Source organism: Euprymna scolopes, chromosome 36, assembly GCF_053919585.1.
Source record: "Euprymna scolopes isolate OS-2025 chromosome 36, ASM5391958v1, whole genome shotgun sequence".
Lineage (NCBI taxonomy): Eukaryota > Metazoa > Mollusca > Cephalopoda > Sepiida > Sepiolidae > Euprymna > Euprymna scolopes.
In genome coordinates this window covers 63,362,545-63,650,902 of record NC_136517.1, presented here as the reverse complement: position 1 = coordinate 63,650,902, position 288,358 = coordinate 63,362,545, and the positions used below count along the sequence as shown (strand labels likewise).

The following is a 288,358-nucleotide window of genomic DNA, read 5'->3' as shown; positions in this document are numbered from 1 at the left end:
AAAAGTTGGGAAATTATTTTAATATTCATTTTAAGAAAATGCTATTAAAAAAGAAAAAGTCGATAAAAGTGAGACATAAACAGTAAAAAAAAAAAAAGAAAAAGATATTAATAAATGTGTAAAACGTAGTCATTTAAAACAGAAAAGAAAAAGTCGATAAAATTGACACATATACAGTAAAAAAAAAAGATATTAATAAATGTGTAGTAATGTATTTTATTTCAATATTCATAAACAGTAAAACAATGTCGATAAAAAGTTTTGTTACTATGGCAACTAAAACATGTCCTTTGCGCCTGCGCGGGGAGAAGTCATTGTTTTTTTAGTGTGTTCGGCAGGGAACTCTTACCGCGACCAGTACCGCGTTTTGTAACTATTCTGTACTTTCATCTAACAATTTAATAAACAAAAATGGCGTAAAAATAAAGTTTAACGTTAAAATCTTAATGTTATAACAACAACAACAGCACGTACCTCGTATTCCGCATAAGTACCGAACACAACAAATAATACATACCTTTTTTTGCGGAATATCATGCTCATCTTGATCCCAACAACTTGTCAAAATGAGATGTTTGTTTTTTGTCGACTAAAAACTTTAACGATACACAACGCACCATCGATTTAATGTCTCCTTTCTTAAATAAATCTTGACTTTTGCTAATGTTGAATTGAAAACAAAACTTAATTTCCTGTTTAGTTTGACAGATGAAATCTCCAGTTGACGTCTTTTACTGTTGTTTACAAAAATAAGAAATGTCTTCCTAAAAATATAAAAATAAAAATCTTAAACCCTAAATCAAGCAGTTATTTAGTTTAGTAAAAGCAGTTTCTTCTTTAAATCATTTTTAAATAAATAAAAGTTTAAATCTGCTGTTAAAAGTTTGTTTTTATCTCCTCAAAGACTTGATTATGAAAGTTGAACTTTTTCGTAATTTTCTTTATCAATTTTTATTATTTAAAATATTTTAATCTATACATTTTAATAAATTAAATAATTACATTTTTTTTTAATTCAAAAACGCTTATTCAAAAAGAAAAGCATTTAAAAACATGAAGCGTTGTTAAAGTTGAAAAATATTTTGGTAATTCTTTTTAATATTTTAGGTGAAAAAAACTTTTGATTAAAAAAATAATTTAAAATATTCGCTTTGTACAAAGATAATTTTCATTTCGTATAAAAAAAATGTTTGGCGAAATAAGGTTTATTTTAACAATGGAATTTAACTTTACACGTCAGTAAAATCATGGTTATATTGAAGTTTTTAGCTTTAATGCCTGCCAAAGTTAAGCGATTAGTTTTGTCTCACTTTGCAAAGGGTGACGAAACAAAATATGCCGGATTTTCTCAGTTTTGTTTTTGCGGACTTTTTCTTTTCTTTCAAATATTGTAAATTCAAAATCATAGTTTTAAAAGTTTTTTTTTACAGTTTAAGGTACTTGTGCACTTTTGTCACCGTGCTGAAATAACGTTATTTTGAAAGCCATTCTTAACATAGAGAGGGGAGGGTTTTTTCTAACTATTTTATGCTTCCACCTAACAATTTAATAAAAAAATATCGTGAAGCTTGAATTTAACCTGAAAAAAAAAATCTATTTAAAAATAGCGCGGTGACAAAAGTGCACAAGCACCCAGTTTAATGTTTTAATTAAATAAGATAAAATAGCTAAATTAGTTGTTTCGACATTTGTATTTTTATGGTTTTTGTTTCAATTAGAAAGTTGCCAAATGAGTAAATGCTCTATTTTTTTTTTTTTAATATAAAATTGCTTATATCATTTTTCAGTTTTAAATACATTAAAAAGGATTTCCTTATTTTTAATCATCTTTAAAAAAAATCAACAAAAGTGTAACGAAATCCGTTAAGTTGTTGTTTGTGAAGTTGTCATTAAATGAGCTGCTTACGAAATCATTCATTTCAGTATGAATTTCTTCAAAGTTTAAGACACGACGGAAGAAATTTAAGAGCGATTACTTCCGCCTATCCCGGCTGTTTCTAACGACAACAACAGCAACAATGTCGAATGAAACTCACCTGTGTCCAAAAAGTTAAAAAACGAAAAGCAATTATATCAAAATTGAAGACGGATCAGACAGAAATAATCACTACCCTCGCCATTTAAAAAGAAATCCCCAGAAATAGATACATAAATTAAAATATATATTTGAAATAAAGGAGAGAAGTAACTTACTCCACTCCTCAAGCAGATATGTCTTTCTTAAACAACACGCACTAAGACTTAATAAGACATGGCCGGTTTTGGCTTTATTTTTACATTTTATTTATTTTTTTGTTGGAGTACCATGTTTTTATTTTTAGAGTTATCTTTCCTTGTATTTTAAATAACTGCAAAATATGGCATGACAAAAATAGTTAGCATTATTGATAAAACATTACGCTATTTCTATTCTGTTTTTTTATCGGGCCATTTTAAAAGATCAGAATAAAAAAATAAGGAACTTTATAAATATAGAGAGCTAAGGATTTTTTTATTATTATTATTATTATTATTAAACCGGAAGTGAGCACTACCATCCGGCATGCATTGCGGTCGGCCATTATTGGCCACCGGAAGTTGACAAACTTGCCGTCTCATTTACCGCTGATCGAAAACCAATTTTCACGTCTTTTATTTGAAAAGTTAATAGCTATTAAAAAAAGTGAAGAAAAATGTCCCGGGGAAGCAGTGCTGGCTTTGACAGGCACATCACTATTTTCTCTCCTGAAGGCCGACTTTATCAAGTCGGTAAGTTACATTTTTTTTTTTTATTCTGATGAAAAATCTAATAAATGTGCTTCTTGTCTGCATTGCATTTATCATTTTCTTTATTAAAAGTTTTAATCACAAAAAAAACGTAAATCTTCGTTTAAATATTTAGAAAACCAAAATGTAACTTTTTTTTTGTTTGTATATTTTCACTGCAATTCTTTTTTTTTTTTTTTTTTTAACTTCACAAAGTCTAACTCGTTCCGTATTAAGAAAAACGGTCTTAATTCAGTGTTATTTGTAGAAAATATCCATATTTTAAATAAATTTTAAAAAATAATAAAATATACAAAAATCTTGGTATATTTTTATTTTGGCGACAGTACCCAACGTAGTATAATCACCGCCAACCTCTCCATGTTAAGAATGGCTTTCGAGGTTGGGGTGTTTGTTCCGAAAGCCGTTCTTAACATCGGGATGTTGGGGGGATTATGCTATACTGGCTACTGTCGTAGGTACTTATGCACTTATTAAACCGTGCTGAAATAATGTTATTTAGCAAGCAATTCTTAACATGGAGAGAGGAGGGTGTTTTGTAACTATTGTGTATTTTGACCTAACAATTTAATAAAGTTGAAAATATTAAAAAAAAAAAAAAATAGCGCGATTCAATAAGTGCATAAGCACCCTGTCATAAAAAAAAAAAATATATATATTTTATATACGAACGTGAGACGGGCCTTAAAGTAAAATAATACCCAAACCCAAATCTTACAAATTTCAATACTTGTGCAGTATACGAAACGTGCTGAAATACCGTTGTTTAGAAAACCATTTTAACGGGGGGGGGGGCTTAACTATTCAGTATTTTCACCTTTTACTGTAGTAAGATACTGTAAAAATTTAACTTAAATCCTATTTGAAGAGAATAGTACGATTTGTAAACTGTACAATCGCCCAATTTTTAGTTTCTTTATTCGTATTGAAAATGTATAAGAAATTTCTTTCCTACCCGCTCAATTTTCCTCCCTGCAGAAGCAAATGAATTCCACAAACAAAGCCATACCTTTAAACTCAAATGTTATTCACAATGCAACAGCAATGAAAGTTCTTTGGTTCTGGTAAGTCCTTTGCAAAAACGGTGGCCGAATTTGCTTCCATACGCATGGAGCCTTTAGTTAGAATTCTTTTGTTGGAATGTTAGTTCATTATTCCTTTGGAAGGATCCATGTTGTACATGGAGAACACGACGGGAATGAATGCGCCCATATTCAGGCATAAAGTGAGTCCCATAGAACTCATGATGAAATAACATAAGTTCCAATAATCAGATAACATACCGAACGGTAGTAGAATGTCCTCCTAGGTAGGTTCAGCAAATAGGTTGTCTCTGTTTGTAGAGTTGAGTCCTTCGTTCACCGACTGAAGGAATTATATTGGCTCCTTTGACAGAGGTGCCACTGGGTTGAGTCTAACCCGTTCCGTCTTTTTTCTTAGACTGAAAAATAAGCATGAATACAAAAAGGGTGCCAAGTCAAAATCACCTGACACATCCAAATTTAAACTCATCACAGACCGGCTAGCAAACTGTGTAGGTGGCCTAAAAGAAACATGGCGGTTGAATATGGAATTTCTCACAAATGTTAATTACTTGTAAATCATAAAATATCTTGGTAGTGTTGGTCATATATAAGAATGACCAACAAAAGCGGGTTTTTTTTTTTGGTTTTTTTTTTTAATGCAACAACATTCACTGTTAAACTGACGACTTTTAAAGGTGCTCCTCGAGTATGCTGAAAACAAATATTTCATTTAAATTTGGGCCAAACAAGTAGTTTTCTGGATATTAAGACCTTTATTTTCCAATATAATCGCTCATTTTCACTAGCGACCATGTTTTTTTTTCTAACTAAACAAATACTAATGCGCATGCGTGTTACAAAACATCCCTCTCCCCATGTTAAGAATGGCGACTGCCACTGAAATTCATTAAGTAATATATTGGGGAAAAAATATCTTAGGTACTCGTGCACTTATTGATCCGTGCTGAAATAATGTTATTATTTAAAAAGCCATTCTTAACATGTGGAGGGGAAGGTGTTTTGTACTTATTCTGTACTTTAACCTTATAATTGAATAAAAAAAACATAAAACTTTAATTAAACTTGGAAATACAATTTAAAAAATAGCACGGATCAGTAAGTGCATTAGCACCATATCTTAATATTTGGAAAACTACTTGTCTTCCCCAAACCCGGAAATTTAGAAAAGCTGTCATTTTAAAGGTGAGTGTTAAAGTAAAAATTTCCCTGCCAAAAAAAAAATAGGAATGAAAAAAATATACAAACAAATGTTGGCAACAGCAAGATTAGTTACTTTTCTGCCTACTTGGATAAGTTTATTTGTGTTTACACTTATTTTAAGGCGTTTATTTTGTTGACCGATAGTTCTTTTACTGTGGATATTTTAATGGTTATTTCTGAACACTTATACCATGTACTGGATACAGCAGGGGAGCTAATCTAGCATGAAAGTTTTCTCATGAAAATTAAATCGTATGATATTATTGGACTAATATTTAATATGATGAGATTCTTCTAAGACCAGAGGAAAATCTGAGTTCTCCTTGATGGACATACACCCAAACAACATGATATTAATGCAAGCGTGCCTTATGAGTTGATCGTTGGAATTTTATTATTCCTGATATTCATAAACGATCTCCCCTGATAAAATTGTTGGAGATGCTGATGACACCACTGGAAAAATGAATGTACACGTATCTAAGGCAATGGCAGAAATTGTAGAAAACGATCTTAAATCTGTATTGGAATGGTAAATGGATGGTAGCATTTTAATGCTACTAAAACTAAGCTTCTTTCCTTTTAACAATTTCAAGAAATCTCAACTACAGATAGCCATGGATTAATAACACCCTACCTGAGAGCTCCCCGTTCACCCCCCCCCCCTAACATTCACATGCAACATGAATTGAAACATATATTGAAGACATTGCCTCTCTCTACCATACTAGAAAATTACTTGCACCTGAGAATGTCCTATATTTCTACAAAGCCACCATTCACCCTGCACTGGTGCATCTACTATTCTCTCTCTCTCTCATACACAGGATGCAGAAAAGAGTCGCCAATCTAATGGGTCCCATACTATCAACCAATATCCAACCTCTGTTCCATGACTGCAATGTTTTACAAGTATTTTAATGGAATGTGCTCATAGTACTTGTGCCCCCCCTCGGCATACATAACCCTGATTAACCTGACAAGCAGCAAAGTCCCATCTCCTCACTGTTTTATAGCTTCTTCCCTTGAACTGCCTCCTGTTTCCAGCTTCCCTGACTGTACTAACATGCAGAAGATTAAATGCAATATGAAGAGACATCTTGCTGCTCAATTCCCCACGGGATCACAAATAGTAGCACCTTATGTCCAAGTGGCATTATAATATGCCTTGTTTGGTGTGAATAAGAGTAAAATAAAAAATCTACATAAATGGAGAATTTATTTGCTAGACAGTATCATTGTCTGGAAGAATTTTTGGTGCTTATTTAGAACTAGCTTGGGTGCCCGGGTGTTTGGAGGCGTGTGATGAGCAGAAAGTGTTAATAGGCAGGCAGGCTCAAACCCATATCACGAATGGTTTAAAAAAAAAAAAAAAAGTGACGTCTTTGCTGTTGAGCCCATCACCAAACCGGAAGTGACGTAGGTTTAAATTAAGGCTAGACGATCAAAAAGAGGGGATGACTTTCAAAAATATCGGCGAAAAGGCTACCCCTTCCTGTAGAAAAGTGCCCAGTTGAGCGTGAAGGAATTAATGTTTTTGGCCAATTTTTCTGATATTTGTCGTCCGAAGGGTTGAGCTTCAAAATGATACTGATCTCGTGAAAATCTGTCGAAAGTTTTAGGCACACACACACACACACGCACATACATACATACATTATATATATATATATATATATATATATATAACAGGTAAGATTTATATTATAGACTAGTGTGGGTGCCCGGCATTGCCTGCGTGTTTGTCGGTGTAAAAGAATAAGTTTTGGGAGGCAGGTAGGTTCGAACCCGAAACTCGAGGCGAAAGTGGAAAAGAAAGCGTGAAAGAACCTGACATCTTACCACTCAGCCATGACAGGACAAGAAGTGAAAAGTGTTCTAATTCAATGAGTAAAAAGTTAAGTGACAGATACGTAAATTTAATTTTCATGCCATAAGGGAAACTTAACTTTGCCTGCAAACCAGTTTCCTCCAACGTGTTGGAAAACCAGCTCGCCATAAAAAGGGAAGTGTTTAAATGGATAGCAATTGTTTGATATGAAGAGTTTGACCGCATTGATCAAAGCTCATTGCTTTCTGGACGTCTCCAGTACAAGTGTCAGGGCACTGCTTTTTCTATGGATTCAGTTTCACTTATATACGGAAAAGCCAAATAAACACGCAGAGATTTAAATTAAAAAAAATTGCAAAAATAATGTGTAAAAGTCGCCCAAATTAAAGATACACACAACCTCATTTCGTGAATCTGAGATATTACAATCTAGGGAGTATATAAAAAATTCTAAGAAGCAGTGTGTCTCCCCCCCCCCCCAAAGCCTTTGCTGGACATACACAAAACGTGCACACACTAGCACACATTTTGCCTTTTATATATATAGATTACACGTGATTAAAAAAACAAATCTTTATGTACATACTCATCATGGAACAAAGATGTCATATTCAAAAAATCATGTAAATTGATCAAGTAGTTGTTTACTTTATCCAGTCATGGCTGACAGAATGAGAGTATGCTACCTCCGTGAAGTAAATAAAGGGTTCCATTTGAAATTCCATCTAAATTTCCAAATTTGACAAAATACACCTGAGGAAGGTCAGAGGTTACATCGACTGAAACGTGAAAATGACACTCAAGCTGAAGAACAGTAATCCGAAGAATCTAAATAATACAAATAACCAATCGTCATTTCCAAAATTTAGAGAAGTTTTTGTTTTTAGTTTTGTATTAGGAAAATCAAATTTTATGATTTTTTTTGGCAATTAGTCTTATAAGATAATTCTAAGTAAGATTTTTTTAATTAGTTTCAAATGAATTTAAATTAGTGATATAAATCTTGTGTGTGAGAAAGGTGATTTCTCAGAAAGATAAAGCTGGTTTTGCAAAGTGAAATAATTTAAAAAAAAAACATTTCATTGAAAACTAAAGTAACATGAAATGTTTCTCATTTCTTCATGTGAACATTTTGTAGTTTTCATACAGATTTATTAAATATGATGAGAAATGAATTTAGTTTTTCAATATGTAATATATTTAGAAATATATTGCAACTTTTAAGAAAAATCAAGTTGATCCCACTAAATAACACAAATGGTAAATACTTGTCCAGGAAATATTGCAATATAGAAGGATTTGTTATATTAAAAGTAAAACAAAAATAACATTAACAAATAATAGTTAATAAAATGTCATTTTTAATGCCAATTAACCAATATTACATATACATAAGTCATATAAACAAAAGTGTGCCTATTGCATCAATTTGAATTATATATTCATTTAGATATATCTATATAATTAGAGGTTGGAGTTATTTAGTCTTAACACGTTGCATCGGATCATAGATAACTGCCATACTGTACGTTTGCTATGCATCATCTCTTGTTCACTGTTTACGCTTGTTTGTTGATCCATGCCAAAAAAATCCAATTTTTAACATCTTTTCTTTGTGATGTTAACCTTTTATTTCCTGCAAGGAATTTTGAAATTTAATTAACTCTGCAAGATGCTTGGTAAATATTAAAAATTAAATAATGCAAGGAAATTAACATTAATCTGTTTTACTGCATCATTAACCTTTTTTTCTTTTTTTTTTTCATCCATATATATATATATATATATTTATTTTAGCACCAAACAAAAACTTGTAAGTCAGAGGTTCCCTTCCACTTCGGACTTGATTTCACCTTTGACTTTCAGGGACGTTCCACCATTAATTCAGAGGGCTAGGTCAAGCACTCCCTTCACCTAATAAACAGGAGTGGGAGGCAGTTTAGTTGAATTATTTATTTGATCTCCTTTGATTTTATTAATTTTTCCATTTCTATTTTAGAATATGCTTTTAAAGCCATAAACCAAGGTGGATTGACGTCTATTGCTATTAAAGGAAAAGATGCAGCTGTTGTTGTCACTCAGAAGAAAGTTCCTGTAAGTGCTTCATATATTGCTTTGATGTAGTCATTCATGTTATAAGCCCCCCCCCCCCCAAGGTTCATCCTCTTTTATAATCCTTATTTATTTGGATACCAAACAATTTTTTTTTTCCTGAATTAGTTTTCTTAAGTGTTAAATAAATAACTACTATGACATGTTCTTAAAAAATTGTATTTCCAATCAATTGAATCAAAAATTTACTTTTCCACTTTATTTTATTTCTTATTAGTGATATTAAGAGGAAGGAGTTTACTCCCCAACAGAAAATAGTACGACTACCACTCATAAGTTGTCTCTAGTCAAGGAATCTATATATATAAAAAGTGTGATTCTTGGTTCGTTCGTTATCAATGAAACAATGTTTCTACATTAGCAATTCAATTGAAATTTTCAGAGAGTCTATCCTTAATCAAATGTTTTTATGTTATTAAACTAAATTAATAAGTCAAATTCTAAATTAAATAAAATAAAAAAAATTTTTCATAAGTCGATTCTGCGTAACTATTTGGTTTTTATTCCAATAGTTATTTCAATTCATACAACACGATTTGACAACTCTAATCGATAAGTGAAAAAAAAAACATCCTCTAATTTTAGTCGCGTGCAAGTGACTCTATAAGTCACTCTGTCAGTAGGTCTGTCGGTCTGTCCGTAACACTTTTGTGCTTGGCCTTTTTGGTTAAGATCAAAGGTTTGTTGTTAATACATGCTGTTCTTAGCTTTTTAAGCTTTTCTTGGCCAAGATTAAAGTGTAGTATCTGTTCCGGCAGATACTGCAAGCAAAGACCATATGTGGGAGCAATCCCACATATAAGACCTTGGTAATGTAGGGGCAACCCTTCATACCAATTGTCACTATCCAGCTCCCCTACTCCCCGGGGAGTTGGTCCCCATTTTCCCTTCACTCCTCACTTTAAAAATCGGCCTTGTGCCTAATTTGCTCAGTGGGGGAGCAAATAAATACTATCTGTTCCGGCAGATGCTGCAAGCAGGGACCAGATGTGGGGGCAACCCCACATACCTGACCTTTAACCAGCTCCCATTTCCCACCTCTTGGGAGCTGGTCCCCTTTTTCCCTTCCCCCTCCCTTCACTCCTCACATTAAAAATTGGCATTGTGCCTAATTTGTTCGGTGGGGGAGCAAATAAATACCATCTGTTCCCAAGTTACTCATTTTTGATTTTTTTCAAGAGGTCCGCCACTTGACTCACCCGTCAAGTTTAAGGCTTTTACTTTGGTCACTTTTGTGACTTTACTAACCTTGGTTAGTGGGACCGACCCCTCTTTGGGGTGTCTGGACCCTTTTCGCTCCCCCAGGACCGACGCCATTGTGTGGTAGTCTGGACCCGAAAATCGATCCCTTCTATGGGAGTTTGCTGTTCTCGGGACCGACGACACTTTTTTTGGTAGACGCGACCTGGTCGGGTTAGCTTAGCATTTTTTCTTTTGGGTACTTCGTTTCCTCCTCTCCTCTGAGTTTGAAATGGTCTATTCTCTCCTCTCTTAATTGCCTGAGCAGCACTCTGACCTGCCAGGCCCAATCTTTTTCTTCCTTCGCTGCTCTCCCAGTGGATTAAGCAGACCGGGTTTTCTTTCTCGCTTCCTTGGGGTTGTTTGTGGGTAGGGTGACGCGGGTAGGGCGGATGTTTTGTTTCTGCTCCCCTCTCTGGGCAGAGATGCCTATCCTCTCTCTCTCTCTCTTAATTGCGACGCAGCACTCTGACCTGCTAGCACCCACTGCGTCTTCCTTCGCTGCTCTCCTCCTTGCGGGGATCTGAGCTGACTAATCCGACATCCCCGTGAGGGGAGGTCAATCTACTTTCTCTCTTCTGACCTCACCCACTCCACCACCCCCCATATCCTTGCATTTTCTTTTCTCCCCTACTACACTTTGGTCTGCGGCAGTGGCCAGTGCATTTTTTCCGCACGATGCCGGGGAAAAGGTGCATACCACCGCAGTTGCACCACATCGCCCCACTCGAGTACTCCGCATCGGAGGGAGCACCTTCCACAAAGGATGAAGAGAAGGAGAAGGCCAGGGTAGGGCCGCAGCCCGCGGCTACCCAGGCAGCGCCAACATCAGAAGGGCAACCAAACTAGCCCCCTGCTCCCCACGAGGGCCATTCCCCAGACCGGAGAGTAAAAGTAGCGGCTGACGAGGGAACGAGGTGCGATCGGTGTGGTACACATCCTGCGACACCCCTTCCACCTCAATCCTCGTTGGTCGGAGAAAGCACTCCCGCCCAGGCTCCCCAAGAGGAAAGGGACCAGGAAGGCGGCTGACGAGGAAAAGAGGCACCTTTCCGGGGGACCACTCCTAACGAACCCCCCTCCACCTAAATCCTCATCGGCCGGAGAAGACCCCGCCGCTCCTGCTCCCCACGAGGACAGCCGATGAACAGAGAGAAGTTGGAGACGAGGAGGCTGAAGGCAACAATGGTGGCTCACAGCCCGTGACACCCCCAGTCTCCCAGCCCTCCTCCAGCCATCAAGCACCTGCTCCCCATGAGGGCAGCTCTCCAATGCAGCAGCAGAAGGAAAAGGTAGCGGCAGCCGATCCCCTCCCCGGTCCGTCCAACACCAAACAGGACGAGACTACGGCATGGGGCTCTCCGGAGCTGGAGCAGATGACACCCGATGATTATAGGGAACTCTTCAACTCCACTTACAAGGATGTCACGAAGGGAACAACCATCATACCCCTTCCGGGACAGATTGAAAAATTGGAGAAGAGAGTTCTCTCCCTGATCACCTCTGACCTCAAGACCAGGAGTTTAACGGGTGTCAACAAAGACACCATGGTGGAAATCCTCATTGACTTGAACATTCCGGCAAGTTATATATGCAGGAGGAGTTTGTCATGTGGGACATTCTGCTCCCCAGAGAGGAGGATGCAAAAAGACTGGCCAGGACTGAACACAGAAGCAGGAACATTCGGCTCCAGCCAGTATACCTCGGCGGGAGGAACACCACTGTCTCAGTACTGAACGTCCCGTGCTACATGACCGGAAAACAAGTCGGGGCCATACTGAGTCAGTACGGTGAGGTGGAGGCAGTCGCCTCAGCCCGCGGTCGACGCAACGTTTTGACTGGGGACTACAAAGTTAGGATGGTCCTGGGCAAGGACAGTTTTGACAACATTCCAGCCATGCTCAAGTTTGGAGAGCAGATCATGACACTGATCGTGGAGGGGAAAAAACCTCACTGCTGGCACTGCCAGTTGAGGGGACACATGGCCAAGGACTGTCCTAAAAGGCAACCAGCAAACCCCCCCCCCCGGGAAAATTACCCACCAAAATACCCGCTAAAACCCCAGCAGAGGTACAAGCCGCAGCTCCAACCAATTCCAACCCGGCAGCAGAAGCAGGTTGGGCAATGGTCACAAGGAAGGGCAGACCCAACAAAAATCTGCCCAAACCAATAACGACCAAAACCCAACCCGAAATCACCCCGATAGACACTCAGGCGCCCTCTTCCTCAAACAAGAGGAAGCTCCGCGGAAGAGATCGCATCAGAGGGTCTAGAGACAGCCACAGACACAGAAGAGACAACATCAGAGGCAGCAGTCAGCAAGAGAACGACGAAGAGGAGGAAAAGCAGGAGATCCAAGGGAGACACCCTCATCCCCAAAGACAATATCCAACCAGCCGAGGCTGAGCCCCCCAAATCCCACCCCTCAAACAGCCAGAGCAATGTCCCCCCCTCCCTCCCCGAACCCCCAAGAACACTACCACGCAATCCATCCTCAGAAAGTTTGAGTAATGACCCCAAAAAACAACCTCCCCCGCCAACATACACCCCAACACCCGATATCCCCTCCCCTACTCCCCCTGCACCCACTCCCCCTCCAGTCAAGGAAAAACACACCCCACCAATCCGCATGGAACGGACAAAGAGACTCCCCTTCCTTCCAGGAGGAATGATATGTGAGACGGGCCCTCTGCAGCCAACAACAGAACAAAGGCCAGCAGAAGGTCCGTTATACACAGCTAAAAAACTTTCTTTACGTCGGTGGCGATAATGTCACCGACCCAACCAAGTTCAAGGACGCTCCCTTATTGACCACATTTATTAGAGTCAAGAAGGATTCCAGGACTGAGGCCCTCTGGGCGTGGATAGACGCCGCGAAGGATGCAATCCTAAGCCAGCAGCTGGTGGACATGGAGCATCCTTCGCTAAACAATTTAGTTTTTAAATGCGAAGGCAGTGTCCCTGTATATATTCACCCCTCCTTCTTTTAAAACTAATTTTCCCTCTGGACGTGGGAGGTGTAACCAAGAATGGAGTACCCTCTGCAGACTTACTGACCGGAAGCCTTGGACAGGCCTGCCACATCCTCACCTCCGAGGATTTCAGGCCTGTGTGTGACACTGAATAAGGTAGGTGACCATGGCTTTAAACTTGACTACTTATAATGTGAGGGGCCTCAGATGTCGAAGCAAGGCCGCGCGCGTGCTGAGAGATCTGGTGTCCCTCAAAGTAGATATTGCCACTATGCAGGAGACCCACTTTATTTGTGACGGGGATTGTCAGGTGCTGGTGAGCGATTACGATGTTTACTCAGCATATGGCAATACCTATAGTCGTGGAATCTCCTTGCTAGTAAATCGCACCTTATCAGCGTCGGTGAATGTTGGACGGGCGGGCGAGCGATTGTCGTCGATGTTGCCATTAATAGCAGTGTGTTTCGGATAGTCGCAGTTTATGCACCCAACTCCGCTGTGGAGAGGGCTTCCTTCTTTCGACGGGTGGAGGGCTTTGTAGATGATCCGGAGAAGGTAGTCTTAATGGGTGATTGGAATGCTATCCTTGATCCCAGGATAGATAAGGTCGGGGGGACTAGCAGGTCGGTGTGGTGTTACAGCAGTCTGTCTGACCTGATGGCTTCGTGCGGCCTGGTCGACAGATTTCGCCTGGATCACCCGGGGCAGGAGATGTGGACGTGGCATCCTAATACGCCTTCCTATCCAAGTACTTACTTGGATCGCATGTTAGTTAGAAGAGGCAATGTAGATTTCCTATTCCCCACATTCCACTTTTTAGGACACTTAGACCATAAACTAGTTATGGCCTGTCTGAACTTGAGCCCTAAGCCTAGACTGGCTGGATACTGGAAGTTCAACAGCACCTTGTTGGAGCTGGAGAACTACCGGTCGAAGGTTACAGAGATAATCCAACGGGCATTAGTGGGGGCGGTTACCGGGAGTAAGTGGTGGGTTAGTCTCAAGGCTAAGATTAGATGTTTCTCGGTCAAGTACAGCCAACTCCTCGCACTAGATAAGGCTAAGGCCAAGAAGCGTATAGAGAATAGGCTGACCCAGGCATTGGAGGGTGGGGACCCCCTAGAGATAGCACTAGCTAAACAAGACCTCAGCCGCTTGGCTAGCGAGCGGTACGAGGGCCAGATAGTTAGGGCTAGGCTAATGAAAGTCTCGAACGAGGCTGTTAATGTAGACGCTGTTGAGCGTAAGGCTGCTCTAAGGCGCGGCTCGGACGGGTACATTCGAAAGGTAAACGACCTGGAAGGGCACGTCCTCGTGTCGACGCGGGAGATTTGCGAGGGGTTTCGAAAGCATCTATCGGAGCGCTTCACCCAACTACCCAGACTCAGAGTCGAAGAGTTTGGCAGCTATTTGGCCGACTCGCCCTGCCTCACGGCGGCTCGAGCGGCTAGCTGTGATGGTCTTGTCGCGGAACATGAGATCATTACTGTATTGAAGCAGGTCGGCTACAACAAGTCCCCGGGGCTTGATGGTCTACCCTACGAATTCTACTTGAGGCTGTCGCCCATGTTGGTCCCTATTCTGAAGGATATGTTCAACGCAGTAATGATCTCATGTTCCGCGACAAGACCATCGCAGCTATTTGGCCGACTCACCCCGCCTCATGGCGGCACGAGCGGCTAGCTGTGATGGTCTTGTCGCGGAACATGAGATCATTACTGTATTGAAGCAGGTCGGCTACAACAAGTCCCCGGGGCTTGATGGTCTACCCTACGAATTCTACTTGAGGCTGTCGCCCATGTTGGTCCCTATTCTGAAGGATATGTTCAACCATTGGTTTGTTCAGGGCTCCATCCCTGGGCAGGTGACCAACGGAGTGATCACATTGCTGAGGAAAGGTCAATGGCATGGTGGGGAGGAAGATTTAGACGATTTCAGGCCCTTTACTCTGCTAAACATAGAGTTAAAGATTTTGGCCAAGGTTCTTGCGAATCGGTTGCAGGATGTCATCACTGACTTGATCGAACCAGACCAGAGCTATGTGTGAAGGGGAGATCGATTCAGGACAATCTTCATCTGATACGCACGATCATAGAAGGGACAGAAGACGACGCCGAGGCCGCGCTGATCAGTTTGGATCAGTCCAAGGCTTTCGATAGGGTGGACCATAGGTTCCTGGGATCTGTGCTGGAGGCCGCCGGATTTAATCCGGGCTTCCGCAAGAGGATCTCTGTACTGTATGACAGGCCGACGGTAGCGGTGCAGATCAACGGTAAGCTGTCGGAGTCTTTTGCTGTCTCTCGGTCGGTGCAACAGGGTTGTCCGCTGTCGCTTCTCTTGTACGTCCTGGCGTTGGAACCCCTCCTTCGCAAGTTAAGGGACGAGGCAACTACACCAGTCCTGCGTGGGATAGCTCTCCCTGGAGGCACACGAGCCAGGGTTTCCGCGTTCGCCGATGACGTCACCGTGTTCGTGTCTTGCCCCATGGACATTCAAGTTGTTACCGAGGTGCTCGCTCGATATGAAGAAGTTACGGGGGCCGTCTTCAATCGCAGTAAGTCGGTGGGTCTGCAGTTGGGTTCCCGGACCGGAGTAAATTCGCTTCCGGGCATCTTCAGTTGGACCAACGGCCCGGTCCGGATCCTTGGTGTGTGGTTCGGACCGGGTCACCAGCTGAAGAAAAACTGGTCAGAAGTAGAGGCCAAGGTATAATCCTCTGTTAAGACTCGGGTTGGAAGGAAATTGTCCTTGAAGGGTCGGGCAGAGGCATGTGCTACATGTCTTTCCGCTCATCCTTTACCGTCTGTCTGTACTTCCCCTCCCTGCAAAACGACGAATCAGCTTACAGGAGCACCTCGACACACTCTTGTGGAACGAGGGTAAGCATTATGTTTGCAGAGAGGTCTGTGTTCGAAATCCGAGCGAGGGAGGCTTAGGACTGCCCGATCTCCTGTGTCACAAGCACGCAGAGAGGTTGGCCTTCCTGAGCCGTTCATTGTACGTAGACGTTCCATGGGTCACTGCGGTTGAAAGCTCGTTTTCCGATCTCACACCTGACCCCTCGGTTGAAGCACAGTGGCGACCGAGGGGGTAACAAACATTCCACGCCGAATGCCGGTCCACACTTAGAGCGTTGCCGGGGACCAGTGTCCTCGAACAGTCTAGGAACAGGCTTTATCGGGAGCTAGTGGGGCGTAGCAAAAAGGAACCGCTAGTGAAACGGACGGGGATGTCGTTGGAGGAGGTTCGCTCCCAGTGCAGTTGGGCGCCGGGATGGGACTTTCTTACAAATTCGGAATTTTCCCTTACCTGGCGACTTGTCCAGAACGCACTGCCCGTCCTTGAGGAACTCCACCTTTACAATGAAGAAACCCGGGTCTACTGCCTGCGCTGCGACGAAGAGATGAGAGAAACAGCCGGTCATGCCTTTTTCTGCTGTAGCAGGCTCAAGACCCTCCTAGGGTACGTCAACGAGGTAACGGCTCGCGTCGATGCCAAGCGCTGGCTTGAACTCGACGAATCATATTTTGTGGAGAACATTGATCCGCCGCTGCCTAGGGAGAAAAGAATGGTTTTTCTAGCGATACTAGCAGTAGCGAGGATGGATCACACGCCTCAAGCGAGTCCGCGAAGGGATATCTGTTCCGGATCGGGATCTGATAGTCTACTTTAAACATCTGCTTAAAGTAAAGATCAGATGCAATTGGAAGAGGTTGCCTCGAGTGGCCTTTGACAAGAGGTGGGTGCATGACGCTAGCTTGTGCATCCGACGAGGCGCCAAGTTTGAATTTGTGTTACCACCATAGGCATGGCACATGCGGTACTGGGTCCTACGGAGCCCATCCCACTAGGTTAGACAAATAAAAAGTAAAGAGACTCTTGACTGGTGGTACAAATGAGATCCTGTCCCTTGATTTTTTGGTTTTTTGGCACTAGAGAACCTTCCGAGGCTACCCTACCACTACCCCCCCCCTATCTTTTTGTTTTATCATCCCCTGATCAACCCCTACTCGAAGGTCGCCACCTAATATATTCCCTCCCTTTTGTTTTTAACAATCTATTTATTTTACTCCCAACACCCGATATGAAGTCTTCCCAATCCCCATTAGGGATCTCCCCGCTTGTTTTCAGTGCCCCGGAAAACAGTAGGCGATCTAACTACTTAGATTAGCTTAGGGAGGGACCTTACTAACAATGCACTAATTTTATTTTTTGTACATTTTTTCTATATTTCCCACTCCCCAACACGAACTGTTTTTCTTCCAAATTCGAGAACTTTTTATTTTTTCCAATGAATTGAACTTTTTTCACACACACACACACACACACATTTTAATATATAAAAAAAAAAAAATGCGCATACACACACACACACACACACACACACACATACGGAAATTGTATATATATATATATATCCTTTTTGTAAAAACGCTGGGGTTTTCATTAGTTAGCTTTAGATTCCACGGAGTGAATGAGGTATTGTGGTAAATGTTGCCAGTCAAGAGTAAAGTCGCCACAGACTCCATTTTTACTTTAGTTACAAAGACCCTGCAACACTCCCCTCCTCAGATCTTATAGGGCCTTGTGCCTAAATTTGTTTTATCTTTTGGAGATTTTACTTTTTTAAATGTTTTAATTTTATATTGGAATTTTTTTAATTGTAATTTTTTCTTTAAACGAAATAAATTAAATATATAAAGATCAAAGTGTAGTATCTGTTCTGGTAGATACTGCAAGCAAAGGTCGTATGTGGGGGAAACTCCACATATAAGACCTTGGTCAATGTAGAGACCACCCTTCATACCAATTGTCGCTATCCAGCTCCCCTACTCCTCGGGGAGTTGGTCCCCCATTTCTCCTTCACTCCGCACCTTAAAAATCGGCCTTGTGCCTAATTTGCTCGGTAGGGGAGCAAATAAATACAGCTTTTCTTGGCCTTCTGACCAAGATCAAAGTGTAGTATCTGTTCTTACTACATGCTGTACTTATGTTTGTAACTTTGTGATATAAAGGGGGATCACTTTTCTGTATTACTTTAATGAAAAATGATCACCCACTTTACAACCAGTCAGTCTCAAAGCCATTCAAGTCATTCTCCAGATCATTCAAATTGTTTTTGAAGGATTCCAGTTATTTTTTAAGCATTCAATTCATTATTAAGGACATTCAATTCATCCTTAAGTTCATTAAAGTCATTCTAAGTCATTTACTTTTTATTTATTTAAGTCATTTCAGCCCATTTTTCAGTCATTTTAGTTTATCTTTAAGAATTTCATGTCAATCCTACATTCATGCATTCATTCATTACACGAGAGCATGCGACTAATGGCTATCGGCCTTGTTAAAATTTAAATTCACTTCCCAATTTTGTAATTTAAAACAAATTGCTCGCCAGAAGGTGCGTTTATAGTTGAAACATAAGTCAAAGAACCCTAACAAAACCATCTTTGCCGTGAAAATAATGTTTTAACAAAATTGGCAGCACACGTTTTTTTTTTTTTTTTTTTTTTTTTTTTTTTTTTTTACAGTTTCTATATAAGAAAATATGAACTTTTTTTATTACTATAAATTGTTAGGTGAAAGTACAGTTTTTATTTTTGTTTCAAAGAAAATTCACGGTACATATGCATTTAACGTGCTGAAATATCTTTTTTTTTTTCTTTTTTTTTTTGCAGTCATTCTTACCATAACAATTTATTATTACAAAAAAAAGATATCGTGAAATTATAATAAAAAAATTGTGAAAATTGAATTTAACTTGAAAAAAAAAAAACAATGCAATTAAGATTCGATTTTTTTTTTTTTTTTTTTTTACCGTGAATTGTTAGTTTAAAGTTTTTTCTTTCTTCCTTTTTTTTTTTTTTTTTTTTTTTTTTTTTTAAGAAAACTTTTCTAACAAAATTGAAAGAACACTTTCTTACAGAGGTTTTCATATGAGAAAATATGAATGTTTTTTCTTTATTAAAGAAATTTTTAGGTGAAATACAGAAAGGTTTCAGCAGATTTGCCATTGTACAAATATCCTCAAACCAGGTAATCACTAAAAGGGACTCTTAAAAGTCAACACCGGTATCGAGCAGAAGGTTTTTTTTTTTTTTTTTTTTACATGTTTTACAAACTTTAAATGGATAAAATATAATCACATAATTATTGAAAATGTGATCATGTGATTAAAATTTAATTTAAATTAACCACATTATTTAACAAATTTAAAAAATAATGCAAGATGAAGTATTACAATGATTAAATATGTTTTATTTTATAATTTAACATTAAAAACATTGAACAATAAAAATAAAATTTTGGGTACTTCTATATTTTTTGTTACTGTGCTGAAATAAGGTTATTTTGAAAGCCATTAACATGTGGAGGCTGTTTTTTTAAGTATTCTGTGCTTACACCTTACAGTTTAAAAAAAAATATATATATATAAATTAATGTAACATAAAAAAACTATTTAAAAATAGTGTGGTATAAAAAACGCATAAGCACCAAATTTTGGTTTAATTTTACAGTAGATATTGTTCTCAGACGTATGCGATGGCAGATGCTACCGTGCTATTTTTATAGTTTTTTTTTTTTTTTGTTCAGTTTAAATTAAAGTTTCACAATTTTTTTTTAAAATTGTAAGGTGGAAGCACAGAATAGTTATAAAACATCCTCAGCTCCTCATTAAGAATGGTTTTTAAAACGTTATTATTTCAGCACGGCACCAAAAATACATAAGTACTCAAAAATTTCCTTTTTATTGGGCAATGTTTTTAATTTTAAATAAAATAAAACATTTAATCATTTTAAAACTTCATCTTGCATTAATTTTTAATCACATTTTCAATCTGCTTATATTTTACCCATTTAAAGTTTGTAAAACATGTAAACAAACTTTTGCTCGATACCGGTGTCGACCTTTAAGAGTCCCTTTTAGTGATTACCTGGTTTGAGGATATTTGTACAACTAAATGGAAAATCTGCCTTCTGTGCTTTCAACTAACAATTTATTAAAAAAACGAAAGGTAAATTTTCACATTAGGTCCACCTTCACAATTTGTAACATGTGTAGGTTGGGGATGTTTATTCCGAAAGCCGTTCTTAACATGGGGAGAATGGTGGTATTTATTCCAAAAGCTGTTTTTAACATGGGGGGGTTAGGGGGTGTTTATTCCGAAAGCCGTTAATATGGTGAGGCTGGGGGGTGTTAATTCATGGCCACCAGTGAATTGTAGTGCATACTACAGGTCTTTATATCTCGAAAGCTACTTGTCTCTCCAAATTTTAAATGAGATTTTCTTCTTCAGCATAGTCGAAAACCATTAAAGGTGGTCATTTTAAAGAAAATTGTGGAGGTGAACCTAATCTAAAAAAAAAAAAAAAAATTACCAAAAAAAAAAAAAAAGATATTGTGAAATTTAAATTTAACTTGGAAAAACTATTTTAAAATAGGGCGGTACCAAAAATAAAAAGAGACAGAAAAATACTCCCTTCGGGTTTGTACTTGCACAAAGATTTGAAAAACTTGTCAACAAAAACAAATATATAACAAGTAAATGTTTTCAAAGGAAAGATAAGTTACTTTTCTACCTAACTGGGTAATTTTTAGTGTTTTTATTGGGTTTGTATGACTGTACACATAGATTCGAAAAAGTTGTCAAAAAAAGAAATGTATAACAAATATTATCAAAGGCAAGATAAGTTACTTTTCTAGAAAAGTGGATAAGTTTTTAGTGTTTTTATTTAATGTAAAATGTTTATTCTCCTCAAAAAACAGTGTTTATTTGAAAATTACAAATGGCGGCAGACTCTGTTTTAAACCCGTTAAGTTTGGGAAAATAAGTTAAAACTAAAAAAACTGTACAAATTACTGTTAAATAACCACCAAATATATGTCAGCCTATGTCACGGTAACAATATTTTGTATAGTTTTTTTTCGTTTTTAACTAATTTTTCTGCCGCCATTTGTATTTTTCAAATATACTGAGAAACACTGCATGTTTTCGAACCGATTAAACATTTTACATTAAATAAAAACACTAAAATCTTATCCAGTTAGGTAGAAAAGTAACTTATCTTGCCTTTGATAACATTTGTTACATATTTATTTTTCAACAACTTTTTCGTATCTGTGTTTAGTAATGCAAACCCTTTTTATTTAAAAAAAAAAAAAAAAAAGTTTTGGTAGGTAAGTAGAAAGGATCGAACCCGGAGCCTTGAGGTAAAGTTGGAAAATAAAGTGTGAAAAAAAACGGCCAGCAAGAAATAGTAACGGAAATATGTTTGAATTTATTTAAGTATTAAGAATTGGCAGGTGCCCATACTTAATGACTTAATGAGGTCAACTTTCACTGTGGGGCAGCTTTTTATTTACTGCGGGGAAGTCTCCCTCAAGATGTTTTTTTTTGGGTGGGGGTCATCTCTTCTTAAAAAGGAGATTGTCCAAATTGAATAGCAATTGTCTGATATAAGGAGAAAGTCCGCATTGATCAAAGCTGATTGCTTTTGCACGTTCTCGGCAATCGCACCGGGAACAATGTCTTAAGCTTCATTTCACTTTTATTATATGAAAAAGCCAAATCCACACACAGCGATCGAAAAATGTGGAATATTTAGCTTTTCAAAGTCTGGCAAATTAGACAGGCGACAACAAAAATCATTTTTGAAAGTAAAATGCTAACAAATTGTGTTTAGCAACAATTTATGAATAATATTGAATTAAATATGAATTTTTTTTTAGACAGTTGCAAGAACAAAGTGTGACTCTCAATATGAGGTTTATCCTCCTCTCTCCTCCCCCCCCAAAAGAAAAAACCTAGGTGCAATAACACATCTGACTTCCAACTTAAACATCTACGTTAATGTTTTTGTTTCTATTTTGATTTCATGCAGTTCTTTTTATTACTTCAAAATGTGTTATCTACTAAAAAGGGGAGAATATATATTTTATTATACTAGAGTTTAATTAAACTTTTGTCACCCTAAGGCTTTTTTTATATATAAGAAAGAAGCAGAAATTGACTAATTTTGTCCTTTTTTTTTTTTTAACTGGCTTTACAAACTCTTTTCCCTAGTTCAATCTAACTAGAGTTCAGTGAGTGACCTAACGTATGTATAATTAGGCATAACCAACTTTTTTTTTTATTTCTTTTTTGTTAAAGAAAAAAGGGAAATTTGTTAAATATTTATTGGTATCAAATATCTAGTTAAGTTTTCACAAATTTGAATTTTAAAGGGTTTCAGGGAATAATATGGGCACAACTTCATTAAATTTAATTTAATAAATATTAGACACCAATTAAGCAAAATTCCTTGAATTTCAATTTAAGACTTTTTTGGTCCCCAACAAAAGGAGGGTGAACCTGTAAACTCATCCGTTCGTCTGCACTTTTCTCAATAACTATGATGGACTAAGTCATTTCTTTTTTGCATAGTGCAGAACTAAAATTTACATATGTTACGGTCTAAAACTGCACTGTTTGTTCATTTTCACTAGGATTTGACATCCTCTGGGCACTTTGGGAGGAGGAAGGGGGGTCAATACTGAACTAGTCATTTTTTTTATGCCTCGTTCACTGTGCACTCACGGGGGACTATGCATGCTTCACTTGTTCTTTCCAAAAACCTGGGTCGCTACCTTTTTGAAGAAGTTGAAATCAGTTATTTTAACGTCTGTATTTTAAAATAATCAGTATTTTTTCTCTCTCTTCAAAGCCGACTTCTCATATATATCTGTATACATATTTTTTTCACAACTATAATTAGACATCTATTCTATGGCCATGAATGAACCAATATACCTATTCTTATAATTTTCAATATGCTTAATTTTTTATTGGTTTCATAGGACAAGCTTTTAGACCCTGATACTGTGACTCATCTTTATCAAGTTACGGACCATATAGGATGTGTCATGACTGGCATGACAGGTAAGTCTTAGCAAGCCTTTACTTTTTCTTAATTCTTCTACCTTTTAAATATTCAATATTTTATTTTTCATTTAAAATCTCTTTGATTAGACCAAATGTTCATTTGTTTCATTGAAAAGACGATACAAAAATGTGCTGTGTAAACAATAATCCTCTTAACAGCTAGCAAGTTGCCCCGTGATTAGTGATTTATTCCCTCTTGTTATATGTGAAAAAAATCTTGTAAAAAATTGAAAAGATTAATCAAGGTAAAACTTTGAAAAAAGAACAATACATGAGAAGTTTTACTAAATTAAAAAAAATAAACTTTTTCTGGAAAAAGCATCTGTGCAGATCAATTGCTGTTTTAGTTATAAAAATATTAAGAATAAAGGTATATTTTTTATGTCGCTTAACAGTGAAAGAAATTTATTTCTGTTAAGATTAAGCCTCTTGGTTCATTGAAGTGAGCTAGACATAAGGATGTTCACTTTTATCATATTGATGTTAGAAGCAACTGCTGGATTTATGAAATATCATTTTTCAATAGGTATTCCAAACCAAACTTTTTTTATTTCATTATATCTGAAAGATTTGTGGATGCAAAACAAATGGTACCAATAATTTTGGTAGCTGAGAATTGACTGTTGGAAAGTTTGTTGGTGTGTTAGTCTAGAAGCCAAATTTCAATATGTAACTAAAAATGTAGATTTCAAACAAGTGAAAAATCCTTACAAACGTATTTTGTCATCTTGTGTTAAGTGATAATTAATCATAATGGAAGCAATAATTATTTAATTAAACCAGATTAAATACCCCCTCCCCAAAAAAGCAAATGTACAAAAATCATCTGGAAACATTATTTTAAATGTTTATATAAGTTTAATTTAAACAGATAATACATGGAATCTTGATGTTTCATAATATATTGGAAAGATTTTTCTTTAAAATCAATAAAAAAATACTCAGATTTATACTAGTTAAATGCAAAAAACAAATTTGATAATTGGTCAAAAATGGATAAAATAAAAGTATATTGCTGGAAAACAGTATCGATTGCTTGAAACTTTGCCATTTGACTAATTTTGAAATGAGAATGTGTCTTTATAAGTTTTTGTCCATAGCTATATTTTTGCTGACAAAAAACAAATTCAGAAATTACTTAAACAAAAGTTACTTTTTTTAACTTTGAAATAACTAAAAAAAAATATTATTTTAACTGACAGAACATCTAGTCAAATTTAACTGTCCCGCTTAAAATTCTTCTGTTTAGTGATTTGTAGTAAGAAGTATTTTTCTTCTGCTATAATAAACACTGGAACAGTTCAAATCCTACCATCACCAGAAATTGACATGAAACTAAAATCCCATCTATATACAAATATTGATGCCACTTGTGTAAAACCATTTGCTAAATGCCATCAGAAATCATTTCTGCCTTTGGTTGGAGTTAAAAAGTTTGATTACTGTATTGAATGGAGATATAATCCCGATAACTTGGCCAATGTAATAGTTGGTATCCTAATATACAGCAATCAATTATCTTGAGTGTCCATAAGTAAAATTTGTTATCACTTTTAATTTATTTAAATCATCTTCCAAGATGGTGCTTTTTTTTTTTTCTTTTGAGGGGGTTGCTAATTTCAAGCTTAACATAAAAATAGATTTATCGTAATCTAACTGGAAACTACCCCTAAACATAGGGTTAGTGATGCCATAAACATTTTTTATACCTGAAATAAGCGACTAGCTGAAAAAGAAAAATTTGACCATTTTGTTTGACAAAATCAGGTAAGTGAAAATGACAAAACAAATTTTGAAATAGTTTCCAAAATTCGAAACTGCCAGTCAACAAACTATTAAATTTTTTATTATAGTCAGCTAACGTACTTCCTAACTTCCAGCGTAGCGCTACCAGAAGCAGTGACAAGGCAAATCAGTTCCTTCATTTTTGTTGTTCTTCAGTATTTCTATTATAAAGCGATTTATTAAAATATGAAAGGACGTTATTGAAAAATATTCAATAAAAAGTTAACAAAATCATACAAATAAAAATAACACAGTCTTTATTTGCACTTTTGATAACAAAATTTTAAATAAGTTTTTATTTTATTTGGAATTTTATAAGAAATGTTTATGAAATTATAAAAATACTTTTTAATTTTAAAAATAAGTTTTTGGAGTTTAAATAATAAAAATAAAATAGCAACATTTCACAATAAAAAAAAACATATACAATACATAATATTCCCAAAATAGCCTTAAAAAAATGTTAGTGTTTTTAATAATTCTTAAAAAATAAAAAATAAAACTGCTTTCAGTAATACTTAATTAAAATAAGACTGAAAAAAACTTTTCAGTGTTTATTAAATTAAACAAAATTAAAAAAACAATTGGAAAAACATAATTTTAACAAAAAGGGCATGCTCAGGATAGGTTTAAGCGTGAAAACAAAAAGCAAAGGAACTGATTTGTCTTGTCACTGCTTCCAGTACTGCCACGGTAGAAGTTAAGAAGTACGTTAACTGACTATAGCAAATTTTCTATTGATTGGTAATAGTTATTTCTTATCTATTTGTTCCTCCCACCCTTTTTGTTCTTAGCTATACTGCAATTTCATCTAAACAATAATAAGTCTATTCATGGCTGTATTATTCATTTAGTAGCAATACACACTGCCGATAAAACGCTTTGGATAATCAGATTTCAAGGTGTTCTGTCAAAATCGTCATATTTTAAAAACCAAAGCATTTTTAGTCCTCAAAATACAACTGTTTTGTTTGGAAATGAATTTACTTTCAAATGAATTAATAAATATGAATGTACATTATATATGTTTTTAAGCAAATAAAGTGATAAACATGTGCTGCTGATTGGGGCTGTCCATTCAGAAAACCGTTAACATGAAGAGGTTAGGAGTTGGACAACAACTGTACTTGATATTTTTTTTTTACAAGGATTGTTTGTTTGAGTTTAAGATAAATCTTTACCTTACCTACACACTTTCCTTTTATAATGTCGACTTTTATAGGTTTTCCACTATGCTGGTCCAGAAAATCTCATTTATATTTGGTGGGTACAAGTATTCACGATATAAAGCCCTGTATTATGCACTTTAAATCACAGATTAGTACGCACAGGGGAGGAACATATCCAATTATGTCTGACCAATACTGCCACAAAAAAATTTCTTTGTTGTTCGTTCATAATATTTGCGCGTGGGGATCCTGATAGCGATCAGCGAGGTTAAATTTGTGGCAAATATTTGGACAGTCACCCTAACTATGAAAATGGGTGATCTGACATGAGGAGGTTGGATGTTAGGAAACCACAACAAATGTATTTCATTTTTCTATGAGAGGATACGGGCATGCTACCACCAAGCAACGCCAGTTAATGGGTCCTGCTAGTCTACAATATTAACAAAAAAATATTGCAATATAGTCATTTTTAATAGTTTTAGATTACGATTTCAGTTTTTTTAACATAAAATGCATTACAACTCAATTTTGAGTTCTCTAACATCTTTTCTTTTGATGGATACATGGTATTTTTAAGGAAATGCAGTATATTTATGTGCATTTACTGCAGATTATTTGAAAACAGGTAACTTTTGGAGATATTCAGTAGCATATTCTGATTCCTTGCACAAAATACACATTTTATTGCTTAATCTTGTGTTTTAACAAAGATATAACATTTTTTACTGAAAAAGTGGTGTAAAAAAGATGACAAAATGCATATGGTTTTAAAGGGGAAAAATATCCAAATGTGTGAGGCACAAAAATAGTCATAACTTTCTTAATTGTTAATCTTGGATATTACCTTAAACTATATCCGATGGTGAGGCCCGAGTTTGTGGGGTTTGAGGAGTGTGGAGCCACCCCTTAATTGCCATTGCTCCCAGGTCCACTCTGACCCAGAGTGGTAGTACCTGTTAGGGTCCCAACTATGCGTTAAATAGAAACCGACTTGAAAACAACAAATATATTCTATTAAAAACTTTTTCTTCAAAATCTTTGGATTCGGCATTAAATAACCTGAAAAGGGTTGATATGCCGTAAAACAAAAATAACCAACATCCTTAATTGGATTTTTAAAAATTTAATATTTTTTCTTAGCACATCCAGCTCTTTCTATGTATACCATTAAAAATTTTAAGTCATTTCAATTTTTTCATGTGTATTGCTACATTTAGTTGAAGCCTGAGCTTCAATTTATGGTTCCTGCTTGCCAAACTTTCACAACACTCATCTAGCTGAAAACACTATCAATAATTCTCCCTCACTCTTTATTTGTGCCTAAACCTGGATGTAGATTCCATGAACAAAGCTTCTTTCTTAGAACTGCACGCCTGTGGAACTGCCTTCCGCTTGGCTGCTTTCCAACTGACTACAATATGGTTGTCTTTAAGTCCAATGTAAACAAGTTTTTGATGAGCCGTTCAACTTCAGTTAACAAATTTATCGAATTTCCATTACTATCAATTACTACATTGTCTAATTGACTACTGTACACTCTTAAACCTTATCTTTAAGTGACATCTGGGCCTTGATAAGTGGTGATTCTGGGGGCACCAAGATCATCTTTTATGCAAGCATTCATTAAAATAGATCAAACATGACCTGTGACGTGAAGGATTACAGGTCATTAAATAGGAATCCAGAATCTTTCAAAAAAATTTTTTTTTTTTTTTTTTTTTTTTTTTTAATAAAACGTTAATTTAAACTTGGAAAGTTAGCACTTACAAAAAGAAATTTTGTAAGAGAATAAATATTTGATTTATAAAATTTGCTGGGTGTGTCTGTCTGTCTCCTTTTTTTTTTTTTTTTTTTTTTTCTCAAACTGCATCTCCACTGAGACAGATGCGAGACAAGTCAGATGATTGCATTTTTGTGAACTATTTTATGGGTTTTTAGCAGGTAAAAATAGCTACTAAGGAGTCAAAGTTGAAAAAATTTGAACTTGTCAAGCATATGTTGACTTGAAGTACTCTTGAATGAATGTATGTATGCATAAATATATATACGTTTATACGTTGATTCATTTTTAACTATCTTATCTGTCTGACGATAGCTCGAACATTAACAGATATGGCTGGAATGTTAACTGTTTTGGTTTCAATTCTAGCTGATGACACCCAAGTCTTTTTGGTCCCCCGATTTATCGGAGAGAGACCTATGTTTTCAGTGGCATCTGTGCATCCATTATTCTGGACGATTGCCAGATAACCATCCATTAGTTTTCCTGAAATTTTGGCACAAATTGTATTTCATTAAATAGATGTGCACAGTAAAAAAAAATTTTTGTGAAAATTCCCTTTGTCTCCAGGGGCTCAAAAGAGGTAAAAAAAAAAAAAAAAAAAAAAAAATGCTCCAAAATGGCCCAAATTACACATTTTGCCCCATAACTTTTGATCTGTCCATTAGATTTTTCTGAAATTTCGTCAAAATGTGGAGCCCATTGTTCTTAATATAAATCCAGTCTGGGTAACCCTGGCAAAATTTTAGTGCTAAAAGTGCCCCTTTTTGTGGCTCTTTTTTTCATATTTCTCAACAAAAACTTGATATGTCTGACTATGTAATGTTTTTTCATGGTGATCAACTCCAATATACATGTGTTAAGGCTTGAAACTGTACCATTATCGATTTACACTGGGATTCGGCATCTCTAGGGGCTCAAGAGGTCAAAAATGCCTTAAAGTGGCCAAAAATGACTTTTTTTTTTCACCCATAGTGTTTGATCCATCTATTAGATTTTCCTGAAACTTGGCCAAAATGTGGAGGCCATTGTTCTTAATATGAATTCAGTATGGGTGACCCTGGCAAAATTCTGGTTTACATCCCTCTGGGACTTTTAAGGCTAAAAAAAATATGCCTCTTTGGAGATCTTTTTTCATATTACTCAAAAACTTGATATGTATGTCTATATAGTGGTTTTCATGGTGCTGAATTCAAATATACATGTCTTAAGGCATGAACTGCACCATTTGTTGTCTGTTTTCACTGGGATTCAGCATTCTCAGAAGCTCAAAAGGGTCACAAATGCCCCAAAATTGCAAAAAAATGCCACTTTTTACTCCATAACTTTTGCTCCATCCATTAGATTTTTCTGAAACTGGGTGAAAATGTGAAGGCAACGTTGGCCCTTCACACTTCTCGCATTCATCATTTCTTCACTATTTTTTGTGATGTCATCTCACATGCAGCACCAGAGGGGACCACACACACGCGGCTTGTTACTTTTGAAATCGCTACAAAATATTGGGTACAATATAGTAACCAATAGAAAATTGGTTCTATAATAAGACATCTGTAATGTTGCGCGTTCTACTAGTATATTATTTGATAAAAGGGAAATCAAGTTCTATGGTTTTAGATTGCATCGTTTGAATGCTCCACATTCGTGCAAAATTTTTAGTTTTCAGAATATTATTAAAATTTGTTCAAAAAAGAGAAAGTTTGTTAATACTGCTACATACCAAATTTTACATGTTTTTTATTTAAAATTCTACAGTTTAAAGAAACATTAGCGCAGTTAAGTTAGAGTAATATGGTAAAAGAGCTCTCAAAAGGCATGTTTTTTTTAGCCTTAAAAGTCCCAGAGGGATGCGAACCAGCATTTTGCCAAGGTCACTCATGCTGAATTTATATTCAGAACCAATGGCCTCCACATTTTTACATAAAAATAATTCTGAAACTATTATCTACATGAAACTTGATATACATAAATATACCTTATCAATCTGGAAATATTTTTTTCTTAGCTTTACTTCATCATTTGTTTATACTTCTTACACACTGAGAGTTTGATGCTTTGTTTGGCTGCATTGTCATAAATCTTAAATATCACAGCAGAGGGCTCTGTTTTCATGCCACAGGGTAGCGTGATTTACTGTTATAGTAATATGGCAATAACTGATGATTAGAGCTGGGATATTTTTCTATAAAAATTTTATTTTCAGAATTTTTTCAATTTAGTATTTCATTAATTGAACTGATCAACTTTTATTAAGACACTTCAATTTACATTCATCATATTAATGAGTGGCCTGTTTCTGTAAGATATATGATTATTTTTATATGCAAACAACATGCAACTAGGCTAATCAAATAACATTTTTAATGCAAAAACATAAATCTCTCCTCACCAAAAAGATTTATACATTTATGAAAAAAAAAATTAGATTAGTTATGGTTGCTGCTGCTTTCAAATAAATATATGCATTACAAATATCCGTAGCTTTTGACATCATCCATTTTCAAGTGAATATATATTTCTTCAAAATTGCAGTGATAATATCCACAAGCTTAATATACTAAAAGGTCTAGATGGTTCATATAGCGTTTGTTTGTAAGGTTGGTGCAAAATATTTTTTGATGTTCAACTTCAAAAGATCATAACTCCTTTCATAATAAACTTTATTAATCGAAATAAGAACCATTAGAATCGACACATTTTTGCCAATGAGAAACAAGTTTATTTATGCTAATGCTAGTATAGAAATTCGAAGTTCTGGAAGCGATGAAGTCATTGAATACCAATTCGACATCATCTCAGCTTTTGAAGCATTTTTCACACGGGAAATTGTTGAGATGCTTGAAAAAGTGATAATATCGGTGGGTAAGGCAGTCTTGTAGCCCAATTCGTTCAGCTTCTGCAGGGTCAATTGAGCAACATGCAGGCGAGCGTTGTCATGGAGGAAAATTGGTCACTTCATATTAACCAATCTCGGGCACATATGTTAGAGCTTCTGGTGCATTCCATCAATTTGTCGGCAGTACTTCGCTGCCATAATCGTTTCACCTGGATTCAAGAAGCTATGATGGGTGAAACCACCCGCAGACCACAAAACAGTCACCTTTGTGTAATTTCAGCTTGAGGAAGTGTTGTGGAGCTTTTCCAGTATCCAACTACTTTGCTGCTTGTTATAGAGGATCCACTTCTCATCACAATCTGATCGAGAAATGGGTCACTTTTTTGCGCAGAAGAAGCGTAAAACACACCTCAAAATGGGTTTTTTTATCGTTCAATTCATGCGGCACCCATTTATCAAACTTTTTTGTCTTCCTTATTTGCTTTAAATGGCGAACAACTGTTGAGTGGTCGACCTCGTATGATTTTGCGAGAATCGGCTTCAATTAAGGCTTTTTAATGTGCGTTATCAACCGCAGTCAGCCAGCCGCAACCATCTTCATCTTGAAGGCTTTCGTCACCATTGCAAAATTTCTTGAACCACCATTGTGCCACACATTCGTTAGTTCCTAGGCCAAACACATTATTGATATCATGTGCTGTCTCGGCAGCTTTTTGGACTAGTTTGAACTGGAACAAGAAAATCATGCGGATTCAAATTTTGTCCATACTGTCAAGATTCTTTCACTCTCAACTAGGCAGTTTTGTACAAGGGGAGGTCACTTTTTTGTCAACATTTTTGCAAAGCCATCATACACGCTTAGAATGACTAGCCTTAATTTGAACAGCAGTGAAGTTGGATGTCATGATGGCTGCGATGGTTAAGCGGTTTGCTTTTTTCACTTTTCTTCCTTTGCATTACAGGTCTGCCGGCCTACATACTTTTTGTTTTTCCTTATTTGGAGGCTTACGTAATGGGATTTTTCCTTTTAAAACAAAAACTGAATTATTTTACCATTCGTTTAAACTTTTTTTTTTTTCCTGGTTGTATTGACACCTTACTACACCACCTTTCCACACTCGGGCAAAGTCGAGTACCTCCGCTAGTCATATATAAAAGTATCATGTGAGAAAACAATATTGTTTTTGCACTAACTTTATATACACATAACTGTCCACATAGATGTATCTTTCTGATGTCTTCCACTTATTTTAGTGGATGACATCATCTACTATGCACATAGACAGTCATACAAGATTACAAGCAAGATCTACAAAGGTTTAGTAGTATGTATAGACTTATATTTAATGAAAACAACCATTCATCAACAAAATTTGTAATGGACTTTAGCTCACTTCAATGTTTATAATATAGGGGTCTTTTACATTTAATAACTTACTAGCGAGGGGTAACCGGCGTTGCCCGGGTGTTTGGAGGTGTGTGTGTGTGGAAACTCCGGGGGTGGGGGTTAAAAAAAAAAAAAAAAAGTAATATGAGGATCGAACCCGAACCGTTGAGGCAAAGTTGTAAATTAAAGTGTGAAAAAAAAAAAGTGCAACGTTAACGATTGCCCCACCGCGAGATACTAACGGAAACACGTTTGAATTTATTTAATTACTTGGATTTGGCAGGTGCCCGTTTTAATGAGTTAATGAGGTCAAGTTTGACTGCGGGGCGGGAACGCTTTCCAAGATGTTATAGGAAAAAGACTAACCCACATGCGGCGAGCGACAAATGTTGAATATTTATCTTCCCGAAATAGACAGGCGAGACTGAGATATTACGATTTATGTGATATAAAAAGTTTTAAAAAGTTGTGAAGCGACCGACCGCTTCTCTGAAAGAAGCCTTTTGTAGACATACAGAAAAAGCAAACACACACACACACACACACATACATACATACATACATTTTCGCTTTTATATTTATAGATTAGCGCAATACTTTTTTTTTTTTATTAATCAAAATTAATTCCTTTTGAACTGTATACACGTGAGGATATTCATATATACGTGATGTTCACGTTCGATTCATAAACAAATGTTCATTTTAAAAATCTGCATTTAATTGGTTTCCTTGACTTATATTTTGAACTTATACTTCAAACAATGCTTTTATCACAAAACAAATCTTCATATTACATTCCATGCAGGACCTTGTGTATCTCCCAGCTTTGGCATTTAAAAATCACCGTTAACACTCCATGGGTTTTGTTTTTCTTAGTGACATCATGCCACAAGAGAGAACAAGATGAAAAAAAAAAACTATGCTAAGATATGATGACGTCAAAAAGTTTGATTTATAAACAAATATTTTTTTTTTTTTAATCTGCGATGAATTGGCTTACTAAACTTATATTTTGAAATATATCTCTACACACACCAAATTTCTCAGTTTTCTCAGAATGCTTTTATTTCCCAATTCCATGCAGAAATTGTCTATTCTAAATATAAATAGTTTATTTAATATAAGCTACTGAATATTCAAGATTTATTTTATCCAATTGATATCAGTCTTCAATCTGTTAAAATGTGTTTTTGTTTTGCTTAGCCGACAGCCGCTCCCAAATGCAACGAGCACGTTATGAAGCTGCAAAATGGATGCACACTTATGGTTATGAAATTCCAGTTGATATGTTGTGTAAGCGTTTAGCCGACATTTCCCAGGTTTATACGCAAAGTGCAGAAATGAGACCTCTTGGATGCTGTAAGTATTTTGCTGCTTCATTTTTAGTTTTGAAAAAAACTTATTTTGTTAACGAATTTTATTAATACACACTGGGGTAAACTGCAGGCGCTTTCTGAATGAAACTCAATTTTTATAAGGAAAATATTTTTTAATTATTTCATTCTTTTATGGACTTTTTTTTTACGTTTAAAAGTGAAAACTAAAATTTTTGTTTCATTATTAAAGATTAGCAAGACTTGTGGAAATTCCACAGGGAACTCATTCATATGTAATATATTGATGTTGGCATTCTGTAGATGTTCAGCGTAAATGGAGACGCTCTGATATTATTGTAGCTATTTACAATGCCTCCCCACGGGACAGTTAGACACCAGGGTCGTTTTTTAACGTGGAGAAAAGGTACAAAAATAAATTGTCTCAGTTGTGAAGGATTTCTCCTCCACTGACAGAGAACAAGAAATTGAAGTGCAGCATCTGAAGAACAGATACTACACTTTGATCTTGTCCCGATTGTAGCTTTTTTGTTAAAACTGCAAAAGTATTTATCTAAGTTAACAAGGATGCCTGGCATAGCCCAGTCATAAAGTACACTTGGATATATTTTAATTCTTGCAGATTTCGTATATATTATTATGTAGTTAATGTACTACCGATTTTTATATATTAAGAAGTTGCAATTTCAAAAATGAAAAAATATATCGATGTGACTTGGATGCATCAGCTTGGACCAAAAACTTATGAAGAATTCTTGGTAAAATTATTTATTACAAGAAATGGAAGTCCATAACGACAGCCACTCAGATGTAAGTGTGACACACAAAATAATATCCTCTTAATATATAGATTAATTTGTCATATAAAGAAAAAAGAAAATTGTGGAAACTAAGAATTCTGTTTTTTTTTTTTGTTTTTTTTTTTTGTTTTGTTTTGTTTTTTTTGCGGGGGGGGGGGGTATTGTACTTGAGTTATGGTTATCATTGGTGCATTATTTTGGTCCTTGCAATCTTGAATAGTAGTAGATGAACATGTTTAACCAAGAAAAACGCGAGACCAATAGTAAACCCTTTTCTAGTAATGCATCTAAAATGTCTAATCGATCGAATTACATTAAAATTTTGCACACTGTAAAATAAACATTATATCTATGAAAGGCTAATGTCCTTAACACTTGCATGATCCTTTGGATAACTTTTTTGAATCCATGTTTTGTTAAAAGTAAATATTTTGTGAATTTTGCATTGTGTTTCTGCATTACACCATGCAAAGTTATGAAACACAACTGACTTTATAAATTGTAGCTTAATTGGATTACTGAACATTAAAAACGAAAATATTTTGAACTTTAAAACTTATTTCATTTTGTTTTTAAATACTCTTTTGGTTCTATTGTCCCTCCGTTAAGTGGCCAATAACTAAAAAAGATATTAGTTTGCTTGAAATTTTTTATGATGGTATCTTGTTAGCTATCTTCTAATATACTTGGTACTTGAAGCTGATTATGTTCATACTCTATAGTAGGGTTGCATGCATAAGATTTCAATAAGTCCAAAATTTATAGCAAAACAAGTGATTATAGATTATTTTAAGTAGACATCTCTCGTTTTTCTATTTTTGTTTCACTAGAATTTTTTTAATTACAAAACCTTTAGCTCTTCCTACAATATGGAAATTGTAAGAATTGATTATATAATGTTATAAATTAAATTTTAAAACAAATTTCTTAATGCTGCAATATTTTAAGTTATAAATTTATTATATATTTTTTACTAGAATATCTTGTCCTTTTCTTTTTCAGGTTGAACTAGTCCTTTACTTTTCCATGTTTAAGCTTAACCATATTACTTTTCATGCTTACATTTTTCTATTGTAATCCATGATTTTTCTAGGCTTCCAATAAATTCACTTGTTCTTTGTTTGATTTCAGTCTTATTTTTCTGCCCCCATAAGCACATGTAATAACAATGTACGGCACCCCCCCCCCCCCGATTATCTCCCTTTCATGCTTTCATTCTGTGTTTCACTTGTTACTTCTCTTTTCGAATTAGTAGCAACAGTAGTCACTGAAGCGACGTTGTTGCTATGGAAACCAGTCATAAAAACAGTTGATCACCTCCTTACATATTTTTACGATTTTGAACACCGGAAAATTCATCACAACTTTTGTTTTACTGAAAAAAAAAAAAAAAAATCACTATAGCTGAGAAGGTGATCTATAAACTAATTGTTTGAAATCTGGTCCAAATGTGAGTGAGTGGTGAAGCTTTAAAGCAGTTCTAAATAACTAAAACTGCCATTTAACCATATATTCGAACGCTACCGTATTTGAATAATGAAGGCTTTCTGCTAAGCATTCAAATTCTGATCTCATTTTTTATATCATCTAAGTTTTGATTCATCCATTTCTGACAAACTATATTGTAACACTTACATGAAGCCCTATTTACTTGCTTCTTCACAAGGACACATTTAAACATGAGATTGGTTCTTAATCTTCTGATGGTCTTAATTAGTTGACTTTATTAAATAAAATCAAGTTCCAATTATCAGCTTAATTTTTAAACAACCCGAAACAAATGTTTCAGGAGGTATTTAAACATTTTTCATGTTTATGGAATGTGCTGAGATTTTAGTGTTTGGGGATAGATATTAATTTTAAAAATTAGTTTTTAACAAAATTTATAAAAATAACAAATCCCAGCAGAAGAACCATGCTAGGACATGTGGAATGAATCACAATACTTAAAGAATCGTGTACGTATATGTGACTTTACAAAATAATCTTTCATTAAACTTAAAAAAACATCACTATCTACATTATTATATTAAAAAAACATCACTATCTACATTATTATATTAAAAAAACATCACTATCTATATTATTGTATTAAACTTAAAAAAAACATCACTATCTACATTATTATATTAAAAAAAAACATCACTATCTACATTATTATATTAAAAAAAACATCACTATCTACATTATTATATTATTATATTAAAAAAACATCACTATCTACATTATTACATTTTTATATTAAAGGAACTTTGTGAGTTTGTTCCCTATGGACTTGGAGGCAGCTGAGCAGATTTTTATGAAATTTCGCACAAGGGTACTTTATGTGCCTAGCAGCGTTCTTAGATAGGTTTTGTATCAGAATGTCTTTGATAAGTATCGATAATCGTAATAATACAATGAAAGAAGGAACGGGCGATTTTGACCAAAGTTAACACCTTGCACAGCCTAACATCACAAGTGCATTTGAGAAATTTAATTACCACACAAGCTGAAAGGCCCAACATGAAACCAACAACAGTAGGTTCTCTGATATGACAAGGATGCATTCAAAATGAATGCTTCTGTTTAGAGCACAATTGAAGCATGATACTTGACTTTTTCATTTTAAACTTTAATTCAAGCCGTTATATATATAAAATAATTTTATAAAAGTCAATAGTAGATTCTCTACAGTGCAATGTAGACTACGATGTATTGTGGACTAGGTCACCGTGGGGAGGCATATGAGGCTTCCTCTTCTCTATGCAATCGATTTGATTGAAAAATGGTAGATTTTGCCGATTTCAATGACATTAAAAAATATTGGAGTGTGAAACATTCATTGATCATTATTCAATCCCGGGCAATATTGGGTCTCTCTGCTAGTATCTCTAATAAAATGCAAAATTATTTAATCATAATCCAATAAGATCTAAAAATGACAAATTTTTCCCCCAGGTCTGATTTTAATTGGTTTTGATGATGAGAATGGTCCACAGGTCTACAAGACTGACCCTGCTGGTTATTACTCGGGTTACAAAGCAACTGCAGCTGGAGTTAAACAGCTCGAAGCAAATAATTATTTGGAAAAGAAAATAAAGAAGAAACATGACTTTACAAGTTCAGAAGCTGTTGAGGTAATTAGCAAGATCTCTTTTTTTTTCTCCCCATTTGAATGGAAGAAAACAATTACAAAGTTACAGAAAAAAATTCTCCTTTGCAAATAAATTCTTTTAAATAAATTTTTACTCTTTATGAAAAGATTTGTTTTCATTAAAAATTTTCATTCTCATTTGGTCAATATAAAGCCTTTTTATTTTTTGCTTTTTTATAAAAGAAAAGTTCTTTTTAATGACTTTGTGGAATATTTAAAGATAGTTTGATTTTAAACAAGTTTTTTTGGATATGTCGAATTTTAGTGTGTGTGTATATATATATATATATATATATATATATATATATATATATAATCTTATTGAAAATTAATTCAAATTCTCAAAAAAAAAAAAAAAAAAATGAAATTACATTAAAAATCTCTAAAGAAAGTATACAGAATTTTTTTAATTTTCCGACAAGGAGTACAGATAACCTGGAAAGACCTTATTCCACAGAGTTTCAAAAATGCAATTATTATCAGAGGAAACAGATTTGCAAAATATACAATGAATGTTCCAGATTAATGCATTAAAAGAAACTACAAAGATGAATTGAATCATATTTGCATAAAAAAGTTAAGTTTGATGGTTGGGAAAGCGGAAACAAGAAAAAAGTTGAATAAAAAGATAAGGTAAAAATCTATTGAATAATGAGGTAAAATCCAGGAAGGACAGGTTAAATCCAATAAGTTCATTTAGAATCCATAACAGGAAATAGAATTACAAATGTCCAGATTTAGTTCATGCTTTAAAAAAAATCCATCGGATCACAGAAATAAAATTAATGTTATATATATAACGAGATAAAACACTGATTAGAATTCAGATGAAAAATCCTGAAAGATATTACTTGAAGTAATATTTTCAGGGTGATCCTAGCCAAAAAGGAGAAGCTCAATATTTAAGAATAGAGCAATATATAAGTTTAGTGGTTAAATTTAAATTCTGAAAAAAACAACATATAGACACATATATTCGAATTAAGAATTTATTGTTTGACAAAAGGAATATATAGGAGTTATGTTAATTTCCTTAATCCATGGATTTTCAATAATGGCTCATCATCAGATTAGCAAAATGTTCAGCTGTGAATAGACAGTAATTTTGCTTTTCAGCACAAATATTGAAAATAGTTTTTTGAGTAGTGAATGATAATTATAGGAAAAGGGACTTTTGATACAACCTGGGCAGTCCATTATCGGAAGGAGTACAGAGTCCTCCGGGGTTATAAATCTAGGTAGGCAGAATATTGGTCCAGGGGAGAAGGCAGTACTCCCATATAACAAAAAAAGCGTGGTTGCTCCTTATTGATTTTCCGAAAGGTATACAGGGCAGCCATATTCGTTCGTGCGTTGAGTGTGTTTTGGTAGATGTAATCCAAAATCTATTTAGGTGTCGACACAGTGTATCAGATGTTGGATGGATATATATATATATATATATATATATATATATATATATATATATATATACTAGTCTAGACTACCCGTGACCCGTTGGATCAGTATGTTATATTAGCTATGGAATTCATGTATGAGCGTGACGCTTGTGGCGTAAAGAAAATAGGGGGGGGGCTGGACATAACAGAAACATTTCTATGAAAGTATATTAAAATGAAAAATCACGGACGGATCACTCGAACATGAAAAAAAAATCCTCCCTATTCGCGTAAAGTTACCTATTTTTCCGAATAATCGTTCAAAAATTGAAAATTAAACATGATTTTCCTACGAATCGAACGCCGACGAAAGTCATTTAGCAGCAAAAACGCACATGAACCTACCGATGAGAAATATAAGAATGAAAAACCCATATTGGAATCCTTCAACCAAGTTCTAGAAACTTAAAATCTAAAAAAAGATAATTGATAAAACCTGAAGTAAAAAAATAAAACCTAAATAAATAAAATAAAACTAATATTGAAACAGATTAGTAAATGTGTCAACAAATTCACCCCCAACTATTTTGTATCTAGAAATGTAAACAAAAAATAAAAAAAGGAAGGATAGAGAGTAGTAGTAGTAGTAGTAGTCTTGGCTTTACTACAATTGTTATGTTTCTCAATGGGTTAAAGTTGTTTAGTTGTAAGAAAATAGCGACAGTATAGTAGTAATAAAGAATAGTTGCAAAACACCTCCACTCTTCCCATGTTAAATAATAATTTCGAAATAATGTTAATATTTCAGTGCGCAGGTCAAAATCTGCAAAAGAAGCGATTTTTGTTTATGGGTTAATGTTTATGCGCACATGCGCAACCAGATGTCGTAAACCGGAAAGTGGGTTACATCACTCATTACAAGGTCATTTGTTTTATAATTATATAGATAAAAACTTTAATCATTCTATATTAATATTGGGTTCTATATCTATACTAGTTTACTAACTATACAGTTTAGAATAGAACCCAATATTAATATAGAATGATATGCAATTAGTGTGCTGAAAAAAATTAACATTAATTTAAGGAACATATTGTAAATTTTCAATAAATGTTGAGTACAATATTTTATAAAGCATTCATAAAATGGCAATTTTTCAAAAATTGTCTTTGAATATCTTTTATCAAGTGAACTTGACCAACTTATACATTTAATGGAATCTTTGTAAAAGTCTGAGAATAAACAAATTCCTTGTTTACATAATGATTGTCAACAGAAAAGATAAATTGTCTTCAAAATTGTGAAATTGAAATGTAACTGAATAAAAGTTTTAAGATGTTAAAGGAGTTGCCTGTCTAAACATGATTATCCGCTTCATACTTTTTTTTTTTTTTTGTAAACAATTTTTACTCGCATGAGACTTTAGGCATTTAATTGGTTAATTTTATTTGATTCTAATATTCCCTCATGAATGTTAAAAGAATAATTATTTTATTAATTTTTGAACTTAAAAAGGAAATGTACTTTGTATTTCCAGGTGGCAATTTCCTGTTTATCTACTGTTCTTTCTGCCGATTTTAAACCAACTGAAATTGAGGTTGGCCTTGTAACAAAAGACAACCCCAAATACAGGTGAGATAGCTAATTATCAGCTTTTAGAATATTTGATTATTCATAATATCTAACTTTTGTTTTATAGACGGCGAATTTTAAATGGAAATAAATCTATTTTTACTATATAAATATGTGATTTAGTCTAAAGATTAATTTTTGGCATTTATAATTTAAATACAAGTTCAAGCATATGGTCCCACATATTTGGTGCAATCGAAAGGTGCAATTTTGACAACTCTAAGCATTAAATTAGGCTGTATTTCAGCAATAACGTGTCAAATGTCTTCTATGTGGTCTCTTGTGTTTGATTTATCAGCATACATGTGGGACTATACATATCCCCAAAGAAAATAATCTAATGGAGTTAAATCACAAGCTGGCCAATTGACAGGTCCATTTCATGAAATTTCTTTATCAAATGTTTCTCTCAGTAAATTGATTGTATCATGTGCTGTGTGATATGTAGCTCCATCTTGCTGAAACCACATGGTGAATTGCAAAATCAAAGTGGACTTAAAATAATCAATATTTGCAATTAAAGAAAATAGTTATCAATTTAAAGGTTATCTCCAAAAAAAAAAAAAAATTCTAAAAGCAATATATTCTAGGAATAATATATAAATAATAATCCTATCTATCGAATTAGATCTAAAAAGTTTATTTGCCATAATTCAATCCATGGTTGATATGCTGCAAATCAAACACATGCCAGATGTTAACTTCTGAATGCGATAGAATATCAAGTTCTATTCAAATGCAACTGTATATAAATACTTTTCGTTTTTGTGTGTATGCAAACAAAACAATTCACGTTCATAAAAATTGTAACTTTATTAATCAATGAAAAATATTTCTTTTCAGAACATTAGCAGAAGCCGAGATAGAAGCTCACCTTACTGCCATAGCTGAGAAAGACTGAAAACCTTTAGACATTGTAAAACTGCCATTTCAATTCAATAAACACTTGTAAAGAAAACCGTTTTTAATTCGTTTTTATGCATTTTAAAAATATTTTTCCTTATAATTTGCTAATGTGCTTCCTAACTGCTTGTGTGTCTACTACTAGAAAAGCAAATCAGTTCCATCACTTGTTCTTCAGTATTTCTATTGTTAAACTATTTATTGAAATAAAATATAAGAAAAGGACATTATTGTAAAATATGCAATAAAAATTTAAATTATACAGATAAAAATAACAGAATTAGTCTTTATCAGGGTTGCCGAGTTGGATGGTAAAACTCAAGGCTCCTAGGATGCCGACTCTAATTCCTTTGATATCTTCAACTCCTTGACCCCTATGTGGAAATCTATTCTGCAGCGCCATATACCAGCTTTCCATAACTATTCAAGCATTTTGTAATTTTGATGTATGTTATTTTTTACATTTAAGATTCACTTGTATGATAAATAAACTCATATTCTATAAAGCTGGTTGAGTGTAAGTTAAGATAACAAAGGGATAAAAAAAATTTATAATGAAATTTTATGCTATCAGTTCAAAAGGGAATACAACATTTAAGGATAGGGAAATCTTTTCAGGTTATGGCATTTCGAAGCCAAACGCTTCTCATCACAAGAGGGGACTAAAGACACATATCAAACAAACTTTTTAAGATAGTTTTTATGGAAAAAAGAATTAAAGAAAAAACGGGAAAAAGCTATAAATTTCATATTTTACTGGTATTCCAATATATATACAGTTTTTTGGGTTTTTTTTTAAAATATAATTATCCACTGACACATGTTTCGCCATCTACGACTCATCAGAGTGGCTGAATCTAGCGAGATATATATATATATATAAAATAATGAAATCAAAGGAGATGCAGTGTTTACTTAATATAAGCAATGGTAATGTTCTATATATGTATATATATATATATATATATAGAAAAGGCAAAATGTGTGTGACCATTTTGTGTATGTCTCGCAAAGGCTTTTCTCGCACACGCTGGGGGGGTACTATTGCTTAGAACTGTTTATATAGGCCATAGATAATATCATCTAGGATTTGAGAACGCATGTAGCGTATAGATTTATTTATGTCGACTTTTACAAAATTATTGCTATTTTGCCTTCTCGCATGTTTATTATGCTTTTTCATATAAAAAGCGAAACTAATTCAAAGCTAACGAGCGTTCTCGGCATCGCACCGGAAAACGTCCAGAAGCAATCAGCTTTGATCAATCTTGTATATCAGACAATTGCTATTCAATCTGGACAATTGGGAGCTGCTTTCCCCCTCCCCAACATCTTTGAGGAAAAAAAGTCAAATTTGGGTAAACAAACCCAAACACTGCGTCGGAGCAAAAGTTAACTGCATGACTTCTATTTGACCTTCTTAATTAGGTCAAATCGAAGTAGCAGAGTTAACTTTTATTGTGGCCACCTGTTTTTAATAGTTAAATAAATAAATTCAAACATGTCTCCATTGTATGTCGTTGTGGCCCAATGGTTAACGTTGCACATTTTTTTTTTTTTTTTTCGTACTTTAATTTCCAACTTCGCCTCAAGGGTTCGGGTTCGATCCTCATACTCACCTACCAAAACTTTTTGTTTTATTATTTTACACCCCCCCCCCCCTTCCGAGTTTTGATTTACCTCAAAACACCCGGGCGTCGCCGGGTAGCCCCCGCTAGTTAACTAATAAAACAAATATTCAACAACAAAACTTTGACTTTAACCTTGAAAGCCTAAAAATAGATCATTTCTAACATAAAACAGGAAATCCTTTTAACGTGTTGCAAAAGAATCGTCCTCCAACAGGAAGAGTGAGAATAAGACTAAAAAAAAAAAAAGAAAACGCGAAGACGGGTACAACAGTAATTTTCGGCAGTTAATGAATGGTTCAACACATCTTCGAATCTGAACAAAATCAAGAATGAAAACTAAATAATCCCATTGCCACTAGACTATACCATTCCCAGTTCAAAATGATAATAACAGACTTATTTTTAAGTGACAAAGTTAATCAATTTGAGAATGGATCAATCAATTTCAAATCGGAAAACCTCAAAATGATCAACTTCTAAATGAAACAATCAACTTCAAAATGGATTAATAAAATTCAAATTGAGATTTTTTTTAGTAAATTATTAATTCTTTTTAAATTAACTTACCCCATGAGTCAAGGAAATTGACTAATCGTCTTATCTATATATATATATATATATATATATATATATATATAAAAGCGAATATTTATGTATGTGTGTTCGCTTTTTCTGTATGTCAACAAAAGGCTTTTTTCAGAGAAGCGGTCGTTCGCTTAACAATTTTTTATATCGCATACAAATCGTAATATCTCAGTTAACAACGAAGCATGCCGCATGTGGGTTAGTCTTTTTCCTATAACATCTTGGGGGTGGGGAAAAAAAAGCGTTCAGCAGTAAATGAATACTATCCCGCAGTTGACCTCATTAACTCATTAAAACGGGCACCTGCTAAATCCAACTAATTAAATAAATTCAAACACGTTTCCGTTAGCATCTCGCGGTGAGGCAATGGTTAACATCGCACGTTTTTTTGTTTTTTTTTTCACACTTTAATTTACAACTTTGCCTCAAGGGTTCGATCCTCATACTTACTTTTTTTTTTACCCCCCCCCCAAAACACCCGGGCAACGCCGGGTACCCTTCGCTAGTCTATATATATAAAAGCGAAAATGTATGTATGTACGCTTTTCCTCGATGTCCACAAAAGGCTTCTTTCAGAGAAGCGCTCGCTCGGTTCACAACTTCTTAAAACTTTTTATATCATCTATAAATTGTAATATCTCGCAGTTAACCACGGAGCTCGCCTGTCTATTTAATTTTATTGACTTTCAAATGTTAATTATTCAACATTTCGCGCATCGGCACGTGTTACATTCGGTTTTCGGTATAAAAAAAAGCGAAACTCGACTCTAATCACTGGCCGAAAGCCAGTGGTCTCTAGAGAGCTAAGTAACATTTGTTCAATGTCAACTTCGTCATATCAGACGGTAGCTTTCATTTCAAGACGAGACGTTCCCCCTTATAAACAGGGAGCGGGTTTTTAAAAACAAACAAACCGATTTATTGACCTCATTAAAAACTGTCCCTCACAAAATGCTAACTGCTGAATAGCTATCGCTGTCACGTCGATCAAAAACGCGCACCTGTTTTTTTTCACTTTTCGGGGTTTTTCCACACACACCTACAAACACCCGGGCAACGCCGGGTACCCCTCGCTAGTATCTATATATATATAAAAGTGAAAATGTATGTGTGTTTGTTTGTGTGTATGTTTGTGTGTCTGCTAAAAACTTTCGACAGACAACAAAAATTCACAAACTTGGTCTCATATGAAAGCCCCACGTTCCGGACGACAAATATCGAAAAATTGGCCCAAAGTGACCATCAGAAGTGCGTCAACTGATCGATTTTCTGCAGGGGGGGGGGTAAAAAAAAGTGACATTTTGATGTTAAACATTACATATTTTTAAATCGATTTATAACTGCCCCAAAAAATACGGCCGCTAACTCTTCTACATAAAGTATACACGCGGCTGTTTATTTTGGGTCAACTTGTATTTAAAACCCGCTGAGTCATGTCACGCGATCTTGACATCAGCAACCTCTAATGGCGGTCTTAATTTACAATTGTTATCGGTAAAAAAAAATTAATTAAAGCTAAACTATGAACTTCTACGCTATGGCAACATTACCAAAGTTATTACCACATTCAAAATAGTTAGACTCGATAGTTAAACGAAAAATAATAAGCCAAACATGTGAAGTAAAAAAAAAAATACGCTTACAAAAAATATTAACGAATGAAGTTTTTAAAAATAAAAACAGCTTGACGCCATTTTCCAGTCTTTAGAGTAAGGCAGACGAAGTGAGAGAGAGAGAGATGTCTAGACAGATTCGACAGGGGGGAGGGTCAACAACGCATGCGTCAGATGACGTCATGATGTCGTGACCTGATTTACTTTAAATAGTTGATAAACCGAACAAACTTTATATACGCCGCTTTAGCGTAGGTAGTTAAGGGTTGGTTCATTATCTAAACGTTTTGGGTTCGAATCGTGGTGTGAGATGCCTTCTTTTTTTTTTCGATTTTTTTACATTTAAATATTGAACCCTGTATTATTTAAGCCATTTTTCACATAACGTTCGTTCGTTTTTCTGTTTTAATTTGTGTTTTATTCCCCCCCCCCCCCCCGCTTAATTAAAACGTTTTTTCTTACTTCGCTTATAACAATGCTTACATCGTCATCGTCGTCATCGTAACGCTCAACGACTTTCAAACATCTTTCATTTCTGGCTGGCCGATTTTATTTTCAAACTTCGCCTCAGGGGTTCGGCTTCGATCCTACCCCCCATCCCCCGGCTTCTTTTTTATTTAACACCACACACCTCTAGTATATATATATATAAAAGCAAAAATGTATGTTCGCTTTTTGTGTATGTCCAAGAAAAGCTTTTTTCAGAGAAGCGGTCAGTCGGTTCACAACTTTTTATATCACATGTAAATCGTAATATCTCACAGTTAACAATGGAGCTCGCCTGTCTATTTAATTTGCTCGACTTCGGGAAGATAAATATTCAACAGTTTTCGCTCGCCCCATGTAGGTTAGGCGGTTTCCTATGATGTTTCCCCCTACCCCCAACGTCTTGGGAAGGGGGGGGAAAGCATTCCCGCACTAAATGAAATGCTACCCCGCAGTCAAAAGTTGACCTGATTAAGTCATTAAAACGTGCACCTGCTAATTTAAGTAATTAAATAAATTTAAACGTGTTTCAGTTTGCATCTTGCGGTTGAGTATGGTTAACGTCGCACGTTTTCTTTTCACACTTATTAATTTACAACTTTGCCTCAAGGGTTTGGGTTCGATCCTCATACTTACCTACCAAAACATTTTTTTTAATTTTACCCCCCCCCCCCTCCCCGAAGTTTTCACACACACCTCCAAACACCCGGGCAACGCCGGGTACCCCTCGCTAGTATATATACAAAAACGAAAATGTATGTGTGTATGTTTGTGTGACGCTAAAAACTTTCGACAGACACAACAAAAAATCACAAACTCGGTATCATATTGAAGCTCCATCCTTCGCACGAAAAATATCGAAAAATTGGCCAAAAACGTTAATTTTTTCACCCCAAAATCGACAATTTTTGACAGGCCGAGGTCAACAAAAACAATCCTCTTGTGACGACGGCCAGTTCTACGCATGCGCCAGATGGCGTCATGACCTGATTTACTTTAAATAGTTGAAAAACTGACTAAATTTCATGTACGCTGCGTTAGCTCGTTCGAATTGTGGTGTGTGATGTCTTTCTTTTTCGATTTTTTTAATTTAAATATTGAACCAGTGTTATTTAAGCGATTTCTCACATAACGTTCGTTTTTCTGGGTTTTTTTTTTACTTTGCTTATCCATCACCAACCACACACCCAAAAACACCCGGGTACCCACCGATTTTTTTTTAATTTTAATATCGAAACAGGCTTATTTAAGCCATTTTTCATGTGTTCGTTTTTCTGTTTTCATCGTTCGTTTGCCTTACGTTAGTTTTGTGGGGTTTTTTTTGATGTTTTGATTACTTCCCCCCTTCCCCGCTTAAGTTTTAACGTTTTCTTTTTTTACTTCGCTTATAACAAACAAACCTGGTCATTGACGTCGTCATCGTAACGCTCTACGACTTCCGTGCGCGCACCTGTCAATTTGGTTCTGACTTAAATAAATTCAAACATCTTTCCATAACTGATTCTGGCTGGCCGATTTTATTTTCAAACTTCACCTCAGGGCTTCGGGTTCGGTTCTACCAACTTTAACCCCCAACCCCCCGGTTTCTTTTTTATTTAACAGCATACACACCTCCAAACACCCATGCAACGCCGGGTACCCCCGCTAGTATATATATAAAAAACAAAATGTGTGTGTGTTTGTATGTCTCGCAAAAACTTTCGACAGAGACCACAGATTTTCGCCAGATAGGTATCATTTTCAAGCTCGAAACTTGAGGCAATAAATATCGAAAAATTGACCAAAAACATTCATTCCTTCAACCCTCAACCAGACCCTTTTCTACCTTGAATTTGTTTAAATATTATAAAAACTGACCTACATTCGCCCACGCGTCCATAGCGCATAGGATTAAATGACAGCGTCATTATCTTAAGACTGCAGGTTCAATCCGAGTAATCAGATATATATTTTCTTCAATTTTTAAACTTAATACTGAAACAAGGTTATTTATACCATCTTTTTTCACTTTTCGCTGTGTTTTTTTTTTGTTTTTCCAAACACGTTCATTTTTTTTTTTTCCGATTTTTTAAAGCAGTTTTACGTCCATTCGCTGTTTTTTTTGTTTTGTTTTACCGATTCTTTTAAAGTTTAAACAGGGTTATTACTTCGCTCATTCTTCCTCACCCCCCGTACACACCTCCAAACACCCGGCATCGCCGAGTACCCCCGCTAGTCTATCTATATATATAAAAGGAAAAATATGTGTGATCATTTTATGTATGTCTCGCAAAGGCTTTTTTCGCCGCAATTCTCAAGAGGCTTACTATGTCTTAAAACTTTTTATATACCGTCTAAATCATAATATCGAGGATTTGCGAACGCACATCGTGTCTAGATTTATTTACATCAATTTTTATAAAAATAGCGCTATTTCGCCATGTCGCCTGTTTGTTTGACTTTTAAGTATAAATAAAGTGAAACTAATTGAAACGTTGCTGTTCTCGGCTTTCACGTCCAGAAAGCAATCAGCTTTTGATCAATGTGGAGTTTTTCCTTATGTCAGACAATTGCTATTCCATTTGGATCATCCCCCTTAAATGGGGAGCTGGTTTCCCCCCCACCACCATCATCTTGAGGAAGCGAAAACTGTCCCACATTTAAACAAAGTAAACAAACCCCAAAAAGCTGTCCCGCAGTAAATAAAATACTGCCACGTCATTGTGACGCTCCTGCGATGACCTCATTAAGCAACTACCTGTCAATCAAACCTCTTTGACTCACCCTTAATCCTTAACTTAACACGCTAACCAATTTCTCTCACTTGTGGCCGAGATGGTTAAGTGGTCGGCTTTTGTTTCCACCTCTACGCCAAGGCTTCGGGGTTCAATCCTACCTTTCTACTAAAACTTTTTTTCTTTTTTTAACACACACATACCTCCAAACGGATTTTCACAAGATTGGTATCATTTTCAAGCTCAACATCTTGGACGACAAATATAAAAAAATTGGCCAAAAACATTAATTCCTTCACCCTAAACTGGCCATTTTTGTACACAGGGTGGGGGGGTAGTAAAAAACCGTTCCCTCATGACAAGATAGTTTGCGCAAATGACGTCGGAACTTGAATTAGTTTAAATATTTAAAAAAACAACCTAATTTTGTCAACGTCCTCTTAGCTCAATTCATTAAAGTATTGCGTCATTATCTAACAATTGTAAGTTCAAATTGTGATGTGAGATGTCTTTTTTTTCTCGATTTTTAAAGATTTGAAACAGGTTATTTATGCCATTTTTCACATTCGCTGTTTTTTTGTTTTTATTTTTCAGATTTTTTTTAAGTTTTCGTTTTTTTTTTTTTTTTTTTTTCTATCACATTCGCGTTTTCTTTTTTGTTTTTTCCGATTTTAAAAATATTTAACATCGTTGGTTTGCATTACGTTCGTTTATTTTTATTTTATTTTATTTTTTTAAGAAGTTTCAACATTGTTTTTTATTTTATTTTATTTTTTTAAGAAGTTTTAACATTGTTTTTTATTTTATTTTTTTAAGAAGTTTTAACATTGTTTTTTTTTTTTTTTTTTAAGAAGTTTTAACATTGTTTTTTTTTATTTTATTTTATTTTTTTAAGAAGTTTTAACATTGTTTTTTTTTATTTTTTTTTTTTTTAAGAAGTTTTAACATTGTTTTTTTTATTTTATTTTTTTTTTTAAAGAAGTTTTAGCATTGTTTTTTTTATTTTATTTTTTTTAAGAAGTTTTAACATTGTTTATTTTATTTTATTTTTTTTTTAAAGAAGTTTTAACATTGTTTTTTATTTTATTTTATTTTTTTAATAAGTTTTAACATTGTTTTTTATTTTATTTTATTTTTTTAAGAAGTTTTAACATTGTTTTTTATTTTATTTTATTTTTTTAATAAGTTTTAACATTGTTTTTTTTTATTTTATTTTATTTTTTTAAGAAGTTTTAACATTGTTTAAAATAAAATAAAATAAAAATTTTATTTTATTTTTTTAATAAGTTTTAAAATTGTTTTTTTATCTTATTTTATTTTTTTTAAGAAGTTTTAACATTGTTTTTTTATTTTATTTTATTTTTTTTAAGAAGTTTTAACATTGTTTTTTTTATATATATATTTAAACAGGGTTATTACTTTGCTTATTTTGTTTTGATCCCCCCCGGCTGCCCGAGCACACACACCTCTAAACACCCGGGCAACGCCGGATACCTCCGCTAGTCTAATATAAATACCAGTAATCCCAACCAAATAAAAAAGCTCAATACACACACAGAGTATAACTTAGAAGAGAAATTAAGACTGTACGTTGAAATTTACAATCAAATTTATTGTTCGACTGAATGCTCCAAAAAATAATTTGTAAATTGTTTTTTGGAGTATCCGGTCGAACAATAAATTTGATTGTAAATTTCAACGTACAGTCTTAATTTCTTTTCTCTTATATAAAAATCAGAATCCTGAGGTGAATAGGAACACAGATTAATCATGTGGTATCGAATCTTACAGAATATTTTTTTGGAGGGAAATCCCAGCCAAAAAGAGAATAGCTCGATATACTTGATAGAGCAAATAAAATTTAAACAAAATAAATATATATATATATATATATATATATACTGTGTAAGCAAAATCAAGACTTCAAAAAAGGTGTTGATAGCAACAAAAAGTGTATTTCATTTTACGCTACAATTGTTTCCACTTTTTGTTGCTATCAACACCTTTTTTGAAGTCTTGATTTTGTTTACACAGTACGTTAATGCTCAATTAGGAAATATGATAATTTTGTTGCTTACTTTTTAAGTTATCTCTTTTGGGCTTAAAACTTATTGGTATATGAAAATTTACTGGATTACACGAACTCAGTATATTACATACAAGTATATATATATATATATATATATATATATACTAGCAAAAGTACCCGTCATTGACTGGGTTCAAAAACAGCCTACAGAAAATGGACTCTGATTTATGAAAGTATGGTAGGTTATGAAAAGGAAGGGTTGTAAATTTGGGGGTATCAAAACCAAAGCAAAATATGATGAAAGTAAAAATAAAATAGATAAACATACCTGTTCACGCTGAAACACTTATCACAATATTCTGTGGATCTGTATTAAAAAACCTTGTTAAATTTTGTGACATATTTCCATTCTATGGAGGTCAGGTGTAAACGAACACCCCATAATTTTATTATACCATATTTCTTCAAACTGAAACATAATTATCAAAGTATACTTACGCAGATAGATATGAAAAGTCTTTATTAAAGTTTGTGCCTATTTCCATTCTATGGAGGCCAGGCGCGAACACAGACCCCACAATTTTATACCATCTCTATTCTTATGTACATCTATATCAAAAACACTTGTAAAAGTTTTTTGTTTTTTTTAATTTTTTATTTCCATACTTTGTAGACCAGGTACGAACGCAGACCCCACAAATTTAATGAACCACCGTTCTGCCAGATCAAACATACCCATTCCTGTGTTTCGATACATTTTCTATCGTTATATGTAATCAGTTTTTTAAAATAAGCAACCATATAGGAGCCTGTTCATGACCATACACACACACACACACACACACACACACACACACATTCAGCTTTATATATATATATATATATATATATATATATATATATTTATTTGGTATTATGCCTATGAGCACACTTTCAAATCTGCCATGGCAAAGTTGCCACTTTAAGCTATATATTTTCTTTTTCCTTTGCCCCCCCCCCAATCATCTCTTATTACATTTGTCCATTCTGATAAAACTTCTATCACAATATTAGGAAAAAAGCTCAAATCTGTAAAAAAAATAAAAGTGCTGATTTTGCTTCATTTTTCTGAATTTCATATAGCAACACTATATTCCATTCTACATATACTCCAGCCAGTAGAATTTTTATTATGAAGCATTTGTACTTCTCTTTGACGCATTGAATCGCACATTGTTCCTGCAAGCAGACCGCTACACTTGGATAAGGAATGTTCTAACATTTTCCACTCTTTCAAGAACATTCCAGGAGTGAGATGTTTTTTTGTCACTTGAAAAGGAAGCTTAAAGGTCTTCCAGTTCTTCAAGTTGCATCCATTGCGCTTCTGAAAAATTGACATCTGGGTTTGCCATATCGATAAGAACAGGTCGTTTTACCATGTTATAAGTGCTATCTCAGCTCCTTTTCCAGCTCTTTTAAAAATGGCCTCAAGATTTGGTGTTCTTGCTGAAATAGCAACTCTTCTGACTTAGGCTATAAGATTACTAGAATGACACTCTTTAAGAGCATCGCTCACTGCAAGTTGGTGTGTATGAACAACTAACAACTGGTGCTCAATTTCTGAAATACAGGACTAAAATACCAAAGTCCATCTATTCTATGAAAATATGTATCTGGCGACAGTCACACCTTGTCTCATTTTACAAGCTGACATTGTTCGATAACACCGTTATCTTAGCAGAATCTTAAATTGTTTCAAATCACTGGAGACACTGTTTTAGCCAGAATCAGTTCTTTGTTTAGATTAATTAGTTGTATACAATGCCGTCACAGGGTGGTAGCACAAATTATTTTAGACCTGTTTTTTCGGATAAGATTGTAATTCTGGATTGATACCAGACTAATCCAATTGCCAAATTATATTTGATTCAGGGACTGGATAACTTGCAGATTACAATCTGATTGTTATCCAATATAATTCACAGTGATCTCACTCAAAAACAGAATTTTCATTGATCCTGTGTGACGTCACAACCAAAATGGAAACAGCTGTCGAGACAGGATTTGCAATGAGCTGATGGATCGACATATGTTAATGAAGTAGAAGCCTTGCAGTACAGTACAAAATATATATCTCCAAAAATAAAAGCAAAACCATACAAGAACTGCTAAATTGTGCAACTAGGAAAACTATGTAAAAAAAAATTTTTTTTTTTTTTTAAATTCTGACTCCAACTCCACAACCTTGGTCTTTATTTGCACTTTCAAAAAGATTTTTAAACATGTTTTCAATAATTCTTTTGAAAAAAAAAAACTAATTTCAGTAATTCTTAATTAAAAATGAGACTGAAAAAAAACTTTTCAATGATTTAAAAAAAAAATGCACAGAGGAGATATAGGCATGAGAAAAAAAGCGAAGTAACTGATTTGTTTTGTCACTGCTTTTGGTAACACACACCAGAAATTGGGAAGTATGTTAGTTAACTATTATCCATGTCCATACATATAATTCAAACAAAAAAAAATTGATCACAAAACTAAATCCACAATTGCAAACTAATACGAATTGCATACTTCAATTCTTTGTGTATTAATTTGCTTTAAACTCCCTTAGAAATTTAGTCATAAGATACCAGAGATATGATGAGTTACAATGCCATACTAGTGAGTAAGTGTTACGGCTTTACCTTATCATGTGCTACAAAAAAAAAATTCTTTGTTACTTTTCTCTCTTTGTTTCCCCTCTCTGTCCTGCTCTAAGCAAGTCTGACGACCTAGTCCACAAACTCCAAAATTCCATCATGACAAGTTTCAATAAAAAATACACGATTAAACCCGGATCTGAAACTTCCAACGTAGACCCCTACTACCATGTCTCCTTCTCCAACATCAGGGGTCTATGTTCTAACCTTCCAGAGGTTGAAGCCCAATTACAGGAGACTAAACCAGACCTTTTATTTTTAAGCGAAACTGGGATTGGACAGACTATTTCCCTAAATGAGTTTGTAATTAAAGGATACTCTAACCTAACTTCCAAATCTGACCCCCAAGATCGCCATGGGCATGGAATATGTGCCTATATAAAAGATGGCTTTCCATGTGGTAGGGACATCTCCAGAGAAGATCCTAACTTACCCTATATGTGCTTCCGAGTAGCACTAGCTCACACTACGGCATTTATATTTACTCTCTATCGACTCCATAACAGCGGAGTTACTATCTTTAAAAGCATATCTGAGAAAATTGACCAAGTTCTATCAGCATATCCATCAGCTAACATTCACGTATGTGGAGACTTCAATGTTCACAATGTGGAATGGTTAACCCACTCAAACAAGACCGATGATGAGGGGAGATTCTGTCATGATTTCTCCATTGCTCAGATTGTTCACGAACCCACCCGGGTGCCCGACAATGATGGCCAGTATGCAAGTCACCTAGACCTTTTTCTCACAACTTGCCCTGAACTATGTTCAGTTTCCGTTCTGTCTCCTCTTGGATCTTCCGACCACTCTGTTGTATCAATTAAGATAAAAATAAAATGTAATAAGTCCTCAGACGTACCTCTCCATCGTACAGTATATCGATACACTATGGCTGACTGGGATAGTTTCCGTACATTTATATCGGATCTTCCTCTGCGTTCCATGTTTAAAAAGGATGTGTCGTCTATAGTATCAGACCTGACAGAATGGTTAATTGTAGGTATAGACAATTTCATACCCTCGAAAAAGTTCCAGCAAAAACCTAACAGCCAACCATGGTTTTCTCCAGAATGTGCTGCTGCTATTGCGCACAGAAATCACTTTTTCCACTGCTTCCAATGTAATAGATGAATGGAAACTGAAGCCGCTTTCAGGACTGCCAGCAACCATTGTAAGAAAGTAATAAAGAACGCAAGAGAGTTGTATGCTCAGTCCGTCAAGTTTAAAGTAGCTGAGCAGCGGCTTGGTTCCCACCAGTTTTGGCAAATTGCAAACAGAATCCTGAACAGAAGCGTGTGCTCTATCCCAACTATCATCAATGGACCTGAGTTAATCTCATCAGCATCAGACAAAGCCAAACTCTTTGCCAAGAACTTTGCAGCCAATTCTACCCTTTGCGACCAAGGCCGCCAACCCCCAATATTTCTTCCTGTATCAGAAAACACACTATGTGATATACAAATATCTGTATGTGATGTTGCCAAGCTAATCAAAAACCTTGATTCCAGTAAAGCAACCGGCCCTGACGGTATTCCAATTATAGTACTCAAAAAACTTCAACCAGAACTAGCACTCATACTTACAAAACTGTTTAAATGTTGTCTTAAGGAGAATTGCTTCCCATCACCCTGGAAAATCTCATCAGTATGCCCTGTATTTAAGAATTCAGGTGATCGTTCATCCCCCTCTCAGTACAGGCCAATAAGTCTCCTGTGCGTCATGAGTAAGTTGCTGGAATCTGTGTTAAATAGTGAAGTAATCAACCATCTCAGCAAAAATAACCTTCTTAGTGACACACAATATGGTTTCCGGTCTGCTAGATCTACAGCAGATGTGCTTACAGTTATATCTCATAGGATTAGCGAATCTCTCGACAGAGGTAACCTTTCTAAGGCAATTGCTCTTGACATATCACAGGCCTTTGATAGGGTATAGCATAAAGGTTTACTTCACAAGATCTCCAGCTATGGTATAGCTGGAAATGTCTTCTCAATTATTATGTTCATAAGAGTAGTAGTTGATGGGCAAAAATCAGAAGCTCACAGTATAAATGCTGGAGTCCCTCAGGGGTCCATCCTGGGCCCAACTCTTTTCCTGATCTACATTAATGATCTTCCAAATCACATCCTTACATCATTTGTAGACATTTATGCTGATGACACTACCATTTATGGTAGCACATCTAAGACAGTAAACGACCAAGTTCTCTTCGATTCTCTCTCCTCTGATCTTGATCACGTTTTACAATGGGGAAAGGAGTGGCTGGTTACTTTTAATGCAGCTAAAACCAAGCTTCTATCTTTACATCATCAACGTTCTGATCCCCATCTGGCATCAATTAAAATGAATTGCTCTCGTCTTGGGGAGGCCTCAAGTTTTGACAAGCGTCTGGGCTTGACCTTTACTCCTGATCTTAAATGGAATACGTACATCAAATCTGTTGCCAAGGCCGCTGGAAAAATGGTCGGATCCTTCTATCGATCCAGTAGATATCTCACTGCTGATGCAATTCTCTATCTATATAAGAGCCAGATACGTCCAAGGATGGAATACTGTTGTCACATATAGGCAGGAGCTGCTAGAAAAGACTTGTCCTGCCTTGATAGGGTTCAAAATAGACTTCGTGGCCTAGTGGGAGATGTCCTTTTCTCTTCGCTGCAACCTCTATCTCACAGAAGAGATGTTGCAAGTTTGTTTCTGATGTATCGTTATTTTCATGGAAAGTGTTCGACTGAGCTTCAATCTATGGTCCCCCCTCGCCAAACTTTCACAAGAAACACTAGACTAGCTGAAAACATTATCAATAATTTTCCCCACTCTTTATCTGTGCCTAAACCTAAACATAGATTCCATGATCAAAGCTTCTTTCTTAGAACTGCACGCCTGTGGAATTGTCTTCCGTTTTCCTGCTTTCCAGCTGTCTATAATATGGTTGTCTTCAAGTCCAACGTGAACAAGTTTCTGATGAGCCGTTCCACTTAAGTTAACAAATTTACCGAACTTCCATTACTATCGATTACTATATTGTCCTTTTGACTACTCTACACTCTTTAACCCTTATCCTTGAGTGGCCTATCGGCCTTGATAAGTGGTGCCGCCTATGTAAAAAAAAAAAAAAGAATGTTTATAATAAAGGAAAAAGCATTATTTGCATTTCGAATGGTATAAAGAATTACATTTATATCTTTTTTGCATCAATTTTTGCAATAAAAAAATTGATATTTTAAGGGAAATGGAAGAGTGATTAAATTCTTTCATCAGAAGTTTTGATTAAAAGCTGACATGATCAAAGGAACATTGGAACATTTTCATATGGAAACAGGAGTCAACACTTATAATTATAGATAATAATTATAAGTAACACTTATAATTATTATCCATAATTATAAGTGTTTCGATATCCAAAGGCATAAGATATTCAGGAAGCTGATATTGATTTAATATTTAGTTCCAACAGCAAATAATGGAAGTGATCTAAAGAATAAAAAATTTAATGTGTTTTTAATTGTTTGAAGCCAAATTGATGATCTTAAAAGAAAGTGTCTCTAGCCATAGTTAAAGCCAAATTTCTCAATATTGAGAGTTTGCAAGAATATATTTTGGAAGACCCTGGGATATATTTCGTGTTCATCAAATAGAGGGAGTGATTAAGCACTCATGAAATCAACATGTTGTGTAGCTGATAATTAAAGATTTTCTAATATAGCACACGTTAAAACTAAGCTTTATGAACCTTCTTTGAAAAAAAATTACACAAAACAAGATTTAATTAAAATTCATTCAAACAAGCTTAATTATCAGTGATACATTCATTCCATCTTAACTTGCTCACCAACATTTAAAACCTCAAAAGACAATTGTTTTGAGAATTAAACATACAATTTAAAACCAAGAATCAATTTTATCCAAAATGTGTTCCAAAACCAACTAAAGTAGGTGAAATTTTTCATCAATCACTAAAATAATGAAATAGAATTCGATTGTCACTTTATGTTATTTATTCAGGTATCTTACATCACTCATTCTCTCCTTTTTCTTAATCAGTAGAAAGTCTAGTCGAGTCTTTGGCTGTTACAGATCATGGCTGACATAAATATAATAGATTTAAGCTTCACTGAAAAATGACGTCGTACCTGAAGTCCTAGTAAACAAGATCTGTCAATAACGAATGAGAGCTTTTAACGAAAACACTCGAAAACATAAACATTTAAAAGAAAAGAAAATTTTGTGGGTAAGGGATGGGGGTTAGTTTGTATTTCTTTCTCTCCAAGATGGGTGAAATTTAGAGGAAGGGGTGAAAACAAAAATTGCAAGTAGGAGGAGGTGGGAATCTTGGAGGCTTCCTAGTTGGGGAGGGATGGAACATATACTCAGCTAGCTGAGAGGCTACTTGTTTAATTTTACTTTACAGAACAGCGTGTTCCACACCTAGGCGGAAAACACGTATTCAAATTTGTCCCCTCTTCGTACACACAGACTTGCTACATGTATCCATCTTCTGTCAAATGCCGCGCGATACAGCCTCCTTCTATCACATCTGATCTTCACCCGTAGTTGGCGTTTAAAGAAAGCAATCAGATCCTGATCAGAAAAAGACAACACCTCCCAGCAACCCTGCAGACGCGACATCCAAATTACCATTCTCGCCACGGCCAGGATTGATCTTGGCCAAAAGGCCAAGAAAAGCTTAAAAAGCTAAGAACAGCATCTATTAACAACAGACCTTTGATCTTAACCAAAAAGGCCAAGCACAAAAGTGTTATGGACAGACCGACCAACCGACAGACCGACCAACCGACAGACCGACCGACAGACCGATGGAGTGACTTAGAGTCGCTTGCACGTGACTAAAAATACAAAACACAAGGCAACGTAATGTCTGGAAGTTTATTTTGCCGAAGAAAGAATATATAAAGGGGTAATTAGAATAGAAAGTTCCAGCTAAAATTTCTTTTTTTTTTTTTTTTAAATAAACCGAATTTACAGGGGTTTAAATATACAAAGTTTTGCATATTTTTTGGGCCAATGTACACGGCGGCCACTACGTGTAGTCGTGACATAGTTGTCATTTTCAGTATTCACTTCAGGTGTTTGCTGTGTGAATGTAGGTGGGATATGTGTGTCTTGTGTTTTTGAGTCAAGAAAAGCTCTTTTCACTCTGTCAACGGATACTGTTTTTTTTTTGCCCCTAATATCCAGGGTGAAAAGTTTAGAAGTGTGTGATAACACGTGATAAGGACCAGTATAAGGCGGTGTTAGAGGGGCTTTCACACAGTCTTTTCTAAGAAACACGTGTGTCCATGAAGAAATGTCTTTGGGGACCGAAAATTTTATGGTCTTCTCTCTAGGTTTTATGGGTGGGAGCTTACTAAAGTAAGCTTGCAGTCTGTTTATAAACAGAGCTGGATCTGACAATCCTAGTTCTATCGGAATCAGCATCTGACCTGGCAGCAATAGAGGTACTCCATAGACAAGTTCGGCTGGAGAGTATCCTAGGTCTTCTTTGATAGCTGCACGACAGCCAAGAAGGACAACAGGTATGTTTTCGCTCCATCGCTGTTGGTCAGGGTAAGCACGTAAGGCATCATTCAATTGTTGATGGAAGCGTCCTATCATCCCGTTCGAAGCTGGGTGATACCTTGTTCGAATACGTTTGATCCCTAAAATCCTGGAAAGTTCCTGGAACAGGTGGGATTCAAACTATGCTCCATGGTCTGTGGTAATTGTTGTGGGGACTCCATAGCATGATATCCAGCCCAATATAAGGGTTCGCGCTACAGATTCAACCGAAATGTCCTTAAGGGGAATAGCTTCAGGCCACTGTGTGAAATGGTCTATGCAGGTCAGGAGATAAGTAAATTCCTGGCTGACTGGTCATGGTCCAACCAGATTGATGTGAACATGGCTGAACCGAGCATCTGGGGTGCTGAATGTTCCCAGGGGCGCACGGATATGGTTGTGCACCTTTGACTTCTGACAGGAAACGCAGGAACATGTCCAAGCAGTGATGTCACGTCTCATATTAGGCCAGAAAAATCTAGCTGTAATCAGCTTACCTGTGGCTTTGCGTCCAGGGTGTGCCAGATTGTGTAGTGTGTCAAAGACAGCTCTATGATGAGCCATGGGAACAAACGGTCAAGGTGAATCTGTTGAAGCGTCACATATGATCTGCGTGTCCAAAGTAGGCACGAGCAGATATGCGAATTTGCAAGTTGTGAATTCAGGTGACGACAGATCCAATGTGTCCAGACTTTGCTGGTCTAAGGCCATTTGTTGTAAATCGATATCCGAAGGTGAAGACAAAGAATTAATAAGGAGACGGGATAAAGCGTCTGCCCCAGTGTTCTGTCCCCCAGAGATATGTCGGATATCGCTGGTAAATTGCGAAACAAAATCCAAGTGATGAGTTTCGCGAGGTGAATATTTGTCCGGCTTAGCATGCAGTGTGAATGTAAGTGGATGGTGATCAGTGTAGATCACAAATTCTTTGCTGGTAAATTGGGTGCCGTTGTCGCTGACAATAGTTTTAGGCACTCCAAAACGACTGAAGAGAACTCTTAGTGCATCTACTGTACTCATTGAAGTAGGGTGTTTGTATTTAAACACTTCTGGCCATTTTGTGAAATTGTCGACGACCACTAAGAAATAATGTCCATTTAAAGGACCTGCATAATCGATATGTAACCGATTCCACGGTGTATCAGTCTTTGGCCACGGTTGTATCTGCACAGGTGAGGTGGTGCCTTTGCTGCTAGTTGACACCCTTGACACTCTCTTAGGAGTTTTTCAATGTCCTGGTCCATCCTAGGCCAATACGTATATCCACGCATTAAAGCTTTTGGGTTTGTATTACTGTACACATAGATTCAAAAAAGTTGTCAAAAAACAAATATATAACAAATAAATGTTATCAAAGGCAAGATAAGTTACTTTTCTACAAAACTGGATATATTTTTCGTGTTTTTATTCAATTTAACATATTTATTCAGCTCGAAAAACGTACAGTGTTTACCGATGTATTGGAAAATTCAAGATGGCGTCTGATTCTCTCTTTAACACGGTAAGTTTGGGAAAAGGTGTTATAAATAAAAAACTATACAAAATACTATTAAAAACCCGCCGAATATATGTCAACCTATGCCACGGTAACATATATTGAGCGAGTTTTTAACAGTATTTTATCTGAGTTTTTATTTATAACACCTTTTCCCAAACTTACCGTGTTAAAGAGAGAATCAGACGCCATCTTGAACAGCACACTTTTGGATGAGCCTGGACAGTCCATCTGCATGTCTGATATTTTTGGATGAAATGTACTCCATTTTAAAGTTATAATTTAGTAGAATTATGCTCCATCGTTGGAGTCTGTTCGCAGTGTGCGTAGGTATGCCTTTTTTAGAGCCAAAAATAGTCAATAAGGGTTTGTGGTCGGTTTGCAAAGTAAACATCCTTCCATGAATAAATCTATGGAATTTTTTAATGGCATAAATAATCGCCAAGCTTTCTTTTTCAATTTGAGAATAGTTTCTTTCAGCCGGCAAAAGTGATCTGGATGCATGGGCTATTGGCTTTGTTGATCCATCTTCAAATTTATGGAGAAGAACTGCTCCTACTCCGTAGTCACTTGCATCTGATGCAACAATCAATTCTTTCTGTGGATCAAAATGTGCTAGAGCTAAATCTGATAGCAGGCATTTCTTGATATCTTCAAACGCATTTTGGCATTCTTTTGACCAAATCCACTTTTGTCCTTTTTTTAACAAATCATTCAATGGTGCTCTCAACTTATGCATGTTTGAAATATAAATAGCATAAAATTGAGCCAAACCCAAAAAAGATTGTAACTGGGCAACATTATTGGGTGCTGGCATCCTCTCGATTGCTTCTGTTCTCTGAGGATCTGGTTTTCTGCCTTGGCTGTCGATAATTTGACCAAGATATTTTATCTGTTTTAAAAAGAATTCACATTTTTCGGCACTTAACTTGAAACCAAATTCCTCAATTCTTTGGAAAACTGCTCTGATGTGTTCCTTATGTTCCTGTACATTTTTACTTTTGACAAGGATGTCATCCAAATATGCGATTGCAACATCTAAATCAGCAAGCATCGTATCCATTATTTGCTGAAATAGTGCTGGGGCCACTTTTAATCCAAAAGGAAGTCTTTTTAATCGGAAAAGTCCTAGATGTGTATTGATACACAAATACTTAGAACATTCTTCACTGACTTTTACCTGAAGGTAAGCTTCCGATAAGTCGATTTTGGAGAAAATTCTACCTCCATTCAGCTTTGTAAAAATGTCTTCAGGAGATGGAAGTGGATAACTATGATCCATCAGACAGTCATTAAGGCCTGTAGAAAAATCGGCACATACCCGAATCTTCTTATTTTTCTTTTTAACATACACAGTGGGGCTCGCCCACTCAGAATAGTCAACTTTTTCGACTACACCATTCTTCTGTAGTCTTTTTAGTTCAATTTCAATATCTTCTTTTGACGAAAAAGGCACATTTCTTTTTGGTTTAAAAATAGGTTTCACATTCTGTTTTAATTCAAAATTTACTTCAGTTTTGGTGCACACTCCTAATCCCTCTGAAAAAACTTTGGGGAATTCACTTTTTAACACTGCCAGAAAATGGTCATTTTGTTTGGAATTTTTCTTTTCCAACGCTCTTACATTATTGCAAAATGAATTTGCTCCCATAAATCAAACAAAACAATCCAATCAATTCCAAAAAGGCAAGAATTTATTCCTGGAACAACTGAAAGGTTTGAGGAAAAAGTTTTCGATCCAAGAGAAACACTGCAATTAAATTCTCCCATGAATTTTAATCGCTCTCCGGAAACACCTTTTGCAATTTTTTGTGTTTTTCTCAGTTTTGGACCATCAATTCTCTTCCAGGTCACTTCGTCGATAATTGATATGTCGCTACCTGTGTCTAAAAGTAGCTTCACTGAGTGACCATTTATTTGTGTGTGAACGAATTTCCGTTTCCTTCCTTGTTTTATTTCTTCTTTGGACAAGACCACATTTACTTTTGGCTTCCATTTCCGTCTTTTGTCTTGCTTAGTTCGGCAGTGGGACTAGGCCACATTTGGTACAACGTTGGTCTTTATAAGGGCAGTTTTTTCTTAAGTGCGGAACCGCACAACTCCAACATTCAAAACTTTTCCCTTTGTCTTTTGGAAATGTCTTCTGTTTTACTACCTGGACTTGGGATGTGACTTTTCCCTCTATCCTCGTAGTGTCCCTTTTTACATTTATCAATTTTTGACATTCTTCTGTCACTTTTTGCAAGTTCATTTCCGGGTCTTGTTCCATGATTGATAATATGCTTGACCTTAAGTCCTTGTCCTTCGGTGCTGTCAGTCCCTGGACAAATATGTAGCACTTAAACATGTCCACTGATAAATCCTTTAATTTAAACAGTTCACACTGGGCGTTGGCTTTGCTCGCATATGTGACAATGTCATCAGTTTCGTCTTTTGACATATTTAAACACCTATACCGTGTATGAAAAAGACTATCTCTTTCACCGAATATAACACACAAAATTTTCACCGTTTCAGAAAAAGAGATCTCTTCCGGTTTTTTAGGCAATATCAAATTCGTGAATTTAGTATTTTCTTCTGTGCCCATTTTTTGGAGTAATAGTGTTATTTTTTCCTCATCCGACCACTTCTCGCATCGTTTTGTAAATATCGTTTCAAACCTACGATAATAGGCTGGAAAAGTGTCACCTTTTTCTGGGTCATATTTAAACTCTGAAAGCAAGTTCGCTATACCCTCAGCCGAAAAAAATCTGGATGCACCCTCCTTAGATTTTTCTGACAAAATCGTTTCACAAAATAAGCGATTATCCATCGTTTGTTGTATTACAAGAGTTTCGAAACGTTCTTGTTGAATTAGCATTTGTTTTTGAAAATCCATTTGGGCTTTTTGTTGAGTGATTAAACTCTCAGTTAACGTTTTCGTCAACGTCGCTATTTGTTCCGATGTCATTTTCTTTTTAAATGTATCAATAGCAAGTTAACGTATACCACAGAGAAAAAAAAAAATTGTTCAAAAACAAGATGCTTATTTTCACAGAAAATTGTCAACACATAGGAAAGTTCCGAAAAAAAAAATCACCGTTAAAATAACACTTGACAAAATTTCAAGAGACTCTTTTTTCGTCTACTTCAGCAGACACACGTAAACTTCTTTTAAAAAATTTCTTTATTAAATAAACACAGATTTCTCAGTATTGTTCATTTGTTGTTTTTTATCGTATTAACCAAATACAAAAAACACGTCCGTTAATCATGAAGAAAGTCACAATTTACACACACACACACACACACACGTTATATAATGTCAACTCTTTGGGAGTTTAAAAAGAGAAAAACGGAGTTTAACTCGTCAATAATATAAAGATTATTTTTTACTTGCGTAAATTTGTGGCAGACACCAGTCTTTCGCTTTCTAAGAAGCTTCTTCTTCAATTAAAAGTGAACTTTGTGAACAACAATTTTCAGAATGTTCTCAGTTACCACCTGTTTCTTTTTTTTTTTTTTTTTTTAGATGAATTTACAATTCGTATCTCATCTTCGTCGCCAGTTGATATACGGTGGGTGGCCATAATAAAAGGATATTCAAGAAAGGTATTCCACAAGGAAAATAAATGGATTAAGAGGTTCTGAAGTTAATAAAGAAATAGAGAAGTTTATTGAGAATATTTACAGAGACAGCATGTTACGTTTTAAGTGTTCCCGCTCAGGGAAGGCTCTCACAACCGGTGACCGGTGATAACGTTCTTTCGATAAAAAGTTCCAGCGGTGAATTGCTCATCTCGCCATAACACATAAAAACAAAACAAAATTCAAAATACACGTGCGCAACAGACTATACTTCCTAAAAACTATGGAGGAAGGAAATGGAGAAGACAGTTGCCATCAATGCCATGATATCCACACGTGGCATAAAATACTCGGCCATTACAATTATGACAACATAACAAAACTATCAACGTGGTCGAAGGGATGAAAAAAAAAAAAAAATAAGACTGCAAACAACAAAAACTGTAACGTCTGCATCCAAGGAAAATTTGCCCAGAAAAGAAATAAATCTCCCGACAAAAGAGCAACAAATATTCTGCGTTTAGTACATTCAGACCTAGTCGGCTCCATAGAACCAGCAGGAACAAATACGCCATCTCCTTCACTGACGACTTTTCTGCCGCCGTATTTGTATATTTTATTAAAAACAAAAGTGACGCCACACTTGCCACTGAAAAATTCCTCACAGATATTTCCCCATACGGCAAAATAAAAATACTGAGGTCGGATAATGGTTCGGAGTTCAAGTCAAACAACATCGAAAACTACTCCGCCGTAACAACATAAAACACGCAACCTCAGCGCCATACTCGCCTCATCAAAATGGAACAGCTGAAAGAAACTGGCGAACTCTATTCGAAATGACAAGGTGCCTTATCATAGAAAGCAGCTTACTGAAAACACTGTGGAGCTATGCAGTTATATGGAATGGATGCTTCAATAACCGTCTAAAACAGATACCCTACTACAAAATGACCAGGAGAAAACCGGACTTATCAAGGATGCACATTTTCGATTCACCTTGCCCACTCCAACATAAAAAGAAAGCTAGACCCAAGGTGCCAAGATGCAACTTCATCGGATACAATAGAAACAGCCCGGCATATCTTATCTACCACCCAGAAAACAGGAAAGTGTGTAAACACAGACTGGTAAAATTCACCAACAACACCAATGACCAACATACTCAAACACAAACCCACTCATCAAGCGATGATGATGCAAATTTTCTGCCAAGAAACTTAATAAAAAATTTAAAGTCAAGGGAAAACCCTGAATGGTCCAATACTGAAAAACAAACTGAGTCTACAGTAGAAATTAGCTGTACACAAAGGTACTCGATGCACGAGTACAAAATTCTCGGCTACCTAGAAGACTACGTGACAGTAGTCCAGGATGGGAGCGGCCATGAATTAATCAACACTGACTACTACTACAAGACCGCATGCGGCATACCCCGCACTTACAGAGAAGCTGTGACTTCCCCAGCGACACACCACTGGATACAAGCAATGCGGGAAGAAATTGACTCCCTAAAGGAAAACAATATATACCATCTAATACCCTTACCCAAAGGCAGAAACACAGTAAGCGGTAGATGGGTGTATAAGATCAAAGAAAATGCCGACGGGTCCCCTAAATACAAGGCCAGGTTCGTCACAAAAGGGTACAACCAAACTAAGGAAGTAGACTACACTGAAACTTTTTCTCCGACCGCCGATATCTCATAAATCTGCATGTTAATGCAAATAGTTGTTGAGTACAACGTAATAGTACATCAAATGGACATAAAAACAGCGTATCTCCATGCTCCAACTGACCACAAAATTTACATGGAACAACCGGAGGGATTCAAGACAAAAGGGGAAACAAACGTGAAACTAGTCTGTTTACAGAAACAAATCCTGTATGGCCTAAAACAATCAGGCTGAAACTGGAATCAAACCCTGCACAGCTACTTCGCCAGACACAGCTTTACCCCAAATCAGGTGGACCATTGTATATACATGCGACACAACGACAAAGAAAAAATTATCATTGTTTTGTGGGTCGATGATTTAATCATTGCTGTCGATAGCATCAACTCACTAAACGACACCAAATAGTCATTAACATCGGAATTTAAAATGAAAGACCTCGGAAAGCTGCACCATTTTCTCAGAATCAACTTCAATATAACCAAAGGTTATATTCAGATGAACCAAGAAAAATATGCAACAAAAATACTGGAAAGGTTTGATATGTCTGTGTACAAACCTAGGATGACCCCATGCGAGCAAAAACTGGATCTAGCTGGCAAAGGATGACATGTGTGGGAACATGTGCATCAATACCTACTTTGCACCATTCAATTGTCTCATTGGCACACTGTTTAGCAGGAGAGAAGATATCGGTTCATCAGACATCTCGGATGTGTTCTTGGATGACTATGGTAGTACCTTGTTGTTCTGAGCAATGGGCTCCTCACCTTGGGGTTGGGATTGAAGTTTAATGTCTAATGATACCACCAGGTGGTCTGCATTTCCAAGTGGACTGTGGGCATTAGTCACACAGTCCTCACATGCTGCGGTGAGGAATAGATCTAGAAGTGAAATCTGTTGATGGTCACAACACAACAAACTTTTTATTGCATTAAAACAGTTGCAAACAATTCTTTGAATCATCGACTGTTTTTATTGATTGTGGGCAAATATAGCACCCACTATGAACACAGCTTTCTTATTGACAAATATGCGTTATTATCTCATGCAAATTTTTCAAAATTACTTAAGATTTTTACTTTTTTATACAAGCGACTGGACTGCTTGTGAATTTGATATCACTTGAAAATTTTCTATTTCGAAAGCAGTCAGGTCGAGTTCAGGTAATAATTACTTTCCAATAAAATATTTTATAAAGTGGTGAATTAATTGTAAAAAAAATCAGAAAAAAGGCCAAATAAAAAAAAAAAGCCAAATACAATTATTGAAGGCCAAACTGCTAAAATAACAATAATAATAAAAAAAAAAAATGAAATTCGCGACATTTGGCCTTAAAAAGGACAATCTGGTAACCCTGTGATTTCGTTTCGTCGGAATATTCCAATGGTCCCTATAGTACAATGGCCACATTATCTCCCTTGCTTTCGTTCCGATTTCAATTTTCCTCCTTCGTCATTAAATGATGTTCCTTGTCGCTTGATGTTATTTTAGTTTAATTCTTTTTTTTTTTCTTTCATTTCTGAAACATTCCTGCAAACCAGTTTTATTTAACTGGAAACAAAAAGGTAATTTTTAACTTGAGAAGAAACAAAAAATGTTCGTTTTTGTTTTCTGTTCGCGCCATTTTTCATGTTTGTTTTGAATGTGTATGAAAAAAATTTTTAAAAATGGAAAAACTTTGTTTGCTGCGAGGAAGAATAAAAATGTCTGAATTTTAGTTTTAAATTTTTTTTTAAATGTGAGTAAACTTTGTAAAATTTAATTTTCGTAAAGTTATTAAACTTTCGTAAATTTTGTAAACTTAATTTGATATTTTTAACAAGGGCAACAAAAACAAAAAAGACGGAGGCGAAAATAAATAAGTCTGTTTCTCATAAAAACAAACAAACAAACAAAATTAATAATAATAAACTATTTGACCAATTACGTGATTCTTGGAATATGACATTTTCGTTCCGTGACACATATGTATACCATAAAGATTATTCTGTATTTTATTTTTTGGCACTTCTGCATGTCAGTGACATATTAGCAACAGAAACGAGTTATCGATTCCCGTTCGAAAGAGAACTGACTAGAAGCGGCCTTTAATTATATTAACCTCAAATACGAACGAGTGTTTATGATAACGTTACAAAATAAGTAACACGAATATAATTGTAATGTATTGATATAATTTCTTTTCTTAATGATTTAATGTATCAAAATATAATTTTAATGTATTGATATAATTTCTTAATGATTTAATGTATCAAAATATAATTGTAATGTATTGATATAATTTCTTTTCTTAATGATTTAATGTATCAAAATATAATTTTAATGTAGTGATATAATTTCTTTTCTTCAAAATATAATTTTAATGTAGTGATATAATTTCTTTTCTTAATGATTTAATGTATCAAAATATAATTTTAATGTATTGATATAATTTCTTTTCTTAATGATTTAATGTATCAAAATATAATTTTAATGTAGTGATATAATTTCTTTTCTTAATGAGTGATTCATAACTGAAAATAAAATGATAAAACATGAAATATTTATAGATTGTTTTTAGGATTTTTCTTTTTTACGTTGTAGCAAAATATAATTTAAAAAACATGAAACATTTATAGAGGTTTAAGAATAATTTTTTTTACAGAAAGATTGTATAAAGATGCAGCAAAATATAATTTTAGTTTGCACGCACTTTTAGAAAAGGAAGAGTTATCGACCCTTGGTCTTTGGCTGACAAGTGACATCTGTCAGCGGTTCTTTAAACTAAAATACACATATTCGCTTCCTGTCACTGACATGCAGAAGTGACATTTTTTAAAAATTAGGTTAAACTGTTGAGTTGCATCAAAATGAGCATGGAGCAAATGAATGTTATTAAAGGTAAGATCATTTATTTTTATTTTTGAGTTTTAAGTTATTTTGAAGCGTGTAGAACATTACATTTTCGCACGATTGGTGACATTTATTGGGTGTGTTTACCAGTATTTTGTTTCATTTTCAATTTTTGAGCGATTATTGAGGCTCGACATGAATAAAATCGCCATTTTTTTTTCGTTCTAACTCAACAGTCAACACTAGCTTTGTTTTGAATAAATTATACGTTTTAAAAATAAGTTTAAAACCCCAATTCATTTGATTGGCTAATGAAAATGACTTAAATTATTGTAACAGAATTTAAAAATTAAAGTGAAACAATATTAGAAAACAAATTTTTTTTTATTAAATACAGAATATTTTTATCAAATACAGAAGTTTTTATTAAATGAGTTTTATTAAATACAGAAACAAATATTGTTTTCTGATACATGATAATATACGAAGAAATACCTGACTCGATTTCCTTCCCTGCCGCACAAATTTCAACAAATGTAGATTGAGTAATTATATTTTTGATAAGTAATTAATAATTTTATGATTAAGTAATTAATAATTATTAAGTAATTAATAATTAAATAAAATTCTTTAACAATAATATAATTGTTTAAAATTCTCTAATAATTACCTCAATTTCAATAGGCAATCAAACGACATTCTTACAATGTACCCCCAAATATGTCCCAGTATTTTCCTTATTTTTTGGTTTATCTAAACTGCAAAAAAATTATCCAGGTAGATAAAAGAGTAACTTAGCTTACTTGGTGTAATATTTATTTGTTGTATATATATTTATTTGTTGTATATATATTTATTTGTTGTATATATATTTATTTGTTGTATATATATTTTTTTTTCACCCGTTTTTTGTTTTGTTAACTCTTGTTTAAAAAAAAAAAAAAAAAAGCAAATATTTAAGAAATAAATGTTACTATAGCTACTTTTTTGGTACTTATGAAATTTCGTTACTGTGCTGAAATAATGTTATTTTTTTTAAAGCCATTCTTAACATGGGAAGGGGGTTTTGTAACTATTCTGTGCTTCCACCTAACAATTTAATAATAAAAAAAAAAAGTATTGTGAAACTTGAATTTAACCTGAAAAAACTATTTAAAAATAGCACAGTAGCAAAAGTGTGTAAGTTTTGGCGGTGCCTAATCAATACTCAAGTAAAATATTCTGATAGTTTGGTAATCATCACTTTTACCGATAAATTATTTTCAGTTTGGAAATTAATGAAAGCAATTTATTTTACTTCACGACTCATTTGTAACCTATTTGCGTTAAAAAGATGATATTTGATAAAATTTTAAAACGATTTAATTTGTCATAAATCATGACTGAGTAAAATTATTGGTTTCATTCATGACAAGCAAATTACCAAATTATTGCAGTCTCCATTTACAGCAAATTAAATTGCTGAAAAGTTCTTTTAAAAAACTTTTTATGGGAGTGATTTAGCAGGTGGAATAAAGCCACCCCCACACACTTCCCTTATACACCACCCTCAGACACCATTCCCTTACACTACCCTGATAAAACGACTCCGAAGAGTCCCAATTTTAGAAGCCTACTTTCAGCCCCCCCCCCCCCCAATACAAAACATTTTGTTATCTACCTTGAAATGCTGCAGAGGCCTGGAATTGGGGGATTATTTTATGTTAAATTTATACGCAAAACTGAATCCCTAATCTTAACTCTAAAGCAATTGATTATTTTTTCTTCATCGAATCAGATTTTGGACAGCGTTCATCACCCTAAAAACGTAAAATTGCAATTTATGGAAGGGGCGGTGTTGGGGGTATTAATTTACAAAAATAACTTATTTTCTTTTGTCAAACATGTGTAAGCACTCTGCACAACTTATCAGTAAAATAAAAAAAAAATATTGAAAACATAACATCATGAAAACAGCAATTTGGTTGAGTCAATCGTGTCTGGAAATGAATAAGAAAAAAAGACACCATCTTCAATGAAAAACATGAACATCTTTATTAAAGTATAAAATCAACTTTATTCAAAGGGAATATTGGGATATAAAGAGTTGTTCATCAGGCTTTTGTGGAAAACAATGTGGCATTTTGGAGTTGTATTTCTTCTGGCGAAAGATGAGAACAGCATAGGATGTCTTGTCAGCATGAAGTTTTATCGGGAACTAAATTATTTTTGGTGCAAAACTTTGAGTGGAAATTGAAGTTGAGTCTGCATAGAAGTGTTTTCTCGCCTATGCACTTACAAAGATCTAGATGCATTCACCGAGCTGAACAACTTAAGATAATACAAGATATATATATATATGTGTGTATATATTATATATATATATATATATATATATATATATATATATATACATATATATATAATAGGTCTGTCATGTAACTGTTACAAAAAATGGCGCTCATGCACTATTTGACGCATGCTATTTTTAAAATGGTATTTTCAAGTTAAATTCAAGTTTTTTTTCCAATATCTTTTTTTTTTTTTTTGATTAAATTCTTAGGTGACAGTACAGAAAATTTCCAAAACATCCCCTCCCCATGTTAAAAATGGCTTTCTAAATAATAACTATGATTTCAGCACTTGAGTCAGATTGTGCCCAAAAAGTAAATTGTTTTTAAAGTGAAATGTAGTGTAGTGTATAAATTTTCATAAAATGGTCATCCACTTCCTGACAAGAACATGTTCACTGAATCGAAAAATTCAAGCGGTCTAAGGGAGGTAACTCTGTCAGCTTCATTTTTTATAGACCCTCAAATTTAAAATTATACAAAATTTATAAACACCTAAGTTTAGCGACTAATTTCTTTAAAGGCCAAATGTAACCGATTTATTTTGTTATGTACGAGGTCTACAGTTCTGATCAAGCGAGATCTGCATAATTAATTCTATTATTATTGAAATAAGTATTTAAAAAAAGAATTTTTCTAAATTAGATCAAAATCTTAATTGAATAATGCTATGTATGACTTAGGTCAAACAAATAAGCCATGTCATTCAAAGCCATTCAGAATTATTTAAAAAAAATACTTATTTCAAATAATAACATAATTAATTATGCTAATCTATCGTTATTAGCCTCTTTGGTCTACTATATTATAAAATAAATTTGTTCGTTCTAACCTATTAAAAAATTACTGCTAATAGATTCATTATAAGTTTATATTTAAGGTTAATTTTCTTTCTATAAAAAAAATATGAAATTGATGGAATTATCTCCCTTTAACAATGAATTTTCTCATTTAGTGAATGAATCGCTTAGTTCATTCTAGCGTAAATTTTAGTAGGTGATTCTGAATTTAAAAATTCCATTGTCTGAGTTTTGGCATCAGTTTTAATTGTAAAATCTTCAAAGATAAGTAATAATTCCTTACCATGAAACAGTATTTCTTTTGCCCGTTCATAAGTATTTTAATAAAAAAAAAGACATTTTTATTTAGATTATGAATTTTTCTTCAGAAACTGAGTTTCGTTTTATTAAATCTACTTGAATCATACAAGTTTGATTTGTTCAATTTTATTACTGGAACCCGTTCGTACTGTCTAAACGTTGTTTCACAAAAAGCACGTTACTATTTCTTATAATAACATCAAAGGTCTCAGATCAAACTTTCCTGATGTTCAGTCCTTCGTTTTGGACAAATATCCTCACATTCTTGTTCTTTATGCGACAAATTTAGATTCTTCTATTGATAGTAATGATCTGCATGTAGAAATTTATTTACTTGTCCATTTAAACTCTTCCATGCATTTGCATGGTCTTGTTATTTTTCTTTGCAAGGATCTCCCATTGTACGTGTCACTAGTCTTGAATCTCATGGATTTCCTTTTGTTTGAGGTTGTTTTGCTGGACTCCACTTGCTATTTGTGTAACGTCACCATTACATCACAAATCGACAAACAAATAAATAAAAATCCAGATCAGCATTTTTTTTCTTTCTCAACAAAAGTTTTTTATTACCATTATAATTGTTTCAACACCATTTAAAAGTCTCTCGCCATTGTCCATCTCGCCCAATGTACACTTTTCCATCCGACCCGACCTTGGCTTCACTTTACACATCCATTTCCTTTCACGTCGACTTTGTTTCTCTCTCAAACATGTGTTGCATTTTTTCTTTTTTTCTTTCCTTCCTCTTCTCTTGCGCAGTTTCTGATTTGCATATGTGTGTTTTTCTGCTGCTGCTGTGGATAATCTCCCCACAAGCCAGCCATCTTTTGCTGCCGCCGATATCTTCTCACACACTCATATACACTTTGTTGCATTTATTGTTTGTATATTGTTCCCCTTCATTGATGCTAATATATCCAACAGTATTGATAATGCATTACAACTTCATCCGTCAAGCTCTATCTTTGTCTTCGGTGACTTTAATTCTCACCATTCTGACTGGCTTTCCCGCTCTAATCGTACAGATCTTGCTGATGAAATCTATTTTAACTTTTCTCTATCTCATAACTTATCCCAAATTGTCACCTTCCCTACATGGTTTCTTGATAATGACCTTCATCAACCATCTTTACATGATCTTTTTCTCACGTCTGTTCTTAAAACATGTTCTGTTTCCTCTTCTCCTCCATTGGGTTCTTTTGATAATGCTGCTATTAATGTTGAGATTGATTTTTGTTAAGTTTTCAATTGATCGTCACTTCCATAAGAAGACACTTACCTACAGGAGGACTAGTTGGGATTGGCTTCAGCTTCCTATATGATGTTCCATGGGGTCATATTTTTATATGTCTCCAAATGCTGTTGCTAAAGAAGTTACTGTTTCTTGTTGGAATCGACACATTCATCACTCATCAGTTTCAAGCAAAACCTCATTTTCCTCCCTGGTTTTCATTTGCTTGTGATTCTGCCATTGCCCATTATAATTATTACTTCAATCAATATCATCGGGATGGTTCTGAGGCTTCCAGACAATCCTACAGAAGAGCTAGCAATGCCTGCAAGAGAGCAATTTCTGAGGCTAAGTCTAGCTATTCTCCAACAAGGATTCACAACTCATCTCAAAAGATTTTGTAAAATCAATAAAAGTGATATAACAGTGATAAAACAGTCATATAATAATGATATTATAACAGTGATATAATAGTGATATAACAGTGATATAATAGCGATATAACAGTTATATAATAGTGATATAACACTGATATAATAGTGATATAACAGTGCAAAAGACATTTGCATTCCTATAAAGAGACTCTCAAAATTATCACGCAAGTAATGTTCTTCGATATTGAACTGGATCTCATTACCCTTGTAACAATCACTGTAAATAAATGTACATTGGCTGTAAATTATAATCTCGGCATCTTTGTGTATTCATTCTTGGCCAGAGGACCAAGCGACCATTGTGCATTATTCCTCTCCACACAAAGGGATTGGTAACTCTGATCCCCAGCAGATTGGTGATCCATCGATGTTAAAGACCTTTTAAAGATCCGATGTTTAAAAAAAAAACAAAAAAAAAACGCTTTTCTTGTCACAAATGAGACAATGCCAATTACAACCATATATATATATATATATATACTAGCTATACCCGGCCACGCGTTGCTGTGGCTCAGTTTGTTAAAATGGAACACATGTGAAAGCAGAGAAAAGTTTGATTCTTTTTTTCAAGAGAATGTACAAATTATTTTTTTTTTTAACAGATGTTAAGAAAATAAACAGAAAAATACTTCCATCATTAATTATGCAAAAAAATAAATAAAATGTTGATTTAGTGTTTCAATATGCTTATAAATTACGATAAAACTTGCTGAGTATGCACTGTTTTACGGTTGTTGTAAAAATGGAACGGAAACTTAAATTTCGCTTCGTTTTAATCTTTCTTAATTTTTTAATTGTGCCCCCCTTCAAACGAATATAATCAAAACAGTAACATTCAACAATTGTACTTTATGTATATAAAACACAAAATATTTATTAAAAAAAAAAAATGAAAAAAAAAAGTTAATAACGAAAGGGAAATAATTCCATTTTTAAACGAAAAAGTCAGTTTGGTATATCTTTTTGTTATTTTTTTACATAAGTCCAGCTTACCATTCACATTGGAAATGTCGACATTTATAGGTTGTTGGGTACGTTTACAACGAATAAACACTCCAATCTAGTAGATGTATCAGAATTTTTGTAGGAATTTTTTACACCCCTATCACGAAACTGCGAATAAAATATAAAAATCTCGTAATTTCTCTTTTAAAAGTGGGTTGTTTATTTTCTTTATGGATTATACTTCCAAAATAAACTATTAAAGTTGTTTTAAAAGTAATAGAAATATTTTTTTTTTATTTAAAAAAAAAAACAGTAATGAATTTTACAAACTAAATATTTTTCAATTTTTAAACTTTAAAAATCTATCAAAATTTTTCTATTGATTCTATTTTTACGATATTTTCAGGGTCATGTGAAATTTTATGCTCTTTCCAATAAACCGAATATATTATTTTAGATAGTGGTGGGACGATTAATCGGAATCGTTAATCGTAAGAATCGTGTATTTTGGGAGGTATCGGAATCGCATCGTTAAAAAATACCTTAATTTTCCGATTCCTTCATTACGATTCTTTTAGTCTGATGTTGAAAAAAAGAAAAAAATGTCCTGATATTTCTAACCGCAAGAGAGAAATGTAGCATGTTATAAAAAGAAACCAAAGAAATTCATTACTAACAGGGCAATGCTTAGTGCCCCCTCCCTTACAAGATTCATTCATTCAGATCTATTGTAATCAAAACTACAAAAGAGTTAACTTGAAAAGAAGTATGCAGGGCTCTATATTTCGAGTAAAAATTTAAAAAAATACGCTTATCTTTTTGGTGACTGTTTTTTTTTTTACTGACAAATCTTCTAATACTGAATGAAAATGCTTTTTCAACTTATATTTTCTTAAAATAAAACGAGCAAAGTCAAATTATTTAAACAGTAAAAGGTTTAATAGAACAATATACTTTTTTTTCTTTTTTTCAAAGAAGGCTTTTGAAAGAAATATCTCTAAAATGAAATTGATCACGTTGTATTATTTCGCAAAATTTTGAAATTTGGACCAAATTTTTTTAACTCTTTGGTCCACGACTTAGCAAAATTACCAACTAGTCACTCAGAGCAGTTTTATTAGTGAGGGTCGAAATCGCAGTGTCTTTTTTTTTTTTTTTGCCTAAGTCACCATCTAGGTGTCACCAATTTTTTTAACCCTCCTACACTTCAAAGAGTAAATACAATATATACAACTAAAAAAAAAATTTTTTTAAATGCTGATTCTATTTCATGAAAAATTCTTTTAACTAGAAATTAAAAGATAGCTGACTGACAGCAACAGGAGCACTGGTTAACTACTGAACCACGTGGAAAGGTGTGGGGGGGGGGAAGGAAAAAAGGAAATTAAATTATGATAATAAATTATGATAATCGTCTTTGAAAGGCACTAAACTCCTAAAATTTACTTCTTTAAAATTTAAGGCGGCATTCCCCGACGATTTTAAAGAACTCTCTCTCAAAAAAAAAAAAAAAAAAAAAAAAAAAAAATTTTTAAGGTTTGGGAAAGATATATTTATTATAACCGAATTCCTGTATGAAGACTGGATCTACTTTATTGGACGTTAATTTGTGAGATAAGTAATTTTTCAATGTTTAATATGTTTTTAAAGTTTCAATTATCAATTAAATTTTTTTAATTGCGTTTTATTTTCAATCTATTTAAAAAAACAGGGTTTAAAATGTATTTTTCAAGGTAACAAGCTTCGAAAGAAGTCTAATAAAAAAAAAATCACTTAAGTTTTAATTTCGACAACCCTGAGAATTTAATTATTAAAAAAATATTGAAATGTGACATTTTTTTTTTTAACATTTCTATTAGTTCAATTAATTTTCTTTCAATAATTCATTTCACTCAACAAACTTCACCATTTTTTTGTTTTGTTTTGTTTTTCTTTTATCTTTTTCTGTAATTTTGGTAATTACTTTTGCTCAATTTTATCTAGTATTTCATTTGTTTTTATAGTGGTATCATTTTTATATGTGTTCCTTTGATATACCCTATTTCAAAATTAGTTTGGCTAAACTTATTCTTCACGTTAGAAACAACGTGTAAAAGCAATGAAAAAGTAAGAAAAAACAATAGGTGTTAACTACACTTTGTGAATTATGCACGTTCATTTATAAATTATTAAATTAAATATTTATCTTTTTTTATATTTAATTAGTATATATTTTCTTTCTCTTCCGCAATATTTTTTTTATTTAATTCATTAAATCTGTTAATTATGAGGACCAAAATAATGAATTGTGTTAATTTATTCTCTAATTTTCTTGTTTTTGTTCTGTTATATGAATTCTATTTTATTTGTTTTTGCTCTGAAGGATTAATTCTATTTTCTTTGGGTTTTTTTTCTGTATTCCAATTAAGTAAAATAAATTTTCTCTAAAATAAATTTTGCTAATTTTTCCGTTTAGTTTACTATATAATAATTTTATTTAAACCAAAACACGACTGTGTAGGCATAAAATATCTCTTCCAAAGTTAGAGAACATATTTGGGAACTACCCGACCATAAGCATAAAACTACCTGGTATATTTCAAAACAATAATTCCCTAGGAATCGGAATCGTACTTGGTATCGGAATCGTTAATCAATATTTTCCTGGAATCGGAATCGTATAAAAATTAGGAATCGTCCCAACACTAATTTTTGACAAACGTTTTTTTTTTAATTCACGCCCCCCCCCCATTTTCAAGTGTCTAGTAAAAAGTAAATAATTAATTTACACACCATAGTTTGATATATCACAAATTGAAGAGAAAAGGTCAATAAGTAATATATTCAACTTTAAAACAAAGTAGTGTTTTTTAGAAATTTACCTGTAAAGTTCGAAGTTTAAAACCTTTTTTTTAAACCACGTTGTTTGTTTTTTCTTTTGTTTTTTTAATGAAACCTTGGTCCTTGCTCCTTTAATTACATTTTTCGAGTAGTTATAAGCTTGGAAAGACAGGGGGTAGAATAATTCACGCCTCCCATTTTGAAATGTCTATTAAAAAGTAAATAAATTATAAATTGAAGAGAAAAGGTCAATTAATATTCAAATTTAAACCAAAAAAAGTAGTGTTTTTTTAGAAATTTACCTGTAAAGACCGAAGTTAAAACCTTTTTTTTTAAAAAAACATGTTTTTTTTTTGTTTTTTTTTTAATGAAACCTTGGTCCTTGCTCCTTTAATTGGAAAAAAAAATTAGGGCTTGAGTTACATTTTTCAAGGAGTTATAAGCTTGGAAAGACAGGGTGGAATTATTCACTATTTTTCGCGAAATTTCTTACACACCTACCAATCTACCCATGTTAAGAACTGCTTTCGCAATAGACACCCCTAACCTTGCCAGAATACCCGAAAAGCTATAAAAGTTGACGTGTCGAATGTGAACGATGAGTAGGACGTAATGTAAAAATGTACCGAATTTAAAAGGGAATGAAATTCAAATTTCCGTTCCATTTTTACAACCGTAAAGCAGAGCATTCTATGCAAATTTTACCTAACTTACTGTATTAATGCTATTTTGTTAAGCAAGAAAAAAAAAGGGTAAATATCCAGATACGCTACTGCAGAACACCGACCACTCTAATTTGTTTTTTTATAGGTAATTGAGGTCGCTGACAACGAATCTGATAGTCAAACTTGGGGCAAATTTACCGTTTGCATGGTACTTACCCCTGAACCCACGAACCTCTTTCCACCATTTTGCAGCTTCCGTTTATGCTACGCGCATGCACGCTGTAGCATAAACGACGGCTTCACCAAGCAAACTACGTTGGGGGGAGGGGATTTTTTTTTCCAGGACATAGAATTTTCTAATTTTCAAAAATACATTATAGCGCTTTTTGGGTGGAAAATTAAATTTTCCGAACTCAATATTTTTCAATTTTTAAACTTTAAAAATCTATCAAAATTTTTCTATTGATTCTATTTTTACGATATTTTCAGGGTCAATGTGAAATTTTATGATCTTTCCAATAAACCGAATATAATATTTTAGACAAACGTTTTTTTTTTTAATTCAAGTGTCTATTAAAAAGTAAATAATTAATTTACTCACCAAAGTCTTATATATCACAAATTGAAGAGAAAACGTCAATAAATAATATATTCAAATTTAAAAAAAAAAGTAGTGTTTTTTAGAAATTTACCTGTAAAGTTCGAAGTTTAAAACCTTTTTTTTAAACCAGGTTGTTTGTTTTTTCTTTTGTTTTTTTAATGAAATCTTGGTCCTTGCTCCTTTAATTGAAAAAAAATTAGGGCTTGAATTACAGTTTTCGAGGAGTTATAAGCTTGGAAAGATGAGGTGGAATTATTCACTATTTTTCACAAAATTTCTGACACACCTATCCATGCATACAACCAAATTCCCGTCACTGAGGAAGACATTCCTAAGACCGCAATATGCAGACCTATTGGACTATTCGAATTCACCTGCTTGGCTTTTGGACTGCGTAATGATACCCAGACATTTCAAAGATTTATTGACAAAGTCCTTCGCGGACTACCCTTAGTTTTCGCATACATCGACGACATCCTGATCGCACAGGAAGAACACTTGACCCACGTTACTGAAGGCTTCCAATGTTGCGAAATGTGAATTCAGTTTCAATTCCCTGGATTTTCTCGGACATCAGATGGACAGATCTGGACTTAAGCCCTTGCCTTCGAAAGTGCGAACAATCCAGCATTTTCCTGTACTTACTTTCTTGCATCAGCTACGTCATTACGTTTGACTTGTGAATTACTAACATTTCCACTATATGTTGGAAGGGAGACAATTCACAATTTTTACCGATCACAAACCATTGATTGCTTCCCTTACATCATCCATTTCTAGTAAACACACATCTATAGAATTATGACAGATGGATTTTCTGCCGACATTCAATATTTACCAGGCAAGACAAATAATGTGTCAGACTTTCCCGTTTCTGCGATCTCAACAGTCTCGAGAAACCTATAGACTTCGACTGCATTGCAGCCGAACAGGACCGAGACACATCACTAAGTTTGTCAACTTCATCTGCTGAAAAAGACTCTGATCCCTTTTTCAGACAACCTAATCTGGTACAATACCTTTATTGCATATCCAAGACCATACTTGCCTCCTTGTCAGAAGAAAATTTTTGGTCACTTTCACGATCTAACACACCCTGGCAAGTGTGCAACAGTCAAGCCGATCTCAGCTTGTTTTTGTTTTTTTGCCCAATATGAACATCAACATATGCCAATGGAATCGGGCATGGATTTCCTGCCAAACTACAAAATACATCACCATACTGAGTCTACCGCAGGCAATTTCTCAGTATTTGTCACTTGTTTCTTCCATGTCCATTTGGACACCGTTAGTCCTCTACCACCTTCCACTGGTCATCACTACATTCTCACTATGATAGACCATTTCACTCATCGGCTAGCAGCAATCACCTTGCATAACATTTCCACAGAAGTTTTAACCCGTGCATTCGTAGAGAATTGAATCTCTAACTTTAGTGTACCCATCACTGTTACCAGGTTCCCAGTTTACATCACATACTGAGGAAATTTCCCACATTGCAATAACCCCTTATCATCCTTCCACTAACAGGATGGTAGAAGAGCACTTTCATCGTCAACTTAAATCTGCCTTAGTTTCTTAGCCCGAATCGCATCGCTGGAATGAACATTTGCCACTCGTTCCTCTCGGACTTCAATTCATTAGTAAAGGAGACCTGAACGCTACATCAGCAGAGATGAATTTTGGAACCATCCTTTGCCTTCCAGATGAATTTTTAACAGTCGACAAGTCCGTACCCGCAACACTTTCGGTTATACTGACTGTCTGAAACTTGCAATGTCTCAAGTGATGTACACTCCACTGCACTCTGTCACCATACTATCCACCTGATCTCCATTTGTGCAGGTTCGTTTTTGTTCATATCAACTGGATACGCAGATCTCTACAGCCATTGTACGATGGACCATATCTAGTGTTAGAACGTTCTGAAAAATATTTTGTCATTGATCGCAACAGTAAAGTGATTCGATTGCAATCGTGTTAAACTCGTTTTCTTTCTAATCTTCCTTTTGCCAGTTTTTTAGATTCAGAACCCATATTCATACTCAACCTTGATCCAATCATGACACCAGATTCAGACGTCATTACACCTGCACCTCACCATGTAATGAACCTGATGTACACCTTCCAGATCTGAACCTGCATTTACACCTGCAACCCACATGACTTGAAGTGGTCATCACATAGAATTTCCACACAAATATGCAGACTTTGACACTTTTTAATAAATTTCTTTTTCGTTCTGATGCATATTGACCATATACATCTGCATGCTTTTCTAATTTTCTTCTTTTTTTTTTCCTTTAGCTTCCAGCCATCTCAAACTTGTGACATCGAGGTAAACCATAATTATCTCCCTTTAATTCTTTCGCTTCATATTTTTTGTTCTCTTTTCCCTTGGACGCTAAGGCATGCGGATGCGTCACACCATGCTCCTGTTTTGCATTCACACAAAAGACATTTGCATTCCTATAAAGAGACTCTCAAAATTATCACGCAAGTAATGTTCTTCGATATTGAACTGGATCTCATTACCCTTGTAACAATCACTGTAAATAAATGTACATTGGCTGTAAATTATAATCTCGGCATCTTTGTGTATTCATTCTTGGCCAGAGGACCAAGTGATCCTTGTACATTATTCCTCTCCACACAAAGGGATTGGTAACTCTGATTCCCAACATGTTCAATATGGCTGTCGTGGTTTTTGTTCAAAAGCTGATCTATTAACTGTTGTAACTGAATGGGTCTGTCGGTTTTATAGATACTTCAGGCAAGAGTAGAGTCATTGCACTTGACATTTCACTAGTGTTTTACAGTGTCACATCCTGGTTTTCTACATAATCTTTGAGGCTATGGTATTTGTTCTTGACATTTCACTAGGGTTTTACAGTGTCACATCCTGGTTTTCTACATAATCTTTGAAGCTATGGTATTTGTTCTTGACATTTCACTAGTGTTTTACAGTGTCACATCCTGGTTTTCTACATAATTTTTGAGGCTATGGTATTTGTTCTTGACATTTCACTAGTGTTTTACAGTGTCACATCCTGGTTTTCTACATAATCTTTGAAGCTATGGTATTTGTTCTTGACATTTCACTAGTGTTTTACAGTGTCACATCCTGGTTTTCTACATAATTTTTGAGGCTATGGTATTTGTTCTTGACATTTCACTAGTGTTTTACAGTGTCACATCCTGGTTTTCTACATAATGTTTGAGGCTATGGTATTTGTTCTTGACATTTCACTAGTGTTTTACAGTGTCACATCCTGGTTTTCTACATAATCTTTGAGGCTATGGTATTTGTTCTTGACATTTCACTAGTGTTTTACAGTGTCACATCCTGGTTTTCTACATAATCTTTGAAGCTATGGTATTTGTTCTTGACATTTCACTAGTGTTTTACAGTGTCACATCCTGGTTTTCTACATAATTTTTGAGGCTATGGTATTTGTTCTTGACATTTCACTAGTGTTTTACAGTGTCACATCCTGGTTTTCTACATAATTTTTGAGGCTATGGTATTTGTTCTTGACATTTCACTAGTGTTTTACAGTGTCACATCCTGGTTTTCTACATAATTTTTGAGGCTATGGTATTTGTTCTTGACATTTCACTAGTGTTTTACAGTGTCACATCCTGGTTTTCTACATAATCTTTGAGGCTATGGTATTTGTTCTTGACATTTCACTAGTGTTTTACAGTGTCACATCCTGGTTTTCTACATAATCTTTGAAGCTATGGTATTTGTTCTTGACATTTCACTAGTGTTTTACAGTGTCACATCCTGGTTTTCTACATAATCTTTGAGGCTATGGTATTTGTTCTTGATATTTCACTAGTGTTTTACAGTGTCACATCCTGGTTTTCTACATAATCTTTGAAGCTATGGTATTTGTTCTTGACATTTCACTAGTGTTTTACAGTGTCACATCCTGGTTTTCTACATAATTTTTGAAGCTATGGTATTTGTTCTTGACATTTCACTAGGGTTTTACAGTGTCACATCCTGGTTTTCTACATAATCTTTGAAGCTATGGTATTTGTTCTTGACATTTCACTAGTGTTTTACAGTGTCACATCCTGGTTTTCTACATAATCTTTGAGGCTATGGTATTTGTTCTTGACATTTCACTAGGGTTTTACAGTGTCACATCCTGGTTTTCTACATAATCTTTGAAGCTATGGTATTTGTTCTTGACATTTCACTAGTGTTTTACAGTGTCACATCCTGGTTTTCTACATAATCTTTGAGGCTATGGTATTTGTTCTTGACATTTCACTAGGGTTTTACAGTGTCACATCCTGGTTTTCTACATAATCTTTGAAGCTATGGTATTTGTTCTTGACATTTCACTAGTGTTTTACAGTGTCACATCCTGGTTTTCTACATAATCTTTGAAGCTATGGTATTTGTTCTTGACATTTCACTAGTGTTTTACAGTGTCACATCCTGGTTTTCTACATAATTTTTGAGGCTATGGTATTTGTTCTTGACATTTCACTAGTGTTTTACAGTGTCACATCCTGGTTTTCTACATAATCTTTGAGGCTATGGTATTTGTTCTTGACATTTCACTAGTGTTTTACAGTGTCACATCCTGGTTTTCTACATAATCTTTGAAGCTATGGTATTTGTTCTTGACATTTCACTAGTGTTTTACAGTGTCACATCCTGGTTTTCTACATAATCTTTGAGGCTATGGTATTTGTTCTTGACATTTCACTAGTGTTTTACAGTGTCACATCCTGGTTTTCTACATAATCTTTGAAGCTATGGTATTTGTTCTTGACATTTCACTAGTGTTTTACAGTGTCACATCCTGGTTTTCTACATAATCTTTGAGGCTATGGTATTTGTTCTTGACATTTCACTAGGGTTTTACAGTGTCACATCCTGGTTTTCTACATAATCTTTGAAGCTATGGTATTTGTTCTTGACATTTCACTAGTGTTTTACAGTGTCACATCCTGGTTTTCTACATAATCTTTGAGGCTATGGTATTTGTTCTTGACATTTCACTAGGGTTTTACAGTGTCACATCCTGGTTTTCTACATAATCTTTGAAGCTATGGTATTTGTTCTTGACATTTCACTAGGGTTTTACAGTGTCACATCCTGGTTTTCTACATAATCATTGAAGCTATGGTATTTGTTCTTGACATTTCACTAGTGTTTTACAGTGTCACATCCTGGTTTTCTACATAATTTTTGAGGCTATGGTATTTGTTCTTGACATTTCACTAGGGTTTTACAGTGTCACATCCTGGTTTTCTACATAATCTTTGAAGCTATGGTATTTGTTCTTGACATTTCACTAGTGTTTTACAGTGTCACATCCTGGTTTTCTACATAATCTTTGAGGCTATGGTATTTGTTCTTGACATTTCACTAGGGTTTTACAGTGTCACATCCTGGTTTTCTACATAATCTTTGAAGCTATGGTATTTGTTCTTGACATTTCACTAGTGTTTTACAGTGTCACATCCTGGTTTTCTACATAATCTTTGAGGCTATGGTATTTGTTCTTGACATTTCACTAGGGTTTTACAGTGTCACATCCTGGTTTTCTACATAATCTTTGAAGCTATGGTATTTGTTCTTGACATTTCACTAGTGTTTTACAGTGTCACATCCTGGTTTTCTACATAATTTTTGAGGCTATGGTATTTGTTCTTGACATTTCACTAGTGTTTTACAGTGTCACATCCTGGTTTTCTACATAATCTTTGAAGCTATGGTATTTGTTCTTGACATTTCACTAGTGTTTTACAGTGTCACATCCTGGTTTTCTACATAATCTTTGAGGCTATGGTATTTGTTCTTGACATTTCACTAGTGTTTTACAGTGTCACATCCTGGTTTTCTACATAATCTTTGAAGCTATGGTATTTGTTCTTGACATTTCACTAGTGTTTTACAGTGTCACATCCTGGTTTTCTACATAATCTTTGAGGCTATGGTATATGTTCTTGGCATTTCACTAGTGTTTTACAGTGTCACATCCTGGTTTTCTACATAATTTTTGAGGCTATGGTATTTGTTCTTGACATTTCACTAGTGTTTTACAGTGTCACATCCTGGTTTTCTACATAATTTTTGAGGCTATGGTATTTGTTCTTGACATTTCACTAGTGTTTTACAGTGTCACATCCTGGTTTTCTACATAATCTTTGAAGCTATGGTATTTGTTCTTGACATTTCACTAGTGTTTTACAGTGTCACATCCTGGTTTTCTACATAATCTTTGAGGCTATGGTATTTGTTCTTGACATTTCACTAGTGTTTTACAGTGTCACATCCTGGTTTTCTACATAATTTTTGAGGCTATGGTATTTGTTCTTGACATTTCACTAGTGTTTTACAGTGTCACATCCTGGTTTTCTACATAATTTTTGAGGCTATGGTATTTGTTCTTGTCATTTCACTAGTGTTTTACAGTGTCACATCCTGGTTTTCTACATAATCTTTGAGGCTATGGTATTTGTTCTTGACATTTCACTAGTGTTTTACAGTGTCACATCCTGGTTTTCTACATAATCTTTGAAGCTATGGTATTTGTTCTTGACATTTCACTAGTGTTTTACAGTGTCACATCCTGGTTTTCTACATAATCTTTGAGGCTATGGTATTTGTTCTTGACATTTCACTAGTGTTTTACAGTGTCACATCCTGGTTTTCTACATAATTTTTGAGGCTATGGTATTTGTTCTTGACATTTCACTAGTGTTTTACAGTGTCACATCCTGGTTTTCTACATAATCTTTGAAGCTATGGTATTTGTTCTTGACATGTCACTAGTGTTTTACAGTGTCACATCCTGGTTTTCTACATAATCTTTGAGGCTATGGTATTTGTTCTTGACATTTCACTAGTGTTTTACAGTGTCACATCCTGGTTTTCTACATAATATTTGAGGCTATGGTATTTGTTCTTGACATTTCACTAGTGTTTTACAGTGTCACATCCTGGTTTTCTACATAATCTTTGAAGCTATGGTATTTGTTCTTGACATTTCACTAGTGTTTTACAGTGTCACATCCTGGTTTTCTACATAATCTTTGAGGCTATGGTATTTGTTCTTGACATTTCACTAGTGTTTTACAGTGTCACATCCTGGTTTTCTACATAATCTTTGAAGCTATGGTATTTGTTCTTGACATTTCACTAGTGTTTTACAGTGTCACATCCTGGTTTCCTACATAATTTTTGAGGCTATAGTATTTGTTCTTGACATTTCACTAGTGTTTTACAGTGTCACATCCTGGTTTTCTACATAATCTTTGAGGCTATGGTATTTGTTCTTGACATTTCACTAGTGTTTTACAGTGTCACATCCTGGTTTTCTACATAATTTTTGAGGCTATGGTATTTGTTCTTGACATTTCACTAGTGTTTTACAGTGTCACATCCTGGTTTTCTACATAATCTTTGAAGCTATGGTATTTGTTCTTGACATTTCACTAGTGTTTTACAGTGTCACATCCTGGTTGTCTACATAATCTTTGAGGCTATGGTATTTGTTCTTGACATTTCACTAGTGTTTTACAGTGTCACATCCTGGTTTTCTACATAATTTTTGAGGCTATCGTATTTGTTCTTGACATTTCACTAGTGTTTTACAGTGTCACATCCTGGTTTTCTACATAATCTTTGAGGCTATGGTATTTGTTCTTGACATTTCACTAGTGTTTTACAGTGTCACATCCTGGTTTTCTACATAATCTTTGAGGCTATGGTATTTGTTCTTGACATTTCACTAGTGTTTTACAGTGTCACATCCTGGTTTTCTACATAATCTTTGAGGCTATGGTATTTGTTCTTGACATTTCACTAGTGTTTTACAGTGTCACATCCTGGTTTTCTACATAATCTTTGAAGCTATGGTATTTGTTCTTGACGTTTCACTAGTGTTTTACAGTGTCACATCCTGGTTTTCTACATAATATTTGAGGCTATGGTATTTGTTCTTGACATTTCACTAGTGTTTTACAGTGTCACATCCTGGTTTTCTACATAATTTTTGAGGCTATGGTATTTGTTCTTGACATTTCACTAGTGTTTTACAGTGTCACATCCTGGTTTTCTACATAATTTTTGAGGCTATGGTATTTGTTCTTGACATTTCACTAGTGTTTTACAGTGTCACATCCTGGTTTTCTACATAATTTTTGAGGCTATGGTATTTGTTCTTGACATTTCACTAGTGTTTTACAGTGTCACATCCTGGTTTTCTACATAATCTTTGAGGCTATGGTATTTGTTCTTGACATTTCACTAGTGTTTTACAGTGTCACATCCTGGTTTTCTACATAATTTTTGAGGCTATGGTATTTGTTCTTGACATTTCACTAGTGTTTTACAGTGTCACATCCTGGTTTTCTACATAATCTTTGAGGCTATGGTATTTGTTCTTGACATTTCACTAGTGTTTTACAGTGTCACATCCTGGTTTTCTACATAATTTTTGAGGCTATGGTATTTGTTCTTGACATTTCACTAGTGTTTTACAGTGTCACATCCTGGTTTTCTACATAATTTTTGAGGCTATGGTATTTGTTCTTGACATTTCACTAGTGTTTTACAGTGTCACATCCTGGTTTTCTACATAATTTTTGAGGCTATGGTATTTGTTCTTGACATTTCACTAGTGTTTTACAGTGTCACATCCTGGTTTTCTACATAATCTTTGAGGCTATGGTATTTGTTCTTGACATTTCACTAGTGTTTTACAGTGTCACATCCTGGTTTTCTACATAATTTTTGAGGCTATGGTATTTGTTCTTGACATTTCACTAGTGTTTTACAGTGTCACATCCTGGTTTTCTACATAATTTTTGAGGCTATGGTATTTGTTCTTGACATTTCACTAGTGTTTTACAGTGTCACATCCTGGTTTTCTACATAATTTTTGAGGCTATGGTATTTGTTCTTGACATTTCACTAGTGTTTTACAGTGTCACATCCTGGTTTTCTACATAATTTTTGAGGCTATGGTATTTGTTCTTGACATTTCACTAGTGTTTTACAGTGTCACATCCTGGTTTTCTACATAATTTTTGAGGCTATGGTATTTGTTCTTGACATTTCACTAGTGTTTTACAGTGTCACATCCTGGTTTTCTACATAATTTTTGAGGCTATGGTATTTGTTCTTGACATTTCACTAGTGTTTTACAGTGTCACATCCTGGTTTTCTACATAATTTTTGAGGCTATGGTATTTGTTCTTGACATTTCACTAGTGTTTTACAGTGTCACATCCTGGTTTTCTACATAATTTTTGAGGCTATGGTATTTGTTCTTGACATTTCACTAGTGTTTTACAGTGTCACATCCTGGTTTTCTACATAATTTTTGAGGCTATGGTATTTGTTCTTGACATTTCACTAGTGTTTTACAGTGTCACATCCTGGTTTTCTACATAATTTTTGAGGCTATGGTATTTGTTCTTGACATTTCACTTGTGTTTTACAGTGTCACATCCTGGTTTTCTACATAATTTTTGAGGCTATGGTATTTGTTCTTGACATTTCACTAGTGTTTTACAGTGTCACATCCTGGTTTTCTACATAATTTTTGAGGCTATGGTATTTGTTCTTGACATTTCACTAGTGTTTTACAGTGTCACATCCTGGTTTTCTACATAATTTTTGAGGCTATGGTATTTGTTCTTGACATTTCACTAGTGTTTTACAGTGTCACATCCTGGTTTTCTACATAATTTTTGAGGCTATGGTATTTGTTCTTGACATTTCACTAGTGTTTTACAGTGTCACATCCTGGTTTTCTACATAATGTTTGAGGCTATGGTATTTGTTCTTGACATTTCACTAGTGTTTTACAGTGTCACATCCTGGTTTTCTACATAATTTTTGAGGCTATGGTATTTGTTCTTGACATTTCACTAGTGTTTTACAGTGTCACATCCTGGTTTTCTACATAATTTTTGAGGCTATGGTATTTGTTCTTGACATTTCACTAGTGTTTTACAGTGTCACATCCTGGTTTTCTACATAATCTTTGAGGCTATGGTATTTGTTCTTGACATTTCACTAGTGTTTTACAGTGTCACATCCTGGTTTTCTACATAATCTTTGAAGCTATGGTATTTGTTCTTGACATTTCACTAGTGTTTTACAGTGTCACATCCTGGTTTTCTACATAATCTTTGAGGCTATGGTATTTGTTCTTGACATTTCACTAGTGTTTTACAGTGTCACATCCTGGTTTTCTACATAATCTTTGAAGCTATGGTATTTGTTCTTGACATTTCACTAGTGTTTTACAGTGTCACATCCTGGTTTTCTACATAATGTTTGAAGCTATGGTATTTGTTCTTGACATTTCACTAGGGTTTTACAGTGTCACATCCTGGTTTTCTACATAATCTTTGAAGCTATGGTATTTGTTCTTGACATTTCACTAGTGTTTTACAGTGTCACATCCTGGTTTTCTACATAATCTTTGAGGCTATGGTATTTGTTCTTGACATTTCACTAGTGTTTTACAGTGTCACATCCTGGTTTTCTACATAATCTTTGAAGCTATGGTATTTGTTCTTGACATTTCACTAGTGTTTTACAGTGTCACATCCTGGTTTTCTACATAATCTTTGAGGCTATGGTATTTGTTCTTGACATTTCACTAGGGTTTTACAGTGTCACATCCTGGTTTTCTACATAATCTTTGAGGCTATGGTATTTGTTCTTGACATTTCACTAGTGTTTTACAGTGTCACATCCTGGTTTTCTACATAATCTTTGAGGCTATGGTATTTGTTCTTGACATTTCACTAGGGTTTTACAGTGTCACATCCTGGTTTTCTACATAATCTTTGAAGCTATGGTATTTGTTCTTGACATTTCACTAGGGTTTTACAGTGTCACATCCTGGTTTTCTACATAATCATTGAAGCTATGGTATTTGTTCTTGACATTTCACTAGTGTTTTACAGTGTCACATCCTGGTTTTCTACATAATTTTTGAGGCTATGGTATTTGTTCTTGACATTTCACTAGGGTTTTACAGTGTCACATCCTGGTTTTCTACATAATCTTTGAAGCTATGGTATTTGTTCTTGACATTTCACTAGGGTTTTACAGTGTCACATCCTGGTTTTCTACATAATCTTTGAAGCTATGGTATTTGTTCTTGACATTTCACTAGGGTTTTACAGTGTCACATCCTGGTTTTCTACATAATCTTTGAAGCTATGGTATTTGTTCTTGACATTTCACTAGTGTTTTACAGTGTCACATCCTGGTTTTCTACATAATCTTTGAGGCTATGGTATTTGTTCTTGACATTTCACTAGTGTTTTACAGTGTCACATCCTGGTTTTCTACATAATCTTTGAAGCTATGGTATTTGTTCTTGACATTTCACTAGTGTTTTACAGTGTCACATCCTGGTTTTCTACATAATCTTTGAGGCTATGGTATTTGTTCTTGACATTTCACTAGGGTTTTACAGTGTCACATCCTGGTTTTCTACATTATCTTTGAAGCTATGGTATTTGTTCTTGACATTTCACTAGTGTTTTACAGTGTCACATCCTGGTTTTCTACATAATTTTTGAGGCTATGGTATTTGTTCTTGACATTTCACTAGTGTTTTACAGTGTCACATCCTGGTTTTCTACATAATCTTTGAAGCTATGGTATTTGTTCTTGACATTTCACTAGTGTTTTACAGTGTCACATCCTGGTTTTCTACATAATCTTTGAGGCTATGGTATTTGTTCTTGACATTTCACTAGTGTTTTACAGTGTCACATCCTGGTTTTCTACATAATCTTTGAAGCTATGGTATTTGTTCTTGACATTTCACTAGTGTTTTACAGTGTCACATCCTGGTTTTCTACATAATCTTTGAAGCTATGGTATTTGTTCTTGACATTTCACTAGGGTTTTACAGTGTCACATCCTGGTTTTCTACATAATCTTTGAAGCTATGGTATTTGTTCTTGACATTTCACTAGTGTTTTACAGTGTCACATCCTGGTTTTCTACATAATCTTTGAGGCTATGGTATTTGTTCTTGACATTTCACTAGGGTTTTACAGTGTCACATCCTGGTTTTCTACATAATCTTTGAAGCTATGGTATTTGTTCTTGACATTTCACTAGTGTTTTACAGTGTCACATCCTGGTTTTCTACATAATCTTTGAGGCTATGGTATTTGTTCTTGACATTTCACTAGGGTTTTACAGTGTCACATCCTGGTTTTCTACATTATCTTTGAAGCTATGGTATTTGTTCTTGACATTTCACTAGTGTTTTACAGTGTCACATCCTGGTTTTCTACATAATTTTTGAGGCTATGGTATTTGTTCTTGACATTTCACTAGTGTTTTACAGTGTCACATCCTGGTTTTCTACATAATCTTTGAAGCTATGGTATTTGTTCTTGACATTTCACTAGTGTTTTACAGTGTCACATCCTGGTTTTCTACATAATCTTTGAGGCTATGGTATTTGTTCTTGACATTTCACTAGTGTTTTACAGTGTCACATCCTGGTTTTCTACATAATCTTTGAAGCTATGGTATTTGTTCTTGACATTTCACTAGTGTTTTACAGTGTCACATCCTGGTTTTCTACATAATCTTTGAGGCTATGGTATATGTTCTTGACATTTCACTAGTGTTTTACAGTGTCACATCCTGGTTTTCTACATAATTTTTGAGGCTATGGTATTTGTTCTTGACATTTCACTAGTGTTTTACAGTGTCACATCCTGGTTTTCTACATAATTTTTGAGGCTATGGTATTTGTTCTTGACATTTCACTAGTGTTTTACAGTGTCACATCCTGGTTTTCTACATAATCTTTGAAGCTATGGTATTTGTTCTTGACATTTCACTAGTGTTTTACAGTGTCACATCCTGGTTTTCTACATAATCTTTGAGGCTATGGTATTTGTTCTTGACATTTCACTAGTGTTTTACAGTGTCACATCCTGGTTTTCTACATAATTTTTGAGGCTATGGTATTTGTTCTTGACATTTCACTAGTGTTTTACAGTGTCACATCCTGGTTTTCTACATAATTTTTGGGGCTATGGTATTTGTTCTTGTCATTTCACTAGTGTTTTACAGTGTCACATCCTGGTTTTCTACATAATCTTTGAGGCTATGGTATTTGTTCTTGACATTTCACTAGTGTTTTACAGTGTCACATCCTGGTTTTCTACATAATCTTTGAAGCTATGGTATTTGTTCTTGACATTTTACTAGTGTTTTACAGTGTCACATCCTGGTTTTCTACATAATCTTTGAGGCTATGGTATTTGTTCTTGACATTTCACTAGTGTTTTACAGTGTCACATCCTGGTTTTCTACATAATCTTTGAAGCTATGGTATTTGTTCTTGACATGTCACTAGTGTTTTACAGTGTCACATCCTGGTTTTCTACATAATCTTTGAGGCTATGGTATTTGTTCTTGACATTTCACTAGTGTTTTACAGTGTCACATCCTGGTTTTCTACATAATATTTGAGGCTATGGTATTTGTTCTTGACATTTCACTAGTGTTTTACAGTGTCACATCCTGGTTTTCTACATAATCTTTGAAGCTATGGTATTTGTTCTTGACATTTCACTAGTGTTTTACAGTGTCACATCCTGGTTTTCTACATAATCTTTGAGGCTATGGTATTTGTTCTTGACATTTCACTAGTGTTTTACAGTGTCACATCCTGGTTTTCTACATAATCTTTGAAGCTATGGTATTTGTTCTTGACATTTCACTAGTGTTTTACAGTGTCACATCCTGGTTTCCTACATAATTTTTGAGGCTATGGTATTTGTTCTTGACATTTCACTAGTGTTTTACAGTGTCACATCCTGGTTTTCTACATAATCTTTGAGGCTATGGTATTTGTTCTTGACATTTCACTAGTGTTTTACAGTGTCACATCCTGGTTTTCTACATAATTTTTGAGGCTATGGTATTTGTTCTTGACATTTCACTTGTGTTTTACAGTGTCACATCCTGGTTGTCTACATAATCTTTGAAGCTATGGTATTTGTTCTTGACATTTCACTAGTGTTTTACAGTGTCACATCCTGGTTGTCTACATAATCTTTGAGGCTATGGTATTTGTTCTTGACATTTCACTAGTGTTTTACAGTGTCACATCCTGGTTTTCTACATAATTTTTGAGGCTATCGTATTTGTTCTTGACATTTCACTAGTGTTTTACAGTGTCACATCCTGGTTTTCTACATAATCTTTGAGGCTATGGTATTTGTTCTTGACATTTCACTAGTGTTTTACAGTGTCACATCCTGGTTTTCTACATAATCTTTGAGGCTATGGTATTTGTTCTTGACATTTCACTAGTGTTTTACAGTGTCACATCCTGGTTTTCTACATAATCTTTGAGGCTATGGTATTTGTTCTTGACATTTCACTAGTGTTTTACAGTGTCACATCCTGGTTTTCTACATAATCTTTGAAGCTATGGTATTTGTTCTTGACGTTTCACTAGTGTTTTACAGTGTCACATCCTGGTTTTCTACATAATCTTTGAGGCTATGGTATTTGTTCTTGACATTTCACTAGTGTTTTACAGTGTCACATCCTGGTTTTCTACATAATTTTTGAGGCTATGGTATTTGTTCTTGACATTTCACTAGTGTTTTACAGTGTCACATCCTGGTTTTCTACATAATTTTTGAGGCTATGGTATTTGTTCTTGACATTTCACTAGTGTTTTACAGTGTCACATCCTGGTTTTCTACATAATTTTTGAGGCTATGGTATTTGTTCTTGACATTTCACTAGTGTTTTACAGTGTCACATCCTGGTTTTCTACATAATCTTTGAGGCTATGGTATTTGTTCTTGACATTTCACTAGTGTTTTACAGTGTCACATCCTGGTTTTCTACATAATTTTTGAGGCTATGGTATTTGTTCTTGACATTTCACTAGTGTTTTACAGTGTCACATCCTGGTTTTCTACATAATCTTTGAGGCTATGGTATTTGTTCTTGACATTTCACTAGTGTTTTACAGTGTCACATCCTGGTTTTCTACATAATTTTTGAGGCTATGGTATTTGTTCTTGACATTTCACTAGTGTTTTACAGTGTCACATCCTGGTTTTCTACATAATTTTTGAGGCTATGGTATTTGTTCTTGACATTTCACTAGTGTTTTACAGTGTCACATCCTGGTTTTCTACATAATTTTTGAGGCTATGGTATTTGTTCTTGACATTTCACTAGTGTTTTACAGTGTCACATCATGGTTTTCTACATAATCTTTGAGGCTATGGTATTTGTTCTTGACATTTCACTAGTGTTTTACAGTGTCACATCCTGGTTTTCTACATAATTTTTGAGGCTATGGTATTTGTTCTTGACATTTCACTAGTGTTTTACAGTGTCACATCCTGGTTTTCTACATAATTTTTGAGGCTATGGTATTTGTTCTTGACATTTCACTAGTGTTTTACAGTGTCACATCCTGGTTTTCTACATAATTTTTGAGGCTATGGTATTTGTTCTTGACATTTCACTAGTGTTTTACAGTGTCACATCCTGGTTTTCTACATCATTTTTGAGGCTATGGTATTTGTTCTTGACATTTCACTAGTGTTTTACAGTGTCACATCCTGGTTTTCTACATCATTTTTGAGGCTATGGTATTTGTTCTTGACATTTCACTAGTGTTTTACAGTGTCACATCCTGGTTTTCTACATAATTTTTGAGGCTATGGTATTTGTTCTTGACATTTCACTAGTGTTTTACAGTGTCACATCCTGGTTTTCTACATAATTTTTGAGGCTATGGTATTTGTTCTTGACATTTCACTAGTGTTTTACAGTGTCACATCCTGGTTTTCTACATAATTTTTGAGGCTATGGTATTTGTTCTTGACATTTCACTAGTGTTTTACAGTGTCACATCCTGGTTTTCTACATAATTTTTGAGGCTATGGTATTTGTTCTTGACATTTCACTAGTGTTTTACAGTGTCACATCCTGGTTTTCTACATAATTTTTGAGGCTATGGTATTTGTTCTTGACATTTCACTAGTGTTTTACAGTGTCACATCCTGGTTTTCTACATAATTTTTGAGGCTATGGTATTTGTTCTTGACATTTCACTAGTGTTTTACAGTGTCACATCCTGGTTTTCTACATAATTTTTGAGGCTATGGTATTTGTTCTTGACATTTCACTAGTGTTTTACAGTGTCACATCCTGGTTTTCTACATAATTTTTGAGGCTATGGTATTTGTTCTTGACATTTCACTAGTGTTTTACAGTGTCACATCCTGGTTTTCTACATAATTTTTGAGGCTATGGTATTTGTTCTTGACATTTCACTAGTGTTTTACAGTGTCACATCCTGGTTTTCTACATAATTTTTGAGGCTATGGTATTTGTTCTTGACATTTCACTAGTGTTTTACAGTGTCACATCCTGGTTTTCTACATAATTTTTGAGGCTATGGTATTTGTTCTTGACATTTCACTAGTGTTTTACAGTGTCACATCCTGGTTTTCTACATAATTTTTGAGGCTATGGTATTTGTTCTTGACATTTCACTAGTGTTTTACAGTGTCACATCCTGGTTTTCTACATAATTTTTGAGGCTATGGTATTTGTTCTTGACATTTCACTAGTGTTTTACAGTGTCACATCCTGGTTTTCTACATAATCTTTGAAGCTATGGTATTTGTTCTTGACATTTCACTAGTGTTTTACAGTGTCACATCCTGGTTTTCTACATAATCTTTGAAGCTATGGTATTTGTTCTTGACATTTCACTAGTGTTTTACAGTGTCACATCCTGGTTTTCTACATAATTTTTGAGGCTATGGTATTTGTTCTTGACATTTCACTAGTGTTTTACAGTGTCACATCCTGGTTTTCTACATAATTTTTGAGGCTATGGTATTTGTTCTTGACATTTCACTAGTGTTTTACAGTGTCACATCCTGGTTTTCTACATAATTTTTGAGGCTATGGTATTTGTTCTTGACATTTCACTAGTGTTTTACAGTGTCACATCCTGGTTTTCTACATAATTTTTGAGGCTATGGTATTTGTTCTTGACATTTCACTAGTGTTTTACAGTGTCACATCCTGGTTTTCTACATAATTTTTGAGGCTATGGTATTTGTTCTTGACATTTCACTAGTGTTTTACAGTGTCACATCCTGGTTTTCTACATAATTTTTGAGGCTATGGTATTTGTTCTTGACATTTCACTAGTGTTTTACAGTGTCACATCCTGGTTTTCTACATAATTTTTGAGGCTATGGTATTTGTTCTTGACATTTCACTAGTGTTTTACAGTGTCACATCCTGGTTTTCTACATAATTTTTGAGGCTATGGTATTTGTTCTTGACATTTCACTAGTGTTTTACAGTGTCACATCCTGGTTTTCTACATAATCTTTGAAGCTATGGTATTTGTTCTTGACATTTCACTAGTGTTTTACAGTGTCACATCCTGGTTTTCTACATAATTTTTGAGGCTATGGTATTTGTTCTTGACATTTCACTAGTGTTTTACAGTGTCACATCCTGGTTTTCTACATAATTTTTGAGGCTATGGTATTTGTTCTTGACATTTCACTAGTGTTTTACAGTGTCACATCCTGGTTTTCTACATAATTTTTGAGGCTATGGTATTTGTTCTTGACATTTCACTAGTGTTTTACAGTGTCACATCCTGGTTTTCTACATAATTTTTGAGGATATGGTATTTGTTCTTGACATTTCACTAGTGTTTTACAGTGTCACATCCTGGTTTTCTACATAATTTTTGAGGCTATGGTATTTGTTCTTGACATTTCACTAGTGTTTTACAGTGTCACATCCTGGTTTTCTACATAATTTTTGAGGCTATGGTATTTGTTCTTGACATTTCACTAGTGTTTTACAGTGTCACATCCTGGTTTTCTACATAATCTTTGAAGCTATGGTATTTGTTCTTGACATTTCACTAGTGTTTTACAGTGTCACATCCTGGTTTTCTACATAATTTTTGAGGCTATGGTATTTGTTCTTGACATTTCACTAGTGTTTTACAGTGTCACATCCTGGTTTTCTACATAATTTTTGAGGCTATGGTATTTGTTCTTGACATTTCACTAGTGTTTTACAGTGTCACATCCTGGTTTTCTACATAATTTTTGAGGCTATGGTATTTGTTCTTGACATTTCACTAGTGTTTTACAGTGTCACATCCTGGTTTTCTACATAATCTTTGAAGCTATGGTATTTGTTCTTGACATTTCACTAGTGTTTTACAGTGTCACATCCTGGTTTTCTACATAATTTTTGAGGATATGGTATTTGTTCTTGACATTTCACTAGTGTTTTACAGTGTCACATCCTGGTTTTCTACATAATTTTTGAGGCTATGGTATTTGTTATTGACATTTCACTAGTGTTTTACAGTGTCACATCCTGGTTTTCTACATAATTTTTGAGGCTATGGTATTTGTTCTTGACATTTCACTAGTGTTTTACAGTGTCACATCCTGGTTTTCTACATAATCTTTGAAGCTATGGTATTTGTTCTTGACATTTCACTAGTGTTTTACAGTGTCACATCCTGGTTTTCTACATAATTTTTGAGGCTATGGTATTTGTTCTTGACATTTCACTAGTGTTTTACAGTGTCACATCCTGGTTTTCTACATAATTTTTGAGGCTATGGTATTTGTTCTTGACATTTCACTAGTGTTTTACAGTGTCACATCCTGGTTTTCTACATAATTTTTGAGGCTATGGTATTTGTTCTTGACATTTCACTAGTGTTTTACAGTGTCACATCCTGGTTTTCTACATAATCTTTGAGGATATGGTATTTGTTCTTGACTTTTCACTAGTGTTTTACAGTGTCACATCCTGGTTTTCTACATAATCTTTTAAGCTATGGTATTTGTTCTTGACATTTCACTAGTGTTTTACAGTGTCACATCCTGGTTTTCTACATAATTTTTGAGGATATGGTATTTGTTCTTGACATTTCACTAGTGTTTTACAGTGTCACATCCTGGTTTTCTACATAATTTTTGAGGCTATGGTATTTGTTCTTGACATTTCACTAGTGTTTTACAGTGTCACATCCTGGTTTTCTACATAATTTTTGAGGCTATGGTATTTGTTCTTGATATTTCACTAGTGTTTTACAGTGTCACATCCTGGTTTTCTACATAATCTCTGAAGCTATGGTATTTGTACTTGACATTTCACTAGTGTTTTACAGTGTCACATCCTGGTTTTCTACATAATTTTTGAGGCTATGGTATTTGTTCTTGACATTTCACTAGTGTTTTACAGTGTCACATCCTGGTTTTCTACATAATTTTTGAGGCTATGGTATTTGTTCTTGACATTTCACTAGTGTTTTACAGTGTCACATCCTGGTTTTCTACATAATTTTTGAGGATATGGTATTTGTTCTTGACATTTCACTAGTGTTTTACAGTGTCACATCCTGGTTTTCTACATAATTTTTGAGGCTATGGTATTTGTTCTTGACATTTCACTAGTGTTTTACAGTGTCACATCCTGGTTTTCTACATAATTTTTGAGGATATGGTATTTGTTCTTGACATTTCACTAGTGTTTTACAGTGTCACATCCTGGTTTTCTACATAATTTTTGAGGATATGGTATTTGTTCTTGACATTTCACTAGTGTTTTACAGTGTCACATCCTGGTTTTCTACATAATTTTTGAGGATATGGTATTTGTTCTTGACATTTCACTAGTGTTTTACAGTGTCACATCCTGGTTTTCTACATAATTTTTGAGGCTATGGTATTTGTTCTTGACATTTCACTAGTGTTTTACAGTGTCACATCCTGGTTTTCTACATAATCTTTGAAGCTATGGTATTTGTTCTTGACATTTCACTAGTGTTTTACAGTGTCACATCCTGGTTTTCTACATAATTTTTGAGGATATGGTATTTGTTCTTGACATTTCACTAGTGTTTTACAGTGTCACATCCTGGTTTTCTACATAATTTTTGAGGCTATGGTATTTGTTATTGACATTTCACTAGTGTTTTACAGTGTCACATCCTGGTTTTCTACATAATTTTTGAGGCTATGGTATTTGTTCTTGACATTTCACTAGTGTTTTACAGTGTCACATCCTGGTTTTCTACATAATCTTTGAAGCTATGGTATTTGTTCTTGACATTTCACTAGTGTTTTACAGTGTCACATCCTGGTTTTCTACATAATTTTTGAGGCTATGGTATTTGTTCTTGACATTTCACTAGTGTTTTACAGTGTCACATCCTGGTTTTCTACATAATTTTTGAGGCTATGGTATTTGTTCTTGACATTTCACTAGTGTTTTACAGTGTCACATCCTGGTTTTCTACATAATTTTTGAGGCTATGGTATTTGTTCTTGACATTTCACTAGTGTTTTACAGTGTCACATCCTGGTTTTCTACATAATCTTTGAGGATATGGTATTTGTTCTTGACTTTTCACTAGTGTTTTACAGTGTCACATCCTGGTTTTCTACATAATCTTTTAAGCTATGGTATTTGTTCTTGACATTTCACTAGTGTTTTACAGTGTCACATCCTGGTTTTCTACATAATTTTTGAGGATATGGTATTTGTTCTTGACATTTCACTAGTGTTTTACAGTGTCACATCCTGGTTTTCTACATAATTTTTGAGGCTATGGTATTTGTTCTTGACATTTCACTAGTGTTTTACAGTGTCACATCCTGGTTTTCTACATAATTTTTGAGGCTATGGTATTTGTTCTTGATATTTCACTAGTGTTTTACAGTGTCACATCCTGGTTTTCTACATAATCTCTGAAGCTATGGTATTTGTACTTGACATTTCACTAGTGTTTTACAGTGTCACATCCTGGTTTTCTACATAATTTTTGAGGCTATGGTATTTGTTCTTGACATTTCACTAGTGTTTTACAGTGTCACATCCTGGTTTTCTACATAATTTTTGAGGCTATGGTATTTGTTCTTGACATTTCACTAGTGTTTTACAGTGTCACATCCTGGTTTTCTACATAATCTTTGAAGCTATGGTATTTGTTCTTGACATTTCACTAGTGTTTTACAGTGTCACATCCTGGTTTTCTACATAATCTTTGAAGCTATGGTATTTGTTCTTGACATTTCACTAGTGTTTTACAGTGTCACATCCTGGTTTTCTACATAATTTTTGAGGATATGGTATTTGTTCTTGACATTTCACTAGTGTTTTACAGTGTCACATCCTGGTTTTCTACATAATTTTTGAGGCTATGGTATTTGTTCTTGACATTTCACTAGTGTTTTACAGTGTCACATCCTGGTTTTCTACATAATTTTTGAGGCTATGGTATTTGTTCTTGACATTTCACTAGTGTTTTACAGTGTCACATCCTGGTTTTCTACATAATCTTTGAAGCTATGGTATTTGTTCTTGACATTTCACTAGTGTTTTACAGTGTCACATCCTGGTTTTCTACATAATCTTTGAAGCTATGGTATTTGTTCTTGACATTTCACTAGTGTTTTACAGTGTCACATCCTGGTTTTCTACATAATTTTTGAGGATATGGTATTTGTTCTTGACATTTCACTAGTGTTTTACAGTGTCACATCCTGGTTTTCTACATAATTTTTGAGGCTATGGTATTTGTTCTTGACATTTCACTAGTGTTTTACAGTGTCACATCCTGGTTTTCTACATAATTTTTGAGGCTATGGTATTTGTTCTTGACATTTCACTAGTGTTTTACAGTGTCACATCCTGGTTTTCTACATAATCTTTGAAGCTATGGTATTTGTTCTTGACATTTCACTAGTGTTTTACAGTGTCACATCCTGGTTTTCTACATAATCTTTGAAGCTATGGTATTTGTTCTTGACATTTCACTAGTGTTTTACAGTGTCACATCCTGGTTTTCTACATAATTTTTGAGGCTATGGTATTTGTTCTTGACATTTCACTAGTGTTTTACAGTGTCACATCCTGGTTTTCTACATAATTTTTGAGGCTATGGTATTTGTTCTTGACATTTCACTAGTGTTTTACAGTGTCACATCCTGGTTTTCTACATAATTTTTGAGGCTATGGTATTTGTTCTTGACATTTCACTAGTGTTTTACAGTGTCACATCCTGGTTTTCTACATAATCTTTGAAGCTATGGTATTTGTTCTTGACATTTCACTAGTGTTTTACAGTGTCACATCCTGGTTTTCTACATAATCTTTGAAGCTATGGTATTTGTTCTTGACATTTCACTAGTGTTTTACAGTGTCACATCCTGGTTTTCTACATAATTTTTGAGGATATGGTATTTGTTCTTGACATTTCACTAGTGTTTTACAGTGTCACATCCTGGTTTTCTACATAATTTTTGAGGCTATGGTATTTGTTCTTGACATTTCACTAGTGTTTTACAGTGTCACATCCTGGTTTTCTACATAATTTTTGAGGGTATGGTATTTGTTCTTGACATTTCACTAGTGTTTTACAGTGTCACATCCTGGTTTTCTACATAATCTTTGAAGCTATGGTATTTGTTCTTGACATTTCACTGGTGTTTTACAGTGTCACATCCTGGTTTTCTACATAATCTTTGAAGCTATGGTATTTGTTCTTGACATTTCACTAGTGTTTTACAGTGTCACATCCTGGTTTTCTACATAATTTTTGAGGATATGGTATTTGTTCTTGACATTTCACTAGTGTTTTACAGTGTCACATCCTGGTTTTCTACATAATTTTTGAGGCTATGGTATTTGTTCTTGACATTTCACTAGTGTTTTACAGTGTCACATCCTGGTTTTCTACATAATTTTTGAGGCTATGGTATTTGTTCTTGACATTTCACTAGTGTTTTACAGTGTCACATCCTGGTTTTCTACATAATTTTTGAGGCTATGGTATTTGTTCTTGACATTTCACTAGTGTTTTACAGTGTCACATCCTGGTTTTCTACATAATTTTTGAGGCTATGGTATTTGTTCTTGACATTTCACTAGTGTTTTACAGTGTCACATCCTGGTTTTCTACATAATTTTTGAGGCTATGGTATTTGTTCTTGACATTTCACTAGTGTTTTACAGTGTCACATCCTGGTTTTCTACATAATCTTTGAAGCTATGGTATTTGTTCTTGACATTTCACTAGTGTTTTACAGTGTCACATCCTGGTTTTCTACATAATCTTTGAAGCTATGGTATTTGTTCTTGACATTTCACTAGTGTTTTACAGGGTCACATCCTGGTTTTCTACATAATGTTTGAGGCTATGGTATTTGTTCTTGACATTTCACTAGTGTTTTACAGTGTCACATCCTGGTTTTCTACATAATTTTTGAGGCTATGGTATTTGTTCTTGACATTTCACTAGTGTTTTACAGTGTCACATCCTGGTTTTCTACATAATTTTTGAGGCTATGGTATTTGTTCTTGACATTTCACTAGTGTTTTACAGTGTCACATCCTGGTTTTCTACATAATTTTTGAGGCTATGGTATTTGTTCTTGACATTTCACTAGTGTTTTACAGTGTCACATCCTGGTTTTCTACATAATCTTTGAAGCTATGGTATTTGTTCTTGACATTTCACTAGTGTTTTACAGTGTCACATCCTGGTTTTCTACATAATCTTTGAAGCTATGGTATTTGTTCTTGACATTTCACTAGTGTTTTACAGTGTCACATCCTGGTTTTCTACATAATTTTTGAGGATATGGTATTTGTTCTTGACATTTCACTAGTGTTTTACAGTGTCACATCCTGGTTTTCTACATAATTTTTGAGGCTATGGTATTTGTTCTTGACATTTCACTAGTGTTTTACAGTGTCACATCCTGGTTTTCTACATAATTTTTGAGGCTATGGTATTTGTTCTTGACATTTCACTAGTGTTTTACAGTGTCACATCCTGGTTTTCTACATAATTTTTGAGGCTATGGTATTTGTTCTTGACATTTCACTAGTGTTTTACAGTGTCACATCCTGGTTTTCTACATAATTTTTGAGGCTATGGTATTTGTTCTTGACATTTCACTAGTGTTTTACAGTGTCACATCCTGGTTTTCTACATAATTTTTGAGGCTATGGTATTTGTTCTTGACATTTCACTAGTGTTTTACAGTGTCACATCCTGGTTTTCTACATAATCTTTGAAGCTATGGTATTTGTTCTTGACATTTCACTAGTGTTTTACAGTGTCACATCCTGGTTTTCTACATAATCTTTGAAGCTATGGTATTTGTTCTTGACATTTCACTAGTGTTTTACAGTGTCACATCCTGGTTTTCTACATAATTTTTGAGGATATGGTATTTGTTCTTGACATTTCACTAGTGTTTTACAGTGTCACATCCTGGTTTTCTACATAATTTTTGAGGCTATGGTATTTGTTCTTGACATTTCACTAGTGTTTTACAGTGTCACATCCTGGTTTTCTACATAATTTTTGAGGCTATGGTATTTGTTCTTGACATTTCACTAGTGTTTTACAGTGTCACATCCTGGTTTTCTACATAATCTTTGAAGCTATGGTATTTGTTCTTGACATTTCACTAGTGTTTTACAGTGTCACATCCTGGTTTTCTACATAATTTTTGAGGCTATGGTATTTGTTCTTGACATTTCACTAGTGTTTTACAGTGTCACATCCTGGTTTTCTACATAATTTTTGAGGCTATGGTATTTGTTCTTGACATTTCACTAGTGTTTTACAGTGTCACATCCTCGTTTTCTACATAATTTTTGAGGCTATGGTATTTGTTCTTGACATTTCACTAGTGTTTTACAGTGTCACATCCTGGTTTTCTACATAATTTTTGAGGATATGGTATTTGTTCTTGACAGTTCACTAGTGTTTTACAGTGTCACATCCTGGTTTTCTACATAATTTTTGAGGCTATGGTATTTGTTCTTGACATTTCACTAGTATTTTACAGTGTCACATCCTGGTTTTCTACATAATTTTTGAGGCTATGGTATTTGTTCTTGACATTTCACTAGTGTTTTACAGTGTCACATCCTGGTTTTCTACATAATCTTTGAAGCTTTGGTATTTGTTCTTGACATTGCACTAGTGTTTTACAGTGTCACATCCTGGTTTTCTACATAATTTTTGAGGCTATGGTATTTGTTCTTGACATTTCACTAGTGTTTTACAGTGTCACATCCTGGTTTTCTACATAATTTTTGAGGCTATGGTATTTGTTCTTGACATTTCACTAGTGTTTTACAGTGTCACATCCTGGTTTTCTACATAATTTTTGAGGCTATGGTATTTGTTCTTGACATTTCACTAGTGTTTTACAGTGTCACATCCTGGTTTTCTACATAATCTTTGAAGCTATGGTATTTGTTCTTGACATTTCACTAGTGTTTTACAGTGTCACATCCTGGTTTTCTACATAATTTTTGAGGCTATGGTATTTGTTCTTGACATTTCACTAGTGTTTTACAGTGTCACATCCTGGTTTTCTACATAATTTTTGAGGCTATGGTATTTGTTCTTGACATTTCACTAGTGTTTTACAGTGTCACATCCTGGTTTTCTACATAATCTTTGAAGCTATGGTATTTGTTCTTGACATTTCACTAGTGTTTTACAGTGTCACATCCTGGTTTTCTACATAATCTTTGAAGCTATGGTATTTGTTCTTGACATTTCACTAGTGTTTTACAGTGTCACATCCTGGTTTTCTACATAATTTTTGAGGCTATGGTATTTGTTCTTGACATTTCACTAGTGTTTTACAGTGTCACATCCTGGTTTTCTACATAATTTTTGAGGCTATGGTATTTGTTCTTGACATTTCACTAGTGTTTTACAGTGTCACATCCTGGTTTTCTACATAATTTTTGAGGCTATGGTATTTGTTCTTGACATTTCACTAGTGTTTTACAGTGTCACATCCTGGTTTTCTACATAATCTTTGAAGCTATGGTATTTGTTCTTGACATTTCACTAGTGTTTTACAGTGTCACATCCTGGTTTTCTACATAATCTTTGAAGCTATGGTATTTGTTCTTGACATTTCACTAGTGTTTTACAGTGTCACATCCTGGTTTTCTACATAATTTTTGAGGATATGGTATTTGTTCTTGACATTTCACTAGTGTTTTACAGTGTCACATCCTGGTTTTCTACATAATTTTTGAGGCTATGGTATTTGTTCTTGACATTTCACTAGTGTTTTACAGTGTCACATCCTGGTTTTCTACATAATTTTTGAGGCTATGGTATTTGTTCTTGACATTTCACTAGTGTTTTACAGTGTCACATCCTGGTTTTCTACATAATTTTTGAGGCTATGGTATTTGTTCTTGACATTTCACTAGTGTTTTACAGTGTCACATCCTGGTTTTCTACATAATTTTTGAGGCTATGGTATTTGTTCTTGACATTTCACTAGTGTTTTACAGTGTCACATCCTGGTTTTCTACATAATTTTTGAGGCTATGGTATTTGTTCTTGACATTTCACTAGTGTTTTACAGTGTCACATCCTGGTTTTCTACATAATCTTTGAAGCTATGGTATTTGTTCTTGACATTTCACTAGTGTTTTACAGTGTCACATCCTGGTTTTCTACATAATCTTTGAAGCTATGGTATTTGTTCTTGACATTTCACTAGTGTTTTACAGTGTCACATCCTGGTTTTCTACATAATCTTTGAAGCTATGGTATTTGTTCTTGACATTTCACTAGTGTTTTACAGTGTCACATCCTGGTTTTCTACATAATTTTTGAGGCTATGGTATTTGTTCTTGACATTTCACTAGTGTTTTACAGTGTCACATCCTGGTTTTCTACATAATTTTTGAGGCTATGGTATTTGTTCTTGACATTTCACTAGTGTTTTACAGTGTCACATCCTGGTTTTCTACATAATTTTTGAGGCTATGGTATTTGTTCTTGACATTTCACTAGTGTTTTACAGTGTCACATCCTGGTTTTCTACATAATTTTTGAGGATATGGTATTTGTTCTTGACAGTTCACTAGTGTTTTACAGTGTCACATCCTGGTTTTCTACATAATTTTTGAGGCTATGGTATTTGTTCTTGACATTTCACTAGTGTTTTACAGTGTCACATCCTGGTTTTCTACATAATTTTTGAGGCTATGGTATTTGTTCTTGACATTTCACTAGTGTTTTACAGTGTCACATCCTGGTTTTCTACATAATCTTTGAAGCTTTGGTATTTGTTCTTGACATTTCACTAGTGTTTTACAGTGTCACATCCTGGTTTTCTACATAATTTTTGAGGCTATGGTATTTGTTCTTGACATTTCACTAGTGTTTTACAGTGTCACATCCTGGTTTTCTACATAATTTTTGAGGCTATGGTATTTGTTCTTGACATTTCACTAGTGTTTTACAGTGTCACATCCTGGTTTTCTACATAATTTTTGAGGCTATGGTATTTGTTCTTGACATTTCACTAGTGTTTTACAGTGTCACATCCTGGTTTTCTACATAATCTTTGAAGCTATGGTATTTGTTCTTGACATTTCACTAGTGTTTTACAGTGTCACATCCTGGTTTTCTACATAATTTTTGAGGCTATGGTATTTGTTCTTGACATTTCACTAGTGTTTTACAGTGTCACATCCTGGTTTTCTACATAATTTTTGAGGCTATGGTATTTGTTCTTGACATTTCACTAGTGTTTTACAGTGTCACATCCTGGTTTTCTACATAATTTTTGAGGATATGGTATTTGTTCTTGACATTTCACTAGTGTTTTACAGTGTCACATCCTGGTTTTCTACATAATTTTTGAGGCTATGGTATTTGTTCTTGACATTTCACTAGTGTTTTACAGTGTCACATCCTGGTTTTCTACATAATTTTTGAGGCTATGGTATTTGTTCTTGACATTTCACTAGTGTTTTACAGTGTCACATCCTGGTTTTCTACATAATCTTTGAAGCTATGGTATTTGTTCTTGACATTGCACTAGTGTTTTACAGTGTCACATCCTGGTTTTCTACATAATTTTTGAGGCTATGGTATTTGTTCTTGACATTTCACTAGTGTTTTACAGTGTCACATCCTGGTTTTCTACATAATTTTTGAGGCTATGGTATTTGTTCTTGACATTTCACTAGTGTTTTACAGTGTCACATCCTGGTTTTCTACATAATTTTTGAGGCTATGGTATTTGTTCTTGACATTTCACTAGTGTTTTACAGTGTCACATCCTGGTTTTCTACATAATCTTTGAAGCTATGGTATTTGTTCTTGACATTTCACTAGTGTTTTACAGTGTCACATCCTGGTTTTCTACATAATTTTTGAGGCTATGGTATTTGTTCTTGACATTTCACTAGTGTTTTACAGTGTCACATCCTGGTTTTCTACATAATTTTTGAGGCTATGGTATTTGTTCTTGACATTTCACTAGTGTTTTACAGTGTCACATCCTGGTTTTCTACATAATTTTTGAGGCTATGGTATTTGTTCTTGACATTTCACTAGTGTTTTACAGTGTCACATCCTGGTTTTCTACATAATTTTTGAGGCTATGGTATTTGTTCTTGACATTTCACTAGTGTTTTACAGTGTCACATCCTGGTTTTCTACATAATTTTTGAGGCTATGGTATTTGTTCTTGACATTTCACTAGTGTTTTACAGTGTCACATCCTGGTTTTCTACATAATTTTTGAGGCTATGGTATTTGTTCTTGACATTTCACTAGTGTTTTACAGTGTCACATCCTGGTTTTCTACATAATTTTTGAGGCTATGGTATTTGTTCTTGACATTTCACTAGTGTTTTACAGTGTCACATCCTGGTTTTCTACATAATCTTTGAAGCTATGGTATTTGTTCTTGACATTTCACTAGTGTTTTACAGTGTCACATCCTGGTTTTCTACATAATTTTTGAGGCTATGGTATTTGTTCTTGACATTTCACTAGTGTTTTACAGTGTCACATCCTGGTTTTCTACATAATTTTTGAGGCTATGGTATTTGTTCTTGACATTTCACTAGTGTTTTACAGTGTCACATCCTGGTTTTCTACATAATTTTTGAGGCTATGGTATTTGTTCTTGACATTTCACTAGTGTTTTACAGTGTCACATCCTGGTTTTCTACATAATTTTTGAGGCTATGGTATTTGTTCTTGACATTTCACTAGTGTTTTACAGTGTCACATCCTGGTTTTCTACATAATTTTTGAGGCTATGGTATTTGTTCTTGACATTTCACTAGTGTTTTACAGTGTCACATCCTGGTTTTCTACATAATCTTTGAAGCTATGGTATTTGTTCTTGACATTTCACTAGTGTTTTACAGTGTCACATCCTGGTTTTCTACATAATTTTTGAGGCTATGGTATTTGTTCTTGACATTTCACTAGTGTTTTACAGTGTCACATCCTGGTTTTCTACATAATTTTTGAAGCTATGGTATTTGTTCTTGACATTTCACTAGTGTTTTACAGTGTCACATCCTGGTTTTCTACATAATCTTTGAGGCTATGGTATTTGTTCTTGACATTTCACTAGTGTTTTACAGTGTCACATCCTGGTTTTCTACATAATTTTTGAGGCTATGGTATGTGTTCTTGACATTTCACTAGTGTTTTACAGTGTCACATCCTGGTTTTCTACATAATTTTTGAGGCTATGGTATTTGTTCTTGACATTTCACTAGTGTTTTACAGTGTCACATCCTGGTTTTCTACATAATTTTTGAGGCTATGGTATTTGTTCTTGACATTTCACTAGTGTTTTACAGTGTCACATCCTGGTTTTCTACATAATTTTTGAGGCTATGGTATTTGTTCTTGACATTTCACTAGTGTTTTACAGTGTCACATCCTGGTTTTCTACATAATCTTTGAGGCTATGGTATTTGTTCTTGACATTTCACTAGTGTTTTACAGTGTCACATCCTGGTTTTCTACATAATTTTTGAGGCTATGGTATTTGTTCTTGACATTTCACTAGTGTTTTACAGTGTCACATCCTGGTTTTCTACATAATTTTTGAGGCTATGGTATTTGTTCTTGACATTTCACTAGTGTTTTACAGTGTCACATCCTGGTTTTCTACATAATTTTTGAGGCTATGGTATTTGTTCTTGACATTTCACTAGTGTTTTACAGTGTCACATCCTGGTTTTCTACATAATTTTTGAGGCTATGGTATTTGTTCTTGACATTTCACTAGTGTTTTACAGTGTCACATCCTGGTTTTCTACATAATTTTTGAGGCTATGGTATTTGTTCTTGACATTTCACTAGTGTTTTACAGTGTCACATCCTGGTTTTCTACATAATTTTTGAGGCTATGGTATTTGTTCTTGACATTTCACTAGTGTTTTACAGTGTCACATCCTGGTTTTCTACATAATCTTTGAAGCTATGGTATTTGTTCTTGACATTTCACTAGTGTTTTACAGTGTCACATCCTGGTTTTCTACATAATCTTTGAAGCTATGGTATTTGTTCTTGACATTTCACTAGTGTTTTACAGTGTCACATCCTGGTTTTCTACATAATCTTTGAAGCTATGGTATTTGTTCTTGACATTTCACTAGTGTTTTACAGTGTCACATCCTGGTTTTCTACATAATCTTTGAAGCTATGGTATTTGTTCTTGACATTTCACTAGTGTTTTACAGTGTCACATCCTGGTTTTCTACATAATTTTTGAAGCTATGGTATTTGTTCTTGACATTTCACTAGTGTTTTACAGTGTCACATCCTGGTTTTCTACATAATCTTTGAAGCTATGGTATTTGTTCTTGACATTTCACTAGTGTTTTACAGTGTCACATCCTGGTTTTCTACATAATCTTTGAAGCTATGGTATTTGTTCTTGACATTTCACTAGTGTTTTACAGTGTCACATCCTGGTTTTCTACATAATCTTTGAAGCTATGGTATTTGTTCTTGACATTTCACTAGTGTTTTACAGTGTCACATCCTGGTTTTCTACATAATTTTTGAAGCTATGGTATTTGTTCTTGACATTTCACTAGTGTTTTACAGTGTCACATCCTGGTTTTCTACATAATCTTTGAAGCTATGGTATTTGTTCTTGACATTTCACTAGTGTTTTACAGTGTCACATCCTGGTTTTCTACATAATCTTTGAAGCTATGGTATTTGTTCTTCACATTTCACTAGTGTTTTACAGTGTCACATCCTGGTTTTCTACATAATCTTTGAAGCTATGGTATTTGTTCTTGACATTTCACTAGTGTTTTACAGTGTCACATCCTGGTTTTCTACATAATATTTGAAGCTATGGTATTTGTTCTGTACATTTCACTAGTGTTTTACAGTGTCACATCCTGGTTTTCTACATAATCTCTGAAGCTATGGTATTTGTTCTTGACATTTCACTAGTGTTTTACAGTGTCACATCCTGGTTTTCTACATAATCTTTGAAGCTATGGTATTTGTTCTTGACATTTCACTAGTGTTTTACAGTGTCACATCCTGGTTTTCTACATAATCTTTGAAGCTATGGTATTTGTTCTTGACATTTCACTAGTGTTTTACAGTGTCACATCCTGGTTTTCTACATAATCTTTGAAGCTATGGTATTTGTTCTTGACATTTCACTAGTGTTTTACAGTGTCACATCCTGGTTTTCTACATAATCTTTGAAGCTATGGTATTTGTTCTTGACATTTCACTAGTGTTTTACAGTGTCACATCCTGGTTTTCTACATAATTTTTGAAGCTATGGTATTTGTTCTTGACATTTCACTAGTGTTTTACAGTGTCACATCCTGGTTTTCTACATAATCTTTGAAGCTATGGTATTTGTTCTTGACATTTCACTAGTGTTTTACAGTGTCACATCCTGGTTTTCTACATAATTTTTGAAGCTATGGTATTTGTTCTTGACATTTCACTAGTGTTTTACAGTGTCACATCCTGGTTTTCTACATAATCTTTGAAGCTATGGTATTTGTTCTTGACATTTCACTAGTGTTTTACAGTGTCACATCCTGGTTTTCTACATAATCTTTGAAGCTATGGTATTTGTTCTTGACATTTCACTAGTGTTTTACAGTGTCACATCCTGGTTTTCTACATAATCTTTGAAGCTATGGTATTTGTTCTTGACATTTCACTAGTGTTTTACAGTGTCACATCCTGGTTTTCTACATAATTTTTGAAGCTATGGTATTTGTTCTTGACATTTCACTAGTGTTTTACAGTGTCACATCCTGGTTTTCTACATAATCTTTGAAGCTATGGTATTTGTTCTTGACATTTCACTAGTGTTTTACAGTGTCACATCCTGGTTTTCTACATAATCTTTGAAGCTATGGTATTTGTTCTTGACATTTCACTAGTGTTTTACAGTGTCACATCCTGGTTTTCTACATAATCTTTGAAGCTATGGTATTTGTTCTTGACATTTCACTAGTGTTTTACAGTGTCACATCCTGGTTTTCTACATAATATTTGAAGCTATGGTATTTGTTCTGTACATTTCACTAGTGTTTTACAGTGTCACATCCTGGTTTTCTACATAATCTCTGAAGCTATGGTATTTGTTCTTGACATTTCACTAGTGTTTTACAGTGTCACATCCTGGTTTTCTACATAATCTTTGAAGCTATGGTATTTGTTCTTGACATTTCACTAGTGTTTTACAGTGTCACATCCTGGTTTTCTACATAATCTTTGAAGCTATGTTATTTGTTCTTGACATTTCACTAGTGTTTTACAGTGTCACATCCTGGTTTTCTACATAATCTTTGAAGCTATGGTATTTGTTCTTGACATTTCACTAGTGTTTTACAGTGTCACATCCTGGTTTTCTACATAATCTTTGAAGCTATGGTATTTGTTCTTGACATTTCACTAGTGTTTTACAGTGTCACATCCTGGTTTTCTACATAATTTTTGAAGCTATGGTATTTGTTCTTGACATTTCACTAGTGTTTTACAGTGTCACATCCTGGTTTTCTACATAATCTTTGAAGCTATGGTATTTGTTCTTGACATTTCACTAGTGTTTTACAGTGTCACATCCTGGTTTTCTACATAATCTTTGAAGCTATGGTATTTGTTCTTGACATTTCACTAGTGTTTTACAGTGTCACATCCTGGTTTTCTACATAATCTTTGAAGCTATGGTATTTGTTCTTGACATTTCACTAGTGTTTTACAGTGTCACATCCTGGTTTTCTACATAATTTTTGAAGCTATGGTATTTGTTCTTGACATTTCACTAGTGTTTTACAGTGTCACATCCTGGTTTTCTACATAATCTTTGAAGCTATGGTATTTGTTCTTGACATTTCACTAGTGTTTTACAGTGTCACATCCTGGTTTTCTACATAATTTTTGAAGCTATGGTATTTGTTCTTGACATTTCACTAGTGTTTTACAGTGTCACATCCTGGTTTTCTACATAATCTTTGAAGCTATGGTATTTGTTCTTGACATTTCACTAGTGTTTTACAGTGTCACATCCTGGTTTTCTACATAATTTTTGAGGCTATGGTATTTGTTCTTTACATTTCACTAGTGTTTTACAGTGTCACATCCTGGTTTTCTACATAATTTTTGAGGCTATGGTATTTGTTCTTGACATTTCACTAGTGTTTTACAGTGTCACATCCTGGTTTTCTACATAATTTTTGAAGCTATGGTATTTGTTCTTGACATTTCACTAGTGTTTTACAGTGTCACATCCTGGTTTTCTACATAATTTTTGAAGCTATGGTATTTGTTCTTGACATTTCACTAGTGTTTTACAGTGTCACATCCTGGTTTTCTACATAATCTTTGAAGCTATGGTATTTGTTCTTGACATTTCACTAGTGTTTTACAGTGTCACATCCTGGTTTTCTACATAATTTTTGAGGCTATGGTATTTGTTCTTGACATTTCACTAGTGTTTTACAGTGTCACATCCTGGTTTTCTACATAATTTTTGAGGCTATGGTATTTGTTCTTGACATTTCACTAGTGTTGTACAGTGTCACATCCTGGTTTTCTACATAATCTTTGAAGCTATGGTATTTGTTCTTGACATTTCACTAGTGTTTTACAGTGTCACATCCTGGTTTTCTACATAATTTTTGAGGCTATGGTATTTGTTCTTGACATTTCACTAGTGTTTTACAGTGTCACATCCTGGTTTTCTACATAATTTTTGAGGCTATGGTATTTGTTCTTGACATTTCACTAGTGTTTTACAGTGTCACATCCTGGTTTTCTACATAATTTTTGAGGCTATGGTATTTGTTCTTGACATTTCACTAGTGTTTTACAGTGTCACATCCTGGTTTTCTACATAATCTTTGAGGCTATGGTATTTGTTCTTGACATTTCACTAGTGTTTTACAGTGTCACATCCTGGTTTTCTACATAATTTTTGAGGCTATGGTATTTGTTCTTGACATTTCACTAGTGTTTTACAGTGTCACATCCTGGTTTTCTACATAATTTTTGAGGCTATGGTATTTGTTCTTGACATTTCACTAGTGTTTTACAGTGTCACATCCTGGTTTTCTACATAATTTTTGAGGCTATGGTATTTGTTCTTGACATTTCACTAGTGTTTTACAGTGTCACATCCTGGTTTTCTACATAATTTTTGAGGCTATGGTATTTGTTCTTGACATTTCACTAGTGTTTTACAGTGTCACATCCTGGTTTTCTACATAATTTTTGAGGCTATGGTATTTGTTCTTGACATTTCACTAGTGTTTTACAGTGTCACATCCTGGTTTTCTACATAATCTTTGAAGCTATGGTATTTGTTCTTGACATTTCACTAGTGTTTTACAGTGTCACATCCTGGTTTTCTACATAATTTTTGAGGCTATGGTATTTGTTCTTGACATTTCACTAGTGTTTTACAGTGTCACATCCTGGTTTTCTACATAATTTTTGAGGCTATGGTATTTGTTCTTGACATTTCACTAGTGTTTTACAGTGTCACATCCTGGTTTTCTACATAATTTTTGAGGCTATGGTATTTGTTCTTGACATTTCACTAGTGTTTTACAGTGTCACATCCTGGTTTTCTACATAATTTTTGAGGCTATGGTATTTGTTCTTGACATTTCACTAGTGTTTTACAGTGTCACATCCTGGTTTTCTACATAATTTTTGAGGCTATGGTATTTGTTCTTGACATTTCACTAGTGTTTTACAGTGTCACATCCTGGTTTTCTACATAATCTTTGAAGCTATGGTATTTGTTCTTGACATTTCACTAGTGTTTTACAGTGTCACATCCTGGTTTTCTACATAATTTTTGAGGCTATGGTATTTGTTCTTGACATTTCACTAGTGTTTTACAGTGTCACATCCTGGTTTTCTACATAATTTTTGAAGCTATGGTATTTGTTCTTGACATTTCACTAGTGTTTTACAGTGTCACATCCTGGTTTTCTACATAATCTTTGAGGCTATGGTATTTGTTCTTGACATTTCACTAGTGTTTTACAGTGTCACATCCTGGTTTTCTACATAATTTTTGAGGCTATGGTATTTGTTCTTGACGTTTCACTAGTGTTTTACAGTGTCACATCCTGGTTTTCTACATAATTTTTGAGGCTATGGTATTTGTTCTTGACATTTCACTAGTGTTTTACAGTGTCACATCCTGGTTTTCTACATAATTTTTGAGGCTATGGTATTTGTTCTTGACATTTCACTAGTGTTTTACAGTGTCACATCCTGGTTTTCTACATAATCTTTGAGGCTATGGTATTTGTTCTTGACATTTCACTAGTGTTTTACAGTGTCACATCCTGGTTTTCTACATAATTTTTGAGGCTATGGTATTTGTTCTTGACATTTCACTAGTGTTTTACAGTGTCACATCCTGGTTTTCTACATAATTTTTGAGGCTATGGTATTTGTTCTTGACATTTCACTAGTGTTTTACAGTGTCACATCCTGGTTTTCTACATAATTTTTGAGGCTATGGTATTTGTTCTTGACATTTCACTAGTGTTTTACAGTGTCACATCCTGGTTTTCTACATAATCTTTGAGGCTATGGTATTTGTTCTTGACATTTCACTAGTGTTTTACAGTGTCACATCCTGGTTTTCTACATAATTTTTGAGGCTATGGTATTTGTTCTTGACATTTCACTAGTGTTTTACAGTGTCACATCCTGGTTTTCTACATAATTTTTGAGGCTATGGTATTTGTTCTTGACATTTCACTAGTGTTTTACAGTGTCACATCCTGGTTTTCTACATAATCTTTGAAGCTATGGTATTTGTTCTTGACATTTCACTAGTGTTTTACAGTGTCACATCCTGGTTTTCTACATAATCTTTGAAGTTATGGTATTTGTTCTTGACATTTCACTAGTGTTTTACAGTGTCACATCCTGGTTTTCTACATAATCTTTGAAGCTATGGTATTTGTTCTTGACATTTCACTAGTGTTTTACAGTGTCACATCCTGGTTTTCTACATAATCTTTGAAGCTATGGTATTTGTTCTTGACATTTCACTAGTGTTTTACAGTGTCACATCCTGGTTTTCTACATAATTTTTGAAGCTATGGTATTTGTTCTTGACATTTCACTAGTGTTTTACAGTGTCACATCCTGGTTTTCTACATAATCTTTGAAGCTATGGTATTTGTTCTTGACATTTCACTAGTGTTTTACAGTGTCACATCCTGGTTTTCTACATAATCTTTGAAGCTATGGTATTTGTTCTTGACATTTCACTAGTGTTTTACAGTGTCACATCCTGGTTTTCTACATAATCTTTGAAGCTATGGTATTTGTTCTTGACATTTCACTAGTGTTTTACAGTGTCACATCCTGGTTTTCTACATAATTTTTGAAGCTATGGTATTTGTTCTTGACATTTCACTAGTGTTTTACAGTGTCACATCCTTGTTTTCTACATAATCTTTGAAGCTATGGTATTTGTTCTTGACATTTCACTAGTGTTTTACAGTGTCACATCCTGGTTTTCTACATAATCTTTGAAGCTATGGTATTTGTTCTTGACATTTCACTAGTGTTTTACAGTGTCACATCCTGGTTTTCTACATAATCTTTGAAGCTATGGTATTTGTTCTTGACATTTCACTAGTGTTTTACAGTGTCACATCCTGGTTTTCTACATAATATTTGAAGCTATGGTATTTGTTCTTGACATTTCACTAGTGTTTTACAGTGTCACATCCTGGTTTTCTACATAATCTTTGAAGCTATGGTATTTGTTCTTGACATTTCACTAGTGTTTTACAGTGTCACATCCTGGTTTTCTACATAATCTTTGAAGCTATGGTATTTGTTCTTGACATTTCACTAGTGTTTTACAGTGTCACATCCTGGTTTTCTACATAATCTTTGAAGCTATGGTATTTGTTCTTGACATTTCACTAGTGTTTTACAGTGTCACATCCTGGTTTTCTACATAATCTTTGAAGCTATGGTATTTGTTCTTGACATTTCACTAGTGTTTTACAGTGTCACATCCTGGTTTTCTACATAATCTTTGAAGCTATGGTATTTGTTCTTGACATTTCACTAGTGTTTTACAGTGTCACATCCTGGTTTTCTACATAATTTTTGAAGCTATGGTATTTGTTCTTGACATTTCACTAGTGTTTTACAGTGTCACATCCTGGTTTTCTACATAATCTTTGAAGCTATGGTATTTGTTCTTGACATTTCACTAGTGTTTTACAGTGTCACATCCTGGTTTTCTACATAATCTTTGAAGCTATGGTATTTGTTCTTGACATTTCACTAGTGTTTTACAGTGTCACATCCTGGTTTTCTACATAATCTTTGAAGCTATGGTATTTGTTCTTGACATTTCACTAGTGTTTTACAGTGTCACATCCTGGTTTTCTACATAATTTTTTAAGCTATGGTATTTGTTCTTGACATTTCACTAGTGTTTTACAGTGTCACATCCTGGTTTTCTACATAATCTTTGAAGCTATGGTATTTGTTCTTGACATTTCACTAGTGTTTTACAGTGTCACATCCTGGTTTTCTACATAATCTTTGAAGCTATGGTATTTGTTCTTGACATTTCACTAGTGTTTTACAGTGTCACATCCTGGTTTTCTACATAATTTTTGAAGCTATGGTATTTGTTCTTGACATTTCACTAGTGTTTTACAGTGTCACATCCTGGTTTTCTACATAATCTTTAAAGCTATGGTATTTGTTCTTGACATTTCACTAGTGTTTTACAGTGTCACATCCTGGTTTTCTACATAATTTTTGAGGCTATGGTATTTGTTCTTGACATTTCACTAGTGTTTTACAGTGTCACATCCTGGTTTTCTACATAATTTTTGAGGCTATGGTATTTGTTCTTGACATTTCACTAGTGTTTTACAGTGTCACATCCTGGTTTTCTACATAATTTTTGAAGCTATGGTATTTGTTCTTGACATTTCACTAGTGTTTTACAGTGTCACATCCTGGTTTTCTACATAATTTTTGAAGCTATGGTATTTGTTCTTGACATTTCACTAGTGTTTTACAGTGTCACATCCTGTTTTTCTACATAATCTTTGAAGCTATGGTATTTGTTCTTGACATTTCACTAGTGTTTTACAGTGTCACATCCTGGTTTTCTACATAATTTTTGAGGCTATGGTATTTGTTCTTGACATTTCACTAGTGTTTTACAGTGTCACATCCTGGTTTTCTACATAATTTTTGAGGCTATGGTATTTGTTCTTGACATTTCACTAGTGTTTTACAGTGTCACATCCTGGTTTTCTACATAATCTTTGAAGCTATGGTATTTGTTCTTGACATTTCACTAGTGTTTTACAGTGTCACATCCTGGTTTTCTACATAATTTTTGAGGCTATGGTATTTGTTCTTGACATTTCACTAGTGTTTTACAGTGTCACATCCTGGTTTTCTACATAATTTTTGAGGCTATGGTATTTGTTCTTGACATTTCACTAGTGTTTTACAGTGTCACATCCTGGTTTTCTACATAATTTTTGAGGCTATGGTATTTGTTCTTGACATTTCACTAGTGTTTTACAGTGTCACATCCTGGTTTTCTACATAATCTTTGAGGCTATGGTATTTGTTCTTGACATTTCACTAGTGTTTTACAGTGTCACATCCTGGTTTTCTACATAATTTTTGAGGCTATGGTATTTGTTCTTGACATTTCACTAGTGTTTTACAGTGTCACATCCTGGTTTTCTACATAATCTTTGAAGCTATGGTATTTGTTCTTGACATTTCACTAGTGTTTTACAGTGTCACATCCTGGTTTTCTACATAATTTTTGAGGCTATGGTATTTGTTCTTGACATTTCACTAGTGTTTTACAGTGTCACATCCTGGTTTTCTACATAATTTTTGAGGCTATGGTATTTGTTCTTGACATTTCACTAGTGTTTTACAGTGTCACATCCTGGTTTTCTACATAATTTTTGAGGCTATGGTATTTGTTCTTGACATTTCACTAGTGTTTTACAGTGTCACATCCTGGTTTTCTACATAATTTTTGAGGCTATGGTATTTGTTCTTGACATTTCACTAGTGTTTTACAGTGTCACATCCTGGTTTTCTACATAATTTTTGAGGCTATGGTATTTGTTCTTGACATTTCACTAGTGTTTTACAGTGTCACATCCTGGTTTTCTACATAATTTTTGAGGCTATGGTATTTGTTCTTGACATTTCACTAGTGTTTTACAGTGTCACATCCTGGTTTTCTACATAATTTTTGAGGCTATGGTATTTGTTCTTGACATTTCACTAGTGTTTTACAGTGTCACATCCTGGTTTTCTACATAATTTTTGAGGCTATGGTATTTGTTCTTGACATTTCACTAGTGTTTTACAGTGTCACATCCTGGTTTTCTACATAATTTTTGAGGCTATGGTATTTGTTCTTGACATTTCACTAGTGTTTTACAGTGTCACATCCTGGTTTTCTACATAATTTTTGAGGCTATGGTATTTGTTCTTGACATTTCACTAGTGTTTTACAGTGTCACATCCTGGTTTTCTACATAATTTTTGAGGCTATGGTATTTGTTCTTGACATTTCACTAGTGTTTTACAGTGTCACATCCTGGTTTTCTACATAATCTTTGAGGCTATGGTATTTGTTCTTGACATTTCACTAGTGTTTTACAGTGTCACATCCTGGTTTTCTACATAATTTTTGAGGCTATGGTATTTGTTCTTGACATTTCACTAGTGTTTTACAGTGTCACATCCTGGTTTTCTACATAATTTTTGAGGCTATGGTATTTGTTCTTGACATTTCACTAGTGTTTTACAGTGTCACATCCTGGTTTTCTACATAATTTTTGAGGCTATGGTATTTGTTCTTGACATTTCACTAGTGTTTTACAGTGTCACATCCTGGTTTTCTACATAATTTTTGAGGCTATGGTATTTGTTCTTGACATTTCACTAGTGTTTTACAGTGTCACATCCTGGTTTTCTACATAATTTTTGAGGCTATGGTATTTGTTCTTGACATTTCACTAGTGTTTTACAGTGTCACATCCTGGTTTTCTACATGATTTTTGAGGCTATGGTATTTGTTCTTGACATTTCACTAGTGTTTTACAGTGTCACATCCTGATTTTCTACATAATCTTTGAAGCTATGGTATTTGTTCTTGACATTTCACTAGTGTTTTACAGTGTCACATCCTGGTTTTCTACATAATCTTTGAAGCTATGGTATTTGTTCTTGACATTTCACTAGTGTTTTACAGTGTCACATCCTGGTTTTCTACATAATTTTTGAGGCTATGGTATTTGTTCTTGACATTTCACTAGTGTTTTACAGTGTCACATCCTGGTTTTCTACATAATTTTTGAGGCTATGGTATTTGTTCTTGACATTTCACTAGTGTTTTACAGTGTCACATCCTGGTTTTCTACATAATTTTTGAGGCTATGGTATTTGTTCTTGACATTTCACTAGTGTTTTACAGTGTCACATCCTGGTTTTCTACATAATTTTTGAGGCTATGGTATTTGTTCTTGACATTTCACTAGTGTTTTACAGTGTCACATCCTGGTTTTCTACATAATTTTTGAGGCTATGGTATTTGTTCTTGACATTTCACTAGTGTTTTACAGTGTCACATCCTGGTTTTCTACATAATTTTTGAGGCTATGGTATTTGTTCTTGACATTTCACTAGTGTTTTACAGTGTCACATCCTGGTTTTCTACATAATTTTTGAGGCTATGGTATTTGTTCTTGACATTTCACTAGTGTTTTACAGTGTCACATCCTGGTTTTCTACATAATTTTTGAGGCTATGGTATTTGTTCTTGACATTTCACTAGTGTTTTACAGTGTCACATCCTGGTTTTCTACATAATTTTTGAGGCTATGGTATTTGTTCTTGACATTTCACTAGTGTTTTACAGTGTCACATCCTGGTTTTCTACATAATTTTTGAGGCTATGGTATTTGTTCTTGACATTTCACTAGTGTTTTACAGTGTCACATCCTGGTTTTCTACATAATTTTTGAGGCTATGGTATTTGTTCTTGACATTTCACTAGTGTTTTACAGTGTCACATCCTGGTTTTCTACATAATTTTTGAGGCTATGGTATTTGTTCTTGACATTTCACTAGTGTTTTACAGTGTCACATCCTGGTTTTCTACATAATCTTTGAAGCTATGGTATTTGTTCTTGACATTTCACTAGCGTTTTACAGTGTCACATCCTGGTTTTCTACATAATTTTTGAGGCTATGGTATTTGTTCTTGACATTTCACTAGTGTTTTACAGTGTCACATCCTGGTTTTCTACATAATTTTTGAGGCTATGGTATTTGTTCTTGACATTTCACTAGTGTTTTACAGTGTCACATCCTGGTTTTCTACATAATTTTTGAGGCTATGGTATTTGTTCTTGACATTTCACTAGTGTTTTACAGTGTCACATCCTGGTTTTCTACATAATCTTTGAGGCTATGGTATTTGTTCTTGACATTTCACTAGTGTTTTACAGTGTCACATCCTGGTTTTCTACATAATTTTTGAGGCTATGGTATTTGTTCTTGACATTTCACTAGTGTTTTACAGTGTCACATCCTGGTTTTCTACATAATTTTTGAGGCTATGGTATTTGTTCTTGACATTTCACTAGTGTTTTACAGTGTCACATCCTGGTTTTCTACATAATTTTTGAGGCTATGGTATTTGTTCTTGACATTTCACTAGTGTTTTACAGTGTCACATCCTGGTTTTCTACATAATCTTTGAAGCTATGGTATTTGTTCTTGACATTTCACTAGTGTTTTACAGTGTCACATCCTGGTTTTCTACATAATTTTTGAGGCTATGGTATTTGTTCTTGACATTTCACTAGTGTTTTACAGTGTCACATCCTGGTTTTCTACATAATTTTTGAGGCTATGGTATTTGTTCTTGACATTTCACTAGTGTTTTACAGTGTCACATCCTGGTTTTCTACATAATTTTTGAGGCTATGGTATTTGTTCTTGACATTTCACTAGTGTTTTACAGTGTCACATCCTGGTTTTCTACATCATTTTTGAGGCTATGGTATTTGTTGACATTTCACTAGTGTTTTACAGTGTCACATCCTGGTTTTCTACATAATTTTTGAGGCTATGGTATTTGTTCTTGACATTTCACTAGTGTTTTACAGTGTCACATCCTGGTTTTCTACATAATCTTTTAAGCTATGGTATTTGTTCTTGACATTTCACTAGTGTTTTACAGTGTCACATCCTGGTTTTCTACATAATTTTTGAGGCTATGGTATTTGTTCTTGACATTTCACTAGTGTTTTACAGTGTCACATCCTGGTTTTCTACATAATTTTTGAGGCTATGGTATTTGTTCTTGACATTTCACTAGTGTTTTACAGTGTCACATCCTGGTTTTCTACATAATTTTTGAGGCTATGGTATTTGTTCTTGACATTTCACTAGTGTTTTACAGTGTCACATCCTGGTTTTCTACATAATTTTTGAGGCTATGGTATTTGTTCTTGACATTTCACTAGTGTTTTACAGTGTCACATCCTGGTTTTCTACATAATTTTTGAGGCTATGGTATTTGTTCTTGACATTTCACTAGTGTTTTACAGTGTCACATCCTGGTTTTCTACATAATTTTGGAGGCTATGGTATTTGTTCTTGACATTTCACTAGTGTTTTACAGTGTCACATCCTGGTTTTCTACATAATCTTTGAAGCTATGGTATTTGTTCTTGACATTTCACTAGTGTTTTACAGTGTCACATCCTGGTTTTCTACATAATTTTTGAGGCTATGGTATTTGTTCTTGACATTTCACTAGTGTTTTACAGTGTCACATCCTGGTTTTCTACATAATTTTTGAGGCTATGGTATTTGTTCTTGACATTTCACTAGTGTTTTACAGTGTCACATCCTGGTTTTCTACATAATTTTTGAGGCTATGGTATTTGTTCTTGACATTTCACTAGTGTTTTACAGTGTCACATCCTGGTTTTCTACATAATCTTTGAAGCTATGGTATTTGTTCTTGACATTTCACTAGTGTTTTACAGTGTCACATCCTGGTTTTCTACATAATTTTTGAGGCTATGGTATTTGTTCTTGACATTTCACTAGTGTTTTACAGTGTCACATCCTGGTTTTCTACATAATTTTTGAGGCTATGGTATTTGTTCTTGACATTTCACTAGTGTTTTACAGTGTCACATCCTGGTTTTCTACATAATTTTTGAGGCTATGGTATTTGTTCTTGACATTTCACTAGTGTTTTACAGTGTCACATCCTGGTTTTCTACATAATCTTTGAAGCTATGGTATTTGTTCTTGACATTTCACTAGTGTTTTACAGTGTCACATCCTGGTTTTCTACATAATTTTTGAGGCTATGGTATTTGTTCTTGACATTTCACTAGTGTTTTACAGTGTCACATCCTGGTTTTCTACATAATTTTTGAGGCTATGGTATTTGTTCTTGACATTTCACTAGTGTTTTACAGTGTCACATCCTGGTTTTCTACATAATTTTTGAGGCTATGGTATTTGTTCTTGACATTTCACTAGTGTTTTACAGTGTCACATCCTGGTTTTCTACATCATTTTTGAGGCTATGGTATTTGTTGACATTTCACTAGTGTTTTACAGTGTCACATCCTGGTTTTCTACATAATTTTTGAGGCTATGGTATTTGTTCTTGACATTTCACTAGTGTTTTACAGTGTCACATCCTGGTTTTCTACATAATCTTTTAAGCTATGGTATTTGTTCTTGACATTTCACTAGTGTTTTACAGTGTCACATCCTGGTTTTCTACATAATTTTTGAGGCTATGGTATTTGTTCTTGACATTTCACTAGTGTTTTACAGTGTCACATCCTGGTTTTCTACATAATTTTTGAGGCTATGGTATTTGTTCTTGACATTTCACTAGTGTTTTACAGTGTCACATCCTGGTTTTCTACATAATTTTTGAGGCTATGGTATTTGTTCTTGACATTTCACTAGTGTTTTACAGTGTCACATCCTGGTTTTCTACATAATCTTTGAGGCTATGGTATTTGTTCTTGACATTTCACTAGTGTTTTACAGTGTCACATCCTGGTTTTCTACATAATCTTTGAGGCTATGGTATTTGTTCTTGACATTTCACTAGTGTTTTACAGTGTCACATCCTGGTTTTCTACATAATTTTTGAGGCTATGGTATTTGTTCTTGACATTTCACTAGTGTTTTACAGTGTCACATCCTGGTTTTCTACATAATTTTTGAGGCTATGGTATTTGTTCTTGACATTTCACTAGTGTTTTACAGTGTCACATCCTGGTTTTCTACATAATTTTTGAGGCTATGGTATTTGTTCTTGACATTTCACTAGTGTTTTACAGTGTCACATCCTGGTTTTCTACATAATTTTTGAGGCTATGGTATTTGTTCTTGACATTTCACTAGTGTTTTACAGTGTCACATCCTGGTTTTCTACATAATTTTTGAGGCTATGGTATTTGTTCTTGACATTTCACTAGTGTTTTACAGTGTCACATCCTGGTTTTCTACATAATTTTTGAGGCTATGGTATTTGTTCTTGACATTTCACTAGTGTTTTACAGTGTCACATCCTGGTTTTCTACATAATTTTTGAGGCTATGGTATTTGTTCTTGACATTTCACTAGTGTTTTACAGTGTCACATCCTGGTTTTCTACATAATTTTTGAGGCTATGGTATTTGTTCTTGACATTTCACTAGTGTTTTACAGTGTCACATCCTGGTTTTCTACATAATTTTTGAGGCTATGGTATTTGTTCTTGACATTTCACTAGTGTTTTACAGTGTCACATCCTGGTTTTCTACATAATTTTTGAGGCTATGGTATTTGTTCTTGACATTTCACTAGTGTTTTACAGTGTCACATCCTGGTTTTCTACATAATTTTTGAGGCTATGGTATTTGTTCTTGACATTTCACTAGTGTTTTACAGTGTCACATCCTGGTTTTCTACATAATCTTTGAAGCTATGGTATTTGTTCTTGACATTTCACTAGTGTTTTACAGTGTCACATCCTGGTTTTCTACATAATTTTTGAGGCTATGGTATTTGTTCTTGACATTTCACTAGTGTTTTACAGTGTCACATCCTGGTTTTCTACATAATCTTTGAAGCTATGGTATTTGTTCTTGACATTTCACTAGTGTTTTACAGTGTCACATCCTGGTTTTCTACATAATTTTTGAGGCTATGGTATTTGTTCTTGACATTTCACTAGTGTTTTACAGTGTCACATCCTGGTTTTCTACATAATTTTTGAGGCTATGGTATTTGTTCTTGACATTTCACTAGTGTTTTACAGTGTCACATCCTGGTTTTCTACATAATTTTTGAGGCTATGGTATTTGTTCTTGACATTTCACTAGTGTTTTACAGTGTCACATCCTGGTTTTCTACATAATTTTTGAGGCTATGGTATTTGTTCTTGGCATTTCACTAGTGTTTTACAGTGTCACATCCTGGTTTTCTACATAATTTTTGAGGCTATGGTATTTGTTCTTGACATTTCACTAGTGTTTTACAGTGTCACATCCTGGTTTTCTACATAATCTTTGAGGCTATGGTATTTGTTCTTGACATTTCACTAGTGTTTTACAGTGTCACATCCTGGTTTTCTACATAATCATTGAGGCTATGGTATTTGTTCTTGACATTTCACTAGTGTTTTACAGTGTCACATCCTGGTTTTCTACATAATTTTTGAAGCTATGGTATTTGTTCTTGACATTTCACTAGTGTTTTACAGTGTCACATCCTGGTTTTCTACATAATCTTTGAAGCTATGGTATTTGTTCTTGACATTTCACTAGTGTTTTACAGTGTCACATCCTGGTTTTCTACATAATCTTTGAAGCTATGGTATTTGTTCTTGACATTTCACTAGTGTTTTACAGTGTCACATCCTGGTTTTCTACATAATCTTTGAAGCTATGGTATTTGTTCTTGACATTTCACTAGTGTTTTACAGTGTCACATCCTGGTTTTCTACATAATCTTTGAAGCTATGGTATTTGTTCTTGACATTTCACTAGTGTTTTACAGTGTCACATCCTGGTTTTCTACATAATTTTTGAAGCTATGGTATTTGTTCTTGACATTTCACTAGTGTTTTACAGTGTCACATCCTGGTTTTCTACATAATTTTTGAGGCTATGGTATTTGTTCTTGACATTTCACTAGTGTTTTACAGTGTCACATCCTGGTTTTCTACATAATCTTTGAAGCTATGGTATTTGTTCTTGACATTTCACTAGTGTTTTACAGTGTCACATCCTGGTTTTCTACATAATTTTTGAGGCTATGGTATTTGTTCTTGACATTTCACTAGTGTTTTACAGTGTCACATCCTGGTTTTCTACATAATTTTTGAGGCTATGGTATTTGTTCTTGACATTTCACTAGTGTTTTACAGTGTCACATCCTGGTTTTCTACATAATTTTTGAGGCTATGGTATTTGTTCTTGACATTTCACTAGTGTTTTACAGTGTCACATCCTGGTTTCTACATAATTTTTGAGGCTATGGTATTTGTTCTTGACATTTCACTAGTGTTTACAGTGTCACATCCTGGTTTTCTACATAATCTTTGAGGCTATGGTATTTGTTCTTGACATTTCACTAGTGTTTTACAGTGTCACATCCTGGTTTTCTACATAATTTTTGAGGCTATGGTATTTGTTCTTGACATTTCACTAGTGTTTTACAGTGTCACATCCTGGTTTTCTACATAATTTTGAGGCTATGGTATTTGTTCTTGACATTTCACTAGTGTTTTACAGTGTCACATCCTGGTTTTCTACATAATTTTTGAGGCTATGGTATTTGTTCTTGACATTTCACTAGTGTTTTACAGTGTCACATCCTGGTTTTCTACATAATCTTTGAAGCTATGGTATTTGTTCTTGACATTTCACTAGTGTTTTACAGTGTCACATCCTGGTTTTCTACATAATTTTTGAGGCTATGGTATTTGTTCTTGACATTTCACTAGTGTTTTACAGTGTCACATCCTGGTTTTCTACATAATCTTTGAGGCTATGGTATTTGTTCTTGACATTTCACTAGTGTTTTACAGTGTCACATCCTGGTTTTCTACATAATCTTTGAGGCTATGGTATTTGTTCTTGACATTTCACTAGTGTTTTACAGTGTCACATCCTGGTTTTCTACATAATTTTTGAGGCTATGGTATTTGTTCTTGACATTTCACTAGTGTTTTACAGTGTCACATCCTGGTTTTCTACATAATTTTTGAGGCTATGGTATTTGTTCTTGACATTTCACTAGTGTTTTACAGTGTCACATCCTGGTTTTCTACATAATTTTTGAGGCTATGGTATTTGTTCTTGACATTTCACTAGTGTTTTACAGTGTCACATCCTGGTTTTCTACATAATTTTTGAGGCTATGGTATTTGTTCTTGACATTTCACTAGTGTTTTACAGTGTCACATCCTGGTTTTCTACATAATTTTTGAGGCTATGGTATTTGTTCTTGACATTTCACTAGTGTTTTACAGTGTCACATCCTGGTTTTCTACATAATTTTTGAGGCTATGGTATTTGTTCTTGACATTTCACTAGTGTTTTACAGTGTCACATCCTGGTTTTCTACATAATTTTTGAGGCTGTGGTATTTGTTCTTGACATTTCACTAGTGTTTTACAGTGTCACATCCTGGTTTTCTACATAATTTTTGAGGCTATGGTATTTGTTCTTGACATTTCACTAGTGTTTTACAGTGTCACATCCTGGTTTTCTACATAATTTTTGAGGCTATGGTATTTGTTCTTGACATTTCACTAGTGTTTTACAGTGTCACATCCTGGTTTTCTACATAATCTTTGAAGCTATGGTATTTGTTCTTGACATTTCACTAGTGTTTTACAGTGTCACATCCTGGTTTTCTACATAATTTTTGAGGCTATGGTATTTGTTCTTGACATTTCACTAGTGTTTTACAGTGTCACATCCTGGTTTTCTACATAATCTTTGAAGCTATGGTATTTGTTCTTGACATTTCACTAGTGTTTTACAGTGTCACATCCTGGTTTTCTACATAATTTTTGAGGCTATGGTATTTGTTCTTGACATTTCACTAGTGTTTTACAGTGTCACATCCTGGTTTTCTACATAATTTTGAGGCTATGGTATTTGTTCTTGACATTTCACTAGTGTTTTACAGTGTCACATCCTGGTTTTCTACATAATTTTTGAGGCTATGGTATTTGTTCTTGACATTTCACTAGTGTTTTACAGTGTCACATCCTGGTTTTCTACATAATTTTTGAGGCTATGGTATTTGTTCTTGGCATTTCACTAGTGTTTTACAGTGTCACATCCTGGTTTTCTACATAATTTTTGAGGCTATGGTATTTGTTCTTGACATTTCACTAGTGTTTTACAGTGTCACATCCTGGTTTTCTACATAATCTTTGAGGCTATGGTATTTGTTCTTGACATTTCACTAGTGTTTTACAGTGTCACATCCTGGTTTTCTACATAATCTTTGAGGCTATGGTATTTGTTCTTGACATTTCACTAGTGTTTTACAGTGTCACATCCTGGTTTTCTACATAATTTTTGAAGCTATGGTATTTGTTCTTGACATTTCACTAGTGTTTTACAGTGTCACATCCTGGTTTTCTACATAATCTTTGAAGCTATGGTATTTGTTCTTGACATTTCACTAGTGTTTTACAGTGTCACATCCTGGTTTTCTACATAATCTTTGAAGCTATGGTATTTGTTCTTGACATTTCACTAGTGTTTTACAGTGTCACATCCTGGTTTTCTACATAATCTTTGAAGCTATGGTATTTGTTCTTGACATTTCACTAGTGTTTTACAGTGTAACATCCTGGTTTTCTACATAATCTTTGAAGCTATGGTATTTGTTCTTGACATTTCACTAGTGTTTTACAGTGTCACATCCTGGTTTTCTACATAATTTTTGAAGCTATGGTATTTGTTCTTGACATTTCACTAGTGTTTTACAGTGTCACATCCTGGTTTTCTACATAATTTTTGAGGCTATGGTATTTGTTCTTGACATTTCACTAGTGTTTTACAGTGTCACATCCTGGTTTTCTACATAATCTTTGAAGCTATGGTATTTGTTCTTGACATTTCACTAGTGTTTTACAGTGTCACATCCTGGTTTTCTACATAATTTTTGAGGCTATGGTATTTGTTCTTGACATTTCACTAGTGTTTTACAGTGTCACATCCTGGTTTTCTACATAATTTTTGAGGCTATGGTATTTGTTCTTGACATTTCACTAGTGTTTTACAGTGTCACATCCTGGTTTTCTACATAATTTTTGAGGCTATGGTATTTGTTCTTGACATTTCACTAGTGTTTTACAGTGTCACATCCTGGTTTTCTACATAATTTTTGAGGCTATGGTATTTGTTCTTGACATTTCACTAGTGTTTTACAGTGTCACATCCTGGTTTTCTACATAATCTTTGAGGCTATGGTATTTATTCTTGACATTTCACTAGTGTTTTACAGTGTCACATCCTGGTTTTCTACATAATTTTTGAGGCTATGGTATTTGTTCTTGACATTTCACTAGTGTTCTACAGTGTCACATCCTGGTTTTCTACATAATTTTTGAGGCTATGGTATTTGTTCTTGACATTTCACTAGTGTTTTACAGTGTCACATCCTGGTTTTCTACATAATTTTTGAGGCTATGGTATTTGTTCTTGACATTTCACTAGTGTTTTACAGTGTCACATCCTGGTTTTCTACATAATCTTTGAAGCTATGGTATTTGTTCTTGACATTTCACTAGTGTTTTACAGTGTCACATCCTGGTTTTCTACATAATTTTTGAGGCTATGGTATTTGTTCTTGACATTTCACTAGTGTTTTACAGTGTCACATCCTGGTTTTCTACATAATCTTTGAGGCTATGGTATTTGTTCTTGACATTTCACTAGTGTTTTACAGTGTCACATCCTGGTTTTCTACATAATCTTTGAGGCTATGGTATTTGTACTTGACATTTCACTAGTGTTTTACAGTGTCACATCCTGGTTTTCTACATAATTTTTGAGGCTATGGTATTTGTTCTTGACATTTCACTAGTGTTTTACAGTGTCACATCCTGGTTTTCTACATAATTTTTGAGGCTATGGTATTTGTTCTTGACATTTCACTAGTGTTTTACAGTGTCACATCCTGGTTTTCTACATAATTTTTGAGGCTATGGTATTTGTTCTTGACATTTCACTAGTGTTTTACAGTGTCACATCCTGGTTTTCTACATAATCTTTGAGGCTATGGTATTTGTTCTTGACATTTCACTAGTGTTTTACAGTGTCACATCCTGGTTTTCTACATAATTTTTGAGGCTATGGTATTTGTTCTTGACATTTCACTAGTGTTTTACAGTGTCACATCCTGGTTTTCTACATAATTTTTGAGGCTATGGTATTTGTTCTTGACATTTCACTAGTGTTTTACAGTGTCACATCCTGGTTTTCTACATAATTTTTGAGGCTATGGTATTTGTTCTTGACATTTCACTAGTGTTTTACAGTGTCACATCCTGGTTTTCTACATAATCTTTGAAGCTATGGTATTTGTTCTTGACATTTCACTAGTGTTTTACAGTGTCACATCCTGGTTTTCTACATAATTTTTGAGGCTATGGTATTTGTTCTTGACATTTCACTAGTGTTTTACAGTGTCACATCCTGGTTTTCTACATAATTTTTGAGGCTATGGTATTTGTTCTTGACATTTCACTAGTGTTTTACAGTGTCACATCCTGGTTTTCTACATAATTTTTGAGGCTATGGTATTTGTTCTTGACATTTCACTAGTGTTTTACAGTGTCACATCCTGGTTTTCTACATAATCTTTGAGGCTATGGTATTTGTTCTTGACATTTCACTAGTGTTTTACAGTGTCACATCCTGGTTTTCTACATAATTTTTGAAGCTATGGTATTTGTTCTTGACATTTCACTAGTGTTTTACAGTGTCACATCCTGGTTTTCTACATAATTTTTGAGGCTATGGTATTTGTTCTTGACATTTCACTAGTGTTTTACAGTGTCACATCCTGGTTTTCTACATAATTTTTGAGGCTATGGTATTTGTTCTTGACATTTCACTAGTGTTTTACAGTGTCACATCCTGGTTTCTACATAATCTTTGAGGCTATGGTATTTGTTCTTGACATTTCACTAGTGTTTTACAGTGTCACATCCTGGTTTTCTACATAATCTTTGAAGCTATGGTATTGTTCTTGACATTTCACTAGTGTTTTACAGTGTCACATCCTGGTTTTCTACATAATTTTTGAGGCTATGGTATTTGTTCTTGACATTTCACTAGTGTTTTACAGTGTCACATCCTGGTTTTCTACATAATCTTTGAGGCTATGGTATTTGTTCTTGACATTTCACTAGTGTTTTACAGTGTCACATCCTGGTTTTCTACATAATTTTTGAAGCTATGGTATTTGTTCTTGACATTTCACTAGTGTTTTACAGTGTCACATCCTGGTTTTCTACATAATTTTTGAGGCTATGGTATTTGTTCTTGACATTTCACTAGTGTTTTACAGTGTCACATCCTGGTTTTCTACATAATTTTTGAGGCTATGGTATTTGTTCTTGACATTTCACTAGTGTTTTACAGTGTCACATCCTGGTTTTCTACATAATCTTTGAGGCTATGGTATTTGTTCTTGACATTTCACTAGTGTTTTACAGTGTCACATCCTGGTTTTCTACATAATCTTTGAAGCTATGGTATTTGTTCTTGACATTTCACTAGTGTTTTACAGTGTCACATCCTGGTTTTCTACATAATTTTTGAGGCTATGGTATTTGTTCTTGACATTTCACTAGTGTTTTACAGTGTCACATCCTGGTTTTCTACATAATCTTTGAGGCTATGGTATTTGTTCTTGACATTTCACTAGTGTTTTACAGTGTCACATCCTGGTTTTCTACATAATTTTTGAAGCTATGGTATTTGTTCTTGACATTTCACTAGTGTTTTACAGTGTCACATCCTGGTTTTCTACATAATTTTTGAGGCTATGGTATTTGTTCTTGACATTTCACTAGTGTTTTACAGTGTCACATCCTGGTTTTCTACATAATTTTTGAGGCTATGGTATTTGTTCTTGACATTTCACTAGTGTTTTACAGTGTCACATCCTGGTTTTCTACATAATCTTTGAGGCTATGGTATTTGTTCTTGACATTTCACTAGTGTTTTACAGTGTCACATCCTGGTTTTCTACATAATCTTTGAAGCTATGGTATTTGTTCTTGACATTTCACTAGTGTTTTACAGTGTCACATCCTGGTTTTCTACATAATTTTTGAGGCTATGGTATTTGTTCTTGACATTTCACTAGTGTTTTACAGTGTCACATCCTGGTTTTCTACATAATTTTTGAAGCTATGGTATTTGTTCTTGACATTTCACTAGTGTTTTACAGTGTCACATCCTGGTTTTCTACATAATCTTTGAAGCTATGGTATTTGTTCTTGACATTTCACTAGTGTTTTACAGTGTCACATCCTGGTTTTCTACATAATCTTTGAGGCTATGGTATTTGTTCTTGACATTTCACTAGTGTTTTACAGTGTCACATCCTGGTTTTCTACATAATTTTTGAGGCTATGGTATTTGTTCTTGGCATTTCACTAGTGTTTTACAGTGTCACATCCTGGTTTTCTACATAATTTTTGAGGCTATGGTATTTGTTCTTGACATTTCACTAGTGTTTTACAGTGTCACATCCTGGTTTTCTACATAATTTTTGAGGCTATGGTATTTGTTCTTGACATTTCACTAGTGTTTTACAGTGTCACATCCTGGTTTTCTACATAATCTTTGAGGCTATGGTATTTGTTCTTGACATTTCACTAGTGTTTTACAGTGTCACATCCTGGTTTTCTACATAATTTTTGAGGCTATGGTATTTGTTCTTGACATTTCACTAGTGTTTTACAGTGTCACATCCTGGTTTTCTACATAATTTTTGAGGCTATGGTATTTGTTCTTGACATTTCACTAGTGTTTTACAGTGTCACATCCTGGTTTTCTACATAATTTTTGAGGCTATGGTATTTGTTCTTGACATTTCACTAGTGTTTTACAGTGTCACATCCTGGTTTTCTACATAATTTTTGAGGCTATGGTATTTGTTCTTGACATTTCACTAGTGTTTTACAGTGTCACATCCTGGTTTTCTACATAATTTTTGAGGCTATGGTATTTGTTCTTGACATTTCACTAGTGTTTTACAGTGTCACATCTTGGTTTTCTACATAATTTTTGAGGCTATGGTATTTGTTCTTGACATTTCACTAGTGTTTTACAGTGTCACATCCTGGTTTTCTACATAATTTTTGAGGCTATGGTATTTGTTCTTGACATTTCACTAGTGTTTTACAGTGTCACATCCTGGTTTTCTACATAATCTTTGAGGCTATGGTATTTGTTCTTGACATTTCACTAGTGTTTTACAGTGTCACATCCTGGTTTTCTACATAATCTTTGAAGCTATGGTATTTGTTCTTGACATTTCACTAGTGTTTTACAGTGTCACATCCTGGTTTTCTACATAATTTTTGAGGCTATGGTATTTGTTCTTGACATTTCACTAGTGTTTTACAGTGTCACATCCTGGTTTTCTACATAATCTTTGAGGCTATGGTATTTGTTCTTGACATTTCACTAGTGTTTTACAGTGTCACATCCTGGTTTTCTACATAATTTTTGAGGCTATGGTATTTGTTCTTGACATTTCACTAGTGTTTTACAGTGTCACATCCTGGTTTTCTACATAATCTTTGAGGCTATGGTATTTGTTCTTGACATTTCACTCGTGTTTTACAGTGTCACATCCTGGTTTTCTACATAATTTTTGAGGCTATGGTATTTGTTCTTGACATTTCACTAGTGTTTTACAGTGTCACATCCTGGTTTTCTACATAATCTTTGAGGCTATGGTATTTGTTCTTGACATTTCACTAGTGTTTTACAGTGTCACATCCTGGTTTTCTACATAATTTTTGAGGCTATGGTATTTGTTCTTGACATTTCACTAGTGTTTTACAGTGTCACATCCTGGTTTTCTACATAATCTTTGAGGCTATGGTATTTGTTCTTGACATTTCACTAGTGTTTTACAGTGTCACATCCTGGTTTTCTACATAATTTTTGAGGCTATGGTATTTGTTCTTGACATTTCACTAGTGTTTTACAGTGTCACATCCTGGTTTTCTACATAATCTTTGAGGCTATGGTATTTGTTCTTGACATTTCACTAGTGTTTTACAGTGTCACATCCTGGTTTTCTACATAATCTTTGAAGCTATGGTATTTGTTCTTGACATTTCACTAGTGTTTTACAGTGTCACATCCTGGTTTTCTACATAATTTTTGAGGCTATGGTATTTGTTCTTGACATTTCACTAGTGTTTTACAGTGTCACATCCTGGTTTTCTACATAATCTTTGAGGCTATGGTATTTGTTCTTGACATTTCACTAGTGTTTTACAGTGTCACATCCTGGTTTTCTACATAATTTTTGAGGCTATGGTATTTGTTCTTGACATTTCACTAGTGTTTTACAGTGTCACATCCTGGTTTTCTACATAATCTTTGAGGCTATGGTATTTGTTCTTGACATTTCACTAGTGTTTTACAGTGTCACATCCTGGTTTTCTACATAATTTTTGAGGCTATGGTATTTGTTCTTGACATTTCACTAGTGTTTTACAGTGTCACATCCTGGTTTTCTACATAATCTTTGAGGCTATGGTATTTGTTCTTGACATTTCACTAGTGTTTTACAGTGTCACATCCTGGTTTTCTACATAATTTTTGAGGCTATGGTATTTGTTCTTGACATTTCACTAGTGTTTTACAGTGTCACATCCTGGTTTTCTACATAATCTTTGAGGCTATGGTATTTGTTCTTGACATTTCACTCGTGTTTTACAGTGTCACATCCTGGTTTTCTACATAATTTTTGAGGCTATGGTATTTGTTCTTGACATTTCACTAGTGTTTTACAGTGTCACATCCTGGTTTTCTACATAATCTTTGAAGCTATGGTATTTGTTCTTGACATTTCACTAGTGTTTTACAGTGTCACATCCTGGTTTTCTACATAATTTTTGAGGCTATGGTATTTGTTCTTGACATTTCACTAGTGTTTTACAGTGTCACATCCTGGTTTTCTACATAATTTTTGAGGCTATGGTATTTGTTCTTGACATTTCACTAGTGTTTTACAGTGTCACATCCTGGTTTTCTACATAATCTTTGAGGCTATGGTATTTGTTCTTGACATTTCACTAGTGTTTTACAGTGTCACATCCTGGTTTTCTACATAATCTTTGAAGCTATGGTATTTGTTCTTGACATTTCACTAGTGTTTTACAGTGTCACATCCTGGTTTTCTACATAATCTTTGAGGCTATGGTATTTGTTCTTGACATTTCACTAGTGTTTTACAGTGTCACATCCTGGTTTTCTACATAATTTTTGAGGCTATGGTATTTGTTCTTGACATTTCACTAGTGTTTTACAGTGTCACATCCTGGTTTTCTACATAATTTTTGAGGCTATGGTATTTGTTCTTGACATTTCACTAGTGTTTTACAGTGTCACATCCTGGTTTTCTACATAATTTTTGAGGCTATGGTATTTGTTCTTGACATTTCACTAGTGTTTTACAGTGTCACATCCTGGTTTTCTACATAATTTTTGAGGCTATGGTATTTGTTCTTGACATTTCACTAGTGTTTTACAGTGTCACATCCTGGTTTTCTACATAATTTTTGAGGCTATGGTATTTGTTCTTGACATTTCACTAGTGTTTTACAGTGTCACATCCTGGTTTTCTACATAATTTTTGAGGCTATGGTATTTGTTCTTGACATTTCACTAGTGTTTTACAGTGTCACATCCTGGTTTTCTACATAATTTTTGAGGCTATGGTATTTGTTCTTGACATTTCACTAGTGTTTTACAGTGTCACATCCTGGTTTTCTACATAATCTTTTAGGCTATGGTATTTGTTCTTGACATTTCACTAGTGTTTTACAGTGTCACATCCTGGTTTTCTACATAATCTTTGAGGCTATGGTATTTGTTCTTGACATTTCACTAGTGTTTTACAGTGTCACATCCTGGTTTTCTACATAATTTTTGAGGCTATGGTATTTGTTCTTGACATTTCACTAGTGTTTTACAGTGTCACATCCTGGTTTTCTACATAATTTTTGAGGCTATGGTATTTGTTCTTGACATTTCACTAGTGTTTTACAGTGTCACATCCTGGTTTTCTACATAATTTTTGAGGCTATGGTATTTGTTCTTGACATTTACTAGTGTTTTACAGTGTCACATCCTGGTTTTCTACATAATTTTTGAGGCTATGGTATTTGTTCTTGACATTTCACTAGTGTTTTACAGTGTCACATCCTGGTTTTCTACATAATTTTTGAGGCTATGGTATTTGTTCTTGACATTTCACTAGTGTTTTACAGTGTCACATCCTGGTTTTCTACATAATTTTTGAGGCTATGGTATTTGTTCTTGACATTTCACTAGTGTTTTACAGTGTCACATCCTGGTTTTCTACATAATTTTTGAGGCTATGGTATTTGTTCTTGACATTTCACTAGTGTTTTACAGTGTCACATCCTGGTTTTCTACATAATTTTTGAGGCTATGGTATTTGTTCTTGACATTTCACTAGTGTTTTACAGTGTCACATCCTGGTTTTCTACATAATTTTTGAGGCTATGGTATTTGTTCTTGACATTTCACTAGTGTTTTACAGTGTCACATCCTGGTTTTCTACATAATTTTTGAGGCTATGGTATTTGTTCTTGACATTTCACTAGTGTTTTACAGTGTCACATCCTGGTTTTCTACATAATTTTTGAGGCTATGGTATTTGTTCTTGACATTTCACTAGTGTTTTACAGTGTCACATCCTGGTTTTCTACATAATCTTTGAGGCTATGGTATTTGTTCTTGACATTTCACTAGTGTTTTACAGTGTCACATCCTGGTTTTCTACATAATCTTTGAGGCTATGGTATTTGTTCTTGACATTTCACTAGTGTTTTACAGTGTCACATCCTGGTTTTCTACATAATCTTTGAGGCTATGGTATTTGTTCTTGACATTTCACTCGTGTTTTACAGTGTCACATCCTGGTTTTCTACATAATTTTTGAGGCTATGGTATTTGTTCTTGACATTTCACTAGTGTTTTACAGTGTCACATCCTGGTTTTCTACATAATCTTTGAAGCTATGGTATTTGTTCTTGACATTTCACTAGTGTTTTACAGTGTCACATCCTGGTTTTCTACATAATTTTTTAGGCTATGGTATTTGTTCTTGACATTTCACTAGTGTTTTACAGTGTCACATCCTGGTTTTCTACATAATTTTTGAGGCTATGGTATTTGTTCTTGACATTTCACTAGTGTTTTACAGTGTCACATCCTGGTTTTCTACATAATCTTTGAGGCTATGGTATTTGTTCTTGACATTTCACTAGTGTTTTACAGTGTCACATCCTGGTTTTCTACATAATCTTTGAAGCTATGGTATTTGTTCTTGACATTTCACTAGTGTTTTACAGTGTCACATCCTGGTTTTCTACATAATCTTTGAGGCTATGGTATTTGTTCTTGACATTTCACTAGTGTTTTACAGTGTCACATCCTGGTTTTCTACATAATTTTTGAGGCTATGGTATTTGTTCTTGACATTTCACTAGTGTTTTACAGTGTCACATCCTGGTTTTCTACATAATTTTTGAGGCTATGGTATTTGTTCTTGACATTTCACTAGTGTTTTACAGTGTCACATCCTGGTTTTCTACATAATTTTTGAGGCTATGGTATTTGTTCTTGACATTTCACTAGTGTTTTACAGTGTCACATCCTGGTTTTCTACATAATTTTTGAGGCTATGGTATTTGTTCTTGACATTTCACTAGTGTTTTACAGTGTCACATCCTGGTTTTCTACATAATTTTTGAGGCTATGGTATTTGTTCTTGACATTTCACTAGTGTTTTACAGTGTCACATCCTGGTTTTCTACATAATTTTTGAGGCTATGGTATTTGTTCTTGACATTTCACTAGTGTTTTACAGTGTCACATCCTGGTTTTCTACATAATTTTTGAGGCTATGGTATTTGTTCTTGACATTTCACTAGTGTTTTACAGTGTCACATCCTGGTTTTCTACATAATCTTTTAGGCTATGGTATTTGTTCTTGACATTTCACTAGTGTTTTACAGTGTCACATCCTGGTTTTCTACATAATCTTTGAGGCTATGGTATTTGTTCTTGACATTTCACTAGTGTTTTACAGTGTCACATCCTGGTTTTCTACATAATTTTTGAGGCTATGGTATTTGTTCTTGACATTTCACTAGTGTTTTACAGTGTCACATCCTGGTTTTCTACATAATTTTTGAGGCTATGGTATTTGTTCTTGACATTTCACTAGTGTTTTACAGTGTCACATCCTGGTTTTCTACATAATTTTTGAGGCTATGGTATTTGTTCTTGACATTTACTAGTGTTTTACAGTGTCACATCCTGGTTTTCTACATAATTTTTGAGGCTATGGTATTTGTTCTTGACATTTCACTAGTGTTTTACAGTGTCACATCCTGGTTTTCTACATAATTTTTGAGGCTATGGTATTTGTTCTTGACATTTCACTAGTGTTTTACAGTGTCACATCCTGGTTTTCTACATAATTTTTGAGGCTATGGTATTTGTTCTTGACATTTCACTAGTGTTTTACAGTGTCACATCCTGGTTTTCTACATAATTTTTGAGGCTATGGTATTTGTTCTTGACATTTCACTAGTGTTTTACAGTGTCACATCCTGGTTTTCTACATAATTTTTGAGGCTATGGTATTTGTTCTTGACATTTCACTAGTGTTTTACAGTGTCACATCCTGGTTTTCTACATAATTTTTGAGGCTATGGTATTTGTTCTTGACATTTCACTAGTGTTTTACAGTGTCACATCCTGGTTTTCTACATAATTTTTGAGGCTATGGTATTTGTTCTTGACATTTCACTAGTGTTTTACAGTGTCACATCCTGGTTTTCTACATAATTTTTGAGGCTATGGTATTTGTTCTTGACATTTCACTAGTGTTTTACAGTGTCACATCCTGGTTTTCTACATAATCTTTGAGGCTATGGTATTTGTTCTTGACATTTCACTAGTGTTTTACAGTGTCACATCCTGGTTTTCTACATAATCTTTGAGGCTATGGTATTTGTTCTTGACATTTCACTAGTGTTTTACAGTGTCACATCCTGGTTTTCTACATAATCTTTGAGGCTATGGTATTTGTTCTTGACATTTCACTAGTGTTTTACAGTGTCACATCCTGGTTTTCTACATAATTTTTGAGGCTATGGTATTTGTTCTTGACATTTCACTAGTGTTTTACAGTGTCACATCCTGGTTTTCTACATAATTTTTGAGGCTATGGTATTTGTTCTTGACATTTCACTAGTGTTTTACAGTGTCACATCCTGGTTTTCTACATAATTTTTGAGGCTATGGTATTTGTTCTTGACATTTCACTAGTGTTTTACAGTGTCACATCCTGGTTTTCTACATAATTTTTGAGGCTATGGTATTTGTTCTTGACATTTCACTAGTGTTTTACAGTGTCACATCCTGGTTTTCTACATAATTTTTGAGGCTATGGTATTTGTTCTTGACATTTCACTAGTGTTTTACAGTGTCACATCCTGGTTTTCTACATAATTTTTGAGGCTATGGTATTTGTTCTTGACATTTCACTAGTGTTTTACAGTGTCACATCCTGGTTTTCTACATAATTTTTGAGGCTATGGTATTTGTTCTTGACATTTCACTAGTGTTTTACAGTGTCACATCCTGGTTTTCTACATAATTTTTGAGGCTATGGTATTTGTTCTTGACATTTCACTAGTGTTTTACAGTGTCACATCCTGGTTTTCTACATAATTTTTGAGGCTATGGTATTTGTTCTTGACATTTCACTAGTGTTTTACAGTGTCACATCCTGGTTTTCTACATAATTTTTGAGGCTATGGTATTTGTTCTTGACATTTCACTAGTGTTTTACAGTGTCACATCCTGGTTTTCTACATAATCTTTGAGGCTATGATATTTTTTCTTGACATTTCACTAGTGTTTTACAGTGTCACATCCTGGTTTTCTACATAATTTTTGAGGCTATGGTATTTGTTCTTGACATTTCACTAGTGTTTTACAGTGTCACATCCTGGTTTTCTACATAATTTTTGAGGCTATGGTATTTGTTCTTGACATTTCACTAGTGTTTTACAGTGTCACATCCTGGTTTTCTACATAATTTTTGAGGCTATGGTATTTGTTCTTGACATTTCACTAGTGTTTTACAGTGTCACATCCTGGTTTTCTACATAATTTTTGAGGCTATGGTATTTGTTCTTGACATTTCACTAGTGTTTTACAGTGTCACATCCTGGTTTTCTACATAATCTTTGAAGCTATGGTATTTGTTCTTGACATTTCACTAGTGTTTTACAGTGTCACATCCTGGTTTTCTACATAATTTTTGAGGCTATGGTATTTGTTCTTGACATTTCACTAGTGTTTTACAGTGTCACATCCTGGTTTTCTACATAATTTTTGAGGCTATGGTATTTGTTCTTGACATTTCACTAGTGTTTTACAGTGTCACATCCTGGTTTTCTACATAATCTTTGAAGCTATGGTATTTGTTCTTGACATTTCACTAGTGTTTTACAGTGTCACATCCTGGTTTTCTACATAATTTTTGAGGCTATGGTATTTGTTCTTGACATTTCACTAGTGTTTTACAGTGTCACATCCTGGTTTTCTACATAATCTTTGAGGCTATGGTATTTGTTCTTGACATTTCACTAGTGTTTTACAGTGTCACATCCTGGTTTTCTACATAATCTTTTAAGCTATGGTATTTGTTCTTGACATTTCACTAGTGTTTTACAGTGTCACATCCTGGTTTTCTACATAATTTTTGAGGCTATGGTATTTGTTCTTGACATTTCACTAGTGTTTTACAGTGTCACATCCTGGTTTTCTACATAATTTTTGAGGCTATGGTATTTGTTCTTGACATTTCACTAGTGTTTTACAGTGTCACATCCTGGTTTTCTACATAATCTTTGAGGCTATGGTATTTGTTCTTGACATTTCACTAGTGTTTTACAGTGTCACATCCTGGTTTTCTACATAATCTTTGAAGCTATGGTATTTGTTCTTGACATTTCACTAGTGTTTTACAGTGTCACATCCTGGTTTTCTACATAATTTTTGAGGCTATGGTATTTGTTCTTGACATTTCACTAGTGTTTTACAGTGTCACATCCTGGTTTTCTACATAATTTTTGAGGCTATGGTATTTGTTCTTGACATTTCACTAGTGTTTTACAGTGTCACATCCTGGTTTTCTACATAATCTTTGAAGCTATGGTATTTGTTCTTGACATTTCACTAGTGTTTTACAGTGTCACATCCTGGTTTTCTACATAATTTTTGAGGCTATGGTATTTGTTCTTGACATTTCACTAGTGTTTTACAGTGTCACATCCTGGTTTTCTACATAATTTTTGAGGCTATGGTATTTGTTCTTGACATTTCACTAGTGTTTTACAGTGTCACATCCTGGTTTTCTACATAATTTTTGAGGCTATGGTATTTGTTCTTGACATTTCACTAGTGTTTTACAGTGTCACATCCTGGTTTTCTACATAATTTTTGAGGCTATGGTATTTGTTCTTGACATTTCACTAGTGTTTTACAGTGTCACATCCTGGTTTTCTACATAATCTTTGAGGCTATGGTATTTGTTCTTGACATTTCACTAGTGTTTTACAGTGTCACATCCTGGTTTTCTACATAATTTTTGAGGCTATGGTATTTGTTCTTGACATTTCACTAGTGTTTTACAGTGTCACATCCTGGTTTTCTACATAATCTTTGAGGCTATGGTATTTGTTCTTGACATTTCACTAGTGTTTTACAGTGTCACATCCTGGTTTTCTACATAATTTTTGAGGCTATGGTATTTGTTCTTGACATTTCACTAGTGTTTTACAGTGTCACATCCTGGTTTTCTACATAATTTTTGAGGCTATGGTATTTGTTCTTGACATTTCACTAGTGTTTTACAGTGTCACATCCTGGTTTTCTACATAATCTTTGAAGCTATGGTATTTGTTCTTGACATTTCACTAGTGTTTTACAGTGTCACATCCTGGTTTTCTACATAATTTTTGAGGCTATGGTATTTGTTCTTGACATTTCACTAGTGTTTTACAGTGTCACATCCTGGTTTTCTACATAATTTTTGAGGCTATGGTATTTGTTCTTGACATTTCACTAGTGTATTACAGTGTCACATCCTGGTTTTCTACATAATTTTTGAGGCTATGGTATTTGTTCTTGACATTTCACTAGTGTTTTACAGTGTCACATCCTGGTTTTCTACATAATCTTTGAAGCTATGGTATTTGTTCTTGACATTTCACTAGTGTTTTACAGTGTCACATCCTGGTTTTCTACATAATTTTTGAGGCTATGGTATTTGTTCTTGACATTTCACTAGTGTTTTACAGTGTCACATCCTGGTTTTCTACATAATTTTTGAGGCTATGGTATTTGTTCTTGACATTTCACTAGTGTTTTACAGTGTCACATCCTGGTTTTCTACATAATTTTTGAGGCTATGGTATTTGTTCTTGACATTTCACTAGTGTTTTACAGTGTCACATCCTGGTTTTCTACATAATTTTTGAGGCTATGGTATTTGTTCTTGACATTTCACTAGTGTTTTACAGTGTCACATCCTGGTTTTCTACATAATCTTTGAGGCTATGGTATTTGTTCTTGACATTTCACTAGTGTTTTACAGTGTCACATCCTGGTTTTCTACATAATTTTTGAGGCTATGGTATTTGTTCTTGACATTTCACTAGTGTTTTACAGTGTCACATCCTGGTTTTCTACATAATCTTTGAAGCTATGGTATTTGTTCTTGACATTTCACTAGTGTTTTACAGTGTCACATCCTGGTTTTCTACATAATTTTTGAGGCTATGGTATTTGTTCTTGACATTTCACTAGTGTTTTACAGTGTCACATCCTGGTTTTCTACATAATTTTTGAGGCTATGGTATTTGTTCTTGACATTTCACTAGTGTTTTACAGTGTCACATCCTGGTTTTCTACATAATCTTTGAAGCTATGGTATTTGTTCTTGACATTTCACTAGTGTTTTACAGTGTCACATCCTGGTTTTCTACATAATTTTTGAGGCTATGGTATTTGTTCTTGACATTTCACTAGTGTTTTACAGTGTCACATCCTGGTTTTCTACATAATTTTTGAGGCTATGGTATTTGTTCTTGACATTTCACTAGTGTTTTACAGTGTCACATCCTGGTTTTCTACATAATTTTTGAGGCTATGGTATTTGTTCTTGACATTTCACTAGTGTTTTACAGTGTCACATCCTGGTTTTCTACATAATCTTTGAAGCTATGGTATTTGTTCTTGACATTTCACTAGTGTTTTACAGTGTCACATCCTGGTTTTCTACATAATTTTTGAGGCTATGGTATTTGTTCTTGACATTTCACTAGTGTTTTACAATGTCACATCCTGGTTTTCTACATAATTTTTGAGGCTATGGTATTTGTTCTTGACATTTCACTAGTGTTTTACAGTGTCAATTCCTGGTTTTCTACATAATTTTTGAGGCTATGGTATTTGTTCTTGACATTTCACTAGTGTTTTACAGTGTCACATCCTGGTTTTCTACATAATTTTTGAGGCTATGGTATTTGTTCTTGACATTTCACTAGTGTTTTACAGTGTCACATCCTGGTTTTCTACATAATCTTTGAGGCTATGGTATTTGTTCTTGACATTTCACTAGTGTTTTACAGTGTCACATCCTGGTTTTCTACATAATTTTTGAGGCTATGGTATTTGTTCTTGACATTTCACTAGTGTTTTACAGTGTCACATCCTGGTTTTCTACATAATTTTTGAGGCTATGGTATTTGTTCTTGACATTTCACTAGTGTTTTACAGTGTCACATCCTGGTTTTCTACATAATTTTTGAGGCTATGGTATTTGTTCTTGACATTTCACTAGTGTTTTACAGTGTCACATCCTGGTTTTCTACATAATCTTTTAAGCTATGGTATTTGTTCTTGACATTTCACTAGTGTTTTACAGTGTCACATCCTGGTTTTCTACATAATTTTTGAGGCTATGGTATTTGTTCTTGACATTTCACTAGTGTTTTACAGTGTCACATCCTGGTTTTCTACATAATTTTTGAGGCTATGGTATTTGTTCTTGACATTTCACTAGTGTTTTACAGTGTCACATCCTGGTTTTCTACATAATCTTTGAGGCTATGGTATTTGTTCTTGACATTTCACTAGTGTTTTACAGTGTCACATCCTGGTTTTCTACATAATCTTTGAAGCTATGGTATTTGTTCTTGACATTTCACTAGTGTTTTACAGTGTCACATCCTGGTTTTCTACATAATCTTTGAAGCTATGGTATTTGTTCTTGACATTTCACTAGTGTTTTACAGTGTCACATCCTGGTTTTCTACATAATTTTTGAGGCTATGGTATTTGTTCTTGACATTTCACTAGTGTTTTACAGTGTCACATCCTGGTTTTCTACATAATCTTTGAAGCTATGGTATTTGTTCTTGACATTTCACTAGTGTTTTACAGTGTCACATCCTGGTTTTCTACATAATCTTTGAAGCTATGGTATTTGTTCTTGACATTTCACTAGTGTTTTACAGTGTCACATCCTGGTTTTCTACATAATCTTTAGTTTTTTTTTTCTTTCTGATCAAAGTTTATGAGTAACTCTTGATGGAGTATCTTCATTTTCTTTTTCCCAGGGCTCTATTCAAGATCCAACATTATTTCTTCTTTACCTAAATGACCTTTCAAAGAATATTATTCAAAGAATCACCATTTCTGCTGATAACACCCCCCAATGTTCTGGTATTACTTCTCACCCATCTTCCTTGGATCAGTTCAAATATGCAGTTGATTTAGAAGTTGATCTGGGTTCAGTTATGAATTGGGGTAACAAAAAGCTTGTTTCGTTTAATCCTGTTAAGACTCAACTATTGTCCTTCAATCTCAGGGATGCCCCTTTTCTTCCGGAGAGTTTTATGGATGGCTCTGTATTCAACAAGAAATCAACTCTGAAACTTTTTGGTCTTTCAAGGTTTATCGCCATCTTTTGAGTAATGGTGTTCTCCTTAATGAACAGAAAAGACTGCCGGCAAAATCAAGAGTAACAAACTTCAACTAATGGTTGATAAGGCAGTGTTGCAGGATGGAAAGAAGAAGAGGAATTTGAGTGTAGTATGGATCTATTACAGGAAGGCATACGACATGGTCCCTCCCTCATATATTTGTGAAATACTGTCGATGGTGAAGGTTACTGGAAATGTTATTGGACTTCTGGAAACAAGTATGGCGTAATGAGAAATCGACTCTAAAACTTTTTGATCGTTCTTTCTCATCAAATCTTTTTTGGAGTCTATATATTAAATCCATTTTTGCTTCTCGTAAAATCGGTTCTCTCTATCATTCTTAACATTTTCTCACACCAGAGGCAATTCTCTATCTCTACAAATCTATCCATGTATGGCGTTCTGTTGTCATATTTGAGCTAGTGAATCTGTGTCCCATTTAAGGGTGCAAAAACGTATCTGTAATTTAATTGGCCCCCCCACCCTTTCTTTTTCACTGCAACCTCTCTTTCACAAACGTGATGTTGCTAGTCTCAGTCTTTTCTACAAATTCTATTATGGCGTGTGTTCCTCAGAATTGTCTGATCTACTCATTGCTTCTTTTGTTCAGCCTGTTTGACTTAGTTTAGATCTCTTCATCAATTTGTTATCGTAAATAATATGGTTTCTTATTTCAGTAACTTCTTTCCAAGGATTGCAAGGTTGTGGAACTCTCTTCCTGCTCATTGTTTTCCTTCTACCCACAGCCTTAGTCTTTTCAAAACTAATGCATCTCTTGACTTTGCAATAATCATCTTTCATTTTCCTTACATTTATTGGCTTTATGCCTTGTCTTACACGATTTCCATAAAAAAGTATTATTTAACCTGTCATAAAAAAAGATTCCAGACTTTGTTTTATTTTTGTATTAATTGAACATTTCAATTGAATATTACCAATATTGAATTGATAAATAATGTGCTGACAATGATATACAGATTAATTGTCAATTTTTTACACTGTTGTAAAAATGATAAATTAAAATTTCTTAAACATATGCACAATTGCACACGAGGATAAATATTGTTGATGCTTTGAATTTTGAAAAGTATCATTACAAAATATTAATTATGTCAAATTTTGAATTCTACGGAGGCATAATATATAAGCTCTGTTTGACTGTGTGTAAACCATTGAGCTAAATTTTACTTTCAGTATTTATTTGTATTCTCAAGATTTATATTTTATTTTGTATAAAAAAAAATGGTGTTATACCAGAGTTATAGTTATTGGACTAAACTTTTTTTCTTTTTAAATATATACTAGCAGTGTGACTCGACGTTACCTGGGATTGAATGATGATCAATGAATGTTTCATATGTCATATTTTTATTGTCATCGAAATCAGTAAAATCGCCCATTTTTCAATTAAATTGATTGATTGTCTACTCTAGTTGGGGACTCATCATGGTGCACCGGGAGAAAGCTCACATGCCTTCACACAGTGACTTAGTCCACAATACATTGTAGTCTACATTGCACTGTAGAGAACTTGCTGTTAATTTTATAAAATTATTTTTTATGTATAATAGCTTGAATTAAAGTTTAAAATGCAAAAGTCAAGTATCATGCTTCAATTGTGCTCTAAAAAGAAACATTCATTTCGAATGCGCCCCTGTCATATCAAAGAACCTACTGTATATTTTATATATCGAGCCTTTTGGTTTGTGTGATAATAAAACTTCTCAAGTGCACTTGTGATGTGAGGCTGTGTAAAGTGTTAACTTTGGTCAAAATCGCCTGTTCTTTCTTTCGTCAGATTATTTTGATTATCGATACTTATCGAAACCTATCTAAGAACACTGCCAAGCACATAAAGAACTTGTATGTGAGATTTCATAAAAAATTGGGCCAGCCATTTTTGAGTCTCTAGGGAACAAAATCACTGACACAATGACAAAGTTCCTTATATATATATATATATATATATATATATCAATTGCCTCTTCTTAATAGAAGTTTGCTATTTCTTTAATTATTTATGTGCACACATGATTGGCAGCTGTAACTAATCTCAATTTATGGACATGCACATGTGTGACACAAAAACTTTCCTTCACTCTCATATTTCTTAATTTGCTTCAGTTTGTATCTATCTTCTATAAATTACCAATATATACATGCTAAACAATGTTTCAAGTAAACTACATTACCGTCTTATATATATCTATATAAAAAAAGATTAAGATAAATAAAATTAGCACTGTTTGTAATTGCCTCCTCCAAGGAGACCACTTATGGGTTCCTTTGTTTGGATTTGAAACCCTGATGACACCGATGTTGTCATGATCTTCTGTAATACATATGAGTGTCGTTTCAGAAGTAAAATCTATTTTTTAACTAAAAAACTAAAATGTTGAAGAGCTACAAAGACGGGAGTTGGTACCATTAAAACGAGCAACCTTTTGAGTTTCAGAATTTATTTTAGTACATAGTCACCACCATTCTCAATGCACTTTTGTCAACCTCTTTTGATACCTTGATCATAAAAGTTCAGAGAGCACCTTGTCGCTTGCATCTCTGTCGCCACCCTGAAATCGATGAACCCATCTCCTAACTGCTTCATAAACGTTCAACAAGCATCAGTAAATGTTGATCGATTCAATTTTTCCTGCATGGAGGAATTCAATGACGCATCTCTGCTTTTGACGCACATCGATGACAAGGGTTGCTTCATTAGAGTCTCACACCATCAATATCTGCAACAGAGAGATGAAAGTTTCAGATCATGAATTCATAAGTTCAGTCATTATAACAATGCAATTTGCAGTTCCCTCTGATCCATTCAGGTGGAATAAAAATGGTCATTACTTTTGGAACATACATCAAAGAAATAAGTTTTGAATTCTCTTACTCATGCAGCATTTTGCTGGGGTTATCTCCCACCAACCTTATATATATATCGTCATTGGCAGAACTCCGATACAAGTATACATTTTTCTCATTGGCACTTAATACGACCTAAAACAAGACCTATTTGTGCATGGAAAAAGCAGCCGCAGTCGCCACGGGGGATAGTAGGAGGGTTCACAGGTTGTTGATCTCCAGCTTTTCTTCCAGCTCTTTTTGTCTTCTGTTGTTTTTGAAAATTTTGGTGTTTCTTCTCCAGCTCTCCCTGTTGGCTGCATTGACTTCCCAGTTGTTTGTGTCAATTTTGGTCGCCGTAGATTTCAGCTGATTGATGCTCCACAAGGTTTGGATCCAGTGTCAAGTTCTGAATAAAGAACTTGCTTGAGTAGGTGGTTATCAGGCATTTGGGAAAGGTGTCCAGCCCAGCGTAGACAGTGTCTTATTATTGTGGTTTCTATGCTTTCCATTCCTGAGTGGAGGAGAACTTCGGTGTTTGTGATTAAGTCTTGTCACTTTATGTGTAAGATATTACGCAGCTTTGCTTGGTGAAAATGTTCAAACTTTCTCAGGTCTTTTCTATAGAGCACCCAAGTCATATCGGCATACAGCAGGTTTGTAGGTCATGAGCTTGGCAGAGTGTGTCAGCCCTTTATTACAGTTTTCCATATGATGCATAAGCAAATCTGAGATATATATATATATATATATATATATATATATATATATATATATATATATATATATATAATAATCCACTGGCACGTGTTTCGTCATCTGGGACTCATCAGAGTGGCTGAATCGAATCTGTTGAGTCATAAATGACAAAACACATCTCAGTGGATAATTATATTTTAAAAACAATATATATGCCACTCCCCATTTGGGGTTACGAAATTGGTAAAAAGGAAAATCATTCCCAACACGCATTTAGGTAAAAATGCACTTTCGTATAAATAATTAAATTCATTCAAAAAGTATCGCAAAACAAAAGCAAATAAATAACATCTATATGTATAGGGTGGAACATTAAAATTGTCGCACTAGAAAAGATGAGATGATTCCATTTCCATTTGATGAAAACTGTTTTTAGTCGCGTGCAAGCGACTATAAGTAACGCGGTCGGTCTGTCCGTAACACTTTTGTGCTTGGACTTTTTGGTTAAGATCGAAGGTCTGTTGTTAATAGATGCTGTTCTTAGCTTTTTAAGCTTTTCTTGGCCTTTTGGCTGGGATTGGAGTGTGGTATCTCTTCTGGCAGATACTGCAAGCAAAGACCATATGTGGGTGCAACCCCACATATAAGACCTTAGTCAATGTAAGGGCAACCCTTCATACCAATTGCCACTATCCAGCTCCCCTAGCCCCCGGGGACTTGGTCCCCATTTCCCCTTCACTATTCACATTAAAAATCGGCCTTGTGCCTAATTTGCTCGGTAGGGGAGCAAATAAATACCTTTTTCTTAGCCTTTTGGCCAAGATCAAAGTTTAGTATCTGTTCCGGCAGATACTACAAGCAAAGACCATATGTGGGGGCAACCTCACATATAAGACCTTGGTCAATGTAGGGGCAACTCTTCATACCAATTATCACTATTCAGCTCCCCTACTCCCCGGGGAGTTGGTCCCCATTTCCCCTTCACTGCTCACATTAAAAATCGGCCTTGTGCCTAATTTGCTCAGTGGGGGAGCAAATAAATACCCTTTTCTTAGCCTTTTGGCCAAGATCAAAGTGTAGTATCTGTTCTTACTACATGCTGTACTTATGTTTGTAACTTTACCTTGGCCACATACCTAATATAACGTTTCAAATTCCCTAAATCAAATAATTTTTGTGATATAAAGTGGAGGATCACTTCTGTATTAATTTAATGTAAAATGATCACCCACTTTACAACCAATCAGTCTCAAAACCATTCAAGTCATTCTCCAGATCATTCAAGTTATTTTTGAAGGATTCCAGTCATTTTTTAAGCATTCAAGTCATTCTTAAGGTCATTCAATTCATCCTTAAGTTCATTAAAGTCATTCTAAGTCATTTACTTTTTATTTATTTAAGTCATTTCAGCCCATTTTTCGGTCATTTTAGTTTATCTTTAAGAATTTCATATCAATCCTACATTCAGGCATTCATTCATTACACGAGAGCACACGACTAATGGCTATCGGCCTTGTTTTTTTTTCTCAGCTATTTGATTTTTATCTTCATATTTTCACATTGTCATGTAGCAAATGCACTTCACTTGGTTCAATTACTTTTCTGCAAGAATTTACTGCAGACTTTTTTACTCCTCATCTTGGATTTGGTGATTTGTGATAGAGATTTACTGGATTACCATTTGGCTTCCGAAATATTCGTACAGACATTACTGTGCTGACTTGTTGGACAGCAATATTTTTATTTTTTTATTCCATTTTTCTCTATTTTATTATTTTTACATGTTATTTTTGTTATATTTTTCGTCCTATATATTTTGTCTATAGTTTTTTATTTCTTCTATATATCTCTTTTATTTAATATATTATATTATGTTTTTTATATATATATATATATATGAGGAGGATGTAGTTTGCTTGAAACATTGTGCATAGTGTGAAAGGAGTTGTGTTTGAAATGCAACTAGTGCAATTAAAAAAAAATTGCATGAAACAATATTCATGTCTCTGATGAGAGCGTTTATTATTATTTTTTTTTTTTTTTTACATAGGCATCACCACTTATCAAGGCCCAGAGGCCACTCGAGGACAAGGGTTAAAGAGTGTACAGTGTTCAATTGGACAATATAGTAATTGTTAGTAATGGAAATTTGTTAATTTAAGTGGAACGGCTCATCAAGAACTTGTTTACGTCGGACTTGAAGACAACCATATTGTACTCAGTTCCAAAGGCGTGCAGTGAGGAGAAAGAAACTTTGTTCATGGAATCTACATTTAGGTTTAGGCACAGATAAAGAGTGGGGGAAATTATTGATAGTGTTTTCAGCTAGACGAGTGTTTCTCGTGAAAGTTTGGCAAGGAGGGACCATAGACTGGAGCTCAGACGAGCACTTATCATGAAAATAATAAAGCAGAGACAGACTCGCAACATCTCTTCTGTGAGAAAGAGGTTGCAGGGAAGAGAAAAGGGCATCCCCTACTAGGCTACAAAGTCTATTTTGAACTCTATCAAGGCAGGATAAGTCCTTTCCAGCAGATTCTGGCCAGATGTGGCAACAGTATTCCATCCTTGGACATACCTGACTCTTATACGAGTAGAGAATTGCATCAGCAGTGAGATATCTAATGATAGAAGTATCTCACCATTTTTCCAGTGATCTTGGCAACGGATTTGATGTATGTGTTCCATTTCAGATCAGGAATAAATGTCAAGAAGCTTGTCAAAACATGAAGCCTCCCCAAGACGAGAGCCATTCATTTTAATTGATGCCAGATGGAGATCAGAGTGATGATGATGTAAAGATAGAAGCTTGGTTTTAGATGTATTAAAAGTAACCAGCCACCTCTTTCCCCCTTGTACCACATGCTCAAGATCAGAGGAGAGAGAATCAGAGAGAACTTGGTCATTTACGGTTTTTAATGTGCTACCATAGATGGTAGTGTCATCAGTATAAATGTCTGTGAATGATGTAAGGATGTGATTTGGAAGATCATTAATGTAGAGCAAGAGTTGAGCCCAGGATGGACTCCTGAGGGACTCCAGCATTAATACTGTGAGCTTCTGATTTTAGCCCATCAACCACTACTCTTATGAACCTATCAGAGAGAAATGATTTAATAATTGAGAAGACATTTCCAGCTACACCATAGCTGGAGATCTTGTGAAGTAAACCTTTATGCCACACCCTATCAAAGGCCTTTGAGCAATTGCCCTAGAAAGGAAGCCTCAACGAGAGATTTACTAATCCTATGAGATATAACTGTAAAAACATCTGCTGTAAATTTAGCAGAACGGAAACCATATTGCATGTTACTAAGAAGGTTATTTTTGCTGAGATGGTTGACTACTTCTCTATTAAACACAGATTCCAGCAACTTACTCATGACGCACAGGAGACTTATTGGCCTGTACTGAGAGGGAGATGACTGATCACCTGAATTCTTATTTATTTTATTGGCAAAAAAAGATTTTAAAATAATATTTGCATTGAAAAGAGTTGTGTTTGAAGGCCATTGCAATGTGGGAAACACTATGGACACAAGTCAGTGTATAAAAGAATGGCAATATTGAAGGGATTTACCAACATGATGTGTCGTACAGGATGTAGATGTTGATATCAAAAAATTTTTGAGAATAAAATTTTTTTTGCCAAAAAGTAATGTGTACAATTGTTTGGCTTTCCTTTGTCTTTTTATTTATTTTTTAGTAATTTTTTTTTTTTTGTATTTGTGATCGGAAGTGAGGCAAGCTCTCAAATCAATTTTCAGGATACACATTGTGATAAGTATTAAGTAATATTAGGAATTATTATAGCATTTTTTTGTTTTCAATGTCTATTAATGATTAGTTATAATTGTGTAGTTAGGAGTGTTATGTTTGCTATGCTTGTATCCGTCTTGGGTAATGAGAATGCTCTAAGAGAGGAAACTACATGTTTAGTCAGTTGATTCCCTTGCTTAAGTGTATAGGTCAATATATGTACGCTCGTATACATACATATGCACATATATGCATACACATATACATGCATACACATACTCATATATGCATATATTTTATTAATTTATTTATTTTTTATTACATTTTTATATGTATTTTTTAGTTTATCTATGTACGAGGGGCGTGCAATAAATTATGCCCCTGACCCACTTCCCATAGCAGTAGAGCAACGTAACTTGGCACAGTTATTAGTCTTTCTCTACATAGGAACCATCCAAAGTTATGCATTTCTCCCATCGTTTGATGCAGCTCTGAAGACTGTTTTTGTAAACACCCCAGGTTTGTCTCCAACCACGACGTGACTTGAGAAATCATCTGGGGAAACGCTTTCCTTTCAAAAACAACTTCATGGCTAGGAAGAGGTGAAAGTCAGAGGGTGCAAGGTCAGGAGAGTAGGGAGGATGGGGGAGGATTTCATAATCACAGGCCCGTGCTTGTGATCTGGTGACATGCGAGTTGTGGACCGGAGCGTTGTCCTGCAGAAGGAGGGTACCTTTGCTGATTTTGCCCCGCCTCTTGATTTTGATAGCTTCCTTTAATTTCCTCAAAAGTGAAGCATAATAGGCTCCTATAATTGTGGTACTCTTTGCCAGGAAATCTGTCATCACTACTCCGTCCTGGTTCCAGAAGACTGTGAGCATGACCTTGCCAGCGGAGGGCTGCACCCTTGCCTCCTTTGGAGGTAGTAGGTCCAAGTGCTTCCATTGCATTGACTGGGCTTTGGTCTTTGGATCATAGTGATGGACCCAGGTCTCATCTTGTGTAATCAGTCTTTTGAAAAACTTTGACTCATCTTGGCACATCTCCAAATTCATGCTCGAGCACTCGACACGTTCTCGCTTCTGGAATGGTGTGAGCAACCTGGGAATCCGTCTGGCAGACACTTTATGCATATGCAAATGGTCACGAATGATAGTTTCCACAGACCCTGTACTAATCTTGACATCTTGGGCTATTTGGCAAATAGTAATGCACCGATTTTCCAAAATGGCAGCCTCAACTTGACGGACAGATGCCTCATCAATAGCAGAAGTGTGTGTGTGTGTGGGGGGGTGACCAGGTCTGGGAGCTGTTTCCACAGACTTCCAGCCATGTTTGAATTCACGATGCCAGTGTTTTACAAGGTCATATGACGGGGCATTATCACCATAAGTTTCTTTCATTTCATCAAAAGTCTCCTGTGGTGTGTGTCCTTTCAAATACAAAAACCGGATCACTGCTCGACATTCAACAGGCTCCATTTCACACCTGACTAAATTCAAACACTTGTAAAACAGAAACCACAATTAGTTCAGAGCTGTGATTTGCCACATAACCCGTAGAGATATAAATAATTGCACATGCAAAATTTCAGCTAGATCAGACAACTGGAAGTGGGTCAGGGGCATTACTTATTGCACACCCCTCGTATGTTATTTATTATTATTTTGTGTTTCATCTTGTTTATTTATAATATATTATTATTTATAATATATTATTATTTATAGTAGTCAACGACGTGATAGAATTAGTTGTTTGTTAAGTAGTGAATGCATGTTATGCGTAGGTGTTCCTGTATTTATATAAGGAGTTTAGTTCTGCTCTGTTGTTTATTTTGGACTTAAGTTTCTTTTTTAACAGCGATTCTTTCACTTGGTTTCTTTCAGTGGCTAATATCTTTATTTGTTTTTGGTGTAATTGTTAGACAAGTATTTATGGAATGAGGATGCCTTGGTTTAATGTGTTCTTTTATGCATATATGCAATAATGTATACGACACATTGTATTTGATATACTGAATATGTGCGTTTGCATGCTGCGTGTGTATCCGCAGACCGTTGTTCGCCTGACATTGTTAATTGTCTTATACCATGTCTACTCTTAAAGCTCCTAAGCCAGCCTTCACTGAATTTCATATCTTCTGTGATATTCAACTCTTCCTTAAGAGATTTTGCTTTAGCAATTAACATGGACCCAGATATTGCTACACCTTCATTCCGTTTTGCTACAAACCACATGCAATATTCGATCGAATTCAACTTGCTTTGGTCTGCAAAGAGTCCTTCTTTTGACATGTCTTTTATTTGGAGAGAAAGAAGCAGTCTTCACTATTTCCTCCTTTTTCTTTTTGATGTAAAACAGCGTACTTCTTCCAATCTTATAATCTCTCAATGTAACGCTATTTTCAACCCCAGCATCTAATTTTTCTATAATTTAATGTTTTTCAAGTAAAGTCAGTGTTACTTGTTTTCTTTTAGAGGTGCAACCATTGTGATGGGTTGTTTTACACTATTTTAAATATAGCAATCTGAAAAAAAAAATTTACAGTTAGTGTAAATTAATTATCAATAGCTAATCTACATTAATTACATAGTACTAATATTAACATTTCTGCGCAATATCTGACTAAACCATGTAAACAGTTTTACTGCAACTCCACATCAAAAATGCTAATACAATTTCAATGACGAGACAGTTCAAGTTTAGAGAAAGTCCAGGTTTAGAAGAAGTCCAAATGAGAGGAAGTCCAACTTTAGAGGAAGTTAAAATTAAAGGAGTTTTACTGTGTGTATATATATGTATATAATAAATGGATCTATAATAATAAATATATTACTTTTAATAAAGCAAAACTATCAGGATAGAAGCTCTACACAGTTAAGAGGAGCAATTCATATATGAAATTAAAAAAATGAGGGATAAATTTACATAGTACTTTACTTTATTATTAGATCAATAAGAACAGAAAATGAGAAGAGAGTAGGAAACAACTTCTTCAGGCCAATGTATTTCAAAGTTCAATGCTTCTTATGAGAAAAGAAGAAGACCCGGCATTATACAAATGTAAGGATATACAAATAAAAACAAACTTAAGAACATTTACATTAAAAATGAAAAAGCAAATGGTGATTGTTATGCAAAATAAGAGAGCATACATAACGTTCCTGTTACTATTTAGATGGGGATTTGGGGAGCTTTTGTAACTATTTTCCGTTTTCCCTCTATGAAAGTGTGTTTATATTTTTTCTCCCAATGATAAAAATTTGGTCAGTTATTTGATTGATTTACTGTAAAAAGAAAAACAAGATACAGATAATAATAATAATGATAATGATAATGATAATAATAATGATAATAACAATAATAATGCTGGGCAACAATTTTTTTTTTACTTTTTGAATGTTGTCTAGATTTCTACAACTGATTTAGGGTACTTTTGCTGAATAAGGAAATGGCTTCCATTTTTCTGTATTAGATCAGATTTTTGTACTAAGTTGATTTAAAATAAAAAAAGTAAATCTTGTGACAAAATTGATTACATTTTTATGGTATTATCAGCTGATTTTGTCAACACATATCATCCTAAAAATACTTTTAAAAGAAAAAATATGATTTTCCAACAACATATATCGATTACTGTAAACTGAATAGTATGCATTGTGTAGAGTCGAAGAAAATGAAGGGAGGAAGCGCCTACGTGTCTACGCGTCATGCCTTACCTTGGAACGCTCCTACGGTGTGCGTACGTGCATGGCCAAAACATGAAAGAAATTCCAAAATGGCGCCGTCCTCATCTTGTAGATTGTGCGATCATCACTGGGCCCCACGTGACCGTTCTTTGGCTGCTGATTGGCCGAGGACGAACACCGCAAGGATAAAGGGAGTGTGTTTGGAACATGGGGGGGTCTTTTCTAGGATCGACGTCAGTGTGATCGTATCGGTGAACTGCTGCAGCTTTAAGAGCACTTTAGTGTGTGTGATTTTTTGGGACTTGCTCGTCTGCTGACTTTACAGGACTTTCTTTTCTGCTGATTCTACAGGACCTGTCCTTCTGCAGAACTTGGAACAAAACTTCAAGCCTTTTCTTTCTTTTCACACGTAGTCGCCTAAAAAGGTAGAATCCGTCTTACTTGTGAAACGGCTTTAAGCTATTTTGGCGAAATGGGGGAAAAAATTGACCTCAAATTAATACCGGAGTTCGATGGATCAACCCCGGTACTTGACTGGGTGGAAAAGTTGGAGTTACATTGTGTTTTGTCTGGCGCAAAGAACTTTGAACGTGTTGTCCCTCTGCGCTTTTCCGCCGGCGCCTTTGCCGTATATCAACAGCTCAGCTATGAGGGCAAACAGGACTACGAGACAATTAAGGCGGCGCTGTTCAAGGCATTTGCGATTGACCCCGCCACTGCTTGGGAGCAACTTGAGGCAAGGACCCTACGTCCGGGCGAAACGGTTGATGTATACTTGGCAGAACTGACCAAGTTAACGGTCTTGTTTGGTGGACTGCCCGAGCGGGCCTTAGCATGCAAATTCCTAGCAGGACTCCCGACAGAAGCAAAGCGACTATTACGAGCCAGCTCAAGTGCGGATTCGTTGCCCCTTAATGACCTAGTGGATCGGGCCAGGACTGTAATGAAGAATTATTCCGAGATGAGGGAACCGGTAATTGCTGCTGCCCGGTCCACGCCGAATGATAAGAAACCGTATCAGGGACCCGGTCCACGTGGCGGAATCATATGCTACAAATGCAATGGACAGGGCCATATTGCAAGGAACTGCTGGCAGCAACCAACGGCCGTTCGCTGCTACTGGTGTAAGGAAGCCGGCCATATAGCCCAAGACTGTCCGGGAAACGGAACCGGGGACAAGGTGTCAGCGTCAACCTCTTCCCCATGCAGAAATTAAATGAGACGCTGCCGATCGTTTCGATATATGTCAACGAAACACTGCGCTCAGCACTCCTCGACTCCAGGTGCTCCCGCACTATCATATGTGCAGATCTTTGCCACACTTGGAGAAAGAAGAACGTCCGAGTGACTACCATCAGTGGAGAGACGCGCACATGTTGCGGGGTGGGCAGCATAAACATTCGGACAAAAAATGGAATCTCCGCTAACCTAGAGGCACTGGTGGTACCAGAAAAACCCCTGAGTTTTGACCTGCTCCTAGGATATGATGCCATCAGAGCTCTTGGTGGCGTCTACATAACGGCGACGGGGGCGGTACATTTTCAGGAGAAAGCCCCAGTGTGTGCTGCACTAAAGATCGACCAACCGGACTTCAGCGTCGCATTTGACGAGCAAAAGAGGGCCTGGACTGCCTCATGGAAGTGGTCGGAAGACCGAGAACCGGCCAAACTGCAAAATGGCATAACGGAATACCATGTGCCCGACCACATGAGGCCCGCGTACGAAGAAGAACTTCGCTGATGGATCGAGGATGGCTGGTTGATTCCCTACCCCTACAAAAAACTTGGACCCCCCCCAAGGGTCTGATCCCATTAATGGCAGTTGCTCAACAGAACAAAGCAAAAGTCAGGCCGGTGATGGATTACCGAGAACTGAACTCATATGTTGATGCGTTCACAGGCGATGCCGACGTGTGTGCTAGCAAACTGCGAGAATGGCGCCAGCTGGGTTCTAATGTGTCCCTGTTGAACCTTAGAAGGGCATATCTGCAGGTCCGGGTTAGCGAGACACTGTGGCCATTTCAGACGATAGTGTTTTCCGGTAGGAGGTATTGCCTCACGCGACTGGGCTTTGGGCTGAACGTTGCGCCCCAAATCATGAAGACGATCGTCAATGCTGTATTGTCACAGGATAAGCCGTAAAAGAGGGGTCATCAGCATACCTTGACGACATATACGTGAATGAAGACGTTGTGCCATCATCACGTGTGAGGGCTAAGCTTGCCGAACTTGGACTGATTTGTAAGGATCCAGAATGCTTGGAGGATGGCGCTCGTGTTTTGGGGTTGAACGTTCAACAGGAGCGAGGGACCTTGAGGTGGGGGCACGGAACTGCAGTCCCCGAAGTGCCCCATATCCTCACGAGGCGGGTCATATTTTCCCTGTGTGGAAAACTGGTAGGACACTTGCCAGTATGTGGATGGACCCGGGTCGCAACAGCCAGCATGAAGAGGAGGGCGAGTGCAGTTACCAAAGGCTGGGATGACGAGACAGTGGACAATCTGTTGCTTCGCATGGTAAAAGAAACCATCACAAGAGTCAAGCAGGAGGACCCCGCTAAAGGAGATTGGTGCGTCCAGGGAGACAGACTAAATGTGTGGGTGGATGCGAGCTCCCTCGCGATCGGGGCACTATTGGAGATGAATGGGTCTGTGATTGAGGACGCCTGCTGGTTGCGACCACTGGATGATGCCGCTCACATCAACCTAGCGGAGTTGGATGCGGCGATAAAGGGAGTAAATATGGCACTCCAGTGGAAGGTTAAAGAATTGTGCTTACACACAGATTGCGAGAGTGCGCACCAAGGCGGCTACCGAAATGCTAATCAGACGAAGGTTGGAGACACTAAGGAAGTTGGTGGAAGAGTACAACCTATCGGTGAACGCGGTGCTTGTCGCTTCCACCCGCAATCTTGCAGATAAACTCACCCGTGTGCCCCAGAGGTGGTTCGACGCAATGTAGAAAGAAGCCGAACCAGGATCGTTATGTGCTGCCTCTATTGAGGAGACGGATGAAATCAAGAGGGTACACCACGACACTGGACACCCCGGAGTGAGACGGACATATTATTTCGCACACTTAACCAACCCGTCAGTGTCCAAAAACAGAGTAGAATCAGTGGTCAAGGAATGCCAAATATGCCAGTCAATCGACCCGGCTCCCACCAAATGGCAGAAAGTTCGGCTGGAAGTCGACAGGACTTGGAGCCGGCTGGGCATGGACATAACCCACTATGGTGGTCAGCACTTCCTCACACTAATCGATTGCGGACCGACGAGGTTTGCGATCTGGCGACTGTTAACAAGACAGGACTCGGCTAGTGTCATCCGCCAATTAGAGTCTATATTTTACGAGCGGGGGCCACCCGAAGAGATTCTCACGGACAACGACACAGCCTTTTGCAGCGGGGAATTCAGGCATTTCATGGACGAGTGGGGGACCCGGCTTAGACACAGGTGTGCGTATGTGCCGAGTGGCAACGGTATAGCAGAGCGTAGCCACCGAAGTGTGAAACGGATAGCAGCAAGGAAGCAATGCACGATTGCGGAGGTGGTATATAGGTACAATACAACGCCAAAGGATAACGCGACTGCTGAAAGTGCACCTGCTAATGCGATACATCGCTATCAAGTGCGTGTTAAGGGCATTGACGCCTGCCCGCCTAATCAGAAGAAGACGCAAGGACGGTACAAGTCAGGGGACACCGTCTGGGTAAGGCCTCCCAATAACCGATGTACGACCAGGTTCAGACAGGGACGGATCACCGGCATAATTGGTAAGCAGGCTGTGCTGGTTGATGGTGATATAAACCAAATGGTGAACAGTGAAAGTAATGAATCATCCAGTGATGAAATGTGGATCCGGCCTATGGTTGAGAACCTCAGCACGGATGGCGATAGCTCCAGCACCACTTCTGAGAGCTCGGATGAAGATGAAGATGAAGCGCAGCCGGATGGTAGGACTGTGGACACTGACCCGGGTGGCACTGGTGGAGGTGAAGAAGCCCAGCTAATCCCCCTCCGTAGGAGCGCCCGCATCAAATGACCCCGGCCGCAATGCCGCATGTGTGATCTTGAGACCAGGAGGGGTGTAGAGTCGAAGAAAATGAAGGGAGGAAGCGCCCACGTGTCTGCGCGTCATGCCTTACCTTGGAACGCTCCTATGGTGTGCGTATGTGCATGGCCGAAACATGAAAGAAATTCCAAAATGGCGCCGTCCTCATCTTGTAGATTGTGCGATCATCACTGGGCCCCACGTGACCGTTCTTTGGCTGCTGATTGGCCGAGGACGAACGCCAGAAGGATAAAGGGAGTGTGTTTGGAACATGGCGGGGTCTTTTCTAGGATCGACGTCAGTGTGATCGTATCGGTGAACTGCTGCAGCTTTAAGAGCACTTTAGTGTGTGTGTGATTTTTTGGGACTTGCTCGTCTGCTGACTTTACAGGACTTTCTTTTCTGCTGATTCTACAGGACCTGCCCTTCTGCAGAACTTGGAACAAAACTTCAAGCCTTTTCTTTCTTTTCACATGTAGTCGCCTAAAAAGGTAGAATCCGACTTACTTGTGAAACGGCTTTACATTGATAAAGGTAAACACATGTAAATTGCATGTTGTTTCACCAGTGTTCAAACTTCAGGGCTTAAACTTCCATTTCCTCAATGCTCAGCGGCAGGGAGATCTCTGTTTAGATTCCAACAGTAGTCAGCGAACATGACTGCATCCCAGTAACCCTGATACCTGGTCTCCATCTCTTTCAGGTCCTGATGAAATCTCTTCCCCTGTTCGTCACTCATTGAACCCTGGTGAAAATAGGTAGTGCATCTTGATGCTTATGTTGCAGTCCAGGTTTCTGAAAGCAGCATGTTGTTGGCAAGTTCTGCATAGTTTCTGGCAAGCAAATTCCTTATACCAGAACAAATGCTTTCCATGCTTTTAATTCCACTTCGTTCATTGAGTTTTTGAACTCCTGATCTCTGACAAACTGCCAGATCTGAGGACCATCAAAGATGCCAGCTTTCAACTTCATAGTCAATCTTGAAAAAGTGTGGCACAAGTAAGTGAAGCAGTCACCATCCTTGTCCTTCATGAACTGCTTGCTGTATTCTGTCTCTGTCCACCAGAGGATCATTGATGGTGTTCTTTTCTTTGCAAGGCACCAATTCCTCTTACACAAGCCAGTCCTTATTTGTGTGATGCTGAGCACCAATGTTTGGAAGATTTTGAGATTTTATGACTTTAAACTGATCTCTTTTCGGCATAATCACACAGAACTATAAGACCTGAATACTTCTTGTCATGAAAATAATCATTTCCAATCAAAATTTCCAATCAAATTTCCAATCAAAACAATTATTCAACTTGACATTTTATCCAAACCAACTTCTAAAATGCTCCACACATGCGTACATATGATCAAAAACGGCAAAAACATGTAGTCATAGCTCAAAACCTCGACCTGATTGAGCAAAACCAATATGATTTTTGGATTCAGCGCATCAAATTCATCCTACATCAGCTGAAAAAAATGCAGACAAATTTGTTGTTGACCAGTGTAATAATAATCCCAATTTCATTTAATAACGTCTCCCCGAAGAGATGGAATTCATTCTTAGAGGACTTTCCATCAATACCGCCTCCAAACCAGGAACTACAAAGATCAAGGGTCTTTCTAGGATATTGGTAGTACCTACTACTGCAGAGATCTGAAGGTCGCCCAACTCATCGGGGATTTATAGTTTTTTCAAATGTCTTTCCAGACAACTTAATACTACACCTTGCATATCAACTACAACTGTGATTACTTGGTTTTTAACCCCATGTATACGTCTTACTTCCAAGGCTAACAGAGCATAATTGTACACTTCTTGTTCTCCTTCTCTATCACATTTTTGACCCTGAGCACTTTGATTATGTTTCATTTGATTGTCCCACCATGCCTTTATATTGCCATTCTCATTTGTTTCCATTTCATCAAGTATCTCCTCAAACTACTTTCCAACACACCTCACCCCAAACTTCCTACAAACCTCCAAGTATATACTAAGTCCCACATGGTTATGCCTTTTGTGGTTCTCTCTCTCTCTCTCTCTCTCTCTCTCTCTCTAAGCCAATCTACTACACTCTGCTGCAACGTGCACAACTGACTCAGAAAACTTTGCACAAATTCAGCATTCTGCAGCAACATTCTCTCCTTGAATCATTTTCTTGAACAGTCGTGTTCCTAGTGCCTGCTCTTGTGCTGCACAAACAAAGACTTCATTGCTTTTAGCTAGATAGACAGTTCTAAGCCATTGCCATGATCTTTCATCTGCGACATCTGCTATCTCCTGGAAGAACTTTTCAATGCATCTTCTTCCCAACCAATTTCTGTGTCCTTCCTTGGCCCAAACGTTTCACATACTCAGCCTTGGTTTCATCCATTTTAACTTCATTGGCCATCACCTTGAACATCCTCTCTTTACTTCTAACCATACACTTCTTCAATGATATCTCCTCAAATCAATCTTTCACGCTTATCCAGCCTCTCCCATCATCTTTCCTCTTCTGATACAACCTAATTTTGCTACTTCTAATATGGAATATATCAAACATTGCCAAAATTTTTCTTGTCTTGATGTCCATGGCATGTAACTCCTTATCAAACTAAAATTCCTGCACTGTACCTCAAAACACTGACAACCATTCACTACCTTAATCAGATTTCCTCCATACGACTTTGACTTCACAATTAGCTTCACCCAAGTTATTCCTTCCTTTCTCTTTCATAAATCGTTTTCCATTGAGCCATACTTGTTTCCAGAAGCCTGATAACATTTCCAGTAACCTTCATCATCGACATTTTCACGAATCCATTCTATAATAAATTCATGCTACACTCAAATTTATCTTCTTTACATCCTGTAACACTGCCTTATCAACCATTAATTGAACTTTGGTACTCCTCGATCTACGTCGGCACCCTTTCTGTTCATCGCTCAAAAGATGGCCATAAACCTTGAATGTGAAGATTCCGGTTAACAGGTTCTACATTAGTGATAGACATGCGATCGGTCTGTTATTACTGTTGTCCATCCCCTATCAAGCCACTCAAGAACGTCCCCCAAGTCAACCACCCCTTGTAGGGCAGCAACTAATGGGGAATAAAGACAGAACTGCTTAAACCAGAAATCCCACACTCTATTCAGCCCAGATGTCTTCCAGTTCATCATCCTTTGAATGCCAGCCTTCACGTTGTCAATGGTTAGCACAGCGTTCTCCATCTGCTGCTGTCCTAAGAACTTTGCTCTGGCATACGTCAAGAATTCAACTACTTTGTGGAAATAATAAACAATGCTCCGACTCATTTTAACCAGATGGTGAGTCTAGATGTAGTGAGTCTGTTCATGAAAGTACCCACTGATGAGACTCTGACAGTGGTATGGGATAAGCTGACTTCTGCTGCTTCATAATATACTGAAAGCCAACTTTCATTAGACATTACCTAAACTTCAACTCTCATCATCCGTAAAGAAAGGAATCGTCCGTTGCCTTCAACGCTGAGCAAAAGCAACAAGTAGTAACAGCAATGCATGTCAAGATAAACAGTGTAAGAGAAACCTTCCACCGAAACAACTATTCAGAGAGCATCAGCTCCAAGAAATTTGGACACCAAAGGACACCACTCAAAATCTCATAACAGTTTGTATACCATACATGAAAGGCTTGTCAGAAAAACTTCAAATCTGTGTGACATTCATAAGCAATTCAATTTTCCGAAACTGTTTGTGCAAGTCAAGTGTCCTACAAAAATAATAATGACTAAGAACTGTGTATATGAGATTCCATGTAAATGTGGAAAACTATACAAAGATGAGACATGTTGTCTACTAGAAGAAGATTGAAAAGCCGTAATATGTGGAGAGATTGGAAAATTGGGTAGAGCTGACCATATTTGGAGGGAAATGGCAAACCATCTATCATTATGTGACGAAGTAAAAATTTATAGACTGAGAAGAATGCTGGAGAGTAAGACAATTCAAAGAAGTAGCACATATGCTGGGAGATAACCAATTACTCAGTATACGTAGGTATAGAATCTAATAAGATATGGGAAACGTTAATTATAAATAATAGATAATATATACAAGTAATAAGTAAAAACAGTAATGTATATCTCTATATACAGTAATATTTAGTAATAAATAGTGATACTTATAACTAGAAACAAAAATAGGTTTAAGGCTCCCAAAATTTGTACTAGAACTGCCCGCAAGGACAGTGGTTAGGGTACTTGGAAAAATCAATTGTAAAAGTAATATTCTCCTGAAGGGTAAAGGTCCAATTCTTAGTGTGGATGAATTACTTAGGACCTTTATCTGGTCATGGCTGACGGAACAAAAGCATGCTGCCTCTGTGAAGTAAATAAAGGGTTCCGTTCGAAATTCCATCCAAATTCCCGCATTCGACAAAATCATTCCCGAGTTCAACAAGATATACCTGAAGAAGGTCGGAGGTTACATCGACCGAAACGTGAAAATCACACTCCAGATGAGTCCAATGAATACAAATAATGCAAATCTTTTTTGTTTCACTTGTAATAATACTAATGGCAACAACAACAACAAGAATAATAACAACAACAATAGTGTTGTATTATTATATGACATAATAATGTTGATACATCAGTTCCCATCAAATCACTGAAGTTGAGCCTGGTCAGTACTAAATGAGTGATCATTTTGGACTTCCAGGTGCTCTCTGCTTATCTTGGCATTGTTTCCAGTCAGTCTTGGGCCTCTTCTTGCCACCGGACTCAAGCAGTGCCGATTCAGGCGAGGTGCGATTCAGGCGAGGTGCGGTTGGGGATTGCCTCACAATTACACATGCAGCTACCCTTACAGAGGTGTCCATTGTCTCTTGAGAACAGAAGCATCGATAGCGGCAATGCTTAATAAACGTATTCTCTTACATCATATATTTAAAATAGAAAATTCAAATAAAATATTCTAAATCTCTTTGATGGTAAAAAACAATGATGATCTCGTAAATAAATTTATACATTAAAAAATCACAAATTCGAGAATAACAAAACTAATTTATAACAAGATGATGATGTGACTGTCTATCAAAGTCATCTCCGTTTCAAACAGCAATCAAAAGTTTAAATGAAGAATCCATTTAAAATGCTTGGTCTCTTTGATGTTTTGTTGTTGCAATAATAATAATGGTGGTGTAACTCTTGAAACAGTATCACACATTGTTAGTACATGTTCTACATTTGCTCAAAAAGAGTACAAATGACACTGTGAAAAATTATGTACAAATCTGCATTGGTGTTTGTGCCAGAAGTTTGGAATCCAAAAGTGATAAGTTGTTCCAAAATCACTAAGAAGTAGTCTTGGAAAATGAGGAAGTTAAGATTCTCTGGGATTTCATGATTCAGTGTGACCAAGCGATAACTTACAGGAAACCAGATATTGTAACCTATATATATTTTTCTATGTCCAAGAAAGTTGTTTTTTCGCAGGGGTTCTCACGTTGGTTGCATTTATTTAAAAGTTTCCTTATACTTCCTAGAATATAATATCTCGGATTCGAAAATGGATGCCATCTCTATCTTTATTTTCATCGACTTTTAAAACTTCCCGCCATCCCGTCCTTTCGCGTGTTTGTTTGTCTTTTTCATATAAATAAAGCAAAACTAATTAAAGCAAACTCATTTTCCTGGCCATACTGGCCGGAATATCCAGAAAGGCAATTTGCTTTGATCAATGTGGGGGAAAACCCTTCATATTGTAGAGGCCAGAAAGGAGTTATCGCCCTTTCTCTCAGACTTGGCATAAGTGGAGTTATCCCCCTTATAAAAGAAGAGAGGAATCGCCATTATGTGTTTACACTCATCGACGGCGACACGCTGTCGGATTGGGAAACCAGCTTGCTTAACGCAAACTGTACATGGCGCTACGAACATATTGTCACTTTAAAACGTGAAATACTTATATCGCAGCATTGGACTAAATATCGTTACACTATGGAACAAGAAAACGTTCTCTTATTACGTCAACTCGTCGAGTTACAAAAAGAAAACATCGAATTACGGAAGGACATTTTACATGGACGAGCGAACACGTCGCAAACAAAAAGAATGCAGCGACCTTCTATAGGTCTGGACTCAACAGATAGCGAATGGGCACTCTTTTTAGACACCTGGTCACGGTACAAGGAGATGTGCAGACTCGAAAATCCAGCTGTAATTCGAAACGAACTGCGAGAAGCATGCACACCGGAAACGAACAGGTTACTTTTTGAGCTCATTGGACCAGAACGACTCAACAATGCGGCAGAAGAGTTCCTACTTTGCCAAATACGACTCGTGGCCGTTCGAGGCTTACACAAGGAAGTCCACCGGCAAACGTTTCACTCCATGAAGCAAAATGAGGGTGAGTCAGTGACCCATTTTTTATCGAGGTTACGGGGCCAGGCGAAATTTTGTGAATTTAGTATTCAGTGTCCGAACGAACCCACTTGCCGGCAGCAGGTTAATTACTCAGACGATATGGTTGCCGGGCAAATGATGGCAGGGTTAAGAAATATCGAACACCAGAGAAGGGTACTGGCAGAGGCAGCTACACTTCCTACTTTGGATCTAAAGTTTTCACGGTTGGTTTGCCTGGAGGCAACAGACGAAGCAACTCCACACTTTTCCGATACCACACAACCTCTCACGATATCTGGGGTACAAAAGTCGAATCAAGTACAACAAATGCATGAGGCAAAGGCCCTGTCGAACCCACGGGACACCAAACCTTGCAACGGTTGCGGAAAAACATCACACCGAGGTGGATCGATGAACCGGAAAGATTGCCCAGCAGTGGGACTCAAGTGCCACTTTTGTGGAATAGTAGGGCACATTAAAAAGGTGTGTCGGAAAATTAATAGATCCGAAACGGAGGCTATAAAAAGCGGGGAGTCATTCATGTTTTGCACCACGGATAAAACCCCTACTCACAGACACAATGAGAGACAACCGGCGAACATTCCTCACCTTGAGTGGAATGGGAAACAGTTCCAGGTGGGCGCCCCAGAACCGCCCCCCTCAGTTACAGCAGAGGTAACTGTAATGAACAAGTGCCATGCGACCTTTGGAAGGGTGCCAAAGAAGCCGATGAAAGTGAGCACCCACGCCATCCAAGCCTTCGCGGACACAGGAGCCCAAACTTGCTCTGTTGGCCCCGAGATTCAAGGACTCCTCGGGTACCCAAATGGGTACTTGGTTCCAACTACCCATCGGATAAGGGGTATAACAAATAGCCAGTTACACATCAAGGGGGTCCTGTTTTTACATATTAAGGTGGGATCAAGAGAAACACGACAGGCAGTGTATGTGTCTGACAACACATCCGGGCTCTACTTATCACAGACGGCACTTAAGGAGCTGAAATTATTGCCATCCAATTTTCCTACATCATTATCGCAAAGCAGCTCAGCGGAAACAGAAGAGATGGCCCCTTGCGGGTGTCCGCGCAGAACACCGGCTCCGAAGAAACCAGCAGCAATCCCATTGGAGCCAACCGACATTAACAGAGAAAAATTGGAGCAATGGCTAAAGGAACATTTCAAGGCTAGCGCATTCAATACCTGTCCACACCAACCACTCCAAGTAATGAAGGGTAAACCCTTAGAAATAAAATTCCTCCCAGATGCGACACCGACGGCAATCCACACACCAATACCTGTCCCCCATCATTGGAAGGAAAAGGTGAAACAAGATATAGACCGTGACGTGGCACTGGGGATAATCGAACCCGTACCGGTAGGCACACCAACTACTTGGTGCTCGAGAATGGTGGTCACACCAAAAAAGGATGGATCCCCAAGGCGGACGGTGGACTTACAAAAGTTGAACGAGGCGACCATGAGGGAGACGCACCACACTTCGTCCCCATTCAATCAGGTCTCGGTAATACCTGCACATACCAGGAAGACTGTACTCGATGCGTGGAACGGTTACCACAGTTTACCGCTGTCTCCAGCTGCACGAAACGCCACCACGTTCATCACTGAATGGGGTCGATACAGGTACTGTCGAGCCCCTCAAGGATTCCATGGATCAGGAGATGGCTACACCCGTCGGTTTGACGATATCACCATGGACATGGCTCGAAAAACTCGGTGTATAGATGACAGTCTCCTGTGGGACAACTCAATGGAATCCTCATTCTGGCACACAATTGAATATATAAACCACTGCGCCGATAGAGGGATTGTGTTTAACCCAGACAAGTTTCACTTTGCTGACATGGAAGTGGAGTTCGCAGGGTTTCAAGTAACAGCGAACGGGGTCAAACCCACAAGAAGAATGACTGAAGCCATCCTGAGCTTCCCCACCCCGACAAATATTACTGGGGTTAGGTCCTGGTTCGGACTCGTAAACCAAGTCTCCTATGCATTCTCACAAGCCGAAGTTATGGCCCCATTCCGAGAGTTGCTGAAAACAAAGGACAGGAAATTTTATTGGGATGAGACACTGGAACAGGTATTCCAAGAGTCGAAAAAAATAATAGTGGAAAGAATTGAAAAAGGCATCCAAACGTTCGAAATGAACAGAGCAACAGGACTCGCGACAGACTACAGCAAAACAGGGATATCGTATTTTCTGTTTCAAAAGCATTGCAGATGTGAGGGGGAATTAAACATGAGTTGTGGGGATGGCCATTGGAAACTCATCCTGGCGGGATCCCGTTTTACCAACGACGCGGAATCACGATATGCACCAGTGGAAGGTGAAGCCTTGGCTCTGATCTATGGGTTGGAATCATGCCGCATGTTCATACTCGGATGCCCAGACTTGGTGATTACAGTGGATCACTTACCGCTTGTAAAGATATTTTCGGACCGAGCCCTGGAGAACATAAAAAACCCACGCCTGTTAAACTTCAAGGAAAAGTCACTCATGTATAAATTCAAGATAAAACATCGACCGGGGAAACTCAACTTGGCCCCTGACTGTGCATCTCGGTACCCGGCGGGCACCCCACCAAGAGACCAGGACCAATCCATTGACACCGCAGTCAAAGCCGCCCTAACATCGATGTACGAGAATGATACTACGTTAAGAGCCATCACATGGGGAAGGATTGTGGCTGCGGCAGCCACGGACGAAGAATGTAGGACTTTGAAAGAGCTGATTCAAAATGGCTTCCCCCAGTCACGTAACAATATCCCAACCGTAGTTCGAGTCTTCTGGCCTATGCGTGAGGAATTATATTGCCTGGAAGGAGTGATCATCAAGGGGAACAAAATCCTAATACCTCGACAACTCCGCGCAGAGGTATTGGAATCTCTTCATTCCGCTCATCAGGGTGTGAACGGAATGCTGGCGAATGCGAGACAACGACTATTCTGGCCAGGGTTGGATGCTAACATCAGGCAAACAAGAGCCCAGTGCCGCACGTGCAATGAAATCGCACCGTCTCAGCCCAGGGAACCCTTGATGTCCCCAGCAGACCCGGAATTTCCATTTCAACAAGTGGTGGTTGACTTCGTCCAGATGCAGGGTAGACACTTTATGGTATACGCAGACAGGTATACGGGATGGGTTGAAGTGGCCCTAATGACGTCGGGAAGAGCCAAGACGGTGTGCGATACCTTGAGGACTTGGTTCTGTACCTACGGCGTACCGGAAGAGATTTCGTCGGATGGTGGACCACCATTTGAATCCCAGGAATACGACTCCTTTTTGAGGAATTGGGGCATACGAAAACGTACCTCATCAGCGCATTATGCCCAAGGCAATGGCCGCGCAGAGTTAGCCGTCAAAACCGCGAGACGTATACTGGCGGACAATACGGACAGTTATGGACGCCTGTGCCATGATCGGGCAGCCCGAGCACTACTGACCCATAGGAACACGCCTGTCCAGGATCTGGACATGTCCCCGGCCATGATGCTGTATGGTCGGGTCATTAAAGACCACCTTCCTGTCCTGCGGGACAAATACCAGGTTCGAAAACAGTGGACAGAAATAGGCAAACTAAGGGAAGTAGCAATGGCCAAAAGACATATGAGGAACGAGCAGTATTACAACCAACATAGTCGCCCACTCCGGGAACTCCAGGTAGGAGATTACGTCCAGATCCAGAACCAGGACGGGAACCACCCACGTCGATGGACAAAGACAGGGAGAATCGTGGAGACCCAGGGTTACCGACAGTACCAAGTCCGGGTCGATGGAAGCAATCGAGTGACATTGCGCAACCGTCGGTTTCTCCGTAGAATACACCCGGTAGTGGATGGCCCTCATAACATCAGACAAGAAATCCCGAACCCACCTATAAATGTGGAGACCCCACAGGAACAACCTCCGGAGGAGGCAATGGAGGTGGAACAACACGCCGACACGGAATCCCCAAGCGAACATGAGGAAGAAATGGAAGTGGAAGATACCACGGGAGGAGATACCCAAAAATACAGTCCTCCTCCGTTAAGGGAACCGTCAAGTCGGAGGACGAGAGCCCCAAGGGGTTTGTCGCCGCAAATGCGGGGGAAGTCGCACGGGTATTTCTCCACATAAAGGATGACCACAACAACTTGCTTTTGTGGTCACGAGGGGGAGGGGCATGTAGAGGCCAGAAAGGAGTTATCGCCCTTTCTCTCAGACTTGGCATAAGTGGAGTTATCCCCCTTATAAAAGAAGAGAGGAATCGCCATTATGTGTTTACACTCATCGACGGCGACACGCTGTCGGATTGGGAAACCAGCTTGCTTAACGCAAACTGTACACATATCAGACAATTACTATTCATTTGGACACTGCCAGAGCTCCCCCTTCCCAACATTGTGGGAAAACAAATAAATAAAATGTCAGGAAGCTTAACTGGCCTGCAGCCAGGCGTTCATTTCTGGGCCTGCATGAACTCAGTCATTAACTATCCATTTCTGCAAGTGAACTTTTTGATTGACATTGTTAAATTTAAACGCTTTACACTTCCGCTTGCGTCATGGCGTAGCTGTAAGATGTCAGGTTTTCTTTCACTTTCTTTTCCGCCTTCACTTCATGGGTTCGAGCCTGCCTGCCTGCCTACTACCCCCTTTTTTTTTCCTGCTCAACACATACCTCCAAATACCCGGGCAATGCCAGGCACCCTCACTATTTGTGAATAAAAAGATCAATGCATGCAAAAGTATTTCATGTGGCTTACTCAAGTGACATCAACTTAGCAACTACGGAACTATCAGAAACTGAGGATGGAGATTGCAAGGTTGTGCGACAAGAAAACTTCCATGATGCCAATCGTCATATGTGCGCTTGACTCAATTTCACATGATATTGAGAAACAGTTGAACTCCTTGGGAATCAGATACAACATCACCATACTCCAAAAGTCAGTTCTGCTTGACACAGCAAGCATCCTATGCTGGGTGCTTTCCATCTAATTGATCATTTGAATATACTCACTAGCTTTGGTAACTCACTCTTCAGTGAAAAAAAATTAACCGATGTAAGTAAAGCATCACAACACTGAAGTTAACGAAAATAATAATAATTTAGCATTACAAGTGTATGCTGTATTTTCGTAGATATTGGCAATATTACATACTTAATGTGCTTCAACAAGTCATATCTTTTTTATTTGTGGGTCAATATTTAAAAGAATTACATTGCTGGAAAGAGAATAGAATAAGCATTCCAATGATGTTAATTTATTTTTCTTTTATGCTCCAAGTTAAAAATGAAAAAACGATAAAAAATGACAACAGTAAAACGTTCAATGTTTACATTTCATATGTTACGTTTGGATACACATGCGCTGGGTCAAATTTGATTGGATATGGCTGAAATTTTACAAGCTATATAAGCATAGAAGTCCATAGTTACTGGACTTTGATTTATATTTTTACGACCACAAGAAGCAAAGTTATGACCAAGCAAAGTTGACGAATATTTCAAAATTGATTAGATAAATCGGTATATATCATCCATTTTCATATAAATAATAGTTTCAGAATTATTTTCATGTATGATATGTAAATATTTGATAATTATTAATTGTGCGGAAATTTCTTTAAAATGTTATCTTTTATAGAAATTCAAATCCACTTAATGAGGAACGGCTCCCTATGACCAAAGTTTCGTTAAACTGTTTTTTCTGCTTTCAAAACGAAAGCAGAAAAATCAGTTTCATTTTTTATTCCGAGTTTGTTAATTTAAAAAAAAATTTTCAAGTTTTTCAAATTTGATTTCCAAACAATACTATTTTGTTGTTTTTAACGCTTTTAGTACACATTGTATTTATTACTTCTTACTTTCTAAAACATGCACGAGCCATGTATGTATGAAAATGCTGGGGGTTTAACATAATTTTTTGTGCTAACCTCACTATTGATGAAATATGGGCATCATCTTCCAAAGCTATATATTCATCACCTATTCTCCTATAGCTTCTAAATCGAAGTATATCCTCACCCCATTTTTCTTAAGCCAGTCCAGGCCTAGTATCACACTTCTACTGAAATTCTCTGCAACAAAGAAGTCCTGATGGGTAGACTGACTTCCTATCCCTACTCTTAACCGAGCGAGCCCTTCTACAATTAATGGGGACCCATAAGCTGTTCTTAAACTAACGTTTTTATCACATAGTTCAGGTCCCTGTCTAAGTGCTTTAAAAACACTGCTATTTATTACTGACACTTCTGCTCTCGTTTCCACCAGAGCTTTATTATTCTTTCCCGCAATTCTAATCAAAACGGAATTTAATGCACCCATGTTACCGACTATGTGTATCCGTATACTCTTGTTCTGTTCATCAGGTGTCACACAAACGGAGCACCCCCGTTTCCCTGGATATGCTTCTTGTAGAATTTCTGTATGTGGTCCACCTCACCACAGCAGTAACACCTAATCACCTGCCTGCCTCTTTCATTCATTCTAGTTTTAAATACTAGTCCCCTACTCTCTACTTGGTTTCCTCTTTTACGACTGCCTCCATATCTTGGAGGACTGGCTGGACCTATTACTCAACTGGAATCCGCCGTCTCATGCGACAAACCTCCATGGGTTCGTCTTCATATTCCTGGCTTGTGCCAAGTCGGATCTTCTAAGGCTTTCTGATAAACCGCTTAAAGATCTTGTGGCTTGTATCTCATCACAGCCATTTTCACATCTCTATCCCTGAAACCCTCTATAAAGAATCCCAGTACCTATTTTCTAACTAGTTCGCTTCCCGGGTCTATCCCACTATAAGTGCCTTCTGCTGATCTAACTATCCTTTGCATATAGTTTTGTATCCCTTGTAACCTATCCTGTGTCATGTTTGCTAATTTGACTATGTGTTTGTTATTCCATAGTAGTACTCTAGGGACCTTTTCAATTCGGCCCATGTTCAACTTTCATTGATTCTCAGTTATTTGTGTGATTTTTTAGCATGTGCTATTTTGATACAACAGTGTATGAAGTTTCAACCTATCCTGTGTCATGTTCGCTAATTTGACTATGTGTTTGTTAGGGTTTGTGGCAATTCCAAAATAGTTCTCTAAGGACCTCTTCAATTTTGCTCATGTTAAACTTTCATTGTTTAATATGAGTCTGTTTATGAATTGCCCAACTTGTCCCCTTGTGGTTAGGAGAGCTATCTGACATTTTTCCTCATTGCTCTGGTCACACTAAAATACCGCTCTACATCATCCACCCACCTCCTGTAGCCAACGTCCCTTCTATTTTCCAACGGCACAATTTTCCTTAGAAGAGATTCCCCTCTTATTGATCTTTTTACTGACCCCACTGCTTTTTTTAATTCTGAAGTCAATCCCTGCACGAAATTTGAAAATAGCTGCTGCTCCATTATAACAATAGTATGCTACTGACAAAAGAATATCTTTACATCATCAATGCTCTGATCCCCATCTGGCATCAATTGAAATGGATGGTTCTCGTCTTGGGGAGTCTCCATGTTTTGACTAGCTTCTGGGCTTGACCTTTACTCCTGATCTGAAATGGAACATGTACATCAAATCTGTTGCCAAGGTCGCTGGAAAAATGGTGGGATCCTTCTACCGCTCCAGTAGATATCTCACTGCTGATACAATTCTCTATCTCTATAAAAGCCAGGTACGTTCTAGGATGGAGTACTGCTGCCACATCTGGGTAGGAGCTGCTAAAAACAGTTTATTCTGCCTTAACAGAGTACAAAATAGACTTTGTAGCTTAGTGGGGGATTCCCTTTTCTTTTCCCTGCAACCTCTCTCCCACAGAAGAGATATTGTGAGCCTTCTTGCAGAAAAATGAGGGTAAAAAAAATCGAATGTCACCTACTTTATTGTCTTGTTTTTTATCGTTGTGTTCACAGTTTGTCCAGGCTCCCATATACTTTGTTAAAATAACTTGTCATAAAACGGCATCAAATGAATGTATCTTGTGTCGTCGCATACACGTTGGTCAATTTTTCGTCAGTCATAAAAAACTTGTAACACAAACTTCATTTTGTATAAAAATATAAAAAATATATTTTTTTTTTATTTATTGCCTTGTGTGTGGGCACCAAGCTAGAGACGAAATGTGGACAGGAGGATGGATGGGTGGATGGAACCACAAGCTCATCTAATGTTGTTTTTTTGGCTGGCTGCTTGCTTCTCTCTTTTGCTTTTTTCTCTGGGCTATATGTGTGACCTGCAGGTGCACTAACCTTGGAAGCTCTGTGCATCGAATAGTTGACCTTTTCACCACCAGTGACATCAATTTTGACAGCCTAACCCCAATCGTTCAGCGCGTATCAGCTGTCATGAGTGTGTGTGCATGTGTGCACCCTTAACATGCGACAGTAGAAAATTACATTTTCACATGATTATTGACATTTATTTGATGTATTTCTTTCTGTATTTTGTTTAATTTTCAGTTTTCAGCAGTTATCAAGGATTCTTACACAGGACTTATGGACAGCCATTTTTTGTTCTAACTTAACAGAGTGGACACGATGCTTTTGTTTGAACTAAAAAAAAAGCTTTTCTAAGTAGGTAGAAGAGTAAGTTATCTTGGATTTGATAACATATTTATTGTTGCTCTGTTAGTTATATTAACAAATATCCAAATTTTATTCTTCTTATTTGGAGGAAAGGGTACATTTAAATGTAAATATAATTTCTTTTTTTTTTTAATTTAGAAAAACTTCTAAATGTTTTCTCTTTACGTCTTTTATCCAAGATTTTGATAAACTCATTGTGAGATTTTCATCTACGTTTTTCACTTGCATCCAAAGTGAAAAATACAATAAAACATTAATTATTTCAGAAGAAACTGATGGCCAGGAAAGTGTTAAGCTGGCGCTGACAAAATTGAAAAACTTTGTCCAGAGCATTTTAAATCTTTTAATAATCAACTGTGAACTTCCTGAGAGGCAAAATACCTATTACATGTCACCTCTCAGAAAGTTCACAATTAGTGTGAAAAGGTTTACTAAGGGAATAGGCAAGTGAATTTTAGAATGTTTACTTTGTTTACCATAATTGACCAATAAAAAATATATTTGTCTTGGAGTGTCAATGCTAAATTTGGGAATGGGATTTATGACCTGCAGTTCTCTGGTTCTTGTAAATGAACGACTTTTAATAAATATATACATCCATGTTTGTTTTATCATTTCTCAAGAAAAAAATTAAAAGAATCGTTTTTGTAATCGAAGATTAAGCTCAAATTTTTCCGATTCCAATTCTTTCAGTTTTTGTTTATTAAGTGTGAATATTTTATTTAATTTTCAGAAAGACAATGGCTAAAAGCTGGACTGAATGGGAAACATCTTTAAATGCAGGAGTAAATCCAATGGTCCTTCTTGGTTTAGCAAAAGAAAATCCCAAAGTTGTTGGTAAGAAGAATCTATTTACAACTGATTTGCTTACTTAACTGTAGTTATGGTTGAGGACATGCGTTGCTTGATGAGAAATGTTATTAGAATTATATGATGGATGTATAATAATGAGTCTTAAAGAAAGTTAGAGAAACTAGTAATTAAATAAAGCTAAATTGATTTTATGTTTCAGAATTTTTAGGAATGGGGTTGAAATATGATAATGATACAGCAGTTAATGTAGTTGCTTTTTTTTTGTTGTTGTTTGTTTGTTTGTTTTATTTTAGTGCATGAATACATAGTAACTGTAGTTGTCCAGTTTTGTAATAGTTTATGGATTTATAATTTGTATTATTTTCATCTTCATTTTATTTTCATGTTTTGACTGATGTAACCTCTGACCTTCTTCAGGTGTATCTTGTCGAAGTTATGAATTTCTATGTCAGATTTGAGAAAAATGTGCTTTCTTACTATGATATATTATGACTGTTTAATGTTTACTAATAATTAATCAAATGATCTTTTCCCCTTTTATCTACAATTTCAATAAGAAAATAATCAAACACAACCTTTCACTCTCACCACTTACAACAATTTTTAGAGCATGTTTCAATAAACTGTGCATACATTTTATCTTCATTTAAAATTTATTACATTTATTATGAAAAAAAACTGTTTCTCACAAATATGGAATCTCACAAAGAAAATAACAAAGCAATTCACTCTCTATCCATTAAGTCTTCTCACCCCCCTCACGGCACCGTGTTCCTTCCTTAATAGATATAATTATTTTTAGGCCACTGTTTAGTATTTCATTTTAATCACGCATACTAATTCCAACATACTACATTACTTTTGAAAAATAAAAGTTTCCTCACTTAGGTTTAAAATGGAGTTCCAAGAATAAATGAATATCAGAATGCTTGATTTTCAGGACTGCCTATTAATAATACTTTCCTCAGCATGCTCAGATAAATAAACAAACATCTCGGATCATATTCAAAATGGCACCTTCGCCTGACTGCTATAATCAGTGTTAGTAACTTCTTCAACATTTCATATGTCTGGGTGTTTTCTCTTAGAAAAGCAAAATATATGTCAAATTACTTTCCAATATTAATTTAACGTAAAATAATAACTACATGGTTTCTCAAGTTTTGGACAGGAAAAATTGGGGTGATAGCATTTTTGTTGTTTTTTAGTAAATTTTATTTTTGCTGTTATAAACATAATTGAGATGAAGGAATGTACTTTTTAAAACTTTTCACACTTTTAGGGATCTCCCCCCCCCCTCCCGTGAATTGACACATAGTGACCCCCTCTCTAAAACCTTAAGTATTTTTTATAGTATAATCATTTTTTATATTCCATCCAAGAATTATATAGAAAGATATAGAAAAGAAATTATTTTAAAATATTATCAACTTGCCCAAAAAGGTGGATAATTCTGCTTCAAATCTATTTGAGACATAGGAAATAACTTTAGCTTGTGGGTAGAAAGTTATGTATATAATGTGTATGTATGTGATTATATATATATATATATATATATTAGTGATGGGACGATTCCAAAATTTTTCCCGATTCCAATACAATTACCGATTCCTTTAAAAATTTCCGATTCCGATCCGATTCCCGATTCCGATTCTTTTAAAATTTATACATATTTAATTAGAGATTTGTTTTGTTTTTGTTTTTTTTTGTTTCTTTCGTAAATTTTCAAATTATTACATAAACGCCTGGGTAATGTCCGCGTATATTTTTTCTCAAATGTTTGCTCTGTAATTGATTAAAAATTATAAGACAACAAAACATTTATTTTGATTTTAAAACAAAGCTATATTGTATCAGTTCGTATTTACTGTATAACATGCTACTTACATAAATAGTTAAAAATATTTGATGATTGGTAGGCAAAATAAGAAAACGATGTAAGAGCAACATATTTAACAACGCCACTTCTCATTGTTACGAACGGATTTCTAAATAATAATGTTACTATTTAGAAAAACATTTTTAACGTGAGATTGCATGAGCTTTGTGTGCCTTCTCTCTATGAATGAACTAAAATTTTATTTTAATTATAAAAATTTGGTAGGTTATTAAATTGATTTACTTTGCTATAAAAAACAAAACAAAAAAAAAAACGAAGTGCAAATGGTGACGATGATGATGGCGACGACAGCGACAACAACGACGACTTTGTAGATTAACACGCAGCTAAATCCCTATTCCAAAATGAAATATTACTTTTATAGATCATGTGTTAGAACATTTTTTTAAATTGACAGAAAGAAAAGCGATCATGGTACTTGTGCAGTTTATGTCCCTCATTAAAAAACGAAAATTTCAAAAAACAATTATATTCTACATACCCGTTATGGAATGAAGTTCTCCTAAAAAAAAATTCACTTAATTTCATCAAGTAGTTTTGTTTTTACAGCTTGTTTCCAATCTCGGGAACATGAAATTTCTCTAATAAATCGCTTAATTGATATCAAAGGGAAGTAATCCATTATATTTCAACCAAAAAGCAATGCTAATGGTGTAGTTTAGATTGACTGTTTCGAATGCCTCGAATGAATGCTTTTAGCGATAAAAAAAAAACTTGATGAAATTAAGTAAAATTTTTTTATGAGAACTTCATTCCATAACAGATACGTAGAATATAATTGTTTTTTTTTGGGGGGGAAATTTTCGTTTTTTAATGGGGGACGTAAACTGCACAAGTACCGCGCTCATTTTAGAGTTTAGAATACGAGATCAATTTCAAATATAAATGTAACGTAAAATGATCATCGTTTCTGGCCACCCTAATTCTTTATGGATGTTAACTAAACTGTTTTCCACTAAATTAAGTTCGATTTGCAACGTTGTAAAACCATGTGTAATCGCTTAAAAAGTAGACCCCCCCCCTCCTCCAATAAGCGCACATAATTTAAAATTGGTAACACACTACAATGTTTCAGAAAAGCAGCTCATTTTACGTTAAATTTATTTCGTAAATTGACCCTCTATTTTAAATTCCTAATCGTTTTATATTTATTTATCTTTTTATAATCATGAGTGTTTATAGGCAATATTTATATTTCATTTTTAAATAGTTATGTGTAAAACGGTACGAAGATGTAAATAATGTATTCTCGTGAAATTATCGGTGTTTTTTTTATTCCGTTTTCATTTTCGACCATCGCAATTATAACTTTTTGTTGCGAAAAGAAAACTTCGATTCTCCATTTTATAAACGACACAGCCCTTTCCTACTACTAACCCTAAGTCCGTGATAATACAAAAAAATAAAGAGTTGGATTCCCTATATTAAAAACCGACCTTGTGTCTAACACTAACTTCGGGTAGGGGACGACAAGTAAATAGAATCACATGTAAACTAACTCACACACCCCAGACAAAATGAGATTCTACATTTTTAGGCGATTATATGAACATATTTAAAAAAAAAAAAAAAAAAAATCAACTAATTTAAAATTTAGAGAGTGGGATCAGTTAGTATATATATTTAAAGTAAAATCGTTTTCATTTTCAGGCCTTTATAAATTATTATGATTGTTCATCAAATTCTTTTACAACTTACCCTAAGTTAGACTGGTAAGTTCATAAAACCCACATATTATCATTTAAAAAGTAACCTCCTACATACACAAACGCACAGAACTTACATATTATAGCAATCTTTGGTTAACTGTCCTTAAACGTTAGAATTACTTGGATATGGAGGCTCATTTTCTGTTAAATTTACCTGTAAAACAGACACTATAAATTCTTAAATTTATTATTTTTTTGCTTCTCGTCTGGTGGATGATTTTTCAGAATAAGAAAGGAAGAAAAGGGGACGAAATGAATGAATACACAACGAATAAATGTTACGAAAAACAAGCGAAGCTTCATTTTCAACTACCTGGATAATTTTTTCTTTTCTTTTTTTGCACTTTAACTTATTTTAAAGTGTTTTTTAACTTGAAATAATGGTAGTGTAAAGTCTATTGGGTTAAAACAAAATAAAAATGGTGATATTATTTAAGCCATATTCGAGCCTCGATAATAGCTCAGAAATCAGAAATCAAAGTATTGATAGAAACGCACCCAAGAAATGTCACTATGTTCACCCGATGTTATGAGAGAACAAGAAAAAAGGCCAACCTACGACTTTTAACTCTCGATAATAACTCAAAAATTAAAAATTAAACAATATACTAGTAGAAACCCACCCAATAAATGTTACCAAAGGTAAGATAAGTTACACTTCTACCTAACAAAAGCATATATTTGACTTTTACAAAAAAAAACAAAAAAAAAAACAGTGCAAACTTTTGCATCACATTAAAATAAATATTAAACAAAAATAAAGTAAAAATATGCTGGTAATTAATTTTCAAATCATGAAACACATTTTGAATATTTTTAAAATAGTTATTTAAACGGTATCGAAGATGTTAATTACTCCCAAATACTTTCAGTTAGTGGCCTTATATAGGGGAGTGAGATTGGTGGGCTCTAGACGGCATTGGCTGGCGCGCCGTAGGAATCCCTATGTATAAACATAAATGATACCGGCAGAATCAAAGAAAATCACATGGAAACATGACATTTCATGAGTTCATTTCAAATTCAATTAAAGGCCAATCCTTTTCACACCTTTCGCCATTCCTTGTATATTTGCCAATGCCGAGTAAGGGAGCAGACAAAAACCTAACCGGACAAAATGCAACACTATTATATTCCACTTTTGATTTAATTAGCAATAATGTTTGATATTATTTTTCTTGACAAAATATTTCTGTAAATTTAAACAATTTTTTCAATACCTTGCAAATAAACTGCATCCTTCTAAAGGTTATCTAGCAAATTTTTGCAAAGTTTCAAATGTTATTTTGTTTATTTTATGCAGATAAAATAAATTTAGATCTTCTTTTAATGTTATCATGATCTATAGAGGTTAATTTTACTAATAGTTTAAAAGGAATAAATATTTATCAACGGTATCAGCAAGGAAAAATTAACATAATAAAATATTAAAAGAATCAGTTTTGGAATCCGAAATTAGGCACAAATTTTTCCGATTCCGATACCTCAAAAACTACCGATTTTTCCGATTCCCAATTCTGATTCCGATTAATCGGTACAACACTAATATATATATATATATATATATATATATATGAAATTATTGTATTATTATTCATCAGACTACTGTTCCCATCTTGAGTGTGATTTTTCACAATGTTTCGGTCAATATAATCTCCGACCTTCTTCAGGTGTATCTTGTTGAACTCGGAAATGTTTCTGTTGAACTCGGGAATTTAGACGAGATTTTGAGCGGAACCCTTTATTTACTTCACGGAGGTAGCGTGCTCTTGTTTCGTCAGCCATAATTGGATAGAGGTTCTAAGTAATTCACAAATGTATATTTCAGTCACCCACACTGAGGATTGAACCTTCAACCTTCAGGAAAAGGTCACTTTTACAATTGATTTTTCCCAGTACTCTAACCACTGCACCACGGGTCCTTGCAAACAATTCTAGTATGAATTTTAGGAGCCTTAAACCAATTTTTATTTCTAGTTGTAAATATCACCATTTATTACTAATTATTACTATATATTAATGTATATCTGTCTCTATACTTATTACTTGTATATATTAATGTTTTTACTTATTACTTGTATAGATTAATGTTTTTTTGTTTTTTTTTTTTTGACTTGTATATATTATCTATTGTTTTTAATTACTGGTTCCCATATCGTATTAAATTCTATACTAGGTCTACTTAGCAGTTGGTTATTCCCCAGCATATGTGCTGCTTCTTTCAGGTGTCTTACTCGCCACTGTTCCTCTCTGTCTATAATTTTTACTTTTACTCAAGATGAGAACAGTATTCCGATGAATAATAATACAAATAACCTCATCATCTCAAAAATTCAGAAACGTCATGAAATAGTTTGTTTGGAACGTTTGTGTGAGAGGTAATAGAAGACATTACGATGCAGAGGTGTAACGGAGAGGCACAAATTGAAGCAAACTAAGGCACATAATGGTGGAATATGTTATTGAAATTCCACTTTTCTTTTAATTCAATAAATATTTTTCATTTCTTTTTCATACTTTTATGTTTCCTTTTGTCAAACGCACATATGAAGCGAGAGATATTCAGCTGAAATTAAAATGGCTTTGAAATCAAATAAAAATTTAAAAACTTTTTGCTTCAAATCCATTTTTCTTTTTTAAACTTATTGTCAGCATAAGTAATAATATTTTTAATTAAATAAATTTTTTATTACATATTTTTATCATTAAAAATTTTTTTATTACATATTTTTATAATTAAAACAAATTTTTTATTACATATTTTTATAATTAAAAAAAATTTTTATTACATATATTTTTAATTAAATAAATTTTTTATTACATATATTTATAATTAAAAAAATTTTTATTACATATATTTTTAATTAAATAAATTTTTTATTACATATTTTTATAATTAAAAAATTTTTTTATTACATATATTTTTAATTAAATAAATTTTTTATTACATATTTTTATAATTAAAAAAAATTTTTTATTACATATTTTTATAATTAAATAAATTTTTTATTACATATATTTTTAATTAAATAAATTTTTATTACATATTTTTATAATTAAAACAATTTTTTATTACATATTTTTATAATTAAAAATAATTTTTATTACATATATTTTTAATTAAATAAATTTTTTATTACATATATTTTTAATTAAATAAAATTTTTATTACATATATTTTTAATTAAATAAATTTTTTATTACATATTTTTATAATTTTTTTTTTTTTTTTTTTTTTTTTTTTTTTACAAAGGCTTCACCACATTATCAAGGCCCAGAGGCCACTCAAGGATAAGGGTTAAAGAGTGTACAGTAGAAATTGATCAATATAGTAATCATTAGTAATGAAAATTTGGTAAATTTGATAACTTATATGGAACGGCTCATCAAGAACTTATTTACTTTAGACTTGAACACAACCATATTGTAGTCAGCCGGAAAGCAGGAAAACGGAAGACAATTCCACAGGCGTGCAGTTCTAAGAAAGAAGCTTTGTTCATGGAATCTACGTTTAGGTTTAGGCACAGATAAAGAGTGGGGGAAATTATTGATAGTGTTTACAGCTAGACGAGTGTTTCTTGTGAAAGTTTGGCGAGGGGGGACCATAGATTGAAGCTCAGTTGAACACTTTCCATGAAAATAACGATACATCAGAGACAAACTCGCAACATCTCTTCTGTGAGATAGAGGTTGCAAGGAGGAGAAAAGGACATCTCCTACGAGGCTACGAAGTCTATTTTGAACTCTATCAAGGCAGGACAAGTCCTTTCTAGCAGCTCCTGCCCAGATGTGGCAACAGTATTCCATCCTTGGACGTACCTGGCTCTTATATAGGTAGAGAATAGCATCAGCAGTGAGATATCTACTGGATCGATAGAAAGATCCCACCATTTTTCCAGCGGCCTTGGCAACAGATTTGATATACGTGTTCCATTTAAGATCAGGAGTAATGGTCAAGCCCAGAATTATAATTAAAAAAAATTCTTCTTTGCTCATTTCCACATTTAGTTCAGCTAAATTAATTTGTTTACGTTTTCAAAGGGAGGCAAAACAAATGATTGAATATTTTTCTGTTCATCTTAATTTAATTATTTTATTTATAAACAGGGTAAATTCGGGTTAAGTTTATTGGTTTAAGTATTTATTTAATGGTTAAAATTACTTATTAAATTTCTTGTTAGTTTTAACTGTTTGGTGATATATATGATGTTCTAGTCAAATATTCAAATATTTGTTTTTTTAGATAATGTTATTAGTTGAGGTTCATTAATTGTTGGTAATGTATGACAGATTCTTATGTTATATCATTTTCATTTTTATCTATTTTAAATTTAAATTTAATTTATTTTTTAGTCCGCATTCAGTTTAGTTAAATCAATTCATATATGCTGAAAGAAATACACCAAACTGTACATATATATTGGGAAATTGAGCGAAGCAATTTTCAAAAAGACAGTTTTTGAAGAGTTTGAAAACAATTTACTTTAAGTTTTTTTTTTTTGGGGGGGGGGTTAAAGAAGAAGGGGGCAGGGATTGACCAGGTATAGTAGTAATGCTATAATCAACCTCACCTCAAAGAAGCAAAAGAGGTGCTCTCTCTGCTACTGGCATGAAGAAACCAGAAGAAGATACAAGAGGTGTGATGTGTTTTATGGAGGAGGATGAGATAAGCCACATTAATCCACATGAACTGGTGAGAGTTACTGAACATAAAGGGGCCAAACTCTAAGGGAAGGGAGGCAATATTTCGCTCATGTTTGGTCAGTAAATTATAATTTTCCAGATTCTACAAAACACTAAATGAGCCATATAGTTTGGACTCCAATTTATTTGTTTTTCATTATATTAACAAGTTTTTTTAAATCTTATTTTTTTGTCTGTCTTGTTACTGGTAGGTTTTTTAGAAAATATTTGGGCTCATTAAATTTAGTTAATATATTTAGAATTGGTACTTGTTAAGATAGTCGACAGATCGATTTTTTTAATGTCGTTTTAAGCAAAAACAACAGTACTTACTTGTCATGTTGAAAATATCCCAAAATTACGAACATTCATGGAGTAGTAGAACAACTGCTATTGTGCTTTTAGTTAAAAAAAGAAAGTCTTTCATTATCAACTGAAACAAAACACCAACTATTAAAGTGACGGAAAGGGAGATAAGTATGTCTACTGTATTCGCAATCTTCAAGGTGTTTACATTTAGGAAAAATGCCATTTCCCCTAATTTTCTGTAAAAATTACGTTGAACTAAAAATAATTGTCTATTCGATGAAATTTCTTAACTTTTGGATATACAGTAGAATGGCATTAAAAATTAGTAACAAAATACAGTACAGTATGTAATACACGTGTATATAATCAAATAACATTATAATGTAATACACGTGTATATAATCAAATAACATTATAATGTAATACACGTGTATATAATCAAATAACATTATAATGTAATACACGTGTATATAATCAAATAACATAATATAATACACGTGTATATAATCAAATAACATTATAATGTAATACACGTGTATATAATCAAATAACATTATAATGTAATACATATGTATATAATCAAATAACATAATATAATACACGTGTATATAATCAAATAACATTATAATGTAATGCACGTGTATATAATCAAATAACATTATAATGTAATACACGTGTATATAATCAAATAATATTATAATGTAATACACGTGTATATAATCAAATAACATTATAATGTAATACACGTGTATGTAATCAAATAATATTATAATGTAATACACGTGTATATAATCAAATAACATAATGTAATACACATGTATATAATCAAATAACATTATAATGTAATACACATGTATATAATCAAATAACATTATAATGTAATACACGTGTATATAATCAAATAACATAATATAATACACGTGTATATAATCAAATAACATTATAATGTAATACACGTGTATATAATCAAATAACATTATAATGTAATACATATGTATATAATCAAATAACATAATATAATACACGTGTATATAATCAAATAACATTATAATGTAATGCACGTGTATATAATCAAATAACATTATAATGTAATACACGTGTATATAATCAAATAATATTATAATGTAATACACGTGTATATAATCAAATAACATTATAATGTAATACACGTGTATGTAATCAAATAATATTATAATGTAATACACGTGTATATAATCAAATAACATAATGTAATACACATGTATATAATCAAATAACATTATAATGTAATACACATGTATATAATCAAATAACATTATAATGTAATACACGTGTATATAATCAAATAACATTATAATGTAATACACATGTATATAATCAAATAACATTATAATGTAATACACGTGTATATAATCAAATAACATTATAATGTAATACACGTGTATATAATCAAATAACATTATAATGTAATATACGTGTATATAATCAAATAATATTATAATGTAATACACATGTATATAATCAAATAACATTATAATGTAATACACGTGTATATAATCAAATAACATTATAATGTAATACACGTGTATATAATCAAATAACATTATAATGTAATACACATGTATATAATCAAATAACATTATAATGTAATACACGTATATATAATCAAATAACATTATAATGTAATACACGTGTATATAATCAAATAATATTATAATGTAATACATGTGTATATAATCAAATAACATTATAATGTAATACACGTGTATGTAATCAAATAATATTATAATGTAATACACGTGTATATAATCAAATAACATAATGTAATACACATGTATATAATCAAATAACATTATAATGTAATACACATGTATATAATCAAATAACATTATAATGTAATACACGTGTATATAATCAAATAACATAATGTAATACACATGTATATAATCAAATAACATTATAATGTAATACACATGTATATAATCAAATACCATTATAATGTAATACACGTGTATATAATCAAATAACATTATAATGTAATACACATGTATATAATCAAATAACATTATAATGTAATACACGTGTATATAATCAAATAACATTATAATATAATACACGTGTATATAATCAAATAACATTATAATGTAATACACGTGTATATAATCAAATAACATTATAATGTAATACACGTGTATATAATCAAATAACATTATAATGTAATACACATGTATATAATCAAATAACATTACAATGTAATACACGTGCATATAATCAAATAATATTATAATGTAATACACGTGTATATAATCAAATAACATTATAATGTAATACACATGTATATAATCAAATAACATTATAATGTAATACACGTGTATATAATCAAATAACATTATAATGTAATACACGTGTATATAATCAAATAACATTATAATGTAATACACATGTATATAATCAAATAACATTATAATGTAATGCACGTGTATATAATCAAATAACATTATAATGTAATACACGTGTATATAATCAAATAACATTATAATGTAATACACGTGTATATAATCAAATAAATTATAATGTAATACACGTGTATATAATCAAATAACATTATAATGTAATACACGTGTATATAATCAAATAATATTATAATGTAATACACGTGTATATAATCAAATAACATAATGTAATACACATGTATATAATCAAATAACATTATAATGTAATACACGTTTATATAATCAAATAACATTATAATGTAATACACGTGTATATAATCAAATAACATTATAATGTAATATGTAATACACATGTATATAATCAAATAACATTATAATGTAATACACGTGTATATAATCAAATAACATTATAATGTAATACACGTGTATATAATCAAATAACATTATAATGTAATACACGTGTATATAATCAAATAATATTATAATGTAATACACGTGTATATAATCAAATAACATTATAATGTAATACACGTGTATGTAATCAAATAATATTATAATGTAATACACGTGTATATAATCAAATAACATAATGTAATACACATGTATATAATCAAATAACATTATAATGTAATACACGTGTATATAATCAAATAACATTATAATGTAATACACGTGTATATAATCAAATAACATTATAATGTAATACACGTGTATATAATCAAATAACATTATAATGTAATACACATGTATATAATCAAATAACATTATAATGTAATACACGTGTATATAATCAAATAACATTATAATATAATACACGTGTATATAATCAAATAACATTATAATGTAATACACGTGTATGTAATCAAATAACATTATAATGTAATACACGTGTATATAATCAAATAACATTATAATGTAATACACGTGTATATAATCAAATAATATTATAATGTAATACACGTGTATATAATCAAATAACATAATGTAATACACATGTATATAATCAAATAACATTATAATGTAATACACGTGTATATAATCAAATAACATTATAATGTAATACACGTGTATATAATCAAATAACATTATAATGTAATACACGTGTATATAATCAAATAATATTATAATGTAATACACGTGTATATAATCAAATAACATTATAATGTAATACACGTGTATGTAATCAAATAATATTATAATGTAATACACGTGTATATAATCAAATAACATAATGTAATACACATGTATATAATCAAATAACATTATAATGTAATACACATGTATATAATCAAATAACATTATAATGTAATACACGTGTATATAATCAAATAACATTATAATGTAATACACATGTATATAATCAAATAACATAATGTAATACACATGTATATAATCAAATAACATTATAATGTAATACAAATGTATATAATCAAATAACATTATAATGTAATACACGTGTATATAATCAAATAACATAATGTAATACACATGTATATAATCAAATAACATTATAATGTAATACACATGTATATAATCAAATAACATTATAATGTAATACACGTGTATATAATCAAATAACATTATAATGTAATACACATGTATATAATCAAATAACATTATAATGTAATACACGTGTATATAATCAAATAACATTATAATGTAATACACGTGTATATAATCAAATAATATTATAATGTAATACACGTGTATATAATCAAATAACATTATAATGTAATACACGTGTATATAATCAAATAACATTATAATGTAATACACATGTATATAATCAAATAACATTATAATGTAATACACGTGTATATAATCAAATAACATAATATAATACACGTGTATATAATCAAATAACATTATAATATAATACACGTGTATATAATCAAATAACATTATAATGTAATACACGTGTATATAATCAAATAACATTATAATGTAATACACGTGTATATAATCAAATAACATTATAATGTAATACACATGTATATAATCAAATAACATTATAATGTAATACACGTGCATATAATCAAATAATATTATAATGTAATACACGTGTATATAATCAAATAACATTATAATGTAATACACATGTATATAATCAAATAACATTATAATGTAATACACGTGTATATAATCAAATAACATTATAATGTAATACACGTGTATATAATCAAATAACATTATAATGTAATACACATGTATATAATCAAATAACATTATAATGTAATGCACGTGTATATAATCAAATAACATTATAATGTAATACACGTGTATATAATCAAATAACATTATAATGTAATACACGTGTATGTAATCAAATAACATTATAATGTAATACACGTGTATATAATCAAATAACATTATAATGTAATACACGTGTATATAATCAAATAATATTATAATGTAATACACGTGTATATAATCAAATAACATAATGTAATACACATGTATATAATCAAATAACATTATAATGTAATACACGTGTATATAATCAAATAACATTATAATGTAATATGTAATACACATGTATATAATCAAATAACATTATAATGTAATACACGTGTATATAATCAAATAAATTATAATGTAATACACGTGTATATAATCAAATAACATTATAATGTAATACACGTGTATATAATCAAATAATATTATAATGTAATACACGTGTATATAATCAAATAACATTATAATGTAATACACGTGTATGTAATCAAATAATATTATAATGTAATACACGTGTATATAATCAAATAACATAATGTAATACACATGTATATAATCAAATAACATTATAATGTAATACACGTGTATATAATCAAATAACATTATAATGTAATACACGTGTATATAATCAAATAACATTATAATGTAATACACGTGTATATAATCAAATAACATTATAATGTAATACACATGTATATAATCAAATAACATTATAATGTAATACACGTGTATATAATCAAATAACATTATAATGTAATACACGTGTATATAATCAAATAACATTATAATGTAATACACGTGTATATAATCAAATAACATTATAATGTAATACACGTGTATGTAATCAAATAACATTATAATGTAATACACGTGTATATAATCAAATAACATTATAATGTAATACACGTGTATATAATCAAATAATATTATAATGTAATACACGTGTATATAATCAAATAACATAATGTAATACACATGTATATAATCAAATAACATTATAATGTAATACACGTGTATATAATCAAATAACATTATAATGTAATACACGTGTATATAATCAAATAACATTATAATGTAATACACGTGTATATAATCAAATAATATTATAATGTAATACACGTGTATATAATCAAATAACATTATAATGTAATACACGTGTATGTAATCAAATAATATTATAATGTAATACACGTGTATATAATCAAATAACATAATGTAATACACATGTATATAATCAAATAACATTATAATGTAATACACATGTATATAATCAAATAACATTATAATGTAATACACGTGTATATAATCAAATAACATTATAATGTAATACACATGTATATAATCAAATAACATTATAATGTAATACACGTGTATATAATCAAATAACATTATAATGTAATACACGTGTATATAATCAAATAACATTATAATGTAATATACGTGTATATAATCAAATAATATTATAATGTAATACACATGTATATAATAAAATAACATTATAATGTAATACACGTGTATATAATCAAATAACATTATAATGTAATACACGTGTATATAATCAAATAACATTATAATGTAATACACGTGTATATAATCAAATAACATTATAATGTAATACACGTGTATATAATCAAATAACATTATAATGTAATACACATGTATATAATCAAATAATATTATAATGTAATACATGTGTATATAATCAAATAACATTATAATGTAATACACGTGTATGTAATCAAATAATATTATAATGTAATACACGTGTATATAATCAAATAACATAATGTAATACACATGTATATAATCAAATAACATTATAATGTAATACAAATGTATATAATCAAATAACATTATAATGTAATACACGTGTATATAATCAAATAACATAATGTAATACACATGTATATAATCAAATAACATAATGTAATACACATGTATATAATCAAATAACATTATAATGTAATACACGTGTATATAATCAAATAACATTATAATGTAATACACATGTATATAATCAAATAACATTATAATGTAATACACGTGTATATAATCAAATAACATTATAATGTAATACACGTGTATATAATCAAATAACATTATAATGTAATACACGTGTATATAATCAAATAATATTATAATGTAATACACGTATATAATCAAATAACATTATAATGTAATACACGTGTATATAATCAAATAACATTATAATGTAATACACGTGTATATAATCAAATAACATTATAATGTAATACACATGTATATAATCAAATAACATTATAATGTAATACACGTGCATATAATCAAATAATATTATAATGTAATACACGTGTATATAATCAAATAACATTATAATGTAATACACATGTATATAATCAAATAACATTATAATGTAATACACGTGTATATAATCAAATAACATTATAATGTAATACACGTGTATATAATCAAATAACATTATAATGTAATACACATGTATATAATCAAATAACATTATAATGTAATGCACGTGTATATAATCAAATAACATTATAATGTAATACACGTGTATATAATCAAATAACATTATAATGTAATACACGTGTATGTAATCAAATAACATTATAATGTAATACACGTGTATATAATCAAATAACATTATAATGTAATACACGTGTATATAATCAAATAATATTATAATGTAATACACGTGTATATAATCAAATAACATAATGTAATACACATGTATATAATCAAATAACATTATAATGTAATACACGTGTATATAATCAAATAACATTATAATGTAATACACGTGTATATAATCAAATAACATTATAATGTAATATGTAATACACATGTATATAATCAAATAACATTATAATGTAATACACGTGTATATAATCAAATAACATTATAATGTAATACACGTGTATATAATCAAATAACATTATAATGTAATACACGTGTATATAATCAAATAATATTATAATGTAATACACGTGTATATAATCAAATAACATTATAATGTAATACACGTGTATGTAATCAAATAATATTATAATGTAATACACGTGTATATAATCAAATAACATAATGTAATACACATGTATATAATCAAATAACATTATAATGTAATACACATGTATATAATCAAATAACATTATAATGTAATACACGTGTATATAATCAAATAACATAATGTAATACACATGTATATAATCAAATAACATTATAATGTAATACACGTGTATATAATCAAATAACATTATAATGTAATACACGTGTATATAATCAAATAACATTATAATGTAATACACGTGTATATAATCAAATAATATTATAATGTAATACACGTGTATATAATCAAATAACATTATAATGTAATACACGTGTATATAATCAAATAACATTATAATGTAATACACGTGTATATAATCAAATAACATTATAATGTAATACACGTGTATATAATCAAATAACATTATAATGTAATACACGTGTATATAATCAAATAACATTATAATGTAATACACGTGTATATAATCAAATAACATTATAATGTAATACACGTGTATATAATCAAATAATATTATAATGTAATACATGTGTATATAATCAAATAACATTATAATGTAATACACGTGTATGTAATCAAATAATATTATAATGTAATACACGTGTATATAATCAAATAACATAATGTAATACACATGTATATAATCAAATAACATTATAATGTAATACACATGTATATAATCAAATAACATTATAATGTAATACACGTGTATATAATCAAATAACATTATAATGTAATACACATGTATATAATCAAATAACATTATAATGTAATACACGTGTATATAATCAAATAACATAATGTAATACACATGTATATAATCAAATAACATTATAATGTAATACACATGTATATAATCAAATAACATTATAATGTAATACACGTGTATATAATCAAATAACATTATAATGTAATACACATGTATATAATCAAATAACATTATAATGTAATACACGTGTATATAATCAAATAACATTATAATGTAATACACGTGTATATAATCAAATAACATTATAATGTAATACACGTGTATATAATCAAATAATATTATAATGTAATACACGTGTATATAATCAAATAACATTATAATGTAATACACGTGTATATAATCAAATAACATTATAATGTAATACACGTGTATATAATCAAATAACATTATAATGTAATACACGTGTATATAATCAAATAACATTATAATATAATACATGTGTATATAATCAAATAACATTATAATGTAATACACGTGTATATAATCAAATAACATTATAATGTAATACACGTGTATATAATCAAATAACATTATAATGTAATACATGTGTATATAATCAAATAACATTATAAATAACACTGTAAGGCGGGGCAAATACCATAGCTAGGCATGGAAAACTTTGTATTCTACATTGTAACCTGAAAAAAACGTATCCTAGGGTCACCGTATCCTGAGGTTCTATTGTATTGCTATTTTTCAACAATTAAATAATTTTTGCTTAAAACAAAATATTTTAAAAAATCCATCTTAACAAGCACTTTAGAATTTTTTATTCCTTTATTATATTTATTACTATATTAGTGGAGGTACCCGGCGTGGAGCGAGGTAATAAACAAAAAAAGTGGTAGTAGTGGCGAGGGGGGGGGTCAAAATAACAGTAGGCAGACTGGGTGAAGAGAGATGTTTAAAAAAAAAAGTGGTAGTAGGCAGGCAGGCTCAAACCTGTAACACGAAAGAAAATTTGATGTCTTATGAATGCTTCATGACGCAGCCGGAAGTTTGGAACGTTGAAATTAAGTGAAGTCAATCCAATGATACGATGATTTGCAAAAATGGCTTGCAAAAAATCGACCCCCTCCTTGTACAAAACTGGCCTGTTTAGGGTGAAGATATTAATGATTAATGTTTTTGGCCAATTTTTCAATATTTGTCATCGACCTCCAAACTGATACCAATCTTGTCAGGATCCATTGCCTCTGTTGAAAGTTTTTACGAGATATACAAACATACATACATTTAAACAGACAGGTGAGATTTATATGATAGATTATTACATTTTATTATTATGAATATTAGCATTATATTTAATTATGATTAATACTAACTTTTTTTTACATTTTATTATTATGAATATTAGCATTATATTTAATTATGATTAATACTAACTTTTTTTACATTTTATTATTATGAATATTAGCATTATATTTAATTATGATTAATACTAACTTTTTTTTACATTTTATTATTATGAATATTAGCATTATATTTAATTATGATTAATACTAACTTTTTTTACATTTTATTATTATGAATATTAGCATTATATTTAATTATGATTAATACTAACTTTTTTTTACATTTTATTATTATGAATATTAGCATTATATTTAATTATGATTAATACTAACTTTTTTTACATTTTATTATTATGAATATTAGCATTATATTTAATTATGATTAATACTAACTTTTTTTTACATTTTATTATTATGAATATTAGCATTATATTTAATTATGATTAATACTAACTTTTTTTTACATTTTATTATTATGAATATTAGCATTATATTTAATTATGATTAATACTAACTTTTTTTTACATTTTATTATTATGAATATTAGCATTATATTTAATTATGATTAATACTAACTTTTTTTTACATTTTATTATTATGAATATTAGCATTATATTTAATTATGATTAATACTAACTTTTTTTACATTTTATTATTATGAATATTAGCATTATATTTAATTATGATTAATACTAACTTTTTTTTACATTTTATTATTATGAATATTAGCATTATATTTAATTATGATTAATACTAACTTTTTTTACATTTTATTATTATGAATATTAGCATTATATTTAATTATGATTAATACTAACTTTTTTTTACATTTTATTATTATGAATATTAGCATTATATTTAATTATGATTAATACTAACTTTTTTTTACATTTTATTATTATGAATATTAGCATTATATTTAATTATGATTAATACTAACTTTTTTTTACATTTTATTATTATGAATATTAGCATTATATTTAATTATGATTAATACTAACTTTTGTTTACATTTTATTATTATGAATATTAGCATTATATTTAATTATGATTAATACTAACTTTTTTTTACATTTTATTATTATGAATATTAGCATTATATTTAATTATGATTAATACTAACTTTTTTTACATTTTATTATTATGAATATTAGCATTATATTTAATTATGATTAATACTAACTTTTTTTTACATTTTATTATTATGAATATTAGCATTATATTTAATTATGATTAATACTAACTTTTTTTACATTTTATTATTATGAATATTAGCATTATATTTAATTATGATTAATACTAACTTTTTTTACATTTTATTATTATGAATATTAGCATTATATTTAATTATGATTAATACTAACTTTTTTTTACATTTTATTATTATGAATATTAGCATTATATTTAATTATGATTAATACTAACTTTTTTTACATTTTATTATTATGAATATTAGCATTATATTTAATTATGATTAATACTAACTTTTTTTTACATTTTATTATGAATATTAGCATTATATTTAATTATGATTAATACTAACTTTTTTTTACATTTTATTATTATGAATATTAGCATTATATTTAATTATGATTAATACTAACTTTTTTTTACATTTTATTATTATGAATATTAGCATTATATTTAATTATGATTAATACTAACTTTTTTTTACATTTTATTATTATGAATATTAGCATTATATTTAATTATGATTAATACTAACTTTTTTTTACATTTTATTATTATGAATATTAGCATTATATTTAATTATGATTAATACTAACTTTTTTTTACATTTTATTATTATGAATATTAGCATTATATTTAATTATGATTAATCCTAAGTTTTTTTTACATTTTATTATGAATATTAGCATTATATTTAATTATGATTAATACTAACTTTTTTTACATTTTATTATGAATATTAGCATTATATTTAATTATGATTAATACTAACTTTTTTTTACATTTTATTATTATGAATATTAGCATTATATTTAATTATGATTAATACTAACTTTTTTTTACATTTTATTATTATGAATATTAGCATTATATTTAATTATGATTAATACTAACTTTTTTTTACATTTTATTATTATGAATATTAGCATTATATTTAATTATGATTAATACTAACTTTTTTTTACATTTTATTATTATGAATATTAGCATTATATTTAATTATGATTAATACTAACTTTTTTTTACATTTTATTATTATGAATATTAGCATTATATTTAATTATGATTAATACTAACTTTTTTTTACATTTTATTATTATGAATATTAGCATTATATTTAATTATGATTAATACTAACTTTTTTTTACATTTTATTATTATGAATATTAGCATTATATTTAATTATGATTAATACTAACTTTTTTTTACATTTTATTATTATGAATATTAGCATTATATTTAATTATGATTAATACTAACTTTTTTTTACATTTTATTATTATGAATATTAGCATTATATTTAATTATGATTAATACTAACTTTTTTTTACATTTTATTATTATGAATATTAGCATTATATTTAATTATGATTAATACTAACTTTTTTTACATTTTATTATGAATATTAGCATAATATTTAATTATGATTAATACTAACTTTTTTTTACATTTTTTTATTATGAATATTAGCATTATATTTAATTATGATTAATACTAACTTTTTTTACATTTTATTATTATGAATATTAGCATTATATTTAATTATGATTAATACTAACTTTTTTTTACATTTTTTTATTATGAATATTAGCATTATATTTAATTATGATTAATACTAACTTTTTTTACATTTTATTATTATGAATATTAGCATTATATTTAATTATGATTAATACTAACTTTTTTTTACATTTTATTATTATGAATATTAGCATTATATTTAATTATGATTAATACTAACTTTTTTTACATTTTATTATTATGAATATTAGCATTATATTTAATTATGATTAATACTAACTTTTTTTTACATTTTATTATTATGAATATTAGCATTATATTTAATTATGATTAATACTAACTTTTTTTTACATTTTATTATTATGAATATTAGCATTATATTTAATTATGATTAATACTAACTTTTTTTTACATTTTATTATTATGAATATTAGCATTATATTTAATTATGATTAATACTAACTTTTTTTTACATTTTATTATTATGAATATTAGCATTATATTTAATTATGATTAATACTAACTTTTTTTTACATTTTATTATTATGAATATTAGCATTATATTTAATTATGATTAATACTAACTTTTTTTTACATTTTATTATTATGAATATTAGCATTATATTTAATTATGATTAATACTAACTTTTTTTTACATTTTATTATTATGAATATTAGCATTATATTTAATTATGATTAATACTAACTTTTTTTACATTTTATTATTATGAATATTAGCATTATATTTAATTATGATTAATACTAACTTTTTTTTACATTTTATTATTATGAATATTAGCATTATATTTAATTATGATTAATACTAACTTTTTTTACATTTTATTATTATGAATATTAGCATTATATTTAATTATGATTAATACTAACTTTTTTTTACATTTTATTATTATGAATATTAGCATTATATTTAATTATGATTAATACTAACTTTTTTTACATTTTATTATTATGAATATTAGCATTATATTTAATTATGATTAATACTAACTTTTTTTTACATTTTATTATTATGAATATTAGCATTATATTTAATTATGATTAATACTAACTTTTTTTACATTTTATTATTATGAATATTAGCATTATATTTAATTATGATTAATACTAACTTTTTTTTACATTTTATTATTATGAATATTAGCATTATATTTAATTATGATTAATACTAACTTTTTTTTACATTTTATTATTATGAATATTAGCATTATATTTAATTATGATTAATACTAACTTTTTTTTACATTTTATTATTATGAATATTAGCATTATATTTAATTATGATTAATACTAACTTTTTTTTACATTTTATTATTATGAATATTACCATTATATTTAATTATGATTAATACTAACTTTTTTTTACATTTTATTATTATGAATATTAGCATTATATTTAATTATGATTAATACTAACTTTTTTTTACATTTTATTATTATTATTATTAGCATTATATTTAATTATGATTAATACTAACTTTTTTTTACATTTTATTATTATGAATATTAGCATTATATTTAATTATGATTAATACTAACTTTTTTTACATTTTATTATTATGAATATTAGCATTATATTTAATTATGATTAATACTAACTTTTTTTTACATTTTATTATTATGAATATTAGCATTATATTTAATTATGATTAATACTAACTTTTTTTTACATTTTATTATTATGAATATTAGCATTATATTTAATTATGATTAATACTAACTTTTTTTACATTTTATTATTATGAATATTAGCATTATATTTAATTATGATTAATACTAACTTTTTTTACATTTTATTATTATGAATATTAGCATTATATTTAATTATGATTAATACTAACTTTTTTTTACATTTTATTATTATGAATATTAGCATTATATTTAATGATGATTAATACTAACTTTTTTTACATTTTATTATTATGAATATTAGCATTATATTTAATTATGATTAATACTAACTTTTTTTTACATTTTATTATTATGAATATTAGCATTATATTTAATTATGATTAATACTAACTTTTTTTTTACATTTTATTATTATTATTATTATTATTATTATTAATTTCAACTTAAATTTTTATGAATAAATTTTTTTTAACTTTTCTTTTTCACTAGCTATACCCGGCCATGCTGTGCCTCAGTTTGTATAAATGACCCCCCCCCCCCCCGACAAAATGTATGTTTTTTATAAGCAGGAATTAATATGGCAAAATGTTTTTTCATTATAAAATAAGTAGTTTATTTACGGACTCTTATCCTCATCTCTTGTTTCATGACAATCTGTGAACACATGAATAAATGCTGAATGTAAATTAGGTAATGAATTTTTTTGTTTTTGTTATAGCAAGCCGCATGGTAAAATAAACACACAGACACAGAACCACACAAGAGATATAATAATCAGAGTGAGAGAGAGAGTAGATTAAAACTTTTTTAGATAGTATTGACACCGAACACATAATGAATCGCTGTGTCGCAGTAAATGTAAACAGTGAGAATCCACGTGTAAACAAAAAAGTACAAAGTTATTAAAATTAAGGGAAATTTTCGTGTTGAATACACAAAATAATATGTCCGTTAGAAAAAGAGTGCAGTAATTTACTCCGAATGTAGAATATTTTGTTTATTAAAATAATGTGTTTTTTTTTTCGGCATAAAAAGAAATGGAAATAAATTAGGTAAATGAATTTTTTGTTTTGTGATAGCAATTAATCGTAGTGAACCGCCTGCTAAAATGAACACATGGACACAGAAACATGTAAGAGAAATAATAATCAAAGTGAGAGAAAATCGAGAGAGAAAGTAAGAGAGAAAGAGATTGGGGAGGAAATATATACATATACATATATATATATATAGAGAGAGAGCGAGAGAGAGAGTTGGGAAGAATATATATATATGTATATGTGTGTGTGTGTGTGTGTGAAAGTTTATAAAAGATGAGAGCAATGCTGAAAGACTGAAAAAGCAAAAGGAAAAAAGGAAAAATAAATAGGCAGGTATATGTTCGAGTAGCAAAAACAGTAGAGAAGTGTCTAATTATTTATTCATTTATCACTCCTCCTCCTCCTCCTCTCACTATATAAACAAACCAAGTTGCTTGTTATAATTCAACTTATTTCTTCGAAATCCAACTTCAAAATGAACGTCCCTCTAAAAAATCAACCCTCTTTTATCTCCAACCAGGAGCATCTCATTTGCATATCGGGTGGTCACATTGCAGGCATATAAAGAGATAAGGCAGCCATTTTTGTTTGTTTCTTCTTCATTCATTTCATTCCACGACCGTTGAATTATGCACACGTGCTAGTTAGGTAAGTCGCACGTTTCCCTACACTCCCCCCTGATCTCATGATCACACACAGGGAAGGGGGGCAGTCGTCTTTTTTGGGTACTTCTTCGAAGAATCGGGGGAAGCACTTCCTCATTACCATCATTATTGCCACCAGTCTGTTCCATTATCCCTTCTTGTGGTTCCCTATGCGGTGTTTCACAATCAGGACAAGGGGGCAGTATCCGTCATTGTCGGGTACTCCTTCGAATAATCGGAGGCATCACTTCCTCGGTTCCATCTTCCTCAGTATGTTCCATCATTCCCTCTCGTGGTGCTATAGGCGGTGTTTCATAATCACGGCGGGTGGGCAGTATTCGTCTTTCTCGGGTACTTCGATGAGGAACTGATGGTATTACTTCCTCATGTCCATTGTTCTCATCACTGTTGCCACCAGCATGTACCATCATTCCCTCATCTGGTTCTATAGGTAGTGTTTCTATGCTCACCTGTAGGGGCAGTAGGCGATCAGGATCATCCCTGAACTGTATGTGATCTTCCTCATCGTCCTCAGAATCAGAAGAGGTATAACAGGGGGGAATATCTTTTACATGACGTGGTACACCATTAATCAACATGGTCTGAGGACTTATGATTTTGTCTATTTTTCCTCTGCAAAATTTTACCCAAACACGGTCTCCCACTTGATATGGTGTATTGACAACGCTAACCACTGATGGTGTGGCATCAATTCCTTTTATATGCTGTTCATAGCGGTAAATCCCATTAGCTGGTGCAGTTTCTGGTGTTGCATCGTCCTTTGGTGTCACATTATACCAGTACACAGCTTCTGGAATAGAACACTGTGTCCTGGCCACAATTCTTTTAATGGTGCGCTGACAACGCTCTGCTATACCATTACCTTCTGGAAAATATGCACATCGGTAACGCATTCTAATCCCCCATTCCTGCGTAAATTTCTGAAATTCTTGACATCGAAACGTAGTGGCGTTATCAGTCAGAATTTCCAGCAGGGCACCACGTTCAAAAAAGACAGCTCTCAACTGTCGTATAATGCTAGATGCATCCTGTCGTGTCAACAGGCGCCATATCGTGAAACGTGTCGGACCACAATCTGTTAAAATCAAAAAATGCTTGCCCTCATAATGCGTTACATCCATTCCTATTCGATACCAGTTGTCCTCCACCTCAAGCTTCCCTTTTTGTCATTGGGACGGTGCTGGATCAATTCGCTGACACTCTTCACACGAGCATATAGCTGCCTTGATTGATGCTCTTGTAGTTGAGGGACACACTCTTCGGACAAAATATGTTGTCCTCCGAATTCCGGGATGTCCACTCTGCTGATGTATTGTACGGATCTGGTCAGGTGTTAATTGATCTGTTACGGCCGCGCATGTCTGTTGTAGAGGATCATATCCCTGCCTCATTACATCAATCCACCTCTTTGGTACTCTAGTCAAGCTATTAGCCAAATTCTGCATCAACAAAACTAAAGTAATGTCCACCTGCAAGCTGTATTCGTCAACTATACGCTTTATTATTGCCAGTCTCCTTCGTACTAACATCTCACTTGCAGCTCTAGTCTTAACTCGAGCCTTTCCAGTCAAGGTGTCGGTCAACCAGTGGTAAACACAACGAGTCAGTGTGGAGATGCACAACCTTAGCCTGCCATTGCAATGCAAGATTAAACCCTTTTAACGTTGCATCAAGTTCTGCCAAATTTATATGCTGGGCATCATTTTTCAGGCAAAGCCAGCACGCATCTTCCACGACAGCACCCAACTGTTCCAACACGACACCTGTAGCCAGTGAACTTGCGTCAACCCATGCATTCAGTTCGTTTCCAGATACTTGCCACTTACCCTGGGCAGAGTGGTTCCTATGTACTCTGGACAACGTCTCAGCCATCATTTGCTGGAGAGAATCATCATCCACGATGTCGTCCCATCCTTTGGTTACTGCAGTTACTCGTCTTTTTAACACTCCTGTTGCCGATCGGAGCCATCCACAGACAGGTAGATGTCCTACTAATTTACCGCAAATAGAAAACACAATGCGTCTTGTCAATACACTGGGTAACTCTGGAATTGCGCTCCCTCATTTCCATCGCAAAGTATTGCCCTTCTCATAGACCTCTAGGCCTAACACGGGCACCCCGTCCTTTAGGCGCTTAGGGTCTTGCATATTAACCCAAATGATTCCAGTTTTGCTCGAACCGCATCTGCAGACATTATATCCTCATTAACGTAGATGTCATCTGCTTTTGCTGTGGTCTCATCCTGCATCAAAACAGTTTTAATAATAGTTGTCATTATTAAGGGTGCTACGTTTAGGCCAAAACCTAAATGTGTCAAACAATATCGTTTTCCCTTGATTATCAGTCTAAAATGGCCATAATGACTCAAGAACACGTATCTGCAGGTAGGCTCTCTTCAAATCCAGCAGTGTTACATTCCTCCCTTTCTGACGCCACTCTCTTAGTTTATTGGTTGGCAAGGGGCAAGGGTGGCGATAGTACCTTGCCCCCAACATCATTTCCCGAGCAGTTGCGAGATATGTGCCCATACTTATTGCAGCGATAGCATTGTACTGTTCTCTGTGTTCGTGGATATACACACCTCCTATCACTCCGGCAATCCTTAACAAAATGATTGGCCTCCCCATATTTATAGCACACTGGGCCTACACGCTTATTACTACCTGGGAGAGAATCCACATTGTTTCCATGCGGTTCGACTGTTGCATGTTGAATACTAGTTGCTGCTGCAATTGGCTCCTGTTCCTTACAGATGTTTCGAGCTCGGGCTAATAACTCGTCTGTTGTCAATTCATCAATTCGTGACGATGCCCGCAACAGTTTGCTGACCTCCTCAGGTGAGCCTACTAAAAAGGCACATCTTAATATCTTGTCGTTAACCCCACCAAATGGTACCGACAACTTTCGTAGGTCGGCTAGGTACACATCAACTGTTTCCTTAGGGTGAAGTCGGCTCGTGAACTGTTGCCATGCAACAAGCGGATCTGTACCAAACGCTGTATACAGGCTGTGTTTGATTGTATCCCAGTCTGGTTCATCCCCGAGTTGCTGGTAGACTGCATAGGCCCCTCCGATTAACCTCAAAGAAATGACTGTGGTTGGTTCTTTAATTCTGCACAGTGTACAGATCTTCTCAGCCTTTTCCACCCATTCGACAACAGACGGTCCATCAAGCGAAAGTCGAATCTGTCTATTTTCTGCCTTTCGAGTCACTGCACACCGAGAGCCGAAATAGCTTATAATTCAACTTATTTCTTCAAAATCCAACTTCAAAATGAACGTCCCTCTAAAAAATCAACCCTCTTTTATCTCCAACCAGGAGCATCTCCTTTGCATATCGAGTGGTCACATTGCAGGCATATAAAGAGATAAGGCAGCCACTTTTGTTTCTTTCTCCTTCATTCATTTCATTCCACGATCGACCCGTTGAATTATGCACACATGCTAGTTAGGTAAATCGCACGTTTCCCTACATTAGTCTCTCCGGGATATATAAAGTTTGTTAGTGGTATAGAACTTTAATTAATTTGGGAAGCATTGATGTGAGTTAAGGGAAAGGATTATAAGAAGAACATATAACTAGACACTAGAGATGTATCGATTAATCGGCCTTTGATAATTACTGATTAATAGGTTTTCTAATGCTTATTAATCAGCAAAGTTTATCATAAATGACACTAATATTAATTATATTGCAAACAAAGACAAATTGACTCCCTATTTTGTTTGCCAGTGAAAATTTATCAAAGTGATATTCATCTTCCACACCCTATTATCAAACAGGCATGACATGCTGTTTACATGTAGACTTTTACAATTACACTGAATTTGAAGCAAATAAATGTAAGCATATGGAAAATTTCCCTCCTTTCTCTTCCTATTGAATTAACATTATTTTTTTACTTTAAATCACCATCAAATAAAATTATTACTTCATTTTGCAGTTTTCATGTTGAGGGAGTATACAGTCAATTGTGACGATGTGCGAACCGAAAATAAAGCATTCTTCAGTCTTGTTGCTTGCTACCATTACATATTTTTATTTTTCTGATTTAGATAATGTATATTTTGAGATATATTACTTATTAGATATCATACATAAGTAATTTAAATATGTAAAAAATTGACTAAATATTGACAACTTTCAACCATTATGATAATCAGTTTTTGCTGGAAGCATTTTGATAAGAATAAGAATACAGCTGCTTGCAAGTTATGTCAAACCATCACACCAAAGGGTGGCAAATCAGCAAAATGTTTTACAATGACTAATATCATCTTAGAAATGTTCATTCAAAAGAAGCAAAAGTTGCAGATAAAAGGAAGCACAATTAATATTCAGAGACAGACATTCCAGGAACAAGTGGCAGCAACTACGAGCTTCCAGTGAAACACCAAACTACTATAGAATCAATATCGGCCAAAAAGAAAGTTTGGGATATTAATGATCACAAGTCACAAGAAATCCATTATCTGATAAGAGAAATGCTGTTGATATTCAACCAGATTCTGTAACATCTGACATTGGATTTAATTGGTTTATTGTAAAACTTTGTTCAAATTAAAACATTCCATTAAAAATTACTTCACTACAAAATAATTTTTGATATATTTACAAAAGTAAAAGAAAAATTCAATTGTCTCTTGCTAAAATTAGCAGCATTTCATGAACTGCAGACATTTGGACAGCAACAACAGATGATGCTCCTTTTCTGAGTTTGACAGGTAATTGGCTTTAAAATGACTTTGAACAGTGCAGAGCTGTGCTTAGAGTTGTTCGATTCCCTGGTGCACATACAGGTGCAAGAATAAGTGAAAAATTGCACAATGTTCTGGATGAGTATAAAATCTTCAATAAAATTTTCTTAGTCTTGCAGGATTCAGGAACAAATATGGCTGCTAATGTCAGAGAATGGGATTTAGAATAACTATCATACATTGTAACTCAGTCTGTGAAGACAACCATTACATCATTTAACAGAAATACAGTTTCTCACTTTAATCGCTTTCTACCAGCAATTAGCAACTTAAGTGAAATACAAGATTAGCTTAATTTTGGAAAAGCAAACTCATCCAAGATGTGACTACATGGTGGAATTCAACATATTATATGCTGAAAATAAATTAAGAATGATAAAAAGCTCTTGTAATGTGCTATTAAGATTCCTACCTTAACAACTTACCAATGGGGACTTGTTGGAAAAAATATTCAGTTCCTGAATCCATTTGATGAAATCACCAAAGAAACAAGTCACAGAACATCAACCATATCAATGACACCTACAAATTTAGCTCTGAGATTATTTCTGTCAAAAGTTATCTTATCTAATTCTAGTATTTCTGGCTTTGGTGGAATCCTCCTTACCATTGTTAAACAATTCAGGTTATCAATGGAAACAAGATTTTCATCCTATCAAAATGCTTGTGTATGTCTATTTTCCTAGACCCATGATTCATATATATATATATATATATATATATATATATATATATATATATATATTTAAGCTTGCATACATGTAAATATCAGAATATAATATTCTTTAAGCATTAATAACAAGAAACATAATTTTAGATTTTAAATTAATTTTTGATTAATATAGTTATGAGATTATGCCATGGAAGATTTGGGTGAGTGGGAGATAAGATGATGAGTCTGGGTATAAGGAATGGGATGGGAGGGAAGTAGAGGTGAAAGAAAGTAAACAAATAGAATATTTACATGTAAGAATTAGATTAAAGATATCTAAAAAATAAATTAAATTAAATCTATATAAAATCTATAAAAGTGAAATTGTCTGTGTGTGTATATTTCCCTACCAAACTACTCTATCAATTTTCAGTCTACAGACTCGAGATTTGACATAAGGGGATTGAGATTTGGGAAAATCTTTTTAATTGGTTTTCGGTCAGAAAATTGGCTGTCAAGGAGTCAAAGTTCAACGATTTGACCTTTGAAAACTCTACCAAACTCCTCTGCCAATTTTGGGTTTAAACACTTGAAATTTTAAATGTAGATTACTTGGACATGGGTCAAACTTTTTAATTTGTTTTGAGTTCAAAACAGTAAATGTAAAGGGGTCAAGATTTGGGTCAAAGTTAAAAAAAAAATATTGACCCCTGCGGTCTCTACCAAATAACTCAGCCAATTTTTGGTCTAAACATTTGAAATTTTACATAAAGTGTATTCAGACATAGTAGAAGTTTTTTAATCAGCTTTTGCTCGAAAATTTGGCTGCCAAGAGGTCAAAGTTCAAAAGATTTGACCTTTGCGGTCTCTAGCAAACTATTCAGCCAATTTTGGGTCTAAACATTTGAAATGTTACATAAAGAGTATTCAGACATGCAACACGCTTTTTAATCAGTTTTTGTGCGAAAATTTGGCTGCCAAGAGATAAAAGTTAAAAGAGTTGACCTTTGCAAACTCTACCAAGCTCCTCTGCCAATTTTAGGTCTAAGCACTTGAAATTTTAGATGTAGGTTACTTGGACATGAGGCAAACTTTTTAATATATATATACACATACACATAAAGTTATAAACAGTACATAGGGCCCAAGCAGGGCTGAACTACTAGTTATCTATAAAAGTGAAATTGTCTGTGTGTGTTCATTTCCCTACCAAATTACTCTATCAATTTTCAGTCTACAGACTCGAGGTTTGATATAAGGGTTATTGAGATTTGAGAAAATCTTTTTAATTCATTTTCGGTCAGAAATTTGACTTTCATGGGGTCAAAGTTCAATGATTTGACCTTTGAAAACACTACCAAACTCCTCCGCCAATTTTGGGTCTAAACGCTTGAAATTTTAGATGTAGGTTACTTGGACATGGATCTTTTTAATTTGATTTGAGCCCAAAACAATAAATGTAAAGGGGTCAAAATTGGAGTCAAAGTTAAAAAGATTTGACCTCTCAGCCAATTTTTGGTCTAAACATTTGAAATTTTACATAAAGTGTATTCAGACATAGTAGAAGCGTTTTAATCGGTTTGGGGCCAAAAATTTGGTTGCGAAGATTTGACTTTTGCGGTCTCTAGCAAACTATTCAGCAAAGTTTGGGTCTAAACATTTTGAAATCTTACATAAAAGGTTTTCAGACATGTAGCAAGCTTTTTAATCAGTTTTGTGGGGAAAATTTGGCTTGCCAAGAAGTCATAGTTAAAAGATTTGATCTTTGCAGACTTTACCAAACTCCTCCGCCAATTTTAGGTCTAAACACTTGAAATTTTAGATGTAGGTTACCTGGACATGAGTTAAACTTTTTAATATATATATATATATATATATATATATATATATATATATATACATATATATAAATATATATATATATATATATATATATATACATATATATATAAAGTTATGAACCATACATAGGGCCCAAGCAAAGCCGGTCTGAACTGCTAGCAATATAAAAAAAGAGAAGAAAAAGGTAAAAGAGATGTGAAAGTGAATGAGAGAAGATAGAAGTATGATTAGATAAAAAGAGAAAGAGAGAATGAAGTGAGTAAGTAGCAGATATGATGAAAAATACACAAAAATATTATTATATAAAAACAAAGGTAATAATATTATAGCCACAAAATAAAAATACAAGAAATTAAGCCCAGTTAGCTCCCTTAATATGAATATATAGAGATAAAATATAAATAATAAAATATATTTATAACAAAAAAAGTTAAGTACAGTTACATCCTTCGCACCATAAATTACCCAAATTTGACTGTGGCAATAAAAAATATCTTGGCTGCGCCGCTAGTTTAAAAAAAATAAATAAAATACATTAACACAATAAGAAAATAAATTTCACCATAAGAATATTTTCTGGTAAAAAAAAAATAAAATTATAAATTCAAAATTAATAGCAAAAAAATAATAAATTAAAGTTATCCCATTATCTACACAATGAACTAATCATATCTAACTGCGGTACTAACCTCTTGCTATGGTTCTGGTCTCTTTCACCATTTTGGACAATACTCTTGTTTTCTTTTTGAAAAGACGAGGTGTTTTCTCCCAGAATTAATTGAAGTTCTATACCACTAACGGACTTTATATATTCAGGACATATCAGCAACTTGGTTTGTTTATATAGTGAGAGGAGAAGTGATAAATGAATAAATAATTAGACACTTCTCTACCTATTTGTTTCTTTTTCATTTCTTTCCTTTCACTTTTCTGATCTTTTCGCATTGCTCTCAGCCTTTATAAACGTTCACATATTTCTTTACATATTTCTTTACAAGCGATGCTTCAAGCAAAATACCATTTACTTTTAAATATATATATATATATATATATATATATATAAAGAGAGAGAGGAGGGGATATAAAAACTCTCTTTAGCTATGTCACTGGTGATGATTTTGTAGAAAAATCTTGAGCACAAAAGATCACTCGTTTTAATGGTATCACTCACGTCTTTGTAGTGCTTCAACTTTAAAAAAAAAAAAAAATAGGAGGCTTTACTTTTGGAACGACCCCTGTATATTCCTCTTATCTATTTGCCTATCTGGTACCAAAACTACTTAAGATTTTTTTAAGTGTCTTTTTCTCTATATCAGTTTGTTACCATATTTAACCATAGTTCTTAACTGTTACTTATTATTATTTAATTATTTTTAAATTATATATAAATATATTTGTAGGAATAATAAAAATATAGATATTAGGTAATGTCGCTACATAGGGTTTGCAGGTGATATGAGAAAAATAAGGTTTTATCTTAACCATTCTTACATGAGGAGTCATTTCGTGTAAAAAGTAATTTATTTTATCCATCGAAACTCGAGAAATGCACAGTTAAATATGTGTAAGCATTACAACAAATGAAAATCAATATTGTTGTTCCCATTCCATAGACCAATAAAAAGCCTTGATCTTGCGATCAAAAACTAAGAGTCAAACGGAATGAATTGACGGGACTTCTGTGAATCTGTCCGCATCTTTATGAATTTATGTGGAGAGAACGAGTAGCACAAATAAATTTGAAGAAATCCTCTGCTGCATCATTTTTGCATTCCATAACAATTTAAACAACTTTTATTTTTAAAATAAATCAATGAAAAATAAATCAATGTAAAATAAATCAATGTAAAATAAATCAATGAAAAATAAATCAATGTAAAATAAATACATGAAAAATAAATAAATGAAAAATAAATCAATGAAAAATAAATGAATGTAAAATAAATCAATGAAAAATAAATACATGAAAAATAAATACATGAAAAATAAATAAATGAAAAATAAATCAATGAAAAATAATCAATGTAAAATAAATCAATGAAAAATAAATAAATGTAAAATAAATCAATGTAAAATAAATCAATGAAAAATAAATCAATGTAAAATAAATCAATGAAAAATAATCAATGTAAAATAAATCAATGTAAAATAAATCAATGAAAAATAAATAAATGAAAAATAAATAAATAAAAAATAAATAAATGAAAAATAAATAAATGTAAAATAAATCAATGACAAATAAATCCATGAAAAATAAATCAATGTAAAATAAATCAATGTAAAATCAATAAATGTAAAATAAATAAATGTAAAATAAATCAATGAAAAATAAATCAATGTAAAATAAATCAATGAAAAATAAATCAATGAAAAATAAATACATGAAAAATAAATCAATGAAAAATAAATCAATGAAAAATAAATAAATGTAAAATAAATCAATGAAAAATAAATCAATGAAAAATAAATAAATGAAAAATAAATCAATGAAAAATAAATCAATGAAAAATAAATCAATGAAAAATAAATCAATGTAAAATAAATCAATGAAAAATAAATCAATGTAAAATAAATCAATGAAAAATAATCAATGTAAAATAAATCAATGAAAAATAAATAAATGAAAAATAAATAAATGAAAAATAAATAAATGAAAAATAAATAAATGTAAAATAAATCAATGACAAATAAATCAATGAAAAATAAATCAATGTAAAATAAATCAATGTAAAATCAATAAATGTAAAATAAATAAATGTAAAATAAATCAATGAAAAATAAATCAATGTAAAATAAATCAATGAAAAATAAATCAATGAAAAATAAATACATGAAAAATAAATCAATGAAAAATAAATCAATGAAAAATAAATCAATGAAAAATAAATCAATGAAAAATAAATCAATGAAAAATAAATAAATGAAAAATAAATCAATGAAAAATAAATCAATGAAAAATAAATCAATGAAAAATAAATCAATGTAAAATAAATCAATGAAAAATAAATCAATGTAAAATAAATCAATGAAAAATAATCAATGTAAAATAAATCAATGAAAAATAAATAAATGAAAAATAAATAAATGAAAAATAAATAAATGAAAAATAAATAAATGTAAAATAAATCAATGACAAATAAATCAATGAAAAATAAATCAATGTAAAATAAATCTATGTAAAATAAATCAATGTAAAATAAATCAATGTAAAATAAATCAATGAAAAATAAATCAATGTAAAATAAATCAATGAAAAATAAATCAATGAAAAATAAATCAATGAAAAATAAATAAATGAAAAATAAATCAATGAAAAATAAATCAATGAAAAATAAATCCATGTAAAATAAATCAATGTAAAATAAATCAATGTAAAATAAATCAATGTAAAATAATAAATGTAAAATAAATCAATGTAAAATAAAAAAATGTAAAATAAATCAATGAAAAATAAATCCATGTAAAATAAATCAATGAAAAATAAATCAATGAAAAATAAATCAATGTAAAATAAATCAATTTAAAATAAATAAATGAAAAATAAATAAATGAAAAATAAATAAATGTAAAATAAATCAATGTAAAATAAATCAATGAAAAAAATAAATGTAAAATAAATCAATGTAAAATAAATCAATGAAAAATAAATCAATGTAAAATAAATCAATGTAAAATAAATCAATGTAAAATAAATCAATGTAAAATAAATCAATGTAAAATAAATCAATGTAAAATAAATCAATTTAAAATAAATCAATGTAAAATAAATCAATGTAAAATAAATCAATGTAAAATAAATCAATGAAAAATAAATCAATGTAAAATAAATCAATGTAAAATAAATAAATGTAAAATAAATCAATGAAAAATAAATCAATGTAAAATAAATAAATGTAAAATAAATAAATGTAAAATAAATCAATTTAAAATAAATCAATGTAAAATAAATCAATGAAAAATAAATCAATAAAAAATAATGAAAAATAAATAAATGAAAAATAAATCAATGTAAAATAAATCAATGAAAAATAAATAAATGAAAAATAAATCAATGTAAAATAAATCAATGAAAAATAAATCAATGAAAAATAAATAAATGAAAAATAAATCAATGTAAAATAAATCAATGAAAAATAAATCAATGAAAAATAAATAAATGTAAAATAAATCAATGTAAAATAAATCAATGTAAAATAAATCAATGAAAAATAAATAAATGAAAAATAAATCAATGTAAAATAAATCAATGTAAAATAAATCAATTTAAAATAAATAAATGTAAAATAAATCAATTTAAAATAAATCAATGTAAAATAAATCAATGTAAAATAAATCAATTTAAAATAAATCAATTTAAAATAAATCAATGAAAAACAAATCAATGTAAAATAAATCAATGTAAAATAAATCAATGTAAAATAAATCAATGTAAAATAAATCAATGTAAAATAAATCAATGTAAAATAAATCAATGAAAAATAAATCAATGTAAAATAAATCAATGTAAAATAAAAAAAAATGTAAAATAAAAAAATGTAAAATAAATCAATGAAAAATAAATAAATGTAAAATAAATCAATGAAAAATAAATCAATGTAAAATAAATCAATGAAAAATAAATCAATGAAAAATAAAAAAATGTAAAATAAAAAAATGTAAAATAAATCAATGAAAAATAAATAAATGTAAAATAAATCAATGTAAAATAAATCAATGACAAATACATAAATGATAAATAAATCAATGTAAAATAAATAAATGAAAAAATAATAAATGTAAAATAAATCAATTTAAAATAAATCAATGAATAATACATAAATGATAAATAAATCAATGTAAAATAAATAAATGAAAAAATAATAAATGTAAAATAAATCAATTTAAAATAAATCAATTTAAAATAAATAAATGAAAAATAAATCAATGAAAAATAAATCAATGAAAAATAAATCAATGAAAAATAAATGAATGTAAAATAAATCAATGTAAAATAAATCAATGAAAAATAAATCAATGAAAAATAAATAAATGAAAAATAAATAAATGTAAAATAAATCAATGAAAAATAAATCAATGAAAAATAAATCAATGTAAAATAAATCAATGTAAAATAAATCAATTTAAAATAAATCAATTTAAAATAAATCAATGAAAAATAAATCAATGTAACATAAATCAATGTAAAATAAATCAATGTAAAATAAATCAATGTAAAATAAATCAATGTAAAATAAATCAATTAAAAATAAATAAATGAAAAATAAATCAATTTAAAATAAATCAATGTAAAATAAATCAATGTAAAATAAATCAATGTAAAATAAATCAATGAAAAATAAATCAATTTAAAATAAATCAATGTAAAATAAATCAATGTAAAATAAATCAATGAAAAATAAATCAATGTAAAATAAATCAATGTAAAATAAATCAATGAAAAATAAATCAATGTAAAATAAATCAATGAAAAATAAATCAATGTAAAATAAATCAATTTAAAATAAATAAATGAAAAATAAATCAATGAAAAATAAATCAATTTAAAATAAATCAATTTAAAATAAATAAATGAAAAATAAATCAATGTAAAATAAATCAATGTAAAATAAATCAATTTAAAATAAATAAATGAAAAATAAATCAATGTAAAATAAATAAATGAAAAATAAATAAATGTAAAATAAATCAATGTAAAATAAATCAATGAAAAATAAATCAATGTAAAATAAATCAATGTAAAATAAATCAATGTAAAATAAATCAATGTAAAATAAATCAATGTAAAATAAATAAATGAAAAATAAATCAATGTAAAATAAATAAATGAAAAATAAATCAATGAAAAATAAATCAATTTAAAATAAATAAATGAAAAATAAATCAATGTAAAATAAATCAATGTAAAATAAATAAATGAAAAATAAATAAATGTAAAATAAATCAATGTAAAATAAATCAATGAAAAATAAATAAATTTAAAATAAATCAATGTAAAATAAATCAATGTAAAATAAATCAATTTAAAATAAATCAATTTAAAATAAATGTAAAATAAATAAATGTAAAATAAATCAATGTAAAATAAATCAATGTAAAATAAATCAATGTAAAATAAATAAATGTAAAATAAATCAATGTAAAATAAATCAATGTAAAATAAATCAATGTAAAATAAGTTAAACAACTTTTAAACAAATTTTATTTCAAATTAATTTTGTTTATACTTTAGAATGACAATAATTGAAGCACCTTTTAAGCAACTTTGATTTTTATGTAAAATTTTGTTTTAATTTAAAATGAAAAATAATTTATATAGAATAAATGCAAAAATGATTTTTATGTAAAATTTTGTTTTAATTTAAAATGAAAAATAATTTATATAGAATAAATGCAAAAAATGATTCAGCTGAGGATTTTGCCAAATTTATTTGTGCCACATAAATTCATAAAGATATCGACAGATTCACCAAAGTCCCATGAGTTCATTCCATTTGACTCAATCTTAGTTTTTGATCGCAAGGCCAAGGCTGCATATTAGTCAACAAAATGGCAACTGGACAGCCATATTAATTTTTTTATTCATGCAATGTTTACATATATTTAATTGTAAATTTAACTTTTTACTTGAAATGACTCCTCACATAATAATGCTTCAGATAAGAAACATTTTTAATGCCTTATTTTTCTTACATCATCCGCAAACCCTATGTAGCGACATTATCAAATATTATATATTAAATCCTTTTTCTCTTATCTCTCCTATTTCATTTTTCATCCTCTCCCCATCTCCTCTTCTTCCCGCCAATCTTTTCTACCCTCTTTTCATTACTTTAAGTTTTATTTACTTCTTTTTCTATTTTATTATTTTCCTTCGTTTTTTTTTTATTTCGTTTTATCTTTTAATTTAATTGGATTTATTTTAAATTGACTGTTTTAAGTATTCACACTATTTTCTTCCTTGAAATAAAATTAAATTGCAATTTTGACTTTCTAAGGAATTTTGAATCTTGATCTATTTGTAATTTATTCACATCAATTTACGAGTTTTTATTTGTATTTTATCAACCAATTTATTTGATTAAATTTTGCCATTTGACTATAATAATGTAATATATAAATGACTATAATAATATAATTTTTACTACGTTTTGGAATTTTTAAGATAGTGATTGGTTATTCGTATTATTTAAATTTTTCATGCTACATTTTCACGTTTTGGTTGATGTAACCTCCGACCTTCTCTAAGTGTATCTTGCCAAACTCGGGAATCTGCACAGAATTTCAAACTGAACTGTTTATTTAATTCATAGCGGGTAGCATGCTCTTGTTCTGTCAGCCTTGACTGGATAAAAGTTCTAAGTAATTCGTAATTGTATTTTTGGTTGGAAACACCTTCAGAAGAATGTCACTTTTACAACTGAATTTTTCCAAATATTCTAACCACTGTGCCACAGGTTCTTGTAAACAATTCTAGTACAAATTATTTTTAGTTTTATTTCTAGATATAAATATGTTTCAGCCAACTAGTTACAAGTAATTAGAGACCTCTTTAGGCGATACTGCTTATATAAAAGTAGAATCTGTAGAATGCTTACAGACTCTACTTTTGTATAAGCAGTATCGCCTGAAGAGGTCTAGTTACTCTAAGAGTAAATGGTTACCCTTTTCCCTCCATATACCTGACTTTTCAATCTCGCAACATATTACGGCTTCTAGATTTTCTTCTAACCTTACTTTTAGTAGCAATACACACAGACAATACAAGGCTTTGGATATTCAGATTTCAAGGGGGTTCTGGTAAAATAGTCATATTTTAAAAACCAAACTACTCTAAGTTTTCAAAATGGCCACCGTTTTGTTCGGAAATGAATATACTTTCAAATGAATTAATAAATAATGTACATTATGTATTTTAAGAGTTTTAAGCAAATAAAGTGATAAAAATGTGAACATCATAAATTGGCGTTTTCGGTAACATTTTGTAAAGATCCCACCCCATTTGTAAATGCTTGTACTGTATTTGTATTAAAAGTTTTGTCATGAAATTTGGAAACTTACCAGAAGAGATGTCACTTTTAATAGTTTGGGGTGTTCAAAATACTTTTGACCACTCGTTTTTTTTTTGTTATGTTAAAAAAAAGACTTCAACATGATGTGTATTTAAAATTTTTCTAAACATTTTTTGAGTAAATCAATGATTTTACTGTTTTTATCTATTAAAAGTATAATTGTATGTTGTTTTATCTTGTGGTAGCTAGCAATTTAAAATGATCATACCCGGAAAAAATCGTTTCTATTTGAGTTTTGATGGAAAACTGTCTGTAGTAGTAGTAGTAGTAGCAGGAGCAGCAGCTGTAAACAGACGGTTTTTTGTTAAATTTTATTTCAGATCCAATTATTTTTGAAAAATTGAAAATATTAATAAAAAAATGTTCTTACATGTTTAGTTAGAGTTATTTTGTTATCAGAATATAATTAATTTAATTAGAGCTATTTTGCCAAACTCGGGAATCTGCACAGTAATATGTAATTAAAGCAATCCCAACCAGTCCAGCATTATGAACTTTGTTCAACTTGCCATTTTTTACATATTTCTGGTCAAATTTGAGAAATATATGGTTGAAAAGACAAGAAAATAAGCTTTTTAATTATATAACTTGTGTGCATTTTTATCCATTGTATCAGGTTTTAACAGCGAATAAAGCAGTGTTTTGCTTTGAACAACTGAAAATGTGAAATCTTATTTTTGGTTTCAGATGTATGAACAGTATCCACCCTCTCTATATTTTTTAAACTTTTTTTAACAATTTTTTTCAGCAGATTATTATCAAATGGACATTAATCTACCAAATTATCAATAAAAAAAAAAATGCAAAATCAATATTTAAATATTTGCAGTTTCTAGTGAAGTTAAAAAATAAAAGCATCTTAATCTGGAAAGTTTAAAAACGAAATAATGTGTCACTTGGTAGAAAAAGACAAGAAATGTAATTAAAAATCAAAATCAAATTTATCCAAAATTTGTCAACTTTAGCAAAAAGTTTTTTTGATACTTAAATAGATGGACAAAATATAAAAATAGAAGTTTTATTCAAACGGTCTTGTTTTGAACCTTTATAACGGAATTATAACCTTTATAATAAAAATATTTTATGAACTATTTTTTGGTTTTTAAATCAAACATCAGGTTTTGGTATTATTTTTTCACATCAAACATAAAAAATAGAATTGTTACAGAATATATTTATGAACTGTTTTTTTTTCCAATAATATGTTTATGAACTGTTTTTTTTAATCAAGCAAAAAAACGGTTCATAAATATATTTAAAAAAAAGAAAAAAAGCAGTTCATAAATATTTTTTAAACAAAATCCTATTGGAAAAAAAAAGTTCATAAATATTTTTCATAACCGTTATAGTTTTATGTTTGATGTAAAAAATTTAACAACACCTGATGTATGATTAAAAAAATAATGCATAAACATATTTTGTTATAAAGGTTATGATTTTGTTATAAATGTTCAAATAAAGACTATTTGAATAAAACTTCCTTAAAATGACGACCTTTATAAATTTTCGGGTATGCTGAAAATAAATATCACATTTAAATTTTCCGCAAATAAGTAATTTTTCTGATATTAAGCAATGTAATTCCTCATGTTAAAAATGGTGGCCATCATTGTATGCACAAGCATGCACCAAAAATATGTGAATATGTAAAAAAAAGAAGTGCAGCTCATAACATAAAACACTTATAAGTCGCAGCAATAACTTTTGCCCGTTTTTAACAGGTTAAAAAGTTCATTATTTGCGTCATCTTCAAAGTATTAATAAACATTTGTAAGTAATTTTAATGTCTTTAAACTGCAAATTATGGAATCTAATGCAATTAAAAAAGACTTAAAAATAGTTTAAATCATAAAAAAAAAAAAAACTAAAGCAGATACATAGAAAAGTAACTGCTATTGCCTTTGGTAACAGTTACTTATTGTTTTTGTTATTTATAAAAAAAGTTAGATGTTATTATGTTGTTAGTTAAGTAGTTTTTTTTATTATTTCAATAACTTGGCAAGCTGATCTGAGAGTTATATATAAGTAATTTTAACGTCTATAAACTGCCAATTGCAGAATATATAAAAGACTTTAAAATAGATTAAATGATAAACATATTTGCTTTGTTTTTGTTTGAAAACGATTCCAACTTGCAATGAAAAATACAAATAAAATAATCATAAATAAACAATTTGAGGCGCAAAATTTTTTTTTTATCAAGTTTAAAATTTTTATCGATAGTTTTAATCACACAAGCTTGGGTAAAGAAAATATTTTTAAAAATATGTAAATTGATCAAGTAGATTTTTTTTTTTTTTTTTTTTTTTACATTAGAAAAACATATTTGTTTTATTTTTTAGTTTGAAAACAATTCAAACTTTCAATGAAAATACAATCAAAATAATCATTTTAAAAATTTGGGATGCTAAAAAAGTACATGATTTTTTATTATCTTTGGTTTTATATTATTTTGTTTGTATTAGAATTCTTTAAAAAAGTAATATACAGAAATGTAAGGAAAAAATGAAATACAGAAAAGAATGATTTGTAAAATGCCGCTGCCAAAAAACAAAAAGAAAAAAAGCAAAAGGTATTTCCAATTTTTGTTTTATTTATTTACTCACGCGCATCATAAACCGGAACTGGGTTTAAGCATGTATATCGTAAACTAAAATTGGATGGACTGTTTCAATGGCCAAGCAAGACGATTTTGTTTTATATTATAATATGTGTGTGTGTGTGTGTATATATATATATATATATATATATATATATATATATATATATATATATATCATTCAAACACTACCATGTTTGAATATATGGTTAAGTGACAGTTTTAGTCATTTCGAACTGCTTTAAAGCTTCACCACTCACTAATTTTTCAGCCAAATTTCAAACAATTATTACAGTTTATAGATCACCTTCTCAGCTTTATTGTAAAAAATTTTTTTTTCAATTTTCGTTCAGTAAAACAAAAGTTATGATGAATTTTCTGGTGTTCAAAATTGTAAAAATATGTAAGGAGGTGAGCGACGCTTTTTATGACTGGTTTTCATAGCAACCATGTTGCTTCAGCGACTACTGTTGCTACTAATTCACTGCTGTTGCGAAAAGAGAAGTAACAAGTAAAACAGAGAGAATGAAAGCATGAAAGGGAGATAATTGGGAGGATTTTATTGAAAGCAGACGAGTGCCATACATTGTTATTACATATGTGTACGCTATGTTTATCGGGGCAAAAAAATAAGACTGAAATTAAACAAAGAACAAGTGAATTTATTGGAAGCTTGCAAAAATCATGGGTTACAATAGAAAAATGCGAGCATGAAAAGTAATATGGTTAAGCTTAAACATGGAAAAGAAAATAACTAATTGTTAAAACTGAAAAAGAAAAGGACAAGATATTCTAGTAAAAAGTATAATAAATTTATAACTTAAAATATTGCAGCACTAAGATTTTTTTAATTCAATTTATAACTTAAAATATTGCAGCACTAAGATTTTTTTAATTCAATTTATAACATTATATAATCAATTCTTAATGCTGCAATATTTTAAGTTACAAATTTATTATATTTTTTACTAGAATATCTTGTCCTTTTCTTTTCCAGTTTTAACAACTAGTCCTTTACTTTTCCATGTTTAAGCTTAATCATATTACTTTTCATGCTCAAATTTTTCTATTATAATCTATCTATATATCTATAAAAGTGAAAGTGTCTGTCTGTCTGTTTGTCAGTTTGTGTACATTTCCCTACACAATAACTCTGTCAAAATTTGATATACAGGGTAGTGAGATTTGGGGAAATCTTTCTAATCCGTTTTCGGCCAGAAATCTGGCTGTTAAGGGGTCAAAGTTCAATGATTTGACCTTTGAGAACTCTACCAAACCAACTCCTCTGCCAATGTTGGGTCTAAACACTTGAAATTTTAGATATAGGTTCCTTGGACATGGATCTAACTTAATAACTTGATTTGAGCCTAAAACAATGAGTGTTAAGGGGTCATTATAGGGGTCAAAGTAAAAAAAAAATTTGACCTCTGCAGTCTCTACCAAATTACTCAGACAATTTCTGGTCTACACATTTGAAATTTGACATAAAGGGTATTCAGAGATAGGGCAAGCTTTTTAATCGGTTTGGGTCGAAAATTTGAGCTACCAATATATAAATGTATGCATGTATGTTTGCATGTCTGCCTAAAACTTTTGACAGAGGCGATGGGTTTTCACAAGATCAGTATCATTTTGAAGCTCGACCCTTCAGACGACAAATACCGAAAAATTGGCTAAAAACATTAATTCCTTCACCCTCAACTAGGCACTTTTCAGCAGGGAGGGGTCGCTTTTTTCGCTGATATTTTCGAAAGTCATCCCCTCTTATTGATTGTCTAGCCTTAATTTAAACCTACGTCATTTCCGGGTTGCCGGTGGTCGTAACAGCAAAGACGTCAGGTTTTTTTCCCGTTCTTTTCCTCCTTTTGGTACAGATTTGAACCTGCCTTCCTACTACCACTTTTTTTTTTTTTTTTGCTTAACATACACCTCCAAACACCCGAGCAACACCGGGCACTCATGCTAGTATATATATATATATATATATATATATATATATATATATATATATATATATATATATATATACACACACACACACACGCATAATGAGAATATTTTTGTAAGTTCACAGCTGCCTCTTCTTGCCTGTTTAGAATCACGATGGGTCATTGTTAGTTTGGCGAGGATAAGATAGTTGAATATCGCTATTCTCTCCAAAGATAATCTGTTGGCCACATCATTTACCAAGAGCCTGTAGTTGTTAAAGAGCTTTTCAGACAAAATGACATATCTTCATGTCTCTTTAAATCTACTGAGGCCTCCAGTTTAAAGGACAAACCTGGCACTTTGAGTAAGTATCGGATAAAGGTCATTACGTCTCCTGCGTTTGGTGACTGACGATCATCTCTGCATTTTTCTACTTCTAACCCTATCCCTAACCCTGGAAAGATCGTCATCACTTAGAATGATGGAAATGGATTCACTGGAAAAAGAAAAAACATCAACAAGTATTCCAAATATTATAATAATCATTGTTTTTCCAATTCATGATAATAAAAGAGACGTCTGTCTGTCCCTTAAATACTTTTATGCTGATATCAGTAAATGCTTGTTTACAACTGTCCTAATAAATAATAAAATTTTATTCATTCCATTATTTTCAATCTTCTCATAATATTCATCATCATTTAAGTGACAATGTATGAAACTATGACTTCATTAAAGCTATCGGCTTAGAACGTTTTAATTTTTTCGAATCAAACCTTTCTTAAAAGATTTTTATAAAGTTGAGATTCGCTTCCATAATTTTGCTTAATTTACTTATAGTTAAAATCACATAAAAATTGCACATAAACAACATGTTGCAGTGGGGAAGGGGAGGTTTATAAGTAAAAAGCTACATCCTGAAGTTATGAATTATCGCTACCACATTTATAGTTCCTAAGTCTGAATAACCTAAAAATAGTGCAGAGTTTGTATAGAATATCATATTTTAATTTTTTTGAAGTTGTGTTTCTGATGTTTTATGTGACGACTATTTGAACTACTGCTCTCATCTTGGGTGTTATTTGTAAAATGCTTTGGTCGATGTAACCTCCGACTTTCTTCAGGTGTATTTTGTTGTTTTTTAAAGCCCAATGTTATTCAGTTTTTAATTCAAACTTCAAAGAAGTTTTAAAAAAAGCGACAAAGTCGATTCATACAAAAATGATTTTTATTGACAAAAAATTGGTAAAACAATCAAAAGTAAAAAGTTGGCAATGGATGGAAGTTTGGAAATTCTTAATTGAAATTCGAAATTGTTTGTGGCTTCATGTAAGTTTGTGTATGAATTGAAATTCGTGTTTCAATATTTATTTCCAATTCACAAATACTCAAGTTTGTTTGCGTTCCTACACATGATCCACTTAAATAAGACAGCAAGCCTAGCTGGAGAGTGATGCATAGAAGTGACCAATGAAAACACACAGAGAGAAAGAACAGCAATATCAAAAGAATGTCAAAAACATGTCCATGCAAAAACATTTCATTTTAAATTGACACGATAACTAAAAGTAATGAGTTGGCAATCGATAACAGTTTTGAGATTCTTCAAACATTCCAAGGAAAGTTGCTTTGTATGTAAGAAGCTGAGTAACCTGTTTGTTAGAGTTGGTGCTGTGTGCATTTGCATGCGACACTATTATTTTTTAAGAATTCAGATTAAAACTGATGAAATTGAACCCAGCATATTTTGTTTGTTTTGTATTTATCTCATAACAAAAATGAATCCGATGTTATTTCAGTATTTTGAAATATTATCACTGCTACAGTTTAATTAACAGGTAAAAAGCAGCATGTTAAAGCTGGTGGTTGGATAGTCGGGTCAATTTTTAATTTGACTTATTTTTTATTTGCTTTATTCTATTTTAATGACATTAAATGACCAACTTTTTTTGTTTAAATATTGAAATTGATAAGTTCCCTAACCGATTTATATTAAATGACCAACTTTTTTTGTTTAAATATTGAAATTGATAAGTTCCCTAACCGATTTATAGGCCAAATGTTACAAAAACAAGGATTTTTCAAAGGATTTATGCAGACGATCTTTGATGCCATTTCCTCAAATAAGGATGCAAGTAAGAGATTTAATTTTTGGTATTAGTATTTATTTTTCCAATACACAACTTTCTCTTCCCATGGGAAGTTGATAAATAAAAACAAAATGAAAAATGGACCTATTCTATTGCATATACTCCAGAACTATCCCCTTTAGATTATTTTCTGCAGGGACAAGACAGAGTCTGCGCTAACAATCCCCAAACTTGCTGTGCTCAAGAATAGCATTCGAACAAAGGTTGAGAATTCTCCATAACATGTTGGGCAGGTATATTACCAACTTCAGTGTGTGAGTAGCCACCGTGATTCAGTGTCAAAGAGCTTAGATCAAGATGAAGTATAGTATCAAAACAGATACTACACTTTGCAATATTTATTTGCAGAAATATTTTTAAAAATTACATTTTAATCAAATTAAGCACAAGGTCATTAAAAATGTGAGGAAAAGTGGGTGGTTGATCATGTTTGATATAAAGTGAAAAAATGTCTGTCCTACTATTAAGTAGAATCATCTCATTCACCACAATATCATATTTACTCTGGAGGGCCGTCCTATTTAAGATATTTCAAAATTGTTGAAAATTTTATTTTTCAAAACTATATTTTTTTATGTAACTTTATTAGAATACAGATACTGGAGAAAAAAAGAAAAAAAAAACAAAAGATCTCAACTTTTTCAAAATAATAAACTGTTTACTGTTTTCCGGTTTGTTTTGAACCGAAAACAAACACGTTAATCTTAAAATGAGATTGGGATTTAAATATGAGTAAATGGAGTTTGGAGAATGGGTGGTGCCTTTTATTTAATAAGATCTAACAACTGGAATATTTTGTTTTTAATATTCATAAAGATCAAGGAGACAAGGTTTTTGTAGCGAGTCGAGAATCCAGATGAGAATGATGACACTTCAGCTATGTGGGCGCCATTAGTTATCGAAACAAAAGGCTAGGCTTCAAAGCCAATTCTATGGCATCCAGTTGGATGCTGGTTTAATATTCCAATTGAAAAGTTCCAGGTTTGTCGACTGTCATTTCATAAACGCATTTGCGAAATGAGATTTTGCAGAAGACAAAAATGATTACACTCTACGTAATTGACTGCGTATTTGATCACTAGGAACTTTACATGTTGCCCTAGAGAGATGGCCGCTTTTTTGACTGATGCATCATCATGTCCTCCATCCCCACCCCTACACATACACCAGCATCAATAAAAGAGGTAAGAGTTTGACGCAAACAGCAGCATGTTAGATGTACAGACATTATCATGCTTCAGTTTGAAATAGTAGTTTTAGTTACATCCACAACTTTCTATAAAAGACTGTCTGTCTGTCTGTCACTCATCATCAGCATCATGTCAGTCATGCTCAAATATAGATGGAATATTTATTATCAAACACACAAATTGAACATATTTTCGCATTTATTCGAACTAGCAAAAATATGCAACCAGAGGGAGAGCATATTTTTGCAAGTATATATGGCAAGCAAACGAGGAGGTAATGCATAGGAGAGTGATTTCATAACAACAGATGCTACACTACCTCCTCACCCCCACCAAAAAAAAGGAGAGGATAATGCTTGGAAGAATGTTATCATAATAACAATACCAACTATACATTGGAAACTAGCAATAGTTATGAAATCTCCAGTTTAATAGAAGTAATAGAATCATTTCAGCTTACAGAAGACAAATATTAAATCTCTATTGATTGTGTTGGTGTCAGGGAGGCACATACCAAATCTCCATTATTAATAAATTCTTTTTTTAATGCTTTAAAGTATTTTCAAATCTTAGTTTTTTAAGTTAAAATAGCAAAACTGGTAATAATCAATTGTGTAATACAATCTCTATATCAAGTTAGATATGTCTGTATTTACAGAATTCATTCCTAAACTGATGAATTTTCGAACAGAGCTGATAGGCATAATAGGGTCGTAATGTGAGCTATATTTAGTTTAATTTCATTAAAAAAAAATGTGAAAATTCAGATATCTTTGATTTTTTGTAAGGTTTTAATAGATATTAAAACACCAATTCCAAGCTTTAATTTCTTTGGAGAATTTTAAAGGGTTATTACAAAATCAAAATATTAAAGGGTTATTATAAAATCAAAATATTAAAGGGTTATTATAAAATCAAAATATTAAAAGGTTATTAAAAATCAAAATATGAAAGGGTTATTATAAAATCAAAATATTAAAGGATTATTACAAAATCAAAATATTAAAGGGTTATTACAAAATCAAAATATTAAAGGGTTATTACAAAATCAAAATTTTAAAGGGTTATTACAAAATCAAATATTAAAGGGTTATTACAAAATCAAAATATTAAAGGGTTATTACAAAATCAAAATATTAAAGGGTTATTACAAAATCAAAATATTAAAAGGTTATAACAAAATCAAATATTAAAGGGTTATTACAAAATAAAAATTTTAAAGGATTATTACAAAATCAAATTTTAAAGGGTTATTACAAAATAAAAATATTAAAGGGTTATTATAAAATCAAAAAAATATATCGAATGTGCATTGAATTTAATTCATAATCATTAAACAAGATTAAGGGGTCTTAAATTGAAATTCAGGGAATTTACTTGTTTTTTTTTTTTTTAAATCATCAATGTTCATTTGTTTACATTTGGAAGGAACCATTTATGTGAATAAGCAAAAAAAAAAAAAAATGAAGACAATTTTTACATAAATAATCAACAGTCATCTGAATGCATCTAATTAAAACTAAAACATTTTGCCAATCAAAATGTGTCAGATAGAAAACTGACACATAGAAAAAATGTCAATAAATGACGTTTGGGAAGAATTATGATTGTGCAAGAAGAGCTCCTACTTTCTCTGCTATATCAGTAAAATTAAAATATTTATAGGATTAAATATGAAATCAATTTTTGAAAAACACAGGCTGATATTATATATGTACCTTGAATTATATATGTACCTTGAATTATATATGTACCTTGAATTATATATTTACCTTGCATTGAATCAGTTCGACAGTATGGTTCTCTTCTATCCTATGTGGTGCACTCTCCCAGGCTATACATTCACTTTAAGAAGTGGTTAATTTATTGCTAATCATCTGCAGCGCTCCTACTATAAAATGCTGATAAAGCTGCTCAGGCATTTTTTGTAGGTCAGTGTGTACTTATCATAGTGTATTGGGTTCACAAGACCACATCTTGCTTTGTGTCTAACTTTTTGGCAAGGAGGTAAATAATATATACTCTGATTTGGTTCTCTACTTTATATATAAGATTATGTGAAGAATAATTCATAAGATAAACAATCTTTTTTCTTCTTTTTTTTCAGAAACAAACAAAACGACTTCAAATCTGGCTGTTTCTTTTGAAGGTGAAGAATTTCTTTTCTGTATGTCGAGAATCTCTCCGCCCAGTCTGAATCATGTTGTGGACGATGATGTGTTGATCGCAAAACCATGTCTGCCGTTTGATGAACTCTTCCCACCTTTACTTATTGATCCGCAGCCGAAATCCTGAGCCAAATTTTAATGAAATTTATTGCTCTTCACTTTCACAACTTTTGAAAAATATGTCAACAATATTTTTGCATTTATTTTTTCATGACTTGTATGACGATTGCCTCACAAATTTGTTTTCTTATCTTCTGTATTTCATTAAAATTAAATTTTATGTAAGAAATTTTCAAAAGTTTTTCTCAATTAATGTAATCTTAAATGAAAAAGTTTTTTTTTCTTTTCTTTAGTTCTTCAAATCAAGTGTTTAGCTCTTGCTTTCTTTATAAGTAACACATGATATCAAACTATGTATTGATGGTTCTTCTCTATGAAATCTTATGTAAATAAAGAATAATATTTTTATCTTTTTTTTTACTTGGGAGTTACCACTTATCAAGGCCTGACGTTCACTCAAGGATAATGGCTAATGAATGTAATGTGGTAGTATAGTAATTGTTAATGGTATAAATTGGTTAAAATTTGATTATTTATGGGGACGGTTCAACAAGAACTTGTTTACATTAGATTTGAAGGATACCATGTTGTATTCGACCAGGAAGCAGACCAGTGGAACAATGTTCTTTCTGAGAAAAAAACCCACTTAACTAGGTTATAGTTTATTTTTTTCGTGATCTTTGCTTGATTTTGCTGGATAACAAGACTTATCTGATCAGGTGAACTATCCATCCTTGTGTTGTTAGTTGTGCTAACATCACTGCAAGAAAATATGCTATTGCTTGTATGATGCGCGAATGTGTGGCCAGTGTGAGAGGATTTTATTTCAGCTTTAAATACCATGTTTTTTTGAATATTTGGTCAGGGTTTACTTGTAACGTGAAGTATCCTCATGTTAATTTATCCTGACAAACACCTGTACAGAGAGATGGAAGACACTAGTAGGATTTCAAACTCTCACTATCTGTATGTTCATTGAAAAGTAAAAAACTACACAAGACACACTCATGAATTACACCAGATAAAATATAGACATATTTTTTAATATTCATTATTTTAAAGGTTAACAGAATTAATCCGGGGAGGGGAGAAGACATTTAGAGCAGTTTAATGCAAAGTACATAATCAATGCAAGGTCCATGCCCCCCCCCCCCGGGTAACACCAGGTAACCATGCTAGTTGTAAGTAAAGCAATGTTATTATGGTTGTCAACAAGAACCTCTTTTTTGTCCACAATTACATTCCTATTTCTGCTACAACCAATGATTCCTCATGTAGCTGTGACAGATCAAACCTAAATAGACGGAAGCTCTGAGAAGCATTTTAAAACAAAGCTATTTGAAAAAATATAATTTCTATATATGTTGCTATGGTCACTTCTGTTGCTAAGGTTACAGGAAAATGGTTTGAATATTCTACTGCTTCAGAAAGTATCTCACTCCTAATACAATCCTATTTCTATTTACAATTTGATTTGTCTATTCATATGATGTATTGTGTAAGATTTTTATTTTAGTTTTCTAAAGTTCCCATCAGATTATTGATGCCAAAAAATATAAAATGAATAAAAAAAAACAAACTATTGTATAAAAAAATGAAATAGAATTAGTGAATCAGAATTTGATTGAAGCATATGATTATGCATATATATATGTGTGTGTGTGTGTGTGTGTGTTCACTGCACAGGCCGTGATCATCCCATTTGTTATGCTGGTCCAAATTTGTTGTTTGATTCAGTGTTACAAGAAAGAAATTCTTCTACAACTTCAGTTTAAAAACAATCAACAGTGATTTATTATTATTTATGATTATTTTTATTTATTATTATTTATGATTATTTTTATTTATTATTATTTATGATTATTTTTATTTATTATTATTTATATTCATTATTTTTATTTATTATTATTTATGATTATTTTTATTTATTATTATTTATGATTATTTTTATTTATTATTATTTATATTCATTATTTTTATTTATTATTTATGATTATTTTTATTTATTATTATTTATGATTATTTTTATTTATTATTTATGATTATTTTTATTATTATTTATGATTATTTTTATTTATTATTATTTATAATTATTTTTATTTATTATTATTTATGATTATTTTTATTATTATTTATGATTATTTTTATTTATTATTATTTATAATTATTTTTATTTATTATTATTTATGATTATTTTTATTTATTATTATTTATATTCATTATTTTTATTTATTATTATTTATGATTATTTTTATTATTATTTATGATTATTTTTATTATTATTTATAATTATTTTTATTTATTATTATTTATGATTATTTTTATTTATTATTATTTATATTCATTATTTTTATTTATTATTATTTATGATTATTTTTATTATTATTTATGATTATTTTTATTTATTATTATTTATAATTATTTTTATTTATTATTATTTATGATTATTTTTATTTATTATTATTTATGATTATTTTTATTTATTATTATTTATATTTATTATTTTTATTTATTATTATTTATATTTATTATTTTTATTTATTATTATTTATGATTATTATTATTTATTATTATTTATGATTATTTTTATTTATTATTATTTATATTTATTATTTTTATTTATTATTATTTATGATTATTTTTATTTATTATTATTTATGATTATTTTTATTTATTATTATTTATGATTATTTTTATTTATTATTATTTATATTTATTATTTTTATTTATTATTATTTATGATTATTATTATTTATTATTATTTATGATTATTTTTGTTTATTATTATTTATGATTATTTTTATTTATTATTATTTATGATCATCATTTTTATTTATTATTATTTATGATTATTATTTTTATTTATTATTATTTATGATTATTTTTATTTATTATTATTTATATTTATTATTTTTATTTATTATTATTTATGATTATTATTATTTATTATTATTTATGATTATTTTTGTTTGTTATTATTTATGATTATTTTTATTTATTATTATTTATGATCATTATTTTTATTTATTATTATTTATGATCATCATTTTTATTTATTATTATTTATGATCATTATTTTTATTTATTATTATTTATGATCATCATTTTTATTTATTATTATTTATATTTATTATTTTTATTTATTATTATTTATTATCATTTTTATTTATTATTATTTATGATTATTTTTATTTATTATTATTTATGATTATTTTTATTTATTATTATTTATGATTATTATTTTTATTTATTATTATTTATTATTATTTTTATTTATTGTTATTTATGATCATTATTTTTATTTATTATTATTTATGATTATTTTTATTTATTGTTTATGATTCTTTTTATTTATTATTATTTATGATTATTTTTATTTATTATTATTCATGATTATTTTTATTTATTATTATTTATGATCATTATTTTTATTATTATTTATGATCATAATTTTTATTTATTATTATTTATGATCATTATTTTTATTTATTATTATTTATGATAGTTTTTTTTATTTATTATTATTTATGATCATTATTTTTATTTATTATTATTCATGATTATTTTTATTTATTATTATTTATGATCATTTTTATTTATTATTATTTATATTTATTATTTTAGGTTACAAACTTTATTCCTATGTTGAACAATAGACTTGCAGCTGAAACACTTTTGCCCGACCAAATCAAAACATAAATCCATTGTATACAATCCTTTAGTTAAGAGTCACAAGGACTATCTTATTTGAAGAGGCACCAGCCCTAAGAAAAACAAACAGTTAGTGTCACTCTCAGAGGGCCGGCCTTAATTGCTCTCTCCTACTGACAAACTGAAATATATCGTTTTGACTGGAAATTTTTAATTTCAGCATTTTCGTAAGTCATCCCTATTTGGCCACCCTGAGAAACCGTATTGATAGATATATACAGATAGATATAACAGCCAGTGTCCACTCAAAAGTGCTTCCATCTAGGAACATTACTTTTCCCAAGTAGGTTGCTCTTAACTTAAACGACCATATGATGCTGCACTTAGTATTATTTTTGTCTGAACTAAGGTAACTTTAAGAGAGATTTTTAATTTCTTCTATTGTGACAGTGTTGTTGAATGTAGCAACAACAACAATGATGATGATGATGGAAAGACAGAGCATTGTTAAAAAAAGGTTGTTATGGTGTTGATTTAATACATACACAATTATTTGTGGATATAATGAATTGATAAAGAAATCTTTTTTTTTGCCTGGTAATTGGGATAACACCCAACAACCATTAAAAACACGTTAGCTAAAAAGGCTGGTGTCTTGGATTATTAAATGTCTCTAAAAATGTCAGAAATGGCACCTTTTGGCAATTTGATAAGTTCCATCTCAATGCCACCATTGTTAAGAAAAATAGTTAACCTAATTCTTTTGGGTAGTCGAATTTGTTTGGAGATCACCCGAAATATAGGTAAGATATTATGAGTTTCTTTGGATATGAAAAACAAGATAGTGGATACGAATTCACGTGCTCATTAATTGTTGTTCGAATCTTAGAGAGAAAGAAACTTGGTTATCTTAAAGATAACTAATTTATTTATTCTTTTACTTATATGAAATAGCATTTGGGAAAACCCTTGATTATGCAAATGAAGCTCAAGAGGAGAAGAGACCCTCCCATGTGAGTGAGAGTGAAAAGTAGAGACGTAATGGAGGGTGAAGGCAATGGGACCCTCCTGTTGAGGGTGGCAGTCAGAGATATTAATTTGAGGAAAAAGAAGAAAAAAACTTTTTTCAGAGCTTGAGAATTACAGAAAACTGCCTGAGATTGGTTTACTGAGAATTGTGAAATAAAATTCTGTTAATCAGGAGGCAGGGTTAAGCCCACCCATTCTGAATATAATGAAAGGCAAAAAACCTCAAGAAAAACCTCGACGACACACTGCCTGACCGCTGGGAGACCCACATCATTCAAAGAAAAAAAAGAACACTTCCAAGCCACTGAATCCATACTCTGAAGAGACAAGCCTCTGGATTTAGGGTTGACCACCCCAACTTTACTAATAGAAACCGCCCTGCATTTGCATCTTGAATCAGAAATTATAAATGATCAGAGTTTTGTAACTTTCAGTGAATAATTATCCTGTTTAGCTTATACAACAAGCCCAGTTATTCTTTTTTTTTTTTGACTTGAAATGTCCTCCACTTTCCAGTGATGCCGACTTGAGAGACCATGGCTTATTGGATCGTACACTCTATCAAAAGCAACCTCTCCAACCAGATCCTCTTATCAACTAGGACCCTCATCAAAGAAACAGCCCAGTCAGAGCAGCCAAATGAGACCCAGAGTGGACAAATCTGGTGACATCACTTGCTGAATGTCATTGGAGAGAAAGGGGTACATTATGTCCCCCCCTCCCTTTTTTTGGCTGATCATCTCTCATCTGCAACACTAAACATGCAACTACCTTGTGCATGTTTACATGAGATATTTTATTGTTCAGCAGAAAGAAGGAAAATGAATTGTTTCATATTGGAAAGAAAAAGAGAAGAACTAATACTGAAAGAAAGCGGAAAAAGAAAAGTTTTCTTCAATAACTTTGATTAAATAAAAAAACAAAATTTGTTTTTGGTTGAAGAAAAATATAGCAAAAATATTTTGGAATTTTTTAACCAAGGTTTGATCATTTGGATAATTTCTCATTTTGGATGTTATTCTTACGTTTTGGCCAATATAATCTCCAACCTTCTTTGTGCATCTTGTCAAACTCTGGAATTTTCATGTCAAACTCAGTAATCTATATGGAATTTCGAACAGAACCTTCTATTTAATCCACAGGGTGTAACATACTGTTGTTCTATCAGCCATGAACAAATAGAAGTCTTATGTGAATTATAATTGTATTCTTAGTATTGCATGCACTGAGGCTTGAACCTTCAACCTTGAGAAGACTGTCACTTAGAACAGATTATTACTTATCCATCTACTTCATTCATTAAATCAAGGATTCGTTTGAAATTCTATACAGATTCCTGAGTTTGACATTCCTGAGGTTGAACAAGGTTGAAGATTACATTGGCTGAAGCATTGTTCAAACAATTCCAACAATACAAAAGCAATACTGTTTGGAAATTAAAAATAATTCAAACAATACAAAAACATTGTTTTGAAATTGAAAAGGAGGAAGGAAAAGTGTTCATGTTTTTTCTTTGTCGCAAATTTACAAAAAAACAAAATAAAAAATATTTTGCATCCATAAAAAAATGATTTATCACACAAAAAAATCTTTTGTTGCCGACTGTATAAAACAACAAATGTCAATACAAATTGGATGATTCATGGATGAAAAGGGCAAATAACTCAGTCATACTTAGAATTATTGTTGTAGACTGATAACTCTATGTTCGTAACCTAATACTGGTGTTAGACAAGGAAATTCTGAAGAAAGGTTTGTTTTGTAACTTAGAACAAAAAAGTGTTTGTAGAAAGATGAGAAAATAATGGGTAGGAGAAACGTTCATGGATGGAAAACAATTATTTTGGTGACTGCCGATAATAAATTTATCCTCTGGTCCATCAAATTGAACGTTCCTTCCTTGTATTTGCATAGTTCGTCTTTTCCTATGATAATGTTGGTAAATAAATTCTTAATAATCTCCACTGTCATATCAGCAGATTGGTTTGTTTTTTTCTTTTGTTTCGAACACTTTTTGCAGTTTGAGTCACAGGCTGGACAAAGGCACCACAGATGAAATAAATTCCCACAAAAGAAACAAATTTCCTTTGTGTATGTTTTTGTGTAGCAACCAAACTTTAATTGAAGGATTTTATTACGAAATAGGAGACTTTTTTGTCATGAAACTTGAGGGATAAAATATTGTAAACTATGTTGTTACTTCCTCCCCTCTAAATGAACTCACCAGTTAGCATGAAGATTATTTGATTGCCTATCACGTCCCCATAATTGTTATTGCAGTATTTGTTTGGAACTAAAAGTGTACTGAAACAGAGAATACAACAACAATAATAACAACAATATCCGTATGAATAAATAGTCTCTGTACTGATAAGTTAATTCTGGGCGATAGGTAATAATATTACAATATCACATAATAATATTGCAATATCACTTGTATGCACCATTGCTGCTATCCTCTGTCATCTTTCATTAATTCACTGGAGGAATTATTAACTTGAAGAACAATTTAATCACAGAGAGCAGAGAAATTCAAAAGGTGTTCACTGATTTAAGAGAGAATGAGATAGACACAGGCTTTGGTGATTCTAGGCTATCGTGTTGTTTGCTTGCCCCACTCCTATTAGGGTTTTAGAACAAGCACAATTTTTGTGAATTTTCACTCAAGAGCTGGTGGAAACAGGGGTTACAATGTAATTTTTCAGAAATGGCAGATTCTTAACTTCCTCTTATTTGCTGAAGTCAGCTTTTTTACCCTGTATCCATCAATCATTCCACTAGTTTTATCTTTCATTTCGTTAATTTGAATGAGGGATTTATCTAACAGAAAGAGCTATCCTGGAAACGGAACCAGCACTGTGATGAAATGAACATAACTAGTTTGTTATTTAATCAAATATTTTTTTGATAGAGAAGAGGAAAAGATTAACTTTAAAATTGTTGCTATTAAATCTTTGCTATTAAAATTGTTGCTATTAAAATCTTTCCTATTAAAATCTTTCCTATTAAAATCTTTGCTATTAAAATTGTTGCTATTAAAATCGTTGGTATTAAAATTGTTGCTATTAAAATCTTTGCTATTAAATCGTTGGTATTAAAATTGTTGCTATTAAAATCTTTGCTATTAAAATCGTTGCTATTAAAATCTTTGCTATTAAAATCGTGGGTATTAAAATTGTTGCTATTAAAATCGTTGCTATTAAAATTGTTGCTATTAAAATCTTTGCTATTAAAATTGTTGCTATTAAAATTGTTGGTATTAAAATCGACGCTATTAAAATTGTTGCTATTAAAATCTTTGCTATTAAAATTGTTTGTATTAAAATTGTTGGTATTAAAATCTTTGCTATTAAAATCGTTGGTATTAAAATTGTTGCTATTAAAATTGTTGCTATTAAAATCGTTGCTATTAAAATCGTTGCTATTAAAATCTTTGCTATAAAAATTGTTGCTACTAAAATCGTTGCTATTAAAATTGTTGCTACTAAAATTGTTGCTATTAAAATTGTTGCTATTAAAATCTTTCCTATTAAAATTGTTGCTATTAAAATTGTTGCTATTACAATCGTTGCTACTAAAATTGTTGCTATTAAAATTGTTGCTATTAAAATATTTGCTAATAAAATCGTTGGTATTAAAATTGTTGCTATTAAAATCGTTGGTATTAAAATTGTTGCTATTAAAATCTTTGCTATTAAAATTGTTGGTATTAAAATCTTTGCTATTAAAATCGTTGGTATTAAAATTGTTGCTATTTAAATTGTTGCTATTAAAATCGTTGCTACTAAAATTGTTGCTATTAAAATTTTGTCTATTCAAATTGTTGGTATTAAAATAGTTGCTATTAAAATCTTTGCTATTAAAATCGTTGCTATTAAAATTGTTGCTATTAAAATCGTTGGTATTAAAATTGTTGTTATGAAAATCTTTGCTATTAAAATCGTTGGTAATAAAATTGTTGCTATTAAAATCGTTGGTATAAAAATTGTTGCTATTAAAATCTTTGCTAATAAAATCGTTGCTATTAAAATTGTTGCTATTAAAATTCTAGGTATTAGAATTGTTGCTATTAAAATTGTTGCTATTAAAATCGTTGGTATTAAGATTATTGCTATTAAAATCGTTGCTACTAAAATTGTTGCTATTAAAATCGTTGGTATTAAAATTGTTGCTATTAAAATTATTGCTATTATAATATTTGCTAATAAAATCGTGCATATTAAAATTGTTGCTATTAAAATCGTTGCTATTAAAATTGTTGGTATTAAAATCTTTGCTATTAAAATTGTTGCTATTAAAGTCGTTGCTACTAAAATCGTTGCTACTAAAATCGTTGCTATTAAAATTGTTGCTACTAAAATTGTTGCTATTAAAATCTTTTCTATTAAAATTTTTGGTATTAAAATTGCTGCTATTAAAATCGTTGTTATTAAAATTGTTGCTATTAAAATATTTGCTAATAAAATCGTTGCTATTAAAATTGTTGCTATCAAAACCTTTGCTATCAAAATCTTTGCTATAAGAATCGTTGATATTAAAATTGTTGTTATTAAAATCTTTGCTATTAAAATTGTTTGTATTAAAATTGTTGGTATTAAAATCTTTGCTATTAAAATCGTTGCTATTAAAATCGTTGCTATTAAAATTGTTGCTATTAAAATCGTTGGCATTAAAATCTTTGCTATTTAAATTGTTGCTATTAAAATCGTTGGTATTAAAATTGTTGCTACTAAAATTGTTGCTATTAAAATCTTTGATATTAAAATCGTTGGTATTAAAATCTTTGCTATAAAAATTGTTGCTACTAAAATCGTTGCTATTAAAATTGTTGCTACTAAAATTGTTGCTATTAAAATTGTTGCTATTAAAATATTAGCTAATAAAATCGTTGCTAATAAAATCGTTGCTATTAAAATTGTTGCTATTAAAATCGTTGCTATTAAAATTGTTGCTATTAAAATCGTTGCTATTAAAATTGTTGGTATTAAAATCGTTGCTATTAAAATCGTTGGTATTAAAATTGTTGCTATTAAAATCGTTGCTATTAAAATTGTTGCTACTAAAATTGTTGCTATTAAAATCTTTGCTATTAAAATTGTTGCTATTAAAATTGCTGCTATTAAAATCGTTGTTATTAAAATTGTTGCTATTAAAATCGTTGCTATTAAAATTGTTGCTATCAAAATCTTTGCTATCAGAATCGTTGATATTAAAATTGTTGTTATTAAAATCGTTGGTATTAAAATTGTTGCTATTAAAATCTTTGCTATTTAAATCTTTGCTATTAAAATCGTTGGTATTAAAATTGTTGCTACTAAAATTGTTGCTATTAAAATTGTTGGTATTAAAATTGTTGCTATTAAAATCGTTGGTATTAAAATTGTTGATATTAAAATTGTTGCTATTAAAATTGTTGCTATTAAAATTGTTGCTACTAAAATTGTTGCTATTAAAATCGTTGCTATTAAAATCGTTGGTATTAAAATTGTTGATATTAAAATTGTTGCTATTAAAATTGTTGCTATTAAAATCTTTGATATTAAAATCTTTGCTATTAAAATTGTTGAAATCGTTGCTATTAAAATTGTTGCTATTAAAATCTTTGGTATTAAAATTGTTGGTATTAAAATCTTTTTTGTTAAAATCTTTGCCATTAAAATTGTTGCTATTAAAATCGTTGCAATTAACATTGTTGCTATTAAAATCTTTGCTAATAAAATCGTTGCTATTAAAATTGTTGCTCTTACAATCGTTGCTACTAAAATTGTTGCTATTAAAATTGTTGCTATTAAAATTGTTGCTACTAAAATTGTTGCTATTAAAATCTTTGCTATTAAAATTGTTGCTATTAAAATTGCTGCTATTAAAATCGTTGCTATTAAAATTGTTGCTACTAAAATTGTTGCTATTAAAATCTTTGCTATTAAAATTGTTGCTATTAAAATTGCTATTAATAAAAACACATCTCATCAGATATTGTGTATACATATAAATGTGATATGTAAAAAAAATACAAATCGATTAATTAATAATTAAAAAGATAACTATAATAAATGAAAATTTCAAACTATTAATATAAATAATAATTAATAAAAAACAATATGTGTCTCTAGTTTTTAGCTTCTTATTTATTATTTTGAGAAGAGAAAAATCGCAAGTATTTCTATAATTTTAAATTTCAAGGCATCCGAGTTTTCTTAATACATTGAATTATCTTTTCCAAGATGTACCTATTTGAATAATTAAGACAAAAAAGCATAGAAGAGGTGGAGACAAATGATGTGACGAATGCATATGTGACTCTTAAAAAGAGGCTTAGATCTGATAATCTCAGAGAAAGATTACATTTGGACAGTATGGAAAATGTATACACAACAGGAGACTTTGTTGGTATGGTCACATTGAAAAAAATGGATAAAAGTTCTTGGGTTAGTAGATGTAGAACAGTTGAGGTAGCAGATTCAGTTCAAAGAGGAAGGCCATGGAAAACCTGGACGGAAGTGAGAGACATAGACTTGAGAGAAAGAGGGATAAATAAAGACCTGAGCAGAGACAGGTTAATTTGGAAGTCCATTTCTAAAAGCCATTCAACACATGTCAACATGTAAAATGGGTGTTCAAGCGAATGTGATGATGGTTTGATTTTTGTATAAAGTTTATTTTTCATTTTTAGCAAACTTTTATATTCATTTAAAATAAAAGCAAAAGTATAGATCATTCCTCACTCGAATAGTGATGTCAGAACACCTTATTTCAAGTTCACACAATTATTGCAACTTAACATATGTGATCTCATTAGTAAGAGTAACTATGTGTGTATTACGATGCAAAAAATACTCTATTAATTCACTATACTTTTTTTTATTCAATGATTGTTTTGATTTTAATATAACAAATAGTTCCATTTATGGAATATTATGAATATATATAATATATATAATATATCAGGAACATATATAATATATATAATATATCAGGAACATATATAATATATCAGGAACATATATAATATATATAATATATCAGGAACATATATAATATATCAGGAACATATATAATATATATAATATATCAGGAACATATATAATATATCAGGAACATATATAATATATATAATATATCAGGAACATATGTAATATATATAATATATCAGGAACATATATAATATATCAGGAACATATATAATATATATAATATATCAGGAACATATATAATATATCAGGAACATATATAGCATATATAATATATCAGGAACATATGTAATATATATATATCAGGAACATATGTTCAACAAGTCAGCTGAATTCAGAAATAGTGAGTTCTCTTTCTTGAATTTGATGACAGGATAGTTGTTTAGGCATCACTATTCTTATTCTTTGGAGGAATTGATTTGAGATCCTCTCACCATCACTCAAGCAAATTGACTCTTCTTTTTCTCTTCTTTACAACCATATTTAAAAATAAATAAATGGATAATGACCAAACTATTGATGTTTATATAGCGATATGAATAAATGGGAATATGTGTTGACAACAATGAAACGTTTGTTATTTTAAAGTTTGGTTTCAAGTATTTTAAGTAGAAAACTTTGCAAAGCAATAGTAAACTGGCAAAGCCATTGAGTTTAACATGATCTGCAAATGCTGAGAAACTCAACTTTTATGATCCGTGTTGACATTTAATAAGATGGCTGCCATTTGAAAAAGCACGATGAAGAATAAGTAAATTGTCATGCGGCGAAAACAATCGGCTTTGTGTATTAATTCACAATATTGGAAAGGTCAATGTCTTGCAAAAAAAAAGGAATTGAACAAAGTTACCATTATTTCTGGCATTTGCATATCATCATCATCATCATCATCATCATATTTGGTTTAACATTTGTTTTACATAGCTTTTAGAAATTGGCTTCCAAACTAACCCATTTCTTGCCAGGTTTTTATTCCTGTTTCTCTCAAGTCCGTTCATATCAATTCCACGTTTACATTGGCCTTTCTCTGCCAATTGACTTTGCGACCTCAACTACTCTACATCAACTAACCAAAACATTTTTGTCCATTTTTTTTCAATGTCACAAACATTTAACTTCATCTTTCTTTTATTTTTCACGTCTCGGCTGCTGTACTATCTGTCATTCTTCAAGTGTTTATTTTGTCATAATCTCACCAATGAAAATAACCAACTACAATTGTTCTGTTATTGATTTATGATGAATATTACAAACATTGCCAATATTGGGTGATTTGTAATGTGAGATACAATAAAAAAAATATAACAACCCCATCTGTTTATTTTGGTTTTATAAAACGAAGAAAATTTATTTTTCACAAATGAATTAGATTTCTTTACGTTCTGACATATTTCAGTTATTCTATGAACCAAACTGATAATTGATCCTAGTGAAGCCAAATGGAATCAAATTAAATTTTCAATGATGTTTTTAGATTGTGTGAAAGGTTGAAACCTAACAAAACTTATTTGTATATTTTTACATTTATAACAAATAAACATTGACTTTCTATTAAAAGATGACGAATTTAGATGCATTCATTTAATCCCAAGTTCACCAACAAAATTTTATTTTAAACTTAAGCTTGACAGATTCAGTGATAGCATAACAGAATATTAACCAAATACAGGCATAGCTAAACTTATTAATTCTATCATTTAGGTTATAGTGTCAAGTGAGATGCAGCATGTTGTGTTTGAGTGCTGTCGAATCCCGGGCATCACTTTAACCATGAATATTGACAACCTTCATGTGGTCCCTTCTGTGAGTACATGATTCTAAAACGAATCAGGTCAACCAGTGTAACTGAAGCAGGTAAAAAAAAATTCATAACGGTTTGATTCATATGAATTGTATTCTTTAAGTTTACCAAAAAGTTCTTTGGATTTTTCAGGATTCAGAAATGAAAGACAAGTTCGATATATTGTTTGGAAAGTTATTATTTTGAACATTTAAATACTAGTGATCTAAATAAATATTCTGTCAAAAATGAAGATACAAAAAGTATACTTGGTCAGTATTTGCATTAATCTGAATAAAACTCAATGTGTATTCTTTATAGAAAGAAAAGGTTAGAGAATCGACATAAAGTCTAAAAGTATATTCTTATGTAAATTTTACCGTGGGAAACAATGGAAGTGTTATTGAATATTTTAGTGTTCCCCTAAAGGTATAACCTTCTTACAACTTGAAATATATTTTGATTACATTTAAATCGTATTTATAAACTTTTCTGGAGAAGGTAAGTATTTTTTTTTACATTTATATTTTTTCACATTTAAATATTTTTCTTCACTAAACCCTATATGTAATCTAAGCGTTTTCCTAACTTAAAGGATCTATGGGACCTGAATCTCCTTTAAAACTTTTATGATATTTATATCACATGAATAAAATTCTCCGGGGAAAACAAACAAAGTCTACCTTATCCTCTATATGTCCGCTCCCACCTATGAGTGACCCATGAGGACAGAATTATATTAAACCCAAAACACATGTATAAGACACCTATCTAACATTTCAGCTCCTTATAACTTGATTAGGAGGCGAAATAAGAGGGGGGGGGAGTAGTAAAAAAAAGGAGAAAATCGTGGATCTTCTTGCTAGTATTTATTAAGAATCATATAATTATATAAATAATTTCATTTTCCATATATACATTATTATTTCTTGATGACATAAAAAAACAAAAAAAACATTGTCATTTAATTTAGAGTGGAAGATTCCTTTCTGAATTTATTTTAGCTGGTGAAAATTGTCTTACTTGCTATTTGCTTCCCAGCATCCCCCTCTAATTTAAATGGTTTCAGCCAGGGACTATAAAAAGGAATTTTTTTTCCTACTGGCTCATATATGTGTGACATTTTCTTATGTGAAGTTCTAATGGATGTGTTTTATTTTAGATGCCTTCAATCATCTCTAACAAGCTATGAGTCTATTGCACTTATGTTTGAAATAACATTTTCATTGACAGTAGTACAAATTGAATGGACATATCTTACACATTTTTTATTATTTTTCTTTTTAGTATAGTTAGTGTGTATACATGTCATAACAGAGACGGATATGCATTTCATTTGGAATCATGACTGGATTACTTGGAAAGCAGCTATGATGCCATCAATACATCACTGATGGTCGTCTTCAGTACTATTTCATTATCATTAAATTATGAATTGTAATGAGAAACAGAGGGAGAAAAGGATTGTTTCATGTTTACTTTAATGTGAGGAAATCAAGCTACACCTACAAAAACGATGGGAACAAAAATATCTGTAGATTCTCGTTGGCACTCTTTCTCAATTAAGGAAGCTTTGGATGAAGACAATAAATCTATTGTGCTGCTCAGATTTCTTTTCGAGTGGAACAAAAAAAGGCAGAATGCCGCAATTCTTTTGAGAAATGGTGCAATCAAAACTTATTGAAATTTGGAACATATATGGAAGACGTTTAATGGGAATTTAATGAGTTTATATTTACTTGTTAGAATAGCAAAGTGGACAGAACACTTTGTGTATGATTATTGTAAAGCTATATTTGGAATCAAGCTCTTTGTGTGCAAAAAATCTACTTTCTGAAATCAGATATTATTCCAATTTTGATAGATCAGCATGTTACACACATATATTCAAGAAAGATTTAAGAATAAAATTCAGTTTATAATAAATTATATGATTCTGTAAACTTAAAGTCAATATAAATATTAGTATCAATATTTATATGACATTCCCAACCAAATAGAGCAATACTATAAGTAAAAATATGGAATTAAATTCTGTAAATTAAAATTTACAACAAATTTATAACTAGCATATTCCCCATTTTATGGAGACAATTTTGTATAATTTCTAGTTTTTTTATTAAGCAAGTTCTCATTAGGTGTATGGAAGGATTCCAAAGTGCATAAATTACATTTTTCTCTTGTTAGGTGTGTGCATATATATATATATATATATATATATATATATATATATATATATATATATATATATATATATATATATATAATATATATATATATATATATATATATATAGCTTTACCTAATATTGACCACTTTAATTCCTTATGAATATTATTTTAAATTAACTTATTTAGCTAAAGAAGTAGGACCCAGAATTTTACGTTTTGAAAGAGTGGTTTCTATATCATTCCATAAAAGTTGCAGCGGATCTGACATAAATGATTTCTATAATTACGATACATTAGAATATACCACATTAGAAATTACACAGTTTCCACTTAATAGGCATTTTTTTTTTTTACATTTTCACTCCAAACAAGGCACAGTGCCACTTTGATGTAGGGAGCTACTATCGGGGACATAAGTTGCAGGGATACTATGTAGGGAGTTGACCAGAGATTGGAGCTCAGATGAGCACTTGCCATGGAAGTAACGATAAAACAAAGAGAAACTCGCACATTACACTTGAACATATGTTGTATAAGGGAGTCTTATTAAAAGAGAGTCTTAGAGAGAGATGTTGTTGAGAGTCTTAGAGTCTTATTACAAGTGATGTTGTGTAGAGGGATGTTGTAGAGAGTCTTATTAAAAGCGCAGTCTTAGAAGAGAGATGTTGTATCTTAGAGAGATTGTTCGTTTTATAATGTGATTCATATTTATTAAATGTTTATACTTAGATTTGTAATAGAAGCTCTTTGTGAGGAAATAGTCTTCAGACAGTCTTAGTGTTCATATTGTGTATGTAAGATGTGTATGTAAAGACATTTTTAAACCACATGATATACAAGACATATAATAACAATTTTCACTTTACCTTTTGGTAGAATTACAACACAAAGACGACGTTTATAAAAACACATGATGGGTTTATTTCTTCTCACGACCGGTCGTGGTTTTCTGAGTCAAGAATTCAAAGCTTCACATTCTAACTTTCAAAAGTGACCGTCTCGCTTCTAGACGTTCGAATGTCCATGTCTGGACTGTCATTTGTCGTTATCAGACTCCCTCTCAGTTTCTCCCCCAGTTTCTCTCAAATTTCTAACTATATCTAGAACTTCCAATTTTCCATGATGTCATATACATGTTAAAACATGTGTCTTCTTTCACGTGTTCTGGACATGCGTGTCCAAAACTTTTTCCTTTGTTTACAAAAGGAATTTTAACCTGTATTCCCAATAACCTATTTTTCCAATATGTTAAAAACATGTTTATTAAATTATCTTGTATAGTTGCATTCCTCAATTGAATTTTTCATAACAGAATTGACAACGCACATTCTTTTCTTGAAACTATTTTATCTCTAAGCTAAACAATGGTTTGTTTTACATTCCATTTTCTAATTCTCTCTCGTAATCTATTTCTAAACCTAATTTACGAGGTTCGAATTTCGTCTATTCTATTTCATTTTCAGTTTAACTAAATCTCTCTATTTTTATACTTACATGAAAAGGGGGCAGCCCGTATCATGTAACACATACATCTTTTTTTCTTTTTTTTACAAGGTAGTCGACACTTATCAAGGCCCAGAAGCCACTCGGGGATAAGGGTTATTGCATGTACAGTACATTAGTATTGGAGATTTGATAAAGTGTCTTACTTACTGGTTCATCAGGAATTTGCTTATGTTGGACTTGAAGACATCCAGGCTGTACTCAGGTGGGAAACAGGCAAATGGAACAGAGTTCCACAGGCGTGCACTTCTAAGAAACAAGCTTTGTTCTCTTCTGGAGCGGTAGAAGTATCCTATCATTTTTCCAGCGACCTTGGCAACTGACTTGATGTACGTGTTCCATTTCAAGTAAGGAGTAAAGGTCAAGCTGAGAAGCTTATCAAAACATGGAGCTTCCCCTAGACGAGAGCCATCCATTTCAATTGATGCCAGATGGGGATGAGAGCATTGATGATGTAAAGATAGGAGCTTGGTTTTAGATACATTAAAAGTAACCAGCCATCTCTTCTCCCACTGTACCACGTGCTTGAGATCAGAGGAGAGAGAATCAGAGAGAACTTTTGTCATTTACGGCCTTTGATGTGATGCCATAGATGGTCGTGTTATCAGCATAGATGTCAATGAATGATTTAAGTATGTGTTTTGGGAGATCATTGATGTAGATCAGGAAGAGAGTTGGGCCCAGGATGGATCCCTGGGGGACTCCAGCATTAATACTGTGGGCCTCTGATTTCTGCCCATCAACCACTACTCTAATGAGCCTATCGGAGAGAAATGATTTAATGATTGAGAAAACATTTCCAGTTATACCGTAGCTGGAAATCTTGTGAAGTAGGCCTTTATGCCATACCTTATCGAAGGCCTTTGATATGTCCCTCACTCACTCACCCTGAAACCCAATTACAGGAGACGAAACCGAACATATTATTTCTAAGTGAAACTGGAATAGGGCCGACCACTTCCCTAGATGAGTTCATAATTAATGGATACTCTAATTTAACAGCTAAATCTGACCACCATGGGCATGGAATATGTGCCTACATTAAGGATGGCTTCCCGTGTGACAGGGATATCTCTAGAGAAGATCCTAATTTACCCTATATGTGCTTCAGGGTTGCACTTGCTAACACCACTGCATTTATATTTGCCCTCTATCGGCCCCACAACAGCAGAGTTACTATCTTTAAGAGCATATCTGAGAAAATAGACCACATACTGTCTGCACATTCCTCGGCTAACATCCACATCTGTGGTGACTTCAACATCCATAACGTGGAATGGCTGATCCATTCAAATAAGACAGACGATGAGGGGAGGTTTTGTCATGATTTTGCCATTGCTTATGACCTCACTCAGATTGTTCGCGAACCCACCCGTGTGCCCGATACACCCGGTCAATATGCAAGCCTCCTAGACCTTTTTTCTCACAACTTCCCCTGAGCTATGTTCATGTTCCGTTCATTCTCCTCTAGGATCCTCCGACCACTCCCTCGTATCAGTTAAGATAAAAACGAAATGTAAGAAGCCTCCAGACGTACCCCTCAACCGTACTGTATACCGATACTCTATGGTTGACTGGGATAGCTTCCGTACATTCATATCTGATTTACCTCTACACTCCATGTTTAAAAAGGAAGTGTCCTCTATAGTATCAGATCTGACCGAATGGTTAATTGTAGGCATAGACCGATTCATACCATCTAAAAAATTCCAACAAAAACCTAACAGCCAGCCATGGTTCTCCCCAGAATGTGCTGCTGCTATCGCGCACAGAAATCACTTTTTCCATAGCTACTAACGTAAAAGAGTAATAAAAAATGCAAGAGAGCTATATGCCAAGTCTGTTAAATCCAAGGTAGCTGATCAGCGGCTTGGTTCCCACCAGTTTTGGCAAATAACAAATAGGATCCTGAACACAAGTGTGCGTTCTATCCCAACCATTATCAATGGACCAGAGGTCATCTCGTCAGCGTCAGACAAGGCCAAACTATTTGCAAAGAACTTTGCAGCTAATTCTACCCTATGCGACGAAGGCCATCAACTCCCCATATTTCCTCCTATAACACAGAACAAGCTAGGTAACATACAAATATCTGTGCATGAGGTCGCCAAGCCAATCAAGAACCTAGATTCCAGTAAAGCAACTGGCCCTGATGGCATCCCAATTATAGTGTTAAAAAAGCTTCAACCAGAACTTGCTCCCATACTTACGAAACTATTTAAGCGCTGCCTTAAGGAGAAGTGCTTTCCGACTCCCTGGAAGACCTCATCAGTTTGCCCTATATTTAAGAACTCAGGTGATAAGTCATCTCCCTTTCAGTACAGACCAATAAGTCTCCTGTGTGTTATGAGTAAGTTGCTGGAATCCATATCAAATAGAGGAATAGTCAACCACCTCAGCAGGAATAACCTTCTTAGTGACACACAATATGGTTTCCACTCTGCAAGATCTACCGCAGATGTGCTGACGGTTATATCCCATAGGATTAGTGAATCTCTTGACAAAGGCTTCCTTTCTGGGGCAATTGCTCTTGACATATCAAAGGCCTTCGACAAGGTATGGCATAAAGGCCTACTTCACAAGATTTCCAGCTACGGTATAACTGGAAATGTTTTCTCAATCATTAAATCATTTCTCTCCGATAGGCTCATAAGAGTAGTGGTAGATGGACAAAAATCGGAGGCCTGCAATATAAATGCTGGAGTCCCTCAGGGGTCAATCCTGGGCCCAACTCTCTTCCTGATCTACATCAATAACCTCCCTAAACACATACTTAAATCATTCGTTGACATCTATGCTGATGACGTGACCATCTACGGCAACACATCAAAGGCTGTAAATGACAAAGTTATCTCTGATTCTCTCTCCTCTGATCTCGAGCGTATGGTTCAGTGGGGGAAGATGTGGCTGGTTACCTTTAATGCATCCAAAACCAAACTCCTATCCTTACATCATCAACGCTCTGATCCCCATCTGGCATCAATTGTGATGGATGGCTCTAGTCTGGGTGAGGCCCCGTGTTTTGACAAGCTTCTGGGTTTGACCTTTACTCCTGATCTGAAATGGAACATGTACATCGTCTGTTGCCAAGGTCGCTGGAAAGATGGTGGGATCCTTCTACCGCTCCAGAAGATATCTCACTACTGATGCAATTCTCTATCTATATAAAAGCCAAGTATGTCCACGGATGAAATACTGTTGCCATATCTGGGCAGGAGCTGCTAAAAACAGCCTATCCTGCCTTGACAGAGTACAAAATAGACTTCGTGGCTTAGTGGGGGATGCCCTTTTCTCTACCCTGCAACCTCTCTCCCACAGAAGAGACATCGCGAGCCTATCCTTGTTTTATCATTATTTCCATGGCAGGTGCTCGTCTGAACTCCAATCTCTGGTCCCCCCCTAGACAATCTTTCACGAAAAACACCCGTCTAGCTGAATCCACTGTGAAAAATTTCCCCCACTCTATATCTGTGCCTAAATCAAAACGCAGATTCCATGAACAAAGCTTCTTTCTTAGAACTGCACGCCTGTGGAACTCTGTTCTGTCTGCTTGCTTCCCACCGGACTACAACTTGGATGTGTTCAAGTCCAATGTTAACAAATTCCTAATGAACCGCCCCCTTAAGTAAACACTTCATCAAATCTCCACACTAACGTAATGTACTTGCAATAACCCTTATCCCTGAGTGGCTTCCGGGCCTTGATAAGTGGTGATCACTGTGTAAAAAAAAAAAAAAAAAAAAAATTGAAACTTTTAAATTAAATAAAATGAAATGACAGCTCAAGCAAAAGTTACGTTCAAACCAGGACCAAACTCAAAGAAAACCAACCTGCCTTAAGCATTAAGTGAAACTACCCTTCACTCCTCCATTCCCTCTAACCACTTTAACATACCTGGTTATCTCCCACTCTGCTGTAAGGACTCGGAGAGACACATGCATGGGCTTGGAGTCTATATTCGTAACACCCTCCCCCTGACTAGAGAAATAAAACTAGAATCAGACGACCAGGCCTTTATGTGCTTCAAACTAAATATGCAACATAATATTAGTTACTTGTATTTTCTCTACCGCTCTCCCTCAACCCAAGACTGTACCCTAATAAACAAAGTCTCTGACAGCATAGATATAGCACTCTCCCTCGATACTAACGCACAAGTAAATGTATTTGGTGACTTCAATGTCCACCACAGTAATTGGCTAGGATTCTCTAATTACACAGACGTAGCTGGTAGCACAACACATAGGTTCTCTATATCCCATTCCCTATCTCAGTTGGTTACATTTCCGACACGTTTCCCAGACCAGCAAGATCAACATGCCTCACTTCTAGATCTCTTTCTGACAACGGTTCCCAATGATTGTACAACAAATGCCCACAGCCTACTCGGGAATGGTGATCACGCTGTGATAATGGTAGAAATCACCCTAAATTCTCACCCTAAAACTGAAGACCCACTACTCAAAACAACGAAGTATTACAAAAAGGCTGACTGGGAAGCCATCAGGGAACTATTCAGAGATGCCCCATGGCAAAATATCTTTTCTCTTCCAGCAGAACAGTGCGCAAATGAAACCACTGAATGGTTCAAAACTGCAATTGAAGCACACATTCTCACACGGAAATTTTATAGCAAGCCCCACTCTCCCTAATGGTTTACTTCTGCTTGTGCAGCTGCCATTTGTCAAAGGCAGCATGCATTCCGCAGATTCAACTGACATAAGTCCAGCTCAAACAAACAGAAGTATATAGAAGCTAGAAGTAATTGTAAGAGAGTAATAGTGACAGCTAAGACAGATTACTCTGAAACCACCAGAAAGCGCATCAAAGCACAGAAATTAGAAACCCGTAATTTTTGGAAAATCTACAACAGCGAAGCAAATAATGGGCAGTCAACGATTCCCCCACTATCAAACAATCATGAGGTTGCTTGCACGGCAACTGACAAGGCTAATCTGCTTGCCAGTCGGTTTGCCTCACACTCCACATTGGACCCAGCACACCACTCTCTGACTTTACTTTGCGGACAGACACCACACTAGACAATTTGAAAATCACCCCTTCTCAGGTACATGGTATCATAAAAAATCTAGACACCTCAAAAGCATGTGGACCAGATCTCATCCCGGATGTGCTATTAAAAAAATGCTCTGCCAAGGTTGCTCCAGTTCTCTCTAAACTTTCCAATAAATGCCTTAGCGAATCTTGCTTTCCCGACTGCTGGACAACAAGCATTCTGTCCTTTCAATGGCCATAAGTAAACTATAGACAAATGTTTATGGCATCGAGAAACCAGTTTACGAGTGTAATGGCTGCAGCTAAAAGTAGGAAAAAATTACCAGGAAATGCATCGTCGCAGAAGTTAAGAACAGTGTAGTTAACAATAGGCAAACAACAATTTCTTCAATATCCAACCACCACAATGTCTCTCTCTTTCTCTCTTTCTCATATATATATAACTACTTCATTTATTCACATAAATTTAATATACGAAAGTATAAATTTCTGCGTAAACTTTAAGTATTTACTTCAAAAGTGCTCAATACGTAGGTAGAGCTAGTTAGTAATTTATAAAATATATATGGCGATTAAGCTACACTGAATATTCTGCGTTTCATCCAACTATAGGATTCGTCAGGCTTATGCGCGAATTCTGTCGTTGCTTCTTGTTTTTATATATGTTGAGGATTTCTAGTTGGCCAATCAGCTTTCTAGTATACACCGCACCCCTTCCTATCAGCCAATGGGTATGCATTTTATCAAACAAAGGATCTGTTTTAGAACTAGGTTAGTGGTTTTAGGTGGCCGTTCTCCTTTTTTTTTTTTTTTTTATACATATAAATATACCTATGTGTACACAATAATGCACATATATATATATACGACCATGTAAATTTTTTTTTTTTTTTTATACATATAAATATACCTATGTGTACACAATAATGCACATATATATAGACGAACCATGTAAATTATGCCTCCATGAAAAATTTTCTATCCTGTACTTTAAAGAACCTCAAAATCTATTAAACTGTAGGCGGGAAATAGCAAACAACTGTGTTCACAAAATAAAACTTACTCTAGGATAGCGATACAAAATAGCTTTAAAACTAACAATAACAATAGAAAACCAACAAATAAATAAATTAAATAAACATGAATATACATAAACGATCACACACATATATGTATATATATATATATATATACATATATATATATATATATATATATATATATATATATATATATATATATATATATATATATGTATATATATATGTGCATTATTGTGTACACATAGGTATATTTATATGTATATAAAAAAAAAGAAAAAAAAAAGGAGAACGGCCACCTAAAACCACTAACCTAGTTCTAAAACAGATCCTTTGTTTTTTTTTGTTTTTTTTATTCAATTTTCACCCCAAACAAGGCACAGTGCCACTTTGAAGCAGGGGGCTACTATTAGGGAATTAATTAGCAGGGTCATTATGAGGGGAGAAGAGTAGAAAGATGTTTGTTAACATTACACTTAAACTTCTGCATATCATTGCAGTTGGGAAAGCAGAATCCCGGAAGGGAGTTCCAAAGACCCGCAGTTCTGGGGAAGAAACTATTGGAGTAAAAGGCTTTCTTGCACCTAGGGATCTCTACTGTAAAGGGATGAGACTTAGTAGCTTGTCGGGTTTGTCGGGGGTAGTTACGGCGGGGAGGTACAAGTGTTTGCAGTTCGTCAGAGCATTCACCATTAAAGTATTTGTAGAACAGGCAGAGGGATGCAACATCTCGTCGATGGGACAGAGGTTGAAGCCTAGATGACAGTTCAGGACCTATCAGGTTGGCGACTCTTTTTTGAACCCTGTCCAGGAGCGAGAGACAAGCAGCAGATGCACCAGCCCAGATGTGACAACAGTACTCCATACATGGGCGAATGGTGGCCTTATAGGGGTATAGGATACTGGCAGGCGTAAGTAGTTTTCTAGCACGGTAGAGGGAGCCAACCTTCCTTGCAGCAGCCTTGGCAATGCTTTCAATGTATCTATTCCAGTTCATATTCCCTGTAAACGTTAGGCCGAGGAGTTTAAAAGAAGTACTTTCAGGCAATGTGTTCTTGGCCATTGCTATTGGTGGTAGAGAAGGTTTCTTGTAGTTATTGAAGGAAACAAGCTTAGTCTTAGCAGCATTGAATGTGACCAACCATTTTTGTCCCCATTCCACTACGGATTGGAGGTCGTCCTCTAGTGTTTCTGTCATTGCCTTGGATATGTGTTCATTTGTTTTCCCCTCATATCTGTTATAGAGAGTGGTGTCATCGGCAAATATACCCATCTCCAAAACAATATTATCAGGGAGGTCGTTTATGAATATCAGGAATAATAGAGGTCCAAGGATAGACTCCTGAGGTACTCCTGCATTTATGTCATATTGTTTGGATGTATGTCCGTCAAGGACAACTTTGATTTTTCTATTACTTAAGAAGGATTTAATTACATTATGAATTCTTCCAGTGATTCCATATGATCTAATTTTCCTTAGAAGACCATCGTGCCATACCCTGTCAAAAACCTTAGATATATCAAGGGCTACCGCTCTACCCTCCCCTGTTTTATCCAATGAACGGTATATACGTTCAGAAACTACAGTTAAGATATCTGCTGTTGAACGGGCTTGCCTGAATCCATATTGTTTGTCAGTCAGGAGTTTAGCAGCTGTTAGGTGCTGGACTAGGGCTTGATTAACTGGCTAGGATTCTCAAATCACACAGACGTAGCTGGTAGCGCAACTCATAGCTTTTCTATATCTCATTCCCTATCTCAGTTGGTTACATTTCCGACACGTTTCCCAGATCAGCACGATCAACATGCCTCACTTCTAGATCTCTTTCTGACAACGGTTCCCAATGACTGTACAACAAATGCCCACAGCCCACTCGGGAATGCTATGCATGCTCATTGGCTGATAGGAAGGGGTGCGGTGTATACTAGAAAGCTGATTGGCCAACTAGAAATCCTCAACATATATAAAAACAAGAAGCAACGACAGAATTCGCGCATAAGCCTGACGAATCCTATAGTTGGATGAAACGCAGAATATTCAGTGTAGCTTAATCGCCATATATATTTTATAAATTACTATATATATATATATATATATATATATATATATATATATATATATCTTTTTCTTTCTTTCTCTCTTGTGAAGCTTAATTTATTCATATGGATATATAAATAGCACTCAGTTCCGAACATGTGGTTAATTCTTTTTCTATTTGGACTCCCGTCAATGGATGTCAGGGTGTAACAAACGTGGATGCTCATACACTGATCCATGTGCAAAATGACGTCACTGTAAGGAAAAAGAAAGACTATTAAAGAGAGAGAGAGAGAGAGAGAGAGAGAGAGAGAGAGCATGTTAGAGAGGACGAGCATGTGACTGAGGACGAGCACATTAAAGACGTGGTTGACATTACAGACGTCGCGAGAAGTCATGCGTGGCAGGTGAATGAGAAAAAAATGTTATAAAAAGAATAGGAGTCGAGTTATTACTTCTTTGTTTTTTTGTGGTGTACGCTGACACTGCTACAACATGTGGGCCCCGTGTTTAAACATAGGTAACGAGACAATGAGCTACAGGACTGAAAAGATGATCAGTGGCTGTAGTGTTGGAATGTTTTCCTGCTCAGTTTGTAGACAGAGATTCAAGTGCAATTAATTTTTTTGTGATACCTTGGGTACACAAGAAGTGCAGTGGAATTAATACCAGTAAACCCTGAGTAAATATTCAAAATAACATATCTGAAGTCCTCTTGTGTGAGCGTGTCAATGACCCTCGTTAGCCTATTTCATATCCTCAATTGTCTCATAAATTAATGTAGTAAATTCACCTTATTTCTTGTTTAAAACGAGTAAGCTGAACGGAGGAAGAAAGAGAGTAGCTTATACAAGATAGTATCTGCTTGACGTTCACTCATCTCACATACTTGTTTTCTAATATGCCACTGTTATGCTGCAACTTGAAATATTATTTACAGCGCAAAACTGTTCTTTGTATTTTTCTTTCTGATTTCAATCACCTGCAGCCATTTTCTCCAGAAATGAACAATTCTTCGACTTTTACTCCATCACAGTCCCAACGCGCCAAACCGGTTGAAGTCGACAATGTGGTTGAGAGAAAAAAGTAAAAATAGTTGAATTTATTTTTACTTTTTTTCAAATTTTATTAAAAAAACAATGTGAATGTTCTCGACTAATAATAAAAATAGAAAAATTATCAGCTGTGCATGACGGCAGCCATTAACTTCTTTGAAATAATTTATACAAATTTTGTGTTAACTTTTATTAGCAAGGTCAGCAGGTGATGCCTGGGAAACGATAACAGAAAAATGACAATAGCTTAAATATTTTTTACCTTGTTTTATGATATATCAAGAATATCTGTGACCCGTTGAGTCGCACTGGCTATCACTATTTATTCTACTTTGATTTTATTCCTAAATTCATAAATTTTAGCACATCTTTCAGACGTTCATTTTGCATCACTAAATATAAGTCTTTTCCTTATGTTTAAGTTATGTATTATTATTGTTACTAGTATACTTCATCTACTCGCTATCACTTCGCCATTTAATTGCTATTCATTACTTGAAATCATGGAAATGAAACTAATTGATAATAAAAAAGAAGATAAAACTCCCCTTTTCTTTTTCTCTCTTTTTCTATGAGAAAAGAACTAATCAATTAGAATACAAAACTAATCGATAAGAAAAAACTAATCGATATGACAAAATTAATCGACATGAAAAAGATAAAACTAATCGATACGAAAAAAAACAACAAAAGTCCAACTTTATTTCTTTCTCTCTTTCTCTATCTATAAGACAAGAAGACCAAACTAATCGATAAGAAGACACAACTGGTCGATAGTAAAAGACAAACTAAATGATAAGAAGGCAAAATAATCAATAAAAGATAAAATTAATTGATAAGGAACAGATGACAAAATTCTCTTCAATCTGTTTTACTACTACTACTACTACTACTACTACTACTACTACTACTACCATTATTAGTACTGATGATGATGATGATGATGATGATGATGATGATGATGATGATGATGATGTACTTTTGCATGTACATTAAAAAACTTAGAGCATTTTTTTCCTTTTTTATTATCAGATATTATTGAGGTTAAACCTCTCCTGACTTGTCACAGCTAATTAAATAATTAAACAGATTTTTTAAGATATGACTCTATGCCAGAACTAAAGTATGTTAACGCATGTATTTTGTGTTATCTTCTGTCAGCTATAGTAATAAAGTTGCTTTTTCCTCTCCAAGCAGAAGGATTATAAACGCAGGCACCATTATTCCAATATGACCAACTTTCCTGCCAATAGCTCATGCAGATGGATGTTTACGGAAAATATCTGTTAGTTCATTCAACTTCTTATTTTTCTATGAGTGACAACAGATCTCCCCAGATTTTCCGTACTCTCCCCTTCTTTCAATAACAGATCATTTTGCATTATCACAACAGCAGTCATTGACTTGTCTGATAACGACCGTTAACGTTCTCTGAAATTTAAATTGCAATACATTTCCTGAGCATTCCAGTATTCTAAATGATCTTCCAATGGAAATTTGAATGATGGTCCTTTTTTTTTTCTTTACATCCTTTATAACTGATACTTGTGAAATAATTTTTTTTCAGAAGAGGGGTCAAATTATGATTTTTTTCCCCGCCCGGGTAGTTTCAGTTCCCTTAGATTTATATAATATTCGTTCTATATTTTTCTTTCAGTATTTTTTTTTACATGATATAGCTGAGATTTTATGATAAAATCAATTAACTCGATTTATTATTCTATTTTATTGATAAAATCAATTAACTCGATTTATTATTCTATTTTATTGATAAAATCAATTAACTCGATTTATTATTCTATTTTATTGATAAAATCAATTAACTCGATTTATTATTCTATTTTATTGGCTTGTAAAGATGCTCGCTCTAAAGTAACAAAACAACAGAAACAATTTGGATAAACATTTTTTTTTCATTTTCTTCTGATGCAAGACAACTGAACAACAGTCACTTTTTGCATAAATTCTGGCCTAAACCCTCACATCTTAATTACATCTGTTAAACTTCGTTTCTGAGACCTAATCTCTCTGTTGTTGTTTTCTTACAAGTTGTTTTACATCAGATCAGATTTTTTGTTCCACTTTTGTTTTTGTTTTTTACTCACGTTCACAACTAGCAAGACATATTGTCACTTATACGTAAGAGGTACTATTTGGGAGGCTGTCTAGGAAAGATTAACAAGATGTCGGTTTATGTTACATTTAAACTTCTGCACATCAGTACAGTCAGGGAAGAAGGTAGCAGGAAAGGAATTCCAAAGTCTAGCTGTTCGGGAGAAGAAACAATTAGAGTAGAAAGCTTTCTGGCATTTAGGGACCTCAACAGTGAAGGGGTGTGATTTTGTTGCCAAGCAGGTGTCTTGGGGATATGTACATCAAGAGGGCACAAGTGTAACGAGATCATCAGAGCACATTCCGTTAAAGTATTTGTAAAACAGGCACAGAGATGCAACATTGTGGCGACATTCGTAATGTGCTCCACAAAAGTGACATTTGAGTTCAGCCGCTGGAGAATCCTTCTGACTCATTTAGAGTGTGAAGTCTCTCCACATCCATTGCAAGGTTTAGTGTTATGTGGGCTCAAAGATGTCTTGGTCTCCTCATTGTGCTGTTCCTGGTTTGACCTTTGTACATTGGATAGTGCAAGAGGGTGCACGGAATTGCAGAATTGGGAGGTTGACTTGTCTGTTGCCTTAAGACAAACCAATTGTATGAACTTCTAAGTAGTCTACTTGCTGCCAGCAAGTATTCATTTGGGCATTTAACTATAAACACAAAATTTGGCATGGCTATGTGGTTTAGATAAAAAATCTGTTATTGATTCACTCTCTCTGCTTCATGGAGTGAAATTTCTGTTGGTAAACTGCTTTGTGTAACCCTTTCACTGCCACTAATCGTATCTTACATAGAAGGTACTCCTCTGTGGAAGAGTTGGGCCTCTTTAGCTCTACCAGTTCAAAGGGTGACCTGTTTGTTTCCAATGTACATGTCTCATAGTTCATTCCAGATTGTGAGTGGGTCTTTCAATTCACATGCATCCATGTGACTAAAAGAAGCCGATTTTCCATCAATGGTACTTGTATCAAGTTCTACTGAGGGTTGTTCTGGTTTGTAAATCCACAACATGTTTGGATGACAGTGAGGCATCTCTTTTTTAAACTCAGTTTTTGTTTTCTGAATCTCAAAACGTTTCTTCATTCTTCTTACTCCATGGTGGTTCATAGCAAGTTCAATGTCCACTGTAGTGTTTACAAATTTCCACATTTCACAATGTTGTATTTGCCAGGACGCAAACCACAGTGCCACAAATATCCAAGCAGACCAATCTGTGTGTGGGGGGACAGAATGGCCTGTTTATGTAATTGAGATCCCACCCTCCATGTTGGTAATGAATGGTAAGTGATTGAAAAGCAAAGGTCGCATAAGGAAAAGACGAAACATACCGATATATGATAGTGAAAGAATGTAGATTTATTTACATAAATATACAGGAGAAAAAATAAGAATAAAGATAGTAAGAGTTCGTTGAGAAGAGAGCCAGGAGCGGAATCTGTCACATCTTGATTGGTTGAGAGTTCAGCGGAGAAGAGGGAGAGAGATATAAGAAACAGGAAGTGATGAGGCTGTGTCGCTCTCCGTTATCAGAGTTAAAGGGCGACAATCGAGTTAGCCTGGGAACTTCAATTTCCACACTTCTTGTATTAGGGCAGATAACCCTTTTACCTATCCAACATGTATTGCAACTTATGCCACTAAACATGTCGTCTTGTACAAATTTACATAATAATACAAAGCTTATGTCTAGAATCCTTATTTTAATTTAGATCAAGATAACAAAATTACGGTGTAATTATTTAAATAAAACAAATAGAAAATCTGAAATTCAAATATTTCACATTTTTAATGCTTTGATATTTATTCTGTGAAAAACGGGCAAAAGTTATAAACTGTTGACTTAGAATGAATGCTTTATGCTAAATTGATGATGGAATATGGTTAAATTTGTGCTAATTTTTGCATTAAATACTAACCTTATTATTAATTCATAACTGTATATCAAATGGATACCATAATAGTTAGTTCGCTACACCTTATCATAACAAAAGTCCATGCAACATTTCAGCCAGATCGGCCAACAGATAGAGAAAAAGTGGAATGAACAAACAGACAGACAGACTAATATATATAATAAATTTATGGAATTTGGAATCCAATAATGTCACAAAATCCAATAATGTCACAAAATAGAGAACTGTGTTTATTCCAATTCGAGAATGGCATAGTTTTAATTGCTCAGATAGATGAAAATATCTTTCATGCACATATGTTGTTCGAAATTGAATAAAAATATTCATTTCTTTCATAAAGTGATGGGCATTCATTTTTTATAGAGAAACCAAAATGGAGTCTTGGAGATTGTCATCTCATGATAAATGGATATGGATTTCTTTTTCATTCATGCTTAAATTGCTTCATAAAAATTGAAATAATGTCTATCTTTTTTTTTTTTTTGAACTAACAAACATCTTGCACGGATCATCGTTTGGTGACCATTGGTGTAGTCTACCATGAATCACAAAAAAAAAAAAAAAAGGAAACATACAGAAAAAAAAGTGTTTTTAAATACAACTTAGTTTGCAGCTCAGCAGAAAAAACACCTGAAGTACTTGTGTTACCGACTAGGAATCCTATGAGAATAGTTTAATGAAAAAGTATGACTGTCATGAGAATGACTATAATCAAATAAGTTTTTACTCCAGGAAATGATTAAATTGCTTGGTTGTAGTTGTAAAGAAAGAGTTAAAATATTTGTGATTACGGTCTGCTCTGTTTTAACTCTTTGTTTTCTTGGAAAATTACTACTACTACTACTACTACTACTACTACTACTACTACTACTTCATGTTGGCTGCTGCTGTTGCTATTGTTGTTAAATAACGAAATGAATTGTGCATTCTTAATGTCTTCGCTGCTGATTAAGAAATATCACACAGGTTCAGTTAATTGTTTCAGTTTCTCATAGAAGAAACTATTAGACCAGAAGGCTTTCCAGCATCTAGGAATCTCAACAGTAAAGGGTGGGATTTTGCTGCATTTCGGGTTAGTTGAGGATATGCACGTCGAAGGGGCTCAAGTGCTGTGAGTTCATCAGAGCACATCTGATTAAAGTACTTGTAAAACAGGCAGAGGGATGTGACATTGCAACGATGAGACAGGGGTTGGAGTTTGGTCGATAGTGCGAAACCTATTAGATTTGAGGCTTTTTTTTTTGGATTCTGTCGAAGAGTGAGAGACTAGTCCAGCCCAGATGTGGCAACAATACTGCATGCATGGACGAATTGTGGCTTTGTAAAGATATAAGATGCGCTCTCATGTGAGTAATTGTTTGCAGCAGCCTTAGCAACGTCCTCAATGTATTTGTTCCAATTCATGTTACCTGTAAATATTAGGCTAAGGAATTTGGAAGATGACCTCTCAGGTAGGGTATATCTGTCATGGCAATCGAAGGTGTTTTGTTGTTAAAGGAAAAAGTTTGGTCTTAGTAAATGACCAAGTTCTCTCTGATTCTCTCTCCTCTGATCTTGAGCAGGTAGTGCAATGGGGAAAGAGGTGGCTGGTTAATTTTAATGCATCTAAGACCAAACTTCTATCTTTCCATCATCAACATTCTGATCCCCATCTGACATCAATTGAAATGAATGGTTCTCATCTTGAGGAGGCTCCATGTTTTGACAAACTTCTGGGCTTGACCGTTACTCCTGATCTGAAATGGAACACGTACATCAAATCCGTTGCCAGGGCTGCTGGGAAAATGGTAGGATCCTTCTATCGATCCAGTAGATATCTCACTGCTAATGCAATTCTCTACCTGTATAAGAGCCAAGTACATCCAAGGATGGAGTACTGTTGCCACGTCTGAGCAGGAGCTGCTAGAAGAAGCTTATCCTGCCTTGACAGAGTTCAAAATAGACTTTGTAGCTTAGTGGGGGATGCCCTTTTCTCTTCCCTGGAACCTCTTTCCCACAGAAGAGACATTGCGAGCCTGTCTCTGCTTTATCGTTATTTTCATGGCAAGTACTCATCTATGCCCCCCCTCCCCAGACTGACTTTCATGAAAAACACTCGTCTAGCTAAAACCACTATCAATAATTTCTCCCACTCTTTATCTGTGCCTAAACCTAAACGTAGATTCCATGAACAAAGCTTCTTTCTTAGAACTTCACGCCTGTGGAACTTTTCCTGTTTTCCAACTGACTACAATATGGTTGTCTTCAAATCCAACATAAACAAATTCTTGACGAGCCATCCCCTTAAGTGATCCAATTTATCAAATTTCCACTACTAGCAATGACTGACATGCTCCCCTTGACCATTGTACACTCATTAACTCTTATCCTTGAGTGGCCCTCGGGCCTTGGTAAGTGGTAACTCCTTTGTACAAAAAAAAGAAAAATGTAGCATTAAATGTTACCCTCCATTTACAGCCCTATTCCACTACTGACTGAAAGTAGTTTTCTAGGGTTTCGGCCATTTCCTTTGACATGTGTACATTTGTTTTTCCCTCATGTCTATTATAGAGAATAGTGTCATCAGCAAATATAGCCACCTCAGACACAATTTTATCCAGTGAGGTCATTTGTAGATCACAGGAATAATAAATGTCTAAGGATCGACCACTTGGACAAATTTGCATTAATATGTTGTTCAAAATGTTGTTTAAAATGTTGTTCAAAATGTTGTTTAAAATGTTGTTTAATATGTTGTTTAAAATTTTGTTTAATGTGGTGTTTAATATATTGTTTAATATGTTGTATAAAATGTTGTTTAATATAGTGTTTAATATGCTCTTTAATATGCTGTTTAATATGTTGTTTAAAATGTTGTTTAATATGGTGTTTAAAATGTTGTTTAATATGGTGTTTAATATGTTGTTTAATATGTTGTTTAATATGGTGTTTAAAATGTTGTTTAATATGGTGTTTAATATGTTGTTTAATATGGTGTTTAATATGTTGTTTAATATGGTGTTTAATATGTTGTTTAATATGGTGTTTAATATGTTGTTTAATATGGTGTTTAAAATGTTTAATATGTTGTTTAATATGGTGTTTAATATGATGTTTAAATGTACAGCCATTGAGCACAACTCAAATATTTTTGTTCCTATAGGAAGGATCTGATGATGATTCGTTCAAAAATACTCTTAATTGTTAAAACCCTTGGTTATATATATAGTTTTTCCTGTCTTATCCAGTGAATGGTACATGCATTTAGAGATGGCAGTTGGAATATTTGCAGTAGAATAGGCTTGTCTAAATCCATACTGTTGGTCAGAAAGAAGCTTAGCTTTTATAAGATGGCGGACTAGTGCTTGATTGATTAAAGACATAAAGATTTTAGCAAAGAGGGAGAGGGAGACTGACAGAATGATAAGTGACCGTGTCAGTTCTTTCACCAGAATTCTTGAATACTACTACAATGGAGGTAATTTTCCAGCTATCAGGAAAACAAGATTTGGCTAGGCATTAGTTGAAGAATTTGTGGAGGACAGGTTAGCTCAGCAAAGCATTTCTTAATTAGTATGGTAGGGATAAGATCAGGCCCATATGTTTTGGAGGTGTCTAGATTTTTTTAATGATATCATGGAGATGAGAAGAGGCGATTTTTAGATCTATGAGTGGGGCTTCGGTCTGTAAAGGTAAATTTGGGAGGAAGTAGTTTGAGGGGTCTAAGGTGGAGTTGGAGGCAAACTGCTGGACAAGCAGATCAGCTTTCTCAGCGACTTTATGGTTGTGTTGCAGATGGGATCGAAAGGTGATAAAACTAATTGACTGCACAACTAAGAATATTAGATACAAAGCAATGGAAGGTAACTGCAAAGACAAAGAAGAAATTACAAACACAGATTGTTCAGTTAAAAAGGACGATAGAAACGATCTCTTCAATTTACAACCAAAGACGTAAAAAAAAACAAAAAAAAACTGAGATCAGGTGTCAAGATTGGGAGCTAGACGTTTGTGAGCACTGGAAGGTAGGCTTCCGCAGTCTGCTGAGCTGGACGTCAGTAGGTTGCTGGAACGAGTGGCTGGAGGCATCAGAGCCAGCTGGGTGCCACTGCAGGAATTAGCTGGAGTCTCTGGAAGCTGTAGGGGTCAGCTGGAAACCGCAGGTGATGCTGGAAGCAGCTGGGGAAGTGGGCAGGTATCTTAGAGTGCAAGCAGTGATTTTGTTGAAGGTGGAAAAACTTTTGGAAGTTAACCCTGAAAAGGGCTGTTTGTTTGTTGTAAAAAACTTTCGGAGGTAACCCTGATAAAGACTGTTTGAAAAACTGCTGCTGCAAGCCATTGGCTTCCAAGTTCTGACTTGACTGGGCACATCAAAGCTGTGTCTGAGAAGACTCCTTGCTCCCCCACCAAAAACAAATTTGGGTGTTAGTTATTGTTATTTACGATCATTTCAGTTTGAAATTAATTTTTTTTTTTTTTCGTGGAGAACAGGTTTAATTTATGTTTTTTCTTTTCTGTTCAAAAAAAAAAAAGGGCTGTTACTATTTTTAGCACACGGCAGTAATGACGGTTTTCTTCCGACAGGCGTATATGAGATTGTTTACAAATGGCTAGTAAATAGTAAATACAAACCATGACAGTTGATTGTTCATTATTCACTATTTCGCTCTTACAGTTATTTCTAGCTTCTATAAACTTTTGCCTATTTATACTTGACTGGTAATGGACGGATGCATGCTGCTTTTGCGCAATAGCAGTTGCACAAGTTGGAGTGAAACATTGGTGAGAATGGGGCTTCCGTGTGAGAAAATGTGTTTCAATGCCTGCTTTGCACCATTCAGTTGTCTCATTGGTACACTGTTCAGCAAATGAAGAAAATATATTATTGGGGCATCTCTGATGTGTCCTCAAATGGCTTCCCAATCAGCCTTTTGGAAGCATCTTTTCATTTTGAGCAACGGTCCTTTAACTTGTCAACCAGTATAACAAGGTGATCAGCATTTCTGAGTGGACTATCGACATTTGTCACACAATTGTCACACAAACCTCAGGTATTGTGGTAAGGAATAAATCTAGAACTGAGGCTTGCTGATCTTCATTCACGATCTTGTTCAGGAGCGAGTGTTACAAATGTAGACTCCAAGTTCATGCATAAGTCTGTCTGAGTTCTTACAGCAGAGAGAATGTTATCTTGTTATGTTAAAGCAGAGGAGATTGAAGGGGTGTAGGTTAGTTTAATTTAATGCTAGGATATCTGGAAAGTTTACTAAGAGAAAAGACTACATCATTTAGGTTGCATCTAAACCCATGGATATTTGTGAATGTGAACCTCAAGGAAGAAGGCGAATTGGTTTTGTTTGGGTTGGTGTCTGGTTTTGATGCATTGCTTTGGATATCATTTCATTTGATTATTTTTAGTTTGAGGATAGATTGGGTTAGGCAAAGTGGGTCAGTTTGATGCATGCATGCATGCACACACAAATAGACTTTTAGCTGTGTCTTGTCTAGAGAAAGCCCACCACAGATACTTGCAGGGTCTCTTTCTATGCACGACATTACGCTACAACCATCCCGATATTATATAGCTGATGATAGAGCAGAAGCTCTAAGCATTACCAAAGAATTAGGGCTCCTGTACTGTCAGTCAAAATCAGCAGCCAGACAAACTGTCAAACCTCTACCCTCAACCTGTCTGACAAGAGCGGCTCAGACTAGTTGCATGGTCATAAATAACAAGCAAGCATCACAGAGTTGCTGGGTTTAAGTGTGACCATCGTCATAGATGGCTTGTCAGCTGAAAAATGATGTCATCGCCATAGGTCTTAGCAAGCAAGATAAGTCGAACACAGACTGTTGATAATGAGCAGACATTTTTTACAGAAAGTGTTAGAAAACTTCAAAATTGGATTAAAAAAGATAAACATGATACTTTGTACTGAAACTCATCCAATATTAATAATAAAAATATTAATAATAAAAAACGAATTGAAGGGGAGAAAAGTTGTTAAAAAGTTTAAAAAGAAAAGGAATACGATTTGATTTGTATGTAACTGAAGTTTATTCAAATAAATAAAAATGAACAATAACTATTTTTTTAAATAAAAAAACAATATTTTAAAAATCAAAACTGAAAAACAAATGATAAATTAGTTTAACTAAAATACGAACAATAAATTAGTTTAACTGAAAAAGGAACAATAAATTAGTTTAACTAAAAAACGAAAAATAAATTGGTTTAACTTAATAACGAACAATAAATTAGTTTAAGTGAATAACGAACAATTAGTTTAACTGAATAACAAACAATAAGCTAAAAATTAAATTCAAGCAAATGTTAGTATAAACAAAATTACCAAGGCAGAAATATTTCAAACATTGAATATTAAAACTTTTCAAAAATCTGTTGTAGAATTTAATTAAAAGTTTGAATTTTTCTTTTTCTGATATTTTCTTTTTTTTTTTTACTAATATTGTCATTCTCTTTGCGACAAAAATTGTTTATAATGGAATTTGATGAACTCCATATCAGCATTTTTTCAATTTGCTGAATAGTGTGACCCTCATCACAAGAGTCAACATGAAATAATCGATTTTGATCAGCCAAAATATTTAAAGTTATATACATGGCTAATTTTCTCTGATGAATCGAATGTAAAAAAGAATCGCATTTTGTAAGTTTGTTTATAACTATATAATTATATAAGACAAAATTATTAGTTATATTATTTGGGTATAGCAGAGAACCTCTGTTGATACCCGGAAAGTAGCTGTTTTTCAGCTATTTCTTCAACAGCCTCTCTCCCGGATATTAAATTTTTGCAGCTATTGCATTTCAGTTTTTTGAAAACTGCATGACAGCAATAACCTGCTAAGTAGAATATAACAGGAAGTACTTCCTTGCATTGATTAACATCACCTTCTGTTACATCTGTTAAATTTATAAACATGTAACTCTTGCTCCCTTGTCATTTCATTCCAGTTAGTTTCTTTTAAATTTTTCAATTCAATAGTTCGATTATTAATTGGTAAGCTCAATTTTAAAACTGACAACATTCTGAGTTTTTTTTTCACATTCATACACCTGACGTATCGATATATTATACTGATCTCCACTAAGTTGTCGATACTGGCCAAACCTTGCCTCAAGGTTATCTGTCTGAAACTTTCCTGGTAATATATACACCATGTTCAGTACATTTATACAATATTTAGTCAATTCTAAAATTGTGTAAGTAGTATGGTGCAAAGCAGTATATGTTCTTCCAGGAACGCTATTCTAAGTTTCTAACCAGTCACAGAACACATTTAGGAAACTATAATTATCACTATTTAATTTAAGTGGATTAGCATATTTATTACGAAGTCAACAACCTTTATATGGTGTTTTCACATTCAGTATTGTCCAGCAAATATAAAATATTTGAATGTATTCTGCGATTTCTGCATAATTTGGCAAGCATTCCTGTTTTCCTAAGGTTGCAAACCTTGAATAGTATATTCGTTGAAAATTTGAAAAACCAAATTAACATTTTGCCTTTCAAAAGTAGTTAGAGAAAGAGCTTTTGAAGTCAACTTATAGCAATATTTCACAAGTGATGGAGATTCTAGGGCATAAAGTTTATGTAAACTAGAAAATGGAGCACTTTGCATGTTAACTAATTCATGATTTCCATTATAACAAAACTTTGGGAACATCATGCATTTATGTTCATCTTTTTGGCCAAGCCAATTGTTTCTAATGCATTTTAATATATGCACTGAGTCGAATAAGAAGAAAAGAGGGCTAGACGTTCTAACTGGATGGGGATATACAATTGAAAGCTTTGATGGGCTACAAAAGAAGGACATTTTTTTATTTATTGCATTATTATCTGTTATAACAAGATAATACCGTAAACCCTATATCTTCTAAGCCAATTATTACACGTTTAATTATGTCAAATAAGTTCTCAGCTAGAAGACATTTAGTTGGCATTACATGCACAACATCCTTATATTGTGAGAATACACTGCTAAGCATAAAAGCAAATGCACTTGTGGCAGGTTCATTGCTGTTGTTAGCTAAGCCAACAATATTACCACCTTTATAATCAAGATAAGGTTTGAGATGTATTTCATCAACAAGTAAAGATATGTCATTCTTCATTAGTAACTTGAACTTACTTTTAATATACATGAGAAAATTGTTATCGTGTTGTTCAATGACAGGATTCATAGAAGATAAGGTTTAATCTTCGAATGGTTGAATAGCATGGTAAAATTACGTTGTTAGTGTCTCTTCACAGTCTGTACCCTCTAGGGGAGCAGTTATATGATAAGGAAGAAAATACGACCATTTCACTCGAATTAACCTTATTCATTGTCATTATGTTAATTTGTTCATATATGAACTCAATGGCATTAAAATATTTAAATGATTCATCTTGCACTAATAGCAAAAATGATAAGATTAATTTTAATAAAGAACTTATATTAGAAGTTTTCATTTCCTGTTCTTCCATGTCCATTTTTTTCTTGTTTTCCATCAAAATCTGCAGAGTATTTTCCTCTGTTACATGTTTAGGAATTCTATACTCCCCTATAGCACTCATTTCCACATCACTACAGAATATTCTAACGGCCAAGTCCGGTTCAATCACCATAGATATTTTTATTTTTGGGCATGGGCATCTCTTTATATGGTATATAACGATGGTATTGTCTTGCCTAATAGAAGTCCAATAATTTTTTATCTATAAATGTTAATTTTTTTTCTAAATCATCAATATTATGGAAAGTTTTACGTTTCCGTAACTCTAATTCGTCAGCAACACTTTCACATAATGCACACTTAAGCGTGCATTATGTGAAAGTGTTAATGCACGCTTAAACGCATTTTCTTTGTGTTAGGAGACTCTCTAAAAGTGGTTGATGACGATAAATAGGAGGGACAGTTTGGTAATATTCGAGGAATAGCACCATCCTTAAGATAGGGATTTTTTTAATTTAAAACTAATTGTCTTTCCAGTCCTTTCATCAAATGCTGATGCCTCTCGCTGTATGTCTTCAGGTCGAAAATGAAGTTCACATACCTAAAGAAATAATCTAAAAGAAAATCCTACCATGTTTGACTTAATACAAAAAAAAAAAAGAAAATTACATGACAAAAAACGATAAAATAAAAAAATAAGGTAAATGTGCAGAATTAGTCCACCCTCGAAAAATCCTTACGGCAAACTAGTAGTTTCCAAGATATAAAGAGATGTTAGTTAAAAAAGGGGGGGGGATAATTTAGCTAAAACGATCACCCACTTTGTGGGCATTTTTTTTTTTTTTTTTTACATGGCAACGAGCAAATTTTTTAGAATTACATTTTCGCCTCAAACAAGGCGAAGTGCCTCTTTATGTAGGAATGAACACAACTCAACGTAAAATGAGCACCTACAGTTGACCCCCTCCCCGACAAAAATTCTGTTTACACTTTTTGAAAGGGGGTGCTTTACGTTAAACTGTGTTCATTGTATGCTGACTCCCAACCCCCAACATAAAAGTGGCCATAGTCATTTTTCTTCGCTTTTATTTAAAAAGAAAGCGCCCTAAAAAAAACGATGGCCATAAAGTGGGTGCTCATTTTACGTTAAATTTTTATAGAAAAGTGATCCCACATTTTTTAAAACTAACATTTCTTCATATCTTGGAAACTACTCATTTGCCGTAATTTTAAACGTTATTTTCGTTTGCAGCGCCACTAGCAGTATCAGAATTTTGGGGGATTTTTGACAACCCTAACACAAAACTGCGAATAACATATACAAAACTCGTAATTTCTCCATTTAAAGTGGGTTGTTTATTTTCTTTATGGAATATACTTCCAAAATAAACTATTAAAATTGTTTAAAAAATAATAGAAATATTATTTTTTTATTGCCGGCATTTTGTAAAGACTTTTTTTTTTAAATAAAAAGTAATATTTCTATTATTTTTTAAAACAATTTTAATAAGTTTATTTTGGAAGTATATTCTCCAAAATTCTGACACCTACAGGGCCACGACATTTACCACAAATAATTATTAATAAGCTTTTGGGATAACAAAAACGGTCATAAACTTTAAAAAAAAAGTTTAATCCATTTCACACTGATATAAATATTGAACAGTAAAATAGTTGAACTAAAAAGATAAATGATTTTTCTTATTTAGAATTATTTAAACAAGGAATTCCGCTTTTACGATATCACTTTTATTAAATTGTTAGGTGAAAGTACATAATATTTTCACCATACTCCCCATTTTAAATAAGTTTCTAAATAATAATTTATTTCAGCACATAACTTAAATTACATGTAAAATTCATTTTTTATACACATACTTTCATTTTTATTTTAAAATACGTTCTAAAAAAATAAATAAATAAAAATTAAAAAAAAGGTGTTTTTTTTTTTGGTTTTTTTTAATATCTCATACATTTTTAACAGTTACTCTGCTATATTTAGATGGAGTAAAATCCTTTCTTTTTATTGCATTAATCCAATGGTAAATTATTTCCTTTTTTTGGGAAATGAAAACGGTAACTTTTGGTCCATTTTTGTAGTTACCTCGGCATTTTGAAACCATACATCTCGACGGCATATTTAAATTTATTTAACCCTCCAAAACTTTAAACCAACTTCCGGTTTAGTCATGAGACATGTGACCAAATTTCAACAGACTGATGTTCAGGACGTCACCAGACTAAATTATAATCGTCGCTAGGCCATCATATTACGGTAGCCATGGTTTAAGAGAGATGGGACAGAAAAGCAATGGCAGGAAGAAAGGATTGGGGGACAGTATTCATTTTTCTAGTCTGGTAACAAAGCCAAGTACTGGGTGTTTCTGATGAGTTCCTGATTTGGCTTCTGCTAATAAACAAATAAGGAGTGTGAAAACCGGGTGATAGGCAGAACCTACCTACTCCTTAATTTAGGTTTGCAAACCGGATAATTTGTTTGAGTCCCCAACTATAGGAAGGTTATCAACCAAGGCTAAGGAGGCCTCCAACCGCCAATAGTTTGGTGCAATGACTTATGAGGTCAGTAACACAGGTTTTGCATCAGAGTTTTCCTTCTCCTAGAAGAATAACCTGACAAGGTCTGCGAGTTCATCACTCCAGGAGAAATAGCCTCAGACATGGGTTTTAAGCCAGGTATTTCTATATCCTCCCCCAGAAAAATATAAATAAAAAGTATCTATTTTATAGATATAAATATAAAATATAGGTATAAATATAAAATATAGATATAAATATAAAATATAGATATAAATATAAAAGATAGATATAAATGATAGATAATAAGTACCTACTTAAATAAAGTTCTTAAATAAAATCTTAAAATTTACAAATTTTCCATTTCCATTTTGCATTACCACTTGATTTAGACAACGTGGCATGTGGACGAATTCTTATTAAAATTTAAAACTACTTGATTAATTCACGCGACCACTGAAATATGATACTTTTGTTTTGTCACAAGGACGCACATTATAGAGATCCTTCGTCACCTCTGATCTCTAATATGGCGGAATTCTGGACAAGATCCACCAAAAGACTAGCGAGGTCACAATCAACTTAAAGCAAAAATAAAAATATAAGACGAGATGTCATGTGGTTTATCTCAACACCATTTTCAGGCATCTCAAAATAAGCAACAGCAAAAATGACACTTTTTTTCATTAACATCGGATTTTTTTAAAACTTTTACTTCGATTTGAGTTGAATCTTAAGACAATACGCACTTTTATAATTTTATGATCACAGATTTTTGTTGAAGAGAAAAGTTTTACTATTAAAAAGTTTTTTTTAACAAACAGTTTCATTTACAAAAAGTTGCTTTTAATTAAAAATGTACATATTACAAAACGTGTTTGTAAACAAAACTATCTTTTAAATTGTTAACAGATGGAGGCGGATAATACACAACACTTTAAAAAACATTTTTGTAAACTTTACAGAATAAGAAAAGTAGTTTAAAATCTTTTTCTGTGAGCAATATGCATAAACAAAGGGAAAAAACATTGTAAAATATACATCATTTTAATTCCAAATCTTTCATTTTTTTTTCATTTTAAAAGAACTTGGCTATTTTTGCTTGCCTACTTGAAATCCATATGGTCCAGTTTTTTATTGGACAAGTGGGATGGGGAGGGGGAGTAGGTTGTTGATAGGGTCCTAAAATTCTATTAGCCTAATGGCCTCTCAACGCAGGTTTTCATTTATGCTCTAACATTAAATGAAGTTTACTCTAGTTTATAAGGATACTAGAAAAAAAAAAATGTCGCCCACTGAGCTCGTCAAGTTTTGTTTTTTCTTGGGGGTGACCACATCAAAACTCGGAAGCCGCTCTAGGATAAAGGTTAATGTGTGTTAGGTAAATGGTGAGACAGCACTATGTGATCAGTGATGGAACTTGGGTAGGGTTTGATTATTTAAGAGGATGTCTCAACAAGACATTAGACTTGAAAACAACCAGGTCATAGTCAGCTGAGAAGTAATCCCACAGTATTTTGAGTATTTAAGAGTTCTAGGAAAGAAACTTTGCTCATGGAATTTTCATTTAGTTTTAGGCACAGATAAAACTCAGCGAAATTGTTGATAGTTGTGGTAGCAAATTGTAAAGAGAGTTACCTCGTAAGTTTAAAAAATGAAAAGAGAAAATCTCAAATTAATCTTCGTATTCATTATATATCTCTTTTTCTTTTTTTACTAGATCCTCCTAGCTCCTAAATCAATCAATCGTTATGAATGTTCGAACTAGTGAAGGGACGATTCCAAAATTTTCCCTGATTCTGATACAATTAACGATTCCATTCTAAATTTCCGATTCCGATATGATTCCCGATTCTGATTCTGATTCTTTTCAAATTAATAAATATTCAATTAGTAATTTTTTTTTGTAAACTTTAAAATTTCCGGGTACTTTTCATGTTATTTTTTCTCAAATGTTTTCCTTGTAATTAATTGAAAATTGTAAGACAACAAAAGATTTATTTTGATGTTAAAACAAAGCCAGACTGCATCAGTTCATCGTTAGTTTACAACATGCTACTTGAAACTTTTCATAAATAGTTGAAAATAGTCGACAATTGGTAGGAAAAAAGAAAAAAAAAACGATGTAATAACAAAATATTTAACAACGCCCTTCACATTATTTATTGTTCTCATGTAATACTCGACACTACTTGTTTTTTTACTGAATAAACACTTTAAAATAAATCAAACCACTAACAATTTAGCCAGCTAGATAGAAAAATAGATTTTTCCCGTTTTAAAACAACAATAAATGAATAAAAATATTTTTTAAAAATATTCTGCGGTCTGAAGTCTTTTTTGAACTGAATAAGCACTTTAACATAAACTAAACCACTAAAAACTTAGCCAGCTAGGTAGAACATGAACATTTATTAAATCGATATTTTTTTTTTTACAAACAAATAAAAGTAAAAAAAAAATAAAAATATTTTTTAAAAATATTATGGGGGGGTGTAGTGTCTTTTAACAACAATATCTCCTTCAAGAATGGTCATAAAATGTGTTTTCAATCGATATTTATTCAATAATGGACCAGTTTTCATAGATTGCAAAAATCAACGAGTTTTCCATGGACGAGTTTTCTATCGACGAGTCTTCCTAAATGCATTATCCAAGATTTTGATTAACTCATCGGAGATTTTCATCTATATTTTTTATTTGCATCCAAAGAGCAGTACCATAAAACTTTATTTATTTCAGAAGAAGCCGATGACAGACATCGTCAATGTACAGCTGGCGCCAACAAAATCTTCAAATGCTGTCCAGGGCATTTAAACCATTTGATAATCAAGTGAACTCCCTTGGCTGGGAGCATATAGCAAATAAATGGGAAAAATTTACAAAGATAGATAACCAATAAATAATATAAATTAAACTTTGTGAATCAATGTTAAATCTGTAAATGAGATTTATAACTCATTCTGTGGCCCATCTCAGTCTTATGTTGTAAATAAACAACTTCTAATAAAAAAAAACAAAACAATTTTGACATTAAACATAAAAGAATCGGTTTGGAATCGGAAATTAAGCTATAATTTTTCCGATTTCGATTTCGACACCCCAAAAAGTCCTGATTTTTCTAATTCCGGATTCCAATTCTGATTAATCGCCCCAACACTAGTTAGAACACACCTGCAATGCATAAGGGTGTGTAATATGGGCTATATTTAGTTCAATATAGTTTTAAGTAAAGGATGCAAAGAGAGAATGGAAGCCCTTTGTGAAAATTCAGATATTTCTGATTTTTGTCAAATTTTAACAATACATCATTAGACATCATTTAATAAAACTTCATCCAAATTTCATTTTTTTTAAAGTTTTTACAGCGAATAATGTTGGCAAAACTTTCCATTTGAACATTCAAATGTTTCAGATTTGCATTGAATTTGATCCACCAATCAGGCAACAATTCTTGAATTTCGATCTCTTCTATTTTCTGGAATCAAAATCATATAATGGAATATGATCAAAATTTGAATAAGGATAAGGATTGTAGACATAAGGTTTAGTATTATTATATCTAGATTTTAATTTTTCTAAGACGACATAAAAAGGATGCAAATCTATTGTTTGGGGAATTAATTTTACCTCTCCTGAGACGGGTATTATTCTAGTTATTATATGAATGTATATAGCTTTTTTTAAAATAAAATTTTAACATATCACTCAATAATTCTACACTCGAAGCCACTAATAGAAATCATAGTATTTTTTAGAAATTATTAACTGTCAAATGGCACATATCAACATTTGAGTTCAATGATATTAATTTACAAATTACAGTTATTTAAGTAAAGCTACTGTCGAAATTTTAAGAATAGAAAATCTGAATTTCATGTGTTCAATAAAGCGTTGCTTTTTGATGCTAAAAATACTGTCCAAGCAAAGCAATGGCTTGATAAACTTTATTCAGCATCTGCTCCGTTGGATACATTGGCTAAAGGGTAAAATGCTCATATCGAATGCAATGGTACAAACACCGATCATTCTCAACACTCAGGTCATCCAAAATCAGCAGTTGTTCTAGAAAACATAAAAATTGGTTGATTCCAAATTGAAGTTGCGTTCGAGGAATTGAAACAATTTTTATTTGTTATTTTGTATGAAGATTTGTCGATGAAAAAGCTATGTTCAAAGTGGGTGTCACGTTTGTTCATAACAGCAATGCTTTGCCAATTCAGAGCATTGTTTGCAACTGTTTTAATGCAACGAAACCGGGCTCAGAATTTTATTTTTAACATTATGAGCCATCAAGCGGTGTCAGGATGTACAGTGGGGGTTCGGTCCTTTTCGCCTTTGTAGAGTGGGGAGCCTACACTTCTTGACCTGGTGTCGTCGTCGTCATCATCATCATCATCATCATCATCATCATCATCATCATTATTACTGTCCTGCTGGCACCTTCCTCTCTACAGTAGTCCTGGCAGGTGTGAATGGGAGTCAGTGAGTGTGAGCGAGTTTTTTTCAGTTCATGTTTTAACTGATCTCAGGATAGGATGCAGGCTTCATGCTCTGTCAAAAATAGTTTTGACATTAAATATAAGTTCCAGATTTTTCTCCTTTAGAGAAAAACGTTTCAATTTCATTGCCAGCTAATTACAGGGCAACAAGGTCTTACCAACTGGGGAACCAAACAAAGGACCAACGAAGAAATCGGTTGTTTTTTTGGGGAGGAATACTTTTCTGTAAGAGAAAGAAATTAACTTTGCAGGTCTGTCTAACAAGAAAGTGAGTAGATTTTTGGCACACATGTTCTCCAGGAAAGGAAATTAAAGAAAGAGACCGTCTTGGAAGAAAATTCAACCGAAATTTCTTTCATTAAAAATACATTTTTATTTTAAAAGAAAAGAAAACAACATTAGAACCAATAGGTTCTGGAAGATTGAGGGAGCTTCACTAAAAAAAGAAAACATTTTAAAGACACTTTTTTGCATGTTTCTTGCCTTTCGGGGGTTTTACGTATCAAGTAAGACTGTTTATCGTATTATTATTTTAAAAGAGACAACGAATATTTTCCTGTTTTAATTTGTTATTATAATGTAGATGATAAATTTAACTTTGTCATTCCAGTCGATAGAATTCATTCTAGAATAGTCTTTCAATTAGAGACGCTTTTTTATGTATGTTATATTTTTTAATTAAAAATTTTTTTTTGTAATTGTTACCTTAAGGTTAATTTTTGACCCTTGGTTTGGGAAATAAAAGCAATCAACATTTTATTTCTTTTTAATAAAACTTGTCTAAATTTATATACTTTTCGGGTTTAGTTTTCATTTGATCCTTTTTTATTTTGCTTCCATTTTGTTTATTGCTATCTTCACTTTTATTTTTCTGCCTTATATATTCACGCACTACATAAGATATTTCTCTTTAAATTTCACGTCATTTTGCTTTTAGTCACGAAACTTTGCTTTATTTTTTTTCTCGTTTTTTGTTACACTAAAAAACGGATTTTGGTGACGACAACAACAAATAGTCGCATGGGACAGTGGATTAAGCATTGATCCAACATTACACTCCAAAGTAAGATCAACAACAACAGGTGGAAGCCGTCCAAAGGGACAAAAGATTCAAACATCAGCAAGCAAGGGTTTTGCCACTGTATTTTGGGATGTGCTAATTTAATTCGTGATAGGTGAACAGAACAATTCTTATTTGTACAATGAATATTGAAAAAAAAAATTACTTTCGTGAAAAACAATGAAAATTTACGATTCAGCAAACACGTTTTATTTTGCAGGTTTTGAAGTTATGTTTAGACATCAGGAACTTCCACTTTAACTTCTCCTTACATATCAGCAGAGGAATCATATGGAAAATATTCATCAAATGCTAATACAATCTTTACTGAAAATATCTACAGGACATCATGCAAACTATACAATTTAACTAAACGTAAATAAATTCTATTGGAATCTATAAAAACTTGCTTAAGCATGTTATGCTTAAAAAAAATCGAGTATCATGCAAAAATATCTATTTCAAAAGTAAGAAATCTTAAGGAGATTTGGCGTTATATTTGAATTCAGCGGATTGAAGTTACCCAGAAACTTTATTTTTTAGCAAAAAAAAAAAAAAAAAAGAAAAAAAAATGTTGATCGGCAAAGTCTAAATTCCCTTTTTATTTCCTTAATTTAACGAGTTGTAACCAAAGAGACGGAAAGAGGAAAATGTATTTCAACATTTTTGGTGTGATTAAAAGAAGTCTGTGATGTATTTCCATTCTATGGACGTCCAGTGAGATCGTAAACACCACAATATTATTATACCATCTTTGTTCAAACTGAAACATACTCTGATTAATTTAATTTCAGAATATATCTGATTATGGTATTTATTATATCCTCAAAACTCCTCGTAGAAGTTTGCGACATATTCCCATTCTATGGACATTCATCATGAACTCAAATTGTTACTTAGCGTTTTGTTTTGTTTTTGAGTGCTTGCAAAGGGAATAATTTGCAACCTATTTGTAAATAAAATCTTTTCTTCATTTTTAAAACAAGACCTTTTTGGACTTTATTCGTTTACCCCCCCTTTATTTTATCTTTTTATTTTTTGTGCAGACTATTCACTTTACATCGAATTGACGGAACACAGATAAACTGCCGACACTTCAAACTGAAACCAAAAATAGTTCTCCCATGACAGTAATACACAAATACACGTCAGTATTATATATATATATATATATATATATATATATATATATATATATATATATATATATATATATATAAACGTGAAAATGTGTGTGTGTGTGTGTGTGTGTGTGTGTGTGTGTGTGTGTACATTTCCCTACCAAATAACTCTGTCAATTTACGGCCTAGAGACTTGAGATTTCACATAAGGAGTATTGAGATTTGGGAAAATCTTTTTAATCGCTTTTCGGCCAGTTATTTGGCTGTCAAGGGGTCAAAGTTCAATGATTTGACCTTTGAAAACTCTAACAAACTCATCCGCCAATTTTGGGTCTAAACACGTGAAATTTTAAATGTAGATTACTTGGACATAGATCAAACTTTTAATTTGATTTGAGCCCCAAAAAATAAATATTAAGGAGTCAAAATTGGGGGTCAAAGTTTTTAAAAAATTGATCTCTGCGATATTTACCAAATTAGACCAATTTCTGGTCTAAACATTTAAAATTTTACATAAAGGATATTCAGAGATAGGACAAGCTTTTTAATCGGTTTGGGTCGAAAATTTGAGCAGCCAAGAGGACAAAGTTCAAAATATTTGATCTTTGCGATGTCTGAGTCTAATTTTGAGTCTAAACATTTGAAATTTATACATAACGGGTATTTAAACATGCGGCAAGCACTTTAATCAGTTTTAGGGCGAAAATTTGGCTGCCGAAAGGTCAAAGTTAAAAGAGTTGACTTTTACAGATTCTATCACATTCCTCCGCCAATTTTGGGTTTAAAGACTTGAAATTTTAGATGTAGGTTACTTGGATATGGGTAAAACTTTATTTGGATTAGAGACCAAAATAATAATTGTTAAGCGGTCAAAATTGGGGTCAAAGTTATAAAAAAATTGACCTCTGCGGTCTCTACGAAATTATTTAGAAAAATTTTGGTGTAAACATTTGAAATCTTACATAAAGTGTGTTCACACATAGGGCACGTTCTGAACAATACATAGCGCCCGAGCAAAGCCGGGATGAACCGCTAGTATATATATATATATATATATATATATATATATATATATATATATATATATATATATATATTTTGTGTACAGAAAGTTGTTAGTTGAGACAGGTCATTGGTACCGTCGGTTTCAAGCCCGATAATAAGGCCCGTTTAAGGTATCCTTATCAAGCTCTCTTCAGCCAATATTCGTCTATTAGTTAATTGTTTTAGTTGTTAACAGTTTAGCTATATTAAGTATTTATTACAATTGAACTATTTAAAAAAAAAAAAGAGCCCTAGAGATGAATTATGATTGGCTTTGTGAAAACATGCGTGACGTGAAAATCAAATAAAAAGCCGACAGTTTTCCCCAAAGAACGAACATCCATAAATATCAACCGCTTTGTTTGTTTTGGTGATATTGCAATTTTAGCTGGACAAGGATAAAACGACAAAAAAATAAACTAAATAAATAAATAACATAAATAATAACATAAAAAATAACAATAACAATAACAACAGTAGTAGTAGTAGTAGTAGTAGTAGTAGTAGTAGTAGTAGTAGTAGTAGAAAAGCAACCGGCCCTGACGGCATTCCAATTATAGTACTTAAAAAAGTTCAACCAGAACTTGCACCCATACTTACAAAACTGTTTAAACGTTGTCTTAAGGAGAATTGCTTCCCATCACCCTGAAAAATCTCATCAGTATGCCTTGTATTTAAGAATTCAGGTGATCGCTCATCTCCCTCTCAGTACAGGCCAATAAGTCTCCTGTGTGTCATGAGTAAGTTGCTGGAATCTGTGTTAAATAGAGAAGTAATCAACCATCTCAGCAAAAATAACCTTCTTAGTGACACACAATATGGTTTCCGTTCTGCTAGATCTACAGCAGATGTGCTTACAGTTATATCTCATAGGATTAGCGAATCTCTCAACAAAGGCAACCTTTCTAGGGCAATTGCTCTTGATATATCAAAGGCCTTTGATAGAGTATGGCATAAAGGTTTACTTCACAAGATCTCCAGCTATGGTATAGCTAGAAATGTCTTCTCAATTATTAAATCATTTCTCTCTGATAGGTTCATAAGATTAGTAGTTAAGGGGCAAAAATCAGAAGCTCTCAGTATCAATGCTGGAGTCCCTCAAGGGTGCATCCTGGGCCCAACTCTTTTCCTGATCTACATTAATGATCTTTCAAATCACATCCTTACATTTATGCTGATGACACTACCATCTATGGTAGCACGTCTTAGACAGTAAACGACCAAGTTCTCTCCAATTCTCTCTCCTCTGATGTTGATCACGTAGTACAATGGGGAAAGGAGTGGCTGGTTACTTTTAATGCATGTAAAACCAAGCTTCTATCTTTACATCATCAATGTTCTGATCCCCATCTGGCATCAATTGAAATGAATGGCTCTCGTCTTGGGGAGGCCTCATGTTTTGACAAGCTTCTGGGCTTGACCTTTACTCCTGATCTGAAATGGAACATGTACATCAAATCTGTTGCCAAGGCCACTATAAAAAATGGTGGGATCCTTCTATTGATCCAGTAGATATCTCACTGCTGATGCAATTCTCTGTCTATATAAGAGCCAGGTACGTCCAAGGATGGAATACTGTTACCACATCTGGGCAAGAGCTGCTAGAAAGGACTTGTCCTGCTTTGATAGTGTTCAAAATAGACTTTGTAGCCTCGTAGGAGATGTCCTTTTCTCTTCCCTGCAACCTCTATCTCACAGAAGAGATGTTGCGAGTTTGTCTCTGCTTTATCGTTATTTTCATGGAAAGTGCTCGACTGAGCTTCAATCTCTGGTCTCTCCCTCGCCAAACTTTCACAAGAAACACTCTAGCTGAAAACACCATCAATAATTCCCCCCACTTTTTATCTGTGCCTAAACCTAAATGTAGATTTCATGAAAAAAGCTTCTTTCTTAGAAGTGCACACCTGTGGAACTGTCTTCCGTTTTCCTGCTTTCCAGCAGATTACAATCTGATTGTCTTCAAGTCCAATGTAAACAAGTTCTTAATTAGCCGTTCTACTTAAGTTAACAAATTTACCAAATTTCCATAACTAACGATTACTATATTGTCTAATTGACTACTGTACACTCTTAATCCTTATCCTCGAGTGGTCTCTGAGCCTTGATAAGTGGCTATTCTTATGTAAAAAAATAAAATAATAAAAAGCATGAATAGATTATAATAAAGGGGGAGGATACACATAACAATTAAAATGATTTTACTTTAAAGTTGAAAAGGTGAAATGATTTATATTGTGGCATAATCTTTGGACTTGGTAGGACCATTTTAGACAACAACAGCGTCTTCACATATTGTGAAGAACCACAGCAACAATTTAATATAAATTAGGTATAAAAGTTATGTTTCGGTGAAGAAGGAAAATGAAAGATGTATGTAAAGGCATATATATAAAAATGGAAATAAATGAAACATTGTATGAATAAAAGGGTCACCAGTTAGCAGGTGCTAACTAAAAACATGAATAGAGTTTTGCAAATGCAAAAATTGAGAAAAACAACATTTTATAGCCAAACATTTTTATACAATAGATAAGAATACAAAAGTTACTTTCAATCATGAAAATGTTCATTTATGCAAATGTGTGTTTGGGTAACAAAAATTGAGTAAATAGTCACAAATCAAAATGTTTATAGTGTGAATAAGATGTGTGTTTTTGGCATTGTGTATGTGTGTTGGTTTACCTTATTTTTGTTAATGTGTGTATAGTTCTGAGTAGCAAATCTTCTGTTGGCATGACTGTCGCTAGCGTGTAAGAATGAGTGCGCAAAATGAAGTTTGTATTTTTTCTATCATTGTCTGTGAGGATACTTTCTTCTTTGCTTCTCCCTACAAAAGGCATGGAGGAAGAAGTTGTTGAGCCTATGCTCTTGGGATCCTGTTCTAGGCATGGTCGCCATGTGTTATCTAAAGAAATTCTCATTTAATCACTGTTCTTATAAGGGTTTCTGAGTTTGTGTTGGCTTATTATTTTTACGTAAACTTACTACTTTGGAGGCTTGAAACGATTATTAGTTGAAAATACTTCTCCCTACCGCCCGAAAATCCATTTTCCCACATTTAAAAAAAATTCTGCCTACCCTGTTTCCCAATTCTATGAACTACTCAAGATGGTGCCAATTTATGAGTTTGGAAAAGTGTGAAGTTATTCTTTAGTTAATTACTCAATTACACTTTGACCCTGAGTACTTGAGACCCCTGGCAGTACTTGTTCAGATCCCATCTAAGGAATCGAATGTTCGGTTAATTTAGAATACACACCTATTCATGCAGACATCTGTAAACTCGAAATGAGGTTCAAACAGAATGAAGAAAAGTATTCTTTTTATTTAAATAAACTTGATTACGTCTTTGAAAACATAATGTCACCATTTTAATGTTTAAGGGTCTCAAGATTATTTAGTTTTATGTTTTCGGTCCGTCTGCCCTTTTGCAGATAGAACATGCAGCAGTCACAAATGATTTATTTTCTCTTGTGAATCAACGCCTCTCCCTCTCACTAAAATAAATAGAAAAGAGGCTTACCTTTTTTCTGTTGTTCTGGGCTTTTGCAGGGCTATCACAGGATACGGTGATAGCCTACACAGAAGAGGAGACCAGGAATGCGTGGGCCAAGTATGTCACGGACACGCCAGGAGGTCCGTGGAAGATGCCGAGACTGCCAGACAGCGGGGAGAGTCCGAAGGTGGTGAGATCAGCAGGTAGCAGCCCACAGAAAAGTGAGCAGGTACTGAAGAAGTGGAGATCTCTTAACCTTGCAGAGTCTAGGCAGCAAGGCCAAGCTGAAGAAGAAGAAGGCAGAATGGCCCAAGCTGAAGCAGGCTGAACCAGTCGCAGCGGCAGAAGAGAAAAGCTGGAAGAACAGCAGTAGTTGGGGCCCAAAAGGAAATAAATTCCCGAAAGAGTACCGCCGGCTTTTCCAGGAAAAATACAAGCCCCTGACCGAGGGAAATGTAATTAAATTAGTTCCAGGCACATTGGAAAATCTGAGAACCAGGATAATTTCGCTGGTGACACTAGACCAAAAACAAAAAGGGCTCACGGGCGTAATCAAGGAAAAGATGATGGCCATGCTCGTGGAGTTGAATATCCCGGCAACATGCATAGTGCGACGTAGCTATGCAATGTGGGATCTACTCCTCCCGACAGCAGAAGATGCAGCAAAGATAGCAAAAGAAGACATTGTGTGGAAAGGACTGAGATGTAAACCTGAATACTTAGAGCAGAGAAGGACAACGGTGTCAGTTATGGGAGTCCCATGTTGTATCAGTGAGGAACACCTTGGTGCCACATTCTCACAATATGGAGATGTTGAGGCTGTAAACCCGGTTCGAAGGATTGAGAAACATCGCCACCGGGGATTACAAGGTAATAATTAAATTAAACCGGGCTGAGTTTAACGCAATACCAGCCTAACTTAAATGCGAAAAATGGGTGATGTCAATGATCGTGGAAGGGAGGAGGCCACATTGCTGGCACTGTATGTTGCCGGGGCACATAGCAAGAGTCTGCCCTAAAAGGAATCCCGTACCTCCACCAGCAACTGTTCCTCCAAAGACAGTGACAGGGGAAAAAAGGGAAAAGACTCCTAAAGACAAGGAAACCTCCAAGGATAAGGCCACAATCTGGAGCACAGTGGTCAGGAAAGGAAAGGAGAAGCAAACAGTGGCCGGTAAAGCAGCAAAAGAAGAAAAGTAAAGTGAAAGTTGGCTTCGGAATCAGAAGAAGAGGCAGGAGAAGCCGTAGACGAGACCAAGACAAAAATGAGTCAAAACAAAAAAGTAAAAGAAGACCAAACAAACTATGCTCAACCCCAACCCCAATCCCCTCCTCCAGATGAGCAGAATACCCCTCCCCATTGTACCACCCCTAAAACTACGCCTGAGGAAGATGCTCCTGAAATAGAAATGGCAGAAAAAGAGGAAAAAGGAGAGACCACTACCCCTCCAGGAAAGCCGGTCAGAACCGAGAGGACCAGAAAGTGGCCATTCTTGCTTGGAGAGAGAGTATGTGAAGTGGACATAGCACAGCTGCAAACGGATCTGAGCAGCAGCCAGAGAAGGAGTTTAAAGCAGCTGGAGAAACTCACTAAAGTTGAGGGGAAAGAAGTGGAAGACCCGAGAAACTTTCACGAGGCTCCCCTATTAATAACTTTTGTCCACAGAAAAAAGGGGCAAGAGTTAAAGCCATGTGGAGGATGCTGAAAGAAGCCAAAGAAGCGATCCCAGGGCTGAAGCTTGTAGAAGAGGAGCATCCTTCGTTGAGAGTAATAGACGCAAAGTGTGAGGGAAGGGTCCCAATATATGTTCACCCCTCCTTTATAGAGTTTTAAAGTTAACATTTCCCCTGGATGTGGGAGGTCTGGTCCGAGGAGGTCAGTTCACAGCAGAGTTGTTAACTGGCAGCATCGGTCAGACCTTTGGCGTCCTTATCCCCAATGACTTTAGAGCCGTGATAGACGAATATTACTAGTTAGGGAATCATGGCAACAACCTTAAACCAGCTAGTTTAAATGCGAGGGACATGAGATCCCGAAGCAAGGCTGCTCGCGTGCTGAGGGATTTCGTGGTCCTTGAGGTAGTTATAGCTGCAATTCAGGAGACCCACTTTGTTGGGCCTGGGGATTGCGATGTGCGGGTGAACGACTTTGACGTTTACTCAGCATATGGCAATTCCCGTAGTCGTGGGGTTTCTGTGCTAGTGAGTCGCACCCTAGCTGCGACGGTTACTGTAGTCCACGCGGACGCTCATGGAAGGCTGGTCGTGGTTGATGTTGCCGTTAAAAGCAGTAAGTTCCAGATTTTGGCTGTTTATGCGCCCAATATCGCTGGGGAGGGGGTTTCCTTTTTACGGCAGGTGGAGGTGTTCCTATCGGTGGGTCCAGAGCGGATAGTTTTAATGGGGGACTGGAATGCCATCCTGGACCCCAAGATAGATAAGGTCGGGGGGGATAGAGGGTCGGAGAGGTGTGAAAGCAGCCTATCTGACCTCATGGCGTCATGCGATCTGGTCGACAGATTCCGTCTGGATCAACCGGGGAGGGAGATGTAGACGTGGCAAAAAAGTGCGGCCTCCTGTTCAAGTACCTACCTGGATAGGATGTTAGTTAGAAGAGGCGACATAGATTTCTTATCTTGTTCCACGTTCCACTGGTAAGGTCATTCGGACCATAAATTAGTAATGGCCCATTTGAGAGTAGGTAATAGGCCTAGGTTGGCTGGCTACTGGAAGTTTAACGCCTCCTTACTGGAGATGAAAGACTTCCAGGAACAGCTGATAGCACTAATTCAGCGGGAGTTAGTGGGGGCGGTTACCGGGAGTAGCTGGTGGGTTAGACTTAAGGCTATCATTAGGCTCTTTTGCGTCCAATATAGCCAACGCCTCGCGTTAACTAGGGCACGGACCAAAAGGCACCTAGATGATAGGCTGACCCGGGTGGTGGCTGGTGGGGATCCCCTAGAGATAGCAGTAGTTAAAGGGGACCTCCAGCGCTTTGCTAGCGAGTGTTATGAAGGTCAAGTAGTTCGAGCTAGGTTAAATAGAGTCTCTAATGAAGCCGTGAATGTTGACGCTGTTGAGCGTAAGGCTGCCTTAAGATGTGGCTCGGATGGGTACGTTTGGAAGGGCATACTCTCGTATCGATTCGAGAGATTTGCAAGAAGAGACAGCAGCATCATCAGTAGTGGAAACAACAGAAGCAGTAGAGACAGCAGAGACGAATACAAAGAGGAGAAAGAGTAGGAAGACAAAAGGAAGCACCCCCACCCCGAAATTCAATGTTTCAAATGCCGAGGCTGATCTCCCTTCAACCCCTACCCCCAAACAACCAGAGCAACAACCCCCCTCCATCCACAAAGGACTCTAGCACGTAACCCATCCCCAGAAAGGACAAATGACACCCCCCAAAAAACATCACCCCCAGCACCAAACACCCCACACCAGACACGCCAACCCCCACTTCCTCCTCCCCTCCTTCTCCCCTCCTTCTCCCCCCCCCCCGCTAAAGAGAAACCCACCCCAACCACAACTGTCCACATGGAGCGGACAAAAAGACTCCCCTTCCTTCCAGGAGGAAGGATATGTGAGACGGGCCCTCTGCAGGCAACACCAGAGCTGAAAGACCAGCAGAAGGTCCGTTACAACCAACTAAGAAACTTTACCTATGTCAGCGGGGACAATAACACCGATCCCACTAACTTCAAAGACGCTCCCTTGTTGACCACATTTGTTAGGGTCAACAAGGATTCCAGGACAGAGGCTCTTTGGGCCATGATAGATGCCGCGAAGGATGCAATCCCGGGCCAGCAGCTGGTGGACACGGAGCATCCTTCGCTGAACAAATTATTTTACAAATGTGAGGGCAGAGTCCCCGTTTACATCCACTCCTCCTTTTACAGGGCACTCAAACTAACCTTTCCCCTGGACGTGGGAGGCGTGGCCAAGAATAGATCACCCTCAGCTGACTTACTGACCGGAAACCTTGGACAAGCCTGCCACATCCTCACCCCCGAGGATTTCAGGTCCGTGTGTGACACTGAATTAGGTAGGTGATCATGGTTTTAAACTTGGCTACTTATAATGTGAGGGGCCTCAGATGTTGAAGCAAGGCCGCGCGCATGCTGACAGATCAGATGTCCCTCAAGGTAGATATTGCTGCTATACAGGAGACCCACTTTATTTGTGACGAGGATTGTCAGGTGCTGGTGAACGATTACGATGTTTACTCAGCATATAGCAATACCTATAGTCATGGAATCTCCTTGCTTGTAATTCGCACCCTATCAGCGTCGGTGAATGTTGTTCACGCGGACGGGGACGGGCGGGCAATTGTCGTCGATGTTGCCGTTAATAGCAGTGTATTCCGGATAGTCGCAGTTTACGCGCCTAATTCTGCTGTGAAGAGGGCTTCCTTCTTTCGACGGGTGGAGGGTTTTATAGATAATCCGGAGAGGGTAGTCTTAATGGGTGATTGGAATGCCATCCTTGATCCCAAGATGGATAAGGTCGGGGGGACTAGCAGGTCGGTGTGGTGCGACAGCAGTCTGTCTGAGCTGATGGCTTCATGCGACCTGGTCGACAGATTTCGCCTGGATCACCCGGGGCGGGAGATGTGGACGTGGCAAAAAAGTGCGGCCTCCTGTTCAAGTACCTACCTGGATAGGATGTTAGTTAGAAGAGGCGACATAGATTTCTTATCTTGTCCCACATTCCACTGGTTAGGTCATTCGGACCATAAATTAGTAATGGCCCGTTTGAGAGTAGGTAATAGGCCTAGGTTGGCTGGCTACTGGAAGTTGAACGCCTCCTTACTGGAGATGAACGACTTCCGGGAACAGCTGACAACACTAATTTAGCGGGAGTTAGTGGGGGCGGTTACCGGGAGTAGCTGGTGGGTTAGACTTAAGGCTACCATTAGACTCTTTTGCGTCCAGTATAGCCAACGCCTAGCGTTAACAAGGGCACGGACCAAAAGGCACCTAGATGATAGGCTGACCCGGGTGGTGGCTGGTGGGGATCCCCTAGAGATAGCAGTAGTTAAAGGGGACCTCCAGCGCTTTGCTAGCGAGTGTTATGAAGGTCAAGTAGTTCGAGCTAGGTTAAATAGCGTCTCTAACGAAGCCGTGAACGTTGACGCTGTTGAGCTTAAGGCTGCCTTAAGACGTGGCTCGGATGGGTACGTTCGGAAGGTGAAAAACCTGGAAGGACATACCCTCGTATCGACTCAAGAGATTTGCAATGGGTTTCGTCAACATCTGGAGGACGCTTTACCCAACTACCCAGACTCCGCGGCCAGGAGTTTGGCAGCTATTTAGCTGGCTCGCCCCACCTTACTGCGGCCCGAGCAGCAAGCTGTGTTGGGATAGTTACAGAGCGTGAAGTCATTACTGCATTGAAGCAGGTTGGCCATAACAAATTTCCAGGGCTCGACAGGAACAACGTTCGACGCTGACTGGCTGACTGACCCCCAACAAGGCCAAAACTATGCCTCAAACTCAACCACAGGCAGTGCCAGCAGCTCAACGTCCAGGTCCATCCAACTCACCACAAGAGCTGGAAACAGTGTGGGGCCCAAAAACGCAGCAAGACCAACTGACTCCAGGGGGTTACAGAGAGCTCTTTAACTCCACCTACAAGAACTATTGGTGGGCAACATCGTCAAACCCCTCCCAGGTCAAATCGAGAAGTTGGAAAAAAGAGTTCTCTCCCTGACCACGTCTGACCTAAAGACCAGAAGCCTGACAGGAGTCGATAAGGACAGCATGGTGGCACTCCTCCTCCTAGAGCTTAACATTCCAGATGTTTACTCAGCATATGGCAATACCTATAGTCGTGGAATCTCCTTGCTAGTAAATCGCACCCTATTAGCGTCGGTGAATGTTGTTCACGCGGACGGGGATGGGCGGGCAATTGTCGTCGATGTTGCCATTGTATTCCAGATAGTCGCAGTTTATGCACCTAATTCCGCTGTGGAGAGGGCTTCTTTCTTTCGACAGGTGGAGGGTTTTATAGATGATCCGGAGAGGGTAGTCTTAATGGGTGATTGGAATGCCATCCTTGATCCCAAGATAGATAAGGTCGGGGGGACTAGCAGGTCGGTGTGGTGCGACAGCAGTCTGTCTGAGCTGATGGCTTCATGCGACCTGGTCGACAGATTTCGCCTGGATCACCCGGGGCGGGAGATGTGGACGTGGCATCCTAATACGCCTTCCTATCCAAGTACTTACTTGGATCGGATGTTAGTTAGAAGAGGCGATGTAGATTTCCTATCTTGCCCCACGTTCCACTTTTTAGGACACTCAGACCATAAACTAGTTATGGCCCGTCTGAACTTGAGCTATAGGCCTAGACTGGCCAGATACTGGAAGTTCAACAGCACCTTGATGGAGCTGGAGGACTATCGGTTGAAGGTTACAGAGATAATCCAACGGGCATTAGTGGGGGCGGTTACCGGGAGTAAGTGGTGGGTTAGTCTCAAGGCAAAGATTAGACGTTTCTCGGTCAAGTACAGCCAACGCCTCGCACTAGATAAGGCTAAGGCCAAGAAGCGTACAGAGAATGGGCTGACCCAGGCATTGGAGGGTGGGGACCCCCTAGAGGTAGCACTAGCTAAACAAGACCTCAGCCGCTTGGCTAGCGAGCGGTACGAGGGCCAGATATTTAGGTCTAGGCTAATGAAAGTCTCGAACGAGGCTGTTAATGTAGATGCTTATGAGCGTAAGGCTGCTCTAAGGCGCGGCTTGGATGGGTACATTCGAAAAGTAAACGATCTGGAAGGGCACACCCTCATGTCGACGCAGGAGATTTGCAAGGGGTTTCGAAAGCATCTATCGGAGCGCTTCACCCAACTACCCAGACTCAGGGTTGAAGAGTTTGGCAGCTATTTGGCCGACTCACCCCGCCTCACGATGGCTTGAACGGCTAGCTGTGATGGTCTTGTCATGGAACATGAGATCATTAGTGCGTTGAAGCAGGTCGGCTGCAACAAGTCCCTGGGGCTTGATGGTCTACCCTACGAATTCTACTTGAGGCTGTCACCCATGTTGGTCCCTAAAGGATATGTTCAACCATTGGTTTGTTCAGGGTTCCATCCCTGGGCAGGTGACCAAAAGAGTGATCACATTGCTGAGGAAAGGTCAACGGCATGGAGGAAAATTTAGATGATTTCAGGCCCTTGAGTTAAAGTTTTTGGCCAATGTTCTTGCGAATCGGTTGCAGGTTGTCATCACTGACTTGATCGAACGAGACCAGAGCTATGCTGTGAAGGGGAGATCGATTCAGGACAATCTTCATCTGGTACGCATGACCATAGAGGGGACAGAAGGTGACACAGAGGCCGTGCTGATCAGTTTGGATTAGTCCAAGGCTTTCGATAGGGTGGACCATAGGTTCCTGGGATCTGTGCTGGAGGCCGCCAGATTTAATCCGGACTTCCGCAAGTGGATCTCTGTACTGTATGACAGGCCGACGATAGCGGTGCAGAGCAATGGTAAGCTGTCGGAGTCTTTTGCCGTCTCCCAGTCGGTGCGACAGGGTTGTCCGCTGTCGCCTCTCTTGTACGTCCTGGCGTTGGAACCCCTCTATCGCTAGTTAAGAGATGAGGCGACTACACCAGTCCTGCGTGGGATAGCTCTTCCTGGAGGCACACGAGCCAGTGTTTCCGCATTCGCCGATGACGTCACCGTGTTCGTGTCTTGCCCCATGGACATTCAAGTGGTCACCGAAGCGCTCGCTCGATACGAAGAAGTTACGGGGGCCGTCTTCAATCGCAGTAAGTCGGTGGGTCTGCGGTTGGGTGCCTGGACCGGAGTAAATTCGCTTCCAGGCATCTTCAGTTGGACCGACGGCCCGGTCCAGATCCTTGGTGTGTGGTTCGGACCGGGTCTCCAGCTGAAGAAAAACTGGTCGGAAGTAGAGGCCAAGGTCGAATCCTCTGTTAAGACTTGGGTTCGAAGGAAATTGTCCTTGAAGGGTCGGGCGGAGGCATGTGCTACATACGTCTTTCCACTCATCCTTTACCGTCTGTCTGTACTTCCCCTCCCTGCAAAATGACGAATCAGCTTACAGGAGCACCTCGACACACTCTTGTGGAATGAGGGTAAGCATTATGTTTGCAGAGAGGTCTGTGTTCGAAATCCGAGCGAGGGAGGCTTAGGACTGCCCGATCTCCTGTGTCACAAGCACGCAGAGAGGTTGGCCTTCCTGAGCCGTTCGTTGTACGTAGACGTTCCATGGGTCACTGCGGTTGAAAGCTCGTTTTCCAATCTCACACCTGACCCCTCGGTTGAAGCATGGGGGAGACCGAGGGGGGAACAAACATTCTACGCCGAATGCCGGTCTGCACTTAGAGCGTTGCCGGGGACCAGTGTCCTCAAACAGTCTAGGAACAGGCTTTATCGGGAGCTAGTGGGGCATAGCAAAAAGGAACCGCTAGTAAAACGGATGGGGATGTCGTCGGAGGAGGTCCGCTCCCAGTGGAGTTGGGCGCTGAGACGGGACTTTCTTACAAATTCAGAATTTTCCCTTACCTGGGGACTTGTCCGGAACGCACTGCCCCTCCTTGAGGAGCTCAACCTTTACAATAAAGAAACCCGGGTCTACTGCCTGCGCTGCGACGAAGACATGAGAGAAACAGCCAGTCATGCTTTTTTCCGCTGCAGCAGGCTCAAGACCCTCCTAGGGTACGTCAACGAGGTAACGGCTCGCATCGATGCCAAGCGCTGGCTTGAACTCGACGAATCATATTTTGTGGCGAACATTGATCCACCACTGCCTAGAGAGAAAAGAATGGTTTTTCTAGCGATACTAGCAGTAGCGAGGATGGTCATATGGATCACACGCCTCAAGCGGGGTTTTCATTAGTTAGTTTAGAGTCCACAGAGTGAATGAGGTATTGTGGTAAATGTTGCCAGTCAAGAGTAAAGTCGCCACAGACTCCATTTTTACTTTAGTTACAAAGACCCTGCAACACTCCCCTCCCCAGATCTTATAGGGCCTTGTGCCTAAATTTGTTTTGTCTTTTGGAGATTTTACTTTTTTAAATGTTTTAATTTTATATTGGAATTTTTTTAATTGTAATTTTTTCTTTAAACGAAATAAATTAAATATAAAGATCAAAATGTAGTATCTGTTCCGACAGATACTGCAAGCAAAGACCATATGTGGGGGCAACCCCACATATAAGACCTTGGTCAATGTAGGGGAAACCTTTCATACCAATTGTCACTATCCGGCTCCCCTACACCCCGAGGAGTTGGTCCCCATTTCCCCTTCACTCCTCACATAAAAAATCGGCCTTGTACCTAATTTGCTTGGTGAGGGAGCAAATAAATACCCTGTTGTTCTTGGCCTTCGGGCTAGGATCAAAGTGTAGTATCTGTTCCGGTAGATACTCCAACAAAGGCCATATGGGGGGGGGGCAACCCCACATATAAGACTTTAGTCAATGTAGGGGAAACCCTTCATACCAATTGTCACTATCCAGCTCCCCTACTCCCCCGGAAATTGGTCCCCATTTCCCCTTCACTCCTCACATTAAAAATCGGCCTTATGCCTAATTTGCTCGTGGGGGAGCAAATAAATACCTTGTTGTTCTTGGCCTTCGGGTCGGGATCAAAGTGTAGTATCTGTTCCGGCAGATACTGCAAGCAAAGACCAGATGTGGGGGCAACCCCACATACCTGACCTTTAACCAGCTCCCATTTCCCACCTCTCGGGAGCTGGTCCCCTTTTTCCCTTCCCCCTCCCTTCACTCCTCACATTAAAAATTGGCCTTGTGCCTAATTTGCTCGGCGGGGGAGCAAATAAATACCATCTGTTCTGGCAGATACTGCAAGCAAAGACCATTATAAGACCTTGGTCAATGTAGGGGCAACCCTTCATACCAATTGTCACTATCCAGCTCCCCTACTCCCCGGGGAGTTGGCCCCCATTTCCCCTTCACTCTTCACATTAAAAATCGGCCCTGTGCCTAATTTGCTCGGTGGGGGAGCAAATAAATACCAACGCCTCTCCCCCTCTGAGTGACTTGGCCACACACTGACCAATCAGCTGGCAGGACGCATTGGTTCATCTGTCCTCTAGGAACTTTTTTAGTCCCTTTTGGAAAACACAATCAGCCAACAGAGAGAACCTGAGATGCGACCAGCAGCCAGACACTTCTCTCTTTCTCTCTCATCCCTTTCTACTCGACATTCCAGCATTGATGAGTTTCACCAAAAATAACTGCTACCAACCTAGGAGTACACAAAGAACAGCTTCCTGGCTGACAGACCCAAAGAACCTTCTATTCCTTCTTTCTGAACCCGAACACAAGACAACTTTCAACTTTCTGCTGTCCAAATAAATCCTTTGGTTTTTTTTTTTTATTTTTATTTATTTTTTTTTTTAAAGGGTTTTGTTATTTGTTCCGTGTGTTTCGTGTTTGACAATTATTTTATTTGTGATGCTAACAAGAAAACCTTCCCCGAAAAACATTTTGTGGAGATGATTGATCGCATTTAGTATAAAATACGGCCAATCAATTTTTCGTTTGTGATTAAAATGCTATTCTACACTTAAGCGTGACAGACAAACAAAAATTCAATTTCATATTTAAACGCGACAGATTGGCAAAACTTCCATTTCGAAATTGTAGCGTGAGGCAGGCGGCAGTTCTTAGAAAACCCATGCGTCACAGTCAGGTGACAATTCTATTTCAAATAAGTGTGACAGGCAGATGGAAATTATATTTGAAAGATAAACGTGACAAACAAGCGAAAATCTAATTGCAAACATAAACGTGACATGTAGGCGATCATTCAGCTTCAAATCAGCATAATCGACAGACAATTTTTTTTTTCTAACTTAAGCGTGGCAGACAGACGAAAATTCTATTTCAAGCCGAAAAAAATAATATAAAATAACAACATTATCAATACGATGTTTGGGTTTAGCGATTAAAGCACTTTTTTTTTCATCGCTAAAGACAAAGATTCTTTATGCTTGAACGGACACATAAAAAAATAAAAAAATAAAATAAAAATAAAAAAGTCCCCCACTTTAATGTGATGGACTGACAAAGAATAATTTGCCATCAATTATTTT

The 288,358-nt window shown here is 33.6% G+C and overlaps 4 protein-coding genes and 1 pseudogene across 8 annotated transcripts in view; 4 read left to right on the top strand and 1 right to left on the bottom strand.

The window, feature by feature from the left end:
• The window catches only part of LOC145260542 (adenosine 3'-phospho 5'-phosphosulfate transporter 1-like), a 114,816-nt gene extending 112,497 nt beyond the window's left edge, over nucleotides 1–2,319 (bottom strand). The window contains exons 1-2 of one of the 3 annotated variants that reach the window (XM_080118760.1): nucleotides 2,194–2,312; nucleotides 518–764 (exon numbers count right to left, since the gene is read on the bottom strand). In XM_080118760.1, coding sequence (XP_079974886.1) covers nucleotides 518–543 — 26 coding nt within the window. In that variant the 5' untranslated portion in view covers nucleotides 544–764; nucleotides 2,194–2,312. Of the gene's footprint in view, nucleotides 1–517; nucleotides 765–2,036; nucleotides 2,138–2,193 lie in introns of those variants that run through there. The other 2 variants (XM_080118763.1, XM_080118764.1) reach the window with 2 other exon arrangements.
• A 228-nt stretch (nucleotides 2,320–2,547) lies between these two features.
• On the top strand, nucleotides 2,548–41,289 carry LOC145260543 (proteasome subunit alpha type-6-like). Its single transcript, XM_080118765.1, has 7 exons — nucleotides 2,548–2,748; nucleotides 8,843–8,937; nucleotides 23,005–23,086; nucleotides 33,253–33,408; nucleotides 37,124–37,302; nucleotides 40,237–40,331; nucleotides 41,175–41,289. Exons 1-7 carry the CDS (start codon nucleotides 2,673–2,675, stop codon nucleotides 41,230–41,232), a joined length of 741 nt encoding a protein of 246 aa, XP_079974891.1. The 5' UTR covers nucleotides 2,548–2,672; the 3' UTR covers nucleotides 41,233–41,289.
• Nucleotides 41,290–64,916: 23,627 nt separating this feature from the next.
• Nucleotides 64,917–65,306, top strand: LOC145260250 (uncharacterized). The gene has a single exon (XM_080118077.1). The coding sequence runs from the start codon at nucleotides 64,917–64,919 to the stop codon at nucleotides 65,304–65,306; it is 390 nt and encodes a 129-aa protein (XP_079974203.1).
• Nucleotides 65,307–66,702: 1,396 nt separating this feature from the next.
• On the top strand, nucleotides 66,703–225,192 carry LOC145260541 (uncharacterized). 3 transcript variants are annotated; one of them, XM_080118756.1, is made up of 4 exons: nucleotides 66,705–66,841; nucleotides 80,542–80,572; nucleotides 174,829–174,932; nucleotides 224,664–225,192. In XM_080118756.1, exons 3-4 carry the CDS (start codon nucleotides 174,836–174,838, stop codon nucleotides 224,849–224,851), a joined length of 285 nt encoding a protein of 94 aa, XP_079974882.1. In that variant the 5' UTR covers nucleotides 66,705–66,841; nucleotides 80,542–80,572; nucleotides 174,829–174,835; the 3' UTR covers nucleotides 224,852–225,192. The 3 variants fall into 3 exon arrangements, with proteins under 3 accessions (XP_079974884.1, XP_079974882.1, XP_079974881.1); XM_080118755.1 differs by lacking the exon at nucleotides 66,705–66,841 and adding an exon at nucleotides 68,018–68,156; XM_080118758.1 differs by lacking the exon at nucleotides 80,542–80,572 and having other exon boundaries at nucleotides 66,703–66,841; nucleotides 224,664–225,014.
• LOC145260837 (U2 spliceosomal RNA) lies at nucleotides 148,697–148,854 on the top strand (annotated as a pseudogene).
• Nucleotides 225,193–288,358: the final 63,166 nt, after the last annotated feature.

What these genes read in the sequence shown, in the direction of transcription:
- LOC145260541 (XM_080118755.1), top strand. Translation starts at nt 68,126, where the DNA reads ATGAGCATGGAGCAAATGAATGTTATTAAAG. An exon ending in CTCAAACTTGTGACATCGAG is followed by an intron (nt 80,573 to 174,828) that starts GTAAACCATAAT and finishes TTTAATTTTCAG; the next exon opens with AAAGACAATGGCTAAAAGCT. An exon ending in AGAAAATCCCAAAGTTGTTG is followed by an intron (nt 174,933 to 224,663) that starts GTAAGAAGAATC and finishes CTTTTTTTTCAG; the next exon opens with AAACAAACAAAACGACTTCA.
- LOC145260250 (XM_080118077.1), top strand. Translation starts at nt 64,917, where the DNA reads ATGCACGAGTACAAAATTCTCGGCTACCTAGAAGACTACGTGACAGTA.
- LOC145260543 (XM_080118765.1), top strand. Translation starts at nt 2,673, where the DNA reads ATGTCCCGGGGAAGCAGTGCTGGCTTTGACAGGCACATCACTATTTTC. An exon ending in TCACTCAGAAGAAAGTTCCT is followed by an intron (nt 8,938 to 23,004) that starts GTAAGTGCTTCA and finishes TTGGTTTCATAG; the next exon opens with GACAAGCTTTTAGACCCTGA. An exon ending in AATGAGACCTCTTGGATGCT is followed by an intron (nt 33,409 to 37,123) that starts GTAAGTATTTTG and finishes TTTTTCCCCCAG; the next exon opens with GTCTGATTTTAATTGGTTTT.